Source organism: Polychytrium aggregatum, assembly GCF_025602895.1.
Source record: "Polychytrium aggregatum strain JEL109 chromosome Unknown BJ171scaffold_10, whole genome shotgun sequence".
In the NCBI taxonomy this organism is placed as follows: Eukaryota; Fungi; Chytridiomycota; class Chytridiomycetes; order Polychytriales; genus Polychytrium; species Polychytrium aggregatum.
This window is the reverse complement of record NW_026516212.1, coordinates 224,677-468,469: the sequence shown is the minus strand read 5'-3', so window position 1 is coordinate 468,469 and position 243,793 is coordinate 224,677. Positions and strand designations below refer to the sequence as shown.

At 57.6% G+C, this 243,793-nt stretch overlaps 66 protein-coding genes across 66 annotated transcripts; 33 read left to right on the top strand and 33 right to left on the bottom strand.

Annotated features, from left to right (window-relative positions):
• Positions 1 to 367: 367 nt before the first annotated feature.
• BJ171DRAFT_15850 (glycoside hydrolase family 13 and glycosyltransferase family 5 domain-containing protein) lies at positions 368 to 9,837 on the bottom strand. The gene is made up of 16 exons (XM_053105863.1): positions 9,503 to 9,837; positions 8,738 to 9,078; positions 8,469 to 8,613; positions 8,238 to 8,305; positions 7,690 to 8,140; positions 7,384 to 7,565; positions 7,231 to 7,266; positions 5,986 to 6,978; positions 5,288 to 5,831; positions 4,679 to 5,109; positions 4,506 to 4,564; positions 4,102 to 4,400; positions 3,317 to 3,942; positions 2,965 to 3,171; positions 962 to 2,836; positions 368 to 711 (listed from the first exon to the last, which is right to left on the bottom strand). The coding sequence occupies exons 1-16, from the start codon at positions 9,822 to 9,824 to the stop codon at positions 448 to 450; spliced, it is 6,843 nt and encodes a 2,280-aa protein (XP_052968715.1). The 5' UTR covers positions 9,825 to 9,837; the 3' UTR covers positions 368 to 447.
• Positions 9,838 to 18,102: 8,265 nt separating this feature from the next.
• On the top strand, positions 18,103 to 22,265 carry BJ171DRAFT_496423 (acetyl-coenzyme A transporter 1-domain-containing protein). The gene is made up of 13 exons (XM_053110199.1): positions 18,103 to 18,389; positions 18,777 to 18,898; positions 19,012 to 19,051; positions 19,238 to 19,335; positions 19,427 to 19,508; positions 19,685 to 19,719; positions 19,859 to 19,950; positions 20,245 to 20,365; positions 20,466 to 20,538; positions 20,694 to 20,893; positions 21,007 to 21,202; positions 21,288 to 21,307; positions 21,483 to 22,265. The coding sequence occupies exons 1-13, from the start codon at positions 18,212 to 18,214 to the stop codon at positions 21,873 to 21,875; spliced, it is 1,650 nt and encodes a 549-aa protein (XP_052968714.1). The 5' UTR covers positions 18,103 to 18,211; the 3' UTR covers positions 21,876 to 22,265.
• A 1,084-nt stretch (positions 22,266 to 23,349) lies between these two features.
• On the top strand, positions 23,350 to 24,501 carry BJ171DRAFT_496413 (uncharacterized protein). The gene has a single exon (XM_053110198.1). The coding sequence runs from the start codon at positions 23,602 to 23,604 to the stop codon at positions 24,283 to 24,285; it is 684 nt and encodes a 227-aa protein (XP_052968713.1). The 5' UTR covers positions 23,350 to 23,601; the 3' UTR covers positions 24,286 to 24,501.
• BJ171DRAFT_496412 (uncharacterized protein) lies at positions 24,402 to 25,122 on the bottom strand (the record flags this gene model as incomplete). Its single annotated transcript, XM_053110197.1, has 2 exons — positions 24,402 to 24,736; positions 24,798 to 25,122. 2 exons carry the CDS (start codon positions 25,120 to 25,122, stop codon positions 24,519 to 24,521), a joined length of 543 nt encoding a protein of 180 aa, XP_052968712.1. The 3' UTR covers positions 24,402 to 24,518.
• Positions 25,123 to 26,167: 1,045 nt separating this feature from the next.
• BJ171DRAFT_496404 (casein kinase substrate phosphoprotein PP28-domain-containing protein) lies at positions 26,168 to 27,279 on the top strand. Its single transcript, XM_053110196.1, has 4 exons — positions 26,168 to 26,323; positions 26,510 to 26,700; positions 26,902 to 27,050; positions 27,159 to 27,279. The coding sequence occupies exons 1-4, from the start codon at positions 26,213 to 26,215 to the stop codon at positions 27,239 to 27,241; spliced, it is 534 nt and encodes a 177-aa protein (XP_052968711.1). The 5' UTR covers positions 26,168 to 26,212; the 3' UTR covers positions 27,242 to 27,279.
• Positions 27,280 to 27,472: 193 nt separating this feature from the next.
• Positions 27,473 to 29,885, bottom strand: BJ171DRAFT_496401 (adiponectin receptor protein 1). Its single transcript, XM_053110195.1, has 7 exons — positions 29,752 to 29,885; positions 29,032 to 29,593; positions 28,824 to 28,852; positions 28,665 to 28,732; positions 28,418 to 28,540; positions 28,095 to 28,223; positions 27,473 to 27,934 (listed from the first exon to the last, which is right to left on the bottom strand). Exons 1-7 carry the CDS (start codon positions 29,768 to 29,770, stop codon positions 27,788 to 27,790), a joined length of 1,077 nt encoding a protein of 358 aa, XP_052968710.1. The 5' UTR covers positions 29,771 to 29,885; the 3' UTR covers positions 27,473 to 27,787.
• A 734-nt stretch (positions 29,886 to 30,619) lies between these two features.
• On the bottom strand, positions 30,620 to 31,530 carry BJ171DRAFT_421619 (ribosomal protein L34e-domain-containing protein; the record flags this gene model as incomplete). Its single annotated transcript, XM_053107495.1, has 4 exons — positions 30,620 to 30,743; positions 30,941 to 31,044; positions 31,249 to 31,328; positions 31,452 to 31,530. The coding sequence occupies 4 exons, from the start codon at positions 31,528 to 31,530 to the stop codon at positions 30,620 to 30,622; spliced, it is 387 nt and encodes a 128-aa protein (XP_052968709.1).
• A 716-nt stretch (positions 31,531 to 32,246) lies between these two features.
• Positions 32,247 to 34,697, top strand: BJ171DRAFT_496397 (uncharacterized protein). Its single transcript, XM_053110194.1, has one exon. The coding sequence runs from the start codon at positions 32,458 to 32,460 to the stop codon at positions 34,261 to 34,263; it is 1,806 nt and encodes a 601-aa protein (XP_052968708.1). The 5' UTR covers positions 32,247 to 32,457; the 3' UTR covers positions 34,264 to 34,697.
• Positions 34,698 to 37,357, bottom strand: BJ171DRAFT_597295 (uncharacterized protein). The gene is made up of 5 exons (XM_053114736.1): positions 37,227 to 37,357; positions 36,729 to 37,026; positions 36,446 to 36,619; positions 36,063 to 36,332; positions 34,698 to 35,774 (listed from the first exon to the last, which is right to left on the bottom strand). The coding sequence occupies exons 2-5, from the start codon at positions 36,906 to 36,908 to the stop codon at positions 34,860 to 34,862; spliced, it is 1,539 nt and encodes a 512-aa protein (XP_052968707.1). The 5' UTR covers positions 36,909 to 37,026; positions 37,227 to 37,357; the 3' UTR covers positions 34,698 to 34,859.
• A 1,310-nt stretch (positions 37,358 to 38,667) lies between these two features.
• BJ171DRAFT_473150 (uncharacterized protein) lies at positions 38,668 to 39,960 on the top strand (the record flags this gene model as incomplete). The annotated part of the gene is made up of 1 exon (XM_053108686.1): positions 38,668 to 39,960. The coding sequence occupies one exon, from the start codon at positions 38,668 to 38,670 to the stop codon at positions 39,958 to 39,960; it is 1,293 nt and encodes a 430-aa protein (XP_052968706.1).
• A 1,886-nt stretch (positions 39,961 to 41,846) lies between these two features.
• Positions 41,847 to 44,259, top strand: BJ171DRAFT_579603 (uncharacterized protein; the record flags this gene model as incomplete). Its single annotated transcript, XM_053113975.1, has 2 exons — positions 41,847 to 42,555; positions 42,770 to 44,259. The coding sequence occupies 2 exons, from the start codon at positions 41,847 to 41,849 to the stop codon at positions 44,257 to 44,259; spliced, it is 2,199 nt and encodes a 732-aa protein (XP_052968705.1).
• Positions 44,260 to 49,903: 5,644 nt separating this feature from the next.
• BJ171DRAFT_421692 (uncharacterized protein) lies at positions 49,904 to 50,071 on the bottom strand (the record flags this gene model as incomplete). Its single annotated transcript, XM_053107497.1, has 1 exon — positions 49,904 to 50,071. A coding segment is annotated over one exon (168 nt), but the record flags the coding sequence as incomplete, so codon positions are not given.
• Positions 50,072 to 59,390: 9,319 nt separating this feature from the next.
• BJ171DRAFT_609725 (uncharacterized protein) lies at positions 59,391 to 63,673 on the top strand (the record flags this gene model as incomplete). Its single annotated transcript, XM_053115261.1, has 13 exons — positions 59,391 to 59,483; positions 59,518 to 59,679; positions 59,858 to 59,934; positions 60,055 to 60,094; positions 60,495 to 60,794; positions 60,895 to 60,963; positions 61,042 to 61,143; positions 61,279 to 61,608; positions 61,802 to 61,915; positions 62,150 to 62,462; positions 62,691 to 62,815; positions 63,068 to 63,158; positions 63,325 to 63,673. 13 exons carry the CDS (start codon positions 59,391 to 59,393, stop codon positions 63,405 to 63,407), a joined length of 1,899 nt encoding a protein of 632 aa, XP_052968703.1. The 3' UTR covers positions 63,408 to 63,673.
• Positions 63,674 to 63,938: 265 nt separating this feature from the next.
• Positions 63,939 to 64,795, bottom strand: BJ171DRAFT_473146 (uncharacterized protein; the record flags this gene model as incomplete). Its single annotated transcript, XM_053108685.1, has 4 exons — positions 63,939 to 64,166; positions 64,391 to 64,402; positions 64,470 to 64,612; positions 64,747 to 64,795. The coding sequence occupies 4 exons, from the start codon at positions 64,793 to 64,795 to the stop codon at positions 63,939 to 63,941; spliced, it is 432 nt and encodes a 143-aa protein (XP_052968702.1).
• Positions 64,796 to 65,452: 657 nt separating this feature from the next.
• BJ171DRAFT_457069 (chitin synthase-domain-containing protein) lies at positions 65,453 to 69,710 on the bottom strand. The gene is made up of 3 exons (XM_053108332.1): positions 69,007 to 69,710; positions 66,610 to 68,666; positions 65,453 to 66,460 (listed from the first exon to the last, which is right to left on the bottom strand). Exons 1-3 carry the CDS (start codon positions 69,542 to 69,544, stop codon positions 65,822 to 65,824), a joined length of 3,234 nt encoding a protein of 1,077 aa, XP_052968701.1. The 5' UTR covers positions 69,545 to 69,710; the 3' UTR covers positions 65,453 to 65,821.
• A 744-nt stretch (positions 69,711 to 70,454) lies between these two features.
• On the top strand, positions 70,455 to 72,185 carry BJ171DRAFT_579598 (cyclin-like protein; the record flags this gene model as incomplete). The annotated part of the gene is made up of 5 exons (XM_053113974.1): positions 70,455 to 70,604; positions 70,742 to 70,891; positions 70,994 to 71,067; positions 71,253 to 71,942; positions 72,113 to 72,185. 5 exons carry the CDS (start codon positions 70,455 to 70,457, stop codon positions 72,183 to 72,185), a joined length of 1,137 nt encoding a protein of 378 aa, XP_052968700.1.
• On the bottom strand, positions 72,113 to 74,283 carry BJ171DRAFT_15540 (major facilitator superfamily domain-containing protein). The gene is made up of 4 exons (XM_053105836.1): positions 73,877 to 74,283; positions 73,582 to 73,718; positions 72,692 to 73,466; positions 72,113 to 72,564 (listed from the first exon to the last, which is right to left on the bottom strand). Exons 1-4 carry the CDS (start codon positions 74,129 to 74,131, stop codon positions 72,280 to 72,282), a joined length of 1,452 nt encoding a protein of 483 aa, XP_052968699.1. The 5' UTR covers positions 74,132 to 74,283; the 3' UTR covers positions 72,113 to 72,279.
• A 755-nt stretch (positions 74,284 to 75,038) lies between these two features.
• On the top strand, positions 75,039 to 75,906 carry BJ171DRAFT_421889 (uncharacterized protein; the record flags this gene model as incomplete). Its single annotated transcript, XM_053107512.1, has 4 exons — positions 75,039 to 75,157; positions 75,313 to 75,481; positions 75,630 to 75,639; positions 75,758 to 75,906. The coding sequence occupies 4 exons, from the start codon at positions 75,039 to 75,041 to the stop codon at positions 75,904 to 75,906; spliced, it is 447 nt and encodes a 148-aa protein (XP_052968698.1).
• Positions 75,907 to 77,065: 1,159 nt separating this feature from the next.
• Positions 77,066 to 77,914, top strand: BJ171DRAFT_421716 (uncharacterized protein; the record flags this gene model as incomplete). The annotated part of the gene is made up of 1 exon (XM_053107498.1): positions 77,066 to 77,914. The coding sequence occupies one exon, from the start codon at positions 77,066 to 77,068 to the stop codon at positions 77,912 to 77,914; it is 849 nt and encodes a 282-aa protein (XP_052968697.1).
• Positions 77,915 to 80,873: 2,959 nt separating this feature from the next.
• BJ171DRAFT_496336 (uncharacterized protein) lies at positions 80,874 to 82,626 on the top strand (the record flags this gene model as incomplete). The annotated part of the gene is made up of 3 exons (XM_053110193.1): positions 80,874 to 80,938; positions 81,074 to 81,549; positions 81,767 to 82,626. Coding segments are annotated over exons 2-3 (896 nt in total), but the record flags the coding sequence as incomplete, so codon positions are not given.
• Positions 82,447 to 84,200, top strand: BJ171DRAFT_15477 (uncharacterized protein). The gene is made up of 2 exons (XM_053105823.1): positions 82,447 to 82,984; positions 83,339 to 84,200. Exons 1-2 carry the CDS (start codon positions 82,566 to 82,568, stop codon positions 84,069 to 84,071), a joined length of 1,152 nt encoding a protein of 383 aa, XP_052968695.1. The 5' UTR covers positions 82,447 to 82,565; the 3' UTR covers positions 84,072 to 84,200.
• Positions 84,201 to 84,371: 171 nt separating this feature from the next.
• Positions 84,372 to 86,027, bottom strand: BJ171DRAFT_496333 (uncharacterized protein). Its single transcript, XM_053110192.1, has one exon. It carries the CDS (start codon positions 85,892 to 85,894, stop codon positions 84,734 to 84,736), a length of 1,161 nt encoding a protein of 386 aa, XP_052968694.1. The 5' UTR covers positions 85,895 to 86,027; the 3' UTR covers positions 84,372 to 84,733.
• A 551-nt stretch (positions 86,028 to 86,578) lies between these two features.
• On the top strand, positions 86,579 to 87,974 carry BJ171DRAFT_496332 (large-conductance mechanosensitive channel). Its single transcript, XM_053110191.1, has 5 exons — positions 86,579 to 86,771; positions 86,865 to 86,919; positions 87,067 to 87,099; positions 87,256 to 87,529; positions 87,739 to 87,974. The coding sequence occupies exons 1-5, from the start codon at positions 86,646 to 86,648 to the stop codon at positions 87,842 to 87,844; spliced, it is 594 nt and encodes a 197-aa protein (XP_052968693.1). The 5' UTR covers positions 86,579 to 86,645; the 3' UTR covers positions 87,845 to 87,974.
• BJ171DRAFT_496331 (uncharacterized protein) lies at positions 87,975 to 90,135 on the bottom strand. Its single transcript, XM_053110190.1, has 4 exons — positions 89,459 to 90,135; positions 89,248 to 89,369; positions 88,713 to 89,160; positions 87,975 to 88,520 (listed from the first exon to the last, which is right to left on the bottom strand). The coding sequence occupies exons 1-4, from the start codon at positions 89,690 to 89,692 to the stop codon at positions 88,170 to 88,172; spliced, it is 1,155 nt and encodes a 384-aa protein (XP_052968692.1). The 5' UTR covers positions 89,693 to 90,135; the 3' UTR covers positions 87,975 to 88,169.
• Positions 90,136 to 91,279: 1,144 nt separating this feature from the next.
• Positions 91,280 to 98,573, top strand: BJ171DRAFT_15458 (uncharacterized protein). The gene is made up of 6 exons (XM_053105818.1): positions 91,280 to 91,544; positions 91,881 to 92,557; positions 92,660 to 94,016; positions 94,190 to 94,716; positions 94,916 to 96,110; positions 96,367 to 98,573. The coding sequence occupies exons 1-6, from the start codon at positions 91,421 to 91,423 to the stop codon at positions 98,403 to 98,405; spliced, it is 5,919 nt and encodes a 1,972-aa protein (XP_052968691.1). The 5' UTR covers positions 91,280 to 91,420; the 3' UTR covers positions 98,406 to 98,573.
• Positions 98,574 to 101,512: 2,939 nt separating this feature from the next.
• On the top strand, positions 101,513 to 102,549 carry BJ171DRAFT_421603 (HAD-like domain-containing protein; the record flags this gene model as incomplete). Its single annotated transcript, XM_053107494.1, has 4 exons — positions 101,513 to 101,602; positions 101,836 to 101,985; positions 102,093 to 102,191; positions 102,337 to 102,549. Coding segments are annotated over 4 exons (552 nt in total), but the record flags the coding sequence as incomplete, so codon positions are not given.
• A 601-nt stretch (positions 102,550 to 103,150) lies between these two features.
• Positions 103,151 to 103,762, top strand: BJ171DRAFT_15401 (uncharacterized protein). Its single transcript, XM_053105807.1, has one exon. The coding sequence runs from the start codon at positions 103,316 to 103,318 to the stop codon at positions 103,706 to 103,708; it is 393 nt and encodes a 130-aa protein (XP_052968689.1). The 5' UTR covers positions 103,151 to 103,315; the 3' UTR covers positions 103,709 to 103,762.
• Positions 103,763 to 104,108: 346 nt separating this feature from the next.
• Positions 104,109 to 105,422, bottom strand: BJ171DRAFT_496325 (uncharacterized protein). The gene is made up of 4 exons (XM_053110189.1): positions 105,201 to 105,422; positions 104,782 to 104,856; positions 104,569 to 104,579; positions 104,109 to 104,387 (listed from the first exon to the last, which is right to left on the bottom strand). The coding sequence occupies exons 1-4, from the start codon at positions 105,274 to 105,276 to the stop codon at positions 104,310 to 104,312; spliced, it is 240 nt and encodes a 79-aa protein (XP_052968688.1). The 5' UTR covers positions 105,277 to 105,422; the 3' UTR covers positions 104,109 to 104,309.
• Positions 105,423 to 105,630: 208 nt separating this feature from the next.
• On the bottom strand, positions 105,631 to 108,563 carry BJ171DRAFT_496324 (glycoside hydrolase superfamily). Its single transcript, XM_053110188.1, has 4 exons — positions 108,307 to 108,563; positions 107,918 to 108,185; positions 107,479 to 107,706; positions 105,631 to 107,274 (listed from the first exon to the last, which is right to left on the bottom strand). Exons 1-4 carry the CDS (start codon positions 108,457 to 108,459, stop codon positions 105,914 to 105,916), a joined length of 2,010 nt encoding a protein of 669 aa, XP_052968687.1. The 5' UTR covers positions 108,460 to 108,563; the 3' UTR covers positions 105,631 to 105,913.
• A 4,463-nt stretch (positions 108,564 to 113,026) lies between these two features.
• BJ171DRAFT_558169 (uncharacterized protein) lies at positions 113,027 to 114,186 on the bottom strand (the record flags this gene model as incomplete). The annotated part of the gene is made up of 4 exons (XM_053113138.1): positions 113,027 to 113,106; positions 113,219 to 113,404; positions 113,534 to 113,804; positions 113,890 to 114,186. The coding sequence occupies 4 exons, from the start codon at positions 114,184 to 114,186 to the stop codon at positions 113,027 to 113,029; spliced, it is 834 nt and encodes a 277-aa protein (XP_052968686.1).
• A 265-nt stretch (positions 114,187 to 114,451) lies between these two features.
• On the bottom strand, positions 114,452 to 117,308 carry BJ171DRAFT_440098 (uncharacterized protein). The gene is made up of 10 exons (XM_053108043.1): positions 116,894 to 117,308; positions 116,679 to 116,729; positions 116,306 to 116,592; positions 116,100 to 116,226; positions 115,959 to 115,990; positions 115,481 to 115,769; positions 115,295 to 115,378; positions 115,093 to 115,212; positions 114,949 to 115,004; positions 114,452 to 114,835 (listed from the first exon to the last, which is right to left on the bottom strand). Exons 1-10 carry the CDS (start codon positions 117,171 to 117,173, stop codon positions 114,482 to 114,484), a joined length of 1,680 nt encoding a protein of 559 aa, XP_052968685.1. The 5' UTR covers positions 117,174 to 117,308; the 3' UTR covers positions 114,452 to 114,481.
• Positions 117,309 to 117,627: 319 nt separating this feature from the next.
• Positions 117,628 to 119,699, bottom strand: BJ171DRAFT_558168 (RIO1 family-domain-containing protein; the record flags this gene model as incomplete). Its single annotated transcript, XM_053113137.1, has 4 exons — positions 117,628 to 117,963; positions 118,574 to 119,021; positions 119,102 to 119,242; positions 119,359 to 119,699. 4 exons carry the CDS (start codon positions 119,697 to 119,699, stop codon positions 117,628 to 117,630), a joined length of 1,266 nt encoding a protein of 421 aa, XP_052968684.1.
• Positions 119,700 to 121,212: 1,513 nt separating this feature from the next.
• On the top strand, positions 121,213 to 122,303 carry BJ171DRAFT_496306 (Orotidine 5'-phosphate decarboxylase domain-containing protein). The gene has a single exon (XM_053110187.1). It carries the CDS (start codon positions 121,365 to 121,367, stop codon positions 122,184 to 122,186), a length of 822 nt encoding a protein of 273 aa, XP_052968683.1. The 5' UTR covers positions 121,213 to 121,364; the 3' UTR covers positions 122,187 to 122,303.
• A 40-nt stretch (positions 122,304 to 122,343) lies between these two features.
• Positions 122,344 to 123,813, bottom strand: BJ171DRAFT_496305 (pyrroline-5-carboxylate reductase dimerization-domain-containing protein). Its single transcript, XM_053110186.1, has 3 exons — positions 123,709 to 123,813; positions 122,952 to 123,470; positions 122,344 to 122,793 (listed from the first exon to the last, which is right to left on the bottom strand). The coding sequence occupies exons 1-3, from the start codon at positions 123,743 to 123,745 to the stop codon at positions 122,486 to 122,488; spliced, it is 864 nt and encodes a 287-aa protein (XP_052968682.1). The 5' UTR covers positions 123,746 to 123,813; the 3' UTR covers positions 122,344 to 122,485.
• A 301-nt stretch (positions 123,814 to 124,114) lies between these two features.
• On the bottom strand, positions 124,115 to 125,260 carry BJ171DRAFT_496304 (uncharacterized protein; the record flags this gene model as incomplete). The annotated part of the gene is made up of 4 exons (XM_053110185.1): positions 124,115 to 124,407; positions 124,490 to 124,587; positions 124,783 to 124,805; positions 125,071 to 125,260. The coding sequence occupies 4 exons, from the start codon at positions 125,258 to 125,260 to the stop codon at positions 124,335 to 124,337; spliced, it is 384 nt and encodes a 127-aa protein (XP_052968681.1). The 3' UTR covers positions 124,115 to 124,334.
• A 95-nt stretch (positions 125,261 to 125,355) lies between these two features.
• Positions 125,356 to 126,936, bottom strand: BJ171DRAFT_496302 (uncharacterized protein). Its single transcript, XM_053110184.1, has 4 exons — positions 126,150 to 126,936; positions 125,892 to 126,026; positions 125,757 to 125,795; positions 125,356 to 125,618 (listed from the first exon to the last, which is right to left on the bottom strand). Exons 1-4 carry the CDS (start codon positions 126,803 to 126,805, stop codon positions 125,573 to 125,575), a joined length of 876 nt encoding a protein of 291 aa, XP_052968680.1. The 5' UTR covers positions 126,806 to 126,936; the 3' UTR covers positions 125,356 to 125,572.
• Positions 126,937 to 129,651: 2,715 nt separating this feature from the next.
• Positions 129,652 to 131,822, top strand: BJ171DRAFT_15261 (uncharacterized protein). The gene is made up of 3 exons (XM_053105797.1): positions 129,652 to 130,237; positions 130,348 to 130,895; positions 131,138 to 131,822. The coding sequence occupies exons 1-3, from the start codon at positions 129,823 to 129,825 to the stop codon at positions 131,726 to 131,728; spliced, it is 1,554 nt and encodes a 517-aa protein (XP_052968679.1). The 5' UTR covers positions 129,652 to 129,822; the 3' UTR covers positions 131,729 to 131,822.
• A 1,334-nt stretch (positions 131,823 to 133,156) lies between these two features.
• BJ171DRAFT_558165 (S-adenosyl-L-methionine-dependent methyltransferase) lies at positions 133,157 to 134,686 on the top strand (the record flags this gene model as incomplete). Its single annotated transcript, XM_053113136.1, has 2 exons — positions 133,157 to 133,718; positions 133,869 to 134,686. The coding sequence occupies 2 exons, from the start codon at positions 133,157 to 133,159 to the stop codon at positions 134,684 to 134,686; spliced, it is 1,380 nt and encodes a 459-aa protein (XP_052968678.1).
• Positions 134,687 to 135,859: 1,173 nt separating this feature from the next.
• Positions 135,860 to 136,955, bottom strand: BJ171DRAFT_496297 (uncharacterized protein). The gene is made up of 3 exons (XM_053110183.1): positions 136,439 to 136,955; positions 136,207 to 136,280; positions 135,860 to 136,105 (listed from the first exon to the last, which is right to left on the bottom strand). Exons 1-3 carry the CDS (start codon positions 136,836 to 136,838, stop codon positions 136,094 to 136,096), a joined length of 486 nt encoding a protein of 161 aa, XP_052968677.1. The 5' UTR covers positions 136,839 to 136,955; the 3' UTR covers positions 135,860 to 136,093.
• Positions 136,956 to 137,076: 121 nt separating this feature from the next.
• BJ171DRAFT_597268 (WD40-repeat-containing domain protein) lies at positions 137,077 to 141,468 on the top strand (the record flags this gene model as incomplete). Its single annotated transcript, XM_053114735.1, has 9 exons — positions 137,077 to 137,958; positions 138,845 to 139,586; positions 139,763 to 139,842; positions 140,017 to 140,085; positions 140,187 to 140,342; positions 140,472 to 140,627; positions 140,703 to 140,870; positions 141,052 to 141,108; positions 141,253 to 141,468. 9 exons carry the CDS (start codon positions 137,077 to 137,079, stop codon positions 141,466 to 141,468), a joined length of 2,526 nt encoding a protein of 841 aa, XP_052968676.1.
• A 298-nt stretch (positions 141,469 to 141,766) lies between these two features.
• Positions 141,767 to 143,175, top strand: BJ171DRAFT_15186 (uncharacterized protein). The gene is made up of 5 exons (XM_053105794.1): positions 141,767 to 141,912; positions 142,127 to 142,336; positions 142,562 to 142,630; positions 142,724 to 142,751; positions 142,876 to 143,175. The coding sequence occupies exons 1-5, from the start codon at positions 141,820 to 141,822 to the stop codon at positions 143,010 to 143,012; spliced, it is 537 nt and encodes a 178-aa protein (XP_052968675.1). The 5' UTR covers positions 141,767 to 141,819; the 3' UTR covers positions 143,013 to 143,175.
• On the top strand, positions 143,176 to 147,321 carry BJ171DRAFT_15187 (uncharacterized protein). Its single transcript, XM_053105795.1, has 11 exons — positions 143,176 to 143,361; positions 143,461 to 143,634; positions 143,791 to 144,017; positions 144,142 to 144,215; positions 144,474 to 144,655; positions 144,773 to 144,828; positions 144,978 to 145,021; positions 145,142 to 145,424; positions 145,612 to 146,884; positions 146,980 to 147,050; positions 147,156 to 147,321. Exons 1-11 carry the CDS (start codon positions 143,338 to 143,340, stop codon positions 147,199 to 147,201), a joined length of 2,454 nt encoding a protein of 817 aa, XP_052968674.1. The 5' UTR covers positions 143,176 to 143,337; the 3' UTR covers positions 147,202 to 147,321.
• BJ171DRAFT_496290 (peptidase family M1-domain-containing protein) lies at positions 147,296 to 151,941 on the bottom strand. Its single transcript, XM_053110182.1, has 12 exons — positions 151,806 to 151,941; positions 151,576 to 151,677; positions 151,220 to 151,396; positions 150,859 to 151,078; positions 150,574 to 150,744; positions 150,335 to 150,364; positions 150,059 to 150,217; positions 149,913 to 149,928; positions 149,756 to 149,809; positions 148,767 to 149,589; positions 148,467 to 148,682; positions 147,296 to 148,156 (listed from the first exon to the last, which is right to left on the bottom strand). The coding sequence occupies exons 1-12, from the start codon at positions 151,913 to 151,915 to the stop codon at positions 147,514 to 147,516; spliced, it is 2,721 nt and encodes a 906-aa protein (XP_052968673.1). The 5' UTR covers positions 151,916 to 151,941; the 3' UTR covers positions 147,296 to 147,513.
• Positions 151,942 to 153,007: 1,066 nt separating this feature from the next.
• On the top strand, positions 153,008 to 156,816 carry BJ171DRAFT_609684 (adenylate and guanylate cyclase catalytic domain-containing protein; the record flags this gene model as incomplete). The annotated part of the gene is made up of 9 exons (XM_053115260.1): positions 153,008 to 153,457; positions 153,751 to 154,125; positions 154,253 to 154,833; positions 154,958 to 155,177; positions 155,468 to 155,806; positions 155,894 to 156,135; positions 156,268 to 156,280; positions 156,365 to 156,502; positions 156,682 to 156,816. The coding sequence occupies 9 exons, from the start codon at positions 153,008 to 153,010 to the stop codon at positions 156,814 to 156,816; spliced, it is 2,493 nt and encodes an 830-aa protein (XP_052968672.1).
• Positions 156,817 to 157,091: 275 nt separating this feature from the next.
• Positions 157,092 to 159,192, top strand: BJ171DRAFT_597264 (uncharacterized protein). The gene is made up of 3 exons (XM_053114734.1): positions 157,092 to 158,270; positions 158,439 to 158,543; positions 158,705 to 159,192. Exons 1-3 carry the CDS (start codon positions 157,245 to 157,247, stop codon positions 158,954 to 158,956), a joined length of 1,383 nt encoding a protein of 460 aa, XP_052968671.1. The 5' UTR covers positions 157,092 to 157,244; the 3' UTR covers positions 158,957 to 159,192.
• Positions 159,193 to 159,680: 488 nt separating this feature from the next.
• BJ171DRAFT_579571 (uncharacterized protein) lies at positions 159,681 to 161,348 on the top strand (the record flags this gene model as incomplete). The annotated part of the gene is made up of 6 exons (XM_053113973.1): positions 159,681 to 159,692; positions 159,797 to 160,024; positions 160,342 to 160,452; positions 160,671 to 160,866; positions 161,069 to 161,119; positions 161,293 to 161,348. 6 exons carry the CDS (start codon positions 159,681 to 159,683, stop codon positions 161,346 to 161,348), a joined length of 654 nt encoding a protein of 217 aa, XP_052968670.1.
• A 20-nt stretch (positions 161,349 to 161,368) lies between these two features.
• On the top strand, positions 161,369 to 161,957 carry BJ171DRAFT_15147 (uncharacterized protein). Its single transcript, XM_053105792.1, has one exon. The coding sequence runs from the start codon at positions 161,406 to 161,408 to the stop codon at positions 161,871 to 161,873; it is 468 nt and encodes a 155-aa protein (XP_052968669.1). The 5' UTR covers positions 161,369 to 161,405; the 3' UTR covers positions 161,874 to 161,957.
• A 162-nt stretch (positions 161,958 to 162,119) lies between these two features.
• Positions 162,120 to 163,672, bottom strand: BJ171DRAFT_496282 (Prefoldin subunit-domain-containing protein). Its single transcript, XM_053110181.1, has 4 exons — positions 163,599 to 163,672; positions 163,317 to 163,387; positions 162,786 to 163,002; positions 162,120 to 162,521 (listed from the first exon to the last, which is right to left on the bottom strand). The coding sequence occupies exons 1-4, from the start codon at positions 163,647 to 163,649 to the stop codon at positions 162,321 to 162,323; spliced, it is 540 nt and encodes a 179-aa protein (XP_052968668.1). The 5' UTR covers positions 163,650 to 163,672; the 3' UTR covers positions 162,120 to 162,320.
• A 532-nt stretch (positions 163,673 to 164,204) lies between these two features.
• Positions 164,205 to 167,093, bottom strand: BJ171DRAFT_15118 (uncharacterized protein). The gene is made up of 2 exons (XM_053105791.1): positions 164,514 to 167,093; positions 164,205 to 164,330 (listed from the first exon to the last, which is right to left on the bottom strand). The coding sequence occupies exons 1-2, from the start codon at positions 166,908 to 166,910 to the stop codon at positions 164,301 to 164,303; spliced, it is 2,427 nt and encodes an 808-aa protein (XP_052968667.1). The 5' UTR covers positions 166,911 to 167,093; the 3' UTR covers positions 164,205 to 164,300.
• A 1,447-nt stretch (positions 167,094 to 168,540) lies between these two features.
• BJ171DRAFT_496276 (F-actin-capping protein subunit beta) lies at positions 168,541 to 170,442 on the bottom strand. Its single transcript, XM_053110180.1, has 5 exons — positions 170,305 to 170,442; positions 169,849 to 170,057; positions 169,495 to 169,608; positions 169,048 to 169,288; positions 168,541 to 168,892 (listed from the first exon to the last, which is right to left on the bottom strand). The coding sequence occupies exons 1-5, from the start codon at positions 170,305 to 170,307 to the stop codon at positions 168,656 to 168,658; spliced, it is 804 nt and encodes a 267-aa protein (XP_052968666.1). The 5' UTR covers positions 170,308 to 170,442; the 3' UTR covers positions 168,541 to 168,655.
• Positions 170,443 to 170,529: 87 nt separating this feature from the next.
• Positions 170,530 to 173,010, bottom strand: BJ171DRAFT_496274 (uncharacterized protein). The gene has a single exon (XM_053110179.1). The coding sequence runs from the start codon at positions 172,944 to 172,946 to the stop codon at positions 170,628 to 170,630; it is 2,319 nt and encodes a 772-aa protein (XP_052968665.1). The 5' UTR covers positions 172,947 to 173,010; the 3' UTR covers positions 170,530 to 170,627.
• Positions 173,011 to 173,275: 265 nt separating this feature from the next.
• On the bottom strand, positions 173,276 to 174,477 carry BJ171DRAFT_496273 (ribosomal protein S2, flavodoxin-like domain-containing protein). Its single transcript, XM_053110178.1, has one exon. It carries the CDS (start codon positions 174,334 to 174,336, stop codon positions 173,353 to 173,355), a length of 984 nt encoding a protein of 327 aa, XP_052968664.1. The 5' UTR covers positions 174,337 to 174,477; the 3' UTR covers positions 173,276 to 173,352.
• A 202-nt stretch (positions 174,478 to 174,679) lies between these two features.
• Positions 174,680 to 178,581, top strand: BJ171DRAFT_496271 (uncharacterized protein). The gene is made up of 7 exons (XM_053110177.1): positions 174,680 to 175,233; positions 175,593 to 177,058; positions 177,248 to 177,281; positions 177,423 to 177,585; positions 177,767 to 177,841; positions 177,982 to 178,130; positions 178,357 to 178,581. Exons 1-7 carry the CDS (start codon positions 174,780 to 174,782, stop codon positions 178,497 to 178,499), a joined length of 2,484 nt encoding a protein of 827 aa, XP_052968663.1. The 5' UTR covers positions 174,680 to 174,779; the 3' UTR covers positions 178,500 to 178,581.
• A 370-nt stretch (positions 178,582 to 178,951) lies between these two features.
• Positions 178,952 to 181,547, bottom strand: BJ171DRAFT_421660 (uncharacterized protein; the record flags this gene model as incomplete). Its single annotated transcript, XM_053107496.1, has 9 exons — positions 178,952 to 179,011; positions 179,212 to 179,364; positions 179,462 to 179,680; positions 179,851 to 179,919; positions 180,071 to 180,201; positions 180,317 to 180,488; positions 180,750 to 180,910; positions 181,054 to 181,189; positions 181,356 to 181,547. 9 exons carry the CDS (start codon positions 181,545 to 181,547, stop codon positions 178,952 to 178,954), a joined length of 1,293 nt encoding a protein of 430 aa, XP_052968662.1.
• A 620-nt stretch (positions 181,548 to 182,167) lies between these two features.
• On the bottom strand, positions 182,168 to 183,115 carry BJ171DRAFT_15008 (Endoribonuclease L-PSP/chorismate mutase-like protein). The gene is made up of 2 exons (XM_053105775.1): positions 182,777 to 183,115; positions 182,168 to 182,607 (listed from the first exon to the last, which is right to left on the bottom strand). Exons 1-2 carry the CDS (start codon positions 182,936 to 182,938, stop codon positions 182,371 to 182,373), a joined length of 399 nt encoding a protein of 132 aa, XP_052968661.1. The 5' UTR covers positions 182,939 to 183,115; the 3' UTR covers positions 182,168 to 182,370.
• An 82-nt stretch (positions 183,116 to 183,197) lies between these two features.
• BJ171DRAFT_15037 (uncharacterized protein) lies at positions 183,198 to 184,594 on the top strand. Its single transcript, XM_053105779.1, has 5 exons — positions 183,198 to 183,432; positions 183,557 to 183,728; positions 183,869 to 183,962; positions 184,120 to 184,177; positions 184,321 to 184,594. Exons 1-5 carry the CDS (start codon positions 183,293 to 183,295, stop codon positions 184,361 to 184,363), a joined length of 507 nt encoding a protein of 168 aa, XP_052968660.1. The 5' UTR covers positions 183,198 to 183,292; the 3' UTR covers positions 184,364 to 184,594.
• A 705-nt stretch (positions 184,595 to 185,299) lies between these two features.
• BJ171DRAFT_421844 (acyltransferase ChoActase/COT/CPT) lies at positions 185,300 to 188,236 on the bottom strand (the record flags this gene model as incomplete). The annotated part of the gene is made up of 7 exons (XM_053107510.1): positions 185,300 to 185,791; positions 186,018 to 186,560; positions 186,727 to 186,931; positions 187,045 to 187,266; positions 187,446 to 187,536; positions 187,640 to 187,719; positions 188,016 to 188,236. 7 exons carry the CDS (start codon positions 188,234 to 188,236, stop codon positions 185,300 to 185,302), a joined length of 1,854 nt encoding a protein of 617 aa, XP_052968659.1.
• Positions 188,237 to 189,844: 1,608 nt separating this feature from the next.
• BJ171DRAFT_496264 (squalene epoxidase-domain-containing protein) lies at positions 189,845 to 192,899 on the bottom strand. Its single transcript, XM_053110176.1, has 7 exons — positions 192,670 to 192,899; positions 192,416 to 192,509; positions 191,959 to 192,217; positions 191,671 to 191,785; positions 191,153 to 191,404; positions 190,528 to 190,997; positions 189,845 to 190,368 (listed from the first exon to the last, which is right to left on the bottom strand). Exons 1-7 carry the CDS (start codon positions 192,679 to 192,681, stop codon positions 190,185 to 190,187), a joined length of 1,386 nt encoding a protein of 461 aa, XP_052968658.1. The 5' UTR covers positions 192,682 to 192,899; the 3' UTR covers positions 189,845 to 190,184.
• Positions 192,900 to 194,785: 1,886 nt separating this feature from the next.
• Positions 194,786 to 194,980, top strand: BJ171DRAFT_421767 (uncharacterized protein; the record flags this gene model as incomplete). Its single annotated transcript, XM_053107504.1, has 1 exon — positions 194,786 to 194,980. A coding segment is annotated over one exon (195 nt), but the record flags the coding sequence as incomplete, so codon positions are not given.
• Positions 194,981 to 196,681: 1,701 nt separating this feature from the next.
• BJ171DRAFT_496261 (uncharacterized protein) lies at positions 196,682 to 199,211 on the bottom strand. Its single transcript, XM_053110175.1, has one exon. It carries the CDS (start codon positions 199,110 to 199,112, stop codon positions 196,746 to 196,748), a length of 2,367 nt encoding a protein of 788 aa, XP_052968656.1. The 5' UTR covers positions 199,113 to 199,211; the 3' UTR covers positions 196,682 to 196,745.
• A 271-nt stretch (positions 199,212 to 199,482) lies between these two features.
• Positions 199,483 to 201,946, top strand: BJ171DRAFT_496260 (major facilitator superfamily domain-containing protein). The gene is made up of 5 exons (XM_053110174.1): positions 199,483 to 199,957; positions 200,122 to 200,940; positions 201,031 to 201,091; positions 201,343 to 201,501; positions 201,587 to 201,946. The coding sequence occupies exons 1-5, from the start codon at positions 199,566 to 199,568 to the stop codon at positions 201,662 to 201,664; spliced, it is 1,509 nt and encodes a 502-aa protein (XP_052968655.1). The 5' UTR covers positions 199,483 to 199,565; the 3' UTR covers positions 201,665 to 201,946.
• Positions 201,947 to 201,957: 11 nt separating this feature from the next.
• Positions 201,958 to 204,947, bottom strand: BJ171DRAFT_566465 (2-isopropylmalate synthase). The gene is made up of 5 exons (XM_053113411.1): positions 204,784 to 204,947; positions 204,471 to 204,653; positions 203,849 to 204,235; positions 203,420 to 203,540; positions 201,958 to 203,247 (listed from the first exon to the last, which is right to left on the bottom strand). Exons 1-5 carry the CDS (start codon positions 204,841 to 204,843, stop codon positions 202,181 to 202,183), a joined length of 1,818 nt encoding a protein of 605 aa, XP_052968654.1. The 5' UTR covers positions 204,844 to 204,947; the 3' UTR covers positions 201,958 to 202,180.
• Positions 204,948 to 205,107: 160 nt separating this feature from the next.
• Positions 205,108 to 209,060, top strand: BJ171DRAFT_14942 (uncharacterized protein). Its single transcript, XM_053105765.1, has 13 exons — positions 205,108 to 205,456; positions 205,614 to 205,697; positions 205,820 to 205,865; positions 205,972 to 206,072; positions 206,187 to 206,258; positions 206,368 to 206,493; positions 206,645 to 206,767; positions 206,874 to 206,941; positions 207,088 to 207,513; positions 207,697 to 207,852; positions 208,057 to 208,450; positions 208,615 to 208,744; positions 208,860 to 209,060. The coding sequence occupies exons 1-13, from the start codon at positions 205,274 to 205,276 to the stop codon at positions 208,886 to 208,888; spliced, it is 1,938 nt and encodes a 645-aa protein (XP_052968653.1). The 5' UTR covers positions 205,108 to 205,273; the 3' UTR covers positions 208,889 to 209,060.
• A 117-nt stretch (positions 209,061 to 209,177) lies between these two features.
• Positions 209,178 to 213,375, bottom strand: BJ171DRAFT_496242 (Pre-mRNA cleavage complex II protein Clp1-domain-containing protein). Its single transcript, XM_053110173.1, has 13 exons — positions 213,328 to 213,375; positions 212,938 to 213,247; positions 212,618 to 212,714; positions 211,978 to 212,403; positions 211,838 to 211,879; positions 211,676 to 211,754; positions 211,467 to 211,557; positions 211,172 to 211,269; positions 210,911 to 211,087; positions 210,577 to 210,766; positions 210,083 to 210,395; positions 209,683 to 209,889; positions 209,178 to 209,594 (listed from the first exon to the last, which is right to left on the bottom strand). The coding sequence occupies exons 1-13, from the start codon at positions 213,356 to 213,358 to the stop codon at positions 209,478 to 209,480; spliced, it is 2,178 nt and encodes a 725-aa protein (XP_052968652.1). The 5' UTR covers positions 213,359 to 213,375; the 3' UTR covers positions 209,178 to 209,477.
• A 193-nt stretch (positions 213,376 to 213,568) lies between these two features.
• On the top strand, positions 213,569 to 214,544 carry BJ171DRAFT_579555 (tetrapyrrole biosynthesis, uroporphyrinogen III synthase; the record flags this gene model as incomplete). Its single annotated transcript, XM_053113972.1, has 2 exons — positions 213,569 to 213,878; positions 213,994 to 214,544. The coding sequence occupies 2 exons, from the start codon at positions 213,569 to 213,571 to the stop codon at positions 214,542 to 214,544; spliced, it is 861 nt and encodes a 286-aa protein (XP_052968651.1).
• Positions 214,545 to 219,813: 5,269 nt separating this feature from the next.
• Positions 219,814 to 221,787, top strand: BJ171DRAFT_579552 (uncharacterized protein; the record flags this gene model as incomplete). The annotated part of the gene is made up of 1 exon (XM_053113971.1): positions 219,814 to 221,787. One exon carries the CDS (start codon positions 219,814 to 219,816, stop codon positions 221,785 to 221,787), a length of 1,974 nt encoding a protein of 657 aa, XP_052968650.1.
• Positions 221,788 to 243,793: the final 22,006 nt, after the last annotated feature.

The window sequence follows — 243,793 nt, the reverse complement described above, 5'->3', positions numbered from 1 at the left end:
CAAGCGACCCGAAGCCAGAGAGAAGGGGCCTGGCTCGCTTCTTTCTGGATAGACTGTGAATTGTATTGCAGCCATAGAATATCGATGATCGTTGTAGTAGAGGAGTTGAGACGGAAGAAAGCAGGCGATAGAGAGATAGAACAGAGCGATAGAAATAGTGATCGATAGAGATAAAACGATAGAGATAAAACGATAGAGATAGGGCGATAGGGATAAGGCGATCGAGCAAGCGGCTGATTCAAAGCCTGTGTTGTTGGGATGTGTGCGCGACTGTGGGCAAGACGCATAAATTATGGTGCTGCTGGGTGAGTAGAGGACCAATCGGGGGTGTGCGTCAAAGGCAGGGGAGAGAGGGAAGGGGTGGGGTACTTCTAGACCAAGAAGAGCAGCCGGCTACCACTGAGCGGCGAGCAAACAAGCAGCGAGCAAGCAGCAATCAATCGACCTTTACGGCCGCGAGAGCTGCTCCTTGCGGAAGAAGAAGAGATAGCCCAGGGCCACCACAAACTGCAGTCCGAGTCCGACCCAGAAGAGGGGCTTGGCGACGGGGAAGGCAGAGTCGGCGTCGCCGGGCGTCCATGCGCTGGGGTTGGGGAAGACATCGCCAGGTCCCATGCGGTTCGGGGCCGTTAGGGATGCCACGACGATCGTCACGGCACCGGACACCTGGGCAATGACCAGCGCAACCGTGACGTGGACACGGGTCAGGGTCTGTGTTTGGTCGGATCCAATTCCATCGCGGAGGGCCAAGCCAGACACCGAGGATTTCGTGGTGGAGAAGAGCCAAGAACAGAGGCAAGAAAGTACGGACAACAGTCAGCAGCGGCATCAAGAGACAGCGGATCCCCGAGAAGCGCCGCTCGCAATCATCCAGCATCAGAAACCCGCCAGATCCAGATCCAGATCCAGATCCACCTCACCCCGAGGCATTTGCTCCAGTCACAGTCTCCACGAAGCTTACCTGAAGGAGAATGATGCCCAGGCCAACAGACTGGATGGCGTCCAGAATACCAAGCCACAGCCACAGTCCGGTGCCAACGTAGGGTGCGGCAGGGCCGGCCCACGAAAGCATGCCGTAGTTGGCGGTGGCCCACCAGATCTGGGCCCATCGCGGGGCAATGAGTCCGACGGCAAAGATGGGGAGCAGCCACGAGTGGACCTTGGATCCGCGCGCCAGGAGCCACATCAAGCAGCCCCAGATGACACCAAAGAAGACAACGACTTGGACGCCAATCAGAATCGGGTTGGCGTTGGGTTGCTGCCACAGGAACTCCCAGCTTCGTCCGTAGACGGCCGAGAGCCAGTAGTTGCGCAAAATGTCCGAGAAAAGGAACCAAAGCACGAGCTTGCGGCGGAACAGGGTCTTCAGTAGGCCAGGCAGGGACGACGGCATGTGCAGGTAGAACTCTGGCAGTCCATGCGGCAGCAGCAGCCCGATCAAAAGGAAGATCCAGCCAAAGACCAGCGAGAACGCAAAGAGGGCCCACAGCGTGCCCGTGCTGAGGCTGCTGCCAGACTGGATCGCAACGTTGGCCGAGGCCGTGGCCCAGTACCACAGCGCACCGACCCACAGCTGTCGAATGCCTTCAATGACCGAGGCGCGGGTGATCCAGGAGCTGGTGTTGGAGCCGGCGTCGGTGGCAAAGTTCATCGTGAAGTAGAACGGGCCCGAGGCCGACGCAAAGGTATAGAAGCAGACGGCAACGCGCTGGACGGCATACGTGGCCAGAGTGTCCGTCGGCACAGGCATCAGCAGCATCATCACCGTGTAGGCAATGAGCAGGAGCATCGAGATTGAGTAGACGTAGAACGGAATCGTCAGCACGATCTTGGGCGGGAACCGGCGGTAGACGACCCACCAGACCACCGTGCCGATCAGGAACGTGCCCGCGGTGATGTACATGTCGACTTGCGGGCTGACCAGCGAGTTGGTCAGCAGAACGAGCTGGAAGGCCGAGGCGGCGACGAGCTGCCCGAACATGAGCATGATGGTGTAGACGGGCCAACCCTTGCGGATTTCCTTGGACATGAAGCGAGTGACGACCTTGGAGTTGAGGGTGCGCGACAGGGTGCCCATCATGGTGTTGAGCCGATTGGCCTGCAGGTCACGGTAGTATTGCTTCTCGAACTTGTTGATGTAGTAGTCGATCGATAGCGCCTTCATCGACGACTGGATGGTCATGCCCTCCAGCTGCTCCGAGAACTTGGCCTGCATGGCGCCATCCTCGTCCATGAACTGGTCAAAGACCTTCTCCTTGTAGCTGACCTGCAGGGCGATCTTGAGAGCATCAAGGTCGTAGTTGGGTGGACGATAAACCTCGCTTTCGTCTTCGGAATCCGCCCCGCGTGTGGAGACCGAGGGGCTGCCACGGGACGAGACGGGCGGGGTGCCGTAGGGAGTGTAAGGCATCTGCATCGGGGTCTTTTTGAAGCTGCTGCTGGATGATTGAGGAGGGGTTGAGCCTTCGTTGTCCGAAGTAAAGCCGCCCTCGGTATCGCTCGAGCTCCTCTCCGAGGCGATCGACTGCGAAGATTGGTTGCGGCCTCGGAAGCGGCTGGTGTCGAGGGACATGCGACTGGCGGCGGTATCGTCTCCACTGGAGTACAGCGACTTGCGGCTCTTGTTATCGGCAACCTGGCGATCGACAATCGCATGGCGGTACATGCGGAAGACCTTGGCGATCCACTCCTCGACAGGGAAGCGCTGACGTCGGGCGACACTCCGCATGCTGCGCAGGGTCTCGGGCGAAGCCTTCATGGCTTGAGCAAGAGCGGACTCGAGCTGCTTGAGCAAATGGGCATTCTCGGTCGACTCGATCGTGAACCACCAACCGGGCTGTCGAGACGAGGGAGACGGACGAATGTGTGGAGCAAGTAAAGCCGTTGTGTTAGAGCTGATTGCCACGGCCCCCTCTCCTGCCCCCCTCCAATCTGCTCAATGCGCTCATTCAAATGAGCACTCACCATGGTTCCCAGTCCACCGACAAAAGCACCAATACCAAGGACACCGAATCGACCAAACTCGACGGCAACGAGACCGAACGGCTCGTCACGCGAGGGAATAAAGACGAAATCGGGACCGCGGAAGATGCAGTTGGGCAGAGCCACGAACTCTGGGCGGGAATAGACTCGGTTGGGGTACTGCTTCATCAAGTGAGCAAATTTGAGGGCCTGTGCGAGCAGAGAACGCATGGAGAGCGGTTAGAAGACGATGGCTCGACGGTTCGGTCAGCACGATGGCTCAACGGCTGTGATCGAAACGCTCATCGATGCACTCGCATGTTCACGAGCGAATCCAGCGGGACGCTCAACTTACAGCAAGCTTGCCGTACAAATCGACTAATGGGCCAATGCAGATCAGCTGAGTCTTGGGGTTCTCGCTCAAGAACTTTGGAGCCAGATCGGCAATCAAATCCATGCCCTTTTGCTTGGACCAGCGGCCGACAAAGACAAACAGGATGGCGTCCTTATCCTCGGTCAGGCCAGCCCATCGCTGGGCCTCCAGCTTGTACTGGATGCGCTGCTCCTCGTTGCGAGTGTCCTCGCTGCGAGCATCCTCTGGGGTGGCCGGCATCTCAAAGATGGCTTCGTTGCCAAAATCCTTCGGGTTCGGGTTGGGCAGACCCTCGACTTTCTTGAGGCCCCACAGGGCCGGGTATCGCTTGAAGACGCGCTTGCCGTAGCGATCCGAGACACCGGCAGCACCACGGCCGCGCTGGTGGAGGCGGATGTACGAGGCGCCGGCGTGAAGCAAGTTGAAGGTATGGCTGAACTGGACGTATTTGGTGCAGAGCTCCTCGGAGATGTTGAAGGCCATGCAGACATTCTTGCGTTCCTCGGCGGTACGGATGGGCCAAAGACCCTGGAACTCGGCATTGTGGAGCGTCAACACCACAGGGACCTTGGCCGGAAGTAGATACAGAGGAGCAAGGGCGCCATGATCTATCGAGCGGCAAGAGATGGCGGATGTGACTGTCAACTACCTCCACAGAGGACCGAGCTTCCCAAGCTAGCATGTATAAGGGGGGGGGCACAGCAGCATCGACAGGTGAAACCAAGTGGGCGGGCGGCACAGATAGGTTCGCTGCCGATAGCACTTACAGTCCTGGATGTGATAGATGTCTGGGTTTTCGCGCGCAATGATGGCAGCCAGGGCCTGGTTCCACGATGAGTAAAAGACAGCAGACTCAAGGTCGTCCATACGGGTGGGATAGGGCTCCTTGGTGCTTCGAGAGCGGAAGATCGGGGCATCCAGGATGATGTACTTGATGTTCTGGAAGATGTGCACCTGGGTTTCGATGGCATAGGTCTTGCCGTAGACAGTCACATAGATGGGCTCGATGGTCTCGGCCTCGGGGTATTCAACATCGGAAACCTTGGGGACAACCCAGATGATTTTTCTGGCCACCAGGGAGAGGAGAATCCGCAGAGAAATAGCGAAATCAGTGACCCTGCCACGAACGGCTCGTGCTCTGACCGACAAATGAAGGCGGATGGGCGCATACCTGTCGTGCATGAAGCGGCCCATGAGCGAGCAAACGGCAAAGAGGCCGCCGATGCGAACCTAAGCAGAACCGCAAATCGTGTCAATAGCGAGATGTGCCCATGTGCAGGACGAGTCAGATGTGCGGATGATGGCACGGACAGATGCAAGCCGCTGCGGCTGAACAGGCCCCACCTTGATCTTCCAGTCCGGAATCTCGTACTCGAGTGTGCCGATCAAGATGGTTTTTGGATCGCCCTTGTTGCTCTCTTCTGTCTGAGGGGCGACCTTCCATATGGACATGGGTCGCTCGATCGTCGGAGTCTCGACGATGGCATTAAAGTCCGGCGGGCTGGCCATGGGCTCCCACTTGAGATCGTTGAGCTGGACAAAGCCCTCGAGGGCGCGGGCATCGACATGCTTGACGACATAGAACTTGGACTTGAAGAGCCAGATGGCAATCAGGCCACCGAGAAGCGGGCCCAGAAGCAAGAGCATAAAGAAGATGATACTGAACGTAGTGGAGCCACGCGGTTCGAGGGTGTAGGCGTGCGTGGCCTCGTTCAGGCGGATGCGCCATCCAAGGTAGCCTTGCGGGGGATAGGTCAGGTTGATCTTGAGTGTGGCTGCATCACAGGCGGGAAAGCGAACGTTAGGGTGATCGCACGCTATGAACATTGTCCACTTTGACATGTAGAGACCAGAGTTCCATCATTTGCTTCATGTGCTGATTGCAGCCATCAAATGCGCCTATGCCGTTGCTGGTGGAGCAAGCCTACGAGCCCGCTTCATCGACAAACTTACACTGAGAGACAGGTGGCTGCCGGTCGATGATGCCGTCGCCGTCGATATCGACATAAAGCAGGGTGTTGTCGTTATAGACGTCAAACTGCACTTGCGTGGGGAACCACCAAACGAGCGAGAACTCCCAGATGTTGTTGCCGACATAGGTCATGGAGTTGTCAATGCCTTGGTCCATGCCCCACAGGTTGAACTCGCCTTGGACATGCATGCTCTGGAACCGGCGACCGGCATAGGTGCCAACGCCCGAAGCCACCTTCATGGCCGACGAGCCACACAGATGGCACCAGTATTGGACAATAACGTGGCCAAACTGCGAGACGTTGACGGGAGGGGCGGATGTCGCGGTGTACGGGACCCATCCGGACCAGGTGTGGCCAAAATCGGTTGAGATGCGCATCTGGTCAGCGCCTACGGCGGCATGGTGCAGCGTGAATCCAACTTGCGAGCTGTTGTCGGCGACCAAGAGCGTGTCGCTCAAAGTCACATTCGGAAAGACGACGGGGTTGTTATCCAGTCCAACTCGGAACTGAAACCTCGTCGAGGCCTGTGAAGACAATACCAAGGCGGTCAGATCAATGCACATGAACAGATGGATATGCTCGCGCGACTGCGGACCGTTTTTTCGCACATTTGCGCCGACAATATTGCAGGAGACGATGCACTCTCAATCCACGCAAGCAACAGGGGCAGATACAGACCACAATGTCCTTGTTGTTCTGTTGGAAAATGCCGGACTTGATGTGGAAACGGTGGATGCCATCGCCGACGCCGTTCATGACAGCGGACCACATGACGCGACCGGAGGGGACGCCCGGAGGAAGAGTGACATTGGGGGACAGGGTCGTGCACGAGCCGTTGGTGAGGGTGGGCGCTGGGCCAGGGCTGGACTCGAATGTGATGGCGGAGGCAACGGCGTCGCAGTTAATGTCGTCGCTGAAGGTGATCTGGAGCGGGATGTTCAAATTGGCGGCTTGAGGAGAGCGGAGAATGCGCTGGTCATGAGAAGGCGACACGGACGTGATCACCACGGGAGTGGGGGCGTATGCAGTGTTGGGTACGTATGCTGCAAAGCCAAAGGGCGCCAGGGTGATGGCCGGCAGGCAGCCCTGCTGGTTGACCGACGACGGCTGCAAACTGATGGTATCATAGGGCGGGAGGATGTTCTGCAGAACGTTGGAGCCCAGGAAGGGCGAGCGGATCTCCAGAGCGGAGCCACAGTCGAAGGACCAGGTCTTGGTGGTGTTGTAGTTGTGGTAGAGCAGCCAGACGGTGCCGAGCTGGGCGGGAGGTTGGTCACTTGGGGGCTTGGGAATATTCTGGCCAGGGAAATACGTTCGCGAGACACTCCAGAGGCCAAACTCGGAGGGAATGCTGACGCCGAGCATGGCCAAGCTACCGGGGAGATAGACGATCTCGGTCCAGTTGCCCAGCAGATTCAACCCGAAGCCTTCGTTCAGGACAGGATACGACTTGCGCGAGGCATACAAGATCTGGAGGAAGTTGAACGTTGGGTTGCTTGGATCAAAGTGATCGAGATGCACACTGTCATCCAAGCATCCAGTGCGGCCGCTCTCGAAAGGCATCTGGTAGTACTGCCCCGAGGCGTTGCCCTGGAAGCATCCATGAGTTTGCCAGGCCAGGGTGGAGGTGTGGGCCTGACGGCCAAAGACGTAGTTCTCGGCCGAGGAGTCCTGTAAGAATGCGATTCAGATAGCAGCGCGGTTAGTGAGCGAATGGCTGATGAGCTGTCGTAAGCCGCCGAAAAGTCCGTCATCCCACACCGGATATGGAGTTACTGCGTTCCTCCCTGGGGAGAGTCATCGGCGGGCTCAGCAACCAAAAAGACTATGGTGCGGAGCGAGAGCAAATAGAGAGCGAGAGCAAATAGAGGGCAAGAGCAAATAGAGGGCAAGAGCAAATAGAGGGCGAGACAGTGGACTTGCCTGGATGTAGAACTCTTGCTCTTCGCCAAACAAAAGCTGAAAGCAGCACAGAGCAAACCAGGTGAGTCAGCGAGACGAGCGCCGGGACAAGGAAGTGCAGTTATCGGGCTGGACGCATGTCGGATGAATGAAGCATGACGGAGCCGGCCCTACCAGAGGAATGCCGGGCATGACCAAGGTGGTGATAACCATGCCGAGTCGAGCGCGCTCCTTGCCGAGATGCAGAGACGGCCAGCGGAAGGTGTCCTGGTTTGTGACGCCAAACATGTGGCGAGGGTCAAAGGCGCCGGTATTGGCGTTGAAGTTGTCATCGCGGACGAGCATTTCGCTCCAGGCTGAAACAACACCCGTGTTAGAGAAAGCCGATGTCGCCATACAGCAGTGGATGGTGCAAGCGTGAGACGAAGATTGTGACCGATGCTGTGACTGGGAGCGACGATAGTCGACTGACGGACTCACCCTGGGTGAACTCAACCGGGACATCGTATGGCACAGAGAGCTTTCCGTCCAGACCCAGGAAACTCAGCAGGCCGCGGTAAATGCTAAAATGGAAAGCGTAGCCGTCAAGAGCCTGCAGACCTGGTCCGCGCAGCGCGTAGGTTCCGTTGGCGGCAGTGGGGGACATGGCGACCTGTGGCGAAGGCGCACGTTGGTTGGACTGGCGACCACGTCCGAGGTAGATGGCGCCATAGTCGGCGCTTCCAGTGACCTCGCCGACAATCAGGAAGTTGTTCTTTCCGACGCGGCTGGCGCAGGAGCGGACACCGGGGGCAAAGTTTGCGAGGAAATCGGCGGTCATTTGAGTGGCCTTGTCGAGACGAATGCCGTCGATGTCGAGGGCCTCGACGGCAAGACACATCAGAGCGGTGAGCTTGGACTGGACACGGGGATTCCAGTCACGGAGACGATCCTGTTCAAGAAGCAACCAAACACGGAGGGTCAGCGACCAACACAGATCGACAGAAGACACAAGTTGGATGTGCGATGCAGAGTCTCGCTGACTTTACCTGCAGGCCGTTGAACTTGCCGAGCTGGCGTTCCCAGTTTGGATGGACACCGAAAGCCTCCATATCGCCTGCGATCAGCGATGGACAAACGAGGCCAAGAGAGGGTTAGTTCTGGGGGTAGAAGCTCGCCCGCTGAGCCTGGTTGATGCCACATATCGCCTGTCGGGACGCCGCTCCACCTCCCCCCTTGCCAGGAAGCAGTCGCTCTCTGCAAAGCTCAAAGTGCAGTACCATAGTGGTCAAACTCGGAATCATAGCAGCCCTGGCGATATCGGGAAACGACTGCGGTGCCCGACGGATCGACTGTGTCCTGGGGCAGACCGTCGTCGCCCCAGAAACGTGGCAGCACGCAACTCGAGTTCCAGCTGTTGCTGATCTGCGGGGCGAGAGTGTGCCGATGGATTGGGTGGCAACGATCGAGTCAGAGAGCGAGAGGCATCTGGTGTTCAGGGCCAAGAAGACAGGACCACACAAACTGGACGGCATCGGTCGACAAGTACCTGAAAGTCGGCGTAGGTCCGAGAAGTCTTGTAAGAGGCCGTGTATTCGTTGATGTTGAGGGGAACCGTGGCGTTGCCGTACTTGTCGAATTGGATCAAGTCGCCCATGGTGGCGACGGTGACATCGATGACAACGTAGATGCCTCGCTGATGGGCAGCAGCAACCATGGCGCGCCAGTCGCTAACGGACCCAAAGTGCTCGTCGAGAAGGGTCGAATCCAGCGGGTTGTATCCGTGATAGTCCCAGGGCATGTTGGTGAAAGGAGTTCCGGCAATGTACAGACCCTGGATGCCGAGGGTCTGGAAATAGTCGAGGTTGTCGGCCAAACCTTGGACATCGCCTGTGTAGCCGATGCCGAGGCAGAGCTGGGGTCAGAATACCACGGAGGGCGAGATACAGCGAGCTGGCACAGATGCGGCAGACAAGGCCGTCCAGAGGAATCCAAAGGGTCCATCCGAACGCGCTATGGCGCGGACAACACAAGCCTATCCACCATGTATATGGCCCCAGAAACCCCACACAGCCGAGCGGCCCAGACCAGGCCAGAGACCAGGCCAGTCAAAGGACTGTGCAGTACGGGGAGCACTGCATCGGAGGGCGGCAGGCTGGCAAGGGAGGCACAGGACGATACTGCTGTGCGGCGAATTGAGTTGGGTGTCCCTCCCCTCGCTCACCGATCCACACGATCTGAAACAGCGACGCACTGAAGCCACTGATCCGAGCGACGAGAGGGCAAGGCGGACACAGCAGGGGCGAGCACATACCTCCATGGCGCAGGGTTACTTCCATGTCGTCGGTCTCATAGATGGTACCAATGATGTCGTTGTTGGCAGGGTTGCCGTCGGCGAAGCGATCGAGCATCAAGGTATAGAAGGGGAAGCGCCAGTTTTGAGGAGACGGAGTGTAGTTGGTATTGGGCTGATTTGCAGTGTAGAGCAGCGGATCGGTCTGGCCCGCTGCTTGGTTGGTGTTGTATGGGGCATTGGCATCGGAGAGCGGGGCTGAGGAGACAGCACGCAGACATATGAAGATAAGACACAGGAGGCGACCGAGCCCGGGACGCCGCCGCTCGAACGCTGGAGACATGCTAGAGGGTTCGTGCTGGCAGTCGACAGGGCAGGATGAGGATGCGGGAGCCCGAGGAGACAGGAGCGAGACAGGAGCGAGACGGGCGCTGGCTGGGGCAGGCCGCGGATATATGTACCCGTGCAGAAAAGAGTGCACGCAACGGGGGAAGGAGGCAGGTGCCAGTCCGGGAGGACGCCCTGACCCGTGTGAACGCCTCCAGTTTCGCCTAGTGACACGGATGTTCCCCACTGGCGGTACATCCACCACCGGCAAGCCACCACTTGCCCACACTCGCTGCAGCAACAAGCGCCAGGAGTGGCGAAGGAGCAACCAGCCGGGCGAGCTGAGCGGCTGGCAGCAAAGACGCACCCGGCGCAAAAGGCAGCGTCTCGCCAGCGACTCCAGGAGCAGCCCCAAGGACCGCGACTGGGCAGGGAAGGCAGGTCCCTCATTTTTAGCATGCAAGGCAGGTCTTCATTTTGGGAAGGCGGCGGGGACGCGGCGTCCACAACCGAGGCACAAGCGCAGCGAGAGGCAAGCGTTTGTGCTGGGACAAGCACAACAGCGGGCACCAAAGCAGCCCTGTCTACAAGGATGGGCTCGAGTTGTGGCGACCCTCCGCGATCTGGAGGGACAGTCTGTGCATCCACCGCAGCAAGGATGCCGGACGCGTTGCGGTGTGGCGAGAACAGGCCCAGCAACGCAGACATCGGGCACCAACACAGCGGCTCTGTCCCTTGTGCGCGCCCGCGGAACCAGCAAGGCGCGGGCTCGGTGGCGGGAGGGGCAGCGCGTGCCTGCAACACGACCACGCCAATAGCAAAAATGGCGCATGCCTCAGCAGCGGCGGTCTGTCTTGGCAAGGGGTTGGTGAAGCATTGCAGTGTGCTGCAGTGTCGCGCATTGGTGCTGCAGCAACCCAGCTGGCGGCCCCGAACACAGGCCGGTGCCGCCCGAAAAGAAAAGGACCCGCGCACACACGCACAGGGAGCACGTCACCAGGCCCAGCCGAGGGACAATCGTTGCCGGGTGGTCTGTCGGGCTCAGCAGCGGTGGTCAGCGACGGCCGCTGTCAGCTCAACCAAGGCGAGCCCGGCGGTGGGAAAGAGCTTACCCCGCCTCCAGTCCACGCCGGACTTGCAGCGGGCTCGCAGCGAGTCCATGGAGGGCAGCCTCGATTGTGGTGGTGGATGGGCGTCCATGGGCGGCCTGGGCCAAAGTAAGCGCATATCCGGCGCAAACAAACTGCCCGTTACGGCTGGCCGAGAGCAAATGCATCTGTGGCGTTCTCGGTGGTGGAGGCGGTTTGTGCATTTCGTGCGGCTCTCCACAGCTGCGGCCTGGTGTATGGACCATACCCGAGGCGGTCGCACAACGCCACCTGGCTCGCCACCAACCGGCAGACGCGCACAAGCCGCCCAAGAGGCCGCCGAGCAGCGCCGTCGCCGGGAAATGAGGGGCTGCGTGAAGGCATGCACTATGAAAAAAAAGCTGACGTGTAAATTACGCGTTGGCCAATACTTCCCTCGCAAATCCCCCACCGGACTCAGCATAACAAGGAAAAACACGTCTTCTCGCGTTTTGTTTTGCCTTGGGGGTCGCGTCTGGCCACTGAAGCGACCGCGACGGGCTCGGGTCACCCGCATTTCTCCTTGTTCGTCCAGGTTGCTGGCTCCCTGGGTGTCCCCGAACCCGCACTGCCACATCCCGTGGAGCCCTCGGCCAATGGGCTGCTTCCGTTCACGTGACATGGCATCCGAGTCATCCCGGCTTTTCACTGTCTTCCGCGACTCGTTCACTGTCCATGACCCCCGGCTGCTTTCCTGACTCATCTGTGTTCATGGGTCATCAGAGCCTTCGGACTTGGACAAAAACCGGGCATTTCCGCCCCCAGTTGCTTCGTCAATCTCCTCTTGATCCTTTCTCCCCTCGACCTTCTCATCCGACTCTAATCATGAGTTCAGCCGCTCAACCATCTGGGCACGATCACCCAAGGCATACTCCATATCCAATATCATCGACCAGGGTACCATCCTCGATAAATAGGGCTCACGATGGGCTTCCCAAGAACAGATCCATCTGTCGTTGTCGCAAGTGTAGCACCGATTCGCAAGGCTTCAGGATTGTCTCCAGAACGACCTACTACGACCACTTCTATCGCTATGGCTTTCCACCTGGAGTCCCCCCTGTTCACATGTACTCGCTCAAAGATCCTCAAGAAAACACAGCTGGCCATCTTTCTTCGTTCCCTCACCGTCCTATTACAAGCATATGCGAAAATAACCCCAATTTGCGAACTTCGCCGACATTTCATCCCCCAGTGTTGGTGGTAGATGAACTGCGACCACATGGGATAACATCGCAGCGACCTTCATTGGGTAAGACTGAGCACCTGATATCACATTCTCGCTAAATTTTTGTGTGCGTCACGGTTTCAGTCTTGAGCAATAATCAGTGATCTGTGCTTGGACGCTGCCAGAGCTCACTACGAAATGACCAATACACTCTCGATTTGTCCGACTTTGTTTCTTCATCCTTGGCCTGGCCCAAAGGCTCACCCCGCGCATTTGAGCACGAGAGCATGGATATCCAAACAGGAGCATCTATTCAGCAATGCACCCAAGACAACGAAGGCCCTGCTCCAGCTCAATTTGAACGCTGCCCTTCGTGGTCGCCAAGCATGTGGGCATCGCGGGACTCTGAAGAAGCGTCCATGTACTACGAAGACTCTGAAGACTCTTCGATAGACTCAGAAGACACCACTTCAAGCTCACCGAGAGAATTCGATGACATTTCGGGTGAGATATCAACGTCACCCGGCCTGATCGTATCGTCGAATCTTCCTGGTCTTGCTTCAGAGTCCGGTTGACTCATATAAATGCCACGGTTCACCTTCCAGGACAGTATCCGGATAGCTTCCTCGGCCACTTTCGACTGCTTGAAATGAATGAAGATGATGAAGAAACTGGTGACGAAGAGCCCCGCATATCAGATGGTGAGTCAAATTCAAAGGACAGATAGCAATCCGATGTAGCATCCGAATTGATGTATTCACCCGCGGCTTTCCCCCAGATATCCCGCCCTTCTATTCGCAGCTGGTCAAGGTGTTGACCGAGTGCAATGTTACCGACAAAGCCATCAAATCTGTCCTTAATCATTGCAACAAATTCCAAGGATTGTCATTACCAGCTGCACCCAGTCTGTACAAGATCCAAAAGATCATTTGTTGCGAGTGGAACGAGTATCTTCAGAGGCTTCCCTGCTGCCCAAACAGCTGCATGGGATTCGACATCAATGATAACCAGAGTCGAATATGCACGTTTTGTGGAGAGGATGCTTATGCGACGGTGAACGAAAAACTTCTGAATGGCGGCATTCAACCACAACTGAGGCCGATTCAGACCTACAAGTATTTCGATTTTGTTCAGATACTTCAGACACTCTACCGAAATCCAACTATGGCAGAGTTGATGATGTACAGAGCAAACAGAGCGAGCGAACCAGGTACTTTCCACCCGTATTATTTCCCAATACTATATTGCTATATGGTGCTCTGAACTCACCAAATCTGAATCTTCAGGCGTCATGAGCGACATTTTCGATGCCGAATATTACCAGCACCTTTGTAGTCGCTCAATGTTCCAGCAGCCCACCGACGTTGCTCTCGGGCTGCATTTTGATGGCTTCAATATCAATCAGAGGTACGCCCGCTCTCTGTTTCAAAATCAGATTATAACCACAGCTGACCTTTGTATCTGGTGTAGGCAAAGCCATCAATCGTGGGGCTTCATCTTGATCAACTTCAATCTTCCACCTGCTCTGCGCTACAAAAAGGAAAATCTCATTACGGTCTTGCTTACGCCTGGTCCACGATCGCCTCGTGACTTTGATACATTTTTGAAGCCGTTTTTCGAAGATATGAAGAGACTTGAGACCGGTGCGTAAGCCCCTCTGGTGTGGATCACTTGGTCACTCCACATAATCCTCGCGAGAGCACGCTGCTGACGGAGCAATGTCTCTCGCTCCCAGGTGTTGAGGCGATAAGGGTCGACAAAAATGGCGTGGAACATTCTTTCACTCTCCGAGGTCACTTGCTGTACTGCCAGAGTGACATGCCCGGATCCAACAAATTCGGTAAATTTTCTGGGCACACCGCCACGAAGGGCTGTCGTCTCTGCGAAATAACGGCCACGAGGGCCGGGGGTGCCATGTGCTTCTATGAACGTGACACTCCCAGTCCATACCGCACCGAAGAGAGTCTGAACAGAATATGGGAGGCCATCGATCAAGACGGCATGCCCCGAAACGGTACGTTAACGAGACGAGTCAGGGCGTTGTTTTCGACTCCGATGTTAACATTAACTATGTTGATCAGGGATCGTGGGGCGACCAGGTGTAACTCAACTTGAGTCCATCGAGCTCAGCTTCTGTCTTCCTCTCGATCTGATGCATGTGATCTCGAACATCGGTCCACTCATGATGGAGATTTGGAATGGAACGCGGAAGGCTCCCTCATCCTCAAGTTTGGACCAAAAGATCACGTCCAAGTGCCTGAAAAAGATCGGAAGATGGATCAGCGAAGGCAGGATTCAGATTCCAACAGGCTTTGGTGCCTCTTGTCGGGACCCTGTCTCATACAAAAGCTTCAAAACCGAAGAATGGAAGAATTGGATTATCATGTACTCCCTACCTCTGCTCAATGCGGCGGGCTTTCCACTAGAACACTTGTAAGCTCTTGATATTGTACCCTGCTCGAACCGGGGCCCGTCCTACGGTCGATGAGATACTTGATTCGAATTGATCCTAACAGTGATGCTATTGTGCCTAGATTGGGATGGAGGCGCTTTGTCTATGCCCTTCGATTGATGCTGCTTCCCCAGTTGAATGTTGCTCAATGCAATCAGATCGAGAGAAATCTTCAGAGGTTCCAGGAGTACTACACAGAGCAAGTAGCACGAGACAGCAGTCCCTTCACTTGAGGATGTTGGGCAGCTCACTAATTCTCAATATCTAACCACGTATACTCGAAATGTATTCACCAGGTCAATCGCAAATCTCCCAGAGTCACTCGAACCTCCTCCAGACAGAGCTCCAGACCTGTCTGGACTTCGTTTGATGAAAACCTACGTGCATCAGCTCCAACACTTGCCTAGGTGCATCCGATTGTTTGGACCCTTGGTATATCAATGGCAGTTTGAAATGGAAAGAACCTGTGGTCGCCTGAAGCTCATCGGGCGATCGAAGGTCCATCCAGTGGACAATATGGCCAATCGGCTCGTCCTCCAAAGCTCTCTGAGCGGTCCAAGCATTGCTCCGAACTTGACCTTGAGAGGAACATCCAGGTTGGGCGAAGACCCTGGGATATGGCCATCCTCCTTTGCAAACAATGGGCGGGCCTCGAATCAAGATAGCCGCGGAACCTTGTCTGGCCAGCAACAAAAGCTGAAACTACCTTCTGAACAAGTCGCGAAGCTAAAGAGCGCTTATGCCAGGACGATTTCTGCCAATTCCTCATACGGCTATCGTGAAGCCTTGCAATATGTCCATTCACTTTGGGATCAGAATTCGGACACTTGCTCCAAACACACCAAGATGGACGCGGGGGAACTACATGTCATATCTCAATCACATCGGATGAGCACGGCACATCATCGGATGAACTCTGTTGTGAAGGTAAGGCATTCGGCAGCGCGCGATAGCGAAGCCTCATATGAGCTAATGCATTCTGAATCTACAGGTTTGGACCAATATGCCCGATGCATCAGCAAGCAATCACCCATATTCTTCTGTCCGCTTCTATCAAGTCCAATATTTCATCAGCCACTCCTTTGATGGAGAAACAACAAACTGGGCATACTGTGTGATTCCAAAGATCAACATCAGATATGGAGATGACAGTTCAGGATACCGCCCATGCAACGAGTGCGCTACCTTCCACCTCGACAGCATGGAGTCAACGAATCATATCTTTGTTCCAGCCGATGCCATCGTTTCTACTGTCGGATACTTCGAGATGGAAGGCGGTGGGTACAGCTTTGCTGCAATTGGAGAGGCAAAGTCAGGCTGATACTTATATCAACCATTCCAGGTGGCTTTTATATTATCGAGCAAGATCCTCCGATTTGACAAGTCGATGCAAATGTCGCAGGTAGTTGGGCCAAAAAGTGCTTGAGGCCGCTTGATGACGAAGGGAGTTTGTCCGAACTTGACCCATAGTGACCATATCAGTGTAATGACAGGTCAAGTCGGAAGGTTTGGAATATAAATATCCCCCCGACCACCGCTTCCTGCCCGCTTCCGTCGTCAGGCTCAAGTCAATACTCCCCTCAGGCCCTCTCTATCCTAACTTCCTCGGCGGGCCCATGAGCCGATCGATGACATAGGTGCCGTTAAACGCATGCATATTGAGGATGAGCCGCATCATGAATATGTCTCTAATGTTTTTAACTCTAACGCTTCCTCTTTCACTATCTTGAATATGTCTCGAATGTAGGAAGCCATCCAAATCCAAGTAAGTCCCTTCATGACGATTGAGTATCATCTGAGAGAGCTCGAAGGCGACGCTTCAACTAACCGCATCGCTCATTCCCTCCAGATATCCTCGCCCCCATGGGACATTATCTTGATTATTATCATTTCGGGTTTGTTATCACTTGCGTTTTTACTGAACACGGCATATCATACCGCATTCTGTTTGCGACTCTGAGGTTAAACTGGCTGGTGGAGCAGTGACCACCGCGGGTTTGACCTAATCCTGGACTAGTTAGAACGGCCGAGGATTGCCCCAGGAGTTCACGGTGCCGCCCAACGGCGGTCGGAACTGGGGTGTCCGAAAGGCAGTTCTCAGAACGGGTCATGGTGAGGGAGAATGAGGATATGAGAGGTTCGGGGCCGGGAGAAACCGGGGCGGAGGGGTCCCGGAACGGAGCGGGACGGAGCGGGACGGCAAGCGAATGCCAAATCGGGCCAGAGCACGTGTGGGAAGCAACGCTGTTGATTGGCTAGCGAGCAGTCCCAAAATGGCATCGTTCGGACGAGGCTGCACCAGACTGTCGGCACACACGTGACTCATTCTGTGTCTTAATGTGCCTGCTGACCAGGTCCCGAGCCGAACACAGCCACTGTAGAGGGGTCACGTCCTATTTTTTTCATCGTGTCAGACGAGGCCTTTCTCGTTTGTCGGGTACACAGATCTGTGCGGCTGATACGGAGCGAGCCGGATGGCAGGCCGGTTGATACGGCTGCCGACCAGCAGCATCGCGACCAGCAGGCCGACCCAGCCAAGGACACCAGATCCAGGTCCAGGAGCATCTGGTCTGGGCGGATGCGATTGCGGGTGAGAGAGTGGGGGAGCACCGAGCATCGCCGAGCATCGCCGAGCATCGCCGAGGGGTCAGCGGGCCGGGCACCGAGCGGCGAGCACCGAGCGGCCGCAAAGAGACCAAGCCCAAAGAAAGAAAGGGAAAAGATAGAGAGAGAGATAAACCGGGGGCGGTGAGTTGGTGGGAAACGACAGTCAGTCAATAGGTGGGGTGGGAAACGACAAAGGCCGCCTCCGCCTGGTGTCGGCGCTGGCTGCGATGAGATGATCCGGCAGATGCCTTCAGCGCGACGGCGATTCCGGCCAGCGGTGTGTGTGGGCGAGTGCGGCCGCCACCAAATGGTGGTGTCTGTAGTGTCTCTGGCACCAGTACACGTTGGCAGGTGTCGTAGCATGGTCTCGATCTTGATCGATCAGCAACGGGCATTGTAATCGAGCTGCCGCTCAACGCATGACAGGTCTCTCCGACTCGGCGATACACCGACGTTGCGTGGGCATCCTGTCTGCATCCGGCCCAATGCCAGCCAGTCCAGCCCATCGAGCTCGCTTGAAGCGTCAATCGAGCCGAGCAGCCGCACCGGTTGGCGCTATCTGCTGCATGCGAATGATCGGCGGCAACTCCAAAGCAATCTCAAACTGGCAGTGATGGAGGAGCACTGTGAGCAAAACAAAAACACCGGCATTGGCCGTTGGGCGCTCTTCCTCGATACTGCCATGTTTTCGTGCCGGTGCCCGCTGCCAGGTCGTTTGCCAGACTCTCTCGGCCGCTTGCCAGACTCCAGGGCCCTGGCTGGTTGCTCGTCGCCAGCGCATCCTGCGTCATTGCCAGCACCGGCCGAGTGCCCGTCGTCAATGCCCCTGGGCCACCTCACAGGCTCGGTGTGGGGTTGTCGCTGGCCTGGACGCCGACAAAGTCAAGTGACGCCTTCGGCTCTGGGGTTGGTGCCTGACAAACAAAGCCCCCAGGTCTGCTGCGATGTGGCCTCGTCGCTCGCCTGTTCGGCACTGAAACAGCATCTCTGCCCCGGCTGGCCTGTCCCTTGAAAACCCGCAGCAAATCATATCCGGCCACACCGTCATTGACATGCCCGACGGGGGCGCACCCTCGCCCGCCATCTCCAGATCCTCGGCCAGAAAGGACTCGCCGCTCCTCCCTCGCTCGTCGTCCGACTCGTCGTCGTCAGCATCCTCCGATATGTCCCAAGACAGACCCGCAAATCTCAAGAAGGACCTGGGGAAGTTTATCCTCCTGGTGCTCCTCTGTAAGCGCTTTGATCGCCCAGATCTTCTGGGACCGAGCTCTGCTGCCACCTATTCCTTTTGCAAACTGCCTTCCCATCCACGGCTGCCCTTCGCTTCGCTGCCCTTGCCGACGTCCGCCTGCAAGCGTCCACGGCTGCAGATCTCGATTCTGCTCCGACTCCATTGAGATCCTGTCTCTGTCGTCCGTGATCTCGCATGCACAGCACAGGCCAACCATCTCCGCATCGCAGCTGCACACCTGCTCCGTTTGCATCGCTGATCACCCCACACCATCCTCGCCTACGTTTCGATCGCTTTGCAATCCTCGCTTTCGTTTCGATCGTCCCGCCATCACCACAATCTCTGTCGATGCGATCTGGCGATCCTTGAACTCATTCGTCCACTAGACACACTCCAAGGCGTCCCGCTCGGCCTTGTGTTTGGAAGCATCCCGTTCTTGCTCAAGTCCAAGCTGAGTTTTTCTGAAATCGCCATCTTTTCGCTGTCGTCGTATCCCTACTCTCTCAAGGTGGGCTGCTGGCCGGTGCTTCTTCACAAGCCTCCCCTCTCTGCAATCGCAATCGTAATCGTGCCCGTCTTGATCGACTGACGCCCGTTTGGTCTCGTCTTTCTCATCGCCAGCTCCTCTGGTCCCCCATCGTCGACTCGATCTACTTCAAATATATCCTTTTGCATTTGCTGGTTCTGCTGCAAGCAGCTTGAGCATCTTGCCTCGGCGCAAGGGCATCGAGCTAGAGTTCGGCATTTGTGACTTTACTCCTTCCTGCCGTCACTTGCATCGCGCTGGATCCATCCCCTGCTTTCTTGGCGCTTTTGTCCTTGACTCGGCTTTTTCTCTCGCCAATACCGATCGGACGAAGAAAGTCTTGGATCATCCCGATCCAAGCCATCACGGGCATATGGCTGTTCTCGCTGGGAGGCACCGTCGACAAGATTCTCACTCTGGTACGATACGATTCCGTCGCTTGCCGGCTTGAAGCTGCTGTCGGCTCGGTGTTGCGCGTTTTTTTAACCCTCCACGTCATCACGGCCCCAGGACGAGCTCCCAGTATGGTCCCTGGCCTTGACCTTCACGACGATCGTTTTTCTGTGTGCCACTCAAGACATTGCTGTCGATGGTGAGCCCCTCGCTCTGTTTGTCTGTGCGGCTCTGCTGTGCGATGCTCCGTGCTTGTCAACTCCCCCGCAGGCGACGTTGGTCTGCCGATCCACAGGCATCGGCCGTGCAGCACGGTCTCTGACTAATTGGAGCTGCCCGTTCTGTTCTGTTCTCGGGGACACCGCCGCTCTGCAGGATGGGCGTTGACGCTCTTGTCCCGTGAAAACAAGGTATAGTTTGAGCGCCGCACCACATTTGCTTCAGCGGGTCCCACTTGAGCATGGCCTTGCTCATCGACTGCCGAAGCGGAGCGGCATCGAGCTTGAAACACTTCCTGCTCGTCCCGTACTTATGCTCTCTGTACCGCAGATATATGCATCCACTGCCCAAACAATCGGCCTCAATTCGGGGTACTTTTTGTCGTTTACCGTCTTTCTGGCTTTCAATTCGCATGAGTTTTGGTAAGCCTTGGAGCGAGAATCTGGCCTGCCGAGTGGGCGATTATGCCGGTGTATTCGTATTGCGACAAACTCCAATGGACGCATGGGTGTGGTCCAGGATACTGGACATCGATTCAGTCAGATGCAATGCCGAAGAATAGGGATATCTGGACGCTCGAGCCTTCCAGCCGCTCAAAACTGCCAGCCCTGCATTGGCGAATGTCAGGCTTGATACCTCTCGGGGAATTCGCTCCGAATCGGAGATGGACTTGCGACCCGCACTGACCCAGCTTCTGCTTGCTCTCGGCTCGACAGCAACAAGTTCATCCGGTCCGTGCCCATGGACACCGGGCTCTTGCAGCTCGGGCCGTACCTGCAGTTCTGGGGCGTCATGTTCCTCCTATGCGACTTGTGGCTTATCTTTGTCCAGCGAGAGGTATGTCACGCCTGCTACTTTCAGCGGTATTCTTTGTATTGGTGGCAGTAGTCGAGATAGCCTTGGACTAAACTCGCTGCGGTTTACATGGCATCTCCAGGAGACCGACTCGGAGAGCACCGACGACATTCTCACCGTCTACAAGACCATCATGCGCGTATGCCTGATGCCACGTAAGTTGGCCGTGCTGCAGGATATATTACCAACCACCGCTGTGGGGCTGTGATCGGAGCAACACATCTCTGTCCTCGAACGGTACTGTGCTGCTGTATCGTCACGTCCTCGCCTGACGCCTGTGGCTATTTCATCCCCGTTGCTGTCCTCCCAGATATGCGCCAGTTTATCGTCCTGCTGATGATTGCCAAGATTGGATTTATCGCCAACGAGGCGGTGACGGGTTTGAAGCTTCTCGAGAAGGGATTCCACAAGGAAGACTTGGGAATGGCCGTCTTGATCGACTTTCCATTCCAGCTTTTGTTTGGATACTACGCCGCCAAGTGGAGCAATGGGCCCAAACCGCTGAGCCCCGTGAGTCCATTCGTGCTTGTTTGTCGCTGCACTGCATACGCTTGCAACAGCCCGATCGCTTTCGCGCATTCACTGACCGCCAGCGGCCAAATCCCATGCAATCGGACACTCAGTGGCTCAAAGCCTACTATGGACGCCTCTTGTTTGCCGTGATTGGCATGCTTGTCGTTGCCATGTTCCCGACAGGGGGAGTCACAACCACCTATTTGATCATTGTGATCACAAGCACCGTGCTGTCATCCTTTATGAGCACGGTCCAGTTTGTCGGAATGGGCAGCTTCTTCTCCAAGATTAGCGATCCGTCTATCGGTACGAGATAACATCGATCTCCAGTGGCTGGCGTGGCGCTTGTTCTAATTGCCTTGACAACTAATGTTAATATCTCGTTGGTCAGGCGGCACGTACATGACACTGGTAAGCGCCTTGGCCCTGTCGCTCATCCCTGATCAATGCTGCTCTGTGCTGCTCTGTGCTGCTCTGTGCTGCTCTGTGCTGCTCTGTGCGGCTTGAAACAGAAGACAGCGGCGACGCCGGTCTCTGCTAGGATGATATTTTCTGACTCACTGCGATGCCTGGGCTTTTGGAACAGCTCAACACCTTGAGCAACCTCGGCGGAACTTGGCCTCGCTACTTTGTGCTGAAGGCCGTCGACCTCTTTACCGATTCGACATGCAGCCTGAACGATCCCGTCACAAACGAGGCGATCCAGTGCCTTGACGACCATACCCGCCACCTGTGCAAGAACATTGGCGGCGTCTGCAATACTGCCCGTGACGGCTACTACTACGTGGGCACGGCCTGCGTTGTCTTTGGCCTGGCAGCGCTGGTGTTTTGGATCAATCCGGTCATCCAGCACCTTGATCGCCTCTCGGATCACTCCTGGAAGCTCAAGAAGCAAGAGGACAAGGACGCCAAGCCCCGACTCAAGAAGCAAGCTGGCAAAGACTCTGCCCGCAGCGGCAAAGCCAGAAACCAAGACTGATGCGCTTGCGAGACCGAAGCCGTCCAAAGGCTGGGGGTTTTGTACCAGACGGAGTGATAGGTCATGATTGAACGAGCCAAGACGGTTTGTGTGGCTGCCCGTAAAACCCTGGGACCGCACGATTCCGACTCGTCGATGAACTGGATTCGCTCGGCACGAATAGTTGTGCCGAATTCCACTTTGCTTTTCTTGTCGTCCAAACTGGCCATACACGCTTGATTGAGCAGCGTGTATGTCATCAGAATAGATCAACAGGTCCGAGGCAGCCGTGCTTCAGACGCGATGAACGATACTGCGTATGGGCGGAGGGTGGAGACACTCGGCTGTGAGCCGGATATCATCGCACATTGCACATTGCACATTGCACATTGCACATTGCACATTGCACATCAGCATCCCACATCGCACATCAGTATCGGCATCGCCCCACACGTCGCAGTTGGCACAGCAACAGCACCGACGCAAAAATAGGCATGCGGCGCAGCAGGTCGCACAGAAAAACGACCGGCGCGGACAGCCCCGCATACACTATGAAAAAAGCTCTTGTTAAAAAAATGAGCGAGAACGAAAAAACGCGCTCTCGGAGCCACCTCGGTCGGCGAGAAGAGCAGTCTCTGGCGAGAGACCCCCGAGGGAAGGCGAGAAGCCTCTCGCCGTCACACACACACACACACACACACACACACACACACACTTTGCACAAGGGAGTCAACCACCTCACATCGACCATCCCAAGAGGGATGGCAACCCCGAAGTGGACTGCCCAGAATATGGGCGACCCGGCATCCACTGTAGAAATACTCAAGGAACGGTGCAAGATACTTACAGTCTATCCAGAAATAAACGGGACAGTCACTTTCTGGCTTCTGAAGCCCGCTGACTGACTTGTAGGCCCAGCGGGCAGGCCATGGCATTGCACTCCTGTCTTCGTCGGCAATCGCTTTGTTTTGGTTGGTTTGGGAAGCATGGTCTTGAATACACCCGGCCGATCTCCTGTGACGATGATCGACTGACATACCGAGATCATGTTCCTGGCTGCATTGATGTCTCGATCCCACAGCGTATGGCAGCTTGTACAGCTCCGTACATAATGTGGTTTCTCGACATCAAGATACTCGGGTGACTCAAGTCGCTTGAATTCCCGGCAGTGTGAGCACACCTGTGATGTGTTGAACTCGTTCACCGAGCACACATGGATCTTGGAGACGGATGGGTCTGGTGGTCGTCTCTGGTGGTGGTGGAACTGCTCAAAGTACTTGGCAAACCTGAGTCTCCTGGGACTGGAAGCATATCCCTTCCCCTGTTTCCAGGAGGCATTCCCAAAGGCAATCACCACCTCGGTCTCCTTTGGTGCCTGGTCGATGACTTGCTTGCACATCTCGTGGACGTGCGCTGTCGCTTGGTGTGGAGATCGAGTCGCTTGAATCGCCGTCGCCGGGTCAGGCTGAAGTACAGCTGTTTGTCCAGCATGTCTCCATCGAACACATGGTAGATGTATCGCAAGAAAGAAGGCACTCCAGGGATCTTGGGGCTCGGTGTGGTGCTCATCCATTTCTGCAGACCAAGGATCCTGTGGGTGCTCTGGATCCACTTGGTCGCCTGGGTGGTGCCACATCGATGCTGGTACTCCTTGTTGGAGAACGACACAATCTTCTCGTTGGCACGCTGTGCCTTGGTCACCTTGACACCGTCTTGCTCCTGGATGGATGGTTGACCGGGTGCCCGAATGACAGCGGTGAAGATCGATCCCACACCAGGGTCGATCCCGATCCATGTGATCCGAGAGTCGTCAATGGGACCGACCCTGGCCTGGATCTTCTTCTCGGGAGTGAGCTTGAGTGTCTTGTCGTCCTTGTCCACGGTTTCTGGCTTGACATCAGGATCCTTCTTCAGGATCTTGTACCTGAGTGTGGTGATTGAGCACCCGACCCCATCGGTGGTGATCTCGCAACCAAAGAGCTGCTTGCCTTCCTCCCTGGCACCAAAGAGTCTCGACTCCAGCTTGAAGTTGGTCTGCCAAAAGGTCTCTTGCTTTGTGGTGCCATTGACCTTGGTCTTCAGGTCGTCCCACTTGAGACCAGTGCCAGTCTGGTATCCAAGGATCTCCCACAGTGCTTTGGTGTCGAGCTTGATGTACTTGGCTCTGGCATCGCAGAGCGGGACCAAGGTGCACTGTGCTCGAGGGATGTTGAGGCGCTTCTTGGTCTGGGCAAGCCGGTCGGTCAATCGCTTGATCCGCTTCGTGTTCACAGCGATCTGCTTGCACACCTCCTCGTGCTGGGTCTGGAGTGCGTTGTGCTTGTCAGGCAGCCTTCGTTCGATAGCGCAACACATTTCCTCGTTCAGTCGCCCACGCTCTCCTTTCAGATCATCGGTATCCCTCGCGAGCCTGGGAATGATCATCTTCTGAAAGACCACCATGAAGAGGGCCTCCTTCAGGTGGGTCAGGCGAGAGACCTCACTGACCAGAATTGGTACGACTTTGTACAGGCTCTGGTGGCTTTCGTACCGAAACTCATACAACTGGTCGGCATGGTGGGCGAAGGATTTCCTCAGATCACCGAGGAGTGTCTTGGAGAGGGGATTCTCCATCAGCTTGACAGTTGTCGACGTGTGTATGACGTTTCACATCCTTGGGAGCAATCAGGGCCAGGTTGCAGTATCGACGGAGGAGAGACCAGTATCGATCCACGATGTGGGTCTCGCAGTTGACAGCATAGGTCTTGACAGCCAATGCGAGAACCTGCGAGCCAGTACCCTTCGGGAGGGACACTGGAGGCAGGACACACGATTCGCTCCATGTACTTCGATACATCTCATAGGTGTCGATGATGTGCCTGTCATCTTCTGGGGTGTTCGTCCTGACACCCACTGTTCCTGTTTGCACCATATTGAAGCACTTTCGAACAAACGAGGAATCACTCGACGACACGGTGGGGAGAGTGATGCCCTCGTCCAAGCACCGCCTGAGATGCAGCTCCAGGAGACGAGATGCTTCGTACTGCACTTGTGTCATGGCTCGGACGGTCTCCTCGATCTTGTCGTGCAAGGCATCGTTCTTGATGATGGCATCGAGGGTGCACTTGACGATCGAGTACTCGGCCTTGGCATACTCGTTTGGGCCACAGTCAGGCAAGGTAGAGCTCCAGAGTGGGTTCTTCTTGGTACACAATGAACTGTTGCTTCTGGCATGACCCACTTGCTTGCACGTGGCACATACAGGGACCTTGGGTGCTTGGCTGACCATTTCAGCGACCGAGGCAGGGCTGCTGTCAACTCTGGCTGTACACTTCTTGGTGAAGGGTCTAACATGGTTGGTCAATCCACAGGAGGGACACGATTTGATAGTGGGCTTCTTGGCCACAGGAGAGTCATTGGGTGATCCCGGTCGGGATCGGGGGTGTCTTTCGCTTGGGAGCCATCTGGCGAGAAAATAGCAGCGATGGCTGGTTCTTGTCAGGAACGGAGCTGGACTTTGGCACCAGACAGCTGATGGTAGTCGAACGGACGGTCGTAGGACGAAGGGGAGTGTATTCAATAGCCTAAGGGCAGGATACAAGAGGCAAGGTGAGGTGCTGGTTCTGAGGCCACAGCACCTCGTTTATATCTCTAAACGCCGTCCTTGTTCGCCGCAGATTTTTCTTCCACTACAAGGGAGATTGGTTATCTGCGACGGGGGGAGATTAGATCCGAACGTTTCCCTCGCCCGCCGGGAGGTTTCATGTCAGTGCCTTACCCAACCTTGCACATCAAGGAAACAGGACACGGGTTGGGGCGCCCATGAAACCATCCACCGGGCGTGGGAACGCGGTTCGTGACAGCTCTGCCCTTGGGGAAGAAGGAATCTCCTCAAAACCAGCGCATTTTGGGCTGGCAGAGATGCTCACAGTGGCGTCCTCGATTCAGATCCAGAAACGCATCGCTCGCTCAATCAATCGTGGGAAGACATCTTGTCAAGGTGAGTCTTGCCTGATAGCCAAACGATCATGTCATCTCGCTGACACACAGCCACGCTTGACTAGGTTTCCAACCAGAGAGATTCAGATGGTGGTGGTCCTTGTCCGCAATCGGAGTGGAGCTTCCAACAATGATACAATTGGTCATTCCTCCACACCAATTGCCCACCACCACCGTCAATCGGCTCAAGACGATACCAAATGCCGTCAACCGACCATGGCCGGATTCCAACTTTTGCTGCGCCACATCCAACGTGACTTTCAGGTGACCGAGATGAGCAGCCGCGAGGGGGACGGAAAAAATTGATAGTGATATGAGGCAACCGTCGCTCCACTCCCGGCCAGATTTCACCATCATCCAGGACAGCTCACGATCCAGCCATGACCATCGGCGGCAACAAGAGCAAGCAGACCAAGAGCAAGCGCGGCGGAAAGGGTCCGTCGACCCCCTCCCGGTTCTCCAGAAATGACGACGAGTCCTTCTGGGACGAGGTTTGCATCTGTCCGCAGCAACAGCAAAATTCCAGAAGCGCTTCCTGGAGCCTGAATCGACCTACGGGTCGGTCGCTCTGTGTCTGAGCGGGAGCTCGTAGTGGTGCGCAAGCCGCTGCGAGCTTGTTCCTGCCAGGATCCTTCCCCACAATTTCTGACAAGAGCGCTTTCCGTCTGGCCCGACAGCCCCGCGAAAACCCTGGTGCTGGTCCGGACAATTCTGGTGACGAGGAAGATTCCGAAAACGAGTCTGAGCGACGGCCCGCCGAGATCATTCCCTCGAGTGAAATCATCAACCCCAACCGTGCTACCCAGAAGAACGTCAAGCTGTCGGACCTTGGTTCGTCCGGCCCCGTGGAGCTGAGCCGACGAGAGCGGTGAGTATCTCGAGCCAAGGGCTGTTTGCTGGTCAGTTTGCTGGCCAGTTTGCTGGCCTGATCCGTCCGGTCGTTGGTTAGGCGACGATAGCCAGCGTCCCTGCAGCAATATCTTGTTCAAGCGCTTGAACAGCGGCAGCTCAAGACCAGCGCAGTTGACGGACGCAGAACCTTACACCCTCGATTTTTTGGCCCCTAAAGTGAGGAGATCGAGCGGGAGCGCAAGAAGGCCGAGTTCTGGAAGGCCCAGGCCGAGGGCAAGACCGACCAAGCCCGTGCCGATCTGGCCCGCCTGGCCATCATCCGCAAACAGCGCGAAGAGGCCGCCAAGAAGAAGGCCGAGGAAGCTGGTAAGGGAATGATGTCCTGCGCCCGCCGCACCCTGACCTGGGGAAAGCGCACCACTAATTACGGATGCTCCCTCTGTCTGGCAACCGCCCCCCGATGTCCTCATCCAGCCAAGGCTCAGGTGAAGGCATCCAAGGCCGAGTCACTCGCATCCAGCAAGTCCGTCATCTCCTCCCGCCTGGGCAAGAAATAAAGTCGCCCAGCTGCGGCTCTGGCTCTGGCTCTGGCTCTGGCTCTGGCTATCGGACCTGGCTTCACTCAACGCCGGTGTCCCTCCATGCCCTGCCTCCACCCCTCAACCGAGTGTTTTCGCGATGACTGTCGACGGCTTCAAAGGAAAAACGCCTGTGTCTTTTGCCATGGGATATCTTGTCTGCTTCATGGGTTCGCTTCCACGATGGCGTGTGCTTCCCCACTCCTGGGAAAGTGGCTTCAGTTTGCAGCTTTCACAAAAGTGGGCCGGACCACCTTCTTCCAGATCTCCGAATACACACGAACCCATCCGCCACATCCACCACCGTGTCTTTCGATAGGGTCTCGCTCCTGATTCCCTTGAGTAACGGAGAATATGGAAAAGCTGTGTTCTACGGAGTACGAGTCTCATGAAAGCCAAGCACAGCGCATCAAGAATGCAGAGCGGTGCACCGACACCCGCCAAGGGCAGCGCGAGCAGAGGCAAGGGCGGAGAAGGTTCAGATGAAGATTCAGGTATCGCAAGAGCAACCAGGGACAGGCAAACTCAGGCCACACTATGCACAAGCTGGTCCATCGAAGTCAGGCACTGCGGGTTCATCTGGTGCCACCAAGTGTACGCCGCAATCATGCCGCGGTAATGCACGACAGCAGCGGAAACAACGAGGATATGGAAGATTTGATGCGAATGGAACTGAGGCGGCGAAAAGTGAGCGGCTGTGAGTTGAATCGACCACGACCAAGGCCACGATGCAACCACAGTTTGGCGCAGCGTGAGATTCAGCTGCAAGTCAAATTGCTTCGGTCCGGCCACTCTGCCTTGGAAAGCCTCATGATGGGAGTAGGAAACGTACCCAAAAGTCAAACTTTCCGGGAAACCACCGCTCGGGAACACGCGAGGCGTAGATGAAAGCTCCAGCGACGTAGAGAACGCCCTCAGTAATGACCGACGAGAGCGACATGGAGCGCTCCGCAAACAGCGCCTGCGAGAGCAGAGTGCGGACGATATCAGATCGAGCGATATCAGACGATGCAAGCGACGCGGGGCCATGTCGGTATCGAGTGAGTTGGTGTTGATAATGAATGGAGTCGTGGCGTGCGACACCACAGGTCGGCCTCATCGGTGCGATCGAGATGGCCCAAGGGGGCAATCGCAGCGGAAAGCTCGGACACTTACCCCAGAGGCAATCGTCGTGTGCAGAACAGGAATGATTCCCGACAAACCGAGCGATGTGAACAGAATAGCACGGGTTTGTCGGTATTGGGGACGGCTGAAGTGCTTGGAGACGCTGATGACGATCTGAGGAATGCTATGGATCTTAGTAACTCGACAGCATGCATTCCCTGTGACCGATCCGGTGGAAGAAAACGCACAGATGCACCCACAGTGGGTCGAGGGCAGCACAGGGCGGGACAGGCCATACCGTTCCAGTTCCGAGGACGACCATCGAGGTAATGTAAACAGCTTGGAAAGTAGTCTGGCAGTAGAATGCTGAGGAGGCCAAAGGCAAGAATCGGACCTCGATTCAGCTGCTTGAAGGACCCACAAGGCGCTACAAGCGGCTACAAGCGGCTGCACCTACCATAGTAAAGGGCAGGGACGAAGGATCCGCTGGGGAAGAATCCATGTCGATGACAGTTACGATCAGCATTCGCTCAATGCATGGGAGCAGCCAGTGCACGGAGCGACGCTACAGCGAGAACAGAGGGACAGGGACAGGGACAGGGACAGGGACAGGAACTGGTGGCAATGTGGATACGCACTACTGCCTGCGGCAAGCGACGACTTACACAATCAAAAAGACGATGCCCACATAGTCGGCCTTGTTCCAGGCCACTGAGACCTTCTCGGAGTGGCAGCAGAACAGGTGGAAGAATGTCGACAGCGCCAGACAGCCGATCGCGCTCAGGATAAAGATGACCAGCACCGTAACGTCGCTCCACTTTGCGGTGTCGACGACGGGGATGGCTCGGTAGAGGGTGTATCCAAAGAGGGCCAGGAAGAGCACGGCGCCGATCAGGTGCGAATAGACGTTGCCGGTTTCATTGTGGATGTAGAACAACGACTGGGCACAGGCTTTGTACGAGTAGCAGATACGGCGGTAGCCCGTGAAGATGTAGATGTTGTCCTGGTACCAAGCTGGCATCTCGCTGCGCGAGACGGTTTTGCTGATGCTGCCCGCAAGGTCGGCGGTGGTGTTGGTGGGCGATTCGTCTTCATCGACGAGTTGGTGGGAGCGCCCGTCCTGGGTGGGCTCGCTGTCCTCATGGCGGTCGACTGGCTCAGAGTGCGAGATGCTTTCGATCTTGGTGATGTGAGACATGCCGGTTTTGTCGCCTTTGCGGGAATAGACTGGGCAGTCGAGGATCGCCGACATAACGGGCGGCGGGTCAGGAAAGCGGCAGCTGGGACGCACTCTGTGGATCGGCAGCAAGCAAGTCGGGCTGCGTGACCAAGTGTGGCATGTCCTCCAAGGGACGAGATTCCTGAGGGCAGCAGCCGGGACCCACCTGATGTTGGGGTGCTCATGGCGAAAGGGGAGTGCTGGCCAAGCACAAAAGAGAGACTGTGGGCCCAGGACAAGCTGCTGGAACGGAGACTTTATGGGGCTCACGACCGGCAATCCGCGATCGGCCCGCTTTGGCCCCTGCCCCCCAAAAGCCGCCGTGGCCAATCGCGGTCTTGGCGCTCATGTGGAAACCCTGGCCGGTTGTCAGGATGAACACGGGGCATTGCTGGTGGTGCGACGATGGAGCGGCATGCAGGATACAGACACACTTGGATCTGGGCCTGGGCGGGGAGCCAAGATCGGCCGCTTGGCTGTGACGGCCGGTCATGCATGATCCGGGCGGGCTGGGCAGATCTGGGCGGATCTGGGCGGATGATGGTGTTTAAGCGAGCCAGCGGTCGGCCTCCGAGCCCCACCAACAGCTGGCTGTATCTCGGCGCCATCTGCGGGAAACAACACAGCGCACGGCACGGTCCAACCAACGAGACAGCGTCGCTGGCCAGTATCGATGTGGATACAATGGAGCCAGTTCATTGCGATGCAGTCAGTCACCCAAGCATCAAATGTATTGGTCCTTTTCTACATATACACCACCACATTGCAACTGTTTTTGTTGTGCATGTGCATGTGCATGCAATCCAGACATGTCGCAGTCCACGTCGATCAAAGGCAAGAAACCCGCCGACAGAGAACGCATATCGAGCACATTGGGGAGGCACAGCGAACACGGAATCAGTACGACAGTCGCTGGGATTGGGCCTGCTGCACCTTTACCTTTGCTCAACAGGTGCAAAACTTACAAAAAGCGCTGGTCGGGGGTGTTCACCCGGGTAGGTTTTCCTTGCAATGGTCGTCGCAGAAGGGAGAACTTAGTTCTTCTTCTTGGGAGCAGCCTTCTTGGGCTTGGGGGCGGCCTTCTTGGCCTCGGCCTGCTGGGTCTTGAGGACCTTCTTGACGATCTTCTGCTCCTCGATCAGGAAGGCGCGGACGATGCTGTGCAAGCAGACCACAGGCGTGTGGGTGTCAGTGTGCGCCGGGAGCCGATTTGGGAGCCGATTCAAGATCCAGGCCGGGTAGGGTTCACAAGCAGTGCGATGTGGGTGTCCAAGCGATCCAAAAGGACTCAGTGCGTTCGCGATCAGCCCGCTATGCAGACAACCGGCCTCCAGCGTTCCCATGATGCTACATACCGAGAGCGGACGCAGGTAGCGCATCGGCTGCCACCGTAGGCACGAGAGACGTGCTTTTGGCGCTTGGAGATGCGAGCGTAGGCAGTGGGGCGGAGGGCAGGGAGCTTTGGAAATAGAAAAGAAAAAACGGTGTTGGCCGACGGTGCTTATGGGACTGCCACTCGTGATCGGCACTGCTTGTCCGGGTGCAACACAGCCTTAGAACGAGCCATCTTTGCTTGGTTGGTCCGCTCCGCGTCGTTCGTCCAATGAAAATGTCCCGTCTTGTCGTCGGAAATCGCCGAGATCCAGCGGCCCCGTATACTTACGCCAGGAAGAGCAACACCGCAGTCACCGCACTTGGGGGAGGAGGCCTTCTTGGTGGTGTAGTGGAAAACGAGCTTGCCACCTTGACGGTGAAGGAGAAGCTGGGTTTAGCTGGCCATCCATGCAAGATAGCTTCGAGGGGATGCTTCTGCGCGTCCAGCCTGCTCCGATGATGAGGCGTTCGGGATGAGAGACGGATAGTTACCAGGGGTCTTGACAACACGGCCCTTGTTGGACTTGGTGTTGTAAGAGAGACGGCGGCGGTAGGTAACACGTTGGGCCATGATGACTGCTGTGATGGGGGGGAAGTGTGTGTTGGCGGACGTGCCGGATCAGAGTCTGCCGTTGCCGTTGCCGCTCGATCGATATCGCCCAAACACATGCCGCCGGTTGTGTTTCGTCAGAGTGCCGCCCATCCGTTCGGTCGAGTCCGTGATGCACAGCGTATCGACGCAGGTCCGGGAATATCGACATCGTTGCGGGTATCCAAAATTGTTGACTCTCGGGAAGGTGCGGTTCGAAGAGCGCCGGATAATATCTCGCTTGGTTCGACTTGCTCAAAGAGTGACGACATCGCCGAGGCGAACGGATGGGCGGGCGGGCGCATGGACGGATGGATGGATGGGTGGATGGATGCATCGATGGATGCATCGATGGATGCCTTGGTGGATGCCTGTCCGTCCGTGTCGATACTCTACCTGTAGGTGGGTCAAGGGTCCCTGAATGGATTCGAAAAGGAGGAGAGAATAGCGAAATGCGGTCCTGGTGCACATTACTGTGCGCACAGAGCGGGGCGGGAGGGGGTGCACAGCCCTAGCCGGAGGTGTCCCGCAACCCTAGGGCTCCGGAGCAGCCCTGCCACACACACACACACACACACACACACACACACACACACACACACACACACGCCGAGAGCCGTCCCGGCTTTGTGCCCGCAGCCGATTACCTAAGCGTATCCGCGTCTCTCGTTTTTGTCTTTTTTTCTGCCGCCGGCCAGATCAGATCGGCAAAGTCCTGTTTTCGCAGCCAAGCCCCGATCGAGGTCATTGCTCGCATCAGCTTCCCCCTCGATCCGCGTCCGGAGCACTCGTCGAGGCTCTCTTTCCAAGCGGTCTATCCAAGCTCTCCGAAGCGCTTTCGCCTACCAGGCCCCCTTCGTTCCCGTGCCGAATTCCTCGCCGATCCTGTCGCCGATCCTGTCGCCGATCATGCGTCCTTCGTTCATCCTTCGCCCGGTCGCCCGGTCGCTCAGTCTCGCTCGCCCGGTACTCCCGTTCTCACCTGCCGCCGCTGCAGTCTTCTGTCGGCCCTCATTAACCCGAAGCTTCATCGGCAAATGTCCCAAAGAGGCCCAGGTCTACAATGCCGCAAACCCATATCTGCAAAAACCACTGCCAGGCTCCACGGCATCGCCGGCTGCGGATCCGCTGATTGTCCTCCAGAACTACATCGCCATCGACGACGCCCAGCTCGCCTTGGCGTCGTACTCGTCCATCCGTGAGAACGAGGCACAAAAGAAGCGCCTGTCGTCTGGCGATCTGGTCGGCCTCCTGCGATGCCTCGCCAGACACCCCGGCACCGGCAACAAGCAGGCCATCGACCACATCCAGGCTGATCTGAGCGCGAATGGCATCAAGGTCACCACAGAGCTGCATGCCCTCCTGATCCAGGCATTCGCGCTCATTGGAAATGATGTCGGTGCCGCGCTCCAGTATGCCCACTCGGTCAAGGAGCACAGCAATGGCCAGCTCTCGGTCGAGCTTTACAACGCCCTGATCGAGTCGCTCGTGCGCATCCAACACCATCGTCATGCAACCATCATTTATGGCAACATGGTCAAGGCCGGCGTCCAGCCCAACGACGAGACGCTTGCACTCGCTGCGCAGGCACTCGCTCTCGACGGCGCCCTGGACGATGCTGTGGCGCTTCTCCAGAAGCTCCCGCCGTCGCATCCCCAGATCGCCGACACCTACGCTGCCATCATCAGCGGCTATGGCAAGCTGGGCCGTGTGACACATGCCTACCAGTACATGCGCAAGTTTGAAAAGATCTCGACCCAGCCTGCGCCGCCTGCGGCGTGGGAAGGCCTATTCGAGGCCCTGGATGCCCGCAACAACCTGTCGCTGGCCATCGAGACCTACCGCACGATGCGGGCCAAGCTCGTGCCGGCCTCGCCCAAGTGCCTGACCTCGCTGATCAGCGTGTGTGCCCGAGTCGACGGCATGACCTCGGCTCTGCGATACTACCACAAGAAAGAACACGTCCGAGGGTGGAAGACGGCCGACGAGATGGACGCTGCCCTGATCCGCGGCTATGTCTCGCAGAAGCCGCCGCAGGCAGGCGTTGCTTGGCGACATGTCGTATCGATCCTGAAGCACAAGCCGCTGAACCGGACCCTCATCGCGCCGCTGGCCGAGTTCCACGCCGACAAGCACACCGACTATCTCTTGGACATGCTGCAGCTGGCATACGCTCCCGCCGAGCAGCTGCCGCGTATCGTTGCGCTGTTGCTCGAGTCGTTCCTGACGGCCTCGACCCCCCATTTGGATGCCGCCAAGGGCCTGTATCAGCAGCTGGGCAAGGGTCGCCTTGCCACTGTGTCGCCCTCGGACGAGGTCATCCTGCCCGTCGTGCCGCTGTTGCTCTTCAACGACGGCAAGGTCAAGGAGGGCGAGTCCATGATCGAGAAGCTCGAGCAAGCCCACGTCCCGATCGCGCGAGAGACCTACGCCCAGTGGATCCGCACCTCTGTCGCAGCCAACAACGTTACCAAGGCCAAGGAGGTCTTCTTCAAGGCCCTGACCTCGCCGCTGCCCTATTCAAGCCAGGAGCAGCGTGTGACCGAGTACAACGAGCTCCTCAAGGGTCTCCAAAAGGAAAACAACGCTGTCGAGACCAAGGCTCTGCTCCTGGATCTCTCCGAGCGCGGTCTGATCCCCGACGCTGCGCTGCATCCCGAGGTTGCTGAGGCCCTCGAGGCGAACGAGATCCAGGTTCTGATCCAGCGAATCTAGGCAGCGAGCCGCCATTTGCGAGTTCTCCCCCCTCCAACATTCAGCGTAACATTGATGGATACTCTGGTTGTATATCCCAGCCGGATCGATCCACCAGCACACTTCTAAGCATCCAACCTCTCCCCTCCCTTCTTCCTGAGCTGCTAGACTCACTTTCTCGATGTCCTCCCCCTCCCTCCTCTTCTGTGTCTGGCTCCGGTATGTACCCCTTCCCGTTACATGCGGTCGCCATCTTATGCAAGAGCTGCCCGCCCCCTATCTCCTGCTCACTCCCATCCATGCATCAATCCTGTACCCGCTCTTGTCACACCCAATTCATGTGCATTTCTGGGGAAGAGGGAGATGATCGGCCAAGAATCGATGACGGCGCGACGATGACGTGGACAACCGCATCATGTTCTAATACAGTCAGTGCAGGAAAGGCAAAATGATGTGCACACAAGCTGCCAGTTGGCCCAGAGGGACGAATGATGCATTTGGACACATTTGAAATGAACATTGGCGTATTCAAGCTCCAGAGAGGACATAGAGACGTCGGTCGTCTGTATTGCGAATGCTGGGTGCCCCCACCGAGAGAACCGTCCGAGGGATAATGCTTACAGCTCGCGGTGGTCCGCTGGATGTTGCGGGGCGTTGTCGGGGGTGGACGGGTCGTGCGATTCAGCTCGCTCCTCCTGTCCCCGATGTTCGGGTGCTTGCTCGAGTGCTTGCTCGGGTGCTTGCTCGGGTGCTTGCTCGAGTGCTTGCTCGGGTGCTTGCTGAGCCAAGTGGCCAGCTGCCCTCTCGGCAGGCTGTTCTCGGCTAGAGTCGTCATCGCGAGCGTTTGGGGAATCGCCAGCGTCCTTGCCGTCCTTTGTATCCGAAGTAAGCCGGGCAATGTATTCCCCGATGATATCATCCAACAGGGACTGTTGCTCGGGATGCTGGTCCAGGTTCAGTTCCAGGCTCAGCTCACGGACCTGGGGATCGGCACTTGACACAGTCAGCCAGTCAAACAGGTCAACCAGCTTCTGCGAGCCCTCCGAGTGTGCATCCGGTTTGGCTTTCTTGGGTGGCTGGTCTGATGGATCTGGTACCGACGCTGACCGTCGGCCAATCAGGTGGATCAGCTCGCGGGTAGTGAGCCAACTCGCGCCATCGCCATCGTTGGGAGGTGCATTTTTGCTCGGGCGGAAGATGCGCAACTTGTCCTTTGGCGGCGATGAGATTGGCTGCAAGCCTGGCGACAGATCCGGCGATGCAGCACCATCGGCGACTGCACCATCAGCGACAACAGCAGCAGCAGCATCAGAGCCACCGATCGGCGCCTGCGGTACTGACTCGGTCTGTTCAGACGCTGAGGGAACATCTTCGTCAATGGGACGGCAGACGATTAGATTGGAGTGGGCCATAATCTGAGGCCGGAAGAACGGGTTCTTGCAGAGATGGTGGGTGACAATGACCATGTGGTAGTGGCAGCTCGACGGCTCACTGATAGTAGAGATGTGGCTTTCGTAGTTGGCGCAGTGGAACTAGACGAGACAGCGGGTCGACACGGTTGAGAACGATTGCATGCGGCAAAGTATCCCGATCGGCATGTGCATATGCGATGGTGGCAAGCAATGCGTTGGTGGCAAGCAATGCGTTGGTGGCAAGCAATGCGTTGGTGGCAAGCAATGCGACACACTCGGCCAGCACGATCCAGAACACAGCCTCGCCACAGGCCTCGTCGTTCGGCGGATATGCATGTGGGAACGGCATGTGCAATGGTCTCCTCTCTTCCGTTTCAAGCAGGGGCACGCGCACGAGCCTCTGCTCACCTCGACGTCGATCGTTCTGGGCTGGCCTGTGAGCTTGCAGATCGATCCGTCTCCATACCGCTGCCTGAGGGCCCGGATGGTTCTGCCCTCGTGGTCGATGGCCTCGACCAGGTTTGTTGTTGGAGCCGGATGAAGCTTGGACGCCACAAACTTGCCCAGAAAATTATTATTCTCGTCATTGACGATCTTGGCCTGCTCTGCTTCAGGGACGGGATGGAACTGCCGGACCTTGGAGTTGAAGCAGAATTCGTAGACCCACCATCCTCGAGGCTGGGCATGTGCATGTTGAGCAGGAAGGCGAATGAGCACGGCAGATTACAAGCACCCGCTGCTGAGGACGGCTGGATCGGACGTTGGTCCCCAAAGCGAGACAGGGAGCTCACCGATGTAATGCATTTGTCTGACAGCGGCGAGAGCAGCTGCAAGCCCGACTCTATCATGGCATCTTCGTCCTCGACCAGGTCATCTTGGGGAGCATCCAGGTCGATCTTGGGCAGCCGACACAGAAACTTGGTCTCGAGCTGGGCGATTGGCATAATCACCGAGGATGCATCGGACTGGATAGAAAGCGAGGGAGGCGCGGCCGATAGGGAGTGTGAGAGACTCGGCTTGCACGCTCGGTATGGCCCTGCACATAAGGGAGAAGGCTCGTCTCCAGAGACTCACCCAGTCCAGATCGACGAGTTCCAGCGAGCTGACGGGATTGCGCTCAAAGACGACTTTGTGTGGATGTTTTGCAAACACATCGGCCGAGACGGCACCCTGGTTGAGGTATGAGCCCGACTCTTGTCTCGAGAGCGAGCAGAGTCCCGAGAGCAGTACAAGCGAGGCAAGCGACCGGCGCATCTTGGAGGGTTAATTGACGAACGCGGCCGAGACCCGACAATGACAAGGGCTGGGTGATGAGGGTGGTGTTGACTGGTGATTTGGCTCAGCCTCGAGTTGGTGCTGCTGCTGGTGGAAACTGCTCAGGCAGCGGCGACAGACGGGAGGGGACGAAACGCAGATCGCAGCAGAGAGCGGTGAGCCAGCTGTCCGCGCCATGCGGCCAACGAGATAGATTGGCGAGTGGTGCAGGGGGGGCCATCTGAGCCATCGAAACCGGCGATGTGCATCGAGTTGAGGATCTGCGGACAGAGACGAGGGCACCGCACACGCATGTACCTACGTGGGCCGTGCGAGCGATCAGCAGCGTCGAAGAGAACAGGCGGGAGGTGCGATGGACGCAGATGCAGATGGACGCAGGTGAATGCAGATGGACGCAGATGGACGCAGATATAGACCCGCAAAGGCCGTCAAAGGGCGGTGGAGAAAGCCACTTGGCCGCGAACACGCATCTTTGGCAAGATTGCCGCGTTTGCCATGGGGCCGACGAGCGAGACGACCAGCGAGACGGCCAGCGAGACGACGAGCGAGACGGCCAGCGAGACGACGAGCGAGACCAGACAACACCAGCGAGGCAGAGACATGAAATGCAATTGGCACCGGCGCACGCCAAGTCCAAACGGAATAAGGGCACTCTGCATCTTATTCCTCCTTACCTCTGCATATGCACTTGCATATGCACTTGCATATGCACTTGCTGCCTCTCAGCGCCTCAGCTCGGACTCGCACAGCATTCCTGTGCAGACGGACAAACAACAAGGCGCTCTCGCCGGGTCCTCGCGGCGCCCTCGCCCCCCCTCGCTTCTCGCCGTGTCGCCCGTCGCTCGCTTCCCCCCCCTTTTTTGCCTCCCGTCTCCCGTCGTCTCAGGTCTTTCTTTACCACCTTTCGTCTATCCTCCCCTCCAGTCAAATACGCTGGTGGAGTTGCCTTTTTTTATTTATTTATTGTTTCTGGTTTCCCGGAACCATTTTTTTCTACCGTTCTCGACGACCTGTCCAGGACCCCCTCTCTCCTAGGAGTTCAGGTCAAGAGCGAGATAGCTTCAGTCGTCGCTGAAGAAACCGCTCCCGGTTTGCCCCCACAAAATTCCTTCAAAAATCAACTAGAAACCAGTTCCCCCCCCCTGTGCCAACGAACCTTGTGCTGGAGTGCCAAATTGTCCCTCCTCTCTCTCTCCGACGCTTAGCGCCCATTGCCCCTCTTTCAAGTTGAATACCAAGACCTCTTCTCTCGTTCGCCTCTTCCTGTTGGCCCTCTCTCTTGTTCCCTGACAGCCTCGTTCCTTCTGGCCCTCCCTCGGTACTGCGTTTCTGTTTCCCAGCACTTGCTTGTCTCTTCCGTTACTGCTGTTTGCTTTCAGTTCTTGCCTTGATTTCTCCTGCGCTCCCATTCGACCCCACCCCCCTGGATAGCCCTTTCAAACAAGCCCTATCCGCCGCCGCTCTGATTCCCTCACCAAAGCTGAGATTATTCCGAGCAGCAACCCTCCTCTCCGACCGACCGTCACTCGCTGATTCTGCTTCACCAGTTTCCGCGACCTCTCGACCGGCCCCAAATTGACGGCCCCCTAGTCCGCCCCTCCAGCTGTCCTTCCAAAGCGACAAAGGAAACTCTCATCGACCCAGTCCCTCCGCCCTCCAATCCGCCCTCCGACCCACCTCTCCTCAGACACCTCCCTCCAAGTGACTCTTTTGCGTCCGAAAAAAAGAAAAAAAAAACATGGTCTACAAAGTCACGCCTCCTTCCAGCCCGTCCCTGTCGGATGGCGACAGCGAGAGTCACGACTCTCATCTGGACAGTCTCTGCTCCTCGCCCCAAAGCAATGTACATTTCCCTCAATCACATACTAATAGCAGCAGCAGCTTTGGTGGATACGATTCCAAGCCGCCGTCCCGCGACTGCACTGCTGGCCCTCACTCCCACGGAGGCATCCCAAAAACAAGCCATGGCCACCCACTGATGACCCGGTTCCACCAGGCCAAGGAGGCGCTCTCCAGGGCCCTGGGCGAGTTCATGGATGCGGCCATGGCCCTCGGCGAGCACCCCGAAGACATCCTCGCCCTTGTCGACCACGATTCGTTGACGGATCTTGCCCGGCTCTCGTCCACAGCCGCCCTGGCCTTCCCCAAGGTCTCGCTCTTTGGAGCGGCTCCGACCCAGACCGACGGCATCGAGGCTGCAGTTCCCGAGCCCACCCAGGACAGCCTGGGCGAGGCCGTTACCGAACAACCCCTGCCCCCGACCCCCCTGGTCTCGAGCACCATCCCGGGATCCAACGGCGCCCGACCCGAGAGAAAGCGGCGGTCCAGCAAACACCAACCTCATGAGCACACCCGTCAGCTCGACCACATGCATCTGCTTGCCAAGGAGAACAAGGTTCTGCGGGCGCAGCTCGACATTGCAGTCGAGGCCCTGTCCCGCGCGAACCGACGCATCCGGACCGAAATCAGCCTCTCGGACGCCCGCGCTGAGCGATACGAAGCTCGAATCAGCGATCTCGAGTACACTCTGTCGGCAGCGCATGGGGAACTCACCGACATGTCGCAACGGGTGCAGAAGCTGGAGAGCCAGCTCACGTCCTCGCAGGAGATGGCCCTCACCAGCCGCCACGAGTCGGAGCAGTACCGAGCGGCGTACGGCCAGATGGAGACCCAGCTGCGCGACTGGAAGGACCGCGAGCGATCGTACATTCGCACGCTTTCGAGCGAGCTGGCCGGCGCCAAGGACACGGTCCAGCAGCTTCTGCAGGAGCGCGAGCGATGGGCCAGCCAGCAGGACGACCTGCTCCGCGAGTACAAGGCGCTGAAGCGGGCCAACCAGCTCCGGGTCAAGGAAGTGATGAATCTGAAGGCCATGATGGCATCGAAGCACTCGCACCGGTCCATGATTCTATGTGGCCACGACAACGATAAGGACAGCGACAGCGAGCACGGCTCGCCCTCGACCCCGGCCATGACCTGCTCCTCACCCGGTGCGCTTTCTGGCAAGAGCATAAACCTCTACCGGTACTAGACGGAGAGCGAGCTTGGCCGATTTGGCTTGGTTTGGCTTGGCTTTTGCTTTGCTTGGCTTGGCCGACTCAATGCTCCCGAACCCGAACCCGAACCCGAGCCCGAGCCCGAGCTTGTCGGCGCACCCCTCTCGACCTTTCTCCTCATGTCGCCCACACCGTTCTTCCAGCTGGAGCAATTCACAACCCAAATTCAATAGCAAAAGACCAAAAAAAAGAGAAAAAGAGAAAAAAAATTAGCATCGGTGTCCGCGAAGCTGTGCTCCAGGATTGTTGGTTTTGCCAATAAAGAAAAGCCAGGAAAAAGAAGTATCCAGCAACAGTTCAATGCTCATTTGGAGAATGGGCAAGCGAAGGGCTGGGCTAAAGTCACGGCGGTGGTGGACGGAAAAGTACACAACCGCAGCACGTCCTTGGCAATGGGGCTGCAACGTGCGCTTTGGTATGCCAGCATCCGGGGAATCAGCATGTCCGGCATCAAAGGCACCTGGGCGAGAGCTGTCACAGCATCTGGGACTCTCGTGCAGTGAGCCGGAAACGAGCCGACGGATCCCAGAAGCCAGCGACGCATGAAGCCAGCATGCCAGTGGCGAGCCAGGGCAGGAGAATCAGAGCGGGTGACTCAGAGCGGGTGAACAGCGGAGCAGGGACAGTTGACAGCCACGCTCACCGCGGATGATGCCACAGACGATGCCGCGGATGATGCAACTTGGAAGGGCAGGCGTTGGCCAGGAACAGCGCAAATACGGCTGCGAATGCCACCCGCGGATGCCACTTGCGAAAGTGCCCGTCCCGCTGCCACGCCCGCCAGCGACGGCGGACCCATCCACACGGCGCCAGGCCCCAGCAGCAGCAGCAGCGGCAGCCCCGCAAGCAGAGGCCCGTGACCCCCGGCAGACAGCGCGCGCCTGGCGGATGACCTGACTCACTCGGCGGCGATTGGTTGGGCGATGATTCACGGCGAACACGGGGCGGGCAGCTGATTGGTCCGCGCGCGCGGCCATGGCATTGGCTGATGCCCTCATGACCGGTCTGGAGTCGTGTGTGGGCCGCGCTCGTTGGGCTGCGGAGATGCAGGAGCGGGGCCGACAGACAGACAGACAGACAGACAGACAGACAGACAGACAGACAGACAGACAGATGGATGGATGGATGGATGATGGACCATGGATGGGGATGTGCTGATGCGAGGAGCCAGAGTGTCGATACGAGGAGACAGTGTCGATACGAGGAGACAATGTTAATGCGAGCAGATCGATGGCCAAGCACCGATCTGCCCAACTAACATGGCCCTTCCAGTCGCCTGCATCGACACACCCGATCAGACGCTCTCCATCCCACCGACTCCATCTGGTGTGCGGATGACCTCGTTGCAGAGGCCTCGGCGTCTTGTCCCGCCGGGCGGATGACCGCCTGCCAGCTCGCTCGCCGCCACGCACAGGCTGCAGCCGCCTCAGTCCCTCCTGCCCGATCCCCCCCCCCAAAGAGACACTCTGCCGACACAAACTCTGCCCGATCGCCCTCCTCGGTGATTGGTCCTATCCCCGCCACCTCCCGTCATTGCCCCGTCATGGCGCCGGCCTTGCCTGTGCTCCTCTGGCCGCGCGTCCCCAAACCCGCCTGGCTCGGCATGTTTGGGATCATACGGGCCCTCGATGAGATCATGTTGTTGTCACAGCCGCAATGCCGCTCTGCGGCGCTTGTTGTGCGTCACCCTCTTCCTCCTCCGAGCACTTAAAGCCTCTGGCCTTCGCCCTCCCGCCGCACTCCTTCGAGCTGCCGCTCTTCGTTTCGTCTGCCCATCAGTATCTCTGCTCCACCGCATCAGTGTCGCTCCTTCTTTTACTCAATAAACCCGGCTCGAACTCGCCGCATCAGCCCTCCCGCCATGGTCGAGCATGCTCTCCGTCTGCAGCAGCCAGCTGCCGTCTCCTGGCTCGCTGCCCTCGACAATTTGTCTGTGCCTGACCTGGACGGCGCTGCCCTGGTCAAGTGGGCGGCCAAGTATCGTCCTGCCCTGGCCTCGCTTCTCTTGGTCGACCACCACCACCACCACCACCACCATGTTCCGCTGTCGCCAACCCCTGCTTGTCGCGACGCACACCGCCCTCGCGCGTCCTCTGACGTCAGTGGCGAACTCGATGGCCAAATCATTGCCGCTGCCCTGTTTGAGTCTCTTGCCTCAGCCGACGAGCTGCCGCTCCAGATCCAGTCATCGTCGCCATCGCTGGACACTCTCAAGGCCCGACTTCATCGCCTCGCCCATCCATCCAAAACCAAATCTCACCATCCAAACAGCCACAACCACAACCACAACTACCACCTCCACAACTACCACCTCCACCACTCCGGACACTCGTCCCATGCCTCGCCCAAGTACCCGCTTCGGCCGTCTCGAGCAAGAAGACTCTCGTTTTCAAAACGGCTGACTCGGTTCCATCGCCGACGGCTTTCGCAGCCCCATGTCGACGTGCAGCCAGACTCGCAGCAATCACCCAGCGTCCGTCCATCACCGGTCGAGCCTGGATCATCCGCCTGTCAACTGACCCAATCGTCTGGCTGCTCCGACAGCCAGCCCGCCCGGCTCCACTCTGATGGTAAGGTCTCCCTCCTCCTCCAGCCGGGCCCCTGTCTGCACTGCTGATGAGCTCGCTCTGGCGACAGCCATCTCCCTCTCCGCCATGAACGCCGCGGTGACATGCGTCGGACACGCTCATAAAGCCTGTCCCAAGCGCCGGTCTCCCTGGAAGTGGGGCTCCCAGCAGAGCGCTAACACTCTCCCCCTCCCCGCCATGATCTGCCCTCGCACAGATGCGTCTCTCCCGCCCCGCTCCCATAGATCCTCCACCCGTCTGCCTCCGGAGCTCTGGCACCGCGTCTTCCAGTTTGTCTATCAGCAAAGCCAGGACCGCGAGTCCATCCAGGCCACCCTGGCCATGCTCTGCCAGGTCAGCCGCCTGTTTTACCAAACGGCGACGCGGTTTCTATGGCACAATCCGATCTTGCAGTCCAACGAGCTGCTCAACGCATTCCTTGGGATCTGTCGATCAGGGTCGCTTGCACATGTATCGCCCAGCAATCACCCCGCCCGCTTTGTGCGCATCCTGGATCTGTCGGCCCAGTTCCTGTCGTCACCCGTTAGCTCGCCCGACCTGATCTTGCTCGCCCAGCACATCCCACGCCTCAACCGGCTCAAGCTCGACATCCGGGTCATGGAGATGGACACGCTCGAGGCCGTGTTTGCGGCTTGCCCGGCCATCACACACCTGGAAATCGGATACTTCCAGGACGATGCCGCCAAGGTGGGCTCGGAGCCGATCCGGGGCAGCATCCGCGGCGCCCGCAAGGCATATCCGGCCCTGGCCGAGGGCCTCGGCCGCCTCGCCAATCTCTTCATCTTTGATATCGACTACGACTCGAGCCTGTCTTTCTGGGAGACGCTGCAGGCCAGCCAACCCCGTCGTCTCAGGCGAGTCGTGATTTCGGACTGCGGCCTTCCCGAGGGCTACCTCGGCGACCTGCTCGCCAGCATCGACCGGCTCAAGCACCTGGGCCTGTGGTACTGCGACATTGGCCAGTCCACCCTCCTCAAGATCCCGTCGTACTGCGGCAAGTCGCTCGAGCACCTGGATCTCTTTGGCACCCATGAGCTCGACGACGCCACGCTGGCCGCCATGCTGCGTCAGCTCGGCTCGCTGAAGCAACTCGACATCCGGTCGACCCATGTCTCGGCCAAGGTCACCATCGATGCCGTCTTGTCGTCGTGCCCACAGCTGCACACCCTCTGCCTCCCGCCATGCAACGAGTCGACCCGGCCGGTGCGAGGCAGTCTGCTCCGGTTGATCAAGGAGCGCAACACCCGCCTCAAGGCCCTCTTCCTTTCTGGCGAGATTGTCTCGGACCTGGTGCTCAAGTACCTTGCCGAGTATGCCACCGGCTTGGAACAGATCGGGCTGGCCACCAAGAAGTTCCAGTCGCTCCTCCATGACGACGACGCCTTCTCGCCCTTGGTGTCCGACTCGGAGATCGACAATCAATCGGCTCCCGACCCAGCGCCGCTCTTGGCTGAACAACAGCAGTTGCCCCAGACGGCGTTGCTGGCCAAGGCGGCCGCACCTGGCTCTGGCGACGACTCCCCAGCCGAGACAGACGAGGAGCGGCAGCTCGCCGACCGCCTCACAGCCGAGTGGGTGGCCAAGATGAAAGGGTCCTGCCGGCAGCTCCGAGCCGTGAGTCTGCCCCGGCAGTTCAAGAGCGTCGGCGGGAGCTTCAGCTCGTTCGACATCTTTCCCCTGCTGTAAATAGCCTTCTTTTCGCTTCTCCATCGATATCACACCACCACCACCACCATGGGCTCTTTTTATCTCTGCGGTTTTGGCCTCTCTCTTGCTGCTTTTTGGAAACCTGCTGCCTCGACTTGCCGCCCTGGGACGACAGCGATATCGACACCGGCATCCGCGAGAACAACACCGACGATGATGATGGACGCCATCGGGCGAGAAGTTGGTTGTTGCCCTCGACCCGGTTTGGCGATGATGACGACAACGACGATGCGACGCCTTGCTGTTGAGGAATCTGCATCGCCCAACGCCCTGGACTGTCTACTTGATTTTGTTTCTGCATACTTGCTTTCGTGTCAACTGTTTCCGCTTGCTATTTCTTCTGTTTTTCATTTTTCTTGTTCTTTGCTTGCCATTTTGCCCACCCTGCTTTGGTCCCGCACTCGTTTCCTTGCCCTCGAAAAACATACCTCCTGCTATACCAATCCCCTATGCTCTGTTCGTTGGAAGCCTGCTGTCGTGGATGGCGATTTTGGCTCGTCTGGCTGGCCCTTTTTGCAAATCGCTTCGGTCTCGATTTGGCTTTGCCCTGGCTGCGGGTCAACCGGGCTTGGGGCGAGAGAGGTGGGGATCCGGGCGAGAGTTGATAATGGGTGTGGCTGGCTGGGTTGCTGGCTGGCATGCCACCAGCATCGACCTGCCATCGTCTCAATAGAGCAACGATACCTCGAAATCGTGGCTTGCTATGTCTCTGGGTTGTGGAGCTGGGAGTGGTGCGAACGATGGCGGACAGAGGCAGGGGTTGGAGGCGGAAAGCCGGGCGAGCAGTGTTTGCCCACCCGATGCAGGGCAATGACAGTGTCGCCCCGGAGGAGGGTGGTTCCGACAGCGTTATCGACCCGCTGGAACCAGCAGACGCTCGGCATGGTTGGTCTTTTCGCTGCAGTCGACCGGCGAGGATCTGATGGTCCTGGCGGTGAAGCCACTTGCCGGGACGAAGCCCATCACCCACCAGAGACAGGAGCGCGCCGCCTCTTCCCTCTCGCGGCATTGCGCTGGCTGGACCCGGTGGGCTTCGGGAGGACCACCCGGCAGCGACCCGCTCTCCATCGGAGGGTTTCGGTGCAGACGCAAGGGGATTCGCCAAAGCTCTATCTTGATCCGAGCAGATCCGGAAATCTCCCTCCCCCTCGCCGCACAGCGGGGAGGGCATGTGGCAGCGCAAGACGCGCCCAACAGGGATTCTGCCGCGCCGAGATACGGCGCGATATGGAGGAAGGGGCGATATGGGCGATATGAGGGGGGGCAGTGGATGGGCGGAGATGGGGAGCCAGCTGCACCATGCCCGCCGCCCACTGCCTGCAAGCGCGGCATGAGCTTGCAGGCCGGTCGCGAGGCAGAGATATCAGAACAGGGTGCGCAAAGCGAGGATGGAGAGCGGCGTTGCGGGGGGCATTGCCACTGGCCGTGCTGCTCGCATCTGAACAGAGTGGTTGAGCACCACATAGCCCAGACAAAGGCCAAGCTGCGAGAGGAGCCCGCAAGTAAGGGCAAACCGGACCAGGGCAAGCAGAGCAAACCGGATCAGACCAGACCAGAGCAAGCAGAACACGACAGGGCAGAGCAAGCCAGAGCAGAGCATGTCCAAGGCAGGAGCGCCAAATTTGCCCAAGTGGAGGAGAGCTATCTCGGTCCTATGACCTGGCTATCGGGCAGCCCGGCAGGTCCGCCCATCCGCCGACCCACACCGGCATTGCTTCCTCCGCCCTGCCTCTCTCGCCCGCCGTTGACAAGTCTGTTGGCAAGTCGATGGGCCAGCCATGCCAATCTAATCTCTGCTCTGCTCAGGTGTACACCCTCTTGCAGACCACCCCGGCTCACCCTGGCTCACTCTGCTTTGTTGCTCGTTCACACGGACCCAATCGCTTCACCCACCAGCACCCCCCCCATCACACCCGCTCTGCTCGTCTGTCTCCCATGTGTCTGGCCTCGTCCACCTGCTGCCATGCTCGCTCCTGCTCGCCTTGGCCTCGCTCAGCATATCCACAGCACCACGCCTTCCTGCTCCACTCCCACTCTCATCCTGTCGATACCCACCACATGCTTGTTGCTTTCCGCCTGGCCATCTTGCTTTCTGCTCCTGTCTGCCGCGCTGTCCTCGCCCTCTCTGGTCATGGGCCAGCCATTCCGCCCGTCGCATACCCTATTTTTTTTTTCTGGACCACAGCCTCATTTATTGCCTGCACTCCCCGCCTCCTCACTCATCCCCCTCATCTTCTCGTCGTCTCTTCCTGTGCCTCCCTGCCTCGTTCTTGCCATCTATCCTGCTACCCGTCTCGCTTTCGCTTCACTACTTTCAGGCCAGTAACTCACCGTTCCCAGCGACCCGTCGGATCATAGCCATGTGCTCTCGGCTCTGCGATGGCAGCCCGCCACGTCGGTTCGAGTACCGTTTCGGGCTTGGTATCTATTGCCTCCTTTCTTCTGCTGTTCCGGGTCCACTTCTCACGGTCGCCACTGGCGCTGTCTCCTCCATCCCAACGCCTCTCCCTTGCGCCGTTCTACTTCGGATATCCCGGCTGACGGATCTCGGTCTCGCCGCTATGCTCGGGGCGGTCTTTCGTCGCAGTCGGTGCTCGGGGTGAAATGATCAAGGAGGGCCCCCCTCTCCCTCCTGCGTTGTCCCTGACGATCCTGGCCCCGTCCCTTCTGGTTCCGAGCACGCTCACTCCGCTGACTCACCGCCATTCCGGCCCCAAGTGTCTCGCCCCCCGGGACTCTTCTGCACAATCTCACTTCCCCGCCCATTCCGGCCTTGGCGTGGCTGGCTGTCTGGTTGTTTGAATGGCTCGTTGTTTGAATGACTCGTTGTTTGGCTGGTCGTCCTCGGCGGCTTGCTGCTTGGACTCGCTCGGCTCCTCCTTCCCCATGCCCATCCCGCATTCCGTCCTCGCGCGGGTCTGCGGGATTCAACAACCGAGCCACTCCCGTCCTCTGCCTCTGCGGGACGAGGACGGTCATGCCGCGGCTGGGGGACAGGAACGTGCACTTGCCAGCCCCCCCCCTCCTACTCTTGCTTTGTTTCACCACCATGGGAACATGAATCCCCCCCTCCTTTTCGCACTCACATTTTTTTCAGGTAATGTTTCGCTGCGTCGTCTGTTCCAATCGAGCCTCGCGCGCACCGCCCTGCTCGGGGCTCTCTTTTACTTGTGCTGCTGCTGCAGTCTCCCTTGCTTTCCTCGTTGAGTGTGTACATCCTCATCCCGGCCGCCATCCGGACATTACTCGGCAGGCCAGTCCGAGGACCCCTCGCTCTCGTCGTGGTGTCTCATGACACTGTCATGTCGCCATGCCGCTCTCCGAGCCGAGCCCAGCCATGGCTTTGCCTGCTGGTTCGCCTGGTATATATCACCCACCGCCGACTCTGCCCCCCTCCCTTCCTCCTCCCCTGCCCGCCGCGCCTGTGGCCCCGTCTCTCGACCATCAAGTCAACGCCCAGCTCCGGCTGCGAGGGCGAGGGTATCATGTAAGTATGCATTGGATCGCGGCTGAGACCATGTTTGCACACGTCCCTTCCTTCTCGCTTTTGCAGCTCGCCCCATGCAAGTACCGCAAGCCCTTCACCCTCGACGCAAATGGGTATCAACGCCAGTGCATATCGTAGAATCCAGACCACCATCGCCTGTACCCGTTATCAGTCAAAGGCAAGTCAAGCCATTTTGATACATTTGTTTCATTGATTCATTTGCAAGCAAAGAGAGGAGGGGGGGAAGGGGGGAGAGTCTGAGGGATACACATATTACTTTTGACACAACGTTATAACGGAAATACATCGGCTGAGAGGGCGAGAGAGGGCGAGAGATTACAGAGGAGACCAGGCAGAGGCAATCAAGACGAAAAGAAATGCACACGCACTACCAAAAGAGAGAAGGAAGGGTAAACGATTGTACAGACGTAGCTACAAAGGAGGGGTAGTGCAAAAAGAGCGAAAGCAAAAGGAAGCACGCAGGAGGAAACAGCAGCCCATCGACAGCCCAACGACAGCAAAAGAGTCCAAGGGCAATCAGCGGCAGCGAACGGAGAGGGAGAGGGAGAGAGGGGCCTTGCGTTGCGATGTTCCCGCCGCTGACTTGATCCGTCTATTCTTCTTCTGTAAATCAGCTGTTCTTCTTGCTCGCGGCTCTCTGTGGTGTTGGCCGAATCGAAGCACCGCCAGACTGCTGCTGCTGCTGGAAGCCCGCGGCCTCCATCTATCCACACGCTCGGCCAGGCGGGACGTAACAACGACCCACCCCGGCGCATGCACCCAAAGCCCAATGTGGCGGCCTGACAGTGGTGGCGCTGCACGGCTCAGGCACAGAGCCTTGCCAGCCGCCTCCGCAAAGGAGGCTGGTGGCGAGCACTCTTGAGCACAGCAGCACCTTTACCACCGCTGCCACTGCACCGGCATCGAGTATTCGACAGAGCCAGGCTCGGTCTTGACCTGAACCAGACGAGGGTCGTTGGGTGCGGCAGCGGGCGCTGTCGACGGCGGCATCATGAAGGGCGTCTCGGAGCCAAAGAGCTGGCGCGCCATGCGCTCTTGGTGCTGCTGCTCGAGCGTCAGGTCGGCCCAGGTCAGCTGGCGCGGGGTCGCAGGGCCGTTGGGAGAGAATCCCGCGGGTGCGGTGCCGTTGGCGCCGGTGTCTTGGGGCGGCGGCGAGGTCTGCATGGGTTGCTGTGCCTGTTGTGCTTGCTGTACCTGCTGTGCCTGCGCCTGGTTGACGTCCATCCCCATGGACTCGAGGATCTTCTTGAGGTTGTCGTAGACCAGAGCGGGGCTCAGGCCAGGTGCCACGACGCCGGCCTGGGTCTGGGACTCGATGATGTGGGCCAGCAGCAGCTGGAGCATCTCGGGAGTGCCGCTGACCGAGGGATCGGCCAGGCCAGGGATGCCGCCAGCAAGGGCCGCCATGTCCAAGACCGGTGCGGACATGCTCGAGGAGCCCGACTCGCCCTTGCCGGAAGCCGCGAGGGAGCTTTGCTGTTGCTGCTGATCGGCGTCCCAAGCAGCTTCGCGCGGGTCAGGCTCCGAGTCGCGGCGGGCACGCTTGCCGGTTTTCAAGGCGCGGCCGGACGAGGAGGCCGCCGGGGGTGGCGGCGGGACAGCTCCGATCCAGCTCTTGGAGGGCGCCGACTTGCCCATGCCGGTGCCCATCGGGGACATGTTGGAGTGCGTGGGCAGCGACGAGGCCATCTGGATGGCCAGCGGCTGCTGGGCAATGTTGACGATGGCATTGGGAGCCGAGTCGGGCATGCTGGAGCCGTAGGGCATCGTGTAGCTCGAGGCACTCATGGACATGAGGCCGTCCGAGTCAACCATGGAGCTGCCGTCGTTAGGGATGATGAAACCGGTGGTGCGAGGCGAGACGATGGGCTGGGCACCGACATTGGCAGGGAGCGACAGCGGCCCCGAGGCGGCCCCGGCACTGAATGGACCGACAGGGACCCCGGACGGCCCCGACGGGAGGAACACAGCGCGATCGACCCCGGGGTAGGACGGGAAGCCATCAGGCCGGGCCGACGGCTGGCACGAAGCTGGAGTCGACACGGCAACCGAGTTGGGACGGGGACGGGTGCCGGGCTGGCCGATTGGGTTGGCCACCTCGTCCTTCTTGGTGTTGCGGTTGCGCTTGCGGATGACGTCGGTTTTCATGGTGAGGGGGCGGACGACGCCATGAAGCTTGTAAAAGAGACCACAGGCGTTGCAAAGCGGCTCGCCGTTGGCGTTTCTTCTCCAGAGGGGAGTGTTGTTTGTGCTGCAGTTGGTACACCGGGTGTTGACGTGCATCGAGGAGTTGGAGTTGGTGCTTGGGTTGTTGCTGGAGTTGTTGAGCATGGGCGAGGCGGCGACAGTGGCGGCGGTGGCAGAAGAGGGAGCAGGGGTGGTGACGATGGACTTTTTGGAGGGCTTGCGCTTGGGCATCAGGGACTGGGACGAGGGCGACGACGAGGAAGCTAGGGACGAGGAGGGCGAGGATGAAGGGATGGCAAAGGCAGACGGCAGCGAGGCGGGCACATATGGGACGAGCGGAACGGAGGCATGGGTGCCGGCGACCGGGGCAATCGAAGCAGGACTCGGGTCCATACTGGCGGCGGCCAGCGAAAGCTGGCTGCTCATGGCCGGAGCCGACGAAGGGATGGGCTGCTTTGCAAACTGGGCGGCGGCCAGCGGAGTCACCGTGGCTGAGAGCCGCGAGGACGAATCGACAGCAGACGATGGCACCGAGAGCTCGATGGGGTCGGTGTCGATGGTCATGAACTGCTTCATCCACTCCTCATTGCTGGCCTGAATCTGAGGATTCATGTAGACGTCGTCGAAGGATGGGAAGCCGGGGTCGGGCATGTCGTACGAAACCAGGTCCATCAGGGTGTGCGACGACACCGACACCGACATGGCGTCGGGCTGGGCAAAGGCCTGGTTGGGATGGAACGAGTCGGCAAACTGAAAAAGTAGAGTGGAAGCGAGGGCGGGGCAGCAGAGTATGGTCAGCAACGGGCCAGCATGAAAAGGAGTGCGTGTCAAAGGCAGCCAGCCAAGAGTCCGATTCCAGCTCCGAGCACCACCACACACAATCGGCAGCCCAACGACAGCATCACCAAACTCGTGCGGGACAACGGCTTACGGTCGGATCATTGAATGATCGTTCAAAGCCCAGGGCAGGCGAGTTCTCGGACGTGGAGCTGGGAGAGGGTGTGGACATGGTGTGCGAGTCGAATGCGGCCGAGGTGATGCTGGCGTAGAGCGGAGGCGGGCCGGAGAACTGGGATTCGCTCGGCAGGGGAGCCGGATGGATGGGCATGCCAAAGATGTTGAGCTTTGGCGGCAGATCGGCATAGGGATTTGACGACGAGGCCGCCGTGGGGGACGACGTCCGATCATATGAATGCAAGTCCTGGGGTATGTAGTCCATCAGGCGCGGATCACATGGAGACGAGGGGTTGGTGCGCGAGAGAGGCACGGGCGACGAGTCGTCGGTGTATGCGAGCGGCTCGGAGGAGCTGCGGACGGGAGCGGTCGAGTCGGCAGCCTTGGCGGCCTCCCGCTCCTTGCGCTCCTTCTCCTTGAGCTTCATATGCATCAGGCGCCAGGTGAGATTCTCGAGACGGGCGCCGTTGGGGAGGGCGTCCTTGGCTCGGGTGCAGAGCTTCCAGACATCATGGTTGTCGGTGGGGTTTCTGGCGGTGCTGATGAGTGAGGGCAGAATGTCGCGGCCGTCGGGCGAGGCCACGGAGACGGCCGCAAAGGCGGATTTGGAATCGGCCTGGGGCGGCGAAGGTAGCGGGGGAACGGCGGTGGCGACGACGGGCTCAACGACGGCCGAGTCGTGGGTGTTGAAGGGCGGCGACCTCACGTTTTTGGAGACATTCGGGGTCGGGTCGGTGAAGAGCAGCTTGTAGATGGGCTTCCGACTGTCTCCAGAGATCTGAAGCGGGGACTTTGGGGGGTTTGTGGACATGGGCTGGGAGAAGGAAGAGATTTAACGATGCGAAGGAGGAGGAGTGTCACCGGGCGACGGGGGCCAGGGACGCACGAAAGATGCATCGTGCTGGGCGGACGACGATGGCAAGCCGGGTGGGGTCTGGACAATGAGAGAGCGACAAATACCTCGGCTGCGGAGAACGAGGGAGCCTGCGACAGAGAGGAAGAGAGCGAATGTTCGAGAGAGAGAGGGATGGACCCGTGAGTCAACGGGGCCAGAGGTGCAGCGGGGAGAGCCGACGCACCAGCAGGACAGCGGGTGGATGAGTGGCGAGTGGCGAAGGGGGGAAACGGGCTGATGATATTGACTCGAGGCCAGCAAAGGCGATGCGTGAGCCAGCAGCTGACGAGCAGGCAGGTGGCCAAGAAAAAGAGTGTGTATGAGTCCTGAAGAAGAGCCTATAAATAGACGGAAGGGACCTACCGAGAGGTGTAAAATAGGATTTGATGCAGCCACAACAGAGACGTGTGTGCTGGCGGGGGCGTTGCAGAGGCAGGCAGGCCTGGAGGGGAGCAATGGAGAACAGAGCCCAAAGGTGAGCGGCGATGGGGAGCAGCGATCGGCGAAGGCCGGCGATAGAGCGGATCAGAAGACGAAGAACGGCGCCGGGGGAGGGTGATTCAGAAGCCGAAAGACCCGCCGATGGAGAGGGTGAATCAGGACGAAGGCCAGACGGCGTGGGGGCAAAGAAGCGAAGCGCAGGGTGAAGGGCGGCGCTGAAGGCGAGGGAAGAAAAAAGTCAAGTGACGCCAAACACAGAGCGGCCGCGGGCGGGTGTCCGGGCGCGCGTGTTGCCGCTGTTGTCGCTGTTGTCGCTGTGGGTGTTGGCGGTGCTGCTGTCGCTGTGGGTGGTGCTGCTGTCGCTGTGGGTGGTGCTGCTGATGACACACTCGGTGGGTGGTGCGACATGCCGAGGGGATGTACACCCACACAGAGGCACCGTCCGCCGCCACAGGCACAGTCGCAACCGCAGCAGCAAGAGCACACTGGCGCACCACGCACACAAACACACCCCGCCAACAGAGACACAGCGTCACGACACAGCGGTGACTGTGCGCAGCAGCGTCACACGGAGTCGTCTGCCGTCTGTGCGCGCACGGGCCTTGTGGCGGTGCGCGCACATTATCACACAGCCACACACAAGGCGCCGCGCTGTCGCCATCTCGGCGAGCGCCACCCGACTTGCTGCTGCGATTTGCAATCCAAGGGCGCTCGCAATCCGCATCCAAGTCCACATTGCAATCCACATTGCAATCCACACCGCCATCCACATTCACATTCGCATTCACATTCGCATTCGCAATCCGCTGCCGCTTTGTCCTCCCCCCGGACTTATCCTGTCCGAGCGCCGTTTGCGTCGTCTTTGGCGCTTCCCACGCGCTGTCCTTGCTTGCTGCCCCGGTTCACGCGCCTGCTCTGTCGGTGTCTCGGCTTTGTCGCCGTCGTGCTCGCGTGGCCGCCCCTCGCACTATGAAAAAAAAGCTGACGTGTAAATTACGCGTTAGCCAATGCTTCCCTCGCAAATCCCCCACCGGACTCAGCCGAACAAGGAAAAACACGTCTTCTCGCGTTTTGTTTCGCTTTGGGGGTCGCGTCTGGCCACTGAAGCGACCGCGACTGGCTCAGGTCACCCGCATTTCTCCTTGTTCGTCCAGGTTGCTGGCTCCCTGGGTGTCCCCGAACCCGCACTGCCACATCCCGTGGAGCCCTCGGCCAATGGAATGCGTCCGTTCACGTGACATGGCATCCGAGTCATCCCGGCTTTTCACTGTCTTCCGCGACTCGTTCACTGTCCATGACCCCCGGCTGCTTTCCTGACTCATCTGTGTTCATGGGTCATCAGAGCCTTCGGACTTGGACAAAAACCGGGCATTTCCGCCCCCAGTTGCTTCGTCAATCTCCTCTTGATCCTTTCTCCCCTCGACCTTCTCATCCGACTCTAATCATGAGTTCAGCCGCTCAACCATCTGGGCACGATCACCCAAGGCATACTCCATATCCAATATCATCGACCAGGGTACCATCCTCGATAAATAGGGCTCACGATGGGCTTCCCAAGAACAGATCCATCTGTCGTTGTCGCAAGTGTAGCACCGATTCGCAAGGCTTCAGGATTGTCTCCAGAACGACCTACTACGACCACTTCTATCGCTATGGCTTTCCACCTGGAGTCCCCCCTGTTCACATGTACTCGCTCAAAGATCCTCAAGAAAACACAGCTGGCCATCTTTCTTCGTTCCCTCACCGTCCTATTACAAGCATATGCGAAAATAACCCCAATTTGCGAACTTCGCCGACATTTCATCCCCCAGTGTTGGTGGTAGATGAACTGCGACCACATGGGATAACATCGCAGCGACCTTCATTGGGTAAGACTGAGCACCTGATATCACATTCTCGCTAAATTTTTGTGTGCGTCACGGTTTCAGTCTTGAGCAATAATCAGTGATCTGTGCTTGGACGCTGCCAGAGCTCACTACGAAATGACCAATACACTCTCGATTTGTCCGACTTTGTTTCTTCATCCTTGGCCTGGCCCAAAGGCTCACCCCGCGCATTTGAGCACGAGAGCATGGATATCCAAACAGGAGCATCTATTCAGCAATGCACCCAAGACAACGAAGGCCCTGCTCCAGCTCAATTTGAACGCTGCCCTTCGTGGTCGCCAAGCATGTGGGCATCGCGGGACTCTGAAGAAGCGTCCATGTACTACGAAGACTCTGAAGACTCTTCGATAGACTCAGAAGACACCACTTCAAGCTCACCGAGAGAATTCGATGACATTTCGGGTGAGATATCAACGTCACCCGGCCTGATCGTATCGTCGAATCTTCCTGGTCTTGCTTCAGAGTCCGGTTGACTCATATAAATGCCACGGTTCACCTTCCAGGACAGTATCCGGATAGCTTCCTCGGCCACTTTCGACTGCTTGAAATGAATGAAGATGATGAAGAAACTGGTGACGAAGAGCCCCGCATATCAGATGGTGAGTCAAATTCAAAGGACAGATAGCAATCCGATGTAGCATCCGAATTGATGTATTCACCCGCGGCTTTCCCCCAGATATCCCGCCCTTCTATTCGCAGCTGGTCAAGGTGTTGACCGAGTGCAATGTTACCGACAAAGCCATCAAATCTGTCCTTAATCATTGCAACAAATTCCAAGGATTGTCATTACCAGCTGCACCCAGTCTGTACAAGATCCAAAAGATCATTTGTTGCGAGTGGAACGAGTATCTTCAGAGGCTTCCCTGCTGCCCAAACAGCTGCATGGGATTCGACATCAATGATAACCAGAGTCGAATATGCACGTTTTGTGGAGAGGATGCTTATGCGACGGTGAACGAAAAACTTCTGAATGGCGGCATTCAACCACAACTGAGGCCGATTCAGACCTACAAGTATTTCGATTTTGTTCAGATACTTCAGACACTCTACCGAAATCCAACTATGGCAGAGTTGATGATGTACAGAGCAAACAGAGCGAGCGAACCAGGTACTTTCCACCCGTATTCTTTCCCAATACTATATTGCTATATGGTGCTCTGAACTCACCAAATCTGAATCTTCAGGCGTCATGAGCGACATTTTCGATGCCGAATATTACCAGCACCTTCGTAGTCGCTCAATGTTCCAGCAGCCCACCGACGTTGCTCTCGGGCTGCATTTTGATGGCTTCAATATCAATCAGAGGTACGCCCGCTCTCTGTTTCAAAATCAGATTATAACCACAGCTGACCTTTGTATCTGGTGTAGGCAAAGCCATCAATCGTGGGGCTTCATCTTGATCAACTTCAATCTTCCACCTGCTCTGCGCTACAAAAAGGAAAATCTCATTACGGTCTTGCTTACGCCAGGTCCACGATCGCCTCGAGACTTTGATACATTTTTGAAGCCGTTTTTCGAAGATATGAAGAGACTTGAGACCGGTGCGTACGCCTCCTCTGGTGTGGATCACTTGGTCACTCCACATAATCCTCGCGAGAGTACTCTGTCTGACGAAGCAATGCCACTCTCCCAGGTGTTGAGGCGATAAGGGTCGACCAAAATGGCGTGGAACGTTCTTTCACTCTCCGAGGTCACTTGCTGTACTGTCAGAGTGACATGCCTGGATCCAACAAATTCGGTAAATTTTCTAGGCACACCGCTACGAAGGGCTGTCGACTCTGCGAAATAACGGCCACGAGGGCAGGGGGTGCCATGTGCTTCTATGAACGTGACACTCCCAGTCCATACCGCACCGAAGCGAGTCTGAACAGAATATGGGAGGCCATCGATCAAGACGGCATGCCCCGAAACGGTACGTTAATGAGACCAGTCAGGTGATGTTTTCGACTCCGATGTTAACATCAACTATGTTGATCAGGGATCGTGGGGCGACCAGGTGTAACTCAACTTGAGTCCATCGAGCTCAGCTTCTGTCTTCCTCTCGATCTGATGCATGTGATCTCGAACATCGGTCCACTCATGATGGAGATTTGGAATGGAACGCGGAAGGCTCCCTCATCCTCAAGTTTGGACCAAAAGATCACGTCCAAGTGCCTGAAAAAGATCGGAAGGTGGATCAGCGAAGGCAGAATTCAGATTCCAACAGGCTTTGGCGCCTCTTGTCGGGACCCTGTCTCATACAAAACCTTCAAAACCGAAGAATGGAAGAATTGGATTATCATGTACTCCCTCCCTCTGCTCAGTGCGGCAGGCTTTCCACCAGAGCACTTGTAAGCTCTTGATATTGTACCCTGCTCGAACCGGGGCCCGTCCTACGGTCGATGAGATACTTGATTCGAATTGATCCTAACAGTGATGCTATTGTGCCTAGATTGGGATGGAGGCGCTTTGTCTATGCCCTTCGATTGATGCTGCTTCCCCAGTTGAATGTTGCTCAATGCAATCAGATCGAAACAAATCTTCAGAGGTTCCAGGAGTACTACACAGAGCAAGTAGCACGAGACAGCAGTCCCTTCACTTGAGGATGTTGGGCAGCTCATTGATTCTCAATATCTAACCACGTATACTCGGAATGTATTCACCAGATCAATCGCAAATCTCCCAGAGTCACTTGAACCTCCTCCAGACAGAGCTCCAGACCTGTCTGGACTTCGTTTGATGAAAACCTACGTGCATCAGCTCCAACACTTACCCAGGTGCATCCGATTGTTTGGACCCCTAGTATATCAGTGGCAGTTTGAAATGGAAAGAACCTGTGGTTGGCTGAAGCTCATCGGGCGATCAAAGGTCCATCCAGTGGACAATATGGCCAATCGGCTCGTCCTCCAAAGCTCTTTGAGCGGTCCAAGCATTGCTCCGAACTTGACTTTGAGAGGAACATCCAGGTTGGGCGGAGATCCCGGGATATGGCCATCTTCCTTTGCAAACAATGGACGGACCTCGAATCAAGATAGCCGCGGAACCTTGTCTGGCCAGCAGCAAAAGCTGAAGCTACCCTCTGAACAAGTCGCGAAGCTAAAGAGCGCTTATGCCAGGACGATTTCTGCCAATTCCTCATACGGCTATCGTGAAGCCTTGCAATATGTCCATTCACTTTGGGATCAGAATTCGGACACTTGCTCCAAACACACCAAGATGGACGCGGGGGAACTACATGTCATATCTCAATCACATCGGATGAGCACGGCACATCATCGGATGAACTCTGTTGTGAAGGTAAGGCATTCGGCAGCGCGCGATAGCGAAGCCTCATATGAGCTAATGCATTCTGAATCTACAGGTTTGGACCAATATGCCCGATGCATCAGCAAGCAATCACCCATATTCTTCTGTCCGCTTCTATCAAGTCCAATATTTCATCAGCCACTCCTTTGATGGAGAAACAACAAACTGGGCATACTGTGTGATTCCAAAGATCAACATCAGATATGGAGATGACAGTTCAGGATACCGCCCATGCAACGAGTGCGCTACCTTCCACCTCGACAGCATGGAGTCAACGAATCATATCTTTGTTCCAGCCGATGCCATCGTTTCTACTGTCGGATACTTCGAGATGGAAGGCGGTGGGTACAGCTTTGCTGCAATTGGAGAGTGGATGGAGAGGCAAAGTCAGGCTGATACTCATACCAACTATTCCAGGTGGCTTTTATATTATCGAGCAAGATCCTCCGATTTGACAAGTCGATGCAAATGTCGCAGGTAGTTGGGCCAAAAAGTGCTTGAGGCTGCTTGATGACGAAGGGAGTTTGTCCGAACTTGACCCATAGTGACCATATCAGTGTAATGACAGGTCAAGTCGGAAGGTTTGGAATATAAATATCCCCCCGACCACCGCTTCCTGCCCGCTTCCGTCGTCAGGCTCAAGTCAATACTCCCCTCAGGCCCTCTCTATCCTAACTTCCTCGACGGGCCCGTGAGCCGATCGATGACATAGGTGCCGTTAAACGCATGCATATTGAGGATGAGCCGCATCATGAATATGCCTCTAATGTTATTAACTTTAACGCTTCCTCTTTCACTATCTTGAATATATCTCGAATGCAGGAAGCCATCCAAATCCAAGTAAGCTCCTTCATGACGATTGAGCATCATCTGAGAGAGCTCGAAGGCGACGCTTCAACTAACCGCATCGCTCATTCCCTCCAGATATCCTCGCCCCCATGGGACATTATCTTGATTATTATCATTTCGGGTTTGTTATCACTTGCGTTTTTACTGAACACGGCATATCATACCGCATTCTGTTTGCGACTCTGAGGTTAAACTGGCTGGTGGAGCAGTGACCACCGCGGGTTTGACCTAATCCTGGACTAGTTAGAACGGCCGAGGATTGCCCCAGGAGTTCACGGTGCCGCCCAACGGCGGTCGGAACTGGGGTGTCCGAAAGGCAGTTCTCAGAACGGGTCATGGTGAGGGAGAATGAGGATATGAGAGGTTCGGGGCCGGGAGAAACCGGGGCGGAGGGGTCCCTGAACGGAGCGGGACGGAGCGGGACGGCAAGCGAATGCCAAATCGGGCCAGAGCACGTGTGGGAAGCAACGCTGTTGATTGGCTAGCGAGCAGTCCCAAAATGGCATCGTTCAGACGAGGCTGCACCAGACTGTCGGCACACACGTGACTCATTCTGTGTCGAAATTGTCCTGCTGACCAGGTCCCGAGCCGAACACAGCCACTGCACAGGGGTCACGTCCTATTTTTTCATCGTGTCGCTGTTCCATGGCACACAGGCCTTGGTTGTGCGCTCTTTCGACGCCAAGCAAGATTGCGGCCACGTCCCCGTGTCGACGGCGCTGGCTTCGTCCAAGTCAGTATCTGCCGTGGTGGCTTCGTCCAGCACAAGTCGGATACTCGCCCTCGGCCTTCCCATCCTCAGATTTGCGCGGATTGCCTCGCTGCAAACTTGACCGAGGCGCCTGGGCATCCGAGGCCCAGCATCCCACCCCCCCCCACTCCACGGGAACAACCCCACCCGACTTTGCTCCAACTCTCGAAGGGCGGCGTCTGGTGACCAGGCGTGCCCCCTTGTCGCTGATAGCCCAGCCTCCGGTCATCCATCCACGTGGGGCCATGCGTTGGCATCGACTCACTGGGACGCTCCTTTGGCTTCCCCCCATATGCGACCCATCCTTGCGCTTCGCTGTCAGCCGACCAGACCAGCCCCCAATTCAGCGAGACGATGCCTGCAAGCGCTTGCAAAGTGCTGCATGCCGTCCTCGCGTGCGCTCTGTCCTGCGTTGGACAGGGTCACAAGATGCAGAGCAGGAGTAGCGTAGGTTGGACAGACCCAGAGTGCATCGCGGCAGCGTCGTCATGGCCAGAGGCAGAGACCGGCCTGCAAAGAATATGGATGCGCAGACAGGGCCACCCTGTTGCACATGAGCGTCAATGCCAGCGCAGAGCTGCCGTTCTCCCGGGCTCTCATGAGCACACCACCCGTCCGCACGGGATATGCCGGCATGTGCTGTGTCAGTCGGATCGTCGGCGTCGGAGAAAGCGGGCTCCTGGCCAATCCGACCAAGAACACCTTTGCCGAACCCTGGACGAACCGCGCGCCACGGCCCTGAGGATTCAGATCCAGGCCGAGCGCGAGCTGCCTGTCCTTTTCTTCAATCCACTGGTCCGCCCGACTGAACTCCTTCCGAGTACCCCACCCATCAAGAGTGCCCCGTGTCTCCGGGATTCCTCCCAGTGGTCATGAATCGGGATTCGCGGTTCGAGAGGTTCGTTTGTCTGCTGCGCTGTCGCGTCGCACCTGGATCGGCCGTCATGGTTCATGACAGTTGCCTGCAGACAGTCGTCGTTGGTTCGAGAGTCTCATGAGCACTCGATCCCTTCTGCAGCAGAAGCCAACAGCCCAGTCCAGCGCCGTCGGCCATCCGGGTAAGCTCCGCCGCGGTTGGATCAACACAAACATCCATGATTACGATCATGGTATCCTCGCCAGTCTCGCCAACACCGATCTCATCCAAGCCAAGTTGCGCATTTTATACCATGCTCACCGCATAACTATCGCGGCGCACTCGCCACTGAATTCTGATGGCCTCGATCTGACTCTGATATCCCACGATCGCATTCGCGCCACCACATGAACCGGGCTGCCTCAGCGGGTGCACAGTCGATCCGATGGCGGTCTGACGCCCCTGCCAACCGACGATGGTGAGACTTGTCTTTGCGTGTTGACAGCAGGTCCTGTCGAATCTCCCCTTCGTGAAGCTCCCCGCCCGGACTCTTGGAGCGCATCGGAATCACACCGCTTCAGGCTTTGCTTGCTTCGGTTCAGTCATCACTGATGCCAAGCCGGCTTCCCCTCCCAGACGCCGATGCGTGGACCGACATCACATCCAGCGCCGGGGGCTATTTTAACGAGGATCACGCCGACAGCGTCCACGGAGCCAGCGACATACACAACGACATCGATCTTCATCACGGCCACGACCGCGACAGCGACAACACCGATGACGATGATGTCGACGAAGACGGACTCGCCATCAATGACTACCGGGGACTTTGCCATGTCCAAGACAGACGTCCAGCAACACGAACCAGCAGACTCGGCAGCGGCAATGGGCGACAAGCCGAGGTAATCTGCATGCGTCTCCTCCAAGCCGACATCCGAGGGCATGCCACCGATAGATCCGCGCCTGGGATTCTGACGAACAGCTGCCGATCTCCCTCACCAGGAACACATTGCCCGGGCGCTGGAGCCACAAACCCACACTCATCAGGATCCCACGCTACAACAGCAGTTGGTATGGTCTCTACATGCTGCGTTCTCGTGTCGCAGCAGCATTGCCTGGGTCGACTCAGCTCTTGGCATGTGTATTTAGGGCCCTGCAGAGAAAGCAGAGAACGACGCCCTGGCCGAAAAGATTCGCCAAGGGCTCTCAAAAATCAAGCATCTGGACGAAATACTGAAGCAAAAGACATTGGTACGCAGACACTTCCCATTGCATTTATCGAGCCTGCCATCCGTCTGAAACCTGGACCTGCCCTCGGCTATTCAACCGCCGGCTCCGACACCACCCGGCTGGTTGACTGCTTTGTGCCTACCCTTTGCGCTTCAGCTGGCAAAGTCGCTTTCGGTTTCATCACGGAACTCGGCAACACCAGCCCAGACGGTCGACGACGACGGCTGTGTCGACGACTGCGAGGACACCGAGTCGCTCTACAGCGACGGCTCTTCCCTTCAGGACAAGCTCGAGACTGGCAGCGTCCAGAGCCGAGACATCAAGACGTTTATCACCAACGCCAAGCTCACCCGCATCCCAGGCAAGATCCGCACAGTCGAGAACGGCGCGGCGAACCATGAGCATCCCGAACAGAACCTGTCTGCAGCCAAGGCGCCCTTGCCCAAGGGATACAGACCCGGCGACTTTATCCAGAGAAACATTGTGGTAAGTATCCCAGGGCCACCCCGGACCACCCCGGACCACCCCGGTCACGTCGAGCGTACATGTCATGTTAGCATGCGAATCGCCTGTCCCGTGTGGATCGCCCGCCTTGCACAAGCCGTCGCGCATTTGCAGCGCAGGGTCTCAGCTTGGCTGCCATGGCTGGCTCTTACTCGGTCTCTCTATATCCACTCAGCTCGGACCAGAGGCCCGCTACTACTGTGCCATGACGGAGGAGGAGCGTGCTCGGGTGGAATCCATCCTCGACAACCACGAGGACGACGACGACTTCCCAGACGATGCATCATCGGTATTGTTACTTGGCCGTTCTCCCCAATCATCACGGCTTCCACCCACATCTGTCAAGTCAACCCGCCCTGCCTCCACGCCCCTGACAACAACTCGCATATAATCTCTCTCGGATGCCGCCGGACCATGCAGCCATTCATGTTGCGCACCAATTGCTGTCTGGCCATTTGACGTGTTTCCCCGATGGTTATACCCACATCGCCAGAGCTAGACTCACCGTATTCGATCTCCATAGGCGCCCTCGACGTCCCATGCGGCTGCACTCGCAACTCCCACCCGTCCCGCCACCACACTTTCCTCAGGATTTGCGCCACTGCCCAAGGATCGCGACAAGCTCATCGAGATTGACCACCGTCTCTCCGAACTGATTCCGTCCATCCAGTGGGACCTCAAGTCCATCATCTGGAGCCGAGCTCCGACGAGCGGGTACATGACTCCAGACGCCAGCGTCTCGGCAACCGTCTCGGACGTGTCGGAGATCACAGCGCCGTCGCCAGGGTTCCGGGTCGAGACTTCCTGTGGTCACAGCTCGGTCATCAGCATCCGTGGTGAGACAATGTCGCTGTCGGGCATCGCATTGGACAGAAGGGTGGGCCGCTCCGGCTTCGAATGAATGGCGACTCGCCATCTCAGCGCACCAGCCGCCACGCCAAGACGGATCCATTTTTCTTCGTTTGGCCAGACCACTCATCGCTGCGTTGCCGGCATCTCACCGTCGATCCACCTCGGTCCCGGTCGGTCCCAATCGGTCGGGTCGGTTGGGTCGTGAATCCCAGATGTTGACGAGGTCATGAACGACGTCAGCATCTACAAAATCGACAAGATCTCATCCGAGCGCGACGTGGAGCGGATCCAGAAGATCGACAGCGATATCGAGGCCTTGAAGACGCATGAGCCGCGAGTAAGTGGATGCGATGGAATATCGGCAGCAGACAGCCACGGCGACTGCTCGGCACAGCCGCCAGCAAGAGCAGATGTCATCAATTCCCACACCCCACCCCTCTGCCCCGGCTCCCCTCGCCGGTGCGCAATCAGGATAATCTAACTCCTCGTTGATCGGTCCCATCCGTACTCTCTCGCTCTCTCCGGTTTGGAATGCTCTTCATTCATATCTGTGGCTCGTCACTAACCGAATCGACACGGACACCTGAAGCCCATCACCCAAGAGGAGTTGTACTCGTTCATTGCCGAATGCGTTGCCTCCGACCAAACATGCTTCGAGCAGTCGCCCACCCGGCGCTGGGGTAAGTACAGCCTGGCTGACTGTTTGGAAACCTTGCTGTCTGCAACTGCCCTCATAGTAGCAGCCCTTGCCCACCCGCTGGTCAATGACGCTGATGGAATCAAACCCTCACTTCCCTGTATTCTTCTTCTCCTCACCAACACTCATTCGCAATATCATCTATACAGTGTACGAGCACGCACAGACAGCGACCTCTGCGCCAACCAGAGGCGTCAGTCGAGGCGAAGAGATTGGCACAGTCACCTCATGATCGGGAAAGAATGTCATCGGACGGATGCTCTAGGCTGTTTGGCATCAGCCATTAGTGCCAAGTTCTACACACCACTCGTCGGAGGGACGATAGAAGGATTCCGTTGGGATGAAAGGAATGGTATTTCATAGCTTGGATAGGATGGCAACATGATGTTCAAGGACCCAACTGCCCTCCGCCCCCCCCCTCAAAAAATCAGGAAAATACAACAAAGAATTGTGAGGGAGGGGAGCCCCCGCAAATCGCTGATAGCTACGATATGCTTCGGATTCAACAGCAACCAGGCTGCACTCCGGAACCTTGAGATACACTCGCCCAGAAGGGGGCGAGGAGGAAAGAGGACCTGGAGACACTCCTAACAATGCAACAAACACCAACAAGCGAGAGGAGGGCGGAAAATCGAGGGAAGATAATGATACACACGCACAGGGCGACATCAACGAGTGCCAGTTGGGTGTGAGCGAAGATGGAGATGGGGGGACGGATCGAGCTTCAACCGAGGAGGAAGAGGGGTTCCTGGAATGAGGTTGATTACAGTGCCAGTGCGGCCGCGACCACCGAGAAGATACCGAGCCAGGATGTGAAGCCCGAGGCAGCCACAGCACCCGAGGTCGGCGACGACGACGCTGCGGCTGTCTTGGACGGGGCCGCACCCGAGGCCGAGGCGGACGCACTGCCCGTCGGCATCATCGACATCGACATGGGCATCGACATGGACATGGAGGCGCCGCTCTTGGAGACCGTGGTCGAGTTGCTTTGCTGTTGGATCGGATTGGATGCGGTTGGAATGAGAAGCAGACGGCAATACCAAGGGCGGGATCGAGGTGAAGAGAGTTGCGGCTCGACCGGCCACCACAGACAACCAGAGAGGCAGAGAGGCAGAGCAGCTCTGAAGCAGGAACCATGAAGGCCGAGCCTCAGGCCCGACTTGTCCCACACATACTCCACCCGCCATGCTCGGCAGCATGGCCACCCACACACACCACATGGCGATCCTGGTTTCGCCAAAGCCACGGTTAAGAGTGGAGGAACAGGAGAGTGCGGAAGGGCTGTTGATCTTACCATGCAAGTGCCTCCATACACAGCGGCATCTTTTCCTTGGGTGTTGACGCAAACCAGACCGGTCTGGCAGATGGCACCGACGTTGCTGGCAGAGCCACCGCAGACACCGCCGACGCCGTTGGCAGCCGAAACGGTTTGGGCACCTACGCACGAGTAAAAACGAGGGGTGGCAGCGATGGCGTGGATGAGATCGCTGGTGGAAGTGGTGTGGGGAGAGGGAGAGGGGAGAAGGGGAAAGTAGCAGCGAGAGCAAAGGATCAAGCTTGGGCTCACGTACCGATCAGAGCGGTGGCAAGGAGGACGAGCTGGGCCGATTCGAATTTCATTGTTTTGCAGGCGATGGAGGCTCAAACGCTGTCGAAGAATAAACGAGATGAGGAGCGAGCGAGGGAAAGAGACTTTTGGGAAGCAAGCTGGTGGGCAGGCGACGGACGGACGGGTCGGCGGCGGTGCCTCGGGCGACAATTTATATCCCCCCCAAGGGCCAAGGGATGGGGACCAGACGCTGGAATGGGCGGAGCGGAGCGGGGCCGGGTTGTGTGGGGGACTGTGGGGCGGGAGGCTGGGATGTGGAGGAAGGCGAATGGCGGATGGTTCAGCAGCGGCGTTGCGGCTTACGGAGAGAGAGTCGCTGCAAAACTGATGAAAGAGGGTGCAAATCGCTGCATGACATTGAATGACATATCCTTCGAGCCCAGGATGCGATTGCCCCCCATTGCTGCAATGCGGATCGGTGGTCTGGAAAGTGCGAGAGTGCAAAAGAAAGGAAAGGGCGCGCGGCTCATGCCACGCCGTCGGCGTCACCAGACCCGGTCCACCAGCCGAGCGGCTCGGGGGCTTGACCTTGGCTGGACAGAGACCGGGTCATGCGTCTGTGAGAGGCAAGCACAGGCTCGCGGACAGTCGGACGACGGCGGTGTGGGATGTGGGATGTGGGATGTGGGATGTGGGATGTGGGATGTGTGATGTGGAAGCTCTTGGGGGTCGGCTCGTGTTTTGCAAGAGCTGTATTGGGCGGTGGAAGGGAAATCACCCAGTAGGAACATCATACAGGAAGAATGGCAGGCGAGCACGCAACTGAGCGGCAAAAGAACGCAAGAGCAGTTGGATGAATGGATGAACGGAATGCAGGCAATCCAAGGGCAAGCTGTCTCTCGAGGAGAGGGACCGATTGAACAACAGCGAGGTGAAGAACAAGTACAACAGCCCCGTACAGCGCGAGACACATGTTTTTTGGATCACAGGAAATTGACACACAGACACGCACTGGACAGGGACGCAGTGCAGTGCAGTGCATATCGAATGTAGCGTGTCCTCCGCAGGGAACGCAGCTTGTGGCGACGGCTTGTCGCTTACCCACTGTGGCTACTTCGCTGGGCGGTGATCGTGTCCATGGACAGAAGCCGGTTGTCGCTCACAGGGGCGTACTTGGATGTGGGCGCAGTGTTCGAAGCACTGACAGGGACACCTTGCAACTGAGGACTTGGGCCCCAGCCTGACGAGGTGCTGCCGGGGGCCTGACCGCCGGCCAGAGTCGACGAGGAGCCGCCGGACTGTTGGTAGAACATAATCTGAGACCGGCGATAGTTGTCAATCTTTTGGCGGTCGCCGGCGATCCACTCAGCCAAATGCCGGTGCTCGATTTGGCGGGGGTCAAAGTGGCCCTCCTTGGCCGCATGGTCGCCCTCGCCGCCTTCGATCTTGCGGGTCTCGCCCCAGGAAAAGTCGTCAAAGTTCCAGAAGGCGTACAGGGGCAGGATCAGCTGCCAGACAGGGAGCGCCAGCAGGTAGATGCCCATCCAGCCAATGTACGAAAACTTGCGGCTGATCAGGATGACCAGAACGGCCGGCAGGAACATGACCGTGATCAGGGTGATGGTGTTGGGATCGGCAATGTTGCCCTTGAGGACGGCCATGACAATCAGGTAGTAGGTGAGGCACAAACTGGCAGGCAAGATGGCTGTGCTGAGCAGATCCATAAAGATGATGAACTGGTGACAAGACGAGCAACAAGAGTTGTGGACGGGTTAGAACAGAACTGATCAGATCTGATCAGATCAGATCAAGTGGGGTTTGGCATCAGACAATCCGTGGATCGCATGGCGTGGTCTGATAGGGACGGCACCGGCGGGATGCTCACCTGCATACTGAAACAGAAAGTTCCGCAGAGCGGGACCTTGACAAGCTCCATCAGGTTGTGGATTGTCGAGTTGATCCATCGGCGTCGCTGGGAGAGCAGGGTTTTGAAATCCTCGGGAACGGTGGTCTTGCAGATGGCCTGGGGAACAAAGATCATCTTGCGCTTCGGGAAGCGGCGCATCATTAGGGTCGTCAGGAAACGATCCTCACCGAGCAGAAGCAAGTTCTTCTCGTGCAGGGTTTCGACACTGCCGACAGAGTAGTATTCCACAATATCGGGATGGCAGAGGATCGGAACAGCATCGCCTTTCAGGTTCGTGGTCTTGATGCGGTACATGCAGAAGCAACCGGGGAGACAGGTGACGCCACCAAACATGGCCTCGAAGGCCTTGCCAAAGTGGTGCGAGATGTAGTACTCAAAGACTTGGATGCGCGTGACCCAGCTGGTGGTCTTGTTGACGATGCGGGTCTCGCCGCAGAGACCCATGATCATCTTGTCGTTCATCATGGCGTACATCATCTTCTGCAGGGACTCGGTATGGACACGCGTGTCGGCGTCAACCATGAGGACCAGGTCAAAGACATCGGCGGTAACCTCCATCAGCTCGTGGATGCGGTTGTAGATCTCATGGTGCAGAGGGGGCATGGGCTCGTCCAACGTCAGGTGCTTGAAGAACTTCATCAGGATCATCTGGGAGTCACGCTTGCCACGGTTGCCAGCACGCGGCCTGCTACGCTCCTCGGGGGTACCGCACTTGATGATCAGCAGCATGGGGCAGCCACGGCCCTTGTGATCAAAGAAGCCGGCGTGGACCTCGGCCATGTTGTGCTCCTTGGCACCGGAGGAAATGGCAATGTAGGACTTGGCCTCGACAGGGTCGGTCTTGAGCTCAGACTTGCGCATCATACCCAGGAGCAGGTTGGGAGTTGTATCGGTGGAGTCGGCGCCCTTGATGTTGCCGTCAGCAACGACAAAGAGCAACTTGCGCTGGTCATGGTAGTGGGTGGAGCAGATGGACTCGAGGGTGCCGCGGAGCGCCTTCTCGTCTTCGGAGTAGCAGGTAACCAGAACGATGGTGTACAAGTCCGGGTCTTCCTGCTGCTGTTGCTGGGCGAGGCGTTGGCCGGACTGCGCGCTGTAGCGCTTATCAAAGCCGCGACCAAGGTCGATACTGGAGTACTCGGAGTTGCGGGACCCGGAGCGGCCGTCCATCGAAGCTCGGTTGTCGGTGAGAGGATGCAGCTCAATGTCGACGTCGCGCAGACGCTGGGCATACGAGGCCGGCATCTGGCGGCCCTTGTAGCGATCAACGAGATCCGAGTCCTTGGGCTTGCGGGAGACGCGGTCGGCGCGGAACCAGGCAAAGATGACGGCGAGACTGAAGCGGGTAGCGAGGATACACAGAATGACGGCACTGGTGACCAGGGTGACGTATTGGGCAATGCTGCAGGAGTAAGGCTGGGTTTCGACGACACCGGCGGCATACTTGGAGATCAGGCACTTGACCTGGGCCTTGTACTGAGGCAGCTTCCAAAAGATGTGGGTGGCGTCGCTCTTGAGCGTGTACTGCTGGTAGAGTAGGCGGTAGAGAGGGGCCTCACTGGCATCGACCGCCGCTTCGTTGGGGTATTGGTCAAAGAAGGGCTTGAGGTTGACAACGATGCCGTCGATGGCAAAGAAGCCGCGGTTGCCGATGTCGGTCCACTCATAGGCAGGCGAGGGAATCACGCGAGAGGTCTGATCATTGCAGGTTGATTTGGAGTTGGAGGTGCTGGCGGTGCAGTTGAAGCGCTGGTAGAGCACCAAGCCGTTGCTCTCCATGTCAGCCTCGGTGGCGGACTGGAGACAGCTGTTGTCCTGCTCGCAGGGATACTGGAGCTGGGCAAACTTCTCGGTCAGGCCAGCGCAATTGACCAGGTTCTCGGAGCGCTGGAAGAACATGGTGCTGACGTCGTATCCAGGGTACACCTGGTCAAGCAGCGCCCAGCGCGTACGGGCGACAGGATCGACGGTGGAGTTGCGGGTATTGTAGAGCAGGCCGCCGACGACGACCGATCCTGAGGGCGCCGATGCAGATAACAAGGATTAGCAGAGTGACGTCGAAGAGCAGAAACTGCAGCAACGCTCGCTGGCCGGTCGAGTCCCGGTGGTGGCAAGGATGTGGTGCAGGCAGATCCTAGAGTGCCTCCGGAACGCCGTCCATTGTGCTTTCGATCTCTCCTCGACTCTTGCGAGGACAAGACAGAGGGGGAGCTGATCTGACAGTGCACTGCCGCCGTATTTATATCGAATAAACAGCCACCGGGCCCGACGTCTGCATCGCTCCCCAGTTGGGTATTCGCGGCGACCGATCGCAGGCACTGCTTGCAGCAGATGCTGGTCGAGCGACCGACTTACCAGCGGTATTGACCGAGATGTGCGGGGTCTGCAGGGCCGGCGGACAAAGGACCGAGTTGAAGAAGACAATAAAAAAGATCACGACCGACGACATCAAGAAAATGATGACACAGAGGGCCACTTTTTCACGCCAAGCCTGCTGGACGCCCGGGGTCGACTTGCCGCATGCGCGCAGGATCGGACCGGGGCAGCAGCAGGTCACTAGCCAGGAGAACAAGATCCACGGGCTCTTCCAGGGCGAACGGCTGGAGTCGAGGCTGGTGCCCTTGTGGTGCGGAGCGACCTTGACCTGCTGGGTATTGAGCAGCGGACGAGGCTCGACAGCGCGCTCGGGCTTGATGAGAGTCTTTTGGCGGCCAACGAGACCACCGTCGGTGGTTCTACGAATACCGGTGGTCATGCGCCTGCTTGGAGCAGTGAGACCAGGACCACCAGAGGGAACAGCGAGACCGGGACCGCTGGAAGGGCCGGCATCGGGCAGGTTAAAGGTGGTAGCCGCCTGGACAGGCCTGGGGTGCTGGGGATTGGGCGGATCCATGATCTGGACCGGAGGAGACGAGATCGCTGGGATCAAAGACGAGGGTTATTGGTGAGGGAGACAGACGGCGCAAGGCAGCGGCAGCAAGACAGGCGACGCAGCAAAGCAGGAGCCAGCCGGCCAAGGGGCTGCAGGAGGAGGAGGAGGAGGAGGAGGAGGAGGAGGATGTGAGATGGTGGAAGAGCCAGCCCCAGCCGCGGGGAGAATAAAAGCGATGGCGGCGGTGGCAAGACAGCCGAGGCGGTGCGGCGAGAAGCGCGGCGAGAGCACGGCGAGAAGCACGCGTGTGTGTGTGCGTTGTATGGGCAGGCAGTGCTGCGCCCGCTGTGTCTGTGGTGGGCGGCAGTGGCCGTGCTTGGTTTCAGCGGGTGCTGCGCGCGGCTTGTGGTGCACTGTGCTGTGTGTCGCGGTGCGCGTGTGCGGATGTCTCCCCGCGTCTTATCGTCCTCTCTGTGTCCTCTCTGTGTCCTCTCTGTGTGCTCTCGTTGTCCTCTCGCTGTTCTCTCTGTGTCCTCTCGCCGTCTCTCGCCACACACACACATGGCCCTGGCCTGCGCAGCAGCGCCTCGCCCCATCCGCCCCTTGTCCAGGACGGTGGCGGTGTGGCCTCTGGCTCTGCCAGCCGCCGTTTGCATGGTCGTTTGCGCTGCCGTTTCCTTCGGGCGAGACCAGCGACAACGGCCAGTGTCCGCAGCTGATGCTGCTCCCAGCGTCAAGACCCCGCGAGTGGCATGGCCTCGGACATGGAGACCCCGGGAGCGGCATTGGTTGTGGGCATGGCGCTTTTGTGGGAACGTCCCCGTGTCTCGACCCCCGGTTTCTGATTGACACCGACGCGAAGCGCCCTCGCATCCGCCTGCCCTCTCGCCTGCCCGGCTCTGTCCCGATCAACAATATCCAAGCCGCCATCATGGATCAGCAGTCCCGGCCAAACCTCACCGAGCAGTACACCCAGTACAAGCACTGGCTGTTCCCCAGCCCAGCCGTCGTGCTGCAGCTCCGGGAGGCCTCCATGGCCCATGCCGTCAAGGCCGTCAAAGCTGCCCGGCAAGCCAACTATGTATGCATCCAACACCGGCGCGATCAGCGTTCGCATGCGTCCGCCTGCGTACACTGCACTTTCACTGTCGCTGTCTCTCATGGCGATATTGAATCCGAGTCACTGCGGCCAGGACGCTCACACTCGCTTCGTCACAGGGGATTCTTGTCGCCGCCGATCCCTCAACTCCATCCCAGCTGGATTCTGTCGAGTTCCTGAGCGCCAGCGAACAGGCTGATCTGACGCTCTACTACGAATACATGATCCGTACCCTCTGCACCCGGCTGAAGCTGGATGCCGTGGTTGAGGTAGGTTTCTCCGAATTGATCACCCTGCCGCAGCTGGCTGCCGGCTGAACGCTCATTCTTGCATCATCCTCGGCTTGCCTTTCCGGTCATGGGTGCCTCCAGGCCACAGCGATCACCTTCTTCAAGCGCTTCTATCTCCTCAACACCGTCATGGACTATGATCCAAAGAATGCGCTGTAGGTTCATGCGACCAAACAGCCGGGGTTTCCTGCAGCCGAGACTCCAGCCTTCCTATGAGCGATTGCGTGTCGACAGGGAGATGATCCTTCCGAATGGCCCATCTAACCGACTCCTTTCTGGCCCGCTTCTTCTGGCCCGCCCCTTATCCGTTGGGCTCTTCTGCATACGTGCCGCTCGACAGCATCACGATACTCTTTCTCGCCGCAAAGGTCGAAAACTCGGCCCGGCCCCTGGACAAGTTCCTGGCCGCCATTCCCAATGCCCCGGCCGCCGAAACCATCACAGCACTCGAGTTCATCGTTTGCCGCGGTCTCCGATTCCACTTTGCTTGCCAGCATCCCTACTGGCCGCTACACGGCTATTTCCTTGACATGCAGTCCTACCATTCGGCCAAGATGCTGTCGACCCCGGCCTTCGACTCGGATGGCAATCCGATCTCCATTCAGGACCGCAAGCGCGAGCTCATCGTCAGCCTATGGGAGACCTTCCAAAAGGCTAGGGAATGGGTCCGAGAGAGCCTGCTCACCGATCTGATGTTCTGGTGCACACCCAGCCAGATTGCGATTGCGTGTTGGCTCATGGCGAGCGAGCATACCCGCCGATCCAAGGACGATATGGCCTACTTCGTCACAAGATTTGGTGCTCGGCCTAAACTGCCCGATGCCAAGGAGACCCCGCAGACTCCAGCTACCGATGGCGTCCACAAGGATAAGGAGCCGCTACCCATAGACTTGCTTATGGCTCGGGTGACCGAGATCAAGAACTCCCTCGCTGAGCGAAAAACCAAGACTGTGTCCCGGGAAGACGCAGCCACGATCAACAAAAAGCTCGGGCTCTGTCGCAATCCCGAGTTTATCATCGATAGCCCGCTGTGAGTTGCCTCTGGTTGCACACCCAGCCTTATGAACTATGACCTACCACAGCCTTATGAACTATGACCCGCCGCGGCCCATGAACTAGGATCCGTCGTCGATCAGTACCTCTACCGCGTATATTAATTATTATTATCCTCGCCTTGTATGTACACTACTACTCTATCAGCTACAAGCGCAAGAGGGAGGAGGAGAAGCAAGAAAAGGAGCTCAAGCGGAAGCTCAAGTACGAGCGCGAGTGACATGCATAGATCCTGCCTCAATCTCATGGCTTGTCACCATGCATGTCCGCAGATGCACACATCCCCGGTGCTGCTGCCGGCCCTTCTTCATACATTAGATTACATCGTCTTCGGGCTGAGCGGCGTGCACCGATCGCTTGCGGCGGAACTGCTTGCGCCGCTTGATCCATAGTGCCGTGCTTAGGATGATCGGAATCAACTGCAGCCCAACAAAGATCAGGAACGGTAGTCGATAGCAACTGGACCCCACACAGTTGGATTGCACGGCCTGGTCGTAGAGGTTGCCAAAGAGCATGTTTGACAGGAACACGCCGCCGGGCACGCCCAGCAGCACGAGGGCGCTTGCCGTCCCGTAGTTCAGGTGTCCAAAGTAGTCCGCCTGATGGGTGAGGTCAAGGCGGGAGACAACAGAAGCAGCCGAGCGGAATCGATCAGCGACAACGTTGACGATCAGCAAACGATGGCTACCTGTTGTAGCGCAAGTCTGCCAGCGGCAGCATACTCACGATCAGAACCGAAAAGAGGGTGCCCTGGGCGCCATAGCCCAGACCAACGAGAAGCGAGCACACAACCAACACGCCATTGCTGATGTTCCCGGCGGTACCAAGCACCACCAGTGGAATCCATGTCAAGACCGACGCAGCGATGAGCAGCACGGTCCGCTCGATCCGGAAGTAGATGACCACGATGTCCGAAACAGCCCCGACGAACAGCCGCGAGATGCATCCGGCCACCGAGAGCAGTGTGATGTGCAGCGCCACCATGTCGGATGTGCTGGACTGTGGATACAGTGACAGGATGATGGTCGAGATGTTGTTGTAGTAGGTGATGCCCTGCTGGAAGATGCACACAAAGGCGTAGAGCGGGAAGATGGGCGACATCAGAATCTCCAGCTTGGACATGCCTTCGAGTCCCCCGGCATTGGCATGGCCAGCTTTCGACGCCCGGACGCTGCTCCGGGGTTCCTCCGCGCTCGATGCGGCTGGATGCGATGCTGAGCTCGGCGATGCTTTGCTTGCGGCTGATGGGCGATCCTGTGTGGCGGCAACCAAGGACGGATGCGGTGACTTTCGGATCGTCCAGATGCCAACGACGTGGATAACAAAGACTAGGATGGCCGCAAACTTGAAAAATCCAGCCGGGTCCTTGTCAAAGTAGTTGGCCTTGACCTGGCTGAAGAGCACGGCTGACAGACTGTAGGACAGCCCGAGGATGCCGCTGATGAGCCCGGTCTGCGAGCTGGGAAAGTTGGCCAAGTTGACTGCCAGGGCGGCCACATACCTGGCGCGGGGCAGAGTATGGTGTCCGAGTCAGCGAGAGCATCCTCGCAACAGACCTGCAGGAAAGCAGCACAGCCGCCGTCCCTAGGACATGGTGTGTTCGCGGGAGTACCCACCCCGATGTCGATCCAAGGCCGCACAGAAAGTAGTAGAACGACATGGGACCATAGCCCGCAGCCGCACCCGAGATGACTCCGATGAAGCACAGATAGATCAGCAAGAATCCACCACCAAAGGTGATGGCGCCGATTCCCTGGATGTGGCGGATGGTGCGTCATTGGGATTGTGAGAAGCAGACAAGCCGCTCGCCATGTCCAGCGCCGTGCTGCCTGGGCCGTCTCTGGCTGTCGAGTGCTCAGAGACTCAGGAAAAGTGCTCGTCAGCCGGCCTCTTGCAGCAAGACAAACTCACCAGCGTCACCGCCGCTCCACGGCTGTCGTAGATGGGTCCAACAACCATATAGCACAGGTAGAGAGCTGTGTTTCCCACGGACGAAATGACATTGAGGTCCTGCACACTGTACTGGAAAGTCGTCTTGAGGTCGTCTCCGAAAGACGAGAATGCAAACAGCGACCCCGATGTCAGCATCAACACAAAGGCCGAGGCCAGAGATATGGCCTGCTGGGGTGAGACCTCTCGCAGAGATTGAACGACCCGGCTCATCATTCTACGATGGCGGTGGTCGCGGCGTTGGAGATGGCGAAGATTGATGCTGGAGCACGACTGCTCGATATGTCACTCTCTGACGAGGAAGCGTCCGCCGATGAAGAAGGACGACTGCTACCGTCCGCAAGCTGATCGCCTCTGTCGCTTCCAGGTCTGTCAGACGGGACTTTGAGAAGCCGGGCTGTTCTGGAAACCCCACAAGCACGATCATGTACACCGCCGTGGCTGGAAACTCCCCACAGAAACCTGGAAGTCCACGCAGAAGGCCCCGATTGTCGCCATCAAGGACGATTCCGACTTGGCCATGTTTGCCATTGACGGCATGATTGCTGATCGGACCGACGGAAGGTTCGCCACCAAACGAACGGCTCGGCAACAGCTCTACCAGACGAGATTGCATTCGTCTTGGATGGGCCGCCGCCAGAATGCGATGCGGAATGTGCTCTGCATCGATGGCCTGCAGTGAGCAGTCAATGTGCTTTCCCCATGGCTTCCAGGTATGCTGTATCCCTCGATCCGCCCCGCTGCAGAAGCCCATCGCCGCGAGCAGGCAGGCGTATCACATCAATCCGCTGACCGTGCGGTATCGCTTCAGAGGATGATTGGGCACCGGTGCCGGTCCAATCGACTTGATGCATCCCTCGAAGAGAGGCGACACACCCAGGCCCCAGGCCCCAAACCCCAGACCCCAAACTCGCATATCCGCATGACGATGCTCGCCATCTGCAGCGGGGACTGCGCCGACCCTCCGACAAGATTTGGGGACAACCCGCATGCCCGAGGCACGAGGACGAACACCGATACAAAAGCAGCAAGAACCGCCAGCGACAAGAGCAACCAGCCGCCAAGTCCTGTCCAGATCGCCATCGTATCCTGCCCGCAACATCTGCCAGCCGAGCCCCCTGCTATGTCGCTCGTTCCGCCTTTCACCCTCGAGACAGCCACCGCCAAGGTTCAGCGGGCCCAGAACCTCTGGAACACCAAAGATCCCGAGCTGGTTGCCCCAGCCTACACCGAGGATTCGATGTAGGATCTGCCTCGATGCCCGCCCTCGAGTGGGCTCCGTCTCTAGCCGTCGCTGCGAATGCGTCGCATGGGCACAGATCCGTTCTTGGAGCCCAGAGAGGGTATTCACTCCGGCAATCCCTGTGCGCTTCTGCCCCGGCCCGGTTCTCTATCAGCTGGCGCAATCGCGACGAGTTCCTCCAAGGCCGCGAGGCCATCAAGTCGTTTCTGAGACGCAAGTGGAGCAAGGAAAACGGCTACCGCCTGCGCAAGGAGCTCTTTTGCTTTTCCGACAACAAGATTGCCGTGCAGTTCTGGTACGAATACCACGACGATGAAGGACAGGTAACGAGCCTCTGCTGCAGTGAACCGACGATCGAGGGCTGCGAGAGGAAAGAGGAGAAGCGGTGTGTGATGGTCTGCGCCTGTCATCTGTTGGATTGACCCTCGGCCTTCCCGGCTCTGCACTCCCGATTCTGCCTTGTCAATCCAGTGGTGGCGAGGTGAGTTCCGAGCCTGTCTGATCATGTCAACCTGAGATCCGGCTTTGGCATTTTGAGCGATCTAGTCTCGAGTTAGACCAACAGGCGTTCTGAGTGCCGTCTACTCTCTTCCCTGCAGCCTATGGCTTGGAGCACTGGACCTTCGACGCACAGGGCCTGATGCAGGAGCGCCGCATGTCTGGCAACGACGTCAAGATCTCCGATGACGAGCGCTGGTTCAAGACCGGGCTCGAGCGTGGACCGGATCCAGCCCCCAAGCTGCTTTAGTAGACCTGTCTTGGATCATCAATGCAGGTCTCCGTCTGCCCAGCATATGTTATTCACTAATCTGAAGCACTCCCCCCCCCGGTCTTGCATCGCTTCGCCTCGTATCGATGCACTGGAGCTCGGCCTGATCAAGTGACGCTGAATATACTCGATTCCTTATGACGATCAACTCGATAACAAAGCTCGCTGGCTCGCCAAGGTCACGTCCTCGCTGATGTGTGAGCCGAGGGAACGTCTCGCTCCGGTCGTGCTCGGCACTGGCCAGCTCGAGGAGCTGCCGCAGCACCTGCCTCTGCCTTGAACACATCGAATCGTATGCCAGATGGCTCGACAAAGGTCTGGTCTTCTGTCGGAGGAAGCGGAGGTCTGGATGCCCCCGGCTGGCGGAGACTGCGCCGGCCCGAGCATCATTTCGTGGGAGCGGAGGTGGGTATCTGCCGTTTGGCGATGCTTTGGGTTGCTTTGGTTTCGACGGTGTGCAAAGTCGATCTCCGCAACTGCGATGGCCTCTTATGACCGCCTGGCCCGCCGTCCAAGCTCTCCCACACGGCTGATCCCATCCCATCTCATCGCATCAACTTGATACGTCTACATCATGTGCAAGCGGCTGATTAATGACGACGAAGCCGACGCGAATACGCACAAACTGGCCAGGACCGGGTCTACTTCCTCGGCTGTTGAGCTTTTCGCGATCGTGCTCGGCCGTCACGATCCGGACATCCTTACTATAATCTTCTCCAACGACTGCTTCTCCCTCTCGTTGACACTTGATGAGCTCGAGGTCCTGTTCCTGGTCTGCAAGCGTGCCCGGCCCATCTTGATGTCCCGGCTGAATCGTTTCCGAGGCTGGTGTCAAGTCGCCAAGCTGTGCTCCCGGAATGATTGTCTGCCAGAACTGGTTTCTTTCAGCGAAATGGTCATGTTGGCAAGACACTACGAGAAACAGGATGCCGATGACTGCTCCTGGCTTGTGGCGCAGGCAGACCGAGGCGACGCTGTTGCCCAGTACTTTCTCGCCCGGGTCCTCATGGCCGAAGCTGGGGGACTTGAGAAATGTGCCGAAATGACCGAGGTCGATTGGGATCTGGAAATCGAGTATACAACCAACTCTTCCTATGCCTCCGCAACACTCAAAGAGCAGCACATCATCGACCCGAGCATGTCCAACGCGTCTCTTCTTCAAGACCTCTCAGTGGACCATCGCAGTCCCGTCTTAAGCACAAGATCCGGCGAAATTTTTTGCTGTCTGAAAGATTCAGCGGTCGCGGGACATCCAGGGGCGCTTTTCTATCTCGCTCAATGCTGCGAGCTCGGGGTCAGCACCGCACAAGACACGTTCCGAGCCGAGGGGCTCTACAGAAAGGCAGCCTTCGATGGCTGCAAGGAGGCTCAAGAGGCCCTTGTGCTGCTCTACACCATGGACGATGATCGGTTTCCGTGGGGCATCAACGCAGCAAACTTCTGGAGGCATTACAGGCCGGGCACGCAGCAGGTTGCCGAGAGTCAGTTTGAAGTTGGCATTTGTTACGCCAACGGACATGGAGTGCCCCGGGAAGATACCAAGGCAGCCGAGTGGCTCGCCAAAGCCGCCCAACAGGGCCATGCAGCTGCTCAGTACACTCTCAGTCTCTGCTACAATGACGGCATCGGGGTTCACAAAGATCGATCAGCGGCCGCACACTGGCTGACCAAGGCGGCAGAGCACGGTCACCCCGATGCCCAGTACCGTCTTGGAAAGCACCACCTCAATGGCCGCAGGACAGCAACCGATCTAATCCTTGCCGTCAACTGGCTTGCCCAAGCCGCCGAGCTGGGACACGTGGAGGCTCAGTACATGCTCGGGTCCATGTTTTATCACGGCCATGGTGCCCCGCGGGACTGGGCAAAGGCCATCGATTGGTTTGCTAAAGCCTGGGCCGGTGGACACCCACAGGCGCAGGAAGCCCTCGATCGCCTGAGACGCGAAACGAGCTGCGTTGCTACGTTTGATGACCTCGCTCGTCCTTGAATCGATTGCACTTGATGGCCTCGGATTGGTTATGCTTGATGGCCTCGCTCGCCTTTGAATACAGCAGACTGGGACACCTTCACATGACTTGTTGCGAGCGATCCATGACCGCTATTTCCATGGGGCTGGCTTGCTGCGCCTGTGGCGCGGTTTGTGTATCCATGCGTGCCAGCCCCGTCACAGCCACATCCGGCTTCTTGGCGTTGGGCGCCTGCTTACTCACTATCAATTTTTTCCGGCCCCTCGCGGTTGCTCATCTCGAATATGAATACACGCTGTATGTGGCGCAGCAAAAGTTGGAATCTGGCCATGGTCGGTTGACGGCATTTGGTATCACCTTGAGCCGATTGTGTCGGCGTGAAGGTGGGCGATTGGTGTGGAGGAATGACCAATTGTATCATTGTTGGAAGCTCCACTCCGATTGCGGACAAGAACCACCACCGTCTGAATCTCTCTGGTTGGAAACCGAGTCAAGCGTGGCTGTGTGTCAGCGAGATGACATGATCGTTTGGCTATCAGGCAAGACTCACCTTGACAAGATGTCTTCCCACGACTGATTGAGCGAGCGATGCGTTTCTGGATCTGAATCAAGGACGCCACTGCGCAGCATCTCTGCCAGCCCAAAATGCGCTGGTTTTGAGGAGATTCTCTCTTCCCCAAGGGCAGAACCAGCCATCGTCGCTATTTTCTCGCCAGATGGCTCCCCGCAAGCGAAAGACACCCCCCAGGCGACCAAGTGGATCCAGAGCACCCACAAGATCCTTGGTCTGCAGCAATGGATGAGCACCACACCAAGTCCCACGATCACCGGGTTGGCTTCCTTCTTGCGATACATTCGCCATGTGTTCAATGGAGACATGCTGGACAAACAGCTGTACTTCAGCCTGACCCGGCGACGGCGATTCAAGCGACTCGATCTCCACAGCAAGCGCACCGTCCACGAGATCTGCAAGCGAGTCATCGACCAGGCACCAAGGGAGACCGAAGTGGTGATTGCCTTTGGAAATGCCTCGTGGAAACAAGGGAGGGGATACGCATCCAGTCCCAGGAGACTCAGGTTCGCCAAGTACTTTGAGCAGTTCATACACCACCAGAGACGACCACCAGACCGATCCGTCTCCAAGATCCGTGTGTGCTCGGTGAACGAGTTCAACACATCCCAGGTGTGCTCACATTGTCGGGAAGCCAAACGACTCGAGTCACCCGAGTATCTTGATATCGAGAAGCCACATTTTGTCCGGAGCTGTGCAAGCTGCCATACGCTGTGGGATCGAGACATCAATGCAGCCAGGAACATGATCTCGGTATGCCAGTCGATCATCGCCACAGGAGATCGACCGGGTGTATTCAAGACTGTGCTTCCCAAACCAACAAAACAAATAGATTGCCAACGAAGACAGGAGTGCAATGCCATGGCCTGCCCGCTGGGCCTACAAGTCAGTCAGCGGGTTTCAGAAGCCAGAAAGTGACTGTCCCGTTTCTTTCTGGATTGACTGTAAGTATCTTGTTCATTTCGACAGTGGATGCCGGGTCGCCCATATTCTGGGCAGTCCACTTCGGGGTTGCCATCCCTCTTGGGATGGTGATGGGAGGTGTTTGACTCCCTTGTGCAAAGTGTGTGCAAAGTGTGTGTGTGTGTGTGTGTGTGTGTGTGTGTGTGTGTGTGTGTGTGTGTGACGGCGAGAGGCTTCTCGCCAGAGACTGCTCTTCTCGCCGACCGAGGTGGCTCCGAGAGCGCGTTTTTTCGTTCTCGTTCATTTTATTAACATGAAATTTTTTCATAGTGTCTGGTCCACATCGCATCCACCACATCCATCGCCAGCACCAGCTCTACCTACTGCCAATGCACTCGACCGTGAGCTCATACCTGCCACCTGTCTCGACGGACCCGCCCCGGCCGCGGGGAAAGTCCGGCGCCTGTGAGTGTCCGCATCCTGTTGCGCAGATTGCTTGCCAGGAACTCCCACTCCCCGACCACAGAGCATGGCCGGTCGATGCTCCCTCGCCTTTACCCATCGACACTGCCAGATATACTCACAATCGCCTCTGCATATCGACAGACCATCACCCCGCTCTGACCCGTATCGACTCAACGAGCTCCGTCTTCAGCGACATCTCGGGCGACTCGCCGCTGACCAGCACCCCAAGAACATCCACTCTACCTCAGGACGCTCAGCGAATCGACTGCCAGAGCGTCGATGACCAGTACGATGCCGAACAGCACCTTCACAAGGATCGCTCGAGCCAAGATCCCCAGCTGCACCCTGTAGCCCCAAGCCGGACCGGGAACTCAAGCCCGAGCGCTCCCCTGGTGGCTGCGTCGGGTCTGTCGACCTCGGGGCGCTCCGACGATGTGAGCCTTCGCAACGAAAGGGCAAGGTCGATGGACTACGTCCACTACCTCCGCACAACCTTGCTGCAGTCCGGCCTCGACTCGACCGAGCCGCCCCGCTCGTCCTCGCTGGCTTCTGAACGAAACCGTCGATCCTTCCAGTAGCCTGTCCGCCGTCGTTCCAACAAAGATTGTAGCCACATCACTGTGATTTGCACAACAGGGAGGGAGTGTCGTACGGGAGCGACCCAGAGCCATGATTCCAGAGCTCCGTGCTGTGAGCGCTGCAAGATGCTCGGTCATACCACACTGGCCCCGGCCAAAAGCAGATCCTGTCGTCTGGGGCTGTGGCTCTGTCATCCCGCCAAAGGTCTCATGGTCTCCAGCGGCCCTGGCCGTGCCGGAATCAGAGCGGGTCAATCCATCCGTCCTTCCCACCCAGGCTTGAGCTGCATGCCTCTCCAGCGGAATCCACTCTCGCTCGCCACTTCCATCCAAGTAGCCCAAATTCTTACCTTCCCCCCCCCGCCGTTTTATGAGAAGCTCACTATTTATTGGCCTCACAGTTGCCCCCAAGCCCGAGCCACCAGCCGCAATGCCCAGCGAGGGCCTGCATCTGGCTGCTCCGCTGGAGCACATCGAGAGATACAGGGCCGAGTCCTTGAAGCATCGAAAGAGAAAGACAGGCGCATGTAAGCCGAAACGATTTCCGCAATCCATGCGTCTTCTGTGCTATTTGGCCACCATTTGCACATCCGAGCTTGAGGACAGTCCCGCCAGCCAAACCAACCCCGTGGCTCTCCGATTCTGGAACCCTGCATTCTCAGACGTCCACGCGGCTCTTACCCGCATCAACTCGACAAGCTCGATCTACAGCGACCTCCCGACAGAGGAGGATGAGGACCGCTTCGTCGAGCTGATGCTTTGGAACACACGCTTTGGGGAGCAAACCCAACTGGCTCAGCCGCGATCCACAACCGAGCACAACGACTGCAGGACAATGGATCATTGCCTCGAGAACGATCGCGCTGCTCGGACGGGCTGCAGCCGCAAAGCGACTTGGGCTGACCACCGACGCACCTGCAGCACCACAAAGCCGCCCACAGACAACGAGCACGAGCTCGATGCAGTCCTCAGTCTCAGTCTGGCGAGCTCGAGCAGCAAAACGCTCTACCGCGAAGACGATACCCGCTCGGCAGCGCTGGCGGAGGGGGACCCTGGCCACTCATCTGATGGCACTCCTCGACACACAGACCGCATATCACCCAGGCCAGTCCTGCCCAGCACGCACTCTTGTCCCCAGGTCAAGTTCGTCACATAATTGCATATTGATGGCATCGGTGATTCGGCATATTGCCGAGTGGCTCCGTGTGCATGGACGAGCGACTGTATCTTTGAGGTTGAGCGAGCTCTGAGAAAGGACCGTCTGCATTGTGCGTCATCCACAAATGCGTGCTGATGGCATCCGCGCCTTGTCCGTCTTCTCCCCCTGGAATTCCATCGGTGGATTTTGTACACAGATGAGAGCCATGAATGTCACGACACCGTCGAGTCCGCTCCCAAGCATGCATCTCACCGACGGCTACAAGACTCATCGCGCCCCGGTTGGTGGCGAATATCTCCTGGACGACATGGGATGTGCCTCACACAACCACGGCAATCCGGATTGTGGCAGCAACGTCCCGAACGACGATTGCCTGCATGATGCGCACAAGTCCAGATCCGACAACACTCGCCAAAGCGTAGCTTCCTCCGACGAGATTCACAGACTCGGAGCGACAGACGGGCGCCAGGTCGCTGGTGCCGCTGGCGTCGGATGCTTCAGTCGCAAGGGTAGTGACGCTGGCGCAGAGACCACGTCCTTCGAAATCTCGAAGTTTGCCCGAGTCCTCGCTCGGTGGCGAAATGTGCTCGGAAAGGCCACGTGGATCTTAAGCCCAGACCCGAGCAAAGTCAAGCTTCATCAAAAAGCGGGTCGGCTGCTTCAAATCGCGCCCAGGCGCCGCAAGACCGTCCCTGGTCCGTTCTGTGATTAACGACGAGCACCGCGGGCCATCCGTCGACAGCGTGAGCTCGATCAAGACGCAAAAACCCGGCGTCTTCACAATCAATGAGATCAGCTGCACCGAGACTTGCTGTGCCGGTGCTGTGTTGGTGCTGTGCATGCCACAGAGCCTCCTCGTGTGCGAGAGGAAAGAGCAGGAGTCGCTCGGCCCTCATGGCCGATGTGCAGCCTCGGTTGTGCTGGTTGGTGGACCGCCTGTGGCGCGGAATCGGTGACTTTCACATGACTGGGCGTCCGTCCGCAGCCTCTTGCCCATGCCTGGGGCTTCGGTGGTCACCAGCACCGATCGCGAAACCCAGCGAGATTGTCCCCAGCGAACATCTGCCCGATCGCAGGAACAAGCGCCCTCTATGACAGCAACCCTGTGTCGCCGCTGGCTCGTAGCGACTGCCTCCAGCAATGGCTCGGCCGTGCCGGTGCTGTCGACCCGGGCATGCGCGCAGCGACTCCCTTCTGCCCTGGCCGGTCGGCTGCGATGCTACTCTTCCGACCCCCGCGACCTCCTGAATGCATACCCGATCATTCTGCCGGGAGCAGCGAACGATGGCGATGGAATTGACGACTTTGTGCCGCGCAAGTCGTCCTTCGAGCCCCCACGAAAGCCCAAGGCTTTGGCAGAGAGCAATCCGCTCCTGTCCTTCATTGAACGAAACGGATTGAATCCGTTGAAGAGGTGCGAGCAAGCGAGCGTGAGCAGGCAGGCGGATGCGGGCAGGCGGATAGAGGTGCGGCGACGATTTGCATCGCGGACAACTTCCTCGATATGATTTTTGCTCAGCTGTGGCTGCACAGCATCTGCCTATGGTTTTAGACGGTCAGTCTGGGCTTTGGCATCGCTGCTCGAAGCAGAATGCCGCCTCCTTCCCTGATCCAATTCGTCTTTGCATCTGGAGTCGACCCGCCTCTTTCCCCTTCTTTTCGCCATAATCGTCGCTACTCGATGCTGGCAGGTTCATCTGCGTGGATTGCAATGCTGCCGCGCTGACGCCGGTCGTACGTTCTCTCTGGACTGTCCTGCCTCCAACAGATTCATGTCCAAAGCGACCACCCTGCGGGTCGGCAACCGTCACTTTTCCGATTCGGAGCAGCTGGAGGATCAGTATTTCCCCGAAAAGTTCCTCAAGGGCGCAGTTGGATGTCTTCCCCAGATCGGCCAGGCGCTATCGGATTGGAGTGGCCAGGGACACCAGGCCAGCTCGCTGTTTGCCCCGGCCCTGTACCGCAAGCTGCAAGCTTGCCACCACGGATTCGATCAGATGGACTTGGTCGCCGAGATCTCGATCCAGCCGCTGGGCGAAGGCGACATTCGAGACTCGTGGATCGTCTTTGGATCGCGCGAGACAGCCAGCTCGACACTCCAGCACGGCCCGCTCGTCAAGCGCTTTGACTCGATGACTTACAGTCGCAAGATCGACAGCGACCCCAGCCATATCATCTATCGCGAGGTAACGCTCGAGTTTGTGCTCAACGCAAACGAGTACGACGGCGGCCGCCTGCCCGAGCTGGAGCTGAAGCTCGAGCAGATGAAGAAGGGCTCGACCCTGGGTGTGGATCTCGTCACCACTGTCGACCTCGAGTGCGTCTTCCGGATCAAGTCCACCGGCGAGCTGGCCTACCAGGCAAAGTCGCGACGGCCGTTCTGGGTCCGCTTCGAGTCAGGATACTTTGGTCAGGCCGAAAAGTGGGATGGGCAGTGGAAAATCGCCGACCTCGACAACTACTTTGTTTCCAAGATCGTTGCCGAGGAGGAGAGGCTCTGAGGGCCAAGGTCCACTGATGGCCAGCCCGTGCTCCGACCCGATGCCGGTGTTTCCGAAATGACACCGAGCACCCTGTAACGACAGCCAACTGCATATTTCTGGATGGTGAATACATTGGTGTTCGCGCTATCTGTCCAAGAGCGGCATCGGCTGATGCTGCTCCGCATTCGTGGCCAATCGAGCATGCATCCACTGTTCAGAGGGACCAAGAGCAACGCATCCCAAAGCGACTCGTTCGCCCCGATCGCACGACTGAGATCGTGCGATCTGCACATCCTCTCGGGCTTCAGGCTCGTGATTGTAGTGACAACAGGGCTGTGCAGCCTTTCTCTGCCTGTAGCTGTACATGTATTATGGAGACAGTTGGTCTCCAACCGAGTGCACATTTCGCATCCAGAGTCGAGCAAGGTTGCAACAGGAGTGTGCGCGTCCTGAGTCAGTCGAGCGCCCTGGTGGAAACGAGGCTGAGATTGTGCATCAAAGATCTGGAATGGATGGGTGCGCGACGAGATGTCAAAGGGAATAGCTAGGGTGGGGTGGGGAGGAAGTCGGGGGGCCTGCATCGATTGCTGTTGTGTCCACGACAGGGCAAGACAGGACCCAACGTCCACCAGGATCGGGTCTCGCGGCTGCACGAGGTCGCAGCGATTTGGTTGCTTGTTTCAGAACTGCCGCGAGCGCCAGTCGATCTGGATGTTGGTCGAAACGGGGGGCTGCTGTGCCTTGATCATGTCGTCAATATCCGAGACACGCCAAGCCCACTTCAGATGCCACTTGCCGGCGTCGTCGGTATCAAAGATCTCGTCCCAGGGCGTAAAGTGAGGGCTGATGAACTGAATATCGACCCGCTGCCGCCGGTCACGGACCAGAGGAATGTCGTTCTTGTCCCAGAGAATAAACTCAAGGTCGCACTTGACTCGGCAGTTGATCTTCATGTATACGCCGTCGTCCATCGCGCGCTGCATGAGGGCCTTGTACTGCGAGTGCGACTGGTAGAGGCCGTCCTCCTCGGGAACCATCAGTGTCAGAAAATTCCACCAGTGCTGCGTCACATAGTCCGGCGGGGCTGGGTACGGGCCGTATGTAAAGTGCAGTCCGGTGACCGAGGCGACGGGCTTTCCACAAAGCACAAACTCGACTCGCTGACCCTTCTCCTGCATGGCACGATACGCTGGCAGGAATCGATCGACCAGTGCGCGGATCATCACGGGCTGCAGCGTCTCCTCGGAGCAGTTACGATCCGAGAGTGTCGCAAAGAGGTTGGTGACGACGGGCTCGATGTCTTCGGTGAAAATCATGGGGAAGTCGTAGGCGGGATAGTGCAAGTGCTTCTTTGCGCGCTCGATGCCAAGGGCCAGGAAGTGCTTCTCTTTGAGGACAGACCACACTGTCGGCGATTCTTGCCGCGGCGGTGCCGTGCTTAGCAGCCAGGGATAGTCCATGACCTGTGCTTGCACCGACTTTTCCTTGTTGAAGAGACTTGGGAGCGGGAACGTGAAGGAGGAGAATCCAAAGGGTGTCGCCGGCTTTGCGGGTCGGGCGGCAGCGACATCGGGCTGAGGCGACGGCTCGGGCCGCTCCGAGGGCTGCGAGGCGAACGATTCGAGTTGGGCTGCAGATGCAGATGCAAATGCAGATGCGGACGCAGACGAGTTGGCTGGCTGCGGCTCGGCATCGCCGTCGGCGCTGGACGCTGAAGGGGCTTTTGAGGACAATGCCGAGGTGGTCGACGACAGACGGGAGACTGGAGCAGCGATTCTGCGCACCCATTCGGATTGGGAGGCATGTGTCGACCGCAGCGGCCGGGTAATCCGCAGAAGCATGCCTGCTGGTGATATGGGGATCGGCTTGCGGGAGGCGGATCAGCGAGCTGGCTGACTGGCGAGCTGGCCAAGATCGATTCGATGGGCCGGGATCAGCGATGCAGAGGGATCAGCGACGGGCTGGGTTTGGCAGAGATCAGGACAGCCGAAAAGAGCGATTCGGGAGGGCGTGCTGCGGACCCAAATGAAATTCATAGACGGCGCTGCGCAGGGCACGCGAGGGGTCGCTAGGGCTGGCGGGGGCTTGCTAGGGCTGGCGGGGGCTTGCTAGGGCTGGCGGGGGCTTGCTAGGGCTGGCGGGGGCTTGCTAGGGCTGGTGACTTTGGCACAAGGGAGCGCAAGCCACGCGCGCCGCGCACAAGGCTGTGGTGCGGGGCGGTGACATGGACTGATTCGCCTCCCCCACACAGGGAATGGAGTGCGCAGCACCCTGCGCCAACACAGCACAGTCCAGCGCACTCGGACACAGCGCGGACAGCACTGCTCAGTGCTCCACAGTACAGCGGGCGCCGTCAAGGCCCATATGCCTCTGTGGACGCGGTGCCTGATATTGTGCGACAGAAACACGTCCTCGGCTTGCACAGGTGCCACGCCAGACACGCCCACAGCTGCGCGCCGCACGGCTGCCTCTTTTCTCTTTCTTTGCCATAAAGCCTGGAGGCTCGCCGATTCCTGCTGCATCCCGTCCCTCTCGACACATCTCCCGTCTTCCCTTCGCTCCAACTCCTCTCTCCCGCTTCAATCTGTCGCTATGGATAAGGCCAAGCAAGCTGCCCAGGCCACCAAGGCTGGCGCCGTGAAGGGCGTCCAGGCCGTCAACAGCGTCTGGAAGGACTTCCATGCCTTCATTTCCCGCGGCAACGTCATTGACTTGGCCGTAAGTATTCCACCATGAGCAACATGCCGTCGTCGCCCGATACTCGATCGCCAGGTGCCCCCGAGAGCTAACAGCCCGCGCTGCTCTGCACAGGTCGGTATCATCATCGGTGGAGCCTTTACCGCAATCGTCACCTCCTTTGTCACCGGTACGTATTGTGTCGACCAGGCGCACACTCTCCAAGCGGATGCCAGTTCGGCAACCCGTCAATTCGATTCGATTCGATTCGGCGTGCTTGCATTCATGCAAAGCGAATGTGCGTCTGCTAACGCATTTCCCGTGTCGCTTCCAACAGACATCATCTCGCCCGTCATTGCTCTGGCCACCCGTATGTAGCCGATCAAAAACGCATTGCTCTGTGCGACTCATACTGCAACTGCCCCCTGTGAATCGCACGCTCGTTGGGTGTGGCATCGCTGCTGCTGCTGCGGCTTCGGCTACCAATGCGGCATTCATTGATTTCCGGCATTTTATCCCCTTTCAGAGAGCCAGCTCGATCAAAGCTTCATCATCTTCCGATGCCCACCTGCGACGCCTGGCTGCCGCGACCTTCCGATCAGTCTCCGTTACAACACCACCACTCAGGCCCACTCGGCTGGCGCCGTCACCTGGAACTGGGGCAACTTCCTCATGACCATCATCAACTTTATCCTGACGGCCATCATCCTGTTCTTCCTGCTCAAGGTCTACACCGCCGCCTTTATCCGCAAGAAGGTCGAGGACCCCAAGACCAAGGAGTGCCCCTACTGCACGAAGGAGTAAGTGACTTGTCCGATGCTGGTCCCGGGTGCCGATGAGCCCCCGGGCTCCCGAGCTATGTCTGTTTATGGCGATCATGGCGATGTCGCTGTTGCCTAACCTAGCGTCCGCCATGCAGTCGCTCCTGATGGAGCTGTGTTTGGTACTTACTCATCTCTGCGCCCATCCGGTGTCTGTACTCTTCACGTTGTTGCGTCCACCAAACCAGCATCCCGATCAAGGCCACTCGCTGCCCCGAGTGCACTGGCATCATCGAGGCCGTCCACGCCGCCCCGGCTGGCAGCGTCACCATCGAGTTTGACAAGAGCCGCTAATTCGTTTAGTCGGCCATTGGGTGGATTCTCTCTTTGATAGATATGTTGCTGTTGTTCCCCGATCTCATGTGCGCCTCTGTGGAGGTGCTCTTCGGCTTTGCCGATCTATTTGCGTCCGAACCAGGACAGTTGCATCTTATATTCCTGTATTGTATCTGGACACCTTTGCGGACGCCCATGTAACTCCCAATATCAGCGTCTCCTCGTGTCTCCGTCGCTGATGAGAAACCTGTGGTCGATATCCCCGAGACATCCGTGCTCGTGCGATGCAGCTGACCGACACAATGCCCCCATGTCGCAGACGGAGCTGTTCTCCCTCACCACATCACTTTTCGAGTACAACCTTGTGCTGGCTTCGGGCATACTGGTCGGTACACGTCCAATTCAAGAGGATGGTGCCGGTCATGACGGAGCCTGCGAGGCCCCGCAGAGCCACCATATGCCGCGCGGTGTCGAGACTGACTTCGAGCCGGCCCCGACGTGCCGAGGCAGAGAAGGCCACCAGACTGGTCTTGCCGAGCCTGGGCGACCAGTACACGGCCAGCGACGAATGCGCAACGCCGCAGACGGGATTTTCTCCGGTTTTGTAGAACACCCTCGAGCAGATGTCGGCCTCTGGCACGGATCCGTTCTTCCAAGTATTGGTTAAGGTCATCCGGGTTTGCTCGACAGACTCCTGCATCGGTGGGAGGCGACAGCCGTAAGGGACTTGAGTGATTTGAATGTGCACTTGCGCTCGCTCTCGGATCAGTCCGCCACTAGTTCGGATGTGCGGTCCAGACCGGCGTCTGATCTCTGGCATGGCCAAGATGCTGGTTCGCATTGTTCCACCGCACCGGGCCTCCATTCACCCCGGTCATGCACTCACCAGGACCGAGCAGTTGACGTGCAGGCCGCCGAGGTCGACGTCATTGGCGATCTCCACAAGGATATCCCGTCGGCCGTTGCTGACCGAGATGTGGAGCAGGTCGGCTGCCGACAACGCGGGACAGGAACGCAGGACAACGGATCGGAGCGTTTGGGTCTCATCGGGGGAGAGTTCCTCGACGACGTAGGCCGGGAACTCAAACTCAAACTGCCGTCCTCGTCGATGGGTAAAGTAGCGCTCCTGGTTGCCAGCAACGAACTGGATGCGGTCGACATCGTCGCCAATGGCGGTCTGGCTGAAAACGCAGTGAGAGGCAGCCATGGTGCCGTGACCGCAAAATCGGATGATCTCGTACTGGGGCGTGAACCACCGGATCGAGTATACGGGCAGGCCGGTGGTGGAATCGGGATGCTCCATCACAAAGGTCGTTGCCGCCGTGTTGAACTCGCTGTGGGGTGCGAAGAAAGAGGTCGCCCCGGGCTTTAGCTGACGGATCGGGCCATGGTTTTTGGGGTGGCGATTGATCCAGACTTACATGGCAATTGCCTGCAGAACAGAGTCAGGCGGGAAGACCGCGCTCGAGACGATCCGGACGACGGCCGTTGGGTTTCCCGCAAAGGCAGTGCCGGGCGAGGGCAGAAATGTGTCGACGATGGTCTGGGAGATGTTCCGTGGGCTGAGTGAGACATGCCACGGCAACGACTCTCAACTGCGCTGCTGAGGGCTGCTGCGAGCCGATGGCTTACATATTCCAGTGACATTGGCTGTGGCGGCAGTCGTTGGGTGGTGGGTCGGTTGGGGGAGCTGGGTCGGCGTGAGGACCAGAAGAGCGATCGAGACGAAGGGCTCTGCAGAGCGGTGTGTGCAACAGGCTCGGTCTTTACTTCTTTGGCTTCTGGGCACACCGGGCCTGCCGCTGCCTGTCCTGTCGCTGCTCCACCCACACCAATGCCGGCGTCGCTCCGTTGGCAATCGGCCATCAGCGACACAGCGCCGTCGCATGCTCCATTCCCGGCGCATGCCCGGCCGTGGGCGCTGCTTCTGGCTGGGCATGTGCCCGGTGGGTTGTGCCCGGTGGATTGTGCCTGCCCTGATGCTGGATGAGCGGCGTCATGTGGCCGTCTGTGTGCACAATCGCCATGATCGCTGTGGCTGCTTCTGGTGATCGGACCACAGCAAGGCCGGGCACCCGGGGCGGCACAGGTGGGTTGCCAGTGCGTCGGACGGCGACATACAGGGGTCGATGGATGATGGGCGGTGCTGGGGCTGGGACTGGCCACTGGATCCAGGGCCCTGGCGATTTGTGCCGTGCCGCATTCTGGTGCACAGGGCTGTTTGGGTGGCCCAAGCCGCGCGGGGCTATCGGCATGGATGATCGCCGACGCTGCCGATGCTGTCGATGCTGCCGATGCTGCCGATGCTGTTGGTGATGTTATTGATGTTGTTGGTGTTGGTGATGTTGTTGGTCCCATACTGCCGATGCTGATGACCAGGCGCCGCGTTTCATCACGCCAAAACGGGTCGCCAGACACCCAAAAAACGCAAAAGCCGGGCGAGGAGAGCGAGAGCGTGGTCCGGGAGCGAGAGCAGCCACGAGCAGAGACGAGACAGGCCGGCGAGACGGCCGAGACACAGACAGCGGCGGCGATAGCACAACCATCCCGCCTCGCTGGCGGCACGAGAGCGCCTCGCCTCGCCCTCGCCCTCGCCGACAGGCGGCGCCGAGAGGCAGTTGGCCGTCCTACACAAACACAGACGCTGCTGTTATGGCGCTCGACTTGGGCTCGTCCTTTTGGTTGATGGACGCATACTGCCCAAGTCGCCTCGCCAAGTCCAACACACCCACCGGCCATACCACCACCCCCCCCGGCTCATGACCGCCGTCCCTGGCCCGGCCTCCCGATATCCTTCTCCTCCGTCCTTGGTATGTCTGCGGCCGCTGCGGGCCAGGCACACCCCCTGCTGCGGGCTTGGGGGCCGGCTGCAGCTTTGCGAGATTCCGGGGATCTTCGTGTTTCAGCCCTCCCAGCCAAACCCCGGCCTCGTCCTCTGCCACGGGCGCCTGCTCCTCCCTCGTCCAGCGAGCCCGCTGGCCTGCCGAGACTTCTTGCATCTGTCCTTCTCGCCCGGGGTGGGTCCTGTCCTGTCTCTGCTGCCATTCTCATCGTCCTTGCGTGTCCGCCCGGTTGTTCCGGCTGGCTCTATCCCGGCTCTATCCCGGCTCTATCCCGGCTCTCTCTCGGCTCTTCCACGACCACCAGTAAAACCAGCACCTGGCCCTCCAGGTACGCCTCGGTCCCTGGGTGCCGATCTGCAGCAAGCGTTGGTCCATCTCCATCCATGAGCTGGCCTGTCGACCGAGTCGCGCATGGCCCTCCATCAAAGGCGCATCGGTCCGATCGATTGCGATTCTAATATCTGGATCCTGGCCGCTCTCTTGTCTGGCATCGGCATCACTGCAGGTCTCGACCCTTCCCGCAATGGACCAGTCCTATTCCAACGCCTTTTTCAACGACACATCCGATATCCTACAGTCAGAGCTGTAAGCCATGGTGGCCAGTTGGATGCAGGCAGTGCAGGAGAAGATGCTGCCGCGGCTGACGGGTCGGCACTGGATTAGTTCGATCGATCGGGCATCTCGGTGATGGTGCTTTGCGAATGGCCCCGCAACTAACTGCCTCGCAACTCCTGTGTGCCTACGCCATCGTATGTCGCGGCGCAATCGGCTGCCGCCTATTCCGGTGGGCAGTTTCCTGACGGGCGGACAGTTTGGATCGTCCGACGCCATCCAGCCCACAGGATCAAGCACGGCAGGGGAGAGCCTAGGTTCAGGTGCGAGCATTTGCCGTTGCTGGATAGACCACGACCAACTCCTGTGTCTGCTGCTGGCCGGATAGCGATGCCTGGGACCCAGGGCCATTCGCTCTCTCCCAGGATGTCTGTGAGGATGTCTGTGAGGATATCTGCTCGTCCCGGATCTTCCTGGTTGTTCCCCGGTATTCCCCTGGACCAGGACTTGCTTTGCCGCGAGGATTGATGGCTTTGGCCAGTATCAGCGAGGGCGCTTGCCGATTCTTGGATCGTTCAGTGCTGTCTCCCGATCCGGGCTCTGATACTAACAACGGCTCCACTTGGTCGTTCTCTCCTGCAACACTGCCGCGGTGCCAGACTTCCTGAACGACTCGGCACTCTTTGGATATATCGATGAATCGGCCGGTGACTCAATCCCTCCCGATCGTACCGATATCCCCGGCGATCCAGCAGCCTCCACCCTCCAGTCCAACCATTCCTCGCTCGCCGGCTCGTCAGCCTCGGAGCCAGCCTCGGAGATGGGCTGGTTCACCGGGGGCCATGGTGCCAATCTCGATCCAGCGTCGGCAACACATCTGCACAAGTCGGCGGCAAACCCATCAGCTCCCCTGTCATCGCAGGGTGACGTGCCTGTCTCCTCGAAACAGGACCTGTCTGGGCCATCCATGGCGATGCATTCCGTTGCCCAGTCGCATGTGTCAAGATCGGCGTCGCCGTATCCCTATTCATCACCGCAGCCTCAGCCAGCGGCGTTGGGCCATTCGCTGCACCGAGATGGACAGCGGCCGCTCGGCTCGCAGTCGTCCACCCAGCTTTCTGACTCGACAGGCCCAGCAATGACAGTCCACCCTGCTAGCATGTCCCTGCCCAACGCATCCCACCTTCCCCAGACCCTTCCTGCGTTGTCGACCTCGATTTTCTCGAGTCCCAGCCCAACGCCATCACAGCTCATTGCCGGATCCCCGATATCTGCCCCCGACCCGGCAGGCATAGCCTTGATGCAGAGGTCGTCACAAACAGGACAGCTCCAGCAGGTACAGCCAGCTCCAGCACCAGCGCATGTGCCAGTCTGATTGCCTCGCACGGATGATATACTGTATTTGCGCTAGTCTCACCTTGGCCTTGCCCTCGCACAGGTTCCTGGCCCAAAGACGCCCAAACCGGCTTCAGCATCGAGAACCCCATCGAATCCGCCAACGCCTGGACAGGGCGAGTTTCTGGACCCCATCGCGACGATGCAAACCTCGAATGCAGCTCAGAGTCAGGCTCCACACAGCAACCAGAGCCTGTCACTTGCCCAAAGCCAGCTCCTCGCCCAAAATCAAGCGCTTCCCCAGAGTCCTGGTCTCCCCTTCCGACCATCGATCGGCAGTGCCGCGTCTGCCACGCACGGCACCCCTCAAAAATTCCCCCAGCTCAGCCTGCAGCAGTTCCAGCAATCCCAGCAACTCCAGCTTCAGCAGTCCCAACAACTCCAGCTCCAGCAGATGCAGTACAAGAATGCCCTCTCTCGGATGCAGTCTCAGGCCTACGACCAGCTCCAGCTTCAACAGATGCAGCAGATACAGCAAATGCAGCAGCTCCAGCAGATGCAACAACTGCAGCAGATGCAGCTCCAGAACCCGCTCATGTCTATGCCTGCAGGTGTACGACCCGGGGGCGCCCCGTACATGGGTGCCTTTGGCCAGATCCAAGGTGCCAAGCCCTATGCCGGCGCTGTCCCTGCAGGACTCAACGCTGCCATCGTAAGCCAAGCCGGGATTTCGATTGCACAGCAGCAGCCACAGTATTCGCAATTCTCGGGCTCTCTTGTGGCAAATCCCCAGCAGCGCATGGACTCGGCGTGGATGCTGCAGCAGATGCAGCAAATGCAGCAAATGCAACAAATGCAACAGATGCAGCAGATGCAGCAGATGTCGGGCCAGGCCTATCAGCAGCAACAGCAGCAGCAACAACAGCAGCAGCAACAACAGCAACAACAACAACAGCAGCAGCAACAACAACAACAGGCGCTGCTGCAGCAATCGTTTCTGCAACAGAATCCTCAAGCTGCTCTGCAGCACACTGCCACGCAGCCTGGGCAGTTATCTGCCCACCAAGGTGGCCAGCCTCCATCTCACATCGCTGCCTTGGCTGCTCAATCGGGAGTCCAATCCGTGCTCATGGGCTCACAGCAGCTCCAAACTCCTTCGACGCCCCAGCAATCGGCAGGTCAGCTTCCTGCGCAGATTGCAGGTCACCCTGCATCGCAAATGCCGTCGCGCCCCTCGCCGTCCCCGCAAAATACCCCTCCACAGCCTCAGACGTCGCAGCCCGGAGCAACCTCGGCCGGTTCGAGCTCGCTTAGCAGTCAAATCCGTCATGGGATCCAGCAAGCGCTGCAGTCGACCCAGCAAAAGCTCTCCCCACATGACCAACGGCCGTCGCCAGGCCAAGCTCAGGCACAAAAGACGTCACTCGCCCAAATGATCACGAGTGTGCCCCCAAACGCTGGTATGTGTGCGCTCGCTTGGTATCTGCAAGTTGTGACGGACGAGAGCTTGCCACTCAGATCTCCAAGGCAGCGGGCCGTTGCGTAAGCGGATCCAACGGCGGTGTATCGATTGCTTGGATTCTGCGATCTAACAAGCTTGGTTTCCCTCCGCGTTCACCTTGCCCCAAAGAAGCCCAACCTGCCTTTGCCACTGATCCTCTAGCAGGCTCAGGTATTCCTCCTGCAGCAGTCGCTTCCTCCGAGGCGAACGGCGTAGTTCTGGAGCAAGCAAACGACCAAGCTGTGGTCGGCAGCAGATCAATGCAAAGCCCCGACGCTCTGGATGGATCAAAAACGGCGGAGCCCTCCCAACTTGCGATGCCCTCGAGCCAGCCCGGCCATTCTGCGGCTGCCGCTCATCTGCATGGGGATGTGGACCCGTCTCGTTCGCACGAACACTACGGTCGTAGCTTTTCGATTTCCTCGATCAATGCACGTCCCGACTTTGACCGGATCTTTTCCGTGTTCTGGAAGCGGATGCAAAAGGCCATCAGCGAGACCGTCATGCCACCATCAACCGATCCGGCGCTGCGGCAGAGATACGCCATCCTCGAGAAGCGCAAGTCGACGCCATTCACCTCGTTTGTCAGCTTTGAAGGATGCACCGTCGATCTGCACCTGCTGTGCAGGCTCGTGATTGGTCATGGAGGCTGCGAGCATGTAAGTCGCGGCTGTACCCCTGAGCTCGCACACCGGTTGAATCTGTGGCAGGATGTGGCGAGGTCGGATCACAGCGTCTCGTGCCATCGATCTACCGACACCTGCGAGCGATGAGGTTGATCCGCGACTATCACGGCTGCTTTGGTTGCTTTGGTTGCTGACCACATCTGCCCTACGGGCTGCCTCGCCGTTCCTGTAGATACCCGATTGGTCGCTGATCACGTCCAAACTCGGGCTTCGTGCCATTCAGCCGATCCAGATCCGGGATCTGTATATTTTTTGGTTCCGAGAGTTTGAGCAGTTCATCCTCGGCAACAAGAAGCTAATGGCAGCTCACGAACGGAGTGCATCTGTTCAGGCGATGGCAAACGTATTGGTGGACAGGACCCAGCCGGCATCGGGCTCTGCTGCTGGTCATGGTCGACCTTCGGCAGCAGGCACCAATGTCACAAGCGCTGGAGCAGCTTCTGGTGGCCCCTATCCTCACGGCGCCGGTAGTCATGCAGATGGACTGCCGCTGGATCACTCCAAGATTGCAAGTCCCGCACTCTCCCACGCAAGTGCGGAGGTGCTTGGTCGATCCCCTGTCATAACGAGCACTGCCGCCACTGCCACCGTCCCTCAAACAATGGATCCATCGGCTTTGCACGGTCCAGCTTCCATCCAGCATCGCGCCGAGCACGCAGCTCCCGGGACGGACACACCATCAGCAAATGCAGCTGGAATCAAGATGCCTCCGGCCGTCGCTGGACTTGGCGAGCCAGGCCGTTCCGATGTAAAAACGCAACCTGGTGCAGCCCCTGAGTTTGCACAACAAAGTCCAGGTACACCGCCTGTATTTTCAACTCCTGTTCGCCTGGTGCAGCAACAGCAGCTACCATCAACACCGCAGCAGCAGCAGCACCAGCAGCAGCAACAACAGGTGCCATCACCGTTGGTCCACACTTCTATGGTCGGTCAGCATCCACCGCTTCCGTTGATGACGCCCCAGCCGCACGCCTTCCCCCTTCAACAGCAGCTTTTCCAGTCGCAGCTCCCATATTCTCCAGCGGCCGGGCATTTGGTCGGCTCGATGCAAAAGGGCCCTGGCGAAATGGTCTATGGCGTTCAGCCGGGTGCGGTTGGCGCTGCGCAGACTGCTCCTTCGGCTGGTCCGGCTTTGTACCCTGTGGCCCCTCCCAAGGGCATGCCGCACATGATGAAGCCCGGCTTGAAGCAGGGGCATCCGGCTCATGCCTCGTTCCCTTCCGAAGGCGAGGGGGGCATGATGGCCCATGGATCTCGACACCTGCAAACACCGGCGAGCGGTCGTATCGACAGCGCATACGCTGGCATCAACGTCGATCTCTTTGCGAACTTCAAGCATCACTATCCAATGTCGAAAGAGCAGCTTGGTAAGTCGTTTTGGCTGGGTGTTTTGCTGACAAGGCCTGCTAGTATGGGCTGCCTGAACTCAGGACCGGGGCCGAGGTGTCTGTTGACAGACGACGGATCTGATCAGCGGCCACCACATTTGGTACATGAGCCCCGAGGACCTGTTGCGTGGCGAGAAAATGCTTCTGGCCGCAACTTTTGGAATGCTGAGAGTGAGCGCCGTTCGCAACTGGGTGATCCTCGCTAATGCGCCTTGTACATGAATTTGCCTTGCAGGCTCAGTAGAGATATACACACTGACGATGCAACTCAAGTGTGGCATGGACATTGCCGTCGCGTACGCTCTCAATGTCCTTTCGGTCATCAGTTCGACGGATGGAAGTCAGAACGATTACCCGATTCTCTACCTCGAGCGATGCCCACTCCTTGCGGACGAGCTGCTCAAGCTGTGGATCCGATGCTTTGAAACAGAGTGCAATGGCGTCGCACGGGACTCATCATTGCGGCCTCCAGGCCGCAAGCGGAAACGCGGCGACGTGGTTGTCAAAGTGGAGAATGGGATTGATGAAGGTGTCCAGATCGATCGGAAGCGCACGATCGATTCCGGCTCAAGGAATGGGGCTGAGACCAAGCTTGCAGCTGAATCCTTGGCGTTATCGACGGCGCTTCATCGGCCGCGGACCAAGGAGCACCGTGACACCCCCGAGCGCCTTCTGGGCGTCGATCTGTCGAACGGCTTCATCATGCGGCGCGGCGACTGGAACGACAACGCCTGCGGACATGAGCATCGCCAAAAAATGGAGATTGCCTACGCCATCAGCAACATTGTCCGTAACCTGTCATTCGTTCCCGAGAACCAACGGTACCTTGCCCGGCACCCTCGGTTCATCGAGGCGCTGGTCACCAGCGTGCGCGGCAGGTGCCTCGATAACGACAATGGCTCACGCTTGGCAAGAAAATACAAGAAGCGGACGCGCGCAAAAATCGATGGGGATGATGCGAATCTCGGTCTTGACGAGGACGAAGACGAGGACGAGGACGAGGACGAAGATGAAGACGAGGACGACAACGATGAGCTTCCAGTGTTTAGTTTTCTTCGATATGGCGGAGAATCTGAAGGCGATAGCGACGACAACGACGACGACGACCGCAGCGTCGATCAACGCATTGCCGTTTTGCGCACCAACTGCATCACCGCTGCCCGACTGGTCGAGCATCGGCAGAATGCGGTCGTTGTCCTGTCCAACTTGGGCACCCAGCTCCGTTTGAATCCAAGTCTGCAGCACATCCCTGGGCCAGGCAGTCATCACAAATCCACTCCGAGCGACCCCTTTCCTGTTGCAGTCAATGGTGCGATCACCGGCGGCGCCCATTCGGCCACATCAATCCATGCCCCTGGTTCGACGAATGCACCGCCGGGCCGCGAAGCCAAGGTAGTGAAGGCAATTTTGGAGCTGATCGCAGACTATTGCGAGGCTGATATTGGAGACGACGACGACTTTTACGCCGGCGTTGCCCTGGATGCCCTTGCCAAGACTCTCGTGGTGTCAAGCAACCAAGAATCTGTTCAGCGATGTGCAGACACCAGCCTGCTCTGTCGACTTTTGGATCGGGTTGTGGAGCTCCTTCCTGGCCCGGGGGAAATCGGGCGCGGCCGGACCGAGGTTGGGACCACTACCCAGCAAAGCGAACAGCAGCAGGCGCGGCTTGAATGTGCTCTGATGGTGATCCATAGCCTGCTACTGATCGGCCATGGCCACGAGGGCCGCGCAATGTCGCCGACCGAAACCCCAGGCCACGACGACACAGCAGCGAGGAGCCAAAGCCGCAGCCCAGCGCAAGGCTTGCTCGAGCGCCTTGGAAGTCAGACACATGTCCTTCGGTACCTCGTTTCGCTGATTCCGACGCCAGACGGCCTCGCTCCAGGGCGGTCGCGGATGGATGCGGGCGGAATCGGCGTGACGAGTTCGATCCGGCTGCGGATCATCCAGATCATGATGGAGCTGGCGCGCAGCAGACCGAACCGCAAGTCCATGAAGCTGAACGGCGTTGAGGACGACATCTTGGCGATCATGGTGCACGAAGAAGGTCGCCGGACGGCAGCAGCCCGAAGCAGCGAATTGGTCCTGTCGGGCCAAGGCGGAGGCGGTAGCGGAGGCGGACGTGGCCCTCTGGCGACTCCAAGCAAACTGCAGCCTGGCGCAAGTCGGCGACCAGGCCCGACGGGAGGAGCAACCGGGATCGACACCGACGCGATCGAGAGCGAGGAGATTGCCAAGCAGCTGGCCGAACTCCTGTTTCTGATCAACTCGTGAGCGCCGCGGCCGCCCCGACCCACAAGCGATCCGAGCCGCCGCACACTAGATGCACAATACAAAAAAAGCAACAACAATATCAGCCGGAACCCCAAGGAAGTGGGCCACGATTCGGCGGCATTGTATGGAGAGCGACTGGAGTGTGGCTGGAGAGTGGTCGGATGGCGGGTCACCCTGGGAGCTTGGCAGGCTGAACGGATGGTCCCGATCGCCGCAGCGAGCAGCGGCCAGCGTCGTGGGGTTCTGCGGCCGATTGGTGCGTTCCACTCTGGCAGCATGCGTGAATCGGCAACGCCAATCCTCGGACACGGCCAACATGCATGGTATGGATGGCATGGATGGCGTGAATGACATGGATAGCATGGATGGCATCAACGACATGCACCGCCGATACCGCCCAGGTCCAGTTTCCATGACGCGCGAGGGAGGAAAGCCAGAGCGCGGCCGGAAGCGCGCTGGTGCGACGGCAGTGCACCCGGACGGGTCTTGCCATGCGCCAAGGACCATCGCCTCGCGCAGGTCTGTTGCACGGCTTTCTTGTGCGGCCCTGTTTGGTCGGCCCCGACGCGCACAGACGGCATTGCGAGCGGCCAGAGGGGGGAGAGCGACGGCCCATGGCGGCTCGGCCTGTGCAACTGTCCTTTGGTCGACTGATGGATTTCTGTTGGCCGCTGTGTGCCCGACAGTGTGCCCGACAGTGTCCACCACTCTGTGCACGACCCTGTCCTACCACCCTCATCCCAGGCCGGCGCTTTCTTTCTTTTCGCCCAGTGCTGCTGAGTGCCACTGCACCACCACCGCAGCACACTCGCGCTTGCACTTGCACTTGCACTTGCACTCGCACTTGTACTTGCACTCGCACTCGCACTCGCACTCGCACTTGCACAACAGCGCTGCGAGCCGATCTGCCTCTCGGTCGGTCGGTCCGAATATCTCTCGGTCTCTCGGTCTGTCGGCCTCGGTCTCGCCCCCTTAAATCTCGCCATTACTTTCCCCGCGCCTCGCCGCTCTCGCTGCTCGCTGGGCCGACTGCCCTCTCGGCTTTGCTCCTCGCCTCCCCCCTCGTGCTGGCGCCGTCTCCTCGCCTTTCCCTCACCTGCTTTCTGGTCGCATCTGTCCAAGGAGCCCCCAGCAGCCCTCTACCTCTTCCTTACCCCCTCTCGAGCCGGCTTTCCGTCTCATCGAGGCCATCCAATCTCTGGTAGGCACAAACACGGTCGCTGTCGCCGTGTCGTCGGCCTACATCCGTCTCCGGAGGCCCCTGCCATCGATCTGCTCGCCCTGTTGTTCCTGCTCCTGGCGGCCAACACGGCAAAGCAGCTCTTTTTTCGATTGTTTGCGGATGCATCTCGGGCAAACACAGGGCGTGGCCGCCATCTGAGCCCTGGCGGCCTGCTCTCTCGACTGCCTGGGCTGCCTGGGCTGTCTCGCCAAGACCATGACGATGGCGGTCCACACGCTCTCAGCGTCGGTCCTGGCCGGCTTCGTTGCCACCAGCCCACTCTGCTGCTGGGCGACCCCTGCGTCTCTTCCCGCAAACTCATAGGCGTGGATTGCCTGGAAACATGTCTCTCGTGCGGCCTCCGTGCATATCCGCGACCCGAGACTACTTGGCCGATGCTGAGCGAAGCCAAGGCGTGTGATCGCCCTTCCCCCCTGGCTCTCGGATCCCTGCGCTGTCCCTAACGGGTTGTCTTTTGCCTTTCTGCCCTGCGCATTGTTCTCAAACCCTCCGACACCGTCTTGGCCTCACAGGGGTAGGTCCTTGCCTCCGCAATTTGCTTGGCCGCCGCTCGGCCGTCGTCTGTGGACTTGCTTCTGGTCCACCGCCGTCGTTCTTGGGCTGTGCCTCCAGCGCGAACGAGCATTTTCCTTCGGGACTCGCGCAGAGCCGGACACGATCTCCTCGGGACCCCCCCCTTCTTATTGCTCCGCTTTGCACTGGAAGTCGTTGATGGAGACATCTGGACGACTGCGCCGGTTGTCTGCGCTGTCTTCGTTTCCAGGCGAGCCGCCCGATCGCGACCATAAAGTCGCTCGCTCGGTCCCTCGATCCCCAAGCCGTTGCTGACGCCCGCTGCCGCTCGATCTCGTCTTGTCCACCATCCCGCTGCTGTGTCGCAGATCTCGTAGAGCTTAATCCGCAGCAGTGTCAACCCAGAAGCGCAGCTTGGCCCTACCGTGCTCCTCCATCCGGACGCCCAATCCCTCCCACACTCTCAAACCCCAGATCACTTGAGCATGACGGCCCCAGAAAGCCTCATCACCCAGGTGGCTCCTCCGGGAATCGACAAGGAGTCCAGCCTGGCTGGCATCATCACGCAAGTCAAACCCAGCATCGCTGGCGGAGGATCCCTGCCCCCGGTTATTCCGATGGATCGATCGTCGTCCCTTCCCTCCCAGCAGAAAAACGGTCGGTACCGGCCTCCGGCCCAAACGGCACCCCTCGTCCGCCGGGGCTGTCTTGTAACGCTGCACGGCCTGTTCCGTCTGGGTGCGGCAAAATGCGCTGCCACGCGGACAGGCTCCATTGAGGTGGCTCGACCTTGGGCCGTGAAGCGAAACATCTCCGGATGCTGACTCAGTGCTCTTCATCTCTCTCTCTCTCTTTCTCCCTCTCGTATTCGCGTCCCTTCCCACACCTTGGCTTCATCGCTCCTTCCTGGTCCCCAGCTGGAAACAGTGTCGAACCGTCCAAGCGGACCTCATCATTTCGATTCAAAAAACCGTCACAGTGGAAGTCTTCCTTCAACTCGATATTCTCATGCTGCCGTTGTGGACTGCGGGACATGGAGGCCGAGCTCGACGAGAAGGACCATGACCCGTCTGTTGCCCCAGTCGCAAAGGCCATCATCAAAACAGCACCAACCCCATCGCCAAAGCCCAAGCCGAGCCCAACAGTATGTCCTGTCCATGCATTCATTCGACACAGTTCCGCTGACCCTGTGGTTGCGTAGTTGTGCCCGAACTCTCTCCGTTGGTCCAATACCGGGCGGGCTGTTTGTCTCTCATCTGTCTTGACCCGAGACTCGATGTGCGTGTGCAAGCACTGATTTCCACATACTGCCCTCCTGTTCTGTTGACGCCAGCTATCCAACTCAAAGGTGTACCTCTTGCCGCCGCTCGAGGACGAGGACAACGGAAAGAAATGTCTGGTTCTGGACCTGGATGAAACTCTGGTCCACAGTTCCTTCAAGGTACGAGCTGACGTGGCCCTGCGCTGGCATTCTATGGCTGGCTCGCCGCTTTCTTGTTCCGGCGCCCTGTACCTGCCGCCCCGAGCAGCTGTCTGCTTGGAGTGTGCTTTGCTTAGTTCCGCTCAGATCGATTCTGCTCGACGCTGCCATCGTCGCCCTTCATTCATTCGCTCACACGGGACCTTTGCTCTCCTCTCGTACCGCGCCTTTCCCTTTGGCCACACAACACTCAGCCGGTGCCTCAAGCCGATTTCATTATCCCCGTTGAGATTGATGATCAAGTCCATAATGTTTACGTGCTAAAGCGACCTGGAGTCGATGTGTTTTTGCAGCGGCTGGGCCCCCAGTTCGAGATTGTTGTGTTCACAGCTAGTCTGGCAAAGGTACGTCGTACCAGCCTGTGCTCGATCTGTTGGTAGCCGCCAATCGGTGCCTGAGCTGCTGTGTCCTCACGCCTGCATTTTCTTTTTTTGTGCTCCAACTCTGCCAGTATGCCGACCCTGTTCTAGACAAGCTCGACAAATATGGGGTTGTCGACCATAGACTGTTCAGAGAGGCGTGCATCCACCACAAGGGGAACTACGTCAAAGTAAGCTTCCTTCCACCTTTCTTGCCCTCTGATCGCGATGTGGGGCTGTCTGCATTCGTCGATCCATTGGGGGACGATCAGCCGGATGTCGCAGCCGGGGCGGCACAACGGCATCCGTGCTGACTGCTCTGTCGTAACCAAACAGGATCTCGGCCAACTGGGACGCGACCTGAGAGACGTCATCATCCTCGACAACTCTCCGGCATCCTACATCTTCCATCCCAGCAACGCCATCCCAATCACCAGCTGGTTCAGTGATCCGAACGACACCGAACTCTTGGATCTGATACCGTTTTTGGAAGACCTCAAGCTCGTGGATGATGTCACAAAGATCTTGGACAACTCCAAGAGTGATTGAGCCTGCAGCGACCCGGGTCTCGGGCAGCGGTGGAGCCGCACCAAGCCCCTCAAGTGACACTCAGTCGTCCTCAGCCTCTGTGCGCTGAGTTTCTTATCGTTTCCCTTGCTCTCTCTCTCTCTCTCTCCTTGTCTGCATTTGCTCGTTGTCTGCTCGCTCTCACTGTCTGATGTCTGTCTATCTGTCTGGCTGTCGAATGCACACCGACAGCCCCTTGATTCCCAATCCTCCCCTCGTTGCTCCCTGCCCCCTGTGTTTCGCCCTTTTGACTTGTGGAAGGCCAAGGCACCAGCAGCGGCCCTTTGTTCCCATTCCCGGTCCTTGCCCCCTCGACTCTTGTTCACCATCCTCTCCAAAGAGGCCTTTTGCTCCGGGCCTCTGCATTCTTCCTTGCTTCTGGCAGCCCTGCTCCGTCCCTGCCGGCCATTTACTTTGATTGCCCTCGACACCATCGTTCTGCATGACTCTGCAATTCTGTTCTGCTGTGCTGTCAAACTCTTGTGGGGGCCTCAAGCCCTGGCCCCTCCCGCGCTCCATCATGCACCTTTGCGTTTCCTCCGCTGCCCCCCCCCCTTCTTTTTTCCTATTCCTCCTCCCTTTTCCAACAACGCTCTTCTCCCGCCTCCCTCTCTGGAATCCCGAGACTCGTCGTCACCTCTGTCACCGTTTTGGATATCCGCCCTAGATATACATATGTCTCGTTACCACTCCTTTCTTTCTTTTCTTCTTTCTCTCCCTCTCCCTCTCTCTCGCTGCTCGCTCGCTCATGATGGGTGCTCCAGAGTTCGTTGCCTGGACGATCTTTTTCTTTCCTTTCGATCCGGCCTTGTCCGTCGCTTTTGACACTCAATGCTTCGGTCTCGGTGCAGTATGTCTTTCTTGTTTCCTTCTCGTTCTATCCCTTCGTTTTTACCTTTCTCTTGCTTTGCTTTTATGCTCTCCTCGTTTGTGTGAACTTGACTCGTCTGGGACTGTGGTTCAAAGATCCACTGCCACGATCCCTGAGTTTGCGTTCTTGTCCCCGTCGCTCCCTCGCCACTTCTCTCCGTGCTCCATGGTCACTCCGCTTAGCTTGCCCCGGACCGGGTCGATCTTGACTCTTATCCGAATTAGCGCTGGCGGATGGACACACGCGGATGGAGGTGAGAGTGGGAGATGATGGAATGGCAAGGCCAAAAGGGGTTGTGGCAAGAGTTTCTTGGCATTGCACATATGGAAGTCAAAAAAAAAAAAATCACAAAAAAAGTACTTGGGGAGGAGTTATTTTTTACCGAAAATGAAGAGCCCGACCAACCTGCCCCTCCCCTCTCTTTCCGTTTGCAAAAGAAAAAAAATTTTGTACAGTAAAGCACCTCATCTTGTTGCCAAACTTTGCCAATACGAGACGGTGCTCCTGCTTCTGCCTCGCTCTTTGGGTGAGACCGAAGATCGTGCCGGGCTCACGTGTTGGCGGTGGCGAGGGTGGACGAACCAGCTGGCTTGGACATGATGCCCTCTGAATGCGTGGGTATTGCGCCAGAAACGTGCCAACAAGCAATCGGCAACGAATATCCGCTGAGTTGGTCACGGAAGAAGCTGTATTCAAACCCACGTTTGGTCAGGTTGCGCACTTGCTATCGAGTTCAAGACAGAGAGAAAGAGAGAGAGACGATACGAGGTAGACAGACAGGCTGGGCCGCACGGGTGATTGAATATGTGGTTCCTTGAGACGGAGGAGAGTGAAAACAAGACGTGGGGAGGGGGGGGAGCCCAGAGGGCATTTACAGAAGCTCAATGACGTTCTTGGACTTGGTGTAGAGGAACCAGGACCAGACGATGGCCCAGATCCAGCCAAAGACCTGGTAACAGCGGGAGGATGTGTTAGGTTGTTTCGCACGCACCCGTCCGGATGGATGATGGATGTCAAGTCGTCCACTGCGACTGCAGAGACGGAGTTGTCCATTTGCTCCATGCAACCGAAGCAGTCCTCAGTCACGGGGCATTTCATCCTCTCTGCCCACCCTGCGCTGCTCTGCTTACCAGGAAGGTGGCTGAGGGGGTTCAGGCAAGTGCGCAAGCATAGTTATAGTTATGAGATCGTCCATTTGGAGAAAGCAGCAAAGCCCGATTGGTCAGCACATTATCGCAGCGGTCCACTTCGTGTCTGTTCATTACCGCCCACAACTGTTGCTGTTGCGATTGCTATTGCCCGTGCTCGGCAGCCATGAATGCCAGAGGAGGCGGTCGACTCACCCAGGAGCTGGAGGATGCCGGTCAGAACGACATCGCTGTTGTTTCGGGAGAAGCCGAGGATGAGGGTACCGATGCCTACAAGCGGCGGCGGCGGCATCACAGGAGTCGAGCCATTGAATGAAAAATGGAGGGAGGGAGGGAGGGACGAAAAACGGTCAGTAGAGCATCACAGATCTCCTGCCTTGAAATCATGCACTGTCTGTCAAGGCAGCCCACCAACAGCCACTACTGCTGCTGCTGCTGCTGGATACGCTCGAGACGGTGGTGCCGTAGCGGAGACCCGCATGCTCGCCTCGCCATCGGCTGTCAAGGCAGCTGGGCCCTCTGGGGCCATTTACCCCAACGACGACGACGACGACGACGACGCCACCGCCTTGGGATCGACTGGCGGAGAAAAAGGGGCTGGGAGCGGTCCTTACCAGGAGCAAAGATGTTGACGAAAGCAACGAGGACGGCGGTGGAAGGAGGAACGAGGGGCACGTCACCAATGGCCATTTTGGAGGATTTTCAGCGAGGGAATTGATGGGGGGGGGGAAGGGAAAAGGGGGGCTGGAGAAGGAGGCGGATGAAGAAATACGGGCGATGAGAGGACAAGCATCCCGCTTGTTGCCGGGGCGAACACGCCCTTTTTGAGGCTGCGCGCCGCCAAGAGCACATCCACCCAACCGACCCGCCAAGCCCGAGAAGCACCCGGCGATGGCGTGCATGGAGCACAACGGCTTGGCGGGTGGCATGGGGCAGCGCAGGGCCCCCTGGTTTCACCAAAGTGTCTGGATGTCTCAGAAGCAGCGCTCTCAGGGAGCCCTGCAGTTGATCTCGAGGCGCCAGGGATAATCGTGGACAGAGATGCGAGGAATCGACGAGGAGAGCTCTTTCTTTTCATTTCTTTGTTGGAAGTTTAAGAAACATGCGGGCAGGCGCATGTCATATCGTTATAAAAGTACACACACATAGGGGGGGGGTTTCTCATAGAAGCATCGGCGGGTTAAGGAAATGTCAGCGAGGTGTCCGCGCAGCGCGGATCAGGATCAGGATCAGGATCAGTGGACTTGTGGCCCGGCACAGTTATGCGACGGGCTGATGGTTTAGGCTCAGAAGCATGAAGCCAGCCGGCCGGGTGGCGCTGGACCGTCTACAAGGAGTAAGGGACGGGCGAGGGGTTGGTGTGGGCGAACGAGTTGGTCTTGTAAGTGGCAGCAATGTCGCAGTAGTCGCCAAGGGCGGCAAAGTAGCTTGGGGGAACGACGGGGTTGCCCTTGCTGTCGAGGACGGGGCAGCCAGGGTCGGTGCAGGAGCTGGTCTTTTGACCAGGGGCATGCAGGCCAGCGCCGTCGCAGGCCTCGGTCTTGAAGGTCGTGCCCTCCTGGTTGCCGAGATAGTCGAGCGCAGCGGCATCAATGTTGAGTTCGTTGATGAGCGACTCGCGGAAACGCTCCAGTCGAAGCGGGGTGGTTTGGTCGTTCCACTGGGTGTTGTTGTAGGACCACAGTCGCTCGGCAATGGCAGAGATTCGAGGGAAAATGTAGTGATCGACGTTGTGGCGCTTGAGGGTCTCGGACCACATGGCACCGAATCCACCCTTGACAGCCTGGCTGGCGTTGGGGGTCAGGCCCCAAAGGGGATCGTAGCTGTACATGTAGGTCCAGTTGTGCCACTGGCCGGGGTAGGTCAGGTACCCGGTGAGGTTGTACTGGAAAGCAGGCACGGTCTGCTCGTAGGCGGTCGAGCACCAGTTCTGCGAGGGCGAGCAGTCGAGGTACCAGTAGTCCGAGGGAGAGACGACAATGTTGGAGAAGCCGGCGGCGGCGATGGCGTTGACTCGATCGGCGTCGTTGTTGGCGCCCTGCTGCCACTGAGTGATCAGGGCATTCTTGGGGAGGATACCCTGGATGTTGAAGGTGTCAATGACTTCGTCCCAGGCGGCATACTGCTTCTTGGCCTTGGAGAGGGTCTGCAGGAGATGCGGCTCGAACTTTGCAAACAGCGGATACATCAGGTCGCTGGGGGCCACATCCCAGCTGTCGGGCACGAGGCCGTAGACTCGGGCGTTGACTTCATCGTGGCCGACATGGAGAACGGGGTCGGGGAACCACGAGCCAATGTCGCTGATGAGATGGTCAAGGACGGCGATGGCGTCGGGATTGCGAATGTCGAGCTGGCCGCAAGGGAACTGGTTGCAGTACTGGCCGCCCCACCACAGCGCAGCGGTGGGGTTGGCAGGGTCGGGCTGGTCGGTGGAGTTCATGTACTGTCCGTTGCGACCGTCCCAGGGAGAGTGGTTCCATCCGACAATGTAGCTGGCGTTGATGTGTCCAAAGACAGCGTTGTGGTCGGCCGCCTCGAACTCGGGGATGACGCGAATGTTGCGCTGGAAGGCATAGTCAACAATGTCGGCAACATCCTGCTGGGTGTAGAGCTTCGGCGTGCCGTCGTCGTACTTGTAAGTGGCGTCGAGCATCTGGGGATAGCGGTCCCACTTGATCGGGAACGACTCTGGGCGAGGGGGAGAGCGTTAGTGCGCCCCGATTACAGAACCGGGGATGGCGAGCTTTCTGTAGAATGGATAGCGGTGCCGCGATGATCGCATCTCTGGCAGATGACCATGCACAGGGTGGGCCATGGGGACCGACAGCGCGGCAGCGGAATGGGCAACTCGGACGGCCCAGACCCACCCGACCCGATTAGAGTCCTACTTACGAGAATCATAGATGTGCCAGTGCAGGACATTGACCTTGGAGTAAACCAGACCATCGAGAATGCGCTTGATGTCCTCGACGGGGAAAAAGTTGCGGGCGGTGTCGAGCATAAGGCCGCGGTAGGAGAAACGAGGGGCATCGGTGATGGTGCCGAGGCGCAGGTATCCGTCCTTGGTGATCATCTGCGAGAGGGTTTGGAGTCCGTAGACGGCACCGGCCTGGGTTTTGGCTGGTGTGGTGCGGGACGAACAAGAGCGTGAATGTAAGCGATCCGGGACTGGCCCCAGGTACACCGAGAGAAACTGGCCGGCCGAGTACATTGACATGGCACCGGTTCTCCAGGATCCAAGGGGCTCACAGAGAAACCGGACACATGACTCCGGCCGTCCTGTTGTTGCTCGCGGGATGACGACATGTCTGGGGCTGGCACAGATGCATACCGGTGACAGTGGCGAGGCTCTGGGTGACTTGGACCTTGTAGGACTCATCAATGCCGACGAGCGAAGCAGGGCCCTTGGTGCTGTGGTCGCTGATGACAACCTGGACACGGAAGGTCGAGCCGCTCCACTCGATGTTGGCACGCTTGACCTCGAGCGAATGGGCGAAGCGGTCATAGGCCGACTGGATCACGGTCTCGAGCTGAGTGTTGGGCGAGGAGAAATCGAGCCACGAGTCGGAGACATCAACGACCTTTTGGGCATCGACAATCTGTGCGAATGAAGGATGAGAAGGCATATGCAGACGAAGATGTGAGACTGGGCGGATGGAAACGACGCCGCCGGGCCGACTTGGCGCCGAGCGAATCCTGAACCATCTGCGCGATGCTTACGCTGGAGGGCTGAGGCCAGAGGTAGTATGAAAGTGGGGTCGTGGGACGGGGGCGCTGGGTGGCCTGGACACTTGCAGAGGCCGCCGAGGCGGGGGTCGTGGCCGAGACGAGGGAGAGGAGGGCAGCGCCAGCAGCGACGGAGCGAAGGAGCATGGTGGACAGGAGGCCGAGCCGGTGCAGCAGAGCGGATGGAGGATGGCTGGTCTGCGGGTTGGAGCGAGACGAAGAGGCCGGAGCGAGTTGGGGGAGATGGAGATGGGGGCGACGAAATGCAAACCGGCCGGCGGGATATCCTGCGCGGGTGGGGTCAGGCCGCCGATCGCACAGCCGCGTCGCGCGGAACGGACGTTGGTGGAACATCCGGTGCGGTCGCGTGATGGGCGGGGGGGCGAGGCCGTTGTACAGCACCCACGGTGCCCGCCAGTGGGCGGCCTGGTGTCCTTGAGCCCAGCCATCCCCGTGGCTGCCTGGGTGCCGCGGCCGTTCCACAACCGATGGTGGGTGAGCCTGGGTGTCTCACTGGGGCGTGTGTGGTGTCGGCAAATTTGCCCGGATCATATTGGCGGTCCTCAGGGAGAGCACGGAGTTGGCTCTGTTCACACGAATGCGACGAGGATTTGAGGACATATGGTCGGAAAGGAAGAAACATAACAACACATCGATGCTTCGCACAGACTTTGACGGAAGCAACAGGACACTACTATCGCGACTTTGTTTATCAAACGAATGAGCTTTGGTCTATGGAGCCTGCGACACATCCGGGAAATTGTACTGCGAAAGAGAGATGGCAGGAGGAGAACTGTCAGGAAGAGAAATGGCGGAAGGGAGGTGTCTCCAGGGTTTGGATGGGCTCGTCTTACCTCGATGACAATCGGTCGATACGAATCTCCACAGAGAATCGTTCCACCAGAGGGAGTGAACCCAATAAACTCGGGAAGTGAGTCCGATGGCTCATTCTTTCGCACATTGACAATATGCTTGCCATGACGGATCCAACCTGTGGCATATTTGCTCTCATATCCATGAACGGATTTGTACGTTTCCTTGTGTTCCCATCGATGAGAAACGAGTTGTGCATGGAACGAATCGAAGGTTGGAGACTTTTTGGAGAATGGAGTAAACTTGTCCTCATCCTTGACCCATACGATGACCCGACTACTCTTATCGCGAGTAATGATGTATCGGCCATCAGATGTCACAGTCACGCCCGTGACAGGATGCTTGTGGCGTTCGAGGGTGTAAGATATTTTACACGTGGCTGCATCCCACAACTTGATCGTCTTTTCATCCAAGACGGAGATGATCCATTTGCCGTCATCGGAGATGTCTATGGCGGTCACATTGTCGTTTGTTCCCTTCAGGATGCGCATAACATCATCCGTTGAAGCGTCCCGGATTTCAATGTTCTTGTCGGACGAGATAGAGGCAGTGAACTTGCCATCGAGAAAGCGTAGCAAATGATCATCTTCGGCAAATATCATCTCGCGCGAATCCCAGGTGGGTCGTACGCCGCCAGTGACCCGAAACGGGATCTTATCCTCGAGCTGAGCGGCATAGGTCTTGTAGAGTGTTGTTTCTTTCGGGGTGAATGCATATCCCGAGTTGTACACCTGGGGCGGACATTGGATTATCGGATCTTTGAACTCTCGGATGAATCGATACGTATGCTTCACCAGCTTCCTCGTGGTACTATCGAAGATGCCCTTTGGTGCCTTGGCGATAGCTGCTTTCAGCTGAGCCAGTTGCTCAATAACGGAATCAAGGACACGTATGAGGGATGCGCATTCAATCCAGAAGAACACGTGGCTTGACATGAACTTGGCCAGGACCGGACTCAATTCCTTGAATTCCAGTGAGCGCCAGATCGGGCTCGTTTTGTCCACTTCATCAAGATCGCACACAAAGTGCGTGATCCAGTGAGCGACACAATATCGGAGGAGCTGCGAGATTCTCTTGGAGGCTTTCTTGCTGAAGCCAAATGATTTCGCACTTTCGCCGGAGTCGGATCCCTCTCCGTCATCATCGGCAATAGAGCTGCTTGCACTCGGATCACTGAACTCGGTATCGTAATCCGAATACGCAATCTGTGGAGCAAAGCTGCTGTTAGGAATGCTCTCGGGTATCGGCAACTGCTTGCGGAACTACTGAGCTGTAAACCGGCAAGATGTGATTGGGCATAGCTCTGGATGGGTTATGTGTGCAGTTTCCACTCATTTCGTGGTTATCAACGCCTACCTCATTCTCTACATCATCATCATCAAACTCCTCAGGGTCAATTTCATAGTCTGAGGCGAACTCATGAAGGTAATCGTCACCTTCACCAATCATGCTCAAATAGTGTGCTTCCTGAGGATCTTCTTCCTCATATTCAGGATAAATGCCGACAGCATGAAGCGCATCCAAATCGAGCGTCGTTATGCGAAAGTCGTAGATATCGCAGATGTTGATCACTGGCTTGTGCGAGAGGATCACACCGAGACATCCCTTGGCAAACACCGTGTGGAACGAACTCGACACATGCCACGGATGGCCAGCCGATGCGTCGCCGAGGAGATAGTCCGCCGCCGACTTGTGGTTGAACTTGACCTCGCTGTCATCTGCCGACTTCTCGCCACGGAAATTGAGAACAAGGTTGAGAGATCTCAAGCACTCATGCACGATGCTGAGAGCGTAATGGTAATCCTGGTCCTGGAAGAAGATCTTGGAAATCATTTCGGGTGTGAGGGCCAGTCAGCGATGTGGCGATCGCCGACACCACCGTGACCAGCTCGGTCGGGTGGCTCGACTGCGAGTGGATCTTGGCGAATGTCTTGTGGTACAGCTGGCCGACATCGGCGGCGCTGTCGTTGATGTCCTTGATTGTGGCGAGTGTCACTGGGCCATCCATAGCTTCGATGTCGACGGTGTTGAGGATCAGGTTGATCCACACGAATGTCTTGGACTGGTCCAGCAGGATGGCGACTGCTTCGGTGCGATCCGAGTCATTGAGAGTGTCATACACTCGCAGTCGGTGGCGGATGAACACCTCGAGGTCACGGATGTTGTTCTTGCTCGAGGGCTCGATTGTCTTGGTCGGTACTCCATCGAATGCTGCCTTGATGTCCTCCTCGGGTCGGGATGTCAGCAACAACTTGAGCCACGGACGGGTCTGGTTCAGCTCGACGAAGCGCACGGCAAGCAGACTGGGCAACTGGTCGCGCGGAGAACACTCGTCGAGTGCATCCACCAGGATCATCACTGATCCCTTGGGTCTGTAGTCGCCGATGGCTTTGAGTGGCTCCTCGATCACGGCCCTGAACAGATCGGGGATGTTCATCTTGTCGAGAATGTCCTTGGTGATGGGTCGCTCAATGTACTCCTCTGGTGGATTCTCAGACGAGATTGATTCTTGATCTCCGTCATTAGTCTTCGCTGCTTCTACCTTTAATTTCACCTTGGTTTCGAGCAACTTGCGGCCGATCGGCGAGTGCCACTTGCACAGTCCATATGCGATCGTGTTCAGCACCGATCGAGGGTTGTTCTTGCGGGTGTCGTTGTACTTGAGGAACAACGCCGCCACCAGCTGGTTGCTGGCTGTGAGGATGTTGGCGATCTGGGCAGTAGCGACAGACTTGCCCACTCCAGCAACGGCATTGACCCACAGGACAGTGTCGGTGGTGTCCTGGTTGACCCAGTCGGTGGTTTTATCGAATAGCCACTGGCGGGTAACCTCGACATACAGATCCTCGAGTGCACGTCTGTCCGAGACCGAGTCGATGGGATCGAGGAGGAGTCGCAGGAGTAAGTCTTGTTTGGCTGTGAGCTGGATGGGGCTATCCTTGTGGTATGTTGATCCTTGGTCTGCAGCAGTCTTGGTCTTGGTGATCAGGTTTCGGATGTTGGGGACAAGTCTGAGTTTGGTGAGTGAGTGAGTGGATGAGTGGATGGGTGAGTGAGTGAGTGAGTGAGTGAGTGAGTGAGTGAGTGAGTGAGTGAGTGAGTGAGTGAGTGAGTGAGTGAGTGAGTGAGTGAGTGAGTGAGTGAGTGAGTGAGTGAGTGAGTGAGTGAGTGAGTGAGTGAGTGAGTGAGTGGATGAGTGATGGTGAATGAGATTGGACTGGTTTACTCCTGCAGCGTCGATGCTGTCGACTCACTAGTTACCTCGAGCAACTGGTTGTCTGGCTTGAGGTGGGCCTCGAAGGTGCGTTTCAGTCCCTCCTCCGACAGCAGCAAGACAATCACATTCGATCGATACAGCCCGTTGATGAAACCCTGCTCCCAGTCAGCGCCGTCACAAAGACAGAGGCTGTCGAGATATGGATGGAGTTGCATCTGGTCTCGTGGATTAACTGCAAGACTTCCATGCAGGGCCATGGTGTTAATGGCGTCACTGCTGACTCGATAGCTGCGAAACGTGTGAGGAGTCAGTTGGTGGCGAGTGGGTCCGATGAGATATGCGATGGCTCGCCCGCCTGATGAACACATCGTGGATGTCATATTCCAACTGGCACTTCCACTCTGCAGTTGGAGTCGCTGGGGTGTAGCCCTGGGAAGGCATTTTCTGCCTCTCGTTGGGATCCGAGGGAGAGGCGTAAGCAACAGCCACGCCGAGTCGGCCATTCCCACACCATGCAGCGAGGATGATAGATCAGCGGGTGTATTCGGATGAAAAGCAGTCGCTGTTGGCTATGCAAGGTGGGGCTGCTGGTTTCAATTTGCGAGAGCCGAGGCTGCGATTGCGTCAAGGCACTGGTGTGGCCGCCTGCTTCTTTGGCAGCCAGAGGAAAAATTTGCTCGTCCTGGCGACATAGTCTTGGTACTCTACAGCCAGGGGGAGTTGGAGTATTCGTTATCGATCCAGGATGCACACCATCGCCGCCAGAGCCACCAAACAACTCAGGCACTCGACGCAGCAATGCGACAGCAAGCTCACCTGGCAGCTGCCCATACTTTTGGCTGGAGCTCTTCTCGAGCATCGGAATGCCAGACACAAAGGCAATCAGGCAGTAGACAAAGACGGGCGAGATGATGCTGATCCACTGAACACCGCTTGTGAAGCCCGATGCGCAGAGCACGAACATGCCGCACCATAGCGTCACTTCGCCAAAGTAGTTGGCGTCTGGAGCATCCAGAGACCACGGGTCAGCTATCGGTGGGCAGCCAATGCTGTCCAGCCATCCACGGCTCCGACAATGGTGCAGGCCATTTATGCGGCCCCGGGCAGCTCCTCCCTACCTCGCCAACTTACAGCGCGAATATCGGAAGAGCCCGCTGCTCATGAAGGCGTCTGGGTGCTTCGACTTGAATGCCGACTTTTGGACATCGGCAATGGCTTCGATCGCAAAACCAGCAACCCAGATAGCGATGCCAACAATATCGGACCATTGGATGGCACGCTGTTCTGGACCGTACAGAGCCAGCACGATCCACACAGGAAGCGGGCACAGAAAGACCCAGACCGACTGCATCACAAAGACGCCTGCATACTTGACGGGACTGGATTTGAGTTCGTCGAATCGCTGAAACAGACCAGGAACATCAGCTTGCATCGCCTTGCTTGATGTCTCGCAGCGACTCCGACGCTGTATACGGTTGGTGGCTCACCTTGTCGGGCCGACTCAGGACTCGCTGGAACAGGAATAGGCCGAGCCGCAGCGACCAGACCGCAAGCAGGGCTGCGGCAATGATCTGTCGAGGTGCAAGCCTGTCGCCGTCCGGACGCAACAGGGCGGATACCAGAACCGAGGCAAGGAAGGAGACGCAGCCAGATAGGTCAAAGAGCTTCTCGGTCTGCAACGCAGCCGACAGCACATAGGCCACGAACTGGACGGCAAAGTCGGCCACGAAGGCAGCCACCAGCGACGAGGCGTAAGGATCGAGGGTGTTGAAGACTTGGGGCATTGTCGAGGGGAGATCTGTTTGCGAGCAGGGGAGGAGAGAGCGGAGCCCGGTCATATATCGCCAATCCGAGCGGAAAAAAGGCGCCGATTGGGCAACCATCGAACATCCGATGCGAGGCAACGGCGATGACAACAGCGATGGCGGATGTGGATCCTCCAGCTCCGTGGGGCGGAGATATCAAATCCCGCCTCCAAGGGACGGTGCCGCCTCCCATTCAATCCCCCGCATCGGCTCTGGTCAACTCGTCCGTTCTATTGAAGTCAGATCAACGCCAGACAGTATACAGCGCTGCCTCTCACAGTTTGCTGCGTGGCCCCTCGGCGATCCACCCTCGCACCACTCGCCTCAGGATCTTGCCGCTCGGCGCCCTGGGAACCTGACTGATGATGGCCACTCCGCCGCGCAAACGCTTGTGGACGGCAACCTGACTGTCCACAAACGCCCTGATCGTCTCGCAGACGGTTGCAGCATTCAGGGGCATGCCATGAACAGAGCTGCGGTTCTTGAGAACCACGAATGCCTTGGGGAGCTCGCCGGCGTTCCGGTCGGGGATGCCGACGACAACAGCGTCGGCAACATAGGCATGGGTCAGCAGAACCGCCTCAAGCTCAGCAGGGGCCACTTGGAACCCCTTGTACTTGATGAGCTCCTGACAATCGTTCAAATGGTAAGCCATACATCGAGCATACCACATTTCTCACGCACAGCTGGATCTGTCCTGTCCGAGCCCCCATAAATTCTCGGTTGGCCCACGGCGCCTACCTTGATGCGGTCCACGATGCAGAAGTTGCCGTGATCATCACGCCGAACAAGATCCCCTGTTGGATGTCAGCGATGAGCTCCTTGCGCTGACTCGTCATCCTAACAGCACACAGCGCGAGCATGCAACAATCGCGGCCGACCAACCTGTTCTGAGCCAGCGGTCGGTGGTGATGGTGTTTTGCGTTTCCTCAGGCCGACGATGATATCCAACCATGACATTTGGACCCCGGATGAGGAGCTCCCCAGTCTCCCAGCGATCAAGATCTGGAAACAGACATTGGGCTACGGTCTGAGCACTGATCCAACGCAACACTGCCACGCTGAGCCGAGATGGCATGGGAAATACCTCGTCCGGAATCTGGGTCCACAATGCGGGCCTGCTGGTTGGGCAGCAGAATGCCGATGGTCCCATCGTACACAGGGTTGTTGCCTGTGGTCAGCGGAATGTTGCGATTTGGATTAAGATGCAGTCGGGATTGCATTCAGGCCCGCAGAGCCACACGGTTCTGCTCTGGGAGCAGCAGATACGAACCATCGGGTACGATAATGGATGCGGGACTCAGCTCGGTCATTCCAAATCCCTGCGACAGTCCAATCTGAAAGGTCGACCGAAACTGCTTGACTGTCTCTCTTCCGATGCTTGATCCGCCCGAGCGAAACAGCCGGACGGAGCCCAGGTCGTATTGGGCAGCAATGCCGGGGTTGCGCAGGAAACCCAGGATGATCGGCGGCACAACGTATGCGCGGGTGGCCTTGAAGTCCTGGAGGGTCCTACAGAAAGCATGGAGCTCGTATCGTGGCAGCACAACGAGCGTAGCGCCCTGCAATTACGGTCAGATTGGCGCTTCGGGAACAGCGCAAATCAGGGAAATTCTCCGCTTCATGGTCTCAATGCGGATAGGAATATCGCACGGAGGCCACAGATCCATAGAGGGATTCCATTGCAGCTAGTGACATCGCCAAGCCCTCGACATGAGGCCGCTCATGAATCGAGCAAGTGGGGCGCTTACCAGTGCCATGCTCATGTGGATATTGTGCATGCCTGTTCGGGTCGGATTGTCCAGGCTCGGGTTAGCCATAGAGCCGGCACATGCGATCCTTCGATCATTGAGTCTCGCATCGCTGTTTTGCTCGAGCAGGCCGCGACTCACCAAAGATATGACACATCGGCAGCGGGGCCACCCAGATGCGATCGGGCGTCTCGCTCGAGTCGGTCTCTTCGGTGGCCATGTTCATGACGATATCAGCGACGATGTTGAAGTGGCTTGTCATGACGCCCTGGGGTCATGGATGCGAGATTATTGGACCGCCGGGTCGTATTCGCCAGAGCAACGAGGAGCCAGCGTATCGTCCATACCTTGCTGCGTCCCGTGGTCCCCGAGGAATAGCAAAGGATGGCCGGCCGGGTCTTGAGCTCCTCCTCAGAGAAGCTCGGCCCAGACTTTACAGCAGCGACCGAGCCATCCGAGTCGTTGAGCCAATCGTGCAAGGAAGCAGGACCTGATGTGTCGATGGCACCAAGGCCGTCCATCAACACAATATCCTGGACGGCGATGGCATCGAGTCCCTGGATGGCCTCCAGAGCCACAGGCAGCAGCTCTCTTGTCGTAAACAGGAGCTTTGCTCCCGAGTCAGCCAGTTGGCCTGAGTGTCAAGAGCGGGAAGGAGTCTGTTAAGAGAGGCGCTATGATGTACAGCATGCTGCGATCCGCCGCTTCGCTTGGCCATACCTCGCAACTCGGAATGGGTGTAGTTTGGGCTCACGGGCGTGACTGTTCCGCCTGAGGAAGGATATGCAGGATCGGCAGATAGGGGATGCACGGACGGGCAGTTACGAGCGGAAATGATCAGCAGATGCGAAGGGTGAGCTATGTATCCCGTCCAGCAGCAGCCAAGGCATTCAGCGGCCCCGGTGATCGCAAGAATCGTTGCTGTCTGCACCGACCTGCTTGGAGCACACCCATCGAGACGACTGGAAACCATATTGAGTTCCGGGAATAGATGGCAACGACGTCCCACTTGCAGAACCCTGGCCGGGCGAGCAGTCGGGATCGCACCTTCGCAACCAGATCGACATACTGGGGATACGAGAGCTGGTGACGAGTCTCGGCATCGACCAAGGCCGGACGGTCGACAGGGGTGTGCAGATCTGGCCGGCACAGAAAGTCGGAGATCGAGCAGATTGGGATGGGTTTGTCGGACAGAGGCGACTGGATGATGGTCATTTCGGCAGGCGGGTTTGGCGGGAGATCGGAGGCAGCAGCCAGGGTCGGCTGATATCGTCGCAGGGTCGGCTGATATCGTCGCAGGGTCGGCTGATATCGTCGCAGGGTCGGCTGATATCGTCGCAGGGTCGGCTGGACGCCAGAGATGACTCCAAATGATGTGCGCTGGCAATGGTCCCTGAATGCCACCAGGCGTTGGAAATGCCGTCCTCCCCCAAATGACGCCCCATGACACCAGTCGATCGCGACCCCAAAAGTTGGCTGCGCCGATCGGTGGAATGCAGACCACAGGCTTTCCGATAACAAGATCGCTGCGTTGTGGGTGCCAGTCCCGAGATCGTGGAATGCCACAGTGCGTCCGTGCCAATGATGTATTCAGCACCCCAGCAATACAACATCCACACCGCCCGAGCTGTTCGCTGGAGACACTGACGCCCGTATACCCGCAACAGGTTTACTTCTTGCCCTTGCCCCGCTCGGCAGCGACCTTTTGCTTGCGCTTCTTGACAGACTTGGGCACCTTGGATTTCCGCTTCTCTCGCTTCTCCTCCTTGGCGGCCTGCTTCCGCTCTTTCTTGGCGGCCTTGTCCTCGTCCTTCTTCTGCTGCTTCTTGGACCCGCGATGCTGGTCGCCCGAGCCATCGCTGTCGTCGCCGTCGCCGTCGCTGTCGTCATCGTCATCGTCGTCCCCGCTCTCGTCCTGGTCGTCGTCTCCATCGTTGTCGTCGTCGTCCCCAGGCTTGGCCCGCTCGTCTGCATCCTCTTCGTCAGCCTCCATGGCGCGCTCTGACTGTCCGATGGCAGAGGTGCCGCTGACCGAGGCCGACTCGAGATTGGAGTCGTCCGCCTCGTCGGCTCTCTCCTCGGCCTCTTCATCGCGCTCGATGCCATCGCTGTCGATGCGCTTCATGCCCTGAGCAGGCTGGGATATCGTCAGTCTCTTGAGCGCAGCGACTGGAGGCACCACTTGAGCAGGCTTGCTCGGCGTGGTCGGGGCCGGTTTGGGAGCCGACGACGAAGCTATGGGGATGTTGGCGAGGAACGACGCAATTGACTTGACGGCAGGCTTGGCAGGCTTGGCAGGCGGTGCCGCCGGGGATTGCAGCCGCTGCATGTGCGATTCCATGCCCGTTACATTCTTGTACAGGAGCTAGCCAGGCGCACATGGTGAATAGGATTAGCATGGCAAAGCGTCGTCCAGAACTATGGCCAACCAAAAGACACAAAGGTCGCTAGCGAAGCATGGTCCATAAGGCAGCCCCCCACACCAAAGCGAGATCCACGGCAGGCACAGATCTCTCGCCAAAGTGGCAATCCATCAAGGAACGATGTTATCGATCCCGATCCCGATCCCGGCCGACCGGACAGCGCCTCCGCCATCCCACCAGCCAGATACCCACATCGTCAACGTTGCCCTTCTTGACCTTCTCAAGATCCCGCTCAATGTCCACGACTTCGTCAAGAGTGCGGGGAATGTACGCCTGCTTGAACACAGCTTCGTCGATCTGGACATCCGCCTGCTGCAGGTATCCGGCTGGCCGATCGGCGATTCCTTCATGGAGCTGGTGCAGCCAAGTGTTGACCAGCTCCTCCTCTTCATCGTCGGGAATGACTGCAGCCCTTTCTTCAGGGCGCTCGGGGTCTCGCCCCAGCTTGGTGCGAATCGCTTTTGAATCCGTGACGACAAAGTCGAATAGCTCGCGCACTGTGAAGCAGTGCTCCGGGAAGCGCTTGCCAAAGTAGTCGATCACGTTCGAACAGTCCTTTCGCAAGAACTCGAGCGCATGTGGATGGTCGTGCTCGACCGATTGCGACACGTCGATGATGTAGAGGGTCTTCTTGTAGTATCTGTGTTCGAACGGCTCGGGTGAGTGGAGCGCTACGGCGTCATATGTACGGATGCCCAGCAGTGGCAACAGTCGACATACAGGATGTTGTACTCGCTCAGATCGGCATGGACGAGATGACACTTGTGATAGAGCTTCCACATAATCTTGACGAGCTTGAAGTACAGGTCCCGGTATGCCTCCGGGTCGTCAATTTCGGCATCTTTCAGTCGAGGAGCCGCCCTGTTTGGTGGATTCGGGAATGACCGCGCAAGGAATCAGCAGTGCTCGATCGGGCCAGCAACAGTCTGGCTATGCGAACTGCTGGGTGGAGGAAAGGCAAGGCGTATGGCACCCACCAGCCAGTCTTGTCTCCGAGGAAGCTCATCAGCAGCACATGCATCCGGAGTAGTATCGGCTCTGGACACGGAATACCAGCGAGCTGCAGGCGCTTGAGGTTTCTCATTTCCTTCTCGGCCCAGATCTTGACCATCTTTCTCGGGTTGCTCTTGTTGTATCCGTGGCGGAACCGGAACTCACCCGTCACATAGCGGTCGCGATCCTTGAAGGTCAGGATGGAGGTCTTGTAGATTTTGATGGCGCGATGCTGGCCGTCTTCGGTAATGGCGTGATAGACGTTGGCCTCCTTTCCCGTGCTGATGCATCCGTTGACCTGATAGATGATGTTGCGATTGAGCATCTTGAAGAGAATGATGCGCGTGCGTGGATCAAGGACCTGTTCGACGGTCGCTCGGTCGGCCTTGTCGGTTTCTCGCCGTCTGCAGGGTGCAACCCAAGCAAGAGCAGAATGTCCACGAAACGAATTGGGATGCGTGAGTTGGACGGCAATGGTGGTGCGAGGAGCTGTTTGCACCCACGGGAGCAATCGCCAATCGATGCAATTACGTGGCCGACAGCTCGGTCAATCAGTCCATCGGGATCGACCTCAGGCGCATCCAGCGATCGGCATGAGCTCCATAAGCGGGCGTCCGGACGAAGCCAGCGGCGCGATGGTGTATAATGAACGTACTTGTCGCCCTGTCCCTTCTTGGAGGCCGAGGCACTCGTGGCAGAGGGAAGCTGTCTGTCGACTGTATCGAGCCGGATCCGCCCAGCATACTTGGCATCGAGGGCATCCGCTGCATCGGCGCCTTGTGCCGCCCGCGATGTAGCCTGCCCTTTGACCACGACCTTGGGCTGGGATTTGTTGGCAGATGGGGCCGTGGATGTTTTGGGTACTACCTTGCCGGTCGCTGGTGCTGCCGAGCTCGAGGGTTGGAGCTGCTCGCGGAGTCGATTGTACTGCTTTGTGAAATCTGGATGCGTTTTGGTCGCGGGGAATCGTGCGATCCACACCATCGGCGTTAGCTAGTCACGACAACCGTATCTAGCGGCTGGCAGTGCGCTGTTCCACGCATGGAGATAGCATGAACAGAGGCAGGTCGTTCAACTGCAGAGAGAGCACCGCCTGAACCATGTATCGGGCCTGGGCAAGTATGTCTGCCCATGGTTCTGCGGCCATGCTCATTGCACGGCACTCGCTTGGTCATGCATGCTGTTCCAGCGCTGAGCTTGTGTGATATGCATTACCTCCGGTAGCGCTGAACCACTGGTCGCCATAATTAAGAGCCAGGTCGCCGTCGTCGGCATCGTCGGCATCGTCATCATCATCATCGTCGTCAAAATCGTCGTCAAAGTCCATGTCGCTGTCGTCGGGCTCCTCGTCGTTACCAGCGTTGCCGCTTTCATCGCGCAGGTATGCGGGCCGCAGAGAGGTATCGTCATCATCCTCCTCGTATTCGGGCCGTTCGTCGTCAAACTGGTCGACGTCGGCGAGATTGTCGTTCGAGTTGTCGCCGAGCTGCTGGCGGCTGCCGGACAGCTCGCTATCGGCCGCGGCAGCGTCATCATGGTGGCGGAGGCTCTGATCCTCTTCGGCATCGGAGAATTGGCCCTCGATGGCCGCGGGCTGGTTCGCGGAGGACATGCTGGTGCGTCGATACTCTTGTCCCGCAAGCGGTGGGCGAGTGTGCAGCGAGCGCTGATGATGCCGGTGCCGGCGGTCTTGCTCTTGGCCAGGGAATGGCGAGCCCGAAGGGAATCCGCTGGGTGTGCGAAAGCCGATCCGCTGTGCGACCGAAGAAAAAACCGAGACCGGGCTCTCGGCAGGTGTCCTCGCCAGTCCTCGCCAGTCCTCGCTGGCTCTCGCCTGCGGCTGCGCGTCTGCTCACGTGGCCTCGCCTCTGGCCAACACGATCACATCGATCGGTCGACTGCCTCATCACCATCCGACCATCCCGCCATCCAACCATCCGACATCCGACCCACCATCCCGCCATCCGACCATCCCAGTCCAGCGTCCACAATGAGCCTCCTGACCAAGACATATGCCGAGCGCGCCAGTCTGCATGCCAACCCCACCGCCAAGCGTCTGCTCGAGCTGATGGACCGCAAGCAGACCAATCTCTCGGTCGCTGCCGATGTCACCTCCAAGGCCGAGCTCCTGCGGATCGCCGAGGCCCTGGGCCCGTACATCTGCGTCTTCAAGACCCACATCGACATTGTCGACGACTTTGACCAGGATCTCGTCGACCGGCTCGTCGCCCTTGCCAAGGAGCACGACTTTTTGATCTTCGAGGACCGCAAGTTCGCCGATATTGGCAACACCGTCAAGCACCAGTACGCTTCGGGCGTCTACCACATTGCTTCGTGGTCCGACATTACCAACGCACACCCGCTTCCCGGCGAGGGCATCGTCAAGGGCCTCAAGGAAGTCGGTCTGCCACTGGGTCGTGGACTGCTGCTGCTCGCCGAAATGTCGTCCGCTGGCTCGCTGGCGAAGGGATCGTACACGGCCGAGGCGGTCCGCATGGCCCGCCGCAACAGGGACTTTGTCTTTGGCTTCATTGGCCAGCGGCGCCTGCCTCTGCACGGTGAAGGAGACAAGATCGACGAGGAGGGCGACGAAGACTACGTCTACATGACCCCCGGTGTCGGATTGGAGGCCAAAGGCGACAGCCTGGGTCAGCAGTACCGCACGCCGCGTCAAGTTATCCTGGAGAGCGGCTGCGACGTCATCATTGTCGGCCGGGGCATCTACGGTGGCGGCGATATCGCCGAGAAGGCCCGTACGTACCGTGAGGCAGGCTGGGCTGCGTACCTCGAGAGGGTTGGCTCGAAGAACTAGAGTACCGCATTGAACCGGACGGACTGACATGCCTGGGATGCCATGGCGTTTCCAGCAGTATGGCCCTTGACGGAGATGGACGCGCAAAATACTTCAATAGAGTCGAGCAGATACGCCAATTTCCGGCCATTTCCGAGCAGGGTGATAGATATCAGAATGCTGTAGATGGGCGGATGTATTCACGGTCCAGACACATCACTCCGGGGAACCCAGAAGCAGTGTCCCGATTCGCATTGCTCAGCATTCAATTCGAGTGCCGGCCCTGTTCCGGGTGCAACGGCCCTGATGCTCCGACAGCTTTAGTTGTCCTTGCCCAGGATAGCGCCGAGCTCTTCGCTGCGCTTGGTGGCCGCAATAACAACGTTTTCCCACAGCTGTCGCACCCCGGCCGCCTCGGCGCTCTCGATGCCGGCCTGGGTGGTTCCGTTGGGGGAGGTGACCTTGCGTCGCAGATCGGCAGGGTCTTCGCCTGTGGCAACGGCCATGGTTCCGGCCCCGAGGCAAGTCTGGGCAGCAAGGCCCCTGGCGACATCAGCAGGCAGGCCCAGCTTGATGGCGGCCTGCTCGATACACTCGATCAGGAGGAAAAAGTAGGCCGGGCCACTGCCTGTTATGCAGAGGGTAGGAACACGGAGAAGCAGCGGCTTTGATAAGTGGGCGAGGTTTGCAGCGCACTTGATGGCAAGCTTATGGGCGACCCAGCAGCAACTCCCCCGCTCCACAGAGCCCATCCCATCCCATCCTCTCGCCGACCGCTGATCCTACCTGACAGACCAGTGACCACATCGAGCAACTCCTCGCGTTCGACAAAGTACGTCTTCTTGGAAACGGCAGCAAGAATACCAAAGGCCAGATCCTTCTGGCTCTGCGAAACCGTCTCGGAGGCCCAAGCAGCGGTGGCTCCCTGGGACACGAGCGCGGGGGTGTTGGGCATCGATCGGATGATCGACGGGACCTTGCCGGCAGAGTGGGCCATCAACCATCGCTCGAGATCCTTGGCGAGGATGCCTGCGGCGATCGACAGCACGACGGGAGAGTGGGTCTTGACGGCCTCGGAAATGCCCTCGGCAACACCGCGCATCACCTGGGGCTTGACGGCCAGGATAACAATGTCGGCGGGGCCGTGGGCGATGGCCTCGGAGTTGTTGGACGTGGTGAAGACACCGTAGGTGGCGCTGAGCTTCTTTCGCAGCTCCTCGTAGGGCTCGGAAACAGAGACATTGGAGGCGGGGTAGCCAGCAGCGATGAGGCCGCCGATGATGGCCGAAGCCATGTTGCCGCCGCCTGGAGCCGACCGGCGATCGCACAGCAGCACGACGAGAATAAAGGCCCAAGAGAGCAGTTGTAGTCAGCAGCAATACGAGCAAGCCAAGCAGCGGATCGCTGCGTGCATCCCAGAGTCGGTGCCGCACCCATTCAAGCAACACCGGCAATCTGGACAATCTCAGCAATCTCGCAATCTGGACAATCCAGATGAGCCGAGCACTGGCCGATTTCAGGACGCTGTCTCGGCGGAACGCACCGATGAATGCAATGCGCTTGGAGACGTCGAGGGTCATTGTAGTCGATGCACAGAGGGCAGAGGTCTGGAGAGCGATGGAGATGGACGACGGGCGACCGATGCTGGATGGGCCGGCGGGAAAGCCACCAGCAGCCGGGGCTGCGCACTGTATCAGTCAAGGCCTGTTCTGGGGTGGGAAGCGCAGCACGCCATCCTGCGCCACGACCAGTCCAGCTCTCCACACAGAGCCGCAACCTCGAGGGCCGTGCGAGCTGTCACCCGCACGAGGCCCGTCAAGTCGGTCCACTCCGGTCGGTCCACTCCAGTTGGCCGAGCGGAGGGAAGGTACGTCTTCATAGAGCACGAGTGCCGGAGGGGCATCTGTTGCGTGCGGACGATCCAGGCTCTCCAAATGTCGAACAGAGTCGTTGGCCTGGACGGACATACGCTGTTCTCGGCAACGCATGGTGCGGCATGGACGGCGATGTATTGCCAACAGACGGTGCCATGCCGTCCCTCGGGCTCTAGAATGTATCCGGCCGGCACGGCAACAGCGAAGCGACAGTCCGGCAAGTGGCAGAAGGCAGAGATGAGGATGAGCGATGCCCGGCCGAGCACCGCGCGACGCTCCTGTCCCTCTGGCGTCTTCACTGCTTGTTAGCCGAGAGGTACTTTTGGTAGTCCTGAGTGTAGGTCATGACGAGGCCCATAAAAACAAACCTGCGCGATGGACCATCCGACGGGCGTTAGCAGAGTCGCCCCGCACCATCAATGGTGCCCGTGCCGATGCCCCGATACTCACATCAAGCTCTGGTAGCCCTTAGATTCGCTGTCCGAGTGGCGCGAGTTGAGGGTGGCATCGATGGCGAACAGGAGGCCAATCAGGGAAAGTGCCTTTTGCTGAAACGGATCGAGGTTGGTGATGGTCGTCAGCTTCATCCACGACGCAGCATCGTATCGAGCCACACTCGCGCAGCAGCACCGTTTCCAGTGGCAGATGTGAATTCCAGGGCCAGGCAGTGCTGAACAATCAACGAGGCGACCAAGGACCCGATCGCCGAGTGCAGGAGCGGCAATCTAGGGGTAGCGAGTTACCTTGACCATCAGACCAGCAATCGCTGCACACGACCACGGACGGATGTTGACACAGGCGACGGGTTCAATCAAGACCAGAGCGATCACAGAGGTCAGAGGATGCGTTTCTCATGCCACACAGGACCAGGCAGCGCCCACATCAGCCTGGATGCTTGCTTGCGCGAGGTGGGCGTGCCAGGGGCAGACTCGGTATCCAAACAGTGGGCAGCAGCGCTATCCAAGGAAACGGTTGGAGGAGCCCTTGAATCTATCCATCTGCAGATAACCTGTTTGCTCGAAGCGACTTACAGAGGACGATGGCGGCGATGCCAACGACGCTGGCTCCGTCGTCGCTCTCGGATCTGGCGAGCTGGAACGGCACAATGGCTGGCAGAAGAGACGCAAGTTGCGGGAATGTGCCGCAGACGCAATTAGCGAGGGCTGGAAGCGGCAGGGGCACCGATATTGCGAGACAGACACGGCCTTGGGCATCCACCATACCATCGACCTTTCGCGGGTCGCTGTATCGCTTGAGCTGGGGCATTCTTTTAGATCGTTGGTGATGGGCAATCAGCAGGCACGCCAGCACCGATCCCGATTTGACCGACTCGTGCCACGTGGACGACATCAGGTGACACCGACTTGACCAGCTGCGCAGCGCAGCGAGCGAGCGCGTTTTGGGTGTGTGCGACAGGAGCGCGTTGCCAGTCCGCCTGGTGCTGCTCGTCGGCCATGGTTGGCTCGGAGGAATGTCTCAGGGAAGAGCGCCACACCACACATCATTGCCAGCGGAAGCAGTGTATTCGTCCGGCTATCGTCGGCCCGTCCTGAGCGATCCAAGTGCCTCGAGCCATTTCCTGAATGCGATTACAGGCGATCGGGTCAGCCCTTGATTCGGACCAAGAACCGAGGATAGCACCGTGCTGCAGCCCGCCGTTCACTCACTTTCATAGAGAAGCAACGTGCATAGTCGACCCACACGAAGGCAAGCTTACCACATCTCCGTCTGTGACGGAGCACATACGAGCAGTCGTCTGGGACCGGAAGCAGTATCAGCAAGTCTCGTCCATATGTGCCGATTCACAAGCACTGGCCATTCCGTTGCCCTGTGGTCGTGGCTTGGTACTCACCGCTTGGGCGTCACCCGTATCGTAAAGACATTCGGGTTCGTGGGACCGGCGCGCTGGACAGCGTTCTCGGGTTGGATGCCCAGCTCGACAATTCCTCTGGAGACGTTGATCATGGTTGTGTGTGCTCGTGAGGCCCTGTTGGGAGCACGGTGTTTGATCAGAACCTCACTCGCCAGCGATACCCGGGCGCTAATATGCGACAACGCAGCGTCCAGGTGGAAGCGCTTCCTTGTGAGGTACTCACGAACTCCCACTTACTTGTGCGAGTACAGCCACAGGTAGCCCTCGGCCAGAACCACGTGGTAATTGATCCATCCTTTCATTGTGGCTGTATCGTACATCGCAAGCGACCCCGAGAGTGTCGCCGAGTTCATGGGATACGGCACATATCCGGACTTTGGCGACTCGGACTGCCGCCCCGACGGGCGGGCACTCACGGTCTGGACCTCCGGCTTGGCCCATCGATCCTCCTGATCATCCGAATCGGAGCAGTAGCTGACTGGTGACTCGATCGGTGGACGAGCGACCGCACCAGAGCGTTCAGAGGGCGAAGGAGCCGCAAGACTCTCTCCTTGGTCGAGATTGAGCGAGCGGGCAGCATCCTGGCGAGACGTCCCTGGCTGTGCGGGCTTGTTGCGCTCATCTGCCATCCTGCCAGCGGGCAAGGGATCAATGTCGCCGCCACGAGAGCCTCCGCGCGACTGTGGTGTCGCTGTTGCCATATCTCGTTTCGGCTGAGACCTCATCTCATTAGAGCTCCCTTTGTGTGGCGGCTCGAGTATGGACGACTCTGGTCGGGCCACATCACGACTTGGCTTTGGAGGCGAGGCCGCTGCTGGCCGCTCACTCGGCCTGGCTGGCGAGGCTGGGCCCGCTCCAGCCACCCGGCTTGGTGTTGCAGTCAGCAGATCCATTTCCAAGAGTGACCCTGGCTTCTTGCGTGCAAAGGGGCTGCCCGGGATAATTTGCGCTGAGAGTGGCGGCTGGACCGGAGGCGCAAACGGCGTCGTTGGGATAGACCCGCATCGATACCACCGCCCGATCGACTCCTCCATGGGTCTTGCAAAGCTGTTCGCAAAGACATTGGCGATCCTCATCAGGCAGCTCTGAAGCACGTTGTCTCGGAAGCTCTCCATCTGCTTGACTTTCTGCTTCGCCAGTCCCGGAGGAGGCCGATCAGTCAGCAACAGAGCGAGCGTAGCAGTCGTGGGATTCGGCCACAAACTCTGGCCGCCGGCGTCACATCATCCGTCCATCCGTCCATCCGTCCTTCCGTCGCCATCGATACACTGCGGGGCCAGTGTCTGCAGTCTTCCATTCAGCAAACACAGCCCAGCCAAGGGGGCACACGCACCTCTTCAAGCTCAGCTAGCTGGATGGCCCATTGCTCGTTGAGCTCGAGCAACTGTCCCTTGCACAGACGGTATGCGATTTCTAGAGATGCCAAGTGTCGTGAGACGGCCATTCCGTCAGATACAACCAGACGGGTCTGCTCACAGTTCAACAAGAGCCAATTTGTCTCTGACCTGATTCGTCGCAGGCTTCCTTGGCGCTGTTCCAAGTAAGCTTGATCTGCAGCACGCAGGCACTTTGGGTCAGTACAGCTCACGACTGTGGATATGGCCGCCCAGCCAAAAGATGCAGCCGGTTTCCATATCCAAACTTGGACCCGGGAACACGCCCGACGACAAATACCTTCTTCCGCTCGCTCCAGGGCGTCGATGGGCCTGCTCGGCCAAACTTTTCGTTGGCCATGTTGAGCCGCTTGCATTTGAGTACATAGTCCTCAGAGCACTAGCGTGGGCAGAGGCCCCAAGCACACAGGACGATCAATGGCATGCGTGCATGGGCTTCACTAGTGTACCACTCCAGCTTGCCGTTTGAGCAGCGACAGAAGCACCGATGCTGATTCTGTACCTCCTGTATGTTGTACTGGATTTGCTGCAGACTATTGACGTAGCTGAAATGGCGGTCTTCGATCTGCGAATCGATCGGGCAAGCCATGCCACTCAGCAGTCGTCCACCAGTTTGCACAGCCCATATGATCAACACACGACTGTGGGTAAACGCCGTCTCCCCCTCACATCTGCACGGATGATGGCGATAACCATCCCGCGATCGTTACCATCCGCCCGAGCTCGTCTTCGTATGTCATGATCTCTCTGGCAGACTCTTCAAGATCACACGATATTTGCAGAGACGTTGTATCCAGCGTCGATCTCAGCAGACCGGATATGTTCAAGAGCTGGTCAAAGATGGGAGACTCGCGAACGGGCCGCTCGGGTGACCACGAAAAGTTGCGGATGACCTTTGTGCTGTCGGCAGGTTGAGTCAAGCAGCATTTGGTTGCATTTGGTGGGATGTTGGTGGGATGTTGGTGAGATGTTGGTGGGATGTTGGTGGGATGTGGGTCAGAGGCATGGGTTCGATGCAGGTCCGAGCAATTGGTCCAAGAGTTCAGTGTGGTCGCCGAACGGTTAGTCAATGATGTCGCTGTGGCTCGGGCCTTCTGGGCCCTCTGGTGAAAGACTCTGGAGATGCATCGTCGCAAAGCACGGCGAGTCGGGCCTGTACTCACAGCTCGCTCGCTGACCGGACCAAGGCCGCTGATGTCTTCCGACATTCCTCGAACCGGTCAAAGACCATATCAATGCTCTGTGGACAGTCCTTTCCCTTGTTAGCGGCGGTACTCCTGCAGTGGGGTCAGTCGAGTCTCTGCAGCGACGTTATGCACTTGGAAGCACAGCAACAGCATGGGCTACGTACCCTGCTCATGGTGTTTGCTTGTGATGCTGCCAATGCGCCGATGATGGAAACAAGACGCAAGGAAAGGGACCGCCCACTGGACGGGGCGAACTGGAATGGAGTGGGCTGCCCAGGTGAAGATCGGATGGTGCTGGAGTCAGGTAGCAGGCGCGGCCAATGAGCGTGAGAGGCGAGATCATCTCAGGGGTGATGTCGTCTGTTTGCTTGACGCAACAGCCAATCATGCTCCGGAGCTCGTCGCTGTGCAAAAGTGAGTGCGGGTCGCCCCGGTGCGGTGGTGAAACTCGGGCTCTTGGACTGGATACTGCTTCGATGCCGGAGGCTGGCCATGAGCCCACCTGGAGAGCCCCTGAGCTGTTTGCTTGTCGAGCCCCCAAGCACTCCCGCCCAGCCTCCGCCCTCCGCTCACTCTATATATCACCCCTCGGCTGGTGTGCGAGGATGGAGTCGATGGTTCCGAGAAGAACAGGGTCGTCAAAACAAAAACATTCCGGCGAGGAGGCCTGTTGCGCAACACCCCAGCAGCACCCTCACAGTGAATGAGGCCGCAGAGGCAGTGGCTCCTCGAGAGACTGCGAGTCCCTGCGAGTATGCTATTAAAGAAGCTACGAATCCTGATCCTCCCAGGCCGGCAAGCCTGGAGCCTGCACAGGTGGGTACGGTGTGACTGGCACTGCTTGACAGCGAGGCATTCCTGTGTCGGCAACGAGCACATCAGCAAAGTCATGGCTGACTCGCCGGATGCCCATGAGAGTTGCTGGAGGAGCATCCGGCCGACTCATTTGGCTCTTCCCGGCTCTCTGAATACCGGCATATCATTCATCGCTAACCATCAAGCTTTCTCCCTGCCACGCATCGTTATGCTGGCGATGGTGGGCAATCCTGATGGTCATTGCCGATACTCGCAATCGGGACGGACGATACCGCCGCAGAATCTGTGTGCTGTCGCTGGCCAATTTGCTACAGCTCGCATCAAGCAAGTCCGCTCTAAGCCGAATATCCTGCAGGCCGATCGACGACCGCCAATATCAAGTCACTCGTGCTCACCGCCAGGCGCATCCGAACAGCCGCATCAACCACCGCCGAGTTTCAGCAGAACATTGTCATTGCTCCCGCTCGCAGCACATTCATCAAGCGCCAGGCGCTGCAAACTCACTTGGACGCCATGAAACTAGGAAAGCTCAAGGCTTCGACACTCTCCGCCGTGCTCAAAAACTCGGACATCCCGCTCGAGATCCTTGGACGCAACCCTTGGAAGAACTATGTCCCGACTCAGGGCGACAGCCCGCTGTACAGCGCACGCACGGCAGGACTGCATCCTGAATGCCGGACCATTGCCGAGATTCGACAGGCCCGAGACCACCAACGGCAGCGGGAGACCGCTCGACGGGTGTACGGCCAAGGCAATCTATCAACCGCAGACAGCCGGAGCAGCGAGCCAGGCCCCGATGCTGTTTCCGACATCAAACAGGCCAACTCGCAAGCCGCCAATGGCGGATCTCCTTTGGCTCCTGGGTCCAGCGACCGAGACAAAGAGGTCGATCCAACACAGGACTGGGAAGAGTCCATCTCGCACATTGGTAAGGATGATACAGGGTACATCGGAGAGGAATGTGACAGCTGTTGCATGGCACGCACACCCAGATGACAAGGCTGGCACATGGCTCAGTCCGATGTGTTTCTTCTCCAGACACGGATTGGAGCATGAAGACCATGGATCGGCTGTGGAATGCTTCGTTCTACCATTTTGTCCGCGACGAGAACAACGCCGACTGCATCGCCCGACACCTGGCGCCGCTGCTGAAGGACTATAAGCTCGGCCAGGTATCGTGCGGGCTGTCGTGGCTCATCAAAGGCTGGAAGATCGAATCGGTCAGCCGGCTGCTTCGAACTGTCTTTGCCGACTGGCTCCCGGACTTGGCCGGAATCGTGTTTGCACACATCTCGAAGGGATGGACGCTGCGCCCGCAACTGGGTCTGTGCGTTGCATTCTTGCTGATCAACGAGCCGGCATCGGTCGCAGCGCTGTTCACACGCAGCCTCACATCCAAGTGGAGCAAGGAGGCTGCCCTGCAGCTGATCGGCTATCTGGACTCGGTTCTGGAGTGGGAAGAGGAGTACTTTGCTGAGTTTACGGGCCATTTTGTGTGCAGCATGAAGGACGGCGAGGAATCGGTGTCGCTGGTGGACATTGAGAACATGTACCGCAACAACCTGGGCGGGCTGAACTACAAACTGGTGAGTGACCCTTGGCTTTGCAATATGTGCAGCAAATCGACGCTGGGGCAAAGGGACCCGCACAGCCCATGCCATCCATGTCAAGCGCACTGCAACCATTGCTCGCGCAGCGTTGGGATCCACATCATCTCCATTGCTCAGATCGTCTGGCCGGTCGTGTTTGCCGAGGAATGCACGTCCTTAGCACAGTCCATTGCCACATGCTTATCTCGCACACATGTATCTGGCACACCCTCGAACAGGTTGTCTCGGACTACCATCTCGCTGTTGCTGAGCTCAACATCTCGATCGTCACGCACTTTCTTGTATGTGCCCGCTGTCAAGCACATCAGCCATGCCCGACACTTTCGCGTGTGCTGGCTGGTCGGTACCTCGAAGCCTCGCCAGCGCCATCACAGCCAGAAGCAGCCGTCGAGAGCGATATCAGCCCCTCCACGACGCACGGCGCAGCAATGGCAGAAGCGAGCATATCCAGTGCGTCCCTGCCCATCAGCAGCGACGCGCTCAGCGAGTCTAAATCATCTATTGATCTGGACGCTGATTTTGAGGAGGGCGCAGAGTCTTGTCCAGACAGCGATTATGTCTCGGAGACTTTGAGCTACGAGGGCGAGCTCCAGGTCGCGGGAGCAGGCAGCACTGGCGACGGCGCCCGAAGACTGCTGAGTCCGCGGGACCGAACCAGTTCCAAACGCACTCTGTCTCGATCGGGCAGCTCGATCTTCAGCCTGTCGGACGGAGGAGTTGCGGCGCTGAACCACATCATCCACCAGATCATCGAGGACTGCTCTGAAGAACCGAACGCGATCGACGGGGAAACGGGGTACAACGAGTAGGATTGCGCATAGGCCTGGATTGAGGGATATGGCATCGGCCCGCGAGCGAATACAGACTCTGCTCCCACGATTTGCCACACGCACAGGGCCGAGATCGGGGCTGGGAACAACGGTGGTGGCCCCGCAGCCGATCCGAAGAACAGGGGAAGGAGGCGGCACCCAGGGCAAGGGCAAGGGCTGGCACGCGACGCGACGCGGCGGAACTGTTTGGTTGCACAACATGCAATACCAAGGCGCCTGGCCGCGGTGCGACGCGCACGCGCACAGGCATCCGATTGGACGGCCAGCAGCGCAGCACAGACAGCAGCAAGGTTTGTGCAGTGGCAACACAGACCGCGTGCGGTGGCGCGTCGCTGTGTGACGGTGCGGAGTGTGCAGGACGCCCCAGAGACGCGCGCGCAGTGGGGGAGGGCGGCTCTTGTGCTTGGCGAGCTTGTCGGAGCTTGGCAAGCTCGTCGGTGCTGCTATTGCGGGCGTCTCTGTTGCGGTTGCGGTTGAGGTTGCGGTTGCGGTTGAGGTTGCGATTGGAGCAAATGTCAAGGCCCAAGCGTCACCAGCACCCACATGCTACTGCTGCTATTCTCGGCGCCGTTGTTGCTGCTCATATTGCCGTTGTTGGCGAGGCAGATTGCTGTTGTCGACAGTGCTGCCACGCCAGTGTGTTCGCAACGCCGCGCCGGCCCAGCAAGGCGCCGGTTGCCTTTTTGGGCGCGGCTGCGAACCGTGCGGCACCGCGCCCGTCTGCCCGTCCAAATCGGGCCGCGGACACACAGAGCCAAGCTGCAAGACAAGACCCGGTGGTGGTGTATATCGAGCCGACAGGTGCGACTGGCCGGCTGGCCTTGCGTCCCATGCCTTGTTGCGGCTGGTTCCCACCAGGGGCCAGCGCGGCCGCTCGCCCCCCCCGTCCCCGTCCTATAAAGTCCCTTCGCTCCGGTCTCTCCTTTTTTTTCTCATCCACCACCACCGTCGCTGCTGTCGCTAGCCGTCTCAGGTCGCATCCAAGGTACGCACCCCCGGTGCTGCTCCGCTGCCTCGCTCTGGCTCGCTGGGTCCCGTGGCTCGATGGAGGTCATCTGCGACCGGTGCGATGCCGCGGCATCCCTCTTCCGGCTCAGCTGCCTTTCGTTGAGATCAGGCTCGCTCGTCCGCGCTTGGTTCCGGCGGTGTGCCTCAGCTCCATTATGCGGCGGGCCCTGCTATGGGATCGCTGCTGCTGCTGCTGCTGCTGCTGCTGCTGCTGCGATCTGGCTCTGCTCAGCCGAGGCCATAGCACGATCTGTGCATATTTTCTTTTTTTGCCACCTGCCGCTGCTTTGTGTGCTTTTTACTGATCGGCTCGTCGTTCTCTCTGCTTTCCCCCCCCTGCTGAACTTGCTGTTCTGTTGCACGCCATCGCTCCGTCGTGTTGGCTTTCCCCGCTTACAGATGGCTCCCCAGTATACTGCCAAGCAGTCCGTTGCTCCCCAGCTTCACTTTGTCGAGGGTGCCGGCTCGCTGACGTTCTCCAATGCCAAGCTCATCTCGGCCATCGTCGGCGTCCCCGCTGTCGTCAACGTGATCCTGCCCATCTCGCTCCGCTGGTACCCGCTGCTCCTCGTCATCCTGGCCCTGCCCACTTTTGCGATCTTCAACGTCATCTTCTGCACCATCGCCAAGCCCGTCCGCCCGCAGAAGGGTCTCCCTGGCCGCAACATCGAGGACTACCTCGAGATCAAGTCGAGCGAGCTGAGCGGCTACAAGGGCAAGAACAAGATCCCCATCGAGACCTTCTTCGAGGCCTACTTTGATGAAAAGATCGACATCAAGGTCGATATGCTCGAGCTGCTCGAGAACCGCTATGACTGGGCCAACTTTACCTTTACCCTGAGCCAGGCCAAGTTCTTCCTGACCCAGTGGATCCCCGAGACCCTCTGGCACTCCAAGAAGCAAGATGAGGACCAGGTCCGCGAGCACTACGATCGTGGCGACGACTTTTACTACTCCTTCCGTAAGTAGCGCCTCCTGTCGTGTCCGAATCCATCAAAACCAAAGCTGGCCGTTGCAGATCCTCCTCTCTTATCGAGGCGGCCCGCCACCGCAGCGATCGCGGCCTCTGCTGACGCTCCTCTGCTCTCGCTCTCCCATCCGCCAAATCCAGTCGGAGACCGCATGGTCTACACCTCTGGTATCATCGCCGACAAGTCCAAGGTCGAGACCCTCGAGCAGCTCCAGGACAACAAGCTCAACCTCGTGGCCGAAAAGATCCGTCTCAAGGAGGGCGACCGCCACCTCGACATTGGTTGTGGCTGGGGTACCCTCGCCGTCCACTGCGCCAAGAAGGGCTCCAACTCGACCGGTGTCACCCTCGGCCGCAACCAGACCGAGTGGGGTATGCGCAAGGCCCAGGAGGCCGGTGTCTCGGAGCGTGTCCGCATCCTCTGCATGGACTACCGTGATATCCCCAACGAAAAGTACGACAAGATCACCTGCCTCGAGATGGCCGAGCACGTCGGCATCCGCAAGTTCCAGGACTTTTTGATCCAGGTCCGCGAGATGCTCGAGGACGACGGTATCTTCTTCCTGCAGATTGCCGGTCTGCGTCGCGCCTGGCAGTACGAGGACCTGATGTGGGGCCTGTTCATGGCCAAGTACGTCTTCCCGGGTGCCGACGCCTCGCCTCCCCTGAACTGGGTCCTGGAGCAGCTCGAGCGCGCTGGATTCGAGGTGCAGTCGACGGACACTATTGGCGTCCACTACTCGGCCACCCTCTACCGCTGGTACCTCAACTGGATGAACAACAAGACCGAGATGACCAACAAGTACGGCGTCCGGTGGTTCCGCTGCTGGGAGCTGTTCCTGGCCTGGTCGACCATCATTGCCCGCCAGGGAAGCGCCACGGCCTACCAAATCGTCTGCCACAAGAACCTGAACAAGTTTGACCGCGCGCAGTTTGTCTCTCGCCGTCTCCAGGCCTAAGCGGCGTGGCCTGCTGGATGTGGGGTGGCTCTTGTGTACATGAACTCTGGCCTGCACGGGGTCGACTTGTTGCAGAAAGGATGGGCCCTGCTCTCCCGACTGCGTCAAGGTGTGAAGTCGTCGATCTGCAGGCGAAATGGATGAGCGCATCTGTGTGCGCCGAGCCCGCAGCCGCGGGTCATCCATTCCCAGCAACGACGACAAAGCATATCAAATATAGCATCTGAAGCCTTGCATGGCGCCAAGCGCTGTGCAAACTGCTCATACCGCCTGAATGAAACCTGATCCGCGCTTTTGATTTGGACGATTGCGGTGCTCAACGCCAAAAGCAAGGGGGGAAAGCTGGATGTCGGGACGGGCTTTGATACGGCAGAGATAGCCGGCGACGAGAGCGCGATACGGCAACGGACGGAACTTGTGCCGCTTGGTCTGGCGGGGGGTTCTGGCGGTCACCAGCAGGCGCCTGTCCCTCGGCCCCAGGGCAACGCAAGCAAATTTGTCTCTGGCGCCAGCAGCACAACTGGGCGAGGCGTGCAGAAGGCCTTTGCTGGAGCGATCCCCACCGCGTGGCCGAGAAACGTGCGGCCGCCAGCGACCACAGCAGCATGCTGCGATTGGCCCGAGGAAGAAAGTCGGGAAACAGGAAAGTGCCGGACAGGGACCGGAAGCAGAACGAGCAGGCCAGACGAGGACCCGCGGCTGAGGGCGATCGGCGTCGATGTGCAGGGAGATACGCAAGGCCAGTGCCGTCGATCTTCTCTGGCGACAGAAGCCAGAAGCCAGAAGCCAGAAGCCAGAAACGAAAGAGAGGCGGGTCGCTGGGCCGAGAACGAGGGTGGGGGTGGCCAAGGGGGCCGCCACGCCACGCCACAGGCTTGTCGGCGCGTCACGCCTGCACGCGACCGCGTCGGGGCGCACTGTGCGACCCATTTGTGCGAGGACATGTGCTGAGTGTGACTGTGGTGTCGCCCACTCGGCCTGTGCTGCCCGGGCCCCGTCCCCTGCTCCCGTGTTGCCGCACACACGCACGCACTGCTGCGCTGTGCCACGCCAGCTGCGGCGCACAGCCCTTGCCCGCACACGTGACAGTGCTCGCGTGGGTCGCACCGTCGCGCGCGGCCCGTCACGAGGGCATGTGCGGCGATCCGTGCTTTCTCGTCTGCCACGGCGGCCCTGGTGCTGGCGCAGGATATAAGCGCCGGACCTCGGACGTCTGGCTCTGCATCCGTCGTGACAAGTTCTCCAGCACAGCTCCAGCGCATCCAGCACATCCCTCTGTCTGCACATCTCCAGCCATGTTCATCGCCAAGGCCGTCGCTCTCCTCGCTTTCGTCTCTGCCTCCCTCGCTGCCGTCAGCAGCCCCCCCGTTGAGGGCTGTGTTAACGCTGGTGTCAGCGGCGACTATGTCATCCACTTTGGTACGTCTCGGGATCTTGCAAACGATGTCTGCTATCCGATTCCTCTCCGGCTGGTCGCTTCTCTCGACTAACACTACTCGAACTCTTATTTGTTCTTGCAGGCAGCAAGCTGACTTCCCTGTCCTGCCCCCAGGGCTCCGTCTGTCGCCCCAACCCCCAGCGCGCCGACCGCATTGTATGTGTCCCGCCTTCGATTCTGCTGCATATCGGGGCATGTTCTTGGGCCAAGTGTGTTTGCAGGACAGGACCCAAGACCCCGAGCTCAATCCGTCCCGCCAGCCTTGATACGATAATGCTCACATCGTTGTCCCTGCCTTTGCTCCTCGTCTGCAGCTCTGCACTCCTTACTACGGCGTTGGCGCTCCCTCCAAGAGCACCAAGGTTGCCCACAGCACCAAGACCAAGGCTCCCAAGCCCACCAAGTCCAAGGTCCCCAAGACCAAGTCCCGCAAGTCCGCCAAGAACTAAGCGTGTCATGGAACCTCTTTCGATTTCCACTCCCCGTCGCTCGCCCTCTATCGTTTCCCTGATCTTGTCTTTTGCAGCCTCGTGTAGACCCATGTTCAGCACAATCAGGCCGTGCTGATGCTGCTTTAATCCCCCCCCCCTCCCTCGTAATACAGCACATGATGCAAAAAGTGCCAATGCACAACGGATTCCACAGTCTTTGATAACTCGCTGAGGCCCCAGAGCACGACGGCCAGCCTGCCCTCTGCACAAATTCACGCCCCATTGCTGCATGGCCTCCTGTACCTCGCTCCTGCAAGCCCAAACAGCTCTGCGCTGCGGTGTGATTGGGGCCGGCTTTCGACGTCACCTCCTTGCCTGTCTTGAATCGCCTATCTCTCCGGCCCTGTCCTCGACAGAGATACTTTCACGCTCCCCACGCCGACGCCTGCAATCCGCTGCAATGGTCGATGCCTTCAGCTCCAGTCCCTCCATCCCGCCCTCACTTCCGGCAATACATCTAGATGTCATTTCCGGCCCGCGTTCCGTTGCTGGTCCCATACCGGCGGGCCCTGAGTCTCTTCCTCTGGCTGTCGCTGTGTCTTGTCGTCTCTCACGCTCAGCTGCCACCAGTCCCCAGCAACACCCTCGTCTTCAGCGACGACTTTGACTCGGACCAAATCGACACCACCAAATGGAACGTCCGCTCCACCTGCAACGACCCCCGCTGGAACGGAGTCGCCTGCTACACCGACGACCCCTCTGTCGTCTTTGTTTCGAACGGTTCGTTGGTCATTCGGCCGCGGCTGCAGTCCCTCTGCGTCGACACCGCGTGTGCCTCGATTGCCTCGGCCTGGCTCGACACCGATACAAAGTTCTCGCTCAACATGGGTCGCTTCGAGCTCCGAGCCAAGGTTCCACCGGGAGCCAGCGCCCTGTCGGCCTTCTGGTTGCTCATCAACAGCACCCGGGCCGCGCAGCTCAATGTTCCGGCCGCCTATGGCGAGCTGGATGTCATGATCGTCAACTCGAGCTCCAACAGCCTGGCCTCCGCGATCTGGGCCAACGATGGCTTTTCGCTATCCAGTGCCTCGGCGATCCAAGGCAGCATCTACTCGCCGTCAGATGCGGACCTCTCGGATGACTTTCACCTCTACTGGCTCGAGTGGTCTCCCAACCTGGTCGTCTTTGGCATCGACAACATCACCACCTTTACCAACCATATGTGGGCCGTCCCTCGGTTTCTGAGTCGAGAAAAGCACACCGACACGAATGCCTTTACGCCCAGCTTGATCGACTACTTTCTAGTGCTGAACCTGGCCATCGTTTCAAGCGACCCAGGCTCAGGCGGGGCAGGCCCCAACGGCTCGGCATCCTGGGGCGAGCTGCTGATCGATCATGTCCGGGTTTATTCCTCGATAGGGACGCTGCCTGGGCCATCGTGGATATGCCATCTCGCCGTGTTGCTGGCGACACTGATACTGCCCCATCTCTGACTGCCTCGTCGAGTGCTCCTTGGAGATAGCGGTCATCATGATGCATTGCACATTACACATTGCACATTGCACATTGCACATTGCACATTGCACATTGCACATTGCACATTGCACATTGCACATTGCACATTGCACATTGCACATTGCACATTGCACTCTGCACATTGCACACGCCCCAGCAATATATCCCACCTGCATCCTGATTACTCTGTGTCGCATGGCGTACCATGTCATTTTGATGTCGAGGGCGTACCTGCGTTGCGCTGATGGAGGCCTGTCCCGGCCCGAATCAAGAAATCTGGAGAACGGTGCCTCATCCCACGCGAGTTACGAGAGCAACTAGGAGGCTGCCCCTCCTGTGTCGCCCCGGTTCAACAGAGGACCCCCTTTTCAATCATAGAATTCTGCCGCCGTTCCTTGCACTATCGTGGCCTCTGGAAAATCGATTGCGGCATCGTCCTTCTTGACCGCGCTTGTTCTGTCTTGCTCTCAACCCGTAGCCGCCCGCAGCGACGGCTTGGCCAACCAAGCGCATCTTCGAGGGTCCGTTCCAGCGACTGTCGGTGCCGGGCTCTATCCAACCTCCGGCCGTGCAGTATATATAGTTCAAGGACATCCCGCCCGCCAAGCTCATCTCTCCGGCAAGCCTCGGCGTCAACTTTGACGACAATCTCGACTGCTCCACCACCAACCCCGACGCTCTGCTCCTCGACTCGCCTGCGATTCCCACGCTGCCATGCATGAACAATCCACCTTTGGCTTGCACCAAGAGCACCACTGCAACACACACTGGCAGACCCATCTGAAACAAGCCCTGTCAATGAACCACTCTGAGCTTGATTTCACTTCGACGGCCGCCGGCCCCAGCTCGCCGCCCTGTGATGACGGCAAGCTGAGCATCGAGCACCTGGACTGGTTCTGCACCAAGCTGATGCATACCCTCGACTTGCTCTCGAGCTCTGACCGCATGGTCGTTGTGGCCTCCATCCTTCACAACTGCCTCAACGGCGACGAGTTCACAAGGGTCTACAACCACATGCGGCAGAATCTCTATCGGCACCCTCGATCGCATCCGTCGGGCCGGGCTCAGTCGGCTCCCCGGCGCTTTCACTTCGGCCTGCCGCCCACCATTTCCGATCTCCCCAACGAAGTCCTCTCTCACATCTTCACCTATCTCCACTCCACGCCCTCGGCCTTGGCCACTGCCTCGGCCGTATCCAGGCACTGGAACCAGGTCGTTCGTGATGATATCCTTTGGAAGCGGCTCTGTCGCGCCCGGGGCTTCATCTCCCTCGATGCCTCCTCCGGCGACCGACACAAGCTCCTGCATTTCTTCTCCTGGCGCGAGCGCAATCCGATACGCTTCTCGGACCCAGGGCCTCTCTCGGAAACAACGCTGGTGGGCTCGCCGTTCTCGTCCAGTCTCGGCTTGATCTACAGCTGGCCATGGCGGAAGGTTTATAAGGAGAACTACCTCACGGCCATCAACTGGACCAAGGGCCACTACCGCACGAGACGCATCGCCCCGAATCAAAACGGTGAGGTCTTGGCAGCAGCAGCGTACAGGAAAACGATAAAATCGAGGGGTCGTCGCCATCCGGTGTACCGCGAAGATTGAGTCGTAGAGCTGGTGTACGCTTATCCAAGGATTTGTGGACTTGATCTCGCTGTTGAATCGAATCGTTGCTGATACGGGCTATGATGGCTCCAACAGGTCGTGGCAACCTCGCAATTCATTTTGACGATGCCTGGGTTGTCTCGGTGGTCAACGGTGAAGAGGGAAACATCCAGCTGGTATGTCTGATGAACTAAACAGGCATCTCGGGACGGCGGAGCTCGATCGATTCGCCGTGTCCGATTGTCTGTCGAATGTGACTCGTTAATCTTGATTGTTCTGGACTGGGATAAACCTGGCCCAGCCTCCTCCGTCCCGATACTCACGGCGACACTCCAACTCACTCATGCCAGTGGAACATGCACACTGGGCACAGTCAATTCAAGGTGCACGGCCACCAGGGATTCGTTTCGGCTGTCAAGGTTAGAGGCTTGCTCTCCCACGCTTGGATGTGTCATTTGCCAACAGCCGCGTCTCTACACTTGCTCTGACTCATCGATATGCGCTCTAGTTCGCCCAACAGCATGTCATCAGCGGCGGTGCTGACCGTACGATCAAGATATGGGACTCGATGACGGGCCAGACCGTCAAAATCCTCCATGGCCACTCTGGAGAAATCAGCTGCATCCAAAGCAACGGCGCCACGATCGTATCGGGCTCAGAGGATCAGACCATCAGGGTATGGATGTGGTCCGACTGCTCAAGCTGACAGTGGCGCAAACCAGCGACGCAGACTCGAAATGGGGTTTCATACGCACGATTGTGTCCTGTCTCCTGACTCTGGCTGCCGACCTCAACACCGCGGCAGGTATGGCGGTTCTACGACGGGCTGTGCACTCACATCCTCCGGGGTCACACCGGAGCGATCTGCTGCCTCCAAGCCTGTGGATCCACGATCGTGAGCGGCTCCACCGACCACACCATCCGTGTCTGGAGCACCGACTTGGCTATGGATCCAGCCTTGGTAGGCTCGTCCGAAGCCTCATCCCATTTGGTCAGGACGATGCGTGGCCACCGCGGCAACGTTTTTTGCGTCCAGTTCGATGACTCGCTGATCGTCTCTGGGAGCGACGACATGACCATCAAGGTCTGGGACGTGGCCACAGGCGAAATCAAGCGCACGCTTGAGGGCCATCTCGGCGGTGTCGTTTGTCTGCAGTTTGACAAGCAAAAGATCGTCAGCGGCAGTTCTGACAACACGATCAAGGTGAGACGAGAAAGCAACATGGGAGATGGGGCCGTGGGAAAGTCGCATCCCAAAGGAGTGCCCCGGCAGCTTGGAGGGGGTTCAGGGCCTCCAACTGCCCCTCTTCTCTCCCATATCCCACCGATACAGCGCTTGCCCGATGCCGAGCAAGACAAAGCGAACTAATCATGACTGTTTCCAGGTCTGGACTCTGGCATCGGGCCAGTGTCTCTACACCCTCAAGGAGCACTCGGATACGGTACGATTCCGGTGGACATCTCGGCTGAATCGATGGGCTCGAGGCGGCGGCGAGAACTAAGGATTCGCTGTTCTGCAGAGAGCGTGGAGGGGATCAGAGTCGAGTGTCGGGTGCTTGATGGTGCTCAAAGTCTTGGCTCACAAGTACTGTAACTTTGCTGTATCTGGGTCGGAGGGGTCGCAGGTCTGGAGCCTGCGCTTTACTCGCAACAAGCTTCTCTCGAGCTCATTCGATCGGTCGCTGCTTGAATGGGATTTTACGTTCACAGAAAGCGACGACCTCGACGAAGGCTCCAGCCAGCTTTCAGGCTCCAGCTCCACCGACATCTCCTCCATCACTAGCGACGATGGCGACGACTGATCCTTGTGCAGTCCAGCCAGCCAGCCAGCCAGCCAGGATCTTCGGCAGCGATTCCCCAAGGCGCACACATGGAATACCTCATTGCACCGGTCGTTTGCCCGCCAAAGGACCCTGTCGCTCAGTCCGCCAGCATTCCCGCCGATCCTTGCCAGCAGCCTCATGGCCACGGCGCCCCATCCATCCATGCAGTGCCGCTGATGGCTCGCTGTTGCTTTCGCCACCAGTTTTTTTTTTTTTTTTTTTTGGAATCTGAGCATTGATTTTGACTTTGGTTTTGCTGCTCGCCTGTCATCCATCGGCTTCCCAAGAAATACAAAGCCCCGCTTCGCCCTCACACCGTGCCCCTCGCATATGCAGTCTGATCCAGAGCATCTGTCGAGCTTTGAGCTCAGGTCCAGGCTGTTCGAGTCGCTCCGGAAGACCGGCGTTGCGGATAAGCTCAAGGTGGTCTCCAACGGCTTTCGGACCTGCCGCCCTGATCGACTCGAACCTGCTGCCCTGATCGACTCGGACCTGCTGCCCTGATCGCCCCGGCCACTCACTTCATTCCTGGCACCTGATCAACCGCAGATGATGCATGAAGGCTGACAGAGACTGACTCTGTTTCTTGCCCCACTTTCGTCCGTCTGGGACACTGGCCTGGTGTTCTGGCCGGCAGTCGCAGCTGCGATCCAGGATCGTCTCGGAGCTGAAGCTGCGGATTCCCTCGACAGCGCGGGCCCAGCACTGTTGCGACCCTGGCTCGCCAAAGTCAACCATCCTCAATAGGGCGATCGACAGTCTGATCCTCGAGTATCTCCGATACCGCGATTTTGACTACACTCTTTCTGTGTTTCTGCCGGAATGCGGCCTCGATCAAGCCGGCCAGGCAAGCAAGGGAGACTGCGGTGCAAGTGCAATGCCATGTGCCTCGATGGTGGTCTGATCGACGTCTGAAGGGCGTGGTGCAGGGCACGATCAATGGATATTCCGTCCAGCCATCCAGAGATCGGCGTCTCATTCTCGACACCGGTAGCTTGGCCGGCGATGTTCCAGTCGTTGGACCTTTGGTGCGACTGGATCTCACTGACCGCATGCCGTCTGTGGCCCACAGGCATTCTCGAAGGACGATATCATCCGGGTTCTGAACATTGACCATCCGACTGCACTATTCCGAAATCTGGCAAGTGTGATGAACTCCTTCCACCGCATGACGGCACACAGACGATCGTAGTCCTGACACGAATCTCTCGCTGAATCTCTCACTGGATCTCAGAGACCCCTGATCGAAACCGAGGACGCAGGTCAGCCCAAGTCACTGCGGGCCTGCAGCATCATTCGGTGGCTCGATCGTCGTTGGCTGTGCTCACGAAACCAGCCGCAGCCAACTCTGCGCTTTCTCACCATCAACCACCATGCCGTCTCCAGGGCTGCTTCCGAGGCTCCTACACGGGCTCTCGAGAGCCGGAGACATTGTCTTTGTCGAAAAGGAAATGCAGACCGACTTTGAGTTCCAAGATATATTGGGTGAGTCGCTGCGCCGAAAGGGCACGGGGCCGCGGTGAGGCTGTAGCAAATCATGGCGGTTATGCCATGATCTATCGGAATGTGCCCAGGGTGCACCAATATGCTCGCAAAGTCATATTGCAGTCAAGCGCATCGTTTCATGGCAGCGTCGAACACAAAGCCACTGCCTCTTCCTGATCACTCATCCCCGCCGCATCCCTTCAATCTATTCAACCTCTGGATCATCAACACGGTGCATCGGCAGACATCAAACTTCGACAGCTGGATGAGGAGTCTCACAAGAAGAAACTGGAGGACAGTAAAGCGCAGATCAATGCCTTGGAAAACAGACTGCTCAAGTATCAAGATGAGCTGGAGCACCGGATGAAGCAGGATGTGCAAGACCAGGTATGGGCATCGACTGATTGTCTCTCGTTGAGAACATGACCCTGTCCAAGCGTACCCGAATGCCGCTCACGCACGGATTCATGGAACATGACTGCACAGGTGTCCAAGTTCAAAGAAGTCGAGCTTGCCAAAATGCGGCTGGAGGAGAAGGCAAGATATCAGCAGGACGCAGCCAACTTGCGGGCCGAGCTCGAAAGGGCTAACCTTGAGAAGACTCAGAGCATCCTGAAATGGGAAGAGGACGAGAAGAAGCGGGTCGAAGCACGGGAGAAGGTGCGGGTTTAATGAGATCTGCCCTGAATCGCGCGTGGGTCGCTGGGGGCAGCAGATTTGAGTGCAACCAGAGCATCGGATGCCGATGGCAAAGCTGCCAACGCACAAATAGGTCACTGACTCGCGGGTCGTCAACCCGATGCTCTGTCCTGGCAGGAGGTGGAGCGCCAAAACATTGAGCTGAGACAACGGCTTTTGGAAGAAAGCAACCGTGTGATCTTCACAGAGCAAAAGATTCGAAACGAGGCCGAAATGGAGGCGCGGGCAATGAAGCTGGACTATGAGAGCCTCAACAGACGATACGAGCAGGCCATGGAACACGTCAAGGACTTGCAGGAGTTCAAAGAGAGATACACTCTCAAAATGCAGGAGACAATGGCGCAGTAGGTCTTTGGTCGGCTATTCTTGCTGATCCAGTGGTGCAAGAAGATCACCTCCGCCAGAAACACTGCTTCTAAGCTGCAAGGTTGCACCGCGGGAGTAACGCCGTCGCTTTCTCACACCAAGATACAAGGTGGAGCTGAACCAGGAACACGCAGAACAGCTCTCGAGCGTCAAGATCGAGAAAACAAAGATCGAAGGTGAGTCGATCGCAAGATATGGTTGACAATCTCAAGTAGTGCAATGCCCTAGCGAAAGTGCCAGGCGTCGTCGATCAAGCGGCTATCGACGACCAGCCTGCCCTCCCCCAACAGCGGCGACGATGATCTGACCCATGCACGGCTCATGAGTCAACACTTTCTCGTATGGGCACTGATGCATTCGTGTAAGTTGATACAATCTCTCTTCTTGGACTCAATGGAACAACCGCACTCAATTTGCCAATACCCGCGCTGCAGCCGAGTGGGAGATCTTGAAAGAACGCCAAAAAGCCGTCGACTACATCATGAAGCAGGTTACCGCATCCCAGGAGGAGCTCGATGGCTTGCGGGAGTCCTATAAACAGGCCAAGCAGGATCTCGCCGAAACGGCCAAGGCCCGAGACGAATACATTGTCAAGTGCAAGGATCTTGAGCTGCGGGTACGACCACACCGGCATCTGGTCTACTTGCAATGCCGAATGCCAAGCGAGCCTCATTGCCGAAAAGACTCCACGGTATTCAGTGCCAAGCTGATCCCACTTCTTGCGTATCCACAGGTTAGCTCGTTCGAAAACTCAACTGCCTTGGAATTTGAGCTGCAGAGTCTGAAGAAGTAAGCTTTGTAGCTGCCTGACGGCATCGCAGTTATGCCCAACGCAGAGATGGATTCCGCACCAATGCGCTCTAGAGTGTCGTTGAGCGAATCTCAATCGCCCGTATTTTCGCTGATTGTGCTCTATGGTGCTCTCTAATGCCGCCCAGACAACTCCTGGAGGCGGAACTTACGGCCCAGAGACGACAGGAAGGTGAGATATGGATGCGATTCAGGGATGTAACGTCCATCAGCATGCCAACAGCCTGGTCCCAATAGCTGTGCATGCTCATCCGCCTTGTCAACACGCTGTTTCATCTTTGATTTGATACAGAGTATCAGGCCCTGCTCAAGACATTCATGCTCCCCAAAGAAGACGAGCAGAAGGAGCTCGCCAAGATCAAAAAGTCGGAGCGCAAATGGCAACGCGAGTGCCAACAGCTCATTGTTCGCCTCGACCAGGAAATGTCGCAAAACGAAGAACTCCAAAGGCAACTGGACGATGAGATTCTCAAGGGCAGGGAGCTCCGACGCGAGATCGCCAGTCTAAAGCTGAAGCTACACACCAGCGAAGTGAACTCACAGATGCCCACACTGCTGGATGCACCCCAGCCAAGGTGCGGATTGCAACCCTTGCGTGCCTTCATGCGCTATATGCAGCGGTCCTTCTCCGACCACACTTCGGAACAGTAGTCACCAGTCGCTAGCCGGTTCCCTCCAGCCAAGCAGGATCCACATGCGTTTGAAGATGTGTTGCCTCCGTACTCACCTTGCACACTGATCAACCACCTTTGCCCATAGCAGGCACTACCTCCCCAATCCTGTCGACCTTGGCATGTTCGACAGGCTGTCTCCAAAGCACGCCCATATGGATCTGATGGCCGAGTCTCCGGTGCCGAGGGAGCGCAGAGTCGATCCAGCCTGGGGCTGGTCCCAGAGCCCAGGTCGCGACCACAGCAATCACGGCTCGCCAACCACGGCGGCTCGGCTTCACTCCTCGATCAAGGACGACCTCGAGCAAGTCAAGCGCATGCAGGCCCAAGTCGAGTATACCCACTCGCTATTCACGCATCAGGAAAGCCCAGTCCGCACTCATCCCAACGACATACATGATGATCCGGCATGTATCATCGGCGGCCATTCAAACCAAGGAGATCGTCCACCGGATATCTCGCATGTTGTGGCTGCCTCGCAGTCGAGACGACTGCCAGATGCCGTGGTGCCACTCCCTTCATCAAATAATGTGACTCCCACTCTTGAGGCTGGACACGCCGGGGAGACTGCGGCCTTGATGAACGCATCCACCCGACACCACAGCAGTGCTCATGTGCAGCCCAACGATGAATCAACAGCACCGACCAGCGCAGAGCCAGCAAAAGTACTTCGCAATGAACTCGGAGACCGAGAATTGTCTCTGAAGGAGGATAAATACCAAGGCAATATCGGGACTGCGATACAGAGATGCGATCAAGCAGCGATGACCCAGGCAGAGTCCGGCCTGCTTGGAGCCAGCACAGGCAAGCCACAAACCCCACTTCCCGCACATCAGCAGTCGGTCGCCGGTTTCCAGGGCATCACAGCCGAGTCTCAGTCTGTGGTAGACAGCAGTCTTGCCAAGAACAGCTCGATCTCCGAAAAGAACGATTCCGAGGCGAATGCACATGCAGAGGAGCAGCGGAAAAAGGCCGAGCTCGAAGAGGCGCTGGAGTGGGAAAGAGCAAAGCTAGAGCGGCTCAGGCGCGCCGAGGAGCGTCGTCAGGAAGAGGAGCGAGAAAGGGAGCGAGTTCGCCGTGAGAAAGAGGAGCTTGAGCGGCATGAACAAGAGCAGAAGCTCAAACGTGAGCGCGAGCAAGCCGAAGAACGCGAGCAGCAGATCAGGTTGGAGCATGAAGCCAGGGAGCGCGAGGAAGCCGAAAGACTCAAGCGCATCGAGGACGACAGACTGAACGTCATCCAGCAGGACCCACTGATGCAAAAGTACATGGCGCTGGTCCAGGAGAAGCGCGAGAAGGAGAGCACCAACCCAAGACCCAGGACCATCTTTGATTCCTTTGAAGCGGCGGGCAAGTCGTCCCGGGTAGGAACAGCGCACCGATCAAAGCACATCTGGTCGCTCATAGTCTGGCTGGCTGGCTGGCTAGCCTTCTCACTGCGCATTGCCCCTGCATCCAGAACCCGGCGGCCGAGCCCATGAGTGCCAGCATTTCATCTGTGGACTTTGGTGGGGGCGACACCGAAGTGAGGTAGGATATGTATCCGGCAGCACGCTCGGGATACTGCATCTGGGCTGTCTTCGGTTGAGCCGGTGGCGTTTGTGCTAACACCCAAGTGGCATTGATTCGCAACAGCGCACCAGCATTCGACGATGCCACGGACGACAGCCAGGGCTGGTAGCACCCGCAAGTCTCTGTCCTGCATTGGTGGTTGCATCGAGAATGAAAGAAACCATAGAGTACTCTAGAGCCGTACCAGACCACGACCATCACTGGTGGCACTCGACATTCAGTTCAATATATATTGCATCCCTGACAATCGAACATCACTTTTGCAAACACTGCGGGCCGTCTCAAGCGCTTGAAAGGACGATGGGGTAATGTGGATCTCGGAACGAGCGGATTCGTCGCAGGAGTCCGGGCCTCTTATAACGGTTCCCTTGGGGTTCCGAGTGATTGCTGATCAAGGATCAAGCCAAGATCAGATGGCGGCTCAGACTCGAGCCTCTTGAGCCCACTTCAAGAGCCCCTCCCGGTTCTTGTCGACATATGCAGTCGTAGAACGAATGGTCTCGATTTTCTGGTTCAGCACCATCTGGATCTTCTGGACTTGCTCCTGGCGGCGGGCCCGCTGCTCGGGAGCGAGATCTGCACCCTCGGACCAGTCCAAGATGGCCTTGACGTACTCGTCACCGATCAGAGTCTCGATAGCGAAGCCAAAGATGGCCCACAATGCGTGCGAGGCCGAGAACTTTTCGTAAATGGCCTCCCACTGCGACACAATCCAGTTCCAGACAAGGGGTCGAGCAACCAGGGGGTTGTTGTTTCGAAGGGCGAGTGTCGCGATCACCTGGGTGACATCCTGGGAACGGAGCACCTCAGAGTCGAGGGTATACCCGAGGACCCTGGAAATGAGGGACGTTTCGGTCGGGTGACCAAAGGCGCGCAGGGCGGCGAGACGAACATCGTCTGACTTGGTGGTGCGGAACAAATTGAAGACACGCTCAAAGTCGCGCTCCGGGTGCTTGCTATGTGCCAGCGTGACGGCAAAGACACCGGGCAACAGATCGGAAGGGATGGCTTCAGTGTTGCCGCCGATGTACTCTTCAAAGAGTCGCTCGTACTCCTTGCGCAGGCTGAATGGCGCCGGGGACGCATGCGGCACCGATGGCAGATGCGCAGCGACGCAGTCCACAGAGGCCAGCATGAGACATAGTCAAAGCCACAGCCGATGATAGCGTTGCCGACGAAACCATTCGAAGCAGTGACGGTAGAGAAGGCAATCCAAGCGATGGATGCGGAGATGGAGAGTGCTTGGTTAGGCTCAAGTAATGTTTGCAAGCAAAAGCATTCACGCGGATCCTGCATTGGCCCGTAAAGCATCCATGTATATCCACCGACCCGCGAGGATACATTCCTGCTATCTGCAACCGCGCCCGGCCATACCTTTCGTCGCCGGCACCAACGGCGGCACCAATGACAAGAGTTCGTGTGCGGGTGGTGATGTGGCTGTCATCGGGCGAGTAGATGATGCCGAGCTCGCGAGCCTTCTTGGCGAAGATGTGGAGCTGTAGTTTCTGAAGGGCAGCCACGATGGCGGGATCCTCGCGGTAGAATGCATTCTTGATGAGCACGAGCTTGTCCACGATGGTGACCATGACGCTAAAGCCGACAAGCAACTGGATGAGCATCGGTGGTGCAGAGCGATAGGGCCCCTGCGAGTGCACACAAGCGCAGATTGCCTACATGAAGCTGTTCTCCTTGTCAAAGTTCTCGAGCAAACGGAGGGCGTCGGTCGTAGGAACATAGCCGGCCTCAGCCAAGGCGAACACATCGCTGAGAAGGCCAGTGCGGTCGTCGACCGAGATGGCGTCGATGTTCTTTGCGATAGCCGAGCCAAGACGCTCGATCGACGATGCTGGCAGGTTGGTCCTGAAGAATGATGTGGTCTGGTAGTTGAGCTTGAAGAAGCTGTCGGCCGAGTCATCGTAGGGCAGGGTGATGACCGCCTCGCGCTCGGCAAGAACGTGCTGGGTGGGGCTGTTGGGCGAAAGATGGGTGACGATCAAAAGAGGAATCGCCCACAGGGTAGTATCTTCGCTCTCGGGTGCGGCTCCGGAGGAGAGGAAGCGGTTCTGTCGCACATGAATCGTCAGCTCCTTCTTGACGGGATCGTAGCTCTCCGAGAGGACGCTGACGACGGGATAGCCGACACGGCGGGTCCAGGCATGCATCAGGCCCTGAACGTCCTTTCCAGAGGCGTCGTTCAGAGAGCTCCAGAGATCGTCGGTCGTAGTGTTGCTGAACTGGTGCTTTTTCAAATAGGCGCGAACACCGTTCATGAACGTCTCACGGCCGAGGAAGCTCGCAAGCATACGGATGATTGAGGCGCCTTTCTCGTATGAGATTTGATCAAAGATCTGGGCAATGTCACTGGCCTTGGTCACTGGGACCTCGATCGGGTGGCTGGAACGAAGGGCATCCAGCTTCTGAGCAGAGAGGAAGCTGTCCAAGAACTCGGACCAGATGTGCCAGTCGGGATAGAAGTGATCGACCGCCATTTCTCCGACTGACAGGACAGTGCACGCGCATCAGAGATTGAACAGCAATGCCAGATGCCAGATGCCGGATTCTTGTTAGCATGTCGTTCGTTAATCTCCGCTAGCAGGACCTTTCGTCCAGCTTTGCTCCGATATTCTGCGTGCAGCTTTGCTGATGAGCCCAGATCCACTCACCATAGGTGGCAAAACCTTCCTTGAGCCAGAGATCAGACCACCATTCCATAGTAACTACAAGGCCATGGAGGGGTCGGTTGAGCATCTCTGAACATCCGCCAGCTGATCTGCAGTGCCCATCGATCGGTAGAGGCTTTCAATGAAAGTATGTACTTACCCAGGTTGCCGAACCACTGTAACACCAAATATGCATGTGTCAGTCAGCAGCGGGCGTTTCTTGGTATTGCTCGGAATGGATGTGCGGAACCAGACTACTCGGTAAACAGACTCGGTCTTTTGTGGCCGAGACAGAGGGCCACTCACCATGTGGGCAATTTCGTGGCAAACAACAGAGGACACCATCTGCTTCTTGGTCGCAGTCGAAGCCTTGGGATCAAAGAGTAGAGCCGAGGTTCGGAACGTGATCAAGCCCCAGTTTTCCATGCCGCCGATGGGGAAGTCTGGGATGGCAATGAGATCGAGCTAGAAAGCCCGCATGAAAACCGGGGTCAGCACAGGCTCGCAAGGCCCAACCGAGAGCCTGGGGTGTCTTTGGCACAATCTGGCTCGTGCTGCTGAACACTCAGCACAGGTATATACCTTCTCCAGAGGGTAGGGCATGTCAAAGTACTGCACCCCAGTTGATCAGAGGTGACAGGAGCCCGTCCCACATATTGCGGGGGTGTACCGAGATGGGAGTTTGAAGTGCGGTGAGCAAGGCGTGAGCACAAGATTAACCGCTGACTGTGGTGACCTGGCCTCCAATATGCACACATTCTCTGTCTCAGGGCGATCGTCGCTTGCTGGCGACGCAGTAAGAGCCACGTGCGGTTACTCACCTCCGAGAAATACTCGACCGTGCGCGCACCGAGCTCCAGGGCAAATCGGCCAGTCTCCTTGTTGCCAGGGACGGTGTAGACCCGGACGGTCACAGGCTTGGCTGCGGCAGGCTTGGTGGGATGGGCGATGGCCTCGATAAACTCCAGCTCGCCGACACAGAAGGCGATCAGCTAGAACAGGATAACGACAAGGTCAGGGGCTGGGCACTCCATCGATGTGCTATTCCATACTCTTTTGGCGGGCCACCGGACGGTTTGCGAGCCCACATTCGCCTGAGGTCTTACATAGGTGCTCATGAGCGGGGAAGTGGCAAACGAAAGCTCGCGCTTGGGAGCGCCATCGACGACCACATCCTTCTCGGCAACGACATGGGTGTTTGACAGGCCGGAGAGTTCGCGGTCGATCGTGAGCTTGACATCGAACTTGGCCTTCAGACCAGGCTCGTCCCAGCAGGGGAATGCTCGGCGTGCGCCAACAGGCTCAAAATGAGTCGAGACCAAGAATCTGGCCGGGGTTGGAGACCTTTAGAACACTGACTGCAAATGCTTGCTGCAGACACTCGCCGCGAGTATTGACCAGAAACTACCACTGGCCTGACGCATCCCATGCCATGTTCGATACCAGCCCGGGCTGTGTGCTACTTACTTGTCCGATCCATCTTGATCCTTGTAGGTGCTGCGGTAGAAGCCGCTGAGTTGATCGTTGTGCTCGCCGGTAAAGATCAGCTTGAGCTCGGCTTGGGTACCGGCCTGCAGCGGCTGGGCAAAAGTGAAGGTGGCTCGCTGGAGGGCTTCATCGTAAGAGATTGAGGTCGCCACTTGGCTGCTCCGATGGGAGAAAGGTGCGTGTTTCGACTGCGTCAAGCTCTGAGAGGTAAACCATCCAAGTCGGCAAGGAGACCGCCTGCTTGGTCGAGCCCCCACCGAGGATCTCGATCTGGTACTGGTTCGGCACGGCCGAGACAGGATTGAGCAATTCAGACGCGCAGAGTCCTGCCGTACCTGAACTCGGTCTTGAGGTTGACGCCGCTGATTGAGGCCGAGGAGATGGCGAGCTTGTCGGCATTGCAGATGACGCTGCTGGTTGTCTCGTTGACATGCAGTCTGTCGCCCAGGAGTGATGGATCGGGTGAGCTTACATGAAGCTGCCGTCTCGGATCAGAAAGAAAGGCGAGCGATCGGGCCCAGACGGGTGGACGGTACAGCCGATGATCGCTGCAGCGCGATCGTACCTGATGACGACCGATCCAGAGTAGACAAAGGGAGCCTGCAGAGCAGGGGTCAGGGAGACCAGGTAGTGGACAGGCCGAACGGTGGTTGGGAGGACTTCTCGTTGGGTCATGGCTCGGGCGGGTGGATGCAGCGGGACGAGGGGGAAGGAAGGCCGGGGAAGGCGACAGGCGGGCGATGGCTTTTATGGTCGGAGCCCGGGTGGGAAAGTCGCCGCAGCCAGGAGCCATGGTCGTGCCAGCCACGAGCCCATTCGGAGCGCATTCAGCGCCAAGGCGACATGGACGGGGGCCACCTCGGCAGCCCACGGTGTTTGCAGGTGGGGCACCCGCTCGCGACGGAGCCAAAACACCAAGGGCGGGGGGCTGGTGCTGGTCAGAAGACCGTGACTGCGGCTGGAAAGGGGGTTGGTGTCCTGTCGTTGCGCAATACCCAACGCAATGCAATCGATGGAAATGGAGATGCAGATGCAGATGTGTCGGCTCTGCTCCCACTAACGACCGCCGCCTGCTGCGTCGCCTCGGTCCATCGCCCCAGCAGCAACCGGACAAACATGCGATTGCTCCGCCCGTCTCCCTGTGTACTACTGATCCATCGCCGGTTTCTCGAAGATCCATCAAGGCCGTCTGCTACATCGGCGCCTCGGTGGTCGCAAGACTCCCTGCCGAAGCGCAACCTTGGGTCCGCCCCACAGCCGTTTTCGGCTGTTTGGATTTCTCAGGCAAACTCAAAGCCGCAGATGCTGCTGGAAACCTTCGGTCGCAGCAAAGATGGTTCCGGTTCCTGCGGGCACAGAGTCCACAGCGGCTGTATGCAGCCCGGTCGATGCGCTCTCAATCATGCTGGCTCGACTGGTTCTAGAAACAGTCGCAATGTCGTCCACAGAACGCGTTTGTTGACATGTCCTGCAGCCTCGAAGAATTCGGGTAACTGGGTTGTTCCGCACTGCCCAGTGCTCTCGCACGCCTTGGAAGGATGCGTATGCTCGGGGACAGGTATATAGTCTGTCGCCGCTCGCCTGGGCTTGCTGGCAGCGCTTTGGCCACCTCAGTGCTGCGTTCCAACAGATATCCCATCTCTCGCCGTCTCAATCGACCAACACCCATCAATGAGCCAGTCGTCACGCAGGCCCGATGTGGCAGCGGTGGCTGCGTCCGCTGCGGCCGCCGTCGCTCCTGGCCAAGGAAACAAAATCTTTCTTCAGATGAGAACCGATGCCCTCAAGATCGAAGAAGGTATGAAAGGCGCCGAGAACGAGGTCCTGCGCAAGGAGGAGGAAGCCTATCTGATGCACCGCCACGACGCCGAGATCTCGCACCTGAAGAAACTGCACCAGGACGAAGTCGCCGAGAAGAAGCTTGCCTTCCAAAAGTTTATTGCTGCGCGAGATGCCCGCAAGAAGGCAAAGAAGCTGGAGAGACAGACCATCCGGGACATGAAACGGCGTGATGCCATCATCATGGAGCAGGAGGCCGCTTCCAAGGAAGCCGCTCGGGTCAAGTCGACTCTGACCATGAAGCGCGCCCAGTTTGATGCCCTCCTCGCTTACCTCGAAAACAAGCACGACAAGCAGCGCCGCCAGCTCTACGCCGCGCAGGACCGCAAGATCCAGTACGAGAAGATGATCAACAATATGGAGTATGCACACGAAAGGGTATGTGGTGCAGTAGCTGCCAGCGAGCGTGGAGATATGTGTGAGAATGGATGAGAGAACATCCGTGAGGACATCCGTGAGGACATCCGTGAGAACATCCGTGAGAACATCCGTGAGGACATCCGTGAGAACATCCGTGAGAACCGGATTGCATACAGCCGGTGCCTTGCCGAGTGCGCGAAGGGTATCCGACGCCCTGTGCACATGCCAGCTCCTGCTCATGTCTCTGCATCTCGGCACGCAAGCACGAGCTCACATCGAACTGCACTCTGTCGGGGTCCATCCCACCATAGGACGAAATCAAGAGGACGATGCAGAAAAAGTTCCAGGTTCTCATGACTCACCAGAAATCCGTCGACAAGCGCTTGGCCGACCAGCTGCGTGAAATCCAGCAGATGGAGCTGAAGCATACCAAGGAAAACTTTGACCTCGAGTTCCAGTCCTACGAAGACATCCACAACCTCAAGGCCATGCACGTCAAAGGCGTGTGCGAGCTGACGGCAGCCCAGGCCGCCGATCTGCACGCCGAGAAAGAGCGTTTGATTTCCCAGCGAGAGCAGACCAAACTGACCATTCTGGAGGCCCGCCACGTTGTCGACATGAAGAAGCTCGCTCTGGGACACCGAGACCAACTGAGACAGCTCCGTGTCCAGCAAGAGCACAGGCAAGTACGATTGTGTTGCAGTCTCGTCCGTGAGATCACAGACCTAGTATCTTCATCCTGGCGCCTTTCAGCTCACCCGAATCCAACCTGGGCGATTTCCTGTGGCTTTATTCAGACTCCGTGCCGTAAAGGTCCACTACAGCTCTAACCCAGGGCCTGTGAGCCGTGCCGAACAGGGCCAGCATGCTCACCAAAGCCGCATGACCATCTCTACCCTCGATGACGATGACATCCATTCAAAGTCAGACACAGTCAGTAACCGTGGTCGACGAAGCCCATACGGAGCTGACTCGAGCACCATCGATGACCAAAGCGACTATTACGATGGCGACGACAACGAAACGCAAGACAGGCTCCAAAGCAGCGCAGTGGATGTCATCCGCAAGCTCTCGAGCAAGCACAAGGACGCCATTGCGGCGCTCAAGGAGATGTATCGAACCGAGCTGAGCAAGCTCGAGGTCCAGATCGGCTCGCGAAAGCGCGAGCTCGAAGAGAACCAGGCCTGCGAGCTGCGGGAGCTGTGCGAAGCCCACGCAAGAGATCTCGAGGCACTGCGGACGGTCCAGGCCAAGGAAGTGCAGATGGAGGCCTCCGTGCACGAGGCCGAAGCCAAGATGCTGGTCGAGAGACGGGTGCTCAACTCGGTCCTTAGTACTGTTGTCGATGGAATCATCAACATCAATCCCAAGGGAAAGGTCTCTCGGTTCAATCGGTAGGTTGGTCGATCGCAGGGTTGGTCGATCGCAGCGTGCCAAGTCCGGTGCTTGGCGAGAGTTGCAGGTACTAGTGTGGTAAGACCAAACTAACGTCCCATGATTCGGCAATGTGCCATTCAGTGCCGCAGAGAACATGTTTGGATACAAGTCCGACGAGGTGCTTGGCCGCAACATCAAGATGCTCATGCCTCCCGAGATCGCCGACCAGCACGACGGCTACCTGAACAACTATTTCACAACTGGCATTGCCCGAATCATCGGCTCTGGCAGACGCGCTTTTGGCATGAAGAAGAACGGCACGACCTTCCCGGTGCATATCTCGGTCTCGGAAGTGCTTGAGGTGAGCAAAGGCCTGCCAATCACGGAGGATGCTCCGGTGAAATACCGGAGTCACTCCAGCATGCCCAAAGGCGCGACCATGCCAACGCTGCATGAGCATACGCTCGCTGCAGGATCTCCGGGCATATGCCGCATGATCAACTAGCACCGTCCTGGTGATTGGCATGAATATCGCCATTGTTTTCTGGCTGCCGAGCTGTGGCCTAGAGCACCAATGGTATCACACTTGATGTCTCACCTCCAATGGTATCAAACTCGATGGTCTCACTCCGGTTTCTTGGATCTATCCAGGAGGGCGCCCATCTGTTCACCGGCATCATCCGCGACCTCACAGAGGAGGTTCGCTTGGAAGATGAGCAGCGTGCCAAGGACGAAAAGAAGCGGCTCGAGCTCACCGACCTCCTCAAGGAGCTTGACATCTCCAAAGCCAAGGCCGACGATATTCTCAGTCAGATGCTGCCTCCCGCCATCCAGGTGCAGCTGATGGCCGGACAGCCCATTGTTCCGGAGGCATTCGATCAGGCGACAGTGTTCTATTCGGACATCTGTGGCTTCACCGAGATCAGCTCCAAGAGCACGCCGATGCAGATGGTGCAGCTGCTCAACTCGCTCTACACCACATTCGACGGAGTAAGTGGCACCCGCCATGCAATGGGGTGGACTGTCCTGCATGGATCGCCGAAGGAGAATACACGCTGACCGGCCGTTACCCATCAGATCATCAGCAAATATGATGCATACAAGGTCGAGACCATCGGCGACTCGTACATGGTTGCCTCTGGTGTGCCGCGTCGCAACAATGACCGTCATGCGTGCGAAATCGCCGACATGGCCCTTCACATGCTGTCGGCGATCAGCACCTTTAGCCTGCCGGATCGCCCCGAGCTCAAGTTGCGCATGCGGATCGGCATGCACTCTGGCCCGGTCGTTGCCGGCGTCGTTGGACTCAAAATGCCAAGGTGAGACTGAGCGGCCAGAGAGACGCCGAAAGCTGTCGAGGGGTCTGAATGCAGTGCTGGAGTGTAGTGAGGCGAACTGCCTGTCTACATCGAGAAACCCGACTGACCCGCTGCCCTGGTCTCTGCGAACAGATACTGCTTGTTTGTAAGTACCGAGTGCTCTGAAATCCGCTTTACACACTGAGGACCTCTCACTAACCAAGCACTGGTGCTAACTGCGGGTCTGCAGGGAAGTACAACTACTGAAGCCTCGCGCATGGAATCCAGCGGCCAGCCGATGCGCATCCAAGTCAGCGAAGCAACATACAAGCTGCTGCAGCGCGACGGCTCGTACGAGCTGGTGTGCCGCACGGACCGCCCGCCCGAGGTAATGCACGGCTTACAGCTTGTTGCCTTGATCAGAGGCTGGATCCTGAAAGAGAGAGCTGAGGTGTGGGAGCGGCACGGGTATTTGCGCAAGATAGCACGGATCGTTGTGGTATCCTGGATCAGTGAGCCCAGACGGCGCGACTGACATTCCTATGGCTGGATGAACCAACATTCCAGGCGAAAGGGCGCACGTACTGGCTGGTCGGCAAGGACAACTTTTACATGCCGCTCCCTGAAGAAACCCTGTGTCTGTCCACCAATTGCGTCAGCATCCCCGTGCCGGCGACCCTATCGAATGAAGCCGAGCAGTAGCACCGCCTTGGCGAATGGCCATCGCCATCCGCTGTTTGAATACACAGATACCCGCGGTAGACTATCCCAGCCGCTGCTGCTTGTCCGTTGGATGGGTGCTGTCCATTGGCCGGAGACCATACTGCGCGTGGGATGGACGCTGGATCGACCCCGAGGACAGGGGCCAGCCCGCCCATGGCCCGGCGCCAAAGCCTTGGCAGCTGCAGCGCCACCGGGTCACGGGCGGCTGAAACAAACACGGCCGTTTCCATCGTCTTTCCCTCCCATCTGTCCGGCGGCCATCGACCGACTTGCTCTCCATCAGTCCGCTGTCCTGCCTTCTCCGTCTGCCCTGCTTGATCCTCCATCCGGCCCTTCCCCAGATCCAAGAGCAAGTCTGCTGCATAGGCACCCACTCTGTCCTCGTCGCCAACTCCCCAAAGCCCGCCATGTCGTCCAACCCCAGTGACAAGGGTGATCGCCCTGATGTCCCCGGCAAGGCTGCGGCCAACACCTCGCCCACCAGCTCGACGGGCGAATTCAAGCCTTGGCGGCCGCTCGAAAGCAAGCCGTTGCCTGAACCAGCACAGACCTACACCCAGTTCTCGGCGGCCCCGTCCAACTTCCCATCTTCGACAAGCCCCGTCCAGGCCGCCACCCCGTATGTCCGCCAGTACTCCGATCACCAGCCCGGCCCGTCCAGCTACTACGCCCAGCAGCCCAGCTCTAGCCACTATGGGCCCTCACCCCCGGCAGACCGGTACTACGAGCAGTCTTATGCTCGTCCCTATGAGCAGTCGTCCGGATCAGGCTATTACAGCCAGTCCCCGCCCGCCTCGGCCTCCTATGCCGCCGGCTCGACCGCCGGATACCGCCAGCCCACGGAATATGGCCACCCCACCTCGCCGACCGAGTACCGAAACCCTGTCTCACCAAGACAAACGCAGCGGCCCTATGGAGATGCCAGTATCGTTCCTACACAAACCTCGTATCCGCCTCAGCGAAGCAAATACGAAGCTGTGCCCACAAAATCGCTGGACTATACCCCCGATCAGCGCGGGCTGTATGCGCATCCGGAGCATCGCCAGACTTCCTCGGTTGATAAGCGACAGAAAACATCCAACGCCAGAGTGCTGGATCCCGCCAGCGACACTGGATATGATCGTCGGCCCAAAGACAGGCGCTACTGCTGCTGCTTTCGTACCCGGCGAGGCTGCTGCACTTTCTCCATCCTGCTCACCATCCTGATCCTGGTCGGTCTGGGTCTGGCGGTGTACTTTTTGTATCCGCGCTTCCCGACGATCAACGTCTCGAGCCCTTTCCTGCTGAATAGCAGTGCCGGCTTGACGACCCTGGGCTCGCTTGGTTCTGCATCGGCGGCCAGTCCGTTCGTCTTGTCGTTCGGCTTTGCAGTCAACATCACGGTGAACTCCCAGAACTACATTGACATTTTTGTGTCGTCGCTGACGGTGAATGTAAGTATGCCTTCTGCTTGGGTCTGTAGTGTTGCTCCTCTGCAGAGAGCGGCGACGGGCATGGGCATGCGGGACGACCTGTCTGGGCTCGTTGCTGGCAGCAGCCAATGACCAAGTGTTTCCCAGTCGGTGGCTAACGGCGATGTGCGTTTGCCCACTCTCACACAGATCAACCTCCTCGACAACAACGGAAACCCGCTCTCGTCCGTCAAAGGAACTGGAGTGGCCAACAACTTCAACATCCGCTCCTTCCAGACATCGGTTGTGACTTTGGTGAGTCTCTCTGCGCATGGGTGGTGGCAACACTAGATTGGATTAGATGATTCCAGGCCGCTGCATGTTGTCTGTGTTGCATGTGTCGCATGGCTTGCATGTGTTGCGTGTGATGTCGTTGCCACTGCTAACCATGCTCTCGCTCGACGGATGCGCTGCAGCCCACGAACGTTTCCTATACCACAACCAGCCCTGTCAGCGTCAAAAACATTGTCGACCCTGACTTTTTGGTGCTGGAGTCGTCCTGCGTCGGGTCGACGCCCTTCAACTTCAAGTACACCGGCTCTCTGACGATCCCGCTGATCTCTTGGACCGGGTATCACCCCAGCTTTGATGGAACCTTTACCCAGGACTGCCCCAGCGCTATGCGAACCGCTATTGCGAGCCTGATCAACGGAGGCTCGTTCCTCTAGCGTCCTCAGATCTGCCGCTGGCCGGGCTGTGGCTCGGCGCAGAGGCCTTGGCATCGTCCGTTCCCTCCACGCCGTTTCGGCGACGATCGGACCTGGGTACGTCAGCGCCTTCCTGACGGCCATTGCAACGATATTCACTCTGCAACGTTCACAAATTGTAACAGGGCGTCTCGTTTGCTTTCGACTTTTCTTTATGTTTTGAGTGGGAGTCAATACATGCACATCCATCATTCACAGTCGGGTCGGGGCGGCCATGGACACACCACCCCACCCCACCCCACCCACTCCATTCGAGCCCTCGCTTGCTCGGTCGGTCGGTCGGCCGCTCAATAGACATACCGCCCCAGCGCCTGCATCTGTCGGTGCTGTGGGCCGGCAGCGGTCGTCGGCTGATCCGCCGTGGCCGTCGCTGCAAGGCTGTGTCGCGCGGCATCAGAGAGAGCCAACGAGCAGATGTTGCGCCTCCATCGCCTTTCCGCTGTGATTGAACGGGCGGCGATCCGTTTCGCTCGAGCTTACAGGTGTCTATCCGCCTCACCATCGCTCTCCATCTCTCCCGCCACCTGCCTAGCTCTCCCGCTTGCTGCCCTGATCACACATCCTGTTCGCTCCTGGCCACTGTTGCCAACCTGCAGCCGCACCGGCCGTCGCCTGTCTTGCTCCGCATCGACAGCTTGCGTTTATCCCAGTTGTCGAGAGCATCCTGGCCGCATCTGCTGCCGAAATGGACCCTCAAGTACAGCTGCCTCTCCAGCCTACCCAGCGACGTTCTCAGCCGCTCGTCGCCCGGACTCATGCTTACTGACCTCCATATCGCCCTCCCGCTCCCTCCGTCGACAGCAACTCTACTCCAAGCTCCTGGGGACCGACCGGCCGCAGCATCCGACAATGGGACCCAGCCAGACAAAGTCGACCCAGAACGGCCTGTTTCTCAACAGCGGCTTCAGCAGCTCAACCGCCTCCCTGCCGTCGCTCAGCCGAAAAGCCTCTCTGGCCTCGAACGGTAGCGGAGTCTCGGCCTCGCTCCGTGAGTCCGGCACCAGCAATCTCAACGGAGCATCGTCCAATGTAGGGCCGCCCAGCCGAAGCCATTGGAAGGTGAGCCCAGCCGATACAGCCGCTTCCTCCGACTCTCCACAATCCCAAAGATTGTCTCTGGCCTGAAAGCAGCGCATTCGCCCTGGCCTTTTCGAGTGCTAGTGCAGTTGGTGCACGAGCAACCATCTTGGCCTGAGTTCCAACAGCGTTCGTGATGTTGCCCACCCCCTCGTCTCCAGTCCCGCCTCATCTTCGGGTCCATGGTCCTGTATCTCACCTGCCGTCCTTGCTCACTCACATCGGATCCACGGTGGTGCCTATGATCTCGATCCTTGCCGGTTGAACAGCCCGACAACGCTGCTAGCGAGTGCCAGCGCTGCGCTCAGAAATTCACCATCCTGAAGCGACGACACCACTGCCGCAAGTGTGGCGACATCTTTTGCAACGATTGTTGTTCGGTAGGTGCACAGCAGAAGAATGTACTCTGTATGATACGATACAATACGATCCGATCCGATACGATACATGCTGGTCAGGCTGCCATGTACGCCCAAGCTCGGTTTGCGGCCTGTCGCCCACCGCCCGTCGAGCCCACCGATGCCTTCCTGTAGAGCAAACGGGCCTTCATGTGCAGAGTCCAGCCACTGATATGCGGTGCGACGATGTGCTTCTTCAGATGGCTATGCGATTAGACCAGGACGGCAACCACAACGATGCCGGTGTCATGTGCCGGGTGTGTGTCTTCTGCTACACATCGCCTTGGCATTCCAAAGGCGGCCAAGTCGAGTCCGTGGACGAGACCCGCGGTGAGGCCAAAAACGAAATCAAGGATGCCGATAGCAACGACGAAGACGATGAGGAGGAATCAAGGGGTAAGCACTGTGCAAAATGGGGGGGGCCAGGAGACGGGCAGGGGATTATCAAGTGATAATAGTGCCTTTCGAGCCAAAGTCTGCAGCCGTGCTTATTGCTGAACACTCGGCACTGCCCCATCATGTGCATACAAGCTGGGCATATTTTGCAGCTTATGGCACCGATACCGTGCTCAGCTGACCTCTCTCCCGTTTCCACCAGACGAGATCGGCCCGATGCCTGTCCTAATCAAGGCCGGGAATATACCACATCGTATGTCTGATTTGCGTCGCATTGCCATGGCTCGCTCCACACTGTCCAGCAGCGCCACGATTCCTTCGCAGTCGGCTCTATAGCGCTGTATTTGGATCATATATACTGCTACTGACTTGTGTGTGCTTCTGGCTGGCTCTCCGTATGTTTCGGGCTGACGTTCAATCGTATAGCCGACCCGCCGCCGTTGTCGTCCGTGCCATCCGACTGGACATGGTCAACGTTCTAGCCCGACGATGTGCCAATCAACCTTTTCTTCCTCTCCTCTCCCCCCACCCTCAAAAAAATGGTGAGGCTCAGACAGCCAGCATCTTGCGCTGTTCAGAATCATTGCATCGCAGGCGTTGGCCATGTTGGAAGCCGGCCCAGGATCGCGATGGGTTGCGCCTATTCGATGCTAGTCGCGGTGTTGATGCTCGCCATAGCTAACCCTGACTATGTTGCCAGGATAATCGAGCACAATCAAAGCGGATTCCAGTGTACCGCTTCTAAAGCCACCATCTTCCCAAGATCCAAAAATATTGCTGAGTATGCTCCAGCCGTCGTTGTCCTCACAACCCCGGCCTCTTCGACCTCCTCCTTTGATAACCTTGCCTTTCGTACCTTCCCCGCTGTTTTTTACTTTGGTTACCTGTTGCGAAGCCTTTGTTTCTCGCTCTTGCTGTTGTCGGATTCCTTTGGTATCCAGGTCTTCAGATGGATTGGTAGTCTGTCGATCACTCCCTGTCGACTTTTCTCGTCTGTAATTTTGTAGCCTCGCTTCCTCTCGTTGCTTAAACTTGAATGCGCTGTTGTTGTTGCTACTGCTGCTGCTGTTGTTGTTGTTTTCTGTCGATTCTCACCTGCGACAGCTGCATCAAAGATCGGTTTGCTCAACCTCGTCCTCAAGACGGTGCTCCGGGAAGCAACTCAAAGAGCAGTGATGTTGGGAAAGGACTCATTTTTGCAAATAACACCGGTTTCGCTAGAGTGGACGACATCACTTTTCAGGAAACAAAGAATACGAGTGGATGAATGGCCGTGGGTGGGTGTATTCAGGATCTTCAACAGAGCCTTCAATATCCTCAAATCAGGGCGTGCCTCCCGTGCTCCACGTCCCGTTTCTCGCTTTATGACCACTGTAGAGAGCGGATGGTAAGGGATATTGCCGACCCGCAAGCGTTGAAGAGCGGAGGTGGCGAGCCAGGCGCACCGCTGCTTCTTAGGCCTTGGCAGTTTGCTCGCGGCGCCGCTTGACGTCCCAGTTGTGTACTCGGGCAGTGTTGACCTCCATGGTGGTGATCTGTTCTCGCAAAAAGTTCAGATCTTCGTCGACCTCGAGCAGCCGCTTCCCGGCTGTGTCGTACTTTTCAGAGAGAAGCTCGCTCGCTTCCTCCGTCGAGTACTCGAGCATCACGTTCGCCTAAGAGAGGGAGAGAGAGGGGCAAATCGACTCGTAAGCAGGCCAGTCCGGCGCAGAAGCTGGCTGGTCCTGGTGCGCTGGATTCAGTGCGATTTGTCGACAATCGAGGGATATGTTTGGAGCACGTTTCGTCTCGGCTTTGAATCCAACAAAGTCCGATCTATCCCGATCAGCATAGAATTCGCATCCGATATTGCCTGTGGCAAGTAGATCTAGGCCTCATCCGCCCACGCTGCAGCAAAAATGAAGGAAGCGACCGCTTACGCCGAGCCAGAGGTAGACGGTGCCTCGGGGTTGGATCTTGGCGCTGGCCCACAGGGTCTCGTTGAGTTCAAACTGCGTCTCGATGGGTGTGTCGGGATCGGTCTCTTTCTTGCCGACGAGGAAACGGACAATGTCCAGGGTCTTTTTGATCTCAGGCAGCTTGTTGTCGAGATTCTTCTTGCGCTGCAGCAAATGCACCTCCATGTACTTGTATTTGCTGAGGACCACAGCGCACAAAAAGGATTCAACATCGATGCATCCCAGAAAGGTACCAATGTTGGCCGTTTCGGCAGGTGGGATGAACCCGCGAGGTGTGCGCGGATATCGGGGGGGGGCAATGGCCAACCAAGCCAGATAAAGCCCGGGTCGGCGAAAGAAGAGCCAGGATCAGAGGCAGGATCGATAAAGGGTCAGCGATAGAGACAGCGAGATATATCGCATCGCTTAATGTGCCAAGCACTGGCCCCAGGGACGGTGGAGCTGGCCGCCAGCAGAGATGGTCGGGCCACAGAATCGAACGGCAGCCCTTACGAGATCATCTCCTGGAACTTGCGCAAAGTGTCGTCGACGGTGGAGCCCACGATGAATTCATCGATGTTGCCCTATAGATTCATCGATATTAGACACAGTGCCAGCAGCAGGCAGCTGGGGGTGATGTCGAGGCAAAAAGAGCTGCGTCGGCGACCAACTGCATCGGTTTGCAGATGAGCAAGTTTGGTACATTTGACACAGCGACGATAGGGCAGGATGCAGATGCCCATGCAGATCGGCAAGACCGAGCAGCGGCTCTGTACAGCATGCACTTCAACATACAATGAAGGGGGCCTTGGGGATTCCCCTGGGATTCGAAGGAATGGCAGCCATGAGACAGATGTGCGATCGGTGCAGCAGCAGACGGCGACGAGGACCCGCCGATCTGAACGATCCCCAAGCCGACCAGTCCGGTCACGTGGAGTACGCCGCCTCTCGCCTGTTCTCGGCGCCTCGTGGAGGAATGCCCCTGTCCAGCACCCACGGAGCGGATGGTCGCTGTGGAGGATGAATGTGTCTATTCCATTCAGAGGAGGGCAGTACAGTCAATCCAGAAAGAAACGGGACAGCCGTGGCTCCAGTGGGCAGGCCATGCGATTTTTTCCCGTTCTGGTTGGCAATCTCTCTGTGTGGCGCATCCACTCGCCCTCTGGACAGCTCCATGGTGTATCGATATCAAGATACTCGGCCTTCTCGAATCGCTTGGCTTCCCGGTACTGTGAGCACATCTGGAGATCGAGTCGCTTGAATCGCCGTCGCCGGGCAGACTGAAGTACAGCTGTATGTCCAGCATGTCTCCATCGAATACATGGCGAATGTATTGCAAGAAGGAACGGTCATGGCCAGCGCGCGATGTTTTGAGGCAACAAGCTATTCGGTCAATGACCAAAATCCGAGGTGTCCCGGATTTTATTGGATTGGCTGTAACAGGGTGTCCCGCTTCATTTATGAGCGACCCGGAGCGAGCAAGCACACGGGTCCAACTCAGTGATAATTGAGCGATCGTGCCACGCGCTGGATCCAAGTGAAGCCGATACACCGAAAACCAGTCAGCACAGTGAGGGAGCGATTGCCAGACTGCAGCAAAGAGCATCAAGAGCGCAGCCACGGATGCGAGTGCTAGCTACCACGACCATCCGCCAGCAGCAATTGGCAAGACAGCTGGGGCTGCAGGTTCCTGCTCGTGGTCCAACTTACATTATAGATCGATGTCAGCCAGCCTGGCTGCCCAGGGAGATACTGGGGCCGGTATTCGTCCTCGTCTTCGTCCCCATCCCCATCCCCATTCCCATCTTCGTCTTCGTCCATGGGGTCGTCCTCGATCTCGTCTTCTCCGTTGCCGTCGTCCTCGCCCACATCATCATGGTCACCGAAGCCCTCGTCCGCTTCCAGCGCGATCTCTTCGTCGTACACAGATTCCTCGCCGTTGTCGCTTGGTTGATCTTCGTCGTCGTCGGCATCTTCATCCTCCTCGCTTCCGTCCTCGCCTTCATCTTCATCTTCATCTTCATCCTCCTCGTCATCTTCGTTGTCGTCGGGCTCGGTCTTTGGCTGGCCAAACCAGCTTCGGAAGATGGATGTGGTCAAGATGATCGGGTTGCGGATCAAGGATCGCTGCGGCGTGCCTCGGATTCGAACCGGGAGCCGGGAGCCATCTTTGCGAACCAAATCGACTTGTCTCTGCGATGCGGGGCGCGATGGGGCCGAGATCGGGACTTGGGTGGTGTTGGCCTGATCGTCGTACTTGACTCGCTTACTGGCAGACGCGGGCTCAATCTCCACTTCAAGCTGTGTCTGGAGACCCAGCGTGTTCTGAGAAGGAAGCTTTGGGTACAGCGATCCATTCGCCAGAGCAGCGCGGTTGAAGCGCCGGGGCTGCGCGATTGGCCGGCTCGCCAAATTGGCAAAAGGATCAGATCCATGGGTGCCATTGCTTGCACTGTCGTCCTGGGAAGAGAGGGGGCTTGGTGCGATGCGATGGACTTGGGGAGTGACTTCCTGGCGCTCCCGCTTCTTGCCGACAACTGGGGCAGGGCTCCGAGGGTCGCTTGCAGCCTTGGATCCCTCCGTGTAGCGCGCAAACTTGCCAAAGATGGACGAGAGGGGTCGGATCGAGCTCGTAGGCGCAGCGACCGGCGAAGGGAGGTCAGCATCAAGATAGATGGAGTCGGGCGACTGAGGGCGCTGCGGCTCAGTCAGCGAGCAGGAGCTTGGAGTCGTGCGGGCAAGCGAATGAGCCGAGGTTTGGTTGGGAGTCCGGTGCTCGCGGCGGTATGCAGAAGCAGCAGCGAGAGGCGAGGTTGCCGCAGGCGGCTGGCTCTCGCCCAGATCGTCGTCTTCCTGCAGTGGGGGGACAGTCTCGATTCTGGACTGTGTCCATGGCGACTCCGAAGAAGGCGAGACAGGCGATCGGGGGGTGAAGAAACGCGGGGACACGAAAGAAAAGTCAAAGAGTGACTTTCGCGAAGGCGTCTGGGCAACATCGGACAGTGTATCGATCTCGGACTGAGAAGTGGATGGAGCGACGGGAGCATCGTGGGACTCCTGAGGACTCGACTGCGATGAGGCGGTGGGGCGATTGATTTCCGAATCGGCCGGGCTGGCGACCTTGGGGGAGGGCTCAGATGGCGTAGTAGAGACTGCCAGGACAGGAGGAGGGGTGCGAACAATGACCACCGGGACAGAGCTCGAGGCCTCCTTTGCTGCAAGCGAGGCTCTGGTGGCAGCAGTGGCTCGGATGGCCGCTGATGTCTTGGTGCTGATGGCTGTTTTTGCACTTGAGGTCTTGGCGCTGGCCGATTTCCGCCGAGGTTTATCCGCAACAGGAGGTGCTGGGGCAGGTGCTTCAGGCGCCTCGGCTTCCGGAGGGGAGGTTGAGGCACCACGGGCGATCAACGAGGCACGGGATGGTGTTCGACGGGATCTGCGGGCAGGTGTCAGCGAAGTACTGGTGTCGGCTTTAGCCTCTGCGGCTGGCTCGGCGGGTGGGAACGAGAGGGGATCGATTGTGGCTCGTTTCCGAATCGAGCGCTTCGGGGTAGAGACGACAGATTCCTGGGACGAGGTCAATGCATCGCTGGGAGACACATCAGCAGGAGCGTTGTAGGGAGCGTCAGGATTGGGAACAAACTCGTAGGCCAACCGGGAGCCGCCCAGGCGGGTCGATACCTTGCGGGCGCGGAGGGCAGCCTTTCGGGAAGGAGTCATGGTGCCAGGGTTGGTGACAGGGGCCTCAGCATCCGGAGCAGAAGCAGAGGCATCCTCAGAAACAGTAGTGTCCGGGAGAGCAGGGTCCGACGCATGTACTGCCTCCTCCACAGGAGTCTCGGACTTGATCCGGGTTCTCGATTGGGTGCGCTGGGTGCGCTGGGTGGGTGCAGACGAGCCGACCTGCAGGGCCCTGATGGTCTGCCGCACATGCTGTTCGGGAACAGGGACGACAACGGGATCCTTTTCTTTCTTGAAGAGGGTCGATTCCGCAAGGATCTGCTTGGTGCTCCGGACCTTGCCCGCAGGAGGCAGGAGTGCATCACTCGAGGCTGAAGCAGGGCTGGCCGGCAGCAGGACCACTGGGTCACTTCCGCCGTAGTCCATGTAGTCTGCCTTGTTGAGCGGCTCGGCTGCCGCCGGGATGGCCTTGTTTTCCTTTTGGATATTGACGTGCGAGGATGCCTTGGCTGAATGGGATTTGGCAGTATGAGCCTTGACGGCCTTGGCGGCCGAGGCTTTTGGGGTCTGTCCGCCGGCTTTCTCGGCAGCGGGCTTGGCGACCGATTTGCGCGGGGTTCGGGGAGCAGCGGGGGCGGCGTGGGCGGCGTGGGCAGCGGGAGCGGAGGAGCCAAAGGCGAGCTTGAGATACTCGATGCGCTCTTTGATCTGGAAGAGACATACAGGGACAGAGATCAGCGATTCGACCAGACGAATGGGGTTGAGGCCGTCAATTCAGATCATAGAGACAGATGACCACAGAGCCAGCACACCATGGACGTGCCGCGGACATGCCGCGGACTCATCGATCCCTCACATGGGGTCGTCTTTTGATGTAGAGAAGCTGCAATGCTTCGAATCCCATGCCCAAATGGCTGCTGGACCACCCCAGAGTCATGGACCATCGCAGCGCTTCTCACCTCACTGACGGTCTTCAACCCTCCGAGCTCCTTTTTGATCGAGCGATAGTCTGAACAGACCGTAACGGCCCGTTTGAGCTCGGCATCCTATGGAGAGTGCGACAAGTGGCGGTTGGCAGGCAACAAAAGTCGTTCCGGGCAAGAGTTAGTTGGCGGAGCGGGCCGCCTATGGCGACAAAAGGGACGCTGGCGAAGTGCTGGGTGGCCGTGCACGCGGCTATCTCACAGTCTTGCAGATGAAATGAAAAGGCTTGGATCTCGAAGCGCAATCCACGAGCATAGACGAGGGAAGCGATGGTGCGGGAACGACTCTGGTACTTCTTGTGGACGCCAGACAGACATGGTGCAGTGAAACAGGCGTCTATGGGCTTGGATGGACTCGGTCGAATCTGTGGAAGGGATGAGCGAATGAGAACCAGGCCGATCGGAGACCGCCGCCGAGATCCGGCAGGCTGGGACGGGAGAACACACCGCGGCGGGGCAGACTGACCGTGGGGCTGGCGATGCTAGATCGGCCGTGGAGGAGCAGGCGATTGCGTTGTGGGAGCAGGCCAGATCGGCGTTGGAGAGTGACTCGATCGGGAGGGGAAGGGCGCCATCAGCCCAAGCCGGCGTTTCGCCGACCAGCGGACTGCCTTTTCGGGACGTATTGGTTCGCGCCACGTGTGCTCGCGTGACCACAAGCCGGGATGGCTTGGCGATGATCTCGCTCTAGAGCGAGAGCGAGCGAGAGCAGGCGAGAGCAGGCGAGAGCAGGCGAGAGCAGGCGAGAGCAGGCGAGAGCAGGCGAGAGCGAGCGAGAGCAGGCGAGAGCAGGCCGTTCCCACAGAGCATCAGATCGTGGCTCCACAGTATATCCATGACCGCAACGGCGATTCCTCTGGAGTCGTGATGCAACCTTGGCGACTCAAGCTCTTCACCCAGGGCATTCACCCAGGGCATTCACCCAGGGCATTCACCCAGGGCATTCACCCAGGGCATTCACCCAGGGCATTCACCCAGGGCATTCACCCAGGGCATTCACCCAGGGCATTCACCCAGGGCATTCACCCAGGGCATTCACCCAGGGCATTCACCCAGGGCATTCACCCGGAGGCTGCCAAGGAGATTGCTGGTTTATTGCAACTGGACGCAGGCGTTCAAAGCCCACACAAGCAAAGCGGAAATCGGGCAATGTCCCGTTCGCCCAAGTGAAAAGTGTAGCCCACCGCCTCAGTTGTTGCCAGCGTTTCGCTTGTTGAGCATGGCAAACAGTTCGTTAGTGACCGACATTTGCTGCTGCACCACTTCAAGGTTGGTGGCCGATCGCAGGTCGTTGACAACCTCGCGTGTCTTTCCAAAGTAGATCTCCTGGAGAGCGTTGCGCATCTTGATCTCGACATCCTCGACAATGCGGCCAAGGTTGCCGACGTGGGCCGAGTAGTCGTCCAAGGGGCAATCCACTTCGTGCTGCGGTCCGCCATCACAGCCAGAGACAAGAGGCGAGTTCCCGTGTGGATTAGTCCGAATCGCGCAGAGCCTCGATCTGAATCCTCCAGCAAGAGCATGTGGCCTTATCTTTCAGGATTAGTCCTGTCTGCCAGCTTTATGGCATCACGACTCACCTGCCGGGTCAGGCTGCCGGCCAGCGAGAGATCACCCATCTTCTGCGAGCCCGTGGTCAACGAGAGCATGACGGTCGAGGTGAGCTTGTAGTGAGCCTCGCGGCGCTTCTCCTGAACCTCAAAAACATGGATCGAGTCCCACGAGCCGCCCTGGTCGTTGGTCTTCTTGATAAGAACAACAGCCGCGAAAGCTTCGTCCAGGTCCCACATATAAACGGACGAGACACCGCCCTCGTAGTACCTAGTCAGTCAAAGCAAACGAGATGGCAGCGTGCACGCGGCAAGAGATGCAGTTGCCATGGTCAGGAACAAATCTGGTCTCGCCACCACCGGTATGGGCCGTCGACAGCCCAGGCATATCGCTGTTGACACTCGCCCATCTCGCTGGACTTGCTCGACCACAGCCATTCAACAGAGTCGATGAGACATGGGCAGATCTGCACCCACATTTCTCGGTACGTATCGAAGGCGTCATTGGCAGAGACCTCCAGCTTCCTCAGCTTGAGCGAAGGCTGGGTGCCATCGTGGAGCTGAGGGTCATAGTCGTTCGACCACGGAGAACTGTGTTGATGCAACGATCGTTGGATGGCCCAACGATGGTTAATATACACAGCAGGTAAATCTTCGAGAGGGAGGCAGTGGCATTCTGCTCATGGCATCGAGGCAGACGAGCCGGGTGGCAGAAAAAGCATCGTGGCGTGCTCGGCTCGGCGGGGTGGCTCGGCTGCTTGGCTCGAGGAAACGGCCAAGCTGTTCAGCCAGAAGGCCGAGGCGTCAGGGCCGCCATCGGCAACAACGCACCGATAGGACTCTCCGTCGCGGTTGTAGTCGCAGAGAAGGTAATCTCGCCCGGTCTGGCGACAGCGCTGAACCTTCAGGGGCTGGTCGATGGCCGAGAGGAGCTCATCCGTCAGATCGGGGACGAGGTTGATGAGATCCGTCAGGCTCTGCTCCACATGCTGCGGAGGCAGGCGACGCATCAAGTCAAGAGCACAATCGATGGGTTCGGTCTGTGCAAAGAGAATAGCCGATAAGCGCACGGCCGTTGTGTGGGCCTTTGGAGGGGCACTCGCAACCAAGAGACGCCCCTTGGCTGCATATCCCGTTCGCTCATCTGCGATCGCAGTCCAAGCAACGTCCGGGCTGACCCGAGCGCCAAGGATATCATTCAGGTGAATGTGGTATTCGCGGTCAAGCAGAACGTCGGAGGCGCTAGATGGATCAAGCGGCTGCTTGGTCGCAGTCCAGACGGCTTACCATGGTCGTCTTGGGCTGGACAGAGCGGAAGATGAGAGGGCGAGTCGCCAGGGTCGACGGAAGGGCAAAATCGCCCAGGCCCACAGCCGGGACAGATGCTGTGTAACCAGAGACCGCAAAGGCCTTGGCTGAGCCCTGAGAGCCAGTGCAAGGACCAGCAACTGGGACAGCACCACCACATTCCCAGATGAGACGCTGCTCGAATCGCAGCGGTTCCAGGTATGATATGAGGGAACAGGCCGTGGAGGCAATGTATTTGAGCCCTGCCCAAGCCGACCATTCGGTGCGCAACAGATCAGCAACAACCAGGTTGCAGCAGAGCCTCAGCCGTGCCTATGCGCCTGTTGCCCACCGGCCGGGCCACCTCTGTTTCCGGTCGGCCACTTCGACAGTTGATCAGCCTTGAGTCGATCATTGCGCTGCATCCGTGCCAGATACTGCTGTCGTTCTCTCTGCAGGAAGGCGTCAATCTCGGGAGTTCGAGGACCATGACCGAAGCGGCACTGATCACCGACATGACATCCCTGTGGGCGATAGAAGTAGACGCACGGGAGCAACTTCAGATTGTGAGAGTATCCGCATTCCTCTTCGCTCTTGAGGCACTCGCCGATCTTGAACTTGTGGCAGACAATGTGATTCCCATCCGGCGTCTCGATTCCAGGAACAATCGTATTGAGGTGCTTGTGCTCGCGCTCAACCCATTCCTGCTGAAAGATCGACAGGGCTCCGTGGTTGAACCGGCATTGACTGCCTTTGACGCACCCAGACTTGAAGAAAAACAGACACGGCATCATGCTGAGATTGTGCGAGTATGCGCATGTCTGCTCGGTGTTTGGGCAGACGCCGCCCCGGAAGGGTCCGCAAACGATCGTCTTTCGGTCTGCCGGAGTCATCTCAGGCACCGGCCACCCTGGTCCATCGTGCGAAAACTTGCATTTTTCTCGGCGGAAACACCGTCCTTCGGCCCAGAATTCGCATGGCCGTCTCTGCCGTTCCTTTTCACGCTTGGCGTGCATCATCTGGGTTTGTTGCTCCTTTAGAATCTGCTTCAAGAGACGCTGTGGTTGGTGCTCCGGGGCATTCAGATTGGTCACAATGGTCTCAGGCGATGAATGCGACGCTCCAGGACCGTCATGCATATCGGGCGAAGCTGGTGCCTCGTCGCCGATACCAGAGCCACTGCCTTCGACTGGACCTGGTGCTGCTGCTGGCTTGTGCTTGTTTTTGGAGTTGGACTTGGATTTTTTCTTTTTCTTGCCACTTGTCTTTGTAGAAGATGGCTGGCCAGTCATCTGGTTGGAATGCAGTGGGTTTTGCAAAACTCGTGAGTGCTGAGGATACGGCGGATACGGGGAATGTTGGGGACGCTGAGAGTCTTGGTGGTGTTGCTGATTCTGTCGATGCTGGCGATATATCCATGGTCCTGAATCCTCGGGTACCACAAATGCTTGGCCAGAAGGCATCGTCGGGAGAGGCGGTGTGAAATTCCCAGGGCCAGGGCCATCGTCTTCGTAGCTAATGATGGGACGAGGATCACGGCGGCTGGCGAAGGCGGCGATAGATTCGGATCCAGCGGGTGGGAATGGGCAGGTGTCTCGTCTGAGGGAATAGGCGGCAGAGCCACAGAGCGACTGTCCTTCTGTCTTGGGCATTTTGTTGGCTCGCTCGATGTAGTCAAACGATTGATCCAGCAGCTCTGACAGATTCCATTTTCGTTTGGCTTCGGCTGGCCCGGAGGCGGGTCCGATGCTTGACGGCACAACTGGTTGGTGCTGGGCATTCGATTCAACAGGACCAGTAGGACTTGTCCTGGAGATCGCCAGTTGGTCATCCGCTTCGTCAATCTCTCCTTCTTCGGATTCAGCATCGCCGTCGCCGTCGTCTCGATCCTCATGGCCCTGGTTGCCATGACCATGACCGCATGCTTTGTCTCTGGATGCGACTGCAAGCCCATCGGATGTCGCTTGTGCAGCAACCTTGCTGGGGATCTCGGGCACGGGCGGACTGCCCGGCATGTCAGCGATAGCATTTGCTGGGTGGAGGCTGTGAGAATACAGCGGCATATCCCGCGTGGAGACATGAGCCTCGATCCGAGGCTGGATCAGGGTCAGAGAAACAGAAACCGGCTCGGCTTGGGTGCACGGCGGGAGCAATCGGGCTGCGACATCGGACGTGGTCAGCGGTTGTTGGAGAGGAGCGGGCGATGGATCGTTAGGCCGGTATTGGACGTGCCGTTGAGAATGTGGTGACATGGGGTTGCTCACGGAGATCGAAGGGTCGATGGGTTTTGATTGGATCGCCATGGTTCTGATGGGGAGTGCCGGAGGCCCAAGAAGAGGAGGTGGAAGAAGGAGTCCCGACAGAGCCAGCGATGCCAACGGTGAAGCCTCGCTGGATTCAGGCTCAAGCTCAAGCGGATATGCGGGGTTGTCTTGAAGCCTCGCATGTGCAGCTGTTGATACTGGTGGCTCGCCCGCAGGATGGACGGAAGCTTGAGCGGCGGGTGTGTGGATGACGAAGGGGAGATCATCGAGCACACGAGTTCGTCTTGGCCTTGGGGCTGCCGAGACAGCGTCGGTGCCCAGCGGATGCGGATGCGGATGCGGATCGAGGGGCTGCGGTACTGATGGCGATGAGTCCATGGCTCTTCATGGCAGAACGTAGATTTGGACGGCCTCAGGCAGCGAGATGGGTCGAGCGATGGCAGCAAACAAGCAAAGAACGCACGACCTCGGAGATTGGGCGGCAATTTGTCCCATGGCCGGCCAGGTGCCTCGTGTCGCAGCACAGCCAGATCGCTGCGAGAGAACGGCGTCTGCCTGGATCTGCCTGGATCTGCCTGGATCTGCCTGGATCTGCCTGGATCTGCCTGGATCTGCCATGCAGCGTCGGTCATCGATAGCAGCCTCTCCTGAGCGCACCACTGCTCACAGTCCGCCCCCTCAGTTGCAAATTTGGTCGCAGACATCACTGAGCAGAATTTCCACTGGTTTATTGTGTCCGTGGCGACGATGCAGTTGCCCGTGGTGACCCTCATCACGAATGACCTCATGGTTGCGCCCCGGCGCCATCGAACTTGCTGTATTGCTCCTGCTGGACGGCAGCCTGTCGCAGATCGTGTCCCTCCTTTGCTGCCAGACTCAGAACACCCGCGATCAGCTTGACAGAGGTTTTGGCGTCATCGTTGCCGGGGATGGGATAGGTCACTAGCTTGGGGCTGCAGTCCGTGTCGCAGATGGCAATGACCGGAATGTGGTGCTGGTTGGCTTCGCGGGCAGCCCAGATGTTGTTGGGAAGATCCAGGAGCACCAGCAGATCCGGTTTCGAGACATCGGGCTGTTGAACCGAAACCAGGCCGGCATCGCTCTCGGGAACCTCGACGTTCTTCTTGGCTCGGCGGCCTCGGCCGGCACCTTCGGATTGAACCTGGCCCATCTTGTCGGGATCAAAGCCAACACTTCGCTTGAGCACCCGTTCTTTGTTTGTGATCGTTCCGCCCACCCACTCGACCATGAAGTAGGCATGGCCCTTCAGTGCCGCATCGACAGTGAGTCTGTGAATCGAGGGCCGGGTGCCGACAAAGACGATCTTGCCGCCGTTTCGGGCGACCTCGCGGGTGACGTTGACCGCTCGTCGCAGATGCGAGAGGGTGTGCTCCAGATTGATGATATGGATGCCGTTGCGCTCGCCGTAAATGTAAGGCAGCATGTCGCGGTTCCAGGATGACACAGAGTGGCCCAGATGGACGTTGGCGGCCATTAGCGTCTTGATCGAAAGCTCGCCCGTGGCATTGTTGTGGCTCTGCTCGGCGTGGGCATAAAAGTCGGCCATGGGCGACGGCACATGCACCGTCTTTTTCGGGACCAGCTGAGCCAGATCGATCGTGCCGGCACTTGCAGGGGTCGATTCCAGCGGTGTTGAAGTCGCGGCGGCGGTGACAGTAGCGTTGGCCCGCATGGGCGCCCGGAGGCCGACATTGAGGGCGAGTCGCTTGGCAAGCGATCGTTGTGCAATGGGCTGGATGCGTAGCATTGTTCGAGCGCGAGGTGTGTCGAGGTAGAGACCAAGATGACGGAGGAAGGGGGCCCAGCGGAGGCAGCGGGCAGAGGCTTCAGGCGATCGCGATGCGAACTGGCTTGACCGGTGTGATGCGATCCAAGCGATCCAAGCGATCTTGAAAAAAATTTTCGCTCTTGGGCGAAAGCGGCGGACAGCCACGGGATGGCTGGCCGGGCGATGGCTGGCTCCATGCCGCGCTCGTGCCAGATGCGCAGGCGGCGCCGCCGAGGGCTGCGGTTAGGGCTGGGGCTGCGGTTGGGGCAAGGGTGGTTTTTTTCGAGAAGCACCAAGACCCGACGTATCGGGGAGGGCTGACGGCCTGGCTTCCGCTTTTTCACCCGCTGCCGCTCTCGCCTCCAGCCAAGAGCCCAACCCAGCACACCATCCCGCTGCCGCAGGCCTGCATCCGGGCCGTTATGAGCGACGTTGCAACTGGAATCCAGAAAAGCAAGCTGAAGTCGAAGGGCGTTGCCCAAGCCGAGCACGATCTTGAGAAAGCTGCTCCCACAAGCCACGACTTGCCGGCAGCATCCGTCATGGACAAGCCGACCTCCAAAGCCTCCCGCGAGGCTGTCGAACGGCACAAGGGTCCCTCGGTCGACCCAGGTCTGGATGTCGAAGCAGCCGAAAGGACGTCCGCCAAGCTACTGACCAAGAAGAAGAAGGCCAAGATGGCAAAGTCCGCCATCGCCGATGCCGATACCTCGAGCAACAACACCATCGGCGATCAGACCGGATCCGCATCCATCCCCGCTGAAGTAGCAAACCCTCCCATGAAGAAGAGGCGAAACAATGAGCAGGACCACACAGAGGCTGCACCCTCAGAAAAGACTGTCAAGAAGAGTAAGACCGCCGATAAGACACAGCAGCGTAAGTCCGAACATCCTATCCTCCACTATCCTAATCGCGTGTTGCGGCGACAGTCCATGTCTGATCGTATCGTGGCCGCATCGCGAGGCCGGCGACTCGCTGTCGATCGCTGCCTAAGCTCGACTGGAGGACACGGCACTGTGCCCTCTCGCCATCGATATCGCCATTAACATCGACTCCGACGCCGACATCGACATCGACATGCCGTCGCTGCTTGTAATCCGTGTTGCCTCGACAGCGCTCTTGCTAACGTCACTGATTCGCTATCATCATCGGTACTATCGCACTTTCATCAACACCTGGCTTCGTCGTCTGAAACATCCGGACTCCTATTTATGCCTGCGCGTCCCCGATCGCAGTATCGGGAGAAGCACCTCTATCTGTCAAGCCCAAGAAGAAGAAGAAATCCGCCGATGGTGGTCTGGCGACAGCTGCCAGCGAGGAGCTGAACCCGCCTGAATCCCCAAACGATACTCTTGTTATATCAAAAACCGAAAAAGCAAGCGATGTCGATCCTGACACCGACGAGACTACACCGGACGGCGTTGCGGAGACTGCTGCCCTGGCCAGTCCGTCCGAGGCGGATGTGCACGATAGCGCCGAAGCGAAAAAGAAGAAAAAGAAAAAGAAGAAGAAGCAAGTCGACTCGAATACTGACCCTGAGGCCGCCGATGTCGTAGATGAATCCGGCCTCGAGCATGCCTCCATCCATGCCCAGGCGGCGGCAAAGGAAGAACAAGAAGAGGACGACGGTTTGTCAAGGTCTAATCCGGATGATGTCGGCAAATTCGGATCGGAGAACAAGGCGGGCGGCAAGAAGAAAGCTGTCCGTGCAAAAGGAACGAAAGGCTCCAAGAAAGCCGATGCGACTCAGAACCGGGACGGTCGCGTCGATGCCCCTGTCGAGAACGACAACGAAGGCTCGGGCTCAGACAGAGAAGGCGATGGAAACGACATCGACAACGACAGCGGAGCCGGAGCGCTGTCTCCCGCTGACTCGAGAACACCCAAAGCCACGATCGATTGTCCTCCTAGTGAATCTGTTCCTGTTGAAGTCGCCTGGAAACGAGATGCATCCGAGTTGCAGGACTCACTCGAGGATAAATCAGCCGATCCCGGGCCGGCCAAGCGCCAAAAGTCCAGTGCGTCAGTCGCCCCCGTGCCGCCCCGGAAAGCGGTCCCCATTTCTGTGCCGACCAACCCCGGATTCCTCCCGTTCAAGCTCGATCACGCCCTGTCGCAGAGTCTATTCGTTCAGCGAAGGGATGCGCCTGTAGTTGCTTCGGACGCCGCCAGCATCATCAATGTCCTTATGCCGCCCACCCCTGCCGAGCCAGCCGAAACTGCAGCCACTCAAAGCATCAGTCCGGCCATCAGCAACTACTCGACCATTTACGACTTTATCAACACCGAGCTGGAAACACGCCAGTCATGGCACCAGCAGATCAACCCTCCCGAACATGAAGCCGCGACGTTTGCCTCCGGCCCGTTTGTCAAGCGTGAAATCGAGGCCGTCGATGAGGCGATCCGGCAATACCTCCAGAGCGAAGGACTGGACCCCACCACTGAAAACATCTACGGCTACATCAAGCCGGGAAAGAAAGGACTGAATCGGAAATGCAACGAGTTTTTGAAGGCCATCCAGTACGAGAGCCGTATTAACCGTACGGCCAAGAGTCTGAAGCGGTATTTGGTCAACAAGTATCAAATCATCTCCAAGGGTGAATGGACAAAGGAGGAGGACGACCAGCTTCGTGCCCTCGTCGCCATCCATGGCCGGCAGTGGGCCGAGCTCGAGCGGATGATCGGAAAGGCGTTTGCCAAGGTACGCTGCAACTCACCGTGAGGCGCGGTCCCAAATCGATGCCTTTTTCTCGAAAGCGCGTGGTGGAGATGCTGGACGGATGGGGCTGTCTTGACGCGCATCCATCCGAAAGCGTTTATGGTAGTGGGCAGTTACTTACGCCACTCATCTCTGCATGGCGATCGATTTGGCATATGGCGCTGCTTGCAGGAGCGATATCGGATCCTTGAAGCCCGCGATCAAGGTAAGTCCTGTGCATCGAGAGGCATGCCGTGTCCGGCTCAGCCGACATCCGCGTGCTTGAAGACATGCGTAGAGCAGCGAACGTGATGGTTGTTACTCAGCTTAACTCATTGAACCGACGGCTGACACACACCACCCGCAGGCGAATCGCGCAAATGGAAATACCAGGACTTTATGAAGCTGAAGAAGGTCGGCGCGGAGATGATGGCGGAGATGGATATTGAAGATCCTCGCCAATTCAAGGCATGGACTGCTCTGGCAGCCAAGTTTCCCGGAACAACCCCGGCGAATATGAAGGACTTTTGGCAAGTAGCTGATTCCGGGACAGACTCGTCGTGGGGTGACTGGGTGTGCGTCTGCTTGCTCGCATTCTTCCAATGCAAGTGGAAAGCGCAGATACATCAGCATGTCCCTGAACCGTTATTGCATTCTCGGACCATATTGCGTTCTCGAACCTGCCTCCGCTAATGTCTGCGTCGCTATTAGGAAAACGGTGATGCTCATGGACATTGAGGCCCATCCCGGGTTTCCGCCTGCCCTTGTGCTCGAGTTCCTTCGAAAGTATGTATGAACGTGTGACTCGTCCAGCAAGTGCGACGACTTGCTCTGCGTCGATGGCGCTCCCACACACCGCCGCTTTGCGCCTTGTATAGCAGCCTGACTCTTTGTCACCCCGGCTTCGATGTTGATTTGAACCACAGGATCCAGTCCAGCGGCGCGCACGACGAGTCCGAGGTTCCCTGGACGCACTTCATCAACGGCTTGCTGGTGGGCAAGAGGAGCAACAATCTCCCCAATATGTGGAAAAAACTGAAAGCTGAGCACGGCGACATCAACAGATCGCTGCAGGGTGAGTTCCGCTGGATGCTGGGGCCTCGCCAATCGGTTTTAGCTCACAGGGCAAAGGGCGAGCTGCCAACGATGATACGTGGGGCTGATCTACGCTGGCGGGAGGGAGGGAGGGGCTCATCGCTGGTGGTGCGCGAAGCCAGAGTTGAGGAACGAGTGTGGTTGGGGGTTCTGCTGTTGCGACTGACAGATCTGCTCGCATACGCACGCCCCCATCCAACATCCAGAAAACGTCGAGCTCATAATCCACGAATATGAAGCAAGGTGTGCGATGATCGATCCGCAGGCCATGAACATGGGTCAGATATCAAATGTTCAGCTGATGCTACACGCGAGCGACGCAAAAAGCCCAGAGGGCAGCAGCTCGTGAGCAAGGCGCGACCACCAGCGCTGCCGATCCTGCGTTTGCTCCCCTCCCCTCTCGACCACAAATACATGGACTTGACAAAGGCCTTGGTCGGAAGCGCCGCGTTGCGCGCAGAAAGTACGCAGCGCGGTCATTACATATATATGCCAGAGAGTCGGTGAGAGAGACGCATTGTTGCGGCGCCACAAGCGTCTGGAGCCGGCGAACCAGCAGACAACACCGCAAGCAAGTACAAACAACGACTGCCCACAAAATACACGGGCCGACGCAGCATGGAGCGTCAGCAGCACGGATAGCAATCAGGTCGGGTCGACTTGCGATGTAGCCGTGGTTCGAAAACGGAGAGGCTCGCGGACAGGCCGACAAGCGCAACGTTACCAAGGCAATCTCACTCATGGAGGACAGACGTATGCACAAAATAACAAACCGATGAAACGACAGCTGCTGGAACCAGACTATTCGACAAGCCGGATACCCTCCAAGATCGGGATCAAATCGTCCCAGAGTTTCTGTCCCTGTCGATGGGAAAGATGTGCCTCGAGTGAGTCATCGCCGCGTGATTCTTGTTCACTATCACATCCAGACACAGGTACAGCTCGGACTGGCAAGTCGTTCGTCATTCCAGTTTTGGCTATCCAGCAGCCCGTATGCTCGAACCGGCGACCACGCGCCTGTCACGGATCGATTGCCGCACACTGCAAATCGGGCCACTCACCCGCTGATGGTACTCTAGCTGGGCATCAGTTGATCGGCGCAGAATCTCCTTGAAATCCATCGACTTGTTGGCCTCGAAGAGATCCATTTCCTTCGAGATCTCGTTGGTAAAGGCCTCGGCGGTTTGGTGGCTTGAGTCAACAGCATCTTGCAACTAACGACGCGTTGATGGGGAGAGGGAGGCATCAGCATTGGCGCTCCCTCCATGGACTGTCGAGCGGGTGGATAAGCAGCATCGGCGGCACACGCACCTCTGCAATCTTCAGCTCGAGGCGCCCGATCCGAGCCACCTTGGCCTTTTCAAGATCAACGCCCTTGAGTTCCTGGTATTTGTCCTTGAAGAAGGTGCTGAGGGAGTTGGCGTTGCGGCCGGGATACAGAAGACGCTCTCGTTCGGCGGTGTAGCTTTCCAAGTAGCCCGTCAGAGCCTCGAAATCCATCTGCTTCTGGTCATTCAACTTCAGCACCTCCTATAGATAACCCGCACAAGCCAGCAGACCGAGCGTTGGCCAGATTGGCAATGGGGGCAGTGCGAACGTATGAGAACAGAGCAATAAAGGCAGCCGACATGGCTAGCGGCATAGCCAGCGACATGGCCAGCAGCCACGGCACACGAAATCTCAGCAGCGGGGCTACCGACCCGAACCGAATGGCAGTAAGCGATATAGTCGCGGAGATTGCTTAGATAGTCGTTTTCTTCGTTCTGGATCTGAGTGGTCGTAAGTGCGGAGGCAGAGAGCCATGAAAGATGGCCGCAAATGTCAGTGGATGTCCGTCGCCGCTTACTGATGGGCACTGGTCCCCCAACAGTGCACAGCTGACATGCCTCCCTCCTCAAACACACGACAGCGCCAGGCTACCTTATCCTTCAGCAGCAACGAGGCATCCCGAATGGTGTGCCCAAACTCCGAGAGCGGAACGGTGATTTGCGTCTCCATATTGCCCAACGTTGTCATGAGCCCGGCCAGCTCGGCATAGTCCAGTTCCAGCTCTGTATGGCCCAGTAGGTCAGACCGCCGCAGAGGATGACGCAACTGACGACGGACGCCAATACCGACAATGCCATGAGAACACACAGTAAGCAAACGCGGATGCTTGCCACCTACCCGACTCTTGCTTGACAAGTTTTGCTGCCATTTTCTCGACTGCCGTTAGATTCTCCTCGAGCTTGTCGACGCCCGCACGGTAGAGCAGCGCACGCTCGTCGGGCTTCTTGACTTTGGTGAATACATTGATCAGCACATCGCTCAAGCCTTCGAACACGTATGCATCCTTCTTCTTGATGGCGATTTCCACTCGCTTTGAGGGCGAGAGCAAAGTGTTGCAAGTATTATTTGCGGAGAATCACGGAGCACCAACAGACGTCAGCGGCCAGTCGATGAAGTAAGCAAAGTTAGCTTCAAGTGTGAGAGGCGGCTACAAGACCCGCCAAAGCGTGGTTGATGAAGACGGTGTGGGCTCGGCCCCTGAGTCGCCAGTGAAGCTCGGCTGAGGCGATGCGAGAGAATCGCTGCCTCACCAACTCTTGTTGACATCAACCGCATCGCCCAACCCTACCAGGTCGCTGCTCTCGAGAAATTGCTTGAGGGTCTGACTTCGTTGCAGCGTCGGATGTCGAGAAACGCGGTCGAGATAGATCTGGAGCGACAGCCTTCTCTTCTCGATGAACTCGGTGCTGAAGCGGTCGCCGGTGATATACTCTGTTTTCGTGCAGCAACCGAACGAGGCAATCATCAGTCAGCAAGCATCCACGCGGCGACATTTACAGACCGGCGCAGTCATTGATCATCAACAGCCTTGCTCCCGTCAGCCGACACATTCGCCGTCTATCCATCGGCATTACCCATCCGATGCTTGTCCGGAAGTGGAGGGATGATGCAGGCCGGACACTCGTCGCCCAGATATTTGTTGAGCCAGACAAAATCGGTGAATCGTCGTCGAACCGAGAACTCGGGCACAGAGAACGACTCCAGAATAGTCTGTGGACGAACGAAGCCACATGGCAGAGACGATGGGCCTGTTAGTACCCAAGGCTCAGCTACAGCATCCACAGGCGTGGGGACTGCCGTCACAGCAAACCATCGAGCATATGTGACTGCCATGGCAGCTTGCGGCGCTGTCTCGGGCTCGACGATGGTCTCTCACCTTGGTTGTGATCAGATAGGTGACAAACGCCGTGGTGCCTTCGCCATGCTTCTGGGGGTCACTGATCCATATCTGGATGGCGCTGTTCGTGAAAACCTCAAAGGAAGTGAGGGTGGTGGGGGCATAGGAGCTCGACGAAGGGCCAGCCTTGGCGGGGGGGAGGAGGGGATTGTTGGAAGAGCCCAGGCGCATTCGAGAAGGCATCCGAGCAGCCCACGCAGACGGATTGGGCGAAAGCAAGGAAAGGCATATGGCCGGAGAGCAATCATGTATGATTAGCGCTCGGATCCCTCGGGCCGTACAAGTCGCATGGAGGGAAGTTGGCCAGGCATGCATTGTGCTATATCCCCCTCAGCAAACACTCGAAACGCAAGGGGCTACGACATAGCGCCAGGGTCGCAGACAGGACAGTACCGGAGCAAGCGAGCTAGCCATCTGGAGCGGCGCAACAGAGCTCGAGAGCGGATCGCTATCAAAGTGGCTGCGAGAGGGGCCGGCAATGCTGGACGACCCTTGAGCCTCGCCGGACCAGTGGACGCTGGCGCTGAAGTCGCTGTCGAGAAAGACGTTTTCCATTGGGATCGGCGCCAGGTGGGCGGGCGAGCGGGCGAGCGATGAGACGAAAGGAGGAGGAGGAGGCGGGCAGGCGGGCGGATGGGCGGGCAAGACCAAGCGCACGGTGTACTGAGGACTTGCTGGTGAGCACCCAGGCCGAAGCTGATGAAGGGCGAAATGCATCAATGTGCCAAGGTGACGAGGGCGACGACGAAAGGGGCCGTTCGCCTGTGCTGGACACGAAGGGCGGGACTCGCGGACCTGTCCCAGCGGCAAGGCTCTCCAGCCGTTGCGAACTGCCTCTGCGACGACGATCTGCGACGACGATCTGTGGCGGCACTCGATGGTGACGGCCTGCGTGCACGCTGCTTGCCGGTGGAGACCGACGACACAAATTGTATTGAGGGCCAGCCGGTGGATGTGTGGTAACCAGTTGGCTGCAAGACCGCTCCAAGCCGCACTATAGCACTACAGCATCCACCTCGATCTCAACCAGCATGGCTGGATCGACAAGCTTCTCGACCTGGATTGCCGTGGCCGCGGGCATAACCGACTTCATGAACTCGGCGTGGGCCTTTGCGACGCCGTCCCAGTTGCGCCCCATATCGACGACGTACATGCGGGTGCGGGTGACATCACCGAGGGAGGCTCCGAGGGCCAGCAGACCCCGCTCGATGTTCTGGAAGATCAAGCGGGTCTGATGATACGATGCCGGGCGACGCACGGGTATCAGCACCAGCAACAGCATAATCGGCATGGAGTAAGACTCCCGGGGACTGGCTGGGTCATGCAATCGACCTTGAGCCAACCATGCCAGCGTAGATCGCTACAGCGCCCCCCCCCTCACGCTCCGCACGATCATCTACCTGGGCATATGAGTCTCCATGGTGGGCGATCTTGCCGGTCTCGGGATCGGTAGCGGTGGTTCCGGAGACGAAGACGAAGGGGCCTTTCTTGACCGCTCGCGAGTAGCCAACAATGCTCTCCCACTTGGAGTTGGACGAGACTCGCTGGACGTTGGTTTCCATGGCTTGCGGGGGAGAAGGTGCGATGGCGATGGCGAAGGTGCGATGACGATGGCAATGGCGATGACGATGGCGGCAATGGATGCACTCTCGGGATGCTTCTATTTGAGGTCTCCGTTTGTGGACCGTCGCAGCCGGGACTTGGGACTGCGCTCGGAATCGTCATCACCGTCGCATCGGCGATAGCGCTGGCAGCGGACCTCCAGGAGGGAGGGTGCTTGCTCTTGCTTCTCGGCAGCGAGCGCGGGCACCAATCGCAAGTCCATGGCTATCCGGCGCCTTGATGTGTGTTGGAGCGAATCTCGCCCTTGAGCTCGCGCAGAGACCCTTGCGATACCAGCGATACCAGCGACAGCGATGCGGAAGCTCACCGAGAACCTGCACAGCATCCGCATCCTCACATGCGTGCAGCTCTTGCTGCTGCTGGCGGACCTGATCCTGACGCTGTTCGCCGAATACTTGCGGCATTCGTTTTACTACGTGACCGGGCTGTATCTGTGAGTCGATCTCATCGCCGTTTCCATCATTCGTCGTCGATGCAATTGGGTGGTGGCATTTACCAAAGCATCGGCCACTCGCTGCCAGATCGACTGCTCACTCCAACCGCTTCTCGTGGGGCAGCTTCCAGTTCCTGACCATGAGCCTCAATCTTATTCTGCTGCTTGTTCGATTCACATACTCATACGCCTTTCGCGCCGGCGTCGTCCGGATCATGATCAACGAGTTCTCGGGCTGCATCTGGATATCGGGTGTCTACATGACCGCGTTTGTTGTTTGTCGCATCTACGGACTGGTATGTGGGTGGAGAAGAGAGAGGGGGAAGGAAGGCGAGTTTGGGATGCATCGGCCTTGAATCGGGCTTCGCATCGCACTTCTTTCCACAGCACCATTCGTGTGAATCCGACGATGAACCCGGCGCATTCGGCTCGACAGGTGCTGCTGCCCCGATACACCAACCTCAGTCCGGCGCTGGTCCAGGACTTTTGGGACCCAGGATATCTGGCAGTCTATGTCATTTTCAGACTTGGTAAGGCGTCGCGCAAGAATCCTGGATGGCTTGCGTGTACCAGCCGCCCCCTCCATCATCCAAACGGCAATGAATGCAGACCCTGACGTAAACCAAGAGAGCCTTGCACCCTTCAATCGAAACGATATACTTACGTCCTGGGCTCACGGCCCCATAGTCTCGATTGCGTACTACTATGCATTCAAATCGGCCATCTTGAAGATTTGCCATCCAAAGTAGGGATTGTTGGCAGATACCCTCCCTTGCTTCTGGGTCGAGTCAAATGGTGGAGAGAGACGTTGTGGGCGGCGACCTGCAGCAGCTTGGTTTGCATCGGCGTGCTCATTTCCCTCTCTCTTCGCCGCCGCTGATCAACCAGGTATTACAGCGAGGCCATTTTGAAACGGGACACCATGTTTTGAGCCAGGGCGATTGCCCCTTTCTGCTTCGATGAGGCATTCATTCCCAAAGGCAGCCCTCCCCCTCCCACCGTGCCGGTCTCGATGGACACGCTGTTTGGTCATTGTGGATGGGGTTGTGTATTCAAGATCCAGAAGAAAGTGGCACACACAGGGACTCAAATCGGGCGGCCCCCCTTTCGTTTGGGTGTGCTGCTAATCAACTGCATACCACCACCAGCCGCAACGATGACAACAGTAGAATCAATACGATACTAGAGGGGAGAAGGGAAACAAAAAGAAAGAGAGGGCACGGGAAGGGAAGGGAAGGGAAGGCAAGGGAAGGGAGAGTGGCCCCCACCCTAAACACCAATACCAACAACAACACCAACGAGCAACACAGTTTTGCGTAGGGAACTTACAAATCAGATGGGGCACGGCTGTGATAGAGGGAACGGAAGAAAAAAAATCACACACAATCAAACATGGTACTCAGAGAGATTCGTTGGGAAGCGACAGCTTTGCTCTCTGACCAACAAGACGGGTCTTACTGGTGGTGTTCCTCCTTGATAGTGGGCACGGCTTTGGCCTCAGAGGAGGACGAGAAGAAGCTGAAAGCCTTGCCGCTGGTGATGCCGCAGAAGGGACAGAATCCGCTGCTGGTTTGGGGCTTGTTGGCCAGATAGGGCAGGTTGAAGTCGGAGGGATTAGCCGACTTGGGGGGAAGGGCGGGCATCTCCAGGGTCATGGCTCTGGGGAGCGAGGCGGGCTGCTGGGCAGGAGCGGCGTTGGCATCACTGCGGATCGAGATCGGGCGACCAGTGGGAAGAAGGGAGGCCAAGATTCAAAGCACGAGCGGCATGGTCAGTACGGGGTCCAGAGGCAGTGGATGCACAGCCATGCGTCGCCTGATAAAGGCACCACCACAACCAGATACAGCAGCACACAAAGCAGGATTCCTTACGGGGTAATGACGACAGTAGGTGCAGCGAGTTCAGGGGCCGAGGCAGCCACGGGAGCAGACACGGGAGCAGACACGGGAGCGGGCTTGGGCTTGGGAGGCGGGATCGAAGCCTCAAAGACCTCGCGCATCTCCATGAGAGCCTCGCGGAGGTAGTGCTCAAGCTGGTCGTTTCTCAAGTGGAGAGAGACAATGTTGAAGTAGAGCTTGTTGTTGGGCACCATGTACGCAATACCGTAGCCATCCGAGACGACCTGGCCCCAGCCATAGCCTTCAAAATACTCGGAGGTGATTTGCGAGGTGGAGAGATACCAGTGGGTCGAGTAGGCGTAAGCAGGGTCGGCAAAGAGACTGGGGACAGGCTCGCCAGGGAGAACCGAGAGCTTGAGACCGAGGAGATGGCGATCGACACCACGGCCGTCGATACACTTGGCCATGTAGGCGGACTGGGCGCCGACAGCCTTGCGGCCAAGCTCGCCCTTTTCCTTGGGCTGGATGAGCGGCACGAGTGAACACGATGCAAGGCAGTGTGCGTCAGTAACTAGCGCTGGTGTTCGGTGTTCGACGGGTTGGCTCACACGGTCGGGCGCTGAGGGGCAGCCGGCTCGCTGCAGCATCGACATCGGAGGGGCACCGTCCAGACGCAGCTGGCCGTGCAGCCATAGCAAGCAGCCATAGCAAGCAACACCATCGCAACGATCATGCGTGGGGACTCACCGAGAGAGCGGGGTCATCCATGGCCTTGACCCAGTCGACGGACTCCATCGTGACGGAGCGGCAGGTTTCGGTTCGGCCGCAGAGGAACTTTTTGGTCATGCCGGACTCGTAGGTGGGGACACAGTGGCCGTACATGCGGTAGTAAGCCAGCTGCATGGCCATCTGGGTATATGCGTCGGGGGACACTTGCAACTTCTTGATGAGGTTCTTTCCGTATCCATCAAAAGCAACCACGCGCAGGTCCTCCTTGGCAATCAGGGCGGCAAAGTTGGTCTGGGCCGTGTCGATGGCCTGGAGCAGCGAGTCCGTCAACTCAAACTCGAGGCGCACGGGCTCGATCGAGGCGCCGGTGCGAGTGCCGTGGTTGATGGTGCCATTGTCAAGGCCCTCGAGGATAAAGTCGCAGAGGCGGGAGGTGGGGGTGGCGTCCATCATGGAGTGCTCGCCGAGGAAGCCGGCCTTTCCGTTGTCAAAGACAATGAACTCGAGCGACTTGTCGTAGAAGCGGTTGCGACCGTCGCCGTGCCAGCAAGCGCGGCTAGCCTGAATAAGGAGCAATGTCGGGAGTGTGCGTGAGAGACTGGGAATCAGCAACCGGATACCACAGGCCGGCCAATCCGAGCTTCCCCGTGCAGTCCTGGACCCAGCCCAGCTCAGAGTCCGCCATCAACGGAAGCAACACAGTCGGCAGAGCCAGAGACCAACATACCTCGTCATGGGTCACGGGCTTGGTGTCGTCCAGGCAGAGGACCAAGATGGCGCTCTCGATCGCCTCGAGCGACGCGGCGTTGAGGGGGGACTTCAACATTTCGTCGCGAATGTTGGTCCAGACATCGCGGTGCTCGGAGGTGAGGGCGCCAACGGCGGGGACCTTGCCGATCTTGTCGGCCTGCTCGTAGATCTTGAGAAGCTGCCTGGAGCGACAAGTGGGCGAGATTTGGATAAGCAATTGTGGGCGGGATGGGGTGCCGCGAGCCCACGGGGTGGACATGCACCAGCGACTGCAGAGGTTGTCATTGGAACGTACTCCTCGATCTCATCGGTGGAGAGCTGGCTGCCGTCCTTGTCGATAACGGTGAGGGAGTAGAACTGGTTCTTTCTCATGACGACAATGTGCTGGTTCTCCTTGGGATCGCTGTTGCGAGTAATGTCCGAAGGGATCTGGGGAATGCGGCAGTTGTTGAACATGTACTTGTACTGCTGCATGCAGAGCGGGGTGGTGCGGACCATGTCGGGCTCGAGCTCTTCCCTGTGAAGCGGAGAGGCAAACGGGCGCCGTTACGAGTACCGTTGCGAGCGTCAGCGCTGGAATCACCGAAAGTGTCGTCGCGGCCTGACAGGAGGTGGATCGATATGCCCGCAAAGGCAACGGGCGCATTGACGGCATCACAGGCAGTCGTGAAGCAGGGACACTGTGGCTTCACTTACTTGAGAAGCGAATCTCTGAACAGGAGCGCCCCGGTCACGAGCGAGGCCGCCCTGGCCGCGGGCTGTTTTCTGCGCTTATCATCGCGAAAGACTGCGGGTGGTCGTGGGAGAGGACACGAGAGTCAGCAGGATGAATTCCAAGGAATGAGGAGCGCAGGTGCGGCAATACGCCACGACAGATCCAGAGGACGTACCGAAGAAGTAGCTGACGTTGATGACGACAGGGTCGCGGTAGCCCATGTAGGCCCACTCGTTCCACCAATCGATCAACCAGCTGTGGGAATCGTGCAGGAGGTGTGGATGGGACGCGAGAGTTAGGTCTTGATCAATGAATGCGATGGCGACATGTGCGATGTGGCGACAGAGACCGACGCACTCGCCGCCCAGGCGGTGCCATGTGCTGCACAGAGGAGCTGGCTAACTCGATTGGCCTGGCTGCACCGCCAAACCCGAAACCCGAAACCCGAAACCCGAAACCCGAAACCCGAACCCATCATGACGACACAAAGGGCCCCGTTTTCGTCCGTTGAAGGGAAGGACCCATGGCAGCAGCGACAGCCGGGTCTTTACCTAGTCTCGGACTTTTGAGCTCTTTCGACCAGGCGCTTCTGGAGCTCTTGGCCGACACCGCCCTTCTTGAATTCTTCGACGGCGAGCTTGGTTCTTTCAAAATCCTGCTCGCTCAAAAAGGGCTTGACCGTGGTGAGGTAACGGTCGCAAGTCTCGTCCAATTCGGGGACAGGGAGCTTGGGAAGCTGGGACTGGAAACGAAAGGTTCGAGGTTCACTCATTTCGTTCTACTGGCGATTCTTCTGTCCTGTGTGTGTGTGGGGGGGATAGTCCAGATATGACCGGAGAGCACGAGGATAAGTCGGAGGAATCGGGTTGCGAGGTGAGTATATACGGTGTGCACGGAGGCGACGAGCAAGGGTATCAGGAGACGCTGAAAGGGAGTGTGAGACCAGAGCCAGCGGTGGCAGGTTATGGGGCGATGGAGGTCGATGGTGGAGGCGCACCAAGCGAACGCAGGCGGATGTGATTGGGAGCGAGCACAGCGAAGGATATGGGCAGAGACAGCGACCCGAAGGCAGCGCCGTTGGATACACCCAGAGGCGGCGGGCGATGGGAAGAAGGTCCGGACAGGTCCAGGCCGACCCAGGATACAACCCAACCGACCGGACAGGCCGAGACAGGCCGAGACGAGACAATGCGAGGGAGCGCAAGCCCAAACCCATAGCGCCGGGGCTCGGGATGGAAACGGGGCTCGCGCGAGGAAAACAAACAACCGGGCAAGACGGGCCGCGGAAGGGCAACCCAGATGCGCCCGCCAAAGATCAACAGATGCCGGGCGAGCATCCGTGGTGCTGGGCCGGGAAACAATCGCGGCCTCCGAGGCGGACCATGCAACGGGGACTCGCCAGGATCGGCGGAGAGAGTCGGAGAGAGCATGCGGCGATAAGCAACGTACAGAAAGAGTCAGCAAGTCGATACTGCGGTTGGGTTCGATAAGGGAGTTGGAGGGCTTTCGGGAGGGGCGCTGCGGGAGAGGAGCGTTCGGGGTTTCCGAGTGGGATCGTGAGGAAAGAATCGGGACGGCAGGGCCGATAAATAGGACGAATGGTCTCACGGCGAGAGCGCGGCGAGAGCGCGGCGAGAGCGCGGCGAAAGGGGGGCGAGAGGGGGACGAGAGCGCCTCGGAGGACAGCGAGACCGCCGCGGGACATGTGGCGGAGACGGCCTTGTGCAGGGCTGTGTCACCGGTGTCGCCCGGCGCAGTGTGTCTGTCGGCTGCTGTGCCCGGGCTGCTGTTGCACAGCTGTCTCTGTGTCTGCCCTGGCAAGGGGCCGCGTCCAGCACCACGCATGTGACCGCCTTGGGGCCCCAGCCAGATGATGTTGTGGCCAGCCGGCGGCGCCACCCGCCCCACAGACCCTCACTGTTTTTGCGCCGCGCGTCGCAGATAGCGGTCGGAGTCTCGGCTGTGCTGGCGGCGGCGCACACAGACAACGCATCGCGGACACGTGAGCCACGCACACACACACGACGCAGTGTCACCAGATACCGACACAGTGCGCAGCAGGCCACACAGCAGGGCTGCGCGCTCTGGTTGATGCGCCATGACCGGCGGGTTTCTCACGATTGCGCATCGGGATGCAGGCCGAGGATCATGAGACGGACGCCGTGGCCGAGTGGTGTGCTGGAGGACCAGGCGCCAGGAGGCCGCCAGGCAAAATTGAGCGGCATGGCTGCGGAGACACAGGCGTTGCCTTGGGCAGTGCGACTGAACTTTGTCCAGGCCCAGGTCGATTGGATGGGTCCAATAGACATGAGAATTGCCGCGGATCGTCCTTGATTGTGCCTCTCCCCCAGAGCCTCTCGCGTTGCTGAGGAAAAAAATATACAATGATGTGATATGTATTCAGTTTGTGGGAAGACTTGGATCGGCGATTCCAGTAGAATAAAGAAAGAGGAAAAAACAAAGAATGTATGAAAAAATGGGCTTGCACAGGCAGGGAGGTTTGATCAGGAGATGACGTTGGTTGATCAAGTGGATGCAGGTTGTTGGACCGAGTCCCTGCCAACTAGCCATTCTCCGCAAACTGGGAGAAGACCTTGCGAGATCAGTCGCGATGACAGGGCTCGCTGGTTGGCGGCTTCCTTGGGTCCAGTGCCCGAGACCCGATGGCCCAGACACTCAGACTCGGACACTCAGACTCGGAGACTGGGAGACCGGGAAGATCAGGCCCTGATTTCGGTCCAGATGACTGGGAGGATCACAACGCAGGCAGTCCACAGCACCAAGATGGACTTGACAATGTTGTAGGGCACCATGTAAATCGGACCCGAGGTGGTCATGGTGTAGGAGGCATACAGCGCGACCAGGAAAAAGTGGTTGAAGAGCGTGAGGGGCTCGGGCCGCAGGCTGTTGGGGATGGGGTGTGAGCGGTGGACTGTCAGGTTAAGCTCGAAATGGAAGTGTCGATCAGGACACTGCCCACCAGCCAGCGGATTTCAACCCAGTGGGACGATTCCTGTGCATCGACGCCCAGTACATCCGTGCAAATGAGACCCGACGACTTACCCAGCCAAGAGCCCGACTGGAGTGCTGGCGCATCGTCCGCCAAGCTGAAAGTAGCCAAAGCAGCCCTTCTGAAGCTCCATCATGAGCGGCTGGTCGTTGGCCGAGAACAAGCTGTAGAGAGCCTGCGCCAGGACGTTGATGACCGAGGACAGCTCCTTACGCTTGCGATGCAGCTTGACCATTTGCGATCGCACCAGGGTATTCGAGTTCTGGAAGGTCGGGATGATCTTGGGGTGGAGGTGGTCGCGCAGATGGACGACATCCCAGAAGGCAACAGTCATGCCGCCGCCGGTGAGAGGGTGGCGCATGTTGTTGGCATCGCCAAGCAGAATGACGCCCTCTTGCTTGTTCATGGCCGAGGGCAGCCACTGGTTCGGCATGGAGCGCAGACGCTCGCTCTCGATTGCCTCGTAGAAAGATGGCTGCACAGACTTTGGCAGCTGGGGGCCGATCGTATCTTTGAGATAAGTCTGATTCGATGTCGCCGTTTGAAGCGTGGGGATGGGGTGAAGATGGATGGGGTGAAGATGGATGGGGGCGGATGGGATCAGCGTTGGCGACACGGGCGGCATCGGCCCAGGATTCGGGTCGGCCGGAGCTCGGACATGCATCCACGTCAGCCTACCTTGAGCTCACCGCCAGTGGGCATCTTGCCGGGGACATCCATGAGGATTCGGGTGTCGTCGGTGCCGATCTGATAGAGCAGGACTGGAGAAGGCTTGCACAAGATGACATGTCCGTGGTGCTTGTATGGCAGATTGCAGTTCTTGAGGACCATGCCGACAAAGTGAGACGAGATGGTGACCTTGTTCGGGGAGAGGTCCTTGCGGAACTTGGAGAAGCAGCCATCGACGACCAGGGTAAGGGGCGCATAGATCTGGGCAGACGGAAGGGTGCGCATCATGTGGCAGTGGATGAACGGTGGACATGGTTTAGTCCAGATGCACGGCGCAGGGATATCGTCGTTGTTGATGGGTCGATTTGCAATTGCGTTGTGGATCGATGGACAACCGATGGCAAGAGCATATAATATAAGTGGGTCGAAATGGATGCCAAGCGACCGAGGCGTACGCGCCAAGAAATGCCAGCAGGGCCAAATGCAAAGAATAGTGTTTGGATTTGCGTGCTCTTGGGATACCGTACCGTCGACAGAACAGGCTCGGCGCCAGGCTCGGTCTTGGTCGAGACGCTCACGCCGACAACCTTGTCAGTTTCATCCGTGGCGAGGGCGGTGACAGTGGCTTCGAGGGTGGTGACGCTGGTGCGAAGCGTGGCGGGCAATGCAGCGACCAAAGTCAGAAACGAGCGACAGGGGATGGGCAAGCCCGCTGCGGGTGTACACGCCTATGGGACAGCAATCCACAGGATGAAAGCGGGATTCCGTCGCCAGGGATGGCCGCGAACATGATTCGGCAGGATGGGATGACTTACTTGGGGGCTTGGCGGGCAGCCTTGCGCAGGTTCATGATGAACTTGCCGTGGTGGAAAGCAATGCCTTGGCTGACGCCGCGGTCGGTCGGGTATTTGAGCAAAACGTGGTCCTCGGGGTTCTGATAGACGACATAGCCATCGTGGATAATGCCGTCGATGCCATCGAGGGTCCAGTCGAGACCAAGCTCCTTCAGGGCTTTGACACCACCAGGCTGGAGAAGCTCGCCGACGATGCGATCGGGCTCGCTCCAGTCCCGCTCTGCGAAATAAAACGGAGAGAGAGGCGAAAGTGTGTGTGGGGAGACAAGGTTTAGAATTGGTGCATGGACAAAGGTTAGAACCGAATGTTGAGCGTTGAGCGTACAGTGAGGTCGATGGCAGAGCCGACGGCCAGGGAAGGAGATGGGAAGGATAGGCGAGCCGCCAAAGTGGGATCCGATGCAAGACGGGCGCTTACCGATCAGGAGAACCTTGCGTCCGTCACGGCCGAGAGCCGCAGCAGCGGTGCAGCCAACAACACCGGCACCAACGACGATGATATCGTATTCAATCTGTGGGGGGGGGTGGAAGAGGCAGAGGAGTTGAGAGTCAGCGGGGGGGATGCAAGTGTGATGTGGATGATGCAAGTGTGATGTGGATGATGCTGGTGGAGAGGGCGAGCGTTGCGGCGAAGGAGTGAGTGTTGCGGCAACGGATGGGACGATCGAGTACATCCTGGGACATGTTGGGAAATAGCTTGGCAGTTTGAGAGATGTAGCAGGGGAAAGGAGTGCTCTGCAGAGATCAGCAGGAGGCGGGCCGGGTGTCCGACGAGATGGGATGGCTTGAAAAGCTAGGTGGCAGAGAGTTTGAGCGCGATGGCGGCGAGCAACACAGGCCGAGACAGCGCGGAAATATATGGCAGCGATCGAGGGGCAACGGAGCAGACCGAGTCAGAGGAGCGGAAGGGACAGGAAAAAGCGAGGCACAGGATGACTCGATCGGCGTGCGGGCGATTGGCGGGCAGGCGCCGCGGGACACGAGCACGATCGCGGCGCGACAAATGGGAAAATCCGACGGAGGAGGAGGGGATCTGCATGTGTCATTCTGCGGGGATGGTGATGTTGTTGGTGGGGTGATGTTGGTGGTGACGGGATGGTGTTGGTGGTGACGGGATGGTGTTGTTGGCGATGGGATGTGTCGGGTATGATGTGGGGAACTCACTTGCGCGGTGTTGGAAGCAAATGTTGTCAGTACAGCCGGACGGCGCTGTAAGTCGTCTGTCTGCAAGCAGATTGAGTGAATCGATGGACGGCGGGTGAGAGTGAATCGGAGACGGTGGGAAATCGAGTGAGTCAAACGAGGGGCGGCCCAAAAAGGGCAAAATCGGGCGCAATTCCCATTGGCCAGCGAGACAACTGCGGGTCAGCGTGGATCGAGTGGGTGGATCGAGTGTGGCTGGGTGTGTGGGTGGATCCAGCTCTATTCACCCACTCGATCCACTCGATCCACTCGATCCACCCAGACCCGCAGCGATTGGCTGCCGCTCGCGCAACCCCCCACGACAAAGGGCGGCGCGCAATCGGGTGGGCAGGTGTGGGGGTGTGTCGCCATGACGGTGGGGGTGTGTCGCCGGACTTGTGGGGGTGTGTTGCGGCGGGGCAGGGGCCCGGCGGGGCGTGATGGGCGGACAAGGGGAGGGCAGCCAACCAAGGGCGCGGCAGTGTGGGGGTGTGCGACACGTGTCGATTTCAAATCGCGAGAGCGAGAAGGGCGATGCCGGCGCCAATGCTGATGCAGATGCAGATGCTGATGCCGACGCTGATGCTGATGCAGATGCAGATGCTGGTGAAGATGCAGATGCAGATGTTCATGCTGTTCATGCTCATGTCCATAGCGCAGGTAGCAGACCCTCAGCAAGTCCACCGGCCTCGTCCGATCCGTCGCCAGCCGACCGAGCGGCCCCACCCGTCGTCTCCCCACCACAGCCCTCAGCAGCCCACAACAGCACACAGCGGTCCCTCACAAGGACGCGTGTGCTGATTGGACGGCGATGATGCCATCGGCCCACCACTGGCCCGCCTCTGGCCCGCCGCTGGCCCGCCGCTGGCCCAGATCGGCTCGCCATTCGGCCGCGATGGTGCAATCGTCCAGCAATCAGCGCTCGCCCTCCATGCCCATGCGCGAACGTCTCTGTCTGCTGCTCGGGCGGCATCGGCGCTGTTTGCTTTTCAGCGCTCTCTTCTGCTCACTCTTCACTCTGTTCGTTCCCGCCGCATTCGCACATCCCCGCAGGGCATCACTCTCGGTCTGCAGCAATTATCGCATATCCCGCTGCAACAACCATCGGATTACACTCCATCATCGCATCGACGTAATTCGACTCCACTATCGCTCCGACGCAATTCGACTCGCAATTCAATCCCATCCGATTCCTTCGCCTCTCCCCCCCCCCGCCCTCTGATCTTTCCCTTCGGCCCACACCGACGCTGTGTCCGCCGCTCTTCACGGCACTTCCCCATCCCATACCGCAATTGTCTCGGCAATTGCCGTCATTCGCCCGGATCCACCACCACCCTTTCGCGCCCTCCCTCCCTCGCTCGCCCACTTCCCGGCCACGCTCCCACCCCACCCCACACCATCGGCCACGCCGCATCATCGGTTACTTGTGCTGCTCGCAATCGCTCTTGCTGCCAACCCCGCCGTCGATCCTTGGCTTTTAAAAGGTCCTGCACCTCCCTCTCGCAACTCCCGCTGCTCTCTCGTTTGTCCTGCCGTTCGCACGCTTGTCCTGCGAATCAACCCCACTACCAACCCCCCCCCTCGTCCCACGCACACCCTCTCCAACATGAGCTCGCTCGCCTCGGCTCCTGCCCTCGACAGGAAAAAGTACCCCTGTCCCACTTGCCATCTGTCCTTCCGTCGCTCCGAACACCTCTCCCGGCATCTCCTCACCCACTCGGGCGCCAAGCCCTTCCTTTGCCACATCTGCTCGCGTTCCTTCTCCCGTCTCGACGCCGTCCAGCGCCATGTCAAGACCCATCTCGACTCGTCCAAAGCCCTGTCTTCGGACTCGTCGCCGGCGTCGCAGTCGGCCCTGGTCTCGGCACACATCCGCAAGCTTCCTGCCCCTGCCCCTTCCAAATCCTCGCCGGCGTCCCAGCGCAGCCTGCGGCCTGCACTCCCACGAACCCCATCCCACTCGCCCGAGGTCGCACTGTCCTCGTCGGCCGATCAGGTTACTTCGCCCGTCTCCTCACCCCAGTCAAGCCACTACTGTCTTCCGTTCTCGACATCTGCCTCAAGCCCCATCTCGCCCTCGTCCATGTGTGCGCTTCCTTCGCAAGGCTCCGCCGCCGCCGGCTCGCACTCGCTCTCGCATTCGCACTCTGCCGGCATCTGTCCGCTCGTCGCTCGTTCGCTCAAGCACTCGCTGACTTTGCCACGCCAGTCGGCCACCTCCACCCTCCCCGATATCCTGGTCGATTCGCAGCGCCGCCAGTGCTACTTCCGCTGTCCGGTCCCAAACTGCGCCGACCTGATCCGGGTCTCATCGTCGCTGTACCTCGATACTCTGCCGGCCGCCCATCACACCCAGCCGACCCTCCGATCCACCCATCACCCCCAGCAGCTGCAACTGCAATTGGACCAGGTCAAGCAGGATCTGATGGCTCTCGACCAGCATATCTTTGACGCTCACCAACTCAGATCCCTCTGCTCGCGCTGCAACGTCGTCCACATCCCGTCCGAGTACTTCCGCTCCAACATCGAGCTGGAAGTGGCTCTGGCCAACCTCGATCTCTCGGCCCGACCCTTCTCGGCATCGCCCACATCAGCACCAGCATCAGCATCAGCACCGTTCGCCCCTCTCCGGGCTGTATCCGATCCTCCCGAATGTTCTCTGCCGCTCCCGCCCTCCCGGTCCTCGTCCCCGATCCAGGCCTACCCCTCGGCGCCTCCGTCGCCAACCTCGATGCCTTCGCCCCCCGTCAAGCGCCACTCAACCTCAATGCTCGAAGCAGACCCACCGACCCCAACCGAGGCTCTGCTGTCCCACGAAGATTGGAACGAGCCCGCGCCCAAGCGATTCCGGAACCGCATCGCGGACTTGCTTGTGTGATGGATTACTTGATCATGGCGGTTGCGATCGCATGTGCTTCCATGGCGCGCGCACCGCGTTCCCGTCCCTGCTCTATGCATGCATATATACGTGCAAGCATATTCGTGCATGCATCTCCATTGTGTGTCCTCCTTTCCGACGTCCCGCCATAGTGAAACTTGGCTTCCCTCCTCCTGGCTCTCACAAACGCAGTTTTGTTTTTTTTCGATTTCCCAACCCATTCACTCACTTCGTTAACTTAACCTTTTGCGTCGAAACCCGGTCTATCCACAAGCCGCTGTCTCGATCGACGGGGGCTCTTTGACGCTCGCTATGCTATACCGTGCGCACACCCATCCTTTCTGTGTCCTCCTCCCACTTTTGCCTCTAATCTCTCACCGCGCGCGGAGGCCATTCCCCCGCCCTTACACCAGTTTTAGCTGTACATATCTCCAACACATGCTACAATACACCCCTTGTGCTCAGAAGTAGAAATCGGATAATGGTGATGGTGTGGGAGACAGACAGAGTGGAGGGACACCCAGCCAGAGACATACCCAACTGGACATACCCAACTGGACATACCCAACTAGACACACCCAGCCTAAGCCAAATATCGGCATCGTCTATGAAGCGGTGCACAAATCAATGACCACGACCGAGTGTGCCATGCATGTTATATTCAAGATCCAGGGTTTCTCGACGCAACCTACAGTCCCACAGCCGTCAAGATCGACCCCACAATGGAGGACTTGCGGTGGGTTTCTCGGGTCGGCGCCAGCGTCTGCAAATGCTGCAGCGCCGCCAGCGTGCAAATCACGATCCGATAGGCCTCCAGCGAATAGGAACCTCCCGCAATCGTCTTTGCGTTGGTTCGGAGCGCCATGATCTCGCCCAGCAGCGTCCGCGTCAGTCCGTGCTCGTGTAGAACCTTGCGGGCGTTGTAGGCATCGGCGCCGTCGCCCAGAACCACCGCCAGCTGCAGGGCAATCACCTTGCGTGAGCACGGATATGCCATTTCGGCCGGGGCCAGCTTCAGCGCCAGCTGCAGCGAGCCCACTGAATCGTCCAGGAATCCCTGGATCACTTGAAGTGGTGGATCCGGCGCCGCCGAGATCTCGAGCGCACAGCGGTACGAGAGCATGCCCGACAGAAGCATGATCTGAGTGTCCGTCTCGCTCTCGATGATGCCAAAGGAATGCATGCTCTTCATCGCCCCGACTGCCCCGAGGGTAAAGTGCATGGCTTCTCGATACCGCCCGAGGGTCTCGAGAGTCGCTGCAATGTAAAAGTGTGAGGTCTTGAGCAGTCGGCTCGATGGCGGCCGCTGGTTCGTGGCCGCGGTCCGCAGAATCACCAACGATTTGTAGTATTGCTTGAATGCCTCGATGGGTTCGTCGGCCTTGAACAAGAATCGGCCATAGACCTGCAGCGCCTCGGTTTGCCACTCGATGTCGTCGATCGAACGCTCCTGCAGCGTGGCCTTGGCGGTTGGCGATGGCGCTTGGTTGTCCTCGGCCGAGGTCCCTGTGCTCGTCCTCGCTGCTGTGGCTCCGCCAGCAAGGATCTCATCGATGCGGGCCTCATTCTCGAGGCTCTTACTATCGGCGACGGTCATGGACGCAAAGGAGATGGCGATCGTTGACTCCGCTTTGCTCGGGTCGGTCTGGTCGGCCTCTGTCCCGAGCTCGCCTTGGGCTGGCAGCGTCTTCGCGCTGGCGTTGGCTGTGGCCGCTGCGGCACCGATGCTGGCTGTGCTTGCGGGGACGGTCAGCCCAGTTCCGTTGGCGACCTTGGTGGCGACCTTGGTGGCGACGATGGGGAGACCCGAATCCAGGGCGGCTCCTTGCGGTGTCGCCGCCCTCTCGCTGGGGGACTCGAGTAAAAAGTCATTGGTGAACTCGGCTGCGATTTCGGCGGCGGTAGGGTCTGCGGTGTCTGTCGGTTGGGAGGCCGCGATGGCGATGGGCCCAGTCGAGACGATTCCTGTTGAAGAGTTTAGAGGGGCTGTGTGGCCACTGCCGAAGCGACTGGGGCTGGACAGGGAGCCATGTTCGTTGGCCCGGGTCGAGTCGATGAGGCTCTGGGCCGAAGGCCTTGCAGCAGCATCGCCGACGGACGGGCCAGGGGCAAGGGACAAGGGAGCAGCGAGGCTGCTCTGGCGAACAGGTATGGCCGAAGATGGCCCGCTGCTGGTCCTTGCCCAAACCGCAGTTTCAGAGCCTGTTTCGAGTGGGTGATCCGTATCGATGCCGACTTCATAGTCAAAGATTTCATTGAGACACCGACCGTACTCGACTCCCATGCCGACCTCGTTGACGTTGGAGGCAAGCTGCATGGCCTCCCAATAGAGCCGCTTCAGCAGCAACCGGATCTTGGCAAAGAGCGGATCGGTGTTTGGGAGCCCGTCGACCACAACAGTGGCCGTCAGACGCTCGATCAGGACAATGGCGACGGAGTAGAGATGCAAGGCGATCCGCGGCGCTTGATGGTCGTCCATGATCTTGGCCAACAGTTGTAGATACTCGGCCAGATCGAGGGCCAGGGTCCGGATCGCGGCAAGACGATCGTCCGGGTTGACGTCCGTCTCGGGCTCGAGCAAATCCTTTCCTGGAAAGAGCGGCTCGACATGATCTTCGATCTCGGCAATCGTCGTGCACGGCTCCGTGCGTTCCATCAAGAAGGCGCAAAAGGCTGGATGGGATATCAGCCGGATGGAGATGAGGCTGGCAGCAAAGTCCCGAGCCTCGGTGTGCATTTGCAGGGAATGTTTGGCAGATGCCATGGTCAGGAACAGCGGGTGGTGCTGGCGAACCAGCGGCTCGGGGAGAAGCCGGGTCTCGACGTGTTTGGCCATTTGCGTGAAGAGCGGGTTGAAGGCCGGATACTCATGCGGCTTGATTTGCGCAACAAAAGAAGCGAGGGCGTCTAGCAGCGGAGGCCAGTCTATGGACTGCGTGTCGGCCGCGAGCATAGTCTTGAGGGTCCGGTACTCGTTGCGGGGCTGGTCGAGAGCCTCCTGGAAGCTGTTGTAGACATGGTGGTGCTGGCGCTTGGTGGGGACTGTCTGGACCATGGCTGGCGCTGGGGACAGGAGCGAGAGGACGAGATCGGCGAGAGCTGGCGGGCTGATGCGAAGGAAAGCTGGACGAGGTTGGCGGCGGAAGGACGATGGGGAGGAAGACGACCAGCGATGGCGACGAGGCCAATCGGTGCCTGTCGGCGCAGCGGCGGCGCTGGGCGGAGTTCCGCCGCGGCGACACAGACGCGCCAGAGTCACACATGCGTGACGCTGGCGCCGCGATGCGCATCCAGCCACGCACCCCGGATCGATCCGGTGCGCAGCCTCACGCCATCGCACGTGCGGCGGGTGCTGCGGTCACGGGGACCGATGCTTCAAAGCGGCCCACAGACACACCGTCCACTTCGACACATTTCCACTTCGACACCATCAGTTCCGACAGCGTCGACTTCGACATCGACCCTGACCGCCAAGCTGCAGCTCCCCTCCCCGCTGCGCCTGCTGAATATGCCGTCCCCGGATCGCTCTGTGCACAATGATGCAAGCCTGTATCGCTTCCGCCGCACAATCTCCTTCGCCATGTGCATCCTCGCCATGAGCTGCGCCGGCACCATCTACCTGTTTTCGCTCTATGGCCCTCAGCTCACGGCCAAGCTCCACTATACCCAAACCCAGACAACCATCATTGCGACCTTGGGCAACTACGGCCAGTATCTAGGTGGGGCATTTTGGGGCTCGGTCACCGACCGCCATCAAAACGACCCGAAGCGAGTCTTTTTCTACGCTGCTGCGTTGCTTTTTTCGGGCTACAGCTTGCTGTCGGCCACCTACGCCGGCACCATCCGAAGCACACACTACATCGTGTCCTCATTCTTCTCGTTCCTGGTTGGATTCGGAAGGTATGCTCTCTGCGTTTTGACCACGGACGATCGTGCATGGATCCACTGTGCCAGCTCGGTTGTTGGATCTGTGGCCTCTCATGCCGGTCCTTGGCTGGGCGTCGCTCGCAACCAGGATTCGGGCCGTTGGTGACGCTTTGACGAACGATTCTCCTCTGCTGCAGTGCCGCGCTGTACCACGGATCGATGGGAACCAATGTCCGCAACTGGCCAACAAGCGACCACGGCTTTGCCGTCGGCATTCCGGTGTCGTTCCTGGGACTCTCTGCCTTTATTTTCTCCCAGCTCGCCTCACTATTCTTTTACAGCCACGACGGACCCGATAAATCAACTCTGGATGTCGCCGGGCTGCTCGCCTTCCTTGGCATTGCCACCAGTATCGTTGCCCTATGCGCTGCGTTCCTCCTGAAAGACGTCCGGCACCTGGCTCCCCACGGACTGCTGCCACGTCTCCTACCACAGCCGGCAGCATCGCCCGAGACCCAAGATTTGCTCGCAGATGGCCCTGCAGTCGAAGAGGCCTTGTCTGTCTCGACCGAACCTCGGCCTTTCTCTGTATTCGAGGCGATCCTGTTGACTGTGACGCTGGTCGCCATTGGCGGGTCCGGACTGTTCTATGTCAACACCGTTGGCTCGATTGTGCTGTCTCTCACTCCTGATCAACAGGGCCCATCGTCCCCTGTGTTTCAAAAGTACCAAAACTATCATGTCAAGATCCTCTCTGTTTGCAGCTGCATTGGCCGCCTGCTCACGGGCATCGGGTCGGATTGGCTAATCCGCACCCGCGGCGTCGACCGCCTGGCTTGGGTGGGTGTGTCCGCGGCCCTGATGGCTCTGGGTCATTTCGGAGGCTTGTTTGTGCGGTCGCTGGTGGACCTATGGGCCGTCACGATCGTCATTGGTCTGGCCTATGGATGCATCAACACCGCCATGCCCGTCGTTGTGAGCCACTTTTTTGGCGCTCGCAAGTTTGCCACCAACTGGTGAGTACCACTACAGCCGCTCTCTGATGCGGATGCTTTTCTGCTTCTCAGCCGCGGCGTGCTCACCCTTTGGCTGTCTGACTACCACAGGGGATGGATCAGCACAGGCACCGCAGTCGGTGCCCAAATATTTGGCATCATTTTTGGAATAGTAAGTGTCCGTCAAGTCGAGAGGCCAAATCCAATGCAGCTGAGGCATCGTGCCCAGCCGTGCCCAGCCGTGCCCAGCCGTGCCCAGCCGTGCTCACGGCCATCGATTACCTGTGCTACAATTACGATGCACCCTTCCGTTCTACCTGTCGATCGGCCACCGTTCGGACTTTATCATCGCGTCGGCATACCCCTTTCTATGTCTCCATCGCCTCCACGGGTCTGATTGTCTCTTTCTACCTCCTCCTCCAGGTGTACGATGCCCATCAGCGGGACGGCATTTGTGTGTCTCGTGGATGCTACATAGCATCCTTCGCCGTCAGCTCGTTCGCCTCCGCCCTCGGGATTGCCCTGACATTGTACTTGTACTGGAAGAGCCAAGGCAGTCGCTTGACTCGAATCAAGTTTGCGGTGAGCATGCCCTGCATTCATCAACACACTTGCGCCTGACACATGACACTGCCGGCAGCTAACTCGAGTATGCGCTTTCTCGCAGGCCATGGCGTTTTGGGTGACCACTTACGGTCTGCTCCTGGCCTCACATATCCTATATGACACTGTTGCTGCAACCTGATACTGCCGCCACTGCTCTTTCCAAGAAGACGACGTTGTACTCTGGGGCGCATCGCCCAGGTGGGCGAGGGGCGGGGGACGTCGCGCTAGATTGCTTGGTTACTTTTGGTTCTTGCCTGGATGGGAAAATGCTGATTGGATCGCCATTGCCACAGGAAGTTGAGACCAATTGCCACATGCTTCTGACCTGAATACATCTGTACTGCTCGACGGATGAATGGCCAGGGCCCCACCTCGGATCCACAGCAGCGAAGGATTTGTCTGAGCCAGCTGCCATCTCGACATCACATGGAATAAAATTTGGCCCACTTGGTCGTTGTTGGCCGAGTGGGTGATATGGTGCAACAACGGCATGTTTTTCTCCGAACGTGACGATGTGTCCCATTGTTTTATTCAACAGGAACGTGGTCGTATTGTCCAAGGCAATCGCCATTCCAACAGAAATCGAATCGTGCATTTGAGACGGCTGCCCCCTGAGGGTTACCCACACGCGCTCGCCTTTGCAGAGGTTCCTGAATCAAACATCGACATTGCGGCTCTCCGGAACGGAGGGAACCACTCCTCCAATCACCTCGATTTCGCCTCTCTGGACAGGTTCCAGCTTTGATTGGCGCTCCTTGGCCGACTTCATGCGGTTGATGGCGTTGATGTAGGCCTTGGCGCTGGCAACCAAGATGTCCTCGTCAATGCCTTGGCCCTGATACGTGGCCGAGTCGATCTCTTCGAATCGAGGAATCAGCTTCGGAATCTGGCCCTGAGATGAATCGGGTCCCTCGTGGATTCTCACAACGACTTTGCCCAGGGAGTCGGATCCCTCAGTCACGGCCTTGACTTCATAGGCCGCCAGTACATTGTGACAACCAATGACGCGGTTAATTGCACTGAACACCGCGTGGACCGGGCCGTGGCCAACGGCTGCATCGCTAAGCTCAAGCCCGGCGACTTGGTTCTCTTGGCCTGCTTGCTCGCTTCTGGGGCTACCGATGATAGGCGAAGTCACTGCGGGCTCTCGGGTGGTGTCGATGATCGTCACTGTGGCCGTGGCGCTTACACCGCTGCCAGACATGACGTGGAGAGACTTGAGCTGATACACCTGCTCCCCGGACGCCCGGATGTGGAGCTCGTCATCCAGGAGAGCCAAAATATCGTCGTCGCTGACGCCATTCTTCTTGGTGTCCGCGAGGGACTTGAATTTGCCAAACAGGCTGTTGAGCAGTGCCGGCTTCTCGTGGAAATGGTGGGCATAGACAACGCTTCCAAGAAGCTCCTCAATGCGTGTCTTGAAGGCATTTCGACCCGAATGCTTTCCCAAAAACAGGGCGGGGGGAGGGAGTCCAATAACTTCGGGTTGGATGATCTCGTACGTGAGCTTGTTCTTGAGGACACCGTCTTGGTGAATGCCGCTTTCGTGGGCAAAGGCATTGGAGCCAACGATGGCCTTGTTGGGCTGGATGACCATGCCGGTACGCTTGGTGACCAGCTGGGAGGTCGGGTAGATTTGGTAGGTGTCCACGTTGTGGCGGACAGGGAAATAGTCGGGATGAGTATGGATGGCCATGACAACCTCTTCCAAGGATGTGTTTCCTGCAAAAGGTGGGGGGGGGATTTAGAGGGTGTACCGCCGCAACCGTTCCAAGCTGACAACAGACATCCTTATAAACGTCCCTCTCGGCAACGGTGCTCGCTCCACTTGTATGGGTAGCCTCTGCTCCTTGGGATAGGCGATCGGATGACACATGTTGTAGTCCATACGTACCGGCTCGCTCGCCGATGCCATTGACGGCAACCTCAACCTGGCGAGCGCCATTCAAGACACCCGACAGAGTGTTGGCTGTGGCAAGGCCGAGATCGTTGTGGCAATGGGTTGACCAAATAGCCTATCGAGCGACAAATATTCGTAAGTCGGCTGGTTGGGTCCGATATCAACTCAATTGCTCAATTGCCCGCATTCCGGTTCAGAGAGAGTCTGTCTTTCATCACCAAAAGCCTAATCACAGTCAAAGCCATGACCTTGCTGCAACTCAGCAGCCATGGGTCTCGGGAATCCAGGTATCGTGGTGCTTTATCTCAGCCACGGGGCTCAGAGTAACGCACTCTGACCAAAGTCGACAATTTCTCTCCGTTCTCAGCCAACAAGGGACGCTCAAACGGATGTGCTCTCTGGACAGCTTTGTCTCCTGCATACCTTATCCGAGCCCGGAGTGTTGGCGATCAGATGTCGCATCAGAGAACCAAACTCTTCTGGGGTGTTGTATCCCACGGTATCGGGGATGTTGAGGGTGGTTGCGCCAGCTTCGATGACGGCTCCAAGGATCGTGCAGAGAAAGTCGCGATCAGATCGGCCGGCATCCTCTGGAGAAAATTCGACATCTTCGCAGCCCAGCGACTTTGCGTACTTCACCGCTGCTGTGGCTCGCGCGATGCACTCCTCTCGCGTGATCTTGAGCTTGTACTGCAGATGGATATCGGAGGTGGCGAGGAAAGTGTGGATCCGGTTGGAGGGCGCATACTTGATGGCCTCATAGGCACGCTCAATGTCGGCAGGGACAGCGCGCGCAAGGGCACAAATGCGCTGGATACGGAGAGGAGAGGAGAGGAGAGGAGAGGAGAGAAGACGATGAGTCGCCATCCGCCCGAATAGGCCAAGCAAATGGCAGTTTGCTTTGGTTTTCAGTAGGCAAGACACACCGGTGCATGCGCCCTCCAGTAAAGACTTTGCCAGTCTTGCAGCTCGCCCCTTCCCCACAGAGGGCAGAGCCTCTTTGCCAGTGGGAGCGCAATGATGTTGTTGACATGGGCTATCTCACCATTGGCTTTCCAGTCTTACGGCCCTCGATCAAGGGACCAACTTCCTGAGCGATACGCTTGACGGCGGCAAAATCGCCGGGCGAGGCGATCGGGAACCCGGCTTCACAGATATCAACTCCTAGACGGGAGAGCTGGAGGGCGATCTCGACCTTTTCGTTTTCATTGAGGGTGACACCCGGAGACTAGATACGAGACAGATTCGAGTGAATGGGCAGCACACCCAACAGCCTCCACGGCAGTTGCGGAGCGGATGATGCTTGGACGCCTGGTTGGGACGTCCGGTCAAGCGACTGGCTCGGCCACCACCCCCACCTGTTCACCGTCTCTGAGGGTTGTGTCAAAGACAATGAGGCTGTCCTTTTCGTGAGTCATACTGAGCTTGAAGAGTTGGTGCTGCAGCGGGCAGTGGCGGGTTGGCTGGGTAGCGAGGAGTCTGGACTGCGGGAGCCGGACACTGGGAACAGCAGCAGATCAACGAACGAGAGCGAGGCGAGGGAAACCAGCCCGAGGTATCTAATCCATATCTTGGTCACATGACGACTGCGGTGAGCCACCGCACGAGGTGGCTTGGCACCGCTTGTGCCTTGCGCCTTGCGCCTGGCACCGTTCCCCTTCTCCCTCCTCCTTCCTCCTTGCGCCGGGGCTCTTGCGTCTTTTCTGCGCAGGAACAGCGTTGGCTTTTTGCGGTGTGTTTTGGCGGTCTGGTCAGGGTGGGCAGCCTCGTTCATCCAAGATCGCAGGGCCCCTCCCCGCATCGACAGCTCACCGAGGGCATAATCGATCAGGCACAATCGATCAGGCCATGAGTGCACATTCGTACGACCCTTATTCGGGACCCGATGGCGGCAACCCGATCCATCTGCACGTCGATATCGACGACACCGACAATGCCAACGACACCTATGACGAGTTGCTGGAGCGCATCGAGAAGGACAATGCCCTTGGCGAGGTCAACTACTACGGCGTCATGAATCTCTCAAAAGACGTACGCGATCCGCCATAACTTGGTGGGAGGGGGGGCCTCTGGAGGTCACTGCAGATTTCCTGCGGTTCCGTTGCTCGGGGAACCACCACGATCGCTTTGGGCTGACAAGCTATGGCCTGTTCTCCCGGATGTATCCTGCCGCATCCCCCCCATGCAGGCCTCTGACGATGAGATTCGAAACACATATCGTCGGCTCTGTGTGACATTTCATCCAGACAAGCATCTTTCGCCGGATGATAAGGTAAGGTAGTGCTGTCGCGGTCTGGCTTGTGGGATCACAAGGTGATGAGATTGAGAGTATCGTTGACTTGTCGTCATCCACGATTGAGTTGACTCACCGATCCGATTCATACCTTTCACCAGGAAGCCGCTCAGCGCAAGTTCCAAGTCATCCAGAAAGCCTATGATGGTAGAGCGCTTCCCGTGGCTTGCAAGTGTAGAAGACACGAGCGATGGCTTGAGTTGGCCGCCGCCCTCGGGTTGACCCAAGATCTGTTTGTGTCTGGCCCCTCTAGTCCTCAGCGACCCAGCAAAGCGGCATATCTACGATCTGTATGGTGCCGAGGGACTCCAGTCAACATGGGAGATCGGACAGCGATTTTCGACGCCAGAAGAGGTACAGCCCGCCTCCGGATCAAGCTTGGATCCTCAAATCAGGCTTTCGCTTCGTTGTGCATCCAAACATATGCGTATCTAAACATATACGCATCTACATTTGATCTGCTATCAGATCCGTGAGGAATTTGAGAGACAGAAGCGACTTAGGCTTCAGGAGGAGGCTGAAAACCTCGTCAAGTCCAAGGTTGGGCGGCACCGACAGTTGCCCTCTGTTGCAGTATGGTGCATCCCCCGAGTATGCGCCTTCCCGATTTATCGTTAGTGATATAGTCCCAAAATCCTTTTGTCAACAGGGCGAGATTTCCCTTATGCTCGATGCTACAAGCATATTCGAACCCTATGGCGGCCACAAGCGCGAGGCTCATGAGCTGCTGGTGTTTCCCGAACTAACCCAGGCGTTCGTCAAACATTCGTGGGAGGTAGTGTACGGCTTGCCTGCGTCCACCACAGGTAGCTGTAGCCCTCATGGAGGCTCTGCGCGCTACCAGCGGCTGTGTGCACACTATCGTAGCCCATCAAGGGCTAGTACGGCCATCTTACGTAGTAATTCATCACCGAATCTGAACATAGACCAAGCTGGCCTCCCAAACAAACCTGACCCTCGAGGGAACTGCCCTCGCCAACAATGGTATTGGTGTTGGTAGTGCCCAGGCGACTCTGCAACATGTCATAACGCCCAGCCTCTGGGCAGAGGTAATGCCACGCCAGCCTTGGCGCTGCGTTTTGGTAAATAGCAAAACACGCCATTGTCTCCCGATTCACAGATCCTCCCTTTTTGTCGTCGGCGCCCCAAAAATAGGGCTCAGTGGTCGTTGGTCGGCAGCCATCATCATCGTTCAAGTTGACCAAAACTTTTGCAAACGACAGGTGGGTGCACCAAAGTTGCGTAGTCCTGCCAGGACCCTGCACCCATATTTCGTGCGTATGCACACCTGCCATCCAGGAAATTCCCCAGGTCCTCGAACAGTTATTATTATTACTTTTTAACAAGCAATCTCCTCTCTTCCGGGCAGCTTCTGCACTGCCAATGCCCACATAGCGACCACCGCTCTTCCACCGACCTTGGCCTTCGTACTCGGACGTCGAATCAGCCAGAGTACTACCATGTTCTTGACCTTCCAGACTGGCCAGTTTCGCCTTGGCTCCTGGGGTGCCTCGGAGCGGCTGCGCCAACGAAGCTCCTGTTCCGTGGGCATCGTTCGACGATTCAATGATGCGCAGCTCAATGTGGATGTGCAAGCGGGCCTGAGTGGCTCCCATATAAGCCTTGCGTACGCCAAGATATTGCCCAAGCAAATTCGTCTGCGGGGGTCGCTGCAACTCTCGAACGTCGGTGGTGTCACAGCCTCCCTGAGTGGCGAAAAGAAAGTATCGAAGCATAGCAGAGTCGGCCTGGGAGTCACATGCGGAGCTTCAAGTGGGGTTTCTTTCAAGCTCAAGTGAGTGCTGCCCTTGTCACCACATCACACATTCCGATATCGATACTTCCCCGATCGCTGAAAGCAACAGGCTGCCGATCTCTTGAGTTTCGCGTCAGTCATGATCGCCGCGCAACCCACACGACGTAGCGTCCGCTAACTTGTTGCGGTGTAACTCGATTGCCCACAAACTCTATAACCTAGGTATACTCGACTAGGCCAAAAGTTCATCATTCCGGTGCTGCTCTCACATCAATTGAGCATTGAAGCAGTTTTGTGGGCGACGGTTGCCCCTGTGGTTGCAGCCATCGCCATCGACCAGTTCATCTTGGCACCGCGCAAGAAGCAGCTACTTGCCGAGTAAGTTGGCTGTCGAACCGAGCTTGAGGAGCAACTTCGACCCTTCGACATCAGGAATTGGGCTTGTCGCGCATGCTTGAGCCATGTGGTTCTGTCCTTACAACGCAAAAGCACATATATCGCTACAGAGAGGGGTCTCGTTAACCGACTAACTGATGAACTTTTCATTTGGTCAATGTGTCCCTGCCTTTGTCAAACCAATAGGAAATTGGATGAGATTCGGAAGGAAAATGCAGAGATTCTCGCCGATAGACAAAAGGAGGCCCTCGAAGCCACCCGGCTGATGAAAGATCTGGCCCAGCGCAAGCTCGAACAGGAGCAGGCCCGTGACGGCTTGATCATAGTGCACGCTCTCTATGGTGACCTGGCTGCGAAGGAGTCGATTGATTCGGGTCGTGGATTCTCAGTGCAAGGCATTCGGAGTCTATTCTCCAAATCATCATCTGTCGAGTTCATGAGCATACCTTCCAGGGACGATGCTCACCCGCCACTGGATCAGGACGCAGACAGATCTCCGAAGCCATATTGTGACGTTACGATCGTGTTACAGTCGATGGTCAACAACAGCCAGCTTCATATAAGCGGTGGTCACGCCAAGGTATCAAGCACACTTTACCTTGGCTTTCTACCTTTCGCTTTCGCGTACCGCAACAAAAACGATGCGTATTTAATTTGTTCCGGTTCGGAGACTAGATGGCTAGGGGAAAGTGTAACTGAGCCACCATTGACCGTGACTGGTTTTTTTTTTTTTGATCGCACCAGTCAAGTATTCTTGGCTTCTATGACCCCTGTCTAGGTACTCCCAAGAAACTGCGTGTCATCTACCAGTTCCAGGGTCGACTGCATCAGGCTGAAGTGGACGATTTTGGTGCCTTTGCAGCTCCATTGCGTGGTATGTCCACGGCCTCTCCGATGACCACTGCCCAAGTGACTCGGTGAAACGCAGTGGATGCATAACTGAATATCACACTGACACCAACCCTAAACTTTCAATCTCGCCATCACAGCTCACCTTGTCTCTGAGAATCCTGTGTAGATATGGTCGACGCCAAAGCCACCGCAGAGCAAAGTGAGCAGCGCCTCAATAGGGATTTTCGACAGCTGAATGTCCAGCATCCCGCTCCTAGTGATACATAAAGCTCACACGATTGCTCCTGCAGGCATTGTGAGTGGGGCCTATCGCATCCTTTGGCAGCCGTCCCGGCCAATGGGTGTCCATATACACGCTGCTTTTGTTGGTCCATCGGGTGGGCAAATGGGCTGGAAGGAAGCCCAGGAATATGATACTGAAGAAGTTGGAAACCCATATCCCGAGAATAAGATCAGACTGAAATTGCACCATAATATTCGCACGGGCTAACTCATCAACCAAGTTCCAGATGGTCTTGGCGGCCGCGGCATTGTTACGCGGAGCCGAGAGGTGGAGTGCGCTCCGTGGGGTTGCCATCGCTCACGCACTATCACACATGGACATTGAGCATCCTGTGATACGCCATCTTGGGCAGCACCGTTTGTGTCCCGCTGCTCGAGCAAGGATTGGCATATCCGCACATTTGGGCAGGATTTGTTTGCTTGTCTGGCCGGTACCTCGTATTGGGCTAACCACGGCATCGCGTGCGACTCTGTTATTTTCTGTTTTCGGACATGTTTTTTCGTCGCTGCATGGCTCTTCGTTTCCAAGAGAGCGAGCCTACCCCTTCGGCCATCGAATAGGTGGTATATGGCAAATCAACTCGAACCGACTGTATACCAAACAAAAAGGGGGGGGGCAAGTCGATCAGTACCATTCGAGCATAGAAATGGCTGGATGTCCTCCCACAGCGGGCTTACCATGTATCCGGCCAAGGAAAGATAAGCTGGAGTTTCTGTGCCACTTGCTCGGACGAGCATGTTGACTTCACCGAGCGTGGTCGGGGCAACAGGCGAGACGATATGGAACAGACCTTGCTCTGGATCGATGGAGCGGACCAGACCAAGGCCAACGCACTTGTGGTTTTGGGGGCGGAGTGGCAGCTGCGACGGCACAATTCGAAGCGACTGGAGCGCCAACCGGAGATCAGCACAGTGCCCGATCGAGGCCCGGCTAAAACATGGCCCCTGGCATGACGATCCTGAAATACAGCCAACACAAAGCCATACACGCCATATCGCAGGACGGCTTTTGCTGAATTGGTGGCATTCTCAATATGCAATCTGAAACGCCATGGTTAATGATAGCATGATACGTTACCGAGAAAGGATGGTCGCGACGATGGGACTCTGCGGGTACTCTGCAGTATTTTGTGCGGTCAACAACCAAGGCTACCACGCAGCCGTTCAGGGCTCGCAGGGTTTGCGAATAAGGAACGTCAAAGTTGATGAATTTGATTCGAACACTGCTCCAAGGGACTTGATAAGGTGTTTCCTCGGCTGCAGCTTTGGAGAAGCACCATATGGGTCGCTCACAATCAAGCCCCTCCCTTGGACATCCAGTTGGTAGGTTCGACTTGGCGAAATATGATATCGTTGCAAGTGTTCGAAGATCTGCCGAGGATAACTTGGGCCTGGGATCCAAAGTGAACGGGGAATCGACAACGGCACGTCAGTGAGCAGGCGGGACGAGCTGGAATTCGGCGGTTGCTGTCGACATCAGACACAATTCTGATTCGCATCATGGCGAGCTTCTTCAGTTCGTCGAATGAGCACATTTCGTTAACAAACGCAAAGAGTTCGATGAACGCTTACTTGAGCGACCGATCCTCGAAGCCTTCCACTCTGACCAGCTGACAATTTGGATTTGTTTCAGTGACAGTGTGGTCAAAGTTCTCAGGAAGATTCTTGCTGAGCATGGTCGATCCGGGAGGATACCAGAGCTGAGCAACATAGTCGGCATCAATGACTCCAAGCAAATGCTGCATCAAATCGTAACCTATGCCTAATGTCCGGTCGGTACCGAGGAGTGGCCAAAGAGTGACCGGCGTAATGACAAATAAGTTTGCGAAGCGAATGGCGACTCGGCAATCACCCATTTGCGTGGATCGAAAATGGAGTGCTGGGCCAGCTATGCGAGCTACGGTACCGCGAATCCATCCATGGGTGTTGACGATCAGGGGCATGCCTTGTGTGCGCAGTGTTTTTTGATAGGTTCTGTACAAGTGCTCGAGACAATTGACATAGTGATCTGGGTCATCTTTTGGTGTGCTTGCACCAAGATAGTAGGCGTGATAGGGCTCTTGGAGATGTACAAAGGGAGGACCTGCAGCAAAAACAAGTTGCTGGACGGTAAGCCAGCTGCCTACTTCCACATTCCCCGTCTCGCCATGCAGCCTACGATATATACTTAATAGGGGATAGCGCACAACATGAAGCGAAACAATCCCGCTCGGGGTGAGTTCGCTTTGTCCAATGTCGCACTCCATATACGCAACGGCGGGATATCTGGTAAGTATTGTAGTTGAAGAAAGACCGTGAAACGCGCAGCTTAGATTATCGTGATTCGTCCAGTCCATAGCCATAACTGAATCTACGCCACCCTGACCGATAATCACACCGGCCAATTGTTTGTATATGGCGGGACCAGTTGGGAATGATCCACCCGGGCCAGTTTTTTGTGCAAAGAAGCGTCGAAAACATACCGCTCGAGCAAAGAGTTCACCGCATATCTCGAGAATGTGGATTTACCGACGTTTTTGCTTCCGACAACACAGGTTATCGGCGGTGCATGCGCTTGGTAACAGAGTCAAGATCATTAGCTACGGGGCTTGTCGCATTCATAGAGACATGGGCAATAAAGCTATGTCAATGGTCGCGAAAACAATGGCTCCATGCACAGAATCATCGCTACCTATTTTGAGCCGGCGGCCAAAGTCAAACCAAGTGGGAGGGACTTTCAAAGCTGAGGCACTCGACAACGCCATAGTGATCTTTCAAACAGAAAGCCGTGGGTGAGTAGTGATTTCATCTCGGGGGGTGATTTGGACTGTGTGTGCTGCGATGATGGTCTTACAGGAAAAAATCCTCGCAGCTTGAAGTTTGGATCCATAGGGATCTGACGTGATAAGAGTGGTCAAGTTAAACTGGGAGCAAATTCGCTTGATATCATGCAGCAGCTTTGAATCGTACTGCTGGAACAGCGTTACGAGCTACCTTCTCGCTGCCCATGCCGAACAGTCCGCGGAAGGCATTTCCTGTTTTCTCGAGGCCGGAGTGATTGGCCCAAGCAAGACTACGCATGGCTATGATGGTCGTGCTCTCTGAAAAGTTTGCGCTCTTGAGCAAGCCGGCAATTTCGACCGTGAGTGTCGGGTCGGAGGCAGTGTTGCGCGGTTTTTGGCGAGCATCATCGGGACGTTGGTTCTGAGTCGAAGTTCCGGTCGATTCTATCACCAGCAGACTATGGGACTTTGGAGAAAAGCACGGATAGAACCGAAGAGCATCCGTAACATCGCGATTTGCATCGGACGGACGCAGCAGCGCAGACACCCTGTGAATCGGAGGCGCAAAGTTGTATCCCATGACGCTAAATGATCCTTGGATTGGACAGAGCAGCACAGCTCCGTGAAAGCATATCTTCTGAGATCGTCAAGTCGAAGCGATAACGAAAACAAATACGAAAGCGAAAACGATGATGAGATTTGGCTGCGTCTGGTCGTATGTGCAAGTGTTCCAGATATTAACACCCACAGAGGCGATCGCAGAATCGCTCGTGGGGGCTGATATGCTACATCGAGCAGCTGCGGAAGGGCAATGAGCCAGCTGGAAGAAAGACATAGTTTCTGGTTGATACCTCTCCAATATTCATCCCAATCAAAGTTACATTTGTGGAGGCCAAGACATTGGCGTCCGACGGCTGGAATGTCGACACGGTGTCCGGGTCGGTCCAGCTGAGGATCACAGGGATTTACGGCAGTTCCGAGTTGGCACGATCCGATACCATACGAACGAGGGAGCGAATTGAGCATTAGGAGATATGCGTTATGTCGAGTCCAACACGATGATCACAGGGCTGCTTCTGATGATGAGTCTGACAGACCCCGTGCGAAGCGACATCGATAACCAACTCGTGGACATATCACCGGAAACTGATAATGCATGTACGATATGTACCCATTATCTTTGGGAGTTTGAAGTGGCTGGCGTTTTGAGTCTGCTTGCTTGGCGGAAACGGCCGATGGGCGGCCCTGGCCGGTCGAGGGTTGTCGCCGTGGTCCATCTGCTGCTGCTGTCGTCGAACGTCGACCGGAAGCAGGCGACTCCTTGGCATTCAGTTGAGCCGCTTCACTGGCGCTCTGAGGCCGAGATTCAGACGGTGCCGCAACGAGCTGTTCGGCCAGTACTATTTTTCTCGGGCGCTTCCGAAGGATGGCAAACGGGTTTGCCGACGCAACAGGCCCGCCTGACTCGGGATTCTCGTCGCCTGCAGGTTAAACGCTGTGAGCCCTGAGATTTCATCGAGCAGGAAGTGACCTCGTATGCCACTGTCGCGAGTGTGCTCACCGGATTTGCGCTTCGTCTTGTCTTCAGCCATATCCACATCTGCGATCGGTCTGGGTGCATTCCGCACAGGCCCGAGTTCGCCCACGAAGAAAAATCCGCTCGGTCAGATCACGTGAGGCCACTCAGGGACGCGATCCAGCCAGGAGCCTGCTCCAGCAACAACCGCAGCCAGCACCTCGGCCCTGGCAGTCCTTGGATAAGCATCGGCCATCGAGAAACGACGCAGATGCCCAGTTTCCCCATGCCCGCAACACGAAACGAGGAGCGGCTCCACGAGCATACGCCGTGTGTTCTGTTCTGCCGAGCCGCCGCCGAGGTTGAAGAAAGCAAGGCCTCGGTCGATCCGTACCAAGCCGAATGCGAGCGGCGTGGCTTCAGCGCCCGCTTCCTGCCTGTTATTGAGCACATATCGTGCAACGTGGACTTGCTCCTGGACTACTTGGACGGTCGATACGGATCTCCTGCCGACTGTGGAGGCTTAATTGTTACCAGCCAGCGTGCCGTCGAGACTCTGGATGTGGCACTTCGGAAGCATGTTGCTCAATATCCAGGTTTGTGCTCGTGCTGATACACGAGTGGCAAGCCGTTGGTCGTATCGCCCGAGGTGGATGCAGCTGACTTTGCCGCTCTCGATCGATCGATGGTCAACGTCTTCCTCACACGCAGAAAGCTCCACGCTGGCATGGAGATCGGTGCCAGTCTATGTCGTTGGCGAATCGACAAAGCAAGCAGTTGAGGGCCTCAATGAGGGGCTGGTGACAAGAGGGAGCCATTGCGGGACAGCGCAAGCCCTTGCTGAGCTTATTCTGCAAGATTTGACTGCGACTGGCCAGCCTAATACATGGATGCTGTTCTTGGCTGGTGACAAGCGCCGTAACGTTATCCCTGATGCCGTTGCAGCCTCGAATGCAAAGCTGCACGAGATTTGCGTCTACAAGACACAGGCCAACTCACGCCTGGAGCATGATCTTTTACAAGCACTGGAAAAACATGAACGGCCGGACTGGGTGGTGTTTTTCAGCCCCTCTGGTGTTGACATGACCTTGCCGACTTTTCAGCAGCAGTCTTGGTGGGGCAAGACTGCGATCGGCTCGATCGGGCCCACAACGACAGCGAAGCTCATGGCCGAAGGCCTCTCGGTTGCTGCTGAGGCGGCTCGGCCCAACCCGCTCTCTCTTTTGGACGCAATTGTGCATGCCCCATCCACTACCGAATAGTTATTCCATGAGGATCGCGAAAAACAACCCTCCAAAACTCGATCTATACAGAGGGTGTCTCGCTGATGGTGCCCATAACACTTGGATACTGGAGGTTGTTCAAAACGAACTGAGCTGGTGCCCATTTGCCCTCTTGCACAATTCAATCCGGCCATCAACACAGTGATCTGCCAGTAACAGTTCACCAGCCGTCCGAGTGTAACCGGCTCAAGTTACTGATTTTGGGGAGCGCGATAGTGAGGCGTAATACATAATCGACCCTTTGGACAGCTCAATGTTTGGTCGTTACTCGATACCAAGGGAGCTGAGGCAAAGGAACAGATTGGGTATGTACTACCTGCCTATTCAGAGGGGGCTCTGTTTCCGATGAAGCTTCTTCAATGCTCCAGCGCGCCCAAACCAAAACGGAACACCTTGGTTGAGGTCCTGCGTTCCACTTCTTCATCCTTACACTCTATTCAGAAAAAAACGGGACAATATAGCCGTTTCCATGGACATGTAGTATGTGCTGTGCTTGCGTCAAGCAAAGCCACAAGAAATAAAACAGATCACTTTGGCAGCCTCCGAGTGAAGACCGCCGGTCGCTCTCCGATCTCCACAATCGACCTGCATACTGTGATCATGTTGCGCGCCGCATTGACGTCGCGATTCCACACTGTCCGGCAGCTGGGATTCTTGCAGCTCCTGACAAAGTGGGAATTCGCAACACTGGGCGCATCGAGTCCTTCCAGCCGAACTGGCTCCAGGCACTTGGAGCACACTTGCGAGGTGTTGAACTCGTTCGTCGAGGCCACCTTGACGCTTCCATGATGGTGATTGGGACGGCGTCGGTGGTGCTCGAATTGCTCAAAGTACCGAGCAAACCGCTGCCTCCGAGGGCTGGATGCATAGCCCTTGCCCTGTCGCCATGACGCATTGCCAAAGGCGATCACCACATCGGTCCGTATCGGGGCGTGCTTCAGGACGGCCTTGCACATCCTGTCGACGGCCACTTGGCGCCTCTTGTGGCCTGTGAATCGATGGTGACGGGCCTTCTTGCCAAGGTGGAAGTCGAGCTGCACTCGAAGTTCCGGTCGCAGGACATGGGTGAGATGGACCTTGAAAGCCTCCGAGGACGACACCTTGGGCGAGGGGGTGGTCGATATCCAGGTCTCGATGCTGAGTCGATACTTCATGGTGTTGTGCCACTCAGTATTGGACGTATGGCCACACATGTGCTGAGTGGCCGTTGGAGAATGAGACCACCTCGTCTTGGTGGCCCGGTGCTTGGATGACCGCCGTGAAGATGGAGCCGACTCCAGGATCGATGCCAATCCAAGTGGTCTTGTCGGGGTCTGGGTCGCCGATGTGGGCCTGGATGCGCTGCTCGGCAGTCGGAGGAGGCTCGGAGGCCTCGGTGCGATCGGTTCGAGGCACAAACTTGACGAGGCCGATGGTGCATCCAATGCCATCGGTGCTGATCTCGTAGTTGAACAGCTTCTTGTCCCTGACCCGCTCTTGGAAGAGGGAACTACGCAGCTTGAAGCAACTGCGCCAGAGACGATCCTGGTTGTTGATGCCGTCATCACCTTGTTCCTTGAGCTTGTCCCAGGTGAGTCCAAGACGATGATCGGTGTCAAGGAGTTGCCAGAGAGTGACCGTGTCGATCTTGACATACTTGGCCGTGGCAGTGCATAGAGGAACCATCGTGCACACGGCCGGAGGAGTGTCGACGGCGAGCTGCTTGAGTGCCCAGTTGATCCTGGATGCCAGCTTGTTGATCTTGGACTTGGTGGTGCCGAGCTCCGACTTGGCCTTGGTGAACCTCTTGTCGTCGGAGGGAATGCCTTGGGTAGTGAGCTCGTCCAGCTTGGCCTGGCGCTGCAGTTCGGTGACTCGGAGAGCGGGCATGTCACAGTCGATCCACTTGTGGACATTGTCGACCATCTTGTCTCGGGCGAGGATTCTCACATGGTGTGAGAGGCGATGGAGGGCCCGGAAGCGGTCCTGGTCGCTGCTGTACCGAAACTCGTCCAGGATGTGGCCAAAGTCTGGATAGAGGAACTCGAGATCGGCCTTGGGTGGAGTCTGCCCTGGTTTCTCGAAGAGCTTAAGACAAGCCTCGATGGCTTCGTGCTTGTGCTTGTTGGCAGGGAAGACGGCAGCGCAGAAGCGGCGAAGGAGTCGCCAGTAGGCCAGGTCGAGGTGGGTGGTGCAGTTGGTGGCATAGGCATTGACAGCGAGAGTGAGAAGCTGACTGTGAGCACCATCAGGCAGACGAGGGGCCGGAGGCAGGTCTGCGTGCCGAGTGGTCTGGTAGTCGCGAAAGGAAGCGACCAGATGCTCGTTGTATTTCTCGTTGTCCCCGGTCGGCGAGAGGGCATCGGCCTCGACAATCTTGAAGCATTGGCGGATGAAAGCAGGGGTGGACTTGGAGATGACGGGGACGGGAATATCCTGCTCGATGCACCGGAGGATGTGCAGGTTGAGCAGCCTGGATGCCTCGAACTAGATCTGGGTCATGGCCTCGACGGTGGCCTGGATCTTGTCGCGGAGAGCGGGATTGAGACAACAGCCATCCATCGTCTGCTTGAAGCAGCTGAACTGAGGGGCGGATGACCTTCCATCCACGAGTGGGACGACAGAACTCTTGAGGGGCCGGTATTTGGGACATTTGCTGGTGTTGCAACGTTCGTGATCGGTGCCATCGCACTGGCGACATCGCTTGCCAGTACTCGAGGAAGTAGATGGACCAGGCTCGGTGGGATCGACATCCATTGGATCTGCAGAAGCAGTGGTGGTGAGCGACGGAGCAACAGACGAACAAGCATGCGTGGGGTCAGAATACGAACCAGAGACAGGCTCCGACTGTGACTTGGCTTTCTTGGGCCTGGGTGGCCGAGGCTGGCCATCACCGGTACCCTTGCGCTTCGGAGGCATGGGAACAGAGGATGCTGGATGCCTGCCAGTGGTACTGGTCAGAGCAGAGACTTTTTTATCGTACAATAGCGCGATGATCAGATCAAGGCGAGGTGAGGGAAGAAAGCAGCAGGACGAAGGTGTGGCATTTATACCCGAGAGCAGGAACCCGTCTGCGCGGGCTGGTTGGGGAAGTGACCCTGTTCAACAATCGCCGAGAGGTTCAAGCCAGGGATGTGAACGCGAAAATGGCGGCTTGATTGGAGGGAACTCAACCCCAAATCGGTGGGGACTCAACCCCAAAATGATGGGGACTCAACCCCAAAGAAGTTCTCGATGGGATTGAAGTCGGGCGAGGCAGGTGGGGTGAAGATCACTGACCATCCTCGGCGCTCGATGCAGTCCAGGACAGCCATTGTCTTGTGCATGCTGACATTGTCCATCACAATCACAGAGTCATCTGGGAAGGTCGCTCGCTCAAAGAACTCGACCATCGAGTGTGTCTTGAATGATGTGGGGATGTACATGCGATGCAGCACACCAGAGTGGTTGATGGCAAATGCAGCCGAGACAGACTTGTGTTTCATGTGATTGCGCTGGCGAAGCGGAGCACCCTTCGGCGAGTATCCGTAGAGAGGGAAAATGGATCTCCTGATCCCTGTCTCGTCGACAGAAACGAATCGTCGTGGGTCGATGGAGCGGACCTGGTCCCTGAACTGTGCCACTCGCTCATCCAGTCGCTTGGACTTGTAGAGGTGTGTTGCCCTCTTGTGTGAGAGACCCGCTCGGTGGATGGCAGTGTGGCAGAGTGAGAGTGATACTTTCCTCTGGAGGATGGACTCGAGCTTGCATCGCAACACAGGACCAGTCTGGAACGGGTCCTGTTCAATCAGGGTGCGAATGACTGGACATGCCTGCTCGAAGAAAGTGGATCTGCGAGCTGGGACCCGGGATGGGTCATCCAGCTTGCATCCTCGGTGCCATCGATGGATGGTGCTCTTGGATACACTGAATATGGAGGCGACCTTACGCAGGCTATGGATGAGGGCGTAGCATCGCAATGCGGCGGTGCGAAAGTCGGATGTGTGGCGAATGGTCATGGCCAGCGCGCGATAACATTGGGTAACAAAATATTCGATGAATGGTCAAAAACCCGGGTGTCCCGTTTTTTATTGGATTGCCTGTAAATATACACCGACTCACCACGACCATACAACCTATTCAAAGAGACTGACACTCCTGCCCGCCTCGGGGAACGGCTCGTGGAGGCAGCATAAGAAAGTAATTCACCAATCCCACAGGTATGATGACAATATTGGCTACAAGAGACCGCTTTGCTTGGAGCTGTCGAATGGTCGAATGAATAACACATCTAAGACTGCGCTCCCCAAATCAATAACATGTGGTGGCTGAGCGAAAGGATGCGAACAGGCGCTGTCCCGTTTCGTTCTCAACATGTTGGGAGGGCTAATATGTCTCAAGTGATAGAGGATCGATAATACCGTGTCCTTTGGCTCATATCGTCCCTGGCCAAGCTCTTCTTTCGAGCATCTGACCAGACTGCTTCAGGTTTTCACATCGCACCTCGAGCCGCGGTCTCGTCCCTGGTGTCGCTCCCGAAATCGCCGTGTGATTCGGCTTCGATCACGTGCCAAACACACTCGTTTCGGCTTGTTGCCGTTCCGCTTTTTCTTGGCTGGCTGCCTCTGTCAAGACCTCGAGGCCCATCGCAACCCCAACGCTGCATACTACAGCCACCCTGCTCTCCCCCTTCCGTGGCATAAGTAGCAAATGAACGGGGATCTTGATACCGAGATTCGTTCGCTCAGAGAGCAGCTCGCCGAAAAAGACATCAGTTGAGTCTTACTGCTCTTGCTGTTCTCTCGCTGATCACAGCGATCATAAGCCGCATGCACATGGCCCGGTTAGATGGCCCAAACATCATATTAGGACAGCGTAGCACCTTACCTCGTGTCGCCGTGCCATGTGCGAGGTTTTATAGTGCCAAGGGGTTATTGCTGCCCTTGTCTGACTGTTGATTGTCGGTCGAAGAGTGTTGGCTTGGCTGGTTATCGGCTCTCGGACTTGTGGGCTGCCCCTAATACTAAACCCCACCCCACCCCACCCCAACCTCATCGACATCAACCGAAAATATTGCGATCGAACACTTTGGGTCGTTGTTCTATATTATGACTGTTGTATCTCTGCCGTCTGACTTGAAGTTGTCGAACAATGCGCCCTCATCGGTCAGCAGCTGCTGGAGAGCAAACAATCTCTTGAACAGGAAAAGGCCAGGCTTGAAGAGAGTCTTCAACACTGGATCGAACGATATCAGGAGCTTGAGAAGTTACAGCTATCCAATCGCCCCCGCATGTCTCCAGGCCCCAGTGACAGCGACCGTCGACTGGAGAGGGATATGGCCAAAGACGCAAATGATTTCATCGACCTGAACCCAAGTCCTCGACCAAAAACACGGCACACACTCGCCCCCGAAGCCATCCTCAATTTTAAAAACCAAGATCTCCAGGATGAAAATATGAGACTGAACATGGAGCTGGATGCTTTGAAAGATGAACACGCCCGGATCTTGGATCGGCATCGACTGATCGACCGGGAGCTTCGAGAGTGCCGAGATGATCTCAAGAAATCATCTGCTCAATGCACCACCGTCACGAATATCAATAAGCAACTCGGCGAAGAAAAGAAAAATCACGCAAAAGAGCGAGCCGATCTCACAAAATGCCTCAAGGACGCAGAGATCAAGTACCAGGAACTCAAGCACGACTCTGACAGCAAACTTTGTGAGCTCCAAGCTATTGTATTACACGTAACCAATGCCAAGGCGGACGTGGACCAAAAAAACATCGACCTTTTAGCTGAGCATGACCATTTGCTCAAAAAGCATGAAGAGAATCGGATGCTCATTCAAGCGCTGCAGAGCCACAAGGAAGATTACGAAACCCAGAGCATATTCCTGGAGCAGCTCAAGGTCGACTTGGAATATTACCAAGAGCAGAACCAGTCCCTCCGTGCGCAGCTCGAGATCATAACACCACCCGCGGACGGTCTCACCAGGGCAGATTCCAAATCACTCTTCAGCGAGGAATACGATCGTCGGCTTGAGCTTGAGGAAAACCATCGCCAGCTTACAGGCAAACACGAGGGCCTGCTTCAAGCCCACCATAAGACAATCAATCAGCAGCATCGACTCAAAAATCACATCACCCGCCTCACGCAGCTGACGCACCAGCGGCAGGGCGACGGCCGAATCTCACAGTTGGAGCAAGCCCTGAACCAATCCGAGAGTGAAAATAAAGCGCTCCTCCAAAGGATTGCCGTGCTTGAAAGGCAGCAACATCTCCCACGCGATCACGGAGAGGTTGGCGATGCAAATAGCACTGCTGATTCCAACGTCATCGAATGCATCAGATTGCGGTCCGAACAGCTGTCCTTTGAAAACGAGCAGCTGAAGAAGGATGCAATCACCAAGAATATGATGCGCTTGAACGAAACTGAAAAGCTCCGTCTCGCTGAAGTCAAGCTCAACCAAAAGTTGACTGAACTCGAGAAACTCCAAGCCACCTTTGCACAGGTGAAATTCGAGTTGGAGGATCTCCGTGCACGCGCAAATCCTGATGCCACGGCTGAAAACGGCGACTCAATACCGTCAGCGGAAATTAAAGAAAGTAGCAGCTATGTGCCGCTGAGCCCGACCACTCAGGCCGATCACCCAAGCCAAATTGACAACACTGGCGACATTGTAACTTCGAATCGGCTGAACGTTGGGTGCCAAACGGATCCTATCCTCGAGCCTGAGTCGCGTTCTTACAAACCACTGAATGACGAGCTCAACTCCCTCCAGGACACAATGTCGCCAAGTGTCGACCAGTCGGCTCGGAGAGCGATGCCTCTGCAGATGGAGGCGAATCGTGCTCAAGCCGCTCAAAACCTGTCACGCGACCACAGGTCCACGTCCCCAGAGCTCAAACTTGCACCGGACTTACAAACGAATACCAGCGCCACAAATCTGAAGCGGCCCCGATCACCTTCATGCGACCACGACACGGCTGACCGGTCAAACATTCAATCAAGTTCGAATCCGCGACGGAGGCAAGAGGTTGGCGCTGATCTTGGAAGTGTCCGTTATCTCAAGCTCAATAATCCGGCAACAGGAAACGATCATCAAAAACCTGCTGATCCAGAAGTGCCAGACGGAACCAGGGTACCAAAGCCCAAAGAAAAGAGGAAAAAAACACAGCCGGGAAACAACGAAGAAAACACAGCAGCCAAGAAAAAGCCGATTCGAATCAACGGCGATCGTCCTGGCGAGTGCAATCAACAGTAGCGTGAGAAGCGGAATCACCGTGTCATGTATTCCAGTTCGCGAGCGTAAAACGGCACATATATACACCATTGACCATGCACGAGAAAATGCTTTATGAAGGGATATCCGACAATCAGCCATGATTTCACGGTACAGAATTCGACAATGTTCCATCAGATCAAATTATTACTCAAGTCGATAGATCAACAGGCACTGTGGTGGTTTCGCCTCTTGAGATCGGAATTGAAACATGTGGATCGAGGGCCGAACCGGGCATCACTCCAACATCCAAAGACCGGAGTTCCAGCCTGGAGCCAAAGTTGTGGCGTTTTCATATGGATTCATGACTTCGAATCAGTCTTGAAGCCCACGATCTCGATTCCTATCCCCACCTACCCGATCCTCAGAATAACACATAGGCACAATTTTTGGAGGCCGTTGAAAGCCTGACAAAGAGACGATCGCCCCAAGTCGTCACCGCAGCAGTCAAGGGAATGAAGTCCAATAACTTGAAGGCACAGAACCAAGGTCAAATTTCATTCTCGTGCTGATTATCAAACAAGTATGTTTTTGATCGACCTTCAATACAGCGTACGATATCCTTCGATATTGTCAGGATCCATGATGACGGGAGCCAAAGAGGGTGAGCAATGAGAAGTTTATTCTGTGGTCGTTTGTCAAAGGTCGGGGGGTTCCCCGTTCAATGAGGGGGTTCTGCCCAGGGTCATTTATCTTTGGGATCGGGTAGGGGGCGTGAGAGAGCAGGGCCCAGAGCTGAGGTGTTTGTTGGGGTGTGGGAGATGGTGTAATCGATGGTGTGATCGGAGACATGGCATGATCATGACGCCATGAGCAGTCGCGTCATGTCCATCCGCGGGACATTCCCTCACAGGCATGGTGGTCCCTCACATCTCCACCAAGAAAACCGTGCTGAAGTCAACGCAGGCACGATTTTACTGGTTGGCTTGGTGCTCTTGGAGGACTGTCGCCAGTGTTTCACCCTCAGGGAGATCCGGGTGAGACTCGAAGTATTCTGTAACGCATTCGAATGCGTTGTTGAGAAGCAGCTCCAGTGGCTCCCATGAGTTCCAGCTGGGGTCATAGCCTTGCCACTTGACAAGGAACTGGTGTCTTCGAATTGGCTTCTTGAACCTCCTGTTGATTCTGTGGGCGAGGAGGCTTTCGACTTCGTATTCGTCCTGGTCGTCCGCAGCCGGGTTGTCGAAGACTTGTTGGTTGGGAAGAGGGAGTTTGTAAGGAACGAGTGCGGTGGCCGGAAACTCGGGCGAGAACTTGATCGCTGCAGGAAGGTCCAGCTTGTATCCTGTTGATCCAATCTTGGCGACGACTGAAAAAGGGCCGAGATATGGCATCTTGATCTTCGACGGGCTGAGGCCGCCGTTGTTGAAAAGGTAGGCTGAGGTGTCGATCAGCACCTTGTCACCAAAGTCGAAGGCGACGTCCACTCTGCGCTGGTTGGCGAAGTGGAGGGCCTTGTCCTGAGCCTTCTTGAGGTTGTCGGAGACGAGACTGAGGGTGGCCTTCATTTCCTCGAGGGACCGAGGTGTTGGGTTAGAATTGTCTATCACTTCGGCATTTGCTGGTGTCCTCGGATGTTGACCTTGCATGATGAAGAAAGGTGAGTGGTCAGTCGAGACGGATGGTGTTAGGGATAGCTCCTGCTTGTTCTCCACTTTGACTGCAACTTGGCTCTTCTTTTGGCTTTCCGCTTGTTTGTGTGTAGCTTTGCAGTTCCCCTCCAATTTTCCGCCTTTTGCCTGTCTTTTCCGCCCATTCCGCACTTCCGTTTTCCCGCGCTGCTCCGCTTCCTTTGTCTTCTTCGCACGCGCCGGTTTGTTTGTGCACGCGCCTTGCTGCGATTGGCTGCAATTCGGCTGCCGGTCATGTGTCCCCCCACCGATGACTCATTGTGAGAAACAGGAAGAGGGCCGGACTGGGCAGGGTAGGTGGGCGTGAGAACTGGTCGGGGTTACTGGGAGTGTTAGGAACCGGGAGCAAGGTCGAGACTGCGACGGGGCAAGGTACTGAAGAGTGATGATCTTGTATTAAGAAGAATAAAGAGATTATTCACTGGAGGTGGTGTATCGTCTGCTTGGCTATCCCTCTATTTATAGTGTTTCTAGTCTATGCTGTCTCCGGATTCCCGCCAAACTCTACGCCATATCTGTGATCAGATTCGAGTAATTAAAGGCAATATGAAACTAGCTACTTAATTCTTCCCACGCCCCTGCTTGCCTCCACCCGATGATCTCGCGCCATGAAACTACTGCGCACGGATCACCACGCCGTGATCCAGTGGCCGTGTCCTAACATCATCTCCCCCTTCTAGGTCGCGGCCCTATTTTCTTTGAATATTTGTTTTTTGAAGGTGCTCAGGATCTCTTGACAATTGGTTAAATTAATTCTGGTTCCCAAGATGTCAGGAATTGGCGAGGGCAGGGCAGGGGAATCAAGGGCAGGGACAGGGGAGCTAGGACGGGACGGGAACAGGGACAGACAAGGAGAGTGATAATCGTTTATTAGAAGTGATAATTCACTAGCGTTCATCAGGAGGGGAGCGGGGTGGTCTATTTAAGTCTATGCCTACTCCCCCCCGCTCGCCCTTCGGAGAATATATTTAGTCTCCGATCCTATGTTTCCCACGGTCATGAATCATGACCATGTGGCCATGCAGGGTGGATCATGAGTGACGTGTCGCGCGACTGTCAGTCACGTTCATAACACAAGAGTTCTCGATGTCGGAATATCCTTTCCAGCGAACAAGGTATTTCAAAGTCTTCCCGAACCAGCGTGCATCTAGGATTTCCTCAACTTCGTACTCTTCTTCGCCGTCGATTTCGACAGGGGGTGGAGGTGGAGGTGTACGCCCTGCAATAGTACTCTCATGGTAATGTTCCAGCATGCTGACATGGAGAACCGGATGAATGGCCATGTGTGCTGGAAGCTCGAGCCGAAAGGTTACCGAGTTTATCTGTTCCAGTATTGGGAACTGTAACGGGGATGGGAACTGGGCTGGGACTGGACCTGGACTGGGACTGAAATGGGATCGGGCTGGGACCGAGCTGGGACTGGGCTAGGGGCTGGTTTTACTGGCGTTGTCTGCCTGGAGTTTATTTGTTAAGCTCAAGGGCATCCTTTTTATCGACCCTCCTCTCGCGGTCCGCAGGCGGTGAACTGGTGCCTGCGGTCGGCGGGCGTGGCTGCGGACGGTGCGGATGCCTGCGGACGAGGCTGCGGAGCGGAGTTGGCAGAGCCATCGGCGGCCTTGCTGCGCTCTGTCACATCACCCCTTCCTTAAAGTCACCTCTTAGCGGCCTTGTTGGTTCTCTGGCTATCGTTGCTGCCTCGGGGTTTGTTCGGGTACTTCTTGTGGAACTGATGTACGATTAGCGGTGCGCTTGTGCAGTTTCGTTCAGGTTCCCATGAATCCTCTTCGTGGCCGTAACCTTTCCATCGTACCAAGTACTCTGTATTTTTGCCTCGCTTGCGTGAATCGAGTATCTCCTCGGCCTCAAATTCTTCATGTCCTTCGACGTTGATTGGCGGAGGAGGTTGTTAGGGATTGACTCGGTCATGGTCTGGAGGCAGGAACCAGAAGAGGCTCGGCGGAGAGATTGTATTTGTTTCTGAAGTACTGAGGTTTCGGAACTAATCTCCGGGTTGTTCCCCCTGCCCCCTCCGGGTTTGTCTCGGGGGAGGCGTTACTTATAGGAGGTGAGGGTCATTAGGGGGCGAACGGGCGAGGAGGGTTGGTTTCCGACGAGCGGCGGAGACTGGTGCGAGAGAGGCTGAGTCTGGGTGCGAGAGTGGCTTGCTGCCAAGATGGTACGCGTGCGTGGTCGATGTTAACCAATTACGACCGTGGTATGGCGCACGTTGGGGCGTGCTCATGGGCGAGGACGTGGCAGGAGATGATTGGTGTTTTCGGCGCGGTCTCTCACATCCTCCCCAGAAAAATTGTGAATATGCCGCATCTTCAATTTTTCTCATCCGAGATAAGATTCGATACTAGTTTCGTCAGAGATGATGTCTCGGGTAGGTTCCTGCTGCTTCTGAGGAAGTCTTGAAGGCTCTCTAACGCATTTTCGAGAAGCAAGTCCACTGGTTCCCAAGAGTCGAAACTTTGATCGTAACCTTTCCAGCGAATCAGGAACTGGTGACGGAGTCGGGGATTCTTGGCGCGTTTGTTCAGACGGTGCCCTAAAATGACTTCGACTTCGAACTGTTAGGGATAGCTCCTGCTTGTTCTCCACTTTGACTGCCCACTTGGCTGTTCTTTTGCCTTTCTGTTTGTTTGTGTGTAGCTTTGCAGTTCCCCCCCCGATTTTCCGCCCTTTGCCTGCCATTTCCGCCCCTTCCGCACTTCCGTTTTCCCGCGCTGCTCCGCTTCCTTTGTCTTCTTCGCACGCGCCGGTTTGTTTGTGCACGCGCCTTGCTGCGATTGGTTGCAATTCGGCTGCCGGTCATGTGTCCCCCCACCGGTGACTCATGACCTGCCTGACCACCCCAAACCTTCGCCTATCTCGCATGCATTTGCCCCAATCTTTTCTTTGACCAATCCGCTTCTTGGACGTTGAGTCACATTGCTTCGCCTTTGCACGTTTCTCCTGCCTGGTGCTTCGCTTTTGCTTGCGCCTCTCTCGCTTTGGTTCTCTGCCTGTCTCGGTGGTCCTTCTCGGCCCTCGCTTGTGCACCGCCCCCTTCGCCCTTGTCAGGAATTGGCGAGGGCAGGGCAGGGGAATCAAGGGCAGGGACAGGGGAGCTAGGACGGGACGGGAACAGGGACAGACAAGGAGAGTGATAATCGTTTATTAGAAGTGATAATTCACTAGCGTTCATCAGGAGGGGAGCGGGGTGGTCTATTTAAGTCTATGCCTACTCCCCCCCGCTCGCCCTTCGGAGAATATATTTAGTCTCCGATCCTATGTTTCCCACGGTCATGAATCATGACCATGTGGCCATGCAGGGTGGATCATGAGTGACGTGTCGCGCGACTGTCAGTCACGTTCATAACATCATCTCCCCCTCAAACGTCTTTGTGTCTTGTGGGGGTATCTATCCTTAAAATCTCTGAGTGCCTGGCGACAGTGTGTCAAGTTACACTCAGGCTCCCAGGTATTGTCTATGTCTCCATACCCCTTCCACTTAATCAGGAACTTGAGTGTGCGCCCGAAGTACTTTGCATCTAAAATCTCCTCAACCTCAAACTCCTCCTCGCCGTCAATCTCAACCGGTGGAGGAGGGTCAGAATGTCGCCCATCAATGCGGTTGGGATGATAAACCTCAAACATGCTGACATGAAAGACCGGGTGAATACGAACGCTCTCCGGCAAGGTAAGCCTAAACGCCACGGGGTTAATCTGCTCCTCGATCTTGAACGGTCCCAGCTTGACAAAGTCTAGCTTGGAGGACGGTCGACGAGTTTGTATGTTCTTGCGGAGGAGCCACACTTTCTGTCCAACCTTGAATTGGTGGTCCAGTCGACGTCTGTTGGCAAACCGACTGGCTTCTCGTTGTGCTTCCGCCAGGGTTTCACTGAGGAACTTGCTGATAGCTTGAAGACGCTCCAGGTGTGAGGCCGCGGAAGGTGAGTCCACGGTGCTGATTACGGTTCGTTCCCAGTCGGCCCTGGGGTTGAACCCGTAATTTGCTTCGAATGGTGATAGCTTGCTGCTCGCATTGACGGCGTTGTTGTGAGCAAACTCCGCCATCGGCAAGAGTTGGCTCCAGTTGTCTTGTTGATAACTGACAAAGCATCTCAGGTATTGTTCCAGGGTTTGGTTCACCCTCTCGGTTTGGCCATCCGTTTCAGGATGAAATGCCGTCGAGAGTTTCAACTGGACACCGAGGGCTGTCGTGAGTGCCTTCCAGAATTGGGACCGAAATTGGGGCCCACGGTCCGAAATGATATCCTGTGGGAGTCCGTGCAATCGGAAAACGTGGCTAATGAACAGGTTAGCCACGCCAGCTGCATCGATGGTCTCCTTGCAGGGCACGAAATGTGCCTGCTTGGTCCTCCGGCAAACAAAGACAAGGACCGAGTCATACCCCTGCGAGCATGGAAGTTTGACGATGAAGTCCATGCTCACAGACGACCACGGGGTATCCGCGATCGGGAGGGGCTCGAGTAGCCCGTAGGGCTTGTGGCGTCCATTCTTGACCCTCTGGCAAACGTCACAAGACTTCACGTATTCTTTAATATACTTGCGCATCCCAGGCCAGCTGAAGTCACGTCTCACCAGCTCGAAGGTTCTTGCCTGGCCTGGGTGTCCTGCCGCAAGTGCGTCGTGCCTGGCTCGGAGTATCTCCAGTTTCCGCGCATCGTCCTTGACTACCTCAGGCCCTAGATCCGGTTGTTGTGCTGCCCGAATCCAGCATTCATCGGGGAGTAACGTAATCTCCAGCCTGTTGGGGTGATCATCTCCCCCTTCAGGAGCGAGGTCACTCCGTCTTGATAAGGCATCCGCGACTGTGTTCAGGTGCCCAGGTGTGAAGCAGAGTTTGTAATCGAACTCTGAGAGGAGCTCGGCCCACCTGGCGTGCCGCTGTTTGAGTAAACGGCGGCTTCTGAAGAAGGTCAAGTTCTTGTGGTCGGAATATACGAGTATATCTCTCGCGCCGACCAGATAGTGCCTCCAGAAACGGAAGGCTTCCACGATTGCCAGGAGTTCCTTGTCATGGACCGTGTAATTCTGTTGTGCGCTGTCGAGCTTCTTCGAGAAGAACGCAACGGGGCGCAGCTCAGTCGGGTCATCGACTGAGACCGGCTGGGACAACACAGCTCCGAGGGCAAAGTCCGACGCGTCAGTCTGGAGCACGAAAGGCAGGCCCGGATCAACGTGCTTCAACACCGGCGCCGAGGTGACAGCCTCCTTCAGGCTATTAAAGTGTAAGGAGTGAACAAGCGCAAGGACGAAGACCAAGTGCTTGGTATGAGCTTTATTAGCTTTTAGCCCCGAACACCAAAGAACAAGTTTTGTTCGAACTGGTGTTCAACATAGGCTCAGACATGCAGGGCTATTTATAGACCGGGAGAAGGTCGAGGGGCAAAAGTGGGCGAGAAGGGTGGAGCATCACAGAGAAGCGAGAAGGGGGTGCGAGAGTGGCTGGTGTGCAAGCGAGAGAGGCTTGGCACAGCCCGGGGACATGTGCCGAGCGGTGGGGGAGGCAGGAAACCAGTAGACGCGGGTGGCAACGGCGCGTGCTCATGCATGGGGGCAAACAAACACGTGGGGACTCATGATTGGTGCGGAGGGCGAGAGCATGCGGGACAATCTCATTGGTCCGTTGTGATGCTGGTCATCACACTATCTCCTCCTTAAACTACGGCGTGTTCCATCTTGAGTTCTCCTGGGGCCAGGCTTGTCTGGGTAGCGTCGGTGGTACTCCGCGGCCACCGTTGGGGCAAAGACAATGTCGGCGGGCTCCCAACTTCGATCGGTGACCGGGTAGCCTTTCCAATCGATGAGATAGTGCAGCTTTCCGCGCACGAACTTGGAGTCTAAGATCTCTTCGACCTCCCACTCCAAGTTCCCATCGATGACCACCGCAGGGGGCGGCGCTTGCACCCGACCCGGAAGCGAGTTCTTCTTGTAGGGCTCAAGAAGAGACACATGGAACACCGGGTGCACCTTTATGTCCTTTGGCAAGTCCAGGCGGAAAGCCAATGTCCCGACGGCCTCGAGGATGGTGAATGGTCCAATCCTCTGGTAATCCAGCTTCTTGCTTGGGCGAGTGGTGCTGATGTTACGAGTCAGCACCCAGACTTGATCGCCCGGACGCAAGTCGGGAGCCTGGGACCTCCGGAGATCTGAGAAGTGCTTGTAGTCAGACTTTGCCTTCTCAAGATTCTCCTTCAACAGTGCCAGGTTCCGCTGGAGATGTTCAACCCTCTCCGTGGCAGAGGGAACATCAGGGCCGCCAGCGACAACGGGGACTTCGAACCTTGGGTGGAACCCATAGGTTGCCAAGAATGGCGAGGCATGTGTTGACGAGTTCTCGAGGTTATTGTAAGAGAACTCGGCCAACGGCAGCAGCTCGGCCCAGTCATCTTGCTGATACGACGTGTAACAGCGCAGGTATTGGTTGATGACCTGGTTGACCCTCTCAGTCTGTCCATCGGTCTGGGGATGGAAGGCCGTGGACAGACTGGTTTGGATCCCGAGCTGCGTGCAGAGTGCCTTCCAGAACCGAGAGGTGAACTGACTTCCTCGGTCTGAAACCACTGTGTCGGGGAGGCCATGGAGACGAAAGACATTGTCGAGGAACAGTGACGCAGTCTCCTCCGCCGACGGCAGTGAACGCCAGGACATAAAGTGTGCCATCTTTGTGAGGCTGCATACCACCACAAAGATGCAGGTGTGACCCTTGGACTTTGGCAGATCAGTGATAAAGTCCATGGTCAGTGTCCCCCAGGGTCGATCGGCTGTCTGGAGTGGCAACAGGAACCCAAACGGCTTGTGTCGCGGAGCTTTCGAGCGTGCACAGGTGTCGCACGTCGAGACGTACTCTTTGACATCTTTCCGATAGGTTTGCCACCAAAACTGTCGCGATACCAGAGCCAGAGTCCGTCGGATGCCTGGATGACCCACAGCGACTGGGTCATGGCACGACTTGAGCGCCGGAACTCGGCACGACTCTGGGACCACAATCCTGTTCTGGAAGGTGAGGTACTGGCCATTCCAGACGAACTTCGGGTCACGACGGTATTTGTCTAGACCGGGATCCCGAGCCTGCTCTTCGGCTATGAGCTGCAGCAAATCCACAGGGTCACTGCGACTTGCAACCGAAGAGCGGGCGTCTCTGCTTCGGAGCACGCGTATCACCGCGGCAGGATCGAGAAGCAGAGGCGGATCCCTCGACACGGAGGCCGACGAAGGGATGTAGTCCGAGCGACGAGACAGGGCATCGGCCTTGCCGTTCCTCGCACCAGGACGGTACTGGATGCGGATGTCGAACCGAGACAAGAACTGGGACCACCGTGCATGACGCTGGTTTAGGATGCGAGCCGTTGCCAGGTACTCCAAGTTCTTGTGATCGGTCAGAACGGCAACGGGATGCTGGGCGCCTTCGAGGTAGTGTCGCCACGCCTCGAAAGCCTCCTTGATCGCCAACAGCTCTTTCTCGTATATGCTGTAGTTACGTTCAGCATTCGAGAGTGTCCGCGAATGGAACGAGCAAGGATGAAGGCGATCATCAGCACCCCGCTGGGAGAGCACGCATCCAAGCGCAAAGTCCGACGCATCTGACTCTACGACGAACGGCTTGGATGGGTCCGGATGCACCAGAACGGGCTCCGAAACGAAGGCATCCTTCAAGGATCTGAATGCTTTATCGGCTTCGCGGGACCACTGGAAGCCATGCGTCTTCCGGAAGAGCCGAGTCATGGGCCCCGCGATCTTTGCGTATCCATCGATGAAGCGTCGATAGAAGTTCGCAAACCCGACAAAGGATCGAAGATCCGAGATGTTGCGCGGTATGGGCCAATCCAAGATCGCAGAGAGCTTGGATCGCTCCATACCGATGCCCTCGGGCGAGACCATGAAACCAAGGAACGAGACCGAGGTTTTGGAGAACTCGCACTTCTCCAGCTTGCAATACAGCTTTGCAGCTCGGAGCTTCGAGAGGACCTGCTTGACGTGCTCTACATGCTGCGACGGATCAGCACTGTAGATCAAGATATCGTCAAGATACGCAATTGCGAACTGGTCCAACTCGGTGCGCAGGACGTCGTTGATGAAGTGCTGGAACGTCGCTGGCGCGTTGGTGAGCCCAAAGGGCATCACCAAGTACTCGAAGTGCCCATATCGAGTACGGAAAGCTGTCTTCCACTCGTCCCCGGAGCGGATGCGCAGCAGATTGTAGGCTCCACGAAGGTCCAGCTTAGTGAACACCTTCGCGCCTCGAAGTCGGTCCAGCAGCTCGCCGATCAGCGGTAAAGGGTAACGGTTCTTTACCGTGATACCGTTCAGTGCGCGGTAGTCAACGCAAAGACGAAGTGAGCCGTCCTTCTTCTTGACGAAGAGGATTGGTGAGCCTGCTGGGGACGACGAAGGACGAACGAATCCCTTGGCAAGATTCTCGTCGAGATAGTCACGCAGAGCGTGAAGTTCGGGCTCGGACAGTGAGTACAGAGGCCCGAACTTTGGCGACTTGCCCGGCTCCAAGTCAATGGGGCAGTCATAAGGGCGATGCGGAGGCAAGGAGTCAGCTTCCTGTTTAGAGAAAACAGACAGGAAGTCCTTGTACTCCGCAGGCACTTCGACAGTCGCAGTGCTCGGCTCGTCAGTGGGCAGGACATGGACCTGAAAGATGGTCAGGGGTTGCGTTCCATGCCTGCATGCATCCAAAGACTCGCGCATCGAGCGGTAATCAATGCTGCAGACGCGGAGAGGAGCGTCCGAGCTGAGAGGAGGGGCGTGGACAAGGTCAGAATAATGTTCGACGGTTACTTTATTCTGAACAATGTCCGAAGAACAAACAACAGGAGGAGGTACATCAAGGAGGGAAAGAGAACTGACAACAGAAGAAGGGGTTTGGGAAGAGCGAAGGGGTTCGGGAGGAACAAGACAAGAAGGGGAAGACGAAGGTGGGAGCGTAGGAGAGGAGCTTAGATCAATCAAAGGAGTGGAATCATCAAGAAGGGGAGTGACATTGGAGGAAGTGGAGCAAGACGAAAGAGAAGTAGTGCATGGAGAGGGGTCGGAATCAACAGAAGGAGGGAGACAAAGAAGACCGCGAGACCAGACAATCTTGGGCTCGGCGGTGCGCAACCAAGGAAAGCCAAGGATAAGTGGTTGATGTGGAGACCTGATCACATCGAACCGAAGGCGTTGCGAGACGTCCCCGAGAATCACCTCGAGTGGAGCAGTCTCGCGGAGGATGGGGCCAGACGACAGCGGCTTACCATCCACGCCTTCCACTGCCAAGGGCGAAGCCTTGGAGCAGGTGGGGACAGAGTGTCGAGCAACAAAGTCCTCGTCGATAAAGTTGCCAGAGGCACCAGAATCGACAAGTCCTTCGCACGACAGAGAATCACCAGAAGGAAGACGAACAGCGACGGGAACAACCAACGAGCAACGACGAACAGACGAAACACAAGACTTTGGTTCGGTACCAGCTTCGGCACCAGGGTTGCGGCTAGCACAGACAGTTAACTTTGCCGAGGGTTGGCAGGACAGCTCAGGTATTTGCACCTGTGGATGAGGTGCAGTTCCCAGTGACACCAGAGGTGCCACGGGTACTATGCCAGAGCTGAGAGTGTCCGCCGGTCCAGAGGCAAGGCGAAGCTGTCCGCACATCACTGCTTCCCCAGTACTTACCAAAGGCACCTTACCAATGTCTTCACTTTCGGAAGGCGGTGGGCACGGCTCCGGTTCAAGGCCTTCACTTAGAACCGGGCCTGGTCGTTTCCCGAACTGAAGTCTTGCACTTCTCCATCTTCGTAAACGATGGTGCGGATGATCCTCGGGCCGGGAGGTCCAGGGGGCGGTCCGGTAGCTCTGGTAGATCCAAACTTGACGGGGCAGTTTCGTACCAAGTGGCCCTTCTTGCCACAGTACAGGCAGAGTCCAAAGCGGCGGCGGCGTTGTTTCTCCTCGGCGGTCAGGGGTCCAGAGACGGCAGAGTCCACTTGCATGGGCTCGGAAACAATGTAGGAGGGGTGCGGCGGAGCGAGGACGGGCGCGGGAGCGATGGCGGGAACGGCAGCGGAGGCGGAACCAAAGGCGAACTGGGAAGACCGGTAGCGGGCAGGCGTGCTTCGGCGCTCTTGACGGCGCTCGCGGATTCGTGCATCGAGCTCGTTACAAAGCTCGATGTACTCCTCCAGATCTCGTGGCAGAGGGCGAACTCGCGAAAGTTCGTCTCTGACATCATCCGACAAGCCAAGTCGGAAGAACGAGATCTTTGCACCGTCGTTCCAAGTCGTATCGGCGGCAATACGAAGGAACTCGGATGCATAGACTGCGCACGGGCGGTTGCCCTGAGACAGTGTGGTGATCACTGACTCGGCAGTCCTGGCCCGATCAGGGTCGTCAAACACTTTGGAAAAGCGTTCTAGGAAATCGCCAAAAGAGTTGAGTCGGGGATCACCCATCTCAAGCATCGGAGTCGCCCACTGGAGAGCCGGTCCAGTGAGCAGACTAATGACGAATCCGACCTTAATCGGGTCAGCAGGGAACCGGTGGGGCTGCATTCGTATATACAGTTTGCACTGATTTACGAATGCCCGGAACCCTTGCCGGTTACCGTCGTAACGGTCCGGCATCTGCACGCTGTACCCAGCGGCAGGAGCATCGCGAGCTGTCCGGAGCTCGGCGAGCTCGGCCTCCAAGGCACGGAGGCGGTCCACGAGGGCAGGATCCATGGCGGGACTGGGACTGGGACTGGGAAAAAAAAAAAAAGCGAGGAGGTTCAAGAACAGGAGAGCGAAGAGGGCTCAGACACAAGTGTGCTTGAGGTTCGGACAGGACTAGGAAAGGGGCGGGGCTAGGAGCGGAAGATACCAAGCAGGTGGTATCAGTAGAAGAGAGTTCGAACAAAGTGTAAGGAGTGAACAAGCGCAAGGACGAAGACCAAGTGCTTGGTATGAGCTTTATTAGCTTTTAGCCCCGAACACCAAAGAACAAGTTTTGTTCGAACTGGTGTTCAACATAGGCTCAGACATGCAGGGCTATTTATAGACCGGGAGAAGGTCGAGGGGCAAAAGTGGGCGAGAAGGGTGGAGCATCACAGAGAAGCGAGAAGGGGGTGCGAGAGTGGCTGGTGTGCAAGCGAGAGAGGCTTGGCACAGCCCGGGGACATGTGCCGAGCGGTGGGGGAGGCAGGAAACCAGTAGACGCGGGTGGCAACGGCGCGTGCTCATGCATGGGGGCAAACAAACACGTGGGGACTCATGATTGGTGCGGAGGGCGAGAGCATGCGGGACAATCTCATTGGTCCGTTGTGATGCTGGTCATCACATAAAGGCACGTTCTGCTTCCGGGCTCCAAGAGAAACTGCGGGTGGCGCACGTGAGGTCCGACAAGGGTTTGGCGACCTCGGAGTAGCCGGCAATGAACTTGCGGTAAAAATTGCAAAATCCGAGGAAACTCTGCACGTCCTTAAGCTTGGTGGGAGTCTTCCAGTCTTGGATCGTCTCTACCTTGTCAGGGGCCATGGCCAGGCCGTCATTGGAGACCACGTAGCCAAGGAACTCAACGCTTGGCACGTGGAACTTGCACTTCTCAAGCTTGGCGTAGAGCTTGTTCTTCCTGAGGCGGCCCAGTACCTCGCGGACATGTTGAGTGTGGGAAGGGGTGTCAGCGGAGAACACAAGGATATCGTCGAGGTAGATGACGACAAACCGATCAATGACGTCTCTGAATATGTCGTTCATCATGTGCTGAAATATTGCAGGAGCATTGGTGAGCCCGAAGGGCATGACCAAGTACTCATAATGGCCGAACTTGGACCGAAAAGCGGTCTTCCACTGATCCTTAGGGCTCATCCGGACCAGGTTGTAGGCTCCCCTCAAGTCGATCTTGGTGAATATCTTTGCCTCCCCGAGCCTGTCCATCAGCTCGGAGATAAGCGGGAGCGGGTGGCGATTCTTGACTGTCATATCGTTCAGGTCCCTGTAGTCGACACAGGGCCTGAGTCCCCCATCCTTCTTCTTCACAAAGAAGATCGGGGCCCCGCAAGGTGACTTGGAGGGCTGGATGAACCCCTTGTGGAGCATGTCCTCGATGTAGGCATTGAGTGCCTCCGACTCGGCAGGCGAGAGGTTGTACAGGGGTCTGAACGATGGTATGGCGTCTTCGTCCTTCAGTGGGATGTCGCAGTCGTAACGTCTCTGGTCCGGCAAAAGCTCCGCCTCCTCCTTGGAAAAGACGTCGGTGAAATCGCGGTATTCTTCAGGTATGTCCCCGGGGTTGGCGCAGTCTTCCGGGACCGTGTCCCTGTCGTCCTCGTCGCGCTCCCAAGCATCCGTGAGGGTGGTGGGGGACACCTGGTCCGTGTCGCGTGTCGACGCGGTTGGGGTCAAGACAGCGCGTGTGATGGTGGGGGAGGGGACTGGTTGGTTGCAAGAGACGCGACCACTCACCCAGTCGATGACCGGATTATGTGTCTGAAGCCAAGGGAGGCCAAGTATGATGGAAAATTCGCGTGAATTGCAAGTGAACAAATTGAAGGTAAGGTATTCAGAGAAGGAAAGTGTATCAAAGGTAACGGGCAGTGGGGAGGTCTGCTCCTTGATCAAGAAACGGGTCTTGTTATCCGCAAGGAAGATGGTAAGAGGGGACTCGCGGTCAGTGATAGTGAGGCCTTGGCTCTTGGCCAGGCGAGAGTCAATCAAGTTACACGACGAGCCGGAATCAATAAGGGCGGAAAGATGAAGCACTTGGTTGTCGGGAAGTGAAATGGAAAGAGGAATGATGAAGTTTCTGCTGTTTACCCTGGCGTGGGAAACCACAGTGTCCTGGTAATTTGGGCCAGATTTGCGGTCCAGGCTGAGGCCCCTTACTTGGCCTGGACCTTGAAGTTTGGGTGCTGCTGTTTCTTGTTGGGACATACTCTTGCGATATGTCCCGGGCCTCCGCAGTAAAGGCAGAGACCCTCTGCGAGACGGCGGTCTTTCTCTTCTCGGGTGAGCGGCGCCTTCGGAAGCATGTGGATGGCATCCACTTGCATGGCTTCGTGGTTGGTGGCATCTGGGGCAGGGGCGTTGCTTGATTGGCGGTAGCCACTGTAGTTATGGGTGGAGAGTTCCTTTTCCATCCGGCGAGAATATTGGCGCTTGTCGAGGCCAATGCAGAGTCTGGACAAGTCCTCCAAGTTCTCTGGGACCACCAAGGTTTGGGCCAAGGCATCCTTGATGGAATCGTTGAGGCCGTCGTGGTAGTGCTGGAGGAGGGCCACGTCGTTGTACCCGGACTCGAGCGCGAGTTGATTGAACTGGGTTGTGTAGTTGACACACGACGTTCTGCCTTGCTTGAGGGTCTTGAGACGGGCTCTGGAGGTCCAGACCGCGTGCGGGTCTCCGAAGGTCGCCGAGAGGGACTCAAAGAAGTGGTCAAGGGTCACAGGAGGTTCGGGAAGCGTGCGAAACCACGCGAGAGCCTGGCCTGTGAGCAACGTGCTCACGTAGAGGACCTTGACAACTTCCTCCTGGAAACGCGACGGTTGTAGAGCGATGACGTTCTTCACGCCGGCAATGAAGTTCTCCAGGTCGCGAGCGACACCGGAGAATTTCTCAGGGCAAGGCACTTTGGGTTCCTTGGGCTGGGGTAGGACGGCCTGCGCGGCGGGAATTTGGTACTGAAGGTTTTGCTGCTGCAAGTGAAGTTGCTCTTGCTGCTGAAGCAAGGTGATTGCTTCCTGCTGTTGCTGGCACTGAGCGGTAAGCAAGGCAAGGTGATCAAGGAGGGCCTGGTTTGGGTCAGCCATGGCAAGTTGGGGAGTGAATTATTATGTCAGGAATTGGCGAGGGCAGGGCAGGGGAATCAAGGGCAGGGACAGGGGAGCTAGGACGGGACGGGAACAGGGACAGACAAGGAGAGTGATAATCGTTTATTAGAAGTGATAATTCACTAGCGTTCATCAGGAGGGGAGCGGGGTGGTCTATTTAAGTCTATGCCTACTCCCCCCCGCTCGCCCTTCGGAGAATATATTTAGTCTCCGATCCTATGTTTCCCACGGTCATGAATCATGACCATGTGGCCATGCAGGGTGGATCATGAGTGACGTGTCGCGCGACTGTCAGTCACGTTCATAACACAAGAGTTCTCGATGTCGGAATATCCTTTCCAGCGAACAAGGTATTTCAAAGTCTTCCCGAACCAGCGTGCATCTAGGATTTCCTCAACTTCGTACTCTTCTTCGCCGTCGATTTCGACAGGGGGTGGAGGTGGAGGTGTACGCCCTGCAATAGTACTCTCATGGTAATGTTCCAGCATGCTGACATGGAGAACCGGATGAATGGCCATGTGTGCTGGAAGCTCGAGCCGAAAGGTTACCGAGTTTATCTGTTCCAGTATTGGGAACTGTAACGGGGATGGGAACTGGGCTGGGACTGGACCTGGACTGGGACTGAAATGGGATCGGGCTGGGACCGAGCTGGGACTGGGCTAGGGGCTGGTTTTACTGGCGTTGTCTGCCTGGAGTTTATTTGTTAAGCTCAAGGGCATCCTTTTTATCGACCCTCCTCTCGCGGTCCGCAGGCGGTGAACTGGTGCCTGCGGTCGGCGGGCGTGGCTGCGGACGGTGCGGATGCCTGCGGACGAGGCTGCGGAGCGGAGTTGGCAGAGCCATCGGCGGCCTTGCTGCGCTCTGTCACATCACCCCTTCCTTAAAGTCACCTCTTAGCGGCCTTGTTGGTTCTCTGGCTATCGTTGCTGCCTCGGGGTTTGTTCGGGTACTTCTTGTGGAACTGATGTACGATTAGCGGTGCGCTTGTGCAGTTTCGTTCAGGTTCCCATGAATCCTCTTCGTGGCCGTAACCTTTCCATCGTACCAAGTACTCTGTATTTTTGCCTCGCTTGCGTGAATCGAGTATCTCCTCGGCCTCAAATTCTTCATGTCCTTCGACGTTGATTGGCGGAGGAGGTTGTTAGGGATTGACTCGGTCATGGTCTGGAGGCAGGAACCAGAAGAGGCTCGGCGGAGAGATTGTATTTGTTTCTGAAGTACTGAGGTTTCGGAACTAATCTCCGGGTTGTTCCCCCTGCCCCCTCCGGGTTTGTCTCGGGGGAGGCGTTACTTATAGGAGGTGAGGGTCATTAGGGGGCGAACGGGCGAGGAGGGTTGGTTTCCGACGAGCGGCGGAGACTGGTGCGAGAGAGGCTGAGTCTGGGTGCGAGAGTGGCTTGCTGCCAAGATGGTACGCGTGCGTGGTCGATGTTAACCAATTACGACCGTGGTATGGCGCACGTTGGGGCGTGCTCATGGGCGAGGACGTGGCAGGAGATGATTGGTGTTTTCGGCGCGGTCTCTCACATCCTCCCCAGAAAAATTGTGAATATGCCGCATCTTCAATTTTTCTCATCCGAGATAAGATTCGATACTAGTTTCGTCAGAGATGATGTCTCGGGTAGGTTCCTGCTGCTTCTGAGGAAGTCTTGAAGGCTCTCTAACGCATTTTCGAGAAGCAAGTCCACTGGTTCCCAAGAGTCGAAACTTTGATCGTAACCTTTCCAGCGAATCAGGAACTGGTGACGGAGTCGGGGATTCTTGGCGCGTTTGTTCAGACGGTGCCCTAAAATGACTTCGACTTCGAACTGTTAGGGATAGCTCCTGCTTGTTCTCCACTTTGACTGCCCACTTGGCTGTTCTTTTGCCTTTCTGTTTGTTTGTGTGTAGCTTTGCAGTTCCCCCCCCGATTTTCCGCCCTTTGCCTGCCATTTCCGCCCCTTCCGCACTTCCGTTTTCCCGCGCTGCTCCGCTTCCTTTGTCTTCTTCGCACGCGCCGGTTTGTTTGTGCACGCGCCTTGCTGCGATTGGTTGCAATTCGGCTGCCGGTCATGTGTCCCCCCACCGGTGACTCATGACCTGCCTGACCACCCCAAACCTTCGCCTATCTCGCATGCATTTGCCCCAATCTTTTCTTTGACCAATCCGCTTCTTGGACGTTGAGTCACATTGCTTCGCCTTTGCACGTTTCTCCTGCCTGGTGCTTCGCTTTTGCTTGCGCCTCTCTCGCTTTGGTTCTCTGCCTGTCTCGGTGGTCCTTCTCGGCCCTCGCTTGTGCACCGCCCCCTTCGCCCTTGTCAGGAATTGGCGAGGGCAGGGCAGGGGAATCAAGGGCAGGGACAGGGGAGCTAGGACGGGACGGGAACAGGGACAGACAAGGAGAGTGATAATCGTTTATTAGAAGTGATAATTCACTAGCGTTCATCAGGAGGGGAGCGGGGTGGTCTATTTAAGTCTATGCCTACTCCCCCCCGCTCGCCCTTCGGAGAATATATTTAGTCTCCGATCCTATGTTTCCCACGGTCATGAATCATGACCATGTGGCCATGCAGGGTGGATCATGAGTGACGTGTCGCGCGACTGTCAGTCACGTTCATAACATCATCTCCCCCTCAAACGTCTTTGTGTCTTGTGGGGGTATCTATCCTTAAAATCTCTGAGTGCCTGGCGACAGTGTGTCAAGTTACACTCAGGCTCCCAGGTATTGTCTATGTCTCCATACCCCTTCCACTTAATCAGGAACTTGAGTGTGCGCCCGAAGTACTTTGCATCTAAAATCTCCTCAACCTCAAACTCCTCCTCGCCGTCAATCTCAACCGGTGGAGGAGGGTCAGAATGTCGCCCATCAATGCGGTTGGGATGATAAACCTCAAACATGCTGACATGAAAGACCGGGTGAATACGAACGCTCTCCGGCAAGGTAAGCCTAAACGCCACGGGGTTAATCTGCTCCTCGATCTTGAACGGTCCCAGCTTGACAAAGTCTAGCTTGGAGGACGGTCGACGAGTTTGTATGTTCTTGCGGAGGAGCCACACTTTCTGTCCAACCTTGAATTGGTGGTCCAGTCGACGTCTGTTGGCAAACCGACTGGCTTCTCGTTGTGCTTCCGCCAGGGTTTCACTGAGGAACTTGCTGATAGCTTGAAGACGCTCCAGGTGTGAGGCCGCGGAAGGTGAGTCCACGGTGCTGATTACGGTTCGTTCCCAGTCGGCCCTGGGGTTGAACCCGTAATTTGCTTCGAATGGTGATAGCTTGCTGCTCGCATTGACGGCGTTGTTGTGAGCAAACTCCGCCATCGGCAAGAGTTGGCTCCAGTTGTCTTGTTGATAACTGACAAAGCATCTCAGGTATTGTTCCAGGGTTTGGTTCACCCTCTCGGTTTGGCCATCCGTTTCAGGATGAAATGCCGTCGAGAGTTTCAACTGGACACCGAGGGCTGTCGTGAGTGCCTTCCAGAATTGGGACCGAAATTGGGGCCCACGGTCCGAAATGATATCCTGTGGGAGTCCGTGCAATCGGAAAACGTGGCTAATGAACAGGTTAGCCACGCCAGCTGCATCGATGGTCTCCTTGCAGGGCACGAAATGTGCCTGCTTGGTCCTCCGGCAAACAAAGACAAGGACCGAGTCATACCCCTGCGAGCATGGAAGTTTGACGATGAAGTCCATGCTCACAGACGACCACGGGGTATCCGCGATCGGGAGGGGCTCGAGTAGCCCGTAGGGCTTGTGGCGTCCATTCTTGACCCTCTGGCAAACGTCACAAGACTTCACGTATTCTTTAATATACTTGCGCATCCCAGGCCAGCTGAAGTCACGTCTCACCAGCTCGAAGGTTCTTGCCTGGCCTGGGTGTCCTGCCGCAAGTGCGTCGTGCCTGGCTCGGAGTATCTCCAGTTTCCGCGCATCGTCCTTGACTACCTCAGGCCCTAGATCCGGTTGTTGTGCTGCCCGAATCCAGCATTCATCGGGGAGTAACGTAATCTCCAGCCTGTTGGGGTGATCATCTCCCCCTTCAGGAGCGAGGTCACTCCGTCTTGATAAGGCATCCGCGACTGTGTTCAGGTGCCCAGGTGTGAAGCAGAGTTTGTAATCGAACTCTGAGAGGAGCTCGGCCCACCTGGCGTGCCGCTGTTTGAGTAAACGGCGGCTTCTGAAGAAGGTCAAGTTCTTGTGGTCGGAATATACGAGTATATCTCTCGCGCCGACCAGATAGTGCCTCCAGAAACGGAAGGCTTCCACGATTGCCAGGAGTTCCTTGTCATGGACCGTGTAATTCTGTTGTGCGCTGTCGAGCTTCTTCGAGAAGAACGCAACGGGGCGCAGCTCAGTCGGGTCATCGACTGAGACCGGCTGGGACAACACAGCTCCGAGGGCAAAGTCCGACGCGTCAGTCTGGAGCACGAAAGGCAGGCCCGGATCAACGTGCTTCAACACCGGCGCCGAGGTGACAGCCTCCTTCAGGCTATTAAAGGCACGTTCTGCTTCCGGGCTCCAAGAGAAACTGCGGGTGGCGCACGTGAGGTCCGACAAGGGTTTGGCGACCTCGGAGTAGCCGGCAATGAACTTGCGGTAAAAATTGCAAAATCCGAGGAAACTCTGCACGTCCTTAAGCTTGGTGGGAGTCTTCCAGTCTTGGATCGTCTCTACCTTGTCAGGGGCCATGGCCAGGCCGTCATTGGAGACCACGTAGCCAAGGAACTCAACGCTTGGCACGTGGAACTTGCACTTCTCAAGCTTGGCGTAGAGCTTGTTCTTCCTGAGGCGGCCCAGTACCTCGCGGACATGTTGAGTGTGGGAAGGGGTGTCAGCGGAGAACACAAGGATATCGTCGAGGTAGATGACGACAAACCGATCAATGACGTCTCTGAATATGTCGTTCATCATGTGCTGAAATATTGCAGGAGCATTGGTGAGCCCGAAGGGCATGACCAAGTACTCATAATGGCCGAACTTGGACCGAAAAGCGGTCTTCCACTGATCCTTAGGGCTCATCCGGACCAGGTTGTAGGCTCCCCTCAAGTCGATCTTGGTGAATATCTTTGCCTCCCCGAGCCTGTCCATCAGCTCGGAGATAAGCGGGAGCGGGTGGCGATTCTTGACTGTCATATCGTTCAGGTCCCTGTAGTCGACACAGGGCCTGAGTCCCCCATCCTTCTTCTTCACAAAGAAGATCGGGGCCCCGCAAGGTGACTTGGAGGGCTGGATGAACCCCTTGTGGAGCATGTCCTCGATGTAGGCATTGAGTGCCTCCGACTCGGCAGGCGAGAGGTTGTACAGGGGTCTGAACGATGGTATGGCGTCTTCGTCCTTCAGTGGGATGTCGCAGTCGTAACGTCTCTGGTCCGGCAAAAGCTCCGCCTCCTCCTTGGAAAAGACGTCGGTGAAATCGCGGTATTCTTCAGGTATGTCCCCGGGGTTGGCGCAGTCTTCCGGGACCGTGTCCCTGTCGTCCTCGTCGCGCTCCCAAGCATCCGTGAGGGTGGTGGGGGACACCTGGTCCGTGTCGCGTGTCGACGCGGTTGGGGTCAAGACAGCGCGTGTGATGGTGGGGGAGGGGACTGGTTGGTTGCAAGAGACGCGACCACTCACCCAGTCGATGACCGGATTATGTGTCTGAAGCCAAGGGAGGCCAAGTATGATGGAAAATTCGCGTGAATTGCAAGTGAACAAATTGAAGGTAAGGTATTCAGAGAAGGAAAGTGTATCAAAGGTAACGGGCAGTGGGGAGGTCTGCTCCTTGATCAAGAAACGGGTCTTGTTATCCGCAAGGAAGATGGTAAGAGGGGACTCGCGGTCAGTGATAGTGAGGCCTTGGCTCTTGGCCAGGCGAGAGTCAATCAAGTTACACGACGAGCCGGAATCAATAAGGGCGGAAAGATGAAGCACTTGGTTGTCGGGAAGTGAAATGGAAAGAGGAATGATGAAGTTTCTGCTGTTTACCCTGGCGTGGGAAACCACAGTGTCCTGGTAATTTGGGCCAGATTTGCGGTCCAGGCTGAGGCCCCTTACTTGGCCTGGACCTTGAAGTTTGGGTGCTGCTGTAGGAGATGGTATCTCCGACGCTGTGCTGCGCGTACTGCGCGTACTGCGCGGCGCAGTGGGTCGTGACCTGTGCTGCGCTTTGCGTTTTCACGCACCGCAGGCAGGCCACCGCAGGGTATACCTGCGGGTTGCCCCCGTTCCCCCCGTTTGTCTGGAGTTCGGTTTTATCGTGAATAAACGTAAGTGCTCCCCGAGCTCACCCGTCCGCTAGAGTAGCCTAGCACCGCCCTGTTCTGCCCCGTCCTGTCTTGTCTTGTACCCCCTCCCTCCCCGTCTTGCCCCAACGTCCCAGTAGTGGACGTTACATGGTAGCATCGGAAATCCTCGTCTTGTTTTCGTCCTGTTTGTCCTCTTTCTAGATCCTCAAGCTGGATCCCGCCTCTCTTGCCGACCGACTCTCCTCTCTGTCCCTGGAGCCTGCCCCTGCCATGAGCAACCCCCGCCCACTTCCGGAAGCCTTCCTCAAGACCTTCCGTGCCCCAGTGTTTACTGGGAAGAGCCGCTCCTCCTC

What these genes read in the sequence shown, in the direction of transcription:
- BJ171DRAFT_496333 (XM_053110192.1), bottom strand. Translation starts at nt 85,894, where the DNA reads ATGCTTCTGCGGATTACCCGGCCGCTGCGGTCGACACATGCCTCCCAA.
- BJ171DRAFT_15477 (XM_053105823.1), top strand. Translation starts at nt 82,566, where the DNA reads ATGCCTGGGGCTTCGGTGGTCACCAGCACCGATCGCGAAACCCAGCGA. An exon ending in GGATTGAATCCGTTGAAGAG is followed by an intron (nt 82,985 to 83,338) that starts GTGCGAGCAAGC and finishes TGCCTCCAACAG; the next exon opens with ATTCATGTCCAAAGCGACCA.
- BJ171DRAFT_15458 (XM_053105818.1), top strand. Translation starts at nt 91,421, where the DNA reads ATGTCGCGGCGCAATCGGCTGCCGCCTATTCCGGTGGGCAGTTTCCTG. An exon ending in GAGTGTGCCCCCAAACGCTG is followed by an intron (nt 94,017 to 94,189) that starts GTATGTGTGCGC and finishes GCCCCAAAGAAG; the next exon opens with CCCAACCTGCCTTTGCCACT. An exon ending in GTCATGGAGGCTGCGAGCAT is followed by an intron (nt 94,717 to 94,915) that starts GTAAGTCGCGGC and finishes CCGTTCCTGTAG; the next exon opens with ATACCCGATTGGTCGCTGAT.
- BJ171DRAFT_440098 (XM_053108043.1), bottom strand. Translation starts at nt 117,173, where the DNA reads ATGACCATCATCCAGTCGCCTCTGTCCGACAAACCCATCCCAATCTGC. An exon ending in GCCGATGTGTCATATCTTTG is followed by an intron (nt 115,991 to 116,099) that starts GTGAGTCGCGGC and finishes CGACCCGAACAG; the next exon opens with GCATGCACAATATCCACATG. An exon ending in GCATCGTGGACCGCATCAAG is followed by an intron (nt 114,836 to 114,948) that starts GTAGGCGCCGTG and finishes AACGATTGTCAG; the next exon opens with GAGCTCATCAAGTACAAGGG.
- BJ171DRAFT_15118 (XM_053105791.1), bottom strand. Translation starts at nt 166,910, where the DNA reads ATGGACTACGGCGGAAGTGACCCAGTGGTCCTGCTGCCGGCCAGCCCT. An exon ending in GGCTGACATCGATCTATAAT is followed by an intron (nt 164,331 to 164,513) that starts GTAAGTTGGACC and finishes ACTTGGATCCAG; the next exon opens with CGCGTGGCACGATCGCTCAA.
- BJ171DRAFT_496282 (XM_053110181.1), bottom strand. Translation starts at nt 163,649, where the DNA reads ATGGCTGCCATTCCTTCGAATCCCAGGGGAATCCCCAAGGCCCCCTTC. An exon ending in AAGTTCCAGGAGATGATCTC is followed by an intron (nt 163,003 to 163,316) that starts GTAAGGGCTGCC and finishes TGTGGTCCTCAG; the next exon opens with CAAATACAAGTACATGGAGG. An exon ending in CCGTCTACCTCTGGCTCGGC is followed by an intron (nt 162,522 to 162,785) that starts GTAAGCGGTCGC and finishes TCCCTCTCTTAG; the next exon opens with GCGAACGTGATGCTCGAGTA.
- BJ171DRAFT_496290 (XM_053110182.1), bottom strand. Translation starts at nt 151,915, where the DNA reads ATGACCCAACGAGAAGTCCTCCCAACCACCGTTCGGCCTGTCCACTAC. An exon ending in GATCAAGATGGATCGGACAA is followed by an intron (nt 151,079 to 151,219) that starts GTAAGTAGCACA and finishes AACCCCGGCCAG; the next exon opens with ATTCTTGGTCTCGACTCATT. An exon ending in TGCCCTACCCTCTGGAGAAG is followed by an intron (nt 150,218 to 150,334) that starts GTATATACCTGT and finishes CGGGCTTTCTAG; the next exon opens with CTCGATCTCATTGCCATCCC.
- BJ171DRAFT_15147 (XM_053105792.1), top strand. Translation starts at nt 161,406, where the DNA reads ATGGTGAGGCTCAGACAGCCAGCATCTTGCGCTGTTCAGAATCATTGC.
- BJ171DRAFT_15186 (XM_053105794.1), top strand. Translation starts at nt 141,820, where the DNA reads ATGCAGTCTGATCCAGAGCATCTGTCGAGCTTTGAGCTCAGGTCCAGG. An exon ending in GCCTCGATCAAGCCGGCCAG is followed by an intron (nt 142,337 to 142,561) that starts GCAAGCAAGGGA and finishes TGTGGCCCACAG; the next exon opens with GCATTCTCGAAGGACGATAT. An exon ending in CTGCACTATTCCGAAATCTG is followed by an intron (nt 142,631 to 142,723) that starts GCAAGTGTGATG and finishes ACTGGATCTCAG; the next exon opens with AGACCCCTGATCGAAACCGA.
- BJ171DRAFT_496306 (XM_053110187.1), top strand. Translation starts at nt 121,365, where the DNA reads ATGAGCCTCCTGACCAAGACATATGCCGAGCGCGCCAGTCTGCATGCC.
- BJ171DRAFT_15540 (XM_053105836.1), bottom strand. Translation starts at nt 74,131, where the DNA reads ATGATGAGCCGGGTCGTTCAATCTCTGCGAGAGGTCTCACCCCAGCAG. An exon ending in GTGGAGCGGCGGTGACGCTG is followed by an intron (nt 73,719 to 73,876) that starts GTGAGTTTGTCT and finishes CGCCACATCCAG; the next exon opens with GGAATCGGCGCCATCACCTT. An exon ending in CCCTCTTTTCGGTTCTGATC is followed by an intron (nt 72,565 to 72,691) that starts GTGAGTATGCTG and finishes CTCACCCATCAG; the next exon opens with GCGGACTACTTTGGACACCT.
- BJ171DRAFT_597264 (XM_053114734.1), top strand. Translation starts at nt 157,245, where the DNA reads ATGTCGTCCAACCCCAGTGACAAGGGTGATCGCCCTGATGTCCCCGGC. An exon ending in TGTCGTCGCTGACGGTGAAT is followed by an intron (nt 158,271 to 158,438) that starts GTAAGTATGCCT and finishes ACTCTCACACAG; the next exon opens with ATCAACCTCCTCGACAACAA. An exon ending in AGACATCGGTTGTGACTTTG is followed by an intron (nt 158,544 to 158,704) that starts GTGAGTCTCTCT and finishes GATGCGCTGCAG; the next exon opens with CCCACGAACGTTTCCTATAC.
- BJ171DRAFT_496302 (XM_053110184.1), bottom strand. Translation starts at nt 126,805, where the DNA reads ATGGATCTGCTGACTGCAACACCAAGCCGGGTGGCTGGAGCGGGCCCA. An exon ending in CTGTGGCTGTACTCGCACAA is followed by an intron (nt 126,027 to 126,149) that starts GTAAGTGGGAGT and finishes TGCTCCCAACAG; the next exon opens with GGCCTCACGAGCACACACAA. An exon ending in ATACGGGTGACGCCCAAGCG is followed by an intron (nt 125,796 to 125,891) that starts GTGAGTACCAAG and finishes TTCCGGTCCCAG; the next exon opens with ACGACTGCTCGTATGTGCTC.
- BJ171DRAFT_496325 (XM_053110189.1), bottom strand. Translation starts at nt 105,276, where the DNA reads ATGGCCATTGGTGACGTGCCCCTCGTTCCTCCTTCCACCGCCGTCCTC. An exon ending in CGTCAACATCTTTGCTCCTG is followed by an intron (nt 104,857 to 105,200) that starts GTAAGGACCGCT and finishes CGCCGCTTGTAG; the next exon opens with GCATCGGTACCCTCATCCTC.
- BJ171DRAFT_14942 (XM_053105765.1), top strand. Translation starts at nt 205,274, where the DNA reads ATGAGTGCACATTCGTACGACCCTTATTCGGGACCCGATGGCGGCAAC. An exon ending in CGCCCAGCCTCTGGGCAGAG is followed by an intron (nt 206,768 to 206,873) that starts GTAATGCCACGC and finishes CCCCAAAAATAG; the next exon opens with GGCTCAGTGGTCGTTGGTCG. An exon ending in CTTTGCAGCTCCATTGCGTG is followed by an intron (nt 208,745 to 208,859) that starts GTATGTCCACGG and finishes TCGCCATCACAG; the next exon opens with CTCACCTTGTCTCTGAGAAT.
- BJ171DRAFT_496423 (XM_053110199.1), top strand. Translation starts at nt 18,212, where the DNA reads ATGCCCGACGGGGGCGCACCCTCGCCCGCCATCTCCAGATCCTCGGCC. An exon ending in TCTTGTCCCGTGAAAACAAG is followed by an intron (nt 19,720 to 19,858) that starts GTATAGTTTGAG and finishes TCTGTACCGCAG; the next exon opens with ATATATGCATCCACTGCCCA. An exon ending in TTCAATTCGCATGAGTTTTG is followed by an intron (nt 19,951 to 20,244) that starts GTAAGCCTTGGA and finishes TCGGCTCGACAG; the next exon opens with CAACAAGTTCATCCGGTCCG.
- BJ171DRAFT_496331 (XM_053110190.1), bottom strand. Translation starts at nt 89,692, where the DNA reads ATGGCCGATTGCCAACGGAGCGACGCCGGCATTGGTGTGGGTGGAGCA. An exon ending in GTTCTGCAGGCAATTGCCAT is followed by an intron (nt 89,161 to 89,247) that starts GTAAGTCTGGAT and finishes CGCACCCCACAG; the next exon opens with CGAGTTCAACACGGCGGCAA. An exon ending in ACGTCAACTGCTCGGTCCTG is followed by an intron (nt 88,521 to 88,712) that starts GTGAGTGCATGA and finishes CCACCGATGCAG; the next exon opens with GAGTCTGTCGAGCAAACCCG.
- BJ171DRAFT_15008 (XM_053105775.1), bottom strand. Translation starts at nt 182,938, where the DNA reads ATGGAAACCAACGTCCAGCGAGTCTCGTCCAACTCCAAGTGGGAGAGC. An exon ending in ATGGAGACTCATATGCCCAG is followed by an intron (nt 182,608 to 182,776) that starts GTAGATGATCGT and finishes TCGTATCATCAG; the next exon opens with ACCCGCTTGATCTTCCAGAA.
- BJ171DRAFT_496332 (XM_053110191.1), top strand. Translation starts at nt 86,646, where the DNA reads ATGGATAAGGCCAAGCAAGCTGCCCAGGCCACCAAGGCTGGCGCCGTG. An exon ending in CGTCATTGCTCTGGCCACCC is followed by an intron (nt 87,100 to 87,255) that starts GTATGTAGCCGA and finishes ATCCCCTTTCAG; the next exon opens with AGAGCCAGCTCGATCAAAGC. An exon ending in TGCCCCTACTGCACGAAGGA is followed by an intron (nt 87,530 to 87,738) that starts GTAAGTGACTTG and finishes CCACCAAACCAG; the next exon opens with CATCCCGATCAAGGCCACTC.
- BJ171DRAFT_15850 (XM_053105863.1), bottom strand. Translation starts at nt 9,824, where the DNA reads ATGTCTCCAGCGTTCGAGCGGCGGCGTCCCGGGCTCGGTCGCCTCCTG. An exon ending in GCAAGTTCAACGGCCTGCAG is followed by an intron (nt 8,141 to 8,237) that starts GTAAAGTCAGCG and finishes CTTCTTGAACAG; the next exon opens with GATCGTCTCCGTGACTGGAA. An exon ending in CCCGGTTGAGTTCACCCAGG is followed by an intron (nt 7,566 to 7,689) that starts GTGAGTCCGTCA and finishes GTGTTGTTTCAG; the next exon opens with CCTGGAGCGAAATGCTCGTC.
- BJ171DRAFT_457069 (XM_053108332.1), bottom strand. Translation starts at nt 69,544, where the DNA reads ATGGATCCGCCCAATCCCCAGCACCCCAGGCCTGTCCAGGCGGCTACC. An exon ending in CATCTCGGTCAATACCGCTG is followed by an intron (nt 68,667 to 69,006) that starts GTAAGTCGGTCG and finishes CGGCGCCCTCAG; the next exon opens with GATCGGTCGTCGTCGGCGGC. An exon ending in CTTTCTGTTTCAGTATGCAG is followed by an intron (nt 66,461 to 66,609) that starts GTGAGCATCCCG and finishes TCTTGTCACCAG; the next exon opens with TTCATCATCTTTATGGATCT.
- BJ171DRAFT_496324 (XM_053110188.1), bottom strand. Translation starts at nt 108,459, where the DNA reads ATGCTCCTTCGCTCCGTCGCTGCTGGCGCTGCCCTCCTCTCCCTCGTC. An exon ending in TCTGGCCTCAGCCCTCCAGC is followed by an intron (nt 108,186 to 108,306) that starts GTAAGCATCGCG and finishes TCATTCGCACAG; the next exon opens with ATTGTCGATGCCCAAAAGGT. An exon ending in GAGCCTCGCCACTGTCACCG is followed by an intron (nt 107,707 to 107,917) that starts GTATGCATCTGT and finishes GCACCACACCAG; the next exon opens with CCAAAACCCAGGCCGGTGCC.
- BJ171DRAFT_496401 (XM_053110195.1), bottom strand. An exon ending in GGCATCGTCTTTTTGATTGT is followed by an intron (nt 28,853 to 29,031) that starts GTAAGTCGTCGC and finishes ATTCTTCCCCAG; the next exon opens with CGGATCCTTCGTCCCTGCCC. An exon ending in ACACGACGATTGCCTCTGGG is followed by an intron (nt 28,224 to 28,417) that starts GTAAGTGTCCGA and finishes CTGCTCTCGCAG; the next exon opens with GCGCTGTTTGCGGAGCGCTC.
- BJ171DRAFT_15037 (XM_053105779.1), top strand. Translation starts at nt 183,293, where the DNA reads ATGCGGAAGCTCACCGAGAACCTGCACAGCATCCGCATCCTCACATGC. An exon ending in TTTGTCGCATCTACGGACTG is followed by an intron (nt 183,729 to 183,868) that starts GTATGTGGGTGG and finishes TCGGCTCGACAG; the next exon opens with GTGCTGCTGCCCCGATACAC. An exon ending in CTATGTCATTTTCAGACTTG is followed by an intron (nt 183,963 to 184,119) that starts GTAAGGCGTCGC and finishes ACGGCCCCATAG; the next exon opens with TCTCGATTGCGTACTACTAT.
- BJ171DRAFT_496274 (XM_053110179.1), bottom strand. Translation starts at nt 172,946, where the DNA reads ATGGACTCATCGCCATCAGTACCGCAGCCCCTCGATCCGCATCCGCAT.
- BJ171DRAFT_496260 (XM_053110174.1), top strand. Translation starts at nt 199,566, where the DNA reads ATGCCGTCCCCGGATCGCTCTGTGCACAATGATGCAAGCCTGTATCGC. An exon ending in TTCCTGGTTGGATTCGGAAG is followed by an intron (nt 199,958 to 200,121) that starts GTATGCTCTCTG and finishes CCTCTGCTGCAG; the next exon opens with TGCCGCGCTGTACCACGGAT. An exon ending in TGACTCGAATCAAGTTTGCG is followed by an intron (nt 201,502 to 201,586) that starts GTGAGCATGCCC and finishes GCTTTCTCGCAG; the next exon opens with GCCATGGCGTTTTGGGTGAC.
- BJ171DRAFT_496271 (XM_053110177.1), top strand. Translation starts at nt 174,780, where the DNA reads ATGAGCGACGTTGCAACTGGAATCCAGAAAAGCAAGCTGAAGTCGAAG. An exon ending in CCTTGAAGCCCGCGATCAAG is followed by an intron (nt 177,282 to 177,422) that starts GTAAGTCCTGTG and finishes CACCACCCGCAG; the next exon opens with GCGAATCGCGCAAATGGAAA. An exon ending in GCGAATATGAAGGACTTTTG is followed by an intron (nt 177,586 to 177,766) that starts GCAAGTAGCTGA and finishes CGTCGCTATTAG; the next exon opens with GAAAACGGTGATGCTCATGG.
- BJ171DRAFT_496397 (XM_053110194.1), top strand. Translation starts at nt 32,458, where the DNA reads ATGCGTCCTTCGTTCATCCTTCGCCCGGTCGCCCGGTCGCTCAGTCTC.
- BJ171DRAFT_15187 (XM_053105795.1), top strand. Translation starts at nt 143,338, where the DNA reads ATGAAGCAGGATGTGCAAGACCAG. An exon ending in AGCAGGATGTGCAAGACCAG is followed by an intron (nt 143,362 to 143,460) that starts GTATGGGCATCG and finishes ATGACTGCACAG; the next exon opens with GTGTCCAAGTTCAAAGAAGT. An exon ending in GGGTCGAAGCACGGGAGAAG is followed by an intron (nt 143,635 to 143,790) that starts GTGCGGGTTTAA and finishes CTGTCCTGGCAG; the next exon opens with GAGGTGGAGCGCCAAAACAT.
- BJ171DRAFT_496261 (XM_053110175.1), bottom strand. Translation starts at nt 199,112, where the DNA reads ATGGTCCAGACAGTCCCCACCAAGCGCCAGCACCACCATGTCTACAAC.
- BJ171DRAFT_496242 (XM_053110173.1), bottom strand. Translation starts at nt 213,358, where the DNA reads ATGGCTGAAGACAAGACGAAGCGCAAATCCG. An exon ending in TTGGGATGAATATTGGAGAG is followed by an intron (nt 212,404 to 212,617) that starts GTATCAACCAGA and finishes TGACGATCTCAG; the next exon opens with AAGATATGCTTTCACGGAGC. An exon ending in TCGGCATGGGCAGCGAGAAG is followed by an intron (nt 211,880 to 211,977) that starts GTAGCTCGTAAC and finishes TTATCACGTCAG; the next exon opens with ATCCCTATGGATCCAAACTT.
- BJ171DRAFT_15401 (XM_053105807.1), top strand. Translation starts at nt 103,316, where the DNA reads ATGATGGGTGCTCCAGAGTTCGTTGCCTGGACGATCTTTTTCTTTCCT.
- BJ171DRAFT_597295 (XM_053114736.1), bottom strand. Translation starts at nt 36,908, where the DNA reads ATGCGCCGGTCGCTTGCCTCGCTTGTACTGCTCTCGGGACTCTGCTCG. An exon ending in AACTCGTCGATCTGGACTGG is followed by an intron (nt 36,620 to 36,728) that starts GTGAGTCTCTGG and finishes CTTTCTATCCAG; the next exon opens with TCCGATGCATCCTCGGTGAT. An exon ending in CAGACAAATGCATTACATCG is followed by an intron (nt 36,333 to 36,445) that starts GTGAGCTCCCTG and finishes GCACATGCCCAG; the next exon opens with CCTCGAGGATGGTGGGTCTA.
- BJ171DRAFT_15261 (XM_053105797.1), top strand. Translation starts at nt 129,823, where the DNA reads ATGAAACTAGGAAAGCTCAAGGCTTCGACACTCTCCGCCGTGCTCAAA. An exon ending in AGAGTCCATCTCGCACATTG is followed by an intron (nt 130,238 to 130,347) that starts GTAAGGATGATA and finishes TTTCTTCTCCAG; the next exon opens with ACACGGATTGGAGCATGAAG. An exon ending in GCGGGCTGAACTACAAACTG is followed by an intron (nt 130,896 to 131,137) that starts GTGAGTGACCCT and finishes ACCCTCGAACAG; the next exon opens with GTTGTCTCGGACTACCATCT.
- BJ171DRAFT_496276 (XM_053110180.1), bottom strand. An exon ending in TTCGATACGTACCGAGAAAT is followed by an intron (nt 169,289 to 169,494) that starts GTGGGTGCAGAT and finishes TTGACTGACTAG; the next exon opens with GTACTACGAGGGCGGTGTCT. An exon ending in CCGGCAGCCTGACCCGGCAG is followed by an intron (nt 168,893 to 169,047) that starts GTGAGTCGTGAT and finishes GGCGGACCGCAG; the next exon opens with CACGAAGTGGATTGCCCCTT.
- BJ171DRAFT_496413 (XM_053110198.1), top strand. Translation starts at nt 23,602, where the DNA reads ATGACAGCGGTGAAGATCGATCCCACACCAGGGTCGATCCCGATCCAT.
- BJ171DRAFT_566465 (XM_053113411.1), bottom strand. Translation starts at nt 204,843, where the DNA reads ATGACTCACGAAAAGGACAGCCTCATTGTCTTTGACACAACCCTCAGA. An exon ending in GTAAGACTGGAAAGCCAATG is followed by an intron (nt 204,236 to 204,470) that starts GTGAGATAGCCC and finishes CTCCGTATCCAG; the next exon opens with CGCATTTGTGCCCTTGCGCG. An exon ending in TGGCATCGGCGAGCGAGCCG is followed by an intron (nt 203,248 to 203,419) that starts GTACGTATGGAC and finishes CACCTTTTGCAG; the next exon opens with GAAACACATCCTTGGAAGAG.
- BJ171DRAFT_496305 (XM_053110186.1), bottom strand. Translation starts at nt 123,745, where the DNA reads ATGACCCTCGACGTCTCCAAGCGCATTGCATTCATCG. An exon ending in CAAGCGCATTGCATTCATCG is followed by an intron (nt 123,471 to 123,708) that starts GTGCGTTCCGCC and finishes GGTCGGCTCCAG; the next exon opens with GCGGCGGCAACATGGCTTCG. An exon ending in TGTGGTCACTGGTCTGTCAG is followed by an intron (nt 122,794 to 122,951) that starts GTAGGATCAGCG and finishes TCTGCATAACAG; the next exon opens with GCAGTGGCCCGGCCTACTTT.
- BJ171DRAFT_496264 (XM_053110176.1), bottom strand. An exon ending in CCGAGCCTGTTCTGTCGACG is followed by an intron (nt 191,405 to 191,670) that starts GTACGGTATCCC and finishes CCGTCTGCCCAG; the next exon opens with ATCTATGCGCCCCTTACCCT. An exon ending in CCAGTCGGGCTCTTGGCTGG is followed by an intron (nt 190,369 to 190,527) that starts GTAAGTCGTCGG and finishes CATCCCCAACAG; the next exon opens with CCTGCGGCCCGAGCCCCTCA.
- BJ171DRAFT_496297 (XM_053110183.1), bottom strand. Translation starts at nt 136,838, where the DNA reads ATGGGGCGTGAATTTGTGCAGAGGGCAGGCTGGCCGTCGTGCTCTGGG. An exon ending in CCGTAGTAAGGAGTGCAGAG is followed by an intron (nt 136,281 to 136,438) that starts CTGCAGACGAGG and finishes CGGGACACATAC; the next exon opens with AATGCGGTCGGCGCGCTGGG.
- BJ171DRAFT_496404 (XM_053110196.1), top strand. Translation starts at nt 26,213, where the DNA reads ATGACCATCGGCGGCAACAAGAGCAAGCAGACCAAGAGCAAGCGCGGC. An exon ending in ACGAGTCCTTCTGGGACGAG is followed by an intron (nt 26,324 to 26,509) that starts GTTTGCATCTGT and finishes CTGGCCCGACAG; the next exon opens with CCCCGCGAAAACCCTGGTGC. An exon ending in GAGCTGAGCCGACGAGAGCG is followed by an intron (nt 26,701 to 26,901) that starts GTGAGTATCTCG and finishes TGGCCCCTAAAG; the next exon opens with TGAGGAGATCGAGCGGGAGC.
- BJ171DRAFT_496273 (XM_053110178.1), bottom strand. Translation starts at nt 174,336, where the DNA reads ATGCTACGCATCCAGCCCATTGCACAACGATCGCTTGCCAAGCGACTC.